This window comes from Acomys minous, assembly GCF_964271855.1.
Source record: "Acomys minous genome assembly, chromosome: 5".
Taxonomy (NCBI): Eukaryota; Metazoa; Chordata; class Mammalia; order Rodentia; family Muridae; genus Acomys; species Acomys minous.
Window position 1 is genome coordinate 65,811,144 of NC_140494.1, and position 288,358 is coordinate 66,099,501.

The 288,358-nt window shown below is 44.1% G+C and overlaps 1 long non-coding RNA gene and 1 pseudogene across 2 annotated transcripts; one reads left to right on the forward strand and one right to left on the reverse strand.

The window, feature by feature from the left end:
- The first annotated feature begins 265,137 nt into the window (after positions 1 to 265,137).
- On the forward strand, positions 265,138 to 266,673 carry LOC311598078 (F-box/LRR-repeat protein 19-like; annotated as a pseudogene). The gene has a single exon. The product of its transcript is annotated as an F-box/LRR-repeat protein 19-like (transcript).
- Positions 266,674 to 270,801: 4,128 nt separating this feature from the next.
- LOC311597069 lies at positions 270,802 to 276,112 on the reverse strand. Its single transcript, XR_014779082.1, has 4 exons — positions 275,406 to 276,112; positions 273,203 to 273,338; positions 271,730 to 271,954; positions 270,802 to 270,933 (listed from the first exon to the last, which is right to left on the reverse strand). It is a non-coding gene; the product is annotated as an uncharacterized lncRNA (long non-coding RNA).
- Positions 276,113 to 288,358: the final 12,246 nt, after the last annotated feature.

The window sequence follows — 288,358 nt, forward strand, 5'->3', positions numbered from 1 at the left end:
CTTGTGGGAGCTACTGTGACTAAAACTGAGCTTCCCTACGCACAGGGAAGCAAGAGAAATGCTGATTTCATCAAGCCCAGTTACATACTCAGAATCTGTACTACTGCGCAAATAGGCATGTCTCTTTATGCAAAAGACTCATTTCTGACAAAGTTGCCCAAATGCATATCAGAAGTGTGCAACTTGTTCCCTGAGTTAGAAAAGGTCGAGAAACGGTCTTTTCTGCTTGGGCTGTGCTTCTACACATGTATTTGCTGAACGGTGAAAGCACACAGTAATGCACTTTTCTCCCAGCAAATACACTGTTTCTAAGGAAATGGGAACACACTGAGGAGACATTTGTGGGAGCTACTGTGACTAAAACTGAGCTTCCCTACGCACAGGGAAGCAAGAGAAATGCTGATTTCATCAAGCCCAGTTACATACTCAGAATCTGTACTACTGCGCAAATAGGCATGTGTCTTTAGGCAAAAAACTCATTTCTGACAAAGTTGCCCAAATGCATCTCAGAAGTGTGCAACTTGTTCCCTGAGTTAGAAAACGTCGAGAAACGTTCGTTTCTGGTAGCGCTGTGCTTCTACACATGTATTTGCTGAACGGTGAAAGCGCACAGTAATGCACTTTTCTCCCAGCAAATACACTGTTTCTAAGGAAATGGGAACACTGAGGAGACACTTGTGGGAGCTACTGTGACTAAAACTGAGCTTCCCTACGCACAGGGAAGCAAGAGAAATGCTGATTTCATCAAGCCCAGTTACATACTCAGAATCTGTACTACTGCGCAAATAGGCATGTCTCTTTATGCAAAAGACTCATTTCTGACAAAGTTGCCCAAATGCATATCAGAAGTGTGCAACTTGTTCCCTGAGTTAGAAAAGGTCGAGAAACGGTCTTTTCTGCTTGGGCTGTGCTTCTACACATGTATTTGCTGAACGGTGAAAGCACACAGTAATGCACTTTTCTCCCAGCAAATACACTGTTTCTAAGGAAATGGGAACACACTGAGGAGACATTTGTGGGAGCTACTGTGACTAAAACTGAGCTTCCCTACGCACAGGGAAGCAAGAGAAATGCTGATTTCATCAAGCCCAGTTACATACTCAGAATCTGTACTACTGCGCAAATAGGCATGTCTCTTTAGGCAAAAAACTCATTTCTGACAAAGTTGCCCAAATGCATCTCAGAAGTGTTCAGATTTTTTCCTGAGTTAGAAAACTTCGAGAAACGTTCGTTTCTGCAAGCGCTGTGCTTCTACACATGTATTTGCTGAACGGTGAAAGCGCACAGTAATGCACTTTTCTCCCAGCAAATACACTGTTTCTAAGGAAATGGGAACACACTGAGGAGACACTTGTGGGATCTACTGTGACTAAAACTGAGCTTCCCTACGCACAGGGAAGCAAGAGAAATGCTGATTTCATCAAGCCCAGTTACATACTCAGAATCTGTACTACTGCGCAAATAGGCATGTCTCTTTAGGCAAAAAACTCATTTCTGACAAAGTTGCCCAAATGCATCTCAGAAGTGTGCAACTTGTTCCCTGAGTTAGAAAACATCGAGAAACGGTCGTTTCTGCTAGCGCTGTGCTTCTACACATGTATTTGCTGAACGGTGAAAGCGCACAGTAATGCACTTTTCTCCCAGCAAATACACTGTTTCTAAGGAAATGGGAACACACTGAAGGGACACTTGTGGGAGCTACTGTGACTAAAACTGAGCTTTCCTACGCACAGGGAAGCAAGAGAAATGCTGATTTCATCAAGCCCAGTTACATACTCAGAATCTGTACTACTGCGCAAATAGGCATGTGTCTTTAGGCAAAAAACTCATTTCTGACAAAGTTGCCCAAATGCATCTCAGAAGTGTGCAACTTGTTCCCTGAGTTAGAAAACGTCGAGAAACGTTCGTTTCTGGTAGCGCTGTGCTTCTACACATGTATTTGCTGAACGGTGAAAGCGCACAGTAATGCACTTTTCTCCCAGCAAATACACTGTTTCTAAGGAAATGGGAACACTGAGGAGACACTTGTGGGAGCTACTGTGACTAAAACTGAGCTTCCCTACGCACAGGGAAGCAAGAGAAATGCTGATTTCATCAAGCCCAGTTACATACTCAGAATCTGTACTACTGCGCAAATAGGCATGTCTCTTTATGCAAAAGACTCATTTCTGACAAAGTTGCCCAAATGCATATCAGAAGTGTGCAACTTGTTCCCTGAGTTAGAAAAGGTCGAGAAACGGTCTTTTCTGCTTGGGCTGTGCTTCTACACATGTATTTGCTGAACGGTGAAAGCACACAGTAATGCACTTTTCTCCCAGCAAATACACTGTTTCTAAGGAAATGGGAACACACTGAGGAGACATTTGTGGGAGCTACTGTGACTAAAACTGAGCTTCCCTACGCACAGGGAAGCAAGAGAAATGCTGATTTCATCAAGCCCAGTTACATACTCAGAATCTGTACTACTGCGCAAATAGGCATGTCTCTTTAGGCAAAAAACTCATTTCTGACAAAGTTGCCCAAATGCATCTCAGAAGTGTTCAGATTTTTTCCTGAGTTAGAAAACTTCGAGAAACGTTCGTTTCTGCAAGCGCTGTGCTTCTACACATGTATTTGCTGAACGGTGAAAGCGCACAGTAATGCACTTTTCTCCCAGCAAATACACTGTTTCTAAGGAAATGGGAACACACTGAGGAGACACTTGTGGGAGCTACTGTGACTAAAACTGAGCTTCCCTACGCACAGGGAAGCAAGAGAAATGCTGATTTCATCAAGCCCAGTTACATACTCAGAATCTGTACTACTGCGCAAATAGGCATGTCTCTTTAGGCAAAATACTCATTTCTGACAAAGTTGCCCAAATGCATCTCAGAAGTGTGCAACTTGTTCCCTGAGTTAGAAAACATCGAGAAACGGTCGTTTCTGCTAGCGCTGTGCTTCTACACATGTATTTGCTGAACGGTGAAAGCGCACAGTAATGCACTTTTCTCCCAGCAAATACACTGTTTCTAAGGAAATGGGAACACACTGAGGAGACACTTGTGGGAGCTACTGTGACTAAAACTGAGCTTTCCTACGCACAGGGAAGCAAGAGAAATGCTGATTTCATCAAGCCCAGTTACATACTCAGAATCTGTACTACTGCGCAAATAGGCATGTGTCTTTAGGCAAAAAACTCATTTCTGACAAAGTTGCCCAAATGCATCTCAGAAGTGTGCAACTTGTTCCCTGAGTTAGAAAACGTCGAGAAACGGTCTTTTCTGCTAGCGCTGTGCTTCTACACATGTATTTGCTGAACGGTGAAAGCGCACAGTAATGCACTTTTCTCCCAGCAAATACACTGTTTCTAAGGAAATGGGAACACACTGAAGAGACATTTGTGGGAGCTACTGTGACTAAAACTGAGCTTCCCTACGCACAGGGAAGCAAGAGAAATGCTGATTTCATCAAGCCCAGTTACATACTCAGAATCTGTACTACTGCGCAAATAGGCATGTCTCTTTAGGCAAAAAACTCATTTCTGACAAAGTTGCCCAAATGCATCTCAGAAGTGTTCAAATTTTTTCCTGAGTTAGAAAACTTCGAGAAACGTTCGTTTCTGCAAGCGCTGTGCTTCTACACATGTATTTGCTGAACGGTGAAAGCGCACAGTAATGCACTTTTCTCCCAGCAAATACACTGCTTCTAAGGAAATGGGAACACAATGAGGAGACACTTGTGGGAGCTACTGTGACTAAAACTGAGCTTCCCTACGCACACGGAAGCAAGAGAAATGCTGATTTCATCAAGCCCAGTTACATACTCAGAATCTGTACTACTGCGCAAATAGGCATGTCTCTTTAGGCAAAAAACTCATTTCTGACAAAGTTGCCCAAATGCATCTCAGAAGTGTGCAACTTGTTCCCTGAGTTAGAAAACATCGAGAAACGGTCGTTTCTGCTAGCGCTGTGCTTCTACACATGTATTTGCTGAACGGTGAAAGCGCACAGTAATGCACTTTTCTCCCAGCAAATACACTGTTTCTAAGGAAATGGGAACACACTGAGGAGACACTTGTGGGAGCTACTGTGACTAAAACTGAGCTTCCCTACGCACAGGGAAGCAAGAGAAATGCTGATTTCATCAAGCCCAGTTACATACTCAGAATCTGTACTACTGCGCAAATAGGCATGTCTCTTTAGGCAAAAAACTCATTTCTGACAAAGTTGCCCAAATGCATCTCAGAAGTGTGCAACTTGTTCCTTGAGTTAGAAAACGTCGAGAAACGGTCGTTTCTGCTAGCGCTGTGCTTCTACACATGTATTTGCTGAACGGTGAAAGCGCACAGTAATGCACTTATCTCCCAGCAAATACACTGTTTCTAAGGAATTGGGAACACACTGAAGAGACACTTGTGGGAGCTACTGTGACTAAAACTGAGCTTCCCTACGCACAGGGAAGCAAGAGAAATGCTGATTTCATCAAGCCCAGTTACATACTCAGAATCTGTACTACTGCGCAAATAGGCATGTCTCTGTAGGCAAAAAACTCATTTCTGACAAAGTTGCCCAAATGCATCTCAGAAGTGTGCAACTTGTTCCCTGAGTTAGAAAACGTCGAGAAACGTTCGTTTCTGATAGCGCTGTGCTTCTACACATGTATTTGCTGAACGTTGAAAGCGCACAGTAATGCACTTTTCTCCCAGCAAATACACTGTTTCTAAGGAAATGGGAACACTGAGGAGACACTTGTGGGAGCTACTGTGACTAAAACTGAGCTTCCCTACGCACAGGGAAGCAAGAGAAATGCTGATTTCATCAAGCCCAGTTACATACTCAGAATCTGTACTACTGCGCAAATAGGCATGTCTCTTTATGCAAAAGACTCATTTCTGACAAAGTTGCCCAAATGCATATCAGAAGTGTGCAACTTGTTCCCTGAGTTAGAAAACGTCGAGAAACGGTCTTTTCTGCTAGCACTGTGCTTCTACACATGTATTTGCTGAACGGTGAAAGCGCACAGTAATGCACTTTTCTCCCAGCAAATACACTGTTTCTAAGGAAATGGGAACACACTGAGGAGACATTTGTGGGAGCTACTGTGACTAAAACTGAGCTTCCCTACGCACAGGGAAGCAAGAGAAATGCTGATTTCATCAAGCCCAGTTACATACTCAGAATCTGTACTACTGCGCAAATAGGCATGTCTCTTTAGGCAAAAGACTCATTTCTGACAAAGTTGCCCAAATGCATATCAGAAGTGTGCAACTTGTTCCCTGAGTTAGAAAACGTCGAGAAACGGTCTTTTCTGCTAGCGCTGTGCTTCTACACATGTATTTGCTGAACGGTGAAAGCGCACAGTAATGCACTTTTCTCCCAGCAAATACACTGTTTCTAAGGAAATGGGAACACACTGAGGAGACACTTGTGGGAGCTACTGTGACTAAAACTGAGCTTTCCTACGCACAGGGAAGCAAGAGAAATGCTGATTTCATCAAGCCCAGTTACATACTCAGAATCTGTACTACTGCGCAAATAGGCATGTCTCCTTAGGCAAAAAACTCATTTCTGACAAAGTTGCCCAAATGCATCTCAGAAGTGTGCAACTTGTTCCCTGAGTTAGAAAACGTCGAGAAACGGTCTTTTCTGCTAGCGCTGTGCTTCTACACATGTATTTGCTGAACGGTGAAAGCGCACAGTAATGCACTTTTCTCCCAGCAAATACACTGTTTCTAAGGAAATGGGAACACACTGAGGAGACACTTGTGGGAGCTACTGTGACTAAAACTAAGCTTTCCTACGCACAGGGAAGCAAGAGAAATGCTGATTTCATCAAGCCCAGTTACATACTCAGAATCTGTACTACTGCGCAAATAGGCATGTCTCTTTAGGCAAAAAACTCATTTCTGACAAAGTTGCCCAAATGCATCTCAGAAGTGTGCAACTTGTTCCCTGAGTTAGAAAACGTCGAGAAACGTTCGTTTCTGGTAGCGCTGTGCTTCTACACATGTATTTGCTGAACGGTGATTGCGCACAGTAATGCACTTTTCTCCCAGCAAATACACTGTTTCTAAGGAAATGGGAACACTGAGGAGACACTTGTGGGAGCTACTGTGACTAAAACTGAGCTTCCCTACGCACAGGGAAGCAAGAGAAATGCTGATTTCATCAAGCCCAGTTACATACTCAGAATTTGTACTACTGCGCAAATAGGCATGTCTCTTTATGCAAAAGACTCATTTCTGACAAAGTTGCCCAAATGCATATCAGAAGTGTGCAACTTGTTCCCTGAGTTAGAAAACGTCGAGAAACGGTCTTTTCTGCTAGCGCTGTGCTTCTACACATGTATTTGCTGAACGGTGAAAGCGCACAGTAATGCACTTTTCTCCCAGCAAATACACTGTTTCTAAGGAAATGGGAACACACTGAGGAGACATTTGTGGGAGCTACTGTGACTAAAACTGAGCTTCCCTACGCACAGGGAAGCAAGAGAAATGCTGATTTCATCAAGCCCAGTTACATACTCAGAATCTGTACTACTGCGCAAATAGGCATGTCTCTTTAGGCAAAAAACTCATTTCTGACAAAGTTGCCCAAATGCATCTCAGAAGTGTTCAAATTTTTTCCTGAGTTAGAAAACTTCGAGAAACGGTCGTTTCTGCAAGCGCTGTGCTTCTACACATGTATTTGCTGAACGGTGAAAGCGCACAGTAATGCACTTTTCTCCCAGCAAATACACTGTTTCTAAGGAAATGGGAACACACTGAGGAGACACTTGTGGGAGCTACTGTGACTAAAACTGAGCTTCCCTACGCACAGGGAAGCAAGAGAAATGCTGATTTCATCAAGCCCAGTTACATACTCAGAATCTGTACTACTGCGCAAATAGGCATGTCTCTTTAGGCAAAAAACTCATTTCTGACAAAGTTGCCCAAATGCATATCAGAAGTGTGCAACTTGTTCCCTGAGTTAGAAAACGTCGAGAAACGTTCGTTTCTGGTAGCGCTGTGCTTCTACACATGTATTTGCTGAACGGTGAAAGCGCACAGTAATGCACTTTTCTCCCAGCAAATACACTGTTTCTAAGGAAATGGGAACACTGAGGAGACACTTGTGGGAGCTACTGTGACTAAAACTGAGCTTCCCTACGCACAGGGAAGCAAGAGAAATGCTGATTTCATCAAGCCCAGTTACATACTCAGAATCTGTACTACTGCGCAAATAGGCATGTCTCTTTAGGCAAAAAACTCATTTCTGACAAAGTTGCCCAAATGCATCTCAGAAGTGTGCAACTTGTTCCCTGAGTTAGAAAACGTCGAGAAACGTTCGTTTCTGGTAGCGCTGTGCTTCTACACATGTATTTGCTGAACGGTGAAAGCGCACAGTAATGCACTTTTCTCCCAGCAAATACACTGTTTCTAAGGAAATGGGAACACTGAGGAGACACTTGTGGGAGCTACTGTGACTAAAACTGAGCTTCCCTACGCACAGGGAAGCAAGAGAAATGCTGATTTCATCAAGCCCAGTTACATACTCAGAATCTGTACTACTGCGCAAATAGGCATGTCTCTTTATGCAAAAGACTCATTTCTGACAAAGTTGCCCAAATGCATATCAGAAGTGTGCAACTTGTTCCCTGAGTTAGAAAACGTCGAGAAACGGTCTTTTCTGCTAGCGCTGTGCTTCTACACATGTATTTGCTGAACGGTGAAAGCGCACAGTAATGCACTTTTCTCCCAGCAAATACACTGTTTCTAAGGAAATGGGAACACACTGAGGAGACATTTGTGGGAGCTACTGTGACTAAAACTGAGCTTCCCTACGCACAGGGAAGCAAGAGAAATGCTGATTTCATCAAGCCCAGTTACATACTCAGAATCTGTACTACTGCGCAAATAGGCATGTCTCTTTAGGCAAAAAACTCATTTCTGACAAAGTTGCCCAAATGCATCTCAGAAGTGTTCAAATTTTTTCCTGAGTTAGAAAACTTCGAGAAACGGTCGTTTCTGCAAGCGCTGTGCTTCTACACATGTATTTGCTGAACGGTGAAAGCGCACAGTAATGCACTTTTCTCCCAGCAAATACACTGTTTCTAAGGAAATGGGAACACACTGAGGAGACACTTGTGGGAGCTACTGTGACTAAAACTGAGCTTCCCTACGCACAGGGAAGCAAGAGAAATGCTGATTTCATCAAGCCCAGTTACATACTCAGAATCTGTACTACTGCGCAAATAGGCATGTCTCTTTAGGCAAAAAACTCATTTCTGACAAAGTTGCCCAAATGCATATCAGAAGTGTGCAACTTGTTCCCTGAGTTAGAAAACATCGAGAAACGGTCGTTTCTGCTAGCGCTGTGCTTCTACACATGTATTTGCTGAACGGTGAAAGCGCACAGTAATGCACTTTTCTCCCAGCAAATACATTGTTTCTAAGGAAATGGGAACACACTGAGGAGACACTTGTGGGAGCTACTGTGACTAAAACTGAGCTTTCCTACGCACAGGGAAGCAAGAGAAATGCTGATTTCATCAAGCCCAGTTACATACTCAGAATCTGTACTACTGCGCAAATAGGCATGTGTCTTTAGGCAAAAAACTCATTTCTGACAAAGTTGCCCAAATGCATCTCAGAAGTGTGCAACTTGATCCCTGAGTTAGAAAACGTTGAGAAACGGTCTTTTCTGCTAGCGCTGTGCTTCTACACATGTATTTGCTGAACGGTGAAAGCGCACAGTAATGCACTTTTCTCCCAGCAAATACACTGTTTCTAAGGAAATGGGAACACACTGAGGAGACACTTGTGGGAGCTACTGTGACTAAAACTGAGCTTCCCTACGCACAGGGAAGCAAGAGAAATGCTGATTTCATCAAGCCCAGTTACATACTCAGAATCTGTACTACTGCGCAAATAGGCATGTCTCTTTAGGCAAAAGACTCATTTCTGACACAGTTGCCCAAATGCATATCAGAAGTGTGCAACTTGTTCCCTGAGTTAGAAAACGTCGAGAAACGGTCTTTTCTGCTAGCGCTGTGCTTCTACACATGTATTTGCTGAACGGTGAAAGCGCACAGTAATGCACTTTTCTCCCAGCAAATACACTGTTTCTAAGGAAATGGGAACACACTGAGGAGACATTTGTGGGAGCTACTGTGACTAAAACTGAACTTCCCTATGCACAGGGAAGCAAGAGAAATGCTGATTTCATCAAGCCCAGTTACATACTCAGAATCTGTACTAATAGCATGTCTCTTTAGGCAAAAAACTCATTTCTGACAAAGTTGCCCAAATGCATCTCAGAAGTGTTCACATTTTTTCCTGAGTTAGAAAACTTCGAGAAACGTTCGTTTCTGCAAGCGCTGTGCTTCTACACATGTATTTGCTTAACGGTGAAAGCGCACAGTAATGCACTTTTCTCCCAGCAAATACACTGTTTCTAAGGAAATGGGAACACACTGAGGAGACACTTGTGGGAGCTACTGTGACTAAAACTGAGCTTCCCTACGCACAGGGAAGCAAGAGAAATGCTGATTTCATCAAGCCCAGTTACATACTCAGAATCTGTACTACTGCGCAAATAGGCATGTCTCTTTAGGCAAAAAACTCATTTCTGACAAAGTTGCCCAAATGCATCTCAGAAGTGTGCAACTTGTTCCCTGAGTTAGAAAACATCGAGAAACGGTCGTTTCTGCTAGCGCTGTGCTTCTACACATGTATTTGCTGAACGGTGAAAGCGCACAGTAATGCACTTTTCTCCCAGCAAATACACTGTTTCTAAGGAAATGGGAACACACTGAGGAGACACTTGTGGGAGCTACTGTGACTAAAACTGAGCTTTCCTACGCACAGGGAAACAAGAGAAATGCTGATTTCATCAAGCCCAGTTACATACTCAGAATCTGTACTACTGCGCAAATAGGCATGTCTCTTTAGGCAAAAAACTCATTTCTGACAAAGTTGCCCAAATGCATCTCAGAAGTGTGCAACTTGTTCCCTGAGTTAGAAAACGTTGAGAAACGGTCTTTTCTGCTAGCGCTGTGCTTCTACACATGTATTTGCTGAACGGTGAAAGCGCACAGTAATGCACTTTTCTCCCAGCAAATACACTGTTTCTAAGGAAATGGGAACACACTGAGGAGACATTTGTTGGAGCTACTGTGACTAAAACTGAGCTTCCCTACGCACAGGGAAGCAAGAGAAATGCTGATTTCATCAAGCCCAGTTACATACTCAGAATCTGTACTACTGCCCAAATAGGCATGTCTCTTTAGGCAAAAAACTCATTTCTGACAAAGTTGCCCAAATGCATCTCAGAAGTGTTCAAATTTTTTCCTGAGTTAGAAAACTTCGAGAAACGTTCGTTTCTGCAAGCGCTGTGCTTCTACACATGTATTTGCTGAACGGTGAAAGCGCACAGTAATGCACTTTTCTCCCAGCAAATACACTGTTTCTAAGGAAATGGGAACACACTGAGGAGACACTTGTGGGAGCTACTGTGACTAAAACTGAGCTTCCCTACGCACAGGGAAGCAAGAGAAATGCTGATTTCATCAAGCCCAGTTACATACTCAGAATCTGTACTACTGCGCAAGTAGGCATGTCTCTTTAGGCAAAAAACTCATTTCTGACAAAGTTGCCCAAATGCATCTCAGAAGTGTGCAACTTGTTCCCTGAGTTAGAAAACGTCGAGAAACGGTCGTTTCTGCTAGCGCTGTGCTTCTACACATGTATTTGCTGAACGGTGAAAGCGCACAGTAATGCACTTTTCTCCCAGCAAATACACTGTTTCTAAGGAAATGGGAACACACTGAGGAGACACTTGTGGGAGCTACTGTGACTAAAACTGAGCTTCCCTACGCACAGGGAAGCAAGAGAAATGCTGATTTCATCAAGCCCAGTTACATACTCAGAATCTGTACTACTGCGCAAATAGGCATGTCTCTTTAGGCAAAAAACTCATTTCTGACAAAGTTGCCCAAATGCATCTCAGAAGTGTTCAAATTTTTTCCTGAGTTAGAAAACTTCGAGAAACGTTCGTTTCTGCAAGCGCTGTGCTTCTACACATGTATTTGCTGAACGGTGAAAGCGCACAGTAATGCACTTTTCTCCCAGCAAATACACTGTTTCTAAGGAAATGGGAACACACTGAGGAGACACTTGTGGGAGCTACTGTGACTAAAACTGAGCTTCCCTACGCACAGGGAAGCAAGAGAAATGCTGATTTCATCAAGCCCAGTTACATACTCAGAATCTGTACTACTGCGCAAGTAGGCATGTCTCTGTAGGCAAAAAACTCATTTCTGACAAAGTTGCCCAAATGCATCTCAGAAATGTGGAACTTGTTCCCTGAGTTAGAAAACGTTGAGAAACGGTCTTTTCTGCTAGCGCTGTGCTTCTACACATGTATTTGCTGAACGGTGAAAGCGCACAGTAATGCACTTTTCTCCCAGCAAATACACTGTTTCTAAGGAAATGGGAACACACTGAGGAGACACTTGTGGGAGCTACTGTGACTAAAACTGAGCTTCCCTACGCACAGGGAAGCAAGAGAAATGCTGATTTCATCAAGCCCAGTTACATACTCAGAATCTGTACTACTGCGCAAGTAGGCATGTCTCTTTAGGCAAAAAACTCATTTCTGACAAAGTTGCCCAAATGCATCTCAGAAGTGTGGAACTTGTTCCCTGAGTTAGAAAACGTTGAGAAACGGTCTTTTCTGCTAGCGCTGTGCTTCTACACATGTATTTGCTGAATGGTGAAAGCGCACAGTAATGCACTTTTCTCCCAGCAAATACACTGTTTCTAAGGAAATGGGAACACACTGAGGAGACACTTGTGGGAGCTACTGTGACTAAAACTGAGCTTCCATACGCACAGGGAAGCAAGAGAAATGCTGATTTCATCAAGCCCAGTTACATACTCAGAATCTGTACTACTGCGCAAATAGGCATGTCTCTGTAGGCAAAAAACTCATTTCTGACAAAGTTGCCCAAATGCATCTCAGAAGTGTGCAACTTGTTCCCTGAGTTAGAAAACATCGAGAAACGTTCGTTTCTGCTAGCGCTGTCCTTCTACACATGTATTTGCTGAACGGTGAAAGCGCACAGTAATGCACTTTTCTCCCAGCAAATACACTGTTTCTAAGGAAATGGGAACACACTGAGGAGACACTTGTGGGAGCTACTGTGACTAAAACTGAGCTTCCATACGCACAGGGAAGCAAGAGAAATGCTGATTTCATCAAGCCCAGTTACATACTCAGAATCTGTACTACTGCGCAAATAGGCATGTCTCTGTAGGCAAAAAACTCATTTCTGACAAAGTTGCCCAAATGCATCTCAGAAGTGTGCAACTTGTTCCCTGAGTTAGAAAACGTCGAGAAACGGTCGTTTCTGCTAGCGCTGTGCTTCTACACATGTATTTGCTGAACGGTGAAAGCGCACAGTAATGCACTTTTCTCCCAGCAAATACACTGTTTCTAAGGAAATGGGAACACTGAGGAGACACTTGTGGGAGCTACTGTGACTAAAACTGAGCTTCCCTACGCACAGGGAAGCAAGAGAAATGCTGATTTCATCAAGCCCAGTTACATACTCAGAATCTGTACTACTGCGCAAATAGGCATGTCTCTTTAGGCAAAAAACTCATTTCTGACAAAGTTGCCCAAATGCATCTCAGAAGTGTTCAAATTTTTTCCTGAGTTAGAAAAGGTCGAGAAACGTTCGTTTCTGCTAGCGCTGTGCTTCTACACATGTATTTGCTGAACGGTGAAAGCGCACAGTAATGCACTTTTCTCCCAGCAAATACACTGTTTCTAAGGAAATGGGAACACACTGAGGAGACACTTGTGGGAGCTACAGTGACTAAAACTGAGCTTCCCTACGCACAGGGAAGCAAGAGAAATGCTGATTTCATCAAGCCCAGTTACATACTCAGAATCTGTACTACTGCGCAAGTAGGCATGTCTCTGTAGGCAAAAAACTCATTTCTGACAAAGTTGCCCAAATGCATCTCAGAAGTGTGGAACTTGTTCCCTGAGTTAGAAAACGTTGAGAAACGGTCTTTTCTGCTAGCGCTGTGCTTCTACACATGTATTTGCTGAACGGTGAAAGCGCACAGTAATGCACTTTTCTCCCAGCAAATACACTGTTTCTAAGGAAATGGGAACACACTGAGGAGACACTTGTGGGAGCTACTGTGACTAAAACTGAGCTTCCCTACGCACAGGGAAGCAAGAGAAATGCTGATTTCATCAAGCCCAGTTACATACTCAGAATCTGTACTACTGCGCAAGTAGGCATGTCTCTTTAGGCAAAAAACTCATTTCTGACAAAGTTGCCCAAATGCATCTCAGAAGTGTGGAACTTGTTCCCTGAGTTAGAAAACGTTGAGAAACGGTCTTTTCTGCTAGCGCTGTGCTTCTACACATGTATTTGCTGAACGGTGAAAGCGCACAGTAATGCACTTTTCTCCCAGCAAATACACTGTTTCTAAGGAAATGGGAACACACTGAGGAGACACTTGTGGGAGCTACTGTGACTAAAACTGAGCTTCCATACGCACAGGGAAGCAAGAGAAATGCTGATTTCATCAAGCCCAGTTACATACTCAGAATCTGTACTACTGCGCAAATAGGCATGTCTCTGTAGGCAAAAAACTCATTTCTGACAAAGTTGCCCAAATGCATCTCAGAAGTGTGCAACTTGTTCCCTGAGTTAGAAAACGTCGAGAAACGTTCGTTTCTGCTAGCGCTGTGCTTCTACACATGTATTTGCTGAACGGTGAAAGCGCACAGTAATGCACTTTTCTCCCAGCAAATACACTGTTTCTAAGGAAATGGGAACACACTGAGGAGACACTTGTGGGAGCTACTGTGACTAAAACTGAGCTTCCATACGCACAGGGAAGCAAGAGAAATGCTGATTTCATCAAGCCCAGTTACATACTCAGAATCTGTACTACTGCGCAAATAGGCATGTCTCTGTAGGCAAAAAACTCATTTCTGACAAAGTTGCCCAAATGCATCTCAGAAGTGTGCAACTTGTTCCCTGAGTTAGAAAACGTCGAGAAACGGTCGTTTCTGCTAGTGCTGTGCTTCTACACATGTATTTGCTGAACGGTGAAAGCGCACAGTAATGCACTTTTCTCCCAGCAAATACACTGTTTCTAAGGAAATGGGAACACTGAGGAGACACTTGTGGGAGCTACTGTGACTAAAACTGAGCTTCCCTACGCACAGGGAAGCAAGAGAAATGCTGATTTCATCAAGCCCAGTTACATACTCAGAATCTGTACTACTGCGCAAATAGGCATGTCTCTTTAGGCAAAAAACTCATTTCTGACAAAGTTGCCCAAATGCATCTCAGAAGTGTTCAAATTTTTTCCTGAGTTAGAAAACGTCGAGAAACGTTCGTTTCTGCTAGCGCTGTGCTTCTACACATGTATTTGCTGAACGGTGAAAGCGCACAGTAATGCACTTTTCTCCCAGCAAATACACTGTTTCTAAGGAAATGGGAACACTGAGGAGACAGTTGTGGGAGCTACTGTGAGTAAAACTGAGCTTCCCTTCGCACAGGGAAGCAAGAGAAATGCTGATTTCATCAAGCCCAGTTACATACTCAGAATCTGTACTACTGCGCAAATAGGCATGTCTCTTTAGGCAAAAAACTCATTTCTGACAAAGTTGCCCAAATGCATCTCAGAAGTGTGCAACTTGTTCCCTGAGTTAGAAAACGTCGAGAAACGTTCGTTTCTGCTAGCGCTGTGCTTCTACACATGTATTTGCTGAACGGTGAAAGCGCACAGTAATGCACTTTTCTCCCAGCAAATACACTGTTTCTAAGGAAATGGGAACACACTGAGGAGACACTTGTGGGAGCTACAGTGACTAAAACTGAGCTTCCCTACGCACAGGGAAGCAAGAGAAATGCTGATTTCATCAAGCCCAGTTACATACTCAGAATCTGTACTACTGCGCAAATAGGCATGTCTCTTTAGGCAAAAAACTCATTTCTGACAAAGTTGCCCAAATGCATCTCAGAAGTGTGCAACTTGTTCCCTGAGTTAGAAAACGTCGAGAAACGGTCTTTTCTGCTAGCGCTGTGCTTCTACACATGTATTTGCTGAACGGTGAAAGCGCACAGTTATGCACTTTTCTCCCAGCAAATACACTGTTTCTAAGGAAATGGGAACACACTGAGGAGACACTTGTGGGAGCTACTGTGACTAAAACTGAGCTTTCCTACGCATAGGGAAGCAAGAGAAATGCTGATTTCATCAAGCCCAGTTACATACTCAGAATCTGTACTACTGCGCAAATAGGCATGTCTCTTTAGGCAAAAAACTCATTTCTGACAAAGTTGCCCAAATGCATCTCAGAAGTGTGCAACTTGTTCCCTGAGTTAGAAAACGTTGAGAAACGGTCTTTTCTGCTAGCGCTGTGCTTCTACACATGTATTTGCTGAACGGTGAAAGCGCACAGTAATGCACTTTTCTCCCAGCAAATACACTGTTTCTAAGGAAATGGGAACACACTGAGGAGACACTTGTGGGAGCTACTGTGACTAAAACTGAGCTTCCCTACGCACAGGGAAGCAAGAGAAATGCTGATTTCATCAAGCCCAGTTACATACTCAGAATCTGTACTACTGCGAAAATAGGCATGTCTCTGTAGGCAAAAAACTCATTTCTGACAAAGTTGCCCAAATGCATCTCAGAAGTGTGCAACTTGTTCCCTGAGTTAGAAAACGTCGAGAAATGTTCGTTTCTGCTAGCGCTGTGCTTCTACACATGTATTTGCTGAACGGTGAAAGCGCACAGTAATGCACTTTTCTCCCAGCAAATACACTGTTTCTAAGGAAATGGGAACACTGAGGAGACACTTGTGGGAGCTACTGTGACTAAAACTGAGCTTCCCTACGCACAGGGAAGCAAGAGAAATGCTGATTTCATCAAGCCCAGTTACATACTCAGAATCTGTACTACTGCGCAAGTAGGCATGTCTCTTTAGGCAAAAGACTCATTTCTGACAAAGTTGCCCAAATGCATCTCAGAAGTGTGCAACTTGTTCCCTGAGTTAGAAAACGTCGAGAAACGGTCGTTTCTGCTAGCGCTGTGCTTCTACACATGTATTTGCTGAACGGTGAAAGCGCACAGTAATGCACTTTTCTCCCAGCAAATACACTGTTTCTAAGGAAATGGGAACACACTGAGGAGACACTTGTGGGAGCTACTGTGACTAAAACTGAGCTTCCCTACGCACAGGGAAGCAAGAGAAATGCTGATTTCATCAAGCCCAGTTACATACTCAGAATCTGTACTACTGCGCAAGTAGGCATGTCTCTTTAGGCAAAAAACTCATTTCTGACAAAGTTGCCCAAATGCATCTCAGAAGTGTGCAACTTGTTCCCTGAGTTAGAAAACATCGAGAAACGGTCGTTTCTGCTAGCGCTGTGCTTCTACACATGTATTTGCTGAACGGTGAAAGCGCACAGTAATGCACTTTTCTCCCAGCAAATACACTGTTTCTAAGGAAATGGGAACACACTGAGGAGACACTTGTGGGAGCTACTGTGACTAAAACTGAGCTTTCCTACGCACAGGGAAGCAAGAGAAATGCTGATTTCATCAAGCCCAGTTACATACTCAGAATCTGTACTACTGCGCAAATAGGCATGTCTCTTTAGGCAAAAAACTCATTTCTGACAAAGTTGCCCAAATGCATCTCAGAAGTGTTCAAATTTTTTCCTGAGTTAGAAAACTTCGAGAAACGTTCGTTTCTGCAAGCGCTGTGCTTCTACACATGTATTTGCTGAACGGTGAAAGCGCACAGTAATGCACTTTTCTCCCAGCAAATACACTGTTTCGAAGGAAATGGGAACACACTGAGGAGACACTTGTGGGAGCTACTGTGACTAAAACTGAGCTTCCCTACGCACAGGGAAGCAAGAGAAATGCTGATTTCATCAAGCCCAGTTACATACTCAGAATCTGTACTACTGCGCAAGTAGGCATGTCTCTTTAGGCAAAAAACTCATTTCTGACAAAGTTGCCCAAATGCATCTCAGAAGTGTGCAACTTGTTCCCTGAGTTAGAAAACGTCGAGAAACGGTCTTTTCTGCTAGCGCTGTGCTTCTACACATGTATTTGCTGAACGGTGAAAGCGCACAGTAATGCACTTTTCTCCCAGCAAATACACTGTTTCTAAGGAAATGGGAACACACTGAGGAGACACTTGTGGGAGCTACTGTGACTAAAACTGAGCTTCCCTACGCACAGGGAAGCAAGAGAAATGCTGATTTCATCAAGCCCAGTTACATACTCAGAATCTGTACTACTGCGCAAATAGGCATGTCTCTTTAGGCAAAAAACTCATTTCTGACAAAGTTGCCCAAATGCATCTCAGAAGTGTTCAAATTTTTTCCTGAGTTAGAAAACTTCGAGAAACGTTCGTTTCTGCAAGCGCTGTGCTTCTACAAATGTATTTGCTGAACGGTGAAAGCACACAGTAATGCACTTTTCTCCCAGCAAATACACTGTTTCTAAGGAAATGGGAACACACTGAGGAGACACTTGTGGGAGCTACTGTGACTAAAACTGAGCTTCCCTACGCACAGGGAAGCAAGAGAAATGCTGATTTCATCAAGCCCAGTTACATACTCAGAATCTGTACTACTGCGCAAGTAGGCATGTGTCTGTAGGCAAAAAACTCATTTCTGACAAAGTTGCCCAAATGCATCTCAGAAGTGTGGAACTTGTTCCCTGAGTTAGAAAACGTTGAGAAACGGTCTTTTCTGCTAGCGCTGTGCTTCTACACATGTATTTGCTGAACGGTGAAAGCGCACAGTAATGCACTTTTCTCCCAGCAAATACACTGTTTCTAAGGAAATGGGAACACACTGAGGAGACACTTGTGGGAGCTACTGTGACTAAAACTGAGCTTCCCTACGCACAGGGAAGCAAGAGAAATGCTGATTTCATCAAGCCCAGTTACATACTCAGAATCTGTACTACTGCGCAAGTAGGCATGTCTCTGTAGGCAAAAAACTCATTTCTGACAAAGTTGCCCAAATGCATCTCAGAAGTGTGCAACTTGTTCCCTGAGTTAGAAAACGTCGAGAAACGTTCGTTTCTGCTAGCGCTGTGCTTCTACACATGTATTTGCTGAACGGTGAAAGCGCACAGTAATGCACTTTTCTCCCAGCAAATACACTGTTTCTAAGGAAATGGGAACACACTGAGGAGACACTTGTGGGAGCTACTGTGACTAAAACTGAGCTTCCATACGCACAGGGAAGCAAGAGAAATGCTGATTTCATCAAGCCCAGTTACATACTCAGAATCTGTACTACTGCGCAAATAGGCATGTCTCTGTAGGCAAAAAACTCATTTCTGACAAAGTTGCCCAAATGCATCTCAGAAGTGTGCAACTTGTTCCCTGAGTTAGAAAACGTCGAGAAACGGTCGTTTCTGCTAGCGCTGTGCTTCTACACATGTATTTGCTGAACGGTGAAAGCGCACAGTAATGCACTTTTCTCCCAGCAAATACACTGTTTCTAAGGAAATGGGAACACACTGAGGAGACACTTGTGGGAGCTACTGTGACTAAAACTGAGCTTCCCTACGCACAGGGAAGCAAGAGAAATGCTGATTTCATCAAGCCCAGTTACATACTCAGAATCTGTACTACTGCGCAAATAGGCATGTCTCTTTAGGCAAAAAACTCATTTCTGACAAAGTTGCCCAAATGCATCTCAGAAGTTTTCAAATTTTTTCCTGAGTTAGAAAACTTCGAGAAACGTTCGTTTCTGCAAGCGCTGTGCTTCTACACATGTATTTGCTGAACGGTGAAAGCGCACAGTAATGCACTTTTCTCCCAGCAAATACACTGTTTCTAAGGAAATGGGAACACACTGAGGAGACACTTGTGGGAGCTACTGTGACTAAAACTGAGCTTCCCTACGCACAGGGAAGCAAGAGAAATGCTGATTTCATCAAGCCCAGTTACATACTCAGAATCTGTACTACTGCGCAAATAGACATGTCTCTTTAGGCAAAAAACTCATTTCTGACAAAGTTGCCCAAATGCATCTGAGAAGTGTGGAACTTGTTCCCTGAGTTAGAAAACGTTGAGAAACGGTCTTTTCTGCTAGCGCTGTGCTTCTACACATGTATTTGCTGAACGGTGAAAGCGCACAGTAATGCACTTTTCTCCCAGCAAATACACTGTTTCTAAGGAAATGGGAACACACTGAGGAGACACTTGTGGGAGCTACTGTGACTAAAACTGAGCTTCCATACGCAGAGGGAAGCAAGAGAAATGCTGATTTCATCAAGCCCAGTTACATACTCAGAATCAGTACTACTGCGCAAATAGGCATGTCTCTGTAGGCAAAAAACTCATTTCTGACAAAGTTGCCCAAATGCATCTCAGAAGTGTGCAACTTGTTCCGTGAGTTAGAAAACGTCGAGAAACGTTCGTTTCTGCTAGCGCTGTGCTTCTACACATGTATTTGCTGAACGGTGAAAGCGCACAGTAATGCACTTTTCTCCCAGCAAATACACTGTTTCTAAGGAAATGGGAACACACTGAGGAGACACTTGTGGGAGCTACTGTGACTAAAACTGAGCTTCCATACGCACAGGGAAGCAAGAGAAATGCTGATTTCATCAAGCCCAGTTACATACTCAGAATCTGTACTACTGCGCAAATAGGCATGTCTCTGTAGGCAAAAAACTCATTTCTGACAAAGTTGCCCAAATGCATCTCAGAAGTGTGCAACTTGTTCCCTGAGTTAGAAAACGTCGAGAAACGTTCGTTTCTGCTAGCGCTGTGCTTCTACACATGTATTTGCTGAACGGTGAAAGCGCACAGTAATGCACTTTTCTCCCAGCAAATACACTGTTTCTAAGGAAATGGGAACACTGAGGAGACACTTGTGGGAGCTACTGTGACTAAAACTGAGCTTCCCTACGCACAGGGAAGCAAGAGAAATGCTGATTTCATCAAGCCCAGTTACATACTCAGAATCTGTACTACTGCGCAAATAGGCATGTCTCTTTAGGCAAAAAACTCATTTCTGACAAAGTTGCCCAAATGCATCTCAGAAGTGTTCAAATTTTTTCCTGAGTTAGAAAACGTCGAGAAACGTTCGTTTCTGCTAGCGCTGTGCTTCTACACATGTATTTCCTGAACGGTGAAAGCGCACAGTAATGCACTTTTCTCCCAGCAAATACACTGTTTCTAAGGAAATGGGAACACGGAGGAGACACTTGTGGGAGCTACTGTGAGTAAAACTGAGCTTCCCTTCGCACAGGGAAGTAAGAGAAATGCTGATTTCATCAAGCCCAGTTACATACTCAGAATCTGTACTACTGCGCAAATAGGCATGTCTCTTTAGGCAAAAAACTCATTTCTGACAAAGTTGCCCAAATGCATCTCAGAAGTGTGCAACTTGTTCCCTGAGTTAGAAAACGTCGAGAAACGTTCGTTTCTGCTAGCGCTGTGCTTCTACACATGTATTTGCTGAACGGTGAAAGCGCACAGTAATGCACTTTTCTCCCAGCAAATACACTGTTTCTAAGGAAATGGGAACACACTGAGGAGACACTTGTGGGAGCTACAGTGACTAAAACTGAGCTTCCCTACGCACAGGGAAGCAAGAGAAATGCTGATTTCATCAAGCCCAGTTACATACTCAGAATCTGTACTACTGCGCAAATAGGCATGTCTCTTTAGGCAAAAAACTCATTTCTGACAAAGTTGCCCAAATGCATCTCAGAAGTGTGCAACTTGTTCCCTGAGTTAGAAAACGTCGAGAAACGGTCTTTTCTGCTAGCGCTGTGCTTCTACACATGTATTTGCTGAACGGTGAAAGCGCACAGTAATGCACTTTTCTCCCAGCAAATACACTGTTTCTAAGGAAATGGGAACACACTGAGGAGACACTTGTGGGAGCTACTGTGACTAAAACTGAGCTTTCCTACGCACAGGGAAGCAAGAGAAATGCTGATTTCATCAAGCCCAGTTACATACTCAGAATCTGTACTACTGCGCAAATAGACATGTCTCTTTAGGCAAAAAACTCATTTCTGACAAAGTTGCCCAAATGCATCTCAGAAGTGTGCAACTTGTTCCCTGAGTTAGAAAACGTTGAGAAACGGTCTTTTCTGCTAGCGCTGTGCTTCTACACATGTATTTGCTGAACGGTGAAAGCGCACAGTAATGCACTTTTCTCCCAGCAAATACACTGTTTCTAAGGAAATGGGAACACACTGAGGAGACACTTGTGGGAGCTACTGTGACTAAAACTGAGCTTCCCTACGCACAGGGAAGCAAGAGAAATGCTGATTTCATCAAGCCCAGTTACATACTCAGAATCTGTACTACTGCGCAAATAGGCATGTCTCTGTAGGCAAAAAACTCATTTCTGACAAAGTTGCCCAAATGCATCTCAGAAGTGTGCAACTTGTTCCCTGAGTTAGAAAACGTCGAGAAATGTTCGTTTCTGCTAGCGCTGTGCTTCTACACATGTATTTGCTGAACGGTGAAAGCGCACAGTAATGCACTTTTCTCCCAGCAAATACACTGTTTCGAAGGAAATGGGAACACTGAGGAGACACTTGTGGGAGCTACTGTGACTAAAACTGAGCTTCCCTACGCACAGGGAAGCAAGAGAAATGCTGATTTCATCAAGCCCAGTTACATACTCAGAATCTGTACTACTGCGCAAATAGGCATGTCTCTTTAGGCAAAAAACTCATTTCTGACAAAGTTGCCCAAATGCATCTCAGAAGTGTTCAAATTTTTTCCTGAGTTAGAAAACTTCGAGAAACGTTCGTTTCTGCAAGCGCTGTGCTTCTACACATGTATTTGCTGAACGGTGAAAGCGCACAGTAATGCACTTTTCTCCCAGCAAATACACTGTTTCGAAGGAAATGGGAACACACTGAGGAGACACTTGTGGGAGCTACTGTGACTAAAACTGAGCTTCCCTACGCACAGGGAAGCAAGAGAAATGCTGATTTCATCAAGCCCAGTTACATACTCAGAATCTGTACTACTGCGCAAGTAGGCATGTCTCTTTAGGCAAAAAACTCATTTCTGACAAAGTTGCCCAAATGCATCTCAGAAGTGTGCAACTTGTTCCCTGAGTTAGAAAACGTCGAGAAACGGTCTTTTCTGCTAGCGCTGTGCTTCTACACATGTATTTGCTGAACGGTGAAAGCGCACAGTAATGCACTTTTCTCCCAGCAAATACACTGTTTCTAAGGAAATGGGAACACACTGAGGAGACACTTGTGGGAGCTACTGTGACTAAAACTGAGCTTCCCTACGCACAGGGAAGCAAGAGAAATGCTGATTTCATCAAGCCCAGTTACATACTCAGAATCTGTACTACTGCGCAAATAGGCATGTCTCTTTAGGCAAAAAACTCATTTCTGACAAAGTTGCCCAAATGCATCTCAGAAGTGTTCAAATTTTTTCCTGAGTTAGAAAACTTCGAGAAACGTTCGTTTCTGCAAGCGCTGTGCTTCTACAAATGTATTTGCTGAACGGTGAAAGCGCACAGTAATGCACTTTTCTCCCAGCAAATACACTGTTTCTAAGGAAATGGGAACACACTGAGGAGACACTTGTGGGAGCTACTGTGACTAAAACTGAGCTTCCCTACGCACAGGGAAGCAAGAGAAATGCTGATTTCATCAAGCCCAGTTACATACTCAGAATCTGTACTACTGCGCAAGTAGGCATGTGTCTGTAGGCAAAAAACTCATTTCTGACAAAGTTGCCCAAATGCATCTCAGAAGTGTGGAACTTGTTCCCTGAGTTAGAAAACGTTGAGAAACGGTCTTTTCTGCTAGCGCTGTGCTTCTACACATGTATTTGCTGAACGGTGAAAGCGCACAGTAATGCACTTTTCTCCCAGCAAATACACTGTTTCTAAGGAAATGGGAACACACTGAGGAGACACTTGTGGGAGCTACTGTGACTAAAACTGAGCTTCCCTACGCACAGGGAAGCAAGAGAAATGCTGATTTCATCAAGCCCAGTTACATACTCAGAATCTGTACTACTGCGCAAATAGGCATGTCTCTGTAGGCAAAAAACTCATTTCTGACAAAGTTGCCCAAATGCATCTCAGAAGTGTGCAACTTGTTCCCTGAGTTAGAAAACGTCGAGAAATGTTCGTTTCTGCTAGCGCTGTGCTTCTACACATGTATTTGCTGAACGGTGAAAGCGCACAGTAATGCACTTTTCTCCCAGCAAATACACTGTTTCGAAGGAAATGGGAACACTGAGGAGACACTTGTGGGAGCTACTGTGACTAAAACTGAGCTTCCCTACGCACAGGGAAGCAAGAGAAATGCTGATTTCATCAAGCCCAGTTACATACTCAGAATCTGTACTACTGCGCAAATAGGCATGTCTCTTTAGGCAAAAAACTCATTTCTGACAAAGTTGCCCAAATGCATCTCAGAAGTGTTCAAATTTTTTCCTGAGTTAGAAAACTTCGAGAAACGTTCGTTTCTGCAAGCGCTGTGCTTCTACACATGTATTTGCTGAACGGTGAAAGCGCACAGTAATGCACTTTTCTCCCAGCAAATACACTGTTTCGAAGGAAATGGGAACACACTGAGGAGACACTTGTGGGAGCTACTGTGACTAAAACTGAGCTTCCCTACGCACAGGGAAGCAAGAGAAATGCTGATTTCATCAAGCCCAGTTACATACTCAGAATCTGTACTACTGCGCAAGTAGGCATGTCTCTTTAGGCAAAAAACTCATTTCTGACAAAGTTGCCCAAATGCATCTCAGAAGTGTGCAACTTGTTCCCTGAGTTAGAAAACGTCGAGAAACGGTCTTTTCTGCTAGCGCTGTGCTTCTACACATGTATTTGCTGAACGGTGAAAGCGCACAGTAATGCACTTTTCTCCCAGCAAATACACTGTTTCTAAGGAAATGGGAACACACTGAGGAGACACTTGTGGGAGCTACTGTGACTAAAACTGAGCTTCCCTACGCACAGGGAAGCAAGAGAAATGCTGATTTCATCAAGCCCAGTTACATACTCAGAATCTGTACTACTGCGCAAATAGGCATGTCTCTTTAGGCAAAAAACTCATTTCTGACAAAGTTGCCCAAATGCATCTCAGAAGTGTTCAAATTTTTTCCTGAGTTAGAAAACTTCGAGAAACGTTCGTTTCTGCAAGCGCTGTGCTTCTACAAATGTATTTGCTGAACGGTGAAAGCGCACAGTAATGCACTTTTCTCCCAGCAAATACACTGTTTCTAAGGAAATGGGAACACACTGAGGAGACACTTGTGGGAGCTACTGTGACTAAAACTGAGCTTCCCTACGCACAGGGAAGCAAGAGAAATGCTGATTTCATCAAGCCCAGTTACATACTCAGAATCTGTACTACTGCGCAAGTAGGCATGTGTCTGTAGGCAAAAAACTCATTTCTGACAAAGTTGCCCAAATGCATCTCAGAAGTGTGGAACTTGTTCCCTGAGTTAGAAAACGTTGAGAAACGGTCTTTTCTGCTAGCGCTGTGCTTCTACACATGTATTTGCTGAACGGTGAAAGCGCACAGTAATGCACTTTTCTCCCAGCAAATACACTGTTTCTAAGGAAATGGGAACACACTGAGGAGACACTTGTGGGAGCTACTGTGACTAAAACTGAGCTTCCCTACGCACAGGGAAGCAAGAGAAATGCTGATTTCATCAAGCCCAGTTACATACTCAGAATCTGTACTACTGCGCAAGTAGGCATGTCTCTGTAGGCAAAAAACTCATTTCTGACAAAGTTGCCCAAATGCATCTCAGAAGTGTGCAACTTGTTCCCTGAGTTAGAAAACGTCGAGAAACGTTCGTTTCTGCTAGCGCTGTGCTTCTACACATGTATTTGCTGAACGGTGAAAGCGCACAGTAATGCACTTTTCTCCCAGCAAATACACTGTTTCTAAGGAAATGGGAACACACTGAGGAGACACTTGTGGGAGCTACTGTGACTAAAACTGAGCTTCCATACGCACAGGGAAGCAAGAGAAATGCTGATTTCATCAAGCCCAGTTACATACTCAGAATCTGTACTACTGCGCAAATAGGCATGTCTCTGTAGGCAAAAAACTCATTTCTGACAAAGTTGCCCAAATGCATCTCAGAAGTGTGCAACTTGTTCCCTGAGTTAGAAAACGTCGAGAAACGGTCGTTTCTGCTAGCGCTGTGCTTCTACACATGTATTTGCTGAACGGTGAAAGCGCACAGTAATGCACTTTTCTCCCAGCAAATACACTGTTTCTAAGGAAATGGGAACACACTGAGGAGACACTTGTGGGAGCTACTGTGACTAAAACTGAGCTTCCCTACGCACAGGGAAGCAAGAGAAATGCTGATTTCATCAAGCCCAGTTACATACTCAGAATCTGTACTACTGCGCAAATAGGCATGTCTCTGTAGGCAAAAAACTCATTTCTGACAAAGTTGCCCAAATGCATCTCAGAAGTTTTCAAATTTTTTCCTGAGTTAGAAAACTTCGAGAAACGTTCGTTTCTGCAAGCGCTGTGCTTCTACACATGTATTTGCTGAACGGTGAAAGCGCACAGTAATGCACTTTTCTCCCAGCAAATACACTGTTTCTAAGGAAATGGGAACACACTGAGGAGACACTTGTGGGAGCTACTGTGACTAAAACTGAGCTTCCCTACGCACAGGGAAGCAAGAGAAATGCTGATTTCATCAAGCCCAGTTACATACTCAGAATCTGTACTACTGCGCAAGTAGACATGTCTCTTTAGGCAAAAAACTCATTTCTGACAAAGTTGCCCAAATGCATCTGAGAAGTGTGGAACTTGTTCCCTGAGTTAGAAAACGTTGAGAAACGGTCTTTTCTGCTAGCGCTGTGCTTCTACACATGTATTTGCTGAACGGTGAAAGCGCACAGTAATGCACTTTTCTCCCAGCAAATACACTGTTTCTAAGGAAATGGGAACACACTGAGGAGACACTTGTGGGAGCTACTCTGACTAAAACTGAGCTTCCATACGCACAGGGAAGCAAGAGAAATGCTGATTTCATCAAGCCCAGTTACATACTCAGAATCAGTACTACTGCGCAAATAGGCATGTCTCTGTAGGCAAAAAACTCATTTCTGACAAAGTTGCCCAAATGCATCTCAGAAGTGTGCAACTTGTTCCGTGAGTTAGAAAACGTCGAGAAACGTTCGTTTCTGCTAGCGCTGTGCTTCTACACATGTATTTGCTGAACGGTGAAAGCGCACAGTAATGCACTTTTCTCCCAGCAAATACACTGTTTCTAAGGAAATGGGAACACACTGAGGAGACACTTGTGGGAGCTACTGTGACTAAAACTGAGCTTCCATACGCACAGGGAAGCAAGAGAAATGCTGATTTCATCAAGCCCAGTTACATACTCAGAATCTGTACTACTGCGCAAATAGGCATGTCTCTGTAGGCAAAAAACTCATTTCTGACAAAGTTGCCCAAATGCATCTCAGAAGTGTGCAACTTGTTCCCTGAGTTAGAAAACGTCGAGAAACGTTCGTTTCTGCTAGCGCTGTGCTTCTACACATGTATTTGCTGAACGGTGAAAGCGCACAGTAATGCACTTTTCTCCCAGCAAATACACTGTTTCTAAGGAAATGGGAACACTGAGGAGACACTTGTGGGAGCTACTGTGACTAAAACTGAGCTTCCCTACGCACAGGGAAGCAAGAGAAATGCTGATTTCATCAAGCCCAGTTACATACTCAGAATCTGTACTACTGCGCAAATAGGCATGTCTCTTTAGGCAAAAAACTCATTTCTGACAAAGTTGCCCAAATGCATCTCAGAAGTGTTCAAATTTTTTCCTGAGTTAGAAAACGTCGAGAAACGTTCGTTTCTGCTAGCGCTGTGCTTCTACACATGTATTTGCTGAACGGTGAAAGCGCACAGTAATGCACTTTTCTCCCAGCAAATACACTGTTTCTAAGGAAATGGGAACACTGAGGAGACACTTGTGGGAGCTACTGTGAGTAAAACTGAGCTTCCCTTCGCACAGGGAAGTAAGAGAAATGCTGATTTCATCAAGCCCAGTTACATACTCAGAATCTGTACTACTGCGCAAATAGGCATGTCTCTTTAGGCAAAAAACTCATTTCTGACAAAGTTGCCCAAATGCATCTCAGAAGTGTGCAACTTGTTCCCTGAGTTAGAAAACGTCGAGAAACGTTCGTTTCTGCTAGCGCTGTGCTTCTACACATGTATTTGCTGAACGGTGAAAGCGCACAGTAATGCACTTTTCTCCCAGCAAATACACTGTTTCTAAGGAAATGGGAACACACTGAGGAGACACTTGTGGGAGCTACAGTGACTAAAACTGAGCTTCCCTACGCACAGGGAAGCAAGAGAAATGCTGATTTCATCAAGCCCAGTTACATACTCAGAATCTGTACTACTGCGCAAATAGGCATGTCTCTTTAGGCAAAAAACTCATTTCTGACAAAGTTGCCCAAATGCATCTCAGAAGTGTGCAACTTGTTCCCTGAGTTAGAAAACGTCGAGAAACGGTCTTTTCTGCTAGCGCTGTGCTTCTACACATGTATTTGCTGAACGGTGAAAGCGCACAGTAATGCACTTTTCTCCCAGCAAATACACTGTTTCTAAGGAAATGGGAACACACTGAGGAGACACTTGTGGGAGCTACTGTGACTAAAACTGAGCTTCCCTACGCACAGTGAAGCAAGAGAAATGCTGATTTCATCAAACCCAGTTACATACTCAGAATCTGTACTACTGCGCAAATAGGCATGTCTCTTTAGGCAAAAAACTCATTTCTGACAAAGTTGCCCAAATGCATCTCAGAAGTTTTCAAATTTTTTCCTGAGTTAGAAAACTTCGAGAAACGTTCGTTTCTGCAAGCGCTGTGCTTCTACACATGTATTTGCTGAACGGTGAAAGCGCACAGTAATGCACTTTTCTCCCAGCAAATACACTGTTTCTAAGGAAATGGGAACACACTGAGGAGACACTTGTGGGAGCTACTTTGACTAAAACTGAGCTTTCCTACGCACAGGGAAGCAAGAGAAATGCTGATTTCATCAAGCCCAGTTACATACTCAGAATCTGTACTACTGCGCAAATAGGCATGTCTCTTTAGGCAAAAAACTCATTTCTGACAAAGTTGCCCAAATGCATCTCAGAAGTGTGCAACTTGTTCCCTGAGTTAGAAAACGTTGAGAAACGTTCGTTTCTGCTAGCGCTGTGCTTCTACACATGTATTTGCTGAACGGTGAAAGCGCACAGTAATGCACTTTTCTCCCAGCAAATACACTGTTTCTAAGGAAATGGGAACACACTGAGGAGACACTTGTGGGAGCTACTGTGACTAAAACTGAGCTTCCCTACGCACAGGGAAGCAAGAGAAATGCTGATTTCATCAAGCCCAGTTACATACTCAGAATCTGTACTACTGCGCAAATAGGCATGTCTCTGTAGGCAAAAAACTCATTTCTGACAAAGTTGCCCAAATGCATCTCAGAAGTGTGCAACTTGTTCCCTGAGTTAGAAAACGTCGAGAAACGTTCGTTTCTGCTAGCGCTGTGCTTCTACACATGTATTTGCTGAACAGTGAAAGCGCACAGTAATGCACTTTTCTCCCAGCAAATACACTGTTTCTAAGGAAATGGGAACACTGAGGAGACACTTGTGGGAGCTACTGTGACTAAAACTGAGCTTCCCTACGCACAGGGAAGCAAGAGAAATGCTGATTTCATCAAGCCCAGTTACATACTCAGAATCTGTACTACTGCGCAAATAGGCATGTCTCTTTAGGCAAAAAACTCATTTCTGACAAAGTTGCCCAAATGCATCTCAGAAGTTTTCAAATTTTTTCCTGAGTTAGAAAACTTCGAGAAACGTTCGTTTCTGCAAGCGCTGTGCTTCTACACATGTATTTGCTGAACGGTGAAAGCGCACAGTAATGCACTTTTCTCCCAGCAAATACACTGTTTCTAAGGAAATGGGAACACACTGAGGAGACACTTGTGGGAGCTACTGTGACTAAAACTGAGCTTTCCTACACACAGGGAAGCAAGAGAAATGCTGATTTTATCAAGCCCAGTTACATACTCAGAATCTGTACTACTGCGCAAATAGGCATGTCTCTTTAGGCAAAAAACTCATTTCTGACAAAGTTGCCCAAATGCATCTCAGAAGTGTGCAACTTGTTCCCTGAGTTAGAAAACGTTGAGAAACGTTCGTTTCTGCTAGCGCTGTGCTTCTACACATGTATTTGCTGAACGGTGAAAGCGCACAGTAATGCACTTTTCTCCCAGCAAATACACTGTTTCTAAGGAAATGGGAACACACTGAGGAGACACTTGTGGGAGCTACTGTGACTAAAACTGAGCTTCCCTACGCACAGGGAAGCAAGAGAAATGCTGATTTCATCAAGCCCAGTTACATACTCAGAATCTGTACTACTGCGCAAATAGGCATGTCTCTGTAGGCAAAAAACTCATTTCTGACAAAGTTGCCCAAATGCATCTCAGAAGTGTGCAACTTGTTCCCTGAGTTAGAAAACGTCGAGAAACGTTCGTTTCTGCTAGCGCTGTGCTTCTACACATGTATTTGCTGAACAGTGAAAGCGCACAGTAATGCACTTTTCTCCCAGCAAATACACAGTTTCTAAGGAAATGGGAACACTGAGGAGACACTTGTGGGAGCTACTGTGACTAAAACTGAGCTTCCCTACGCACAGGGAAGCAAGAGAAATGCTGATTTCATCAAGCCCAGTTACATACTCAGAATCTGTACTACTGCGCACGTAGGCATGTCTCTTTAGGCAAAAGACTCATTTCTGACAAAGTTGTCCAAATGCATCTCAGAAGTGTGCAACTTGTTCCCTGAGTTAGAAAACGTCGAGAAACGGTCGTTTCTGCTAGCGCTGTGCTTCTACACATGTATTTGCTGAACGGTGAAAGCGCACAGTAATGCACTTTTCTCCCAGCAAATACACTGTTTCTAAGGAAATGGGAACACACTGAGGAGACACTTGTGGGAGCTACTGTGACTAAAACTGAGCTTCCCTACGCACAGGGAAGCAAGAGAAATGCTGATTTCATCAAGCCCAGTTACATACTCAGAATCTGTACTACTGCGCAAATAGGCATGTCTCTTTAGGCAAAAAACTCATTTCTGACAAAGTTGCCCAAATGCATCTCAGAAGTTTTCAAATTTTTTCCTGAGTTAGAAAACTTCGAGAAACGTTCGTTTCTGCAAGCGCTGTGCTTCTACACATGTATTTGCTGAACGGTGAAAGCGCACAGTAATGCACTTTTCTCCCTGCAAATACACTGTTTCTAAGGAAATGGGAACACACTGAGGAGACACTTGTGGGAGCTACTGTGACTAAAACTGAGCTTCCCTACGCACAGGGAAGCAAGAGAAATGCTGATTTCATCAAGCCCAGTTACATACTCAGAATCTGTACTACTGCTCAAATAGGCATGTCTCTTTAGGCAAAATACTCATTTCTGACAAAGTTGCCCAAATGCATCTCAGAAGTGTGCAACTTGTTCCCTGAGTTAGAAAACGTCGAGAAACGTTCCTTTCTGCTAGCGCTGTGCTTCTACACATGTATTTGCTGAACGTTGAAAGCGCACAGTAATGCACTTTTCTCCCAGCAAATACACTGTTTCTAAGGAAATGGGAACACACTGAGGAGACACTTGTGGGAGCTACTGTGACTAAAACTGAGCTTTCCTACGCACAGGGAAGCAAGAGAAATGCTGATTTCATCAAGCCCAGTTACATACTCAGAATCTGTACTACTGCGCAAATAGGCATGTCTCTTTAGGCAAAAAACTCATTTCTGACAAAGTTGCCCAAATGCATCTCAGAAGTGTGCAACTTGTTCCCTGAGTTAGAAAACGTTGAGAAACGGTCTTTTCTGCTAGCGCTGTGCTTCTACACATGTATTTGCTGAACGGTGAAAGCGCACAGTAATGCACTTTTCTCCCAGCAAATACACTGTTTCTAAGGAAATGGGAACACACTGAGGAGACATTTGTTGGAGCTACTGTGACTAAAACTGAGCTTCCCTACGCACAGGGAAGCAAGAGAAATGCTGATTTCATCAAGCCCAGTTACATACTCAGAATCTGTACTACTGCGCAAATAGGCATGTCTCTTTAGGCAAAAAACTCATTTCTGACAAAGTTGCCCAAATGCATCTCAGAAGTGTTCAAATTTTTTCCTGAGTTAGAAAACTTCGAGAAACGTTCGTTTCTGCAAGCGCTGTGCTTCTACACATGTATTTGCTGAACGGTGAAAGCGCACAGTAATGCACTTTTCTCCCAGCAAATACACTGTTTCGAAGGAAATGGGAACACACTGAGGAGACACTTTTGGGAGCTACTGTGACTAAAACTGAGCTTCCCTACGCACAGGGAAGCAAGAGAAATGCTGATTTCATCAAGCCCAGTTACATACTCAGAATCTGTACTACTGCGCAAGTAGGCATGTCTCTTTAGGCAAAAAACTCATTTCTGACAAAGTTGCCCAAATGCATCTCAGAAGTGTGCAACTTGTTCCCTGAGTTAGAAAACGTCGAGAAACGGTCGTTTCTGCTAGCGCTGTGCTTCTACACATGTATTTGCTGAACGGTGAAAGCGCACAGTAATGCACTTTTCTCCCAGCAAATACACTGTTTCTAAGGAAATGGGAACACACTGAGGAGACACTTGTGGGAGCTACTGTGACTAAAACTGAGCTTCCCTACGCACAGGGAAGCAAGAGAAATGCTGATTTCATCAAGCCCAGTTACATACTCAGAATCTGTACTACTGCGCAAATAGGCATGTCTCTTTAGGCAAAAAACTCATTTCTGACAAAGTTGCCCAAATGCATCTCAGAAGTTTTCAAATTTTTTCCTGAGTTTGAAAACTTCGAGAAACGTTCGTTTCTGCAAGCGCTGTGCTTCTACACATGTATTTGCTGAACGGTGAAAGCGCACAGTAATGCACTTTTCTCCCAGCAAATACACTGTTTCTAAGGAAATGGGAACACACTGAGGAGACACTTGTGGGAGCTACTGTGACTAAAACTGAGCTTCCCTACGCACAGGGAAGCAAGAGAAATGCTGATTTCATCAAGCCCAGTTACATACTCAGAATCTGTACTACTGCGCAAGTAGGCATGTGTCTGTAGGCAAAAAACTCATTTCTGACAAAGTTGCCCAAATGCATCTCAGAAGTGTGGAACTTGTTCCCTGAGTTAGAAAACGTTGAGAAACGGTCTTTTCTGCTAGCGCTGTGCTTCTACACATGTATTTGCTGAACGGTGAAAGCGCACAGTAATGCACTTTTCTCCCAGCAAATACACTGTTTCTAAGGAAATGGGAACACACTGAGGAGACACTTGTGGGAGCTACTGTGACTAAAACTGAGCTTCCCTACGCACAGGGAAGCAAGAGAAATGCTGATTTCATCAAGCCCAGTTACATACTCAGAATCTGTACTACTGCGCAAGTAGGCATGTCTCTGTAGGCAAAAAACTCATTTCTGACAAAGTTGCCCAAATGCATCTCAGAAGTGTGCAACTTGTTCCCTGAGTTAGAAAACGTCGAGAAACGTTCGTTTCTGCTAGCGCTGTGCTTCTACACATGTATTTGCTGAACGGTGAAAGCGCACAGTAATGCACTTTTCTCCCAGCAAATACACTGTTTCTAAGGAAATGGGAACACACTGAGGAGACACTTGTGGGAGCTACTGTGACTAAAACTGAGCTTCCATACGCACAGGGAAGCAAGAGAAATGCTGATTTCATCAAGCCCAGTTACATACTCAGAATCTGTACTACTGCGCAAATAGGCATGTCTCTGTAGGCAAAAAACTCATTTCTGACAAAGTTGCCCAAATGCATCTCAGAAGTGTGCAACTTGTTCCCTGAGTTAGAAAACGTCGAGAAACGGTCGTTTCTGCTAGCGCTGTGCTTCTACACATGTATTTGCTGAACGGTGAAAGCGCACAGTAATGCACTTTTCTCCCAGCAAATACACTGTTTCTAAGGAAATGGGAACACACTGAGGAGACACTTGTGGGAGCTACTGTGACTAAAACTGAGCTTCCCTACGCACAGGGAAGCAAGAGAAATGCTGATTTCATCAAGCCCAGTTACATACTCAGAATCTGTACTACTGCGCAAATAGGCATGTCTCTTTAGGCAAAAAACTCATTTCTGACAAAGTTGCCCAAATGCATCTCAGAAGTTTTCAAATTTTTTCCTGAGTTAGAAAACTTCGAGAAACGTTCGTTTCTGCAAGCGCTGTGCTTCTACACATGTATTTGCTGAACGGTGAAAGCGCACAGTAATGCACTTTTCTCCCAGCAAATACACTGTTTCTAAGGAAATGGGAACACACTGAGGAGACACTTGTGGGAGCTACTGTGACTAAAACTGAGCTTCCCTACGCACAGGGAAGCAAGAGAAATGCTGATTTCATCAAGCCCAGTTACATACTCAGAATCTGTACTACTGCGCAAGTAGGCATGTCTCTTTAGGCAAAAAACTCATTTCTGACAAAGTTGCCCAAATGCATCTGAGAAGTGTGGAACTTGTTCCCTGAGTTAGAAAACGTTGAGAAACGGTCTTTTCTGCTAGCGCTGTGCTTCTACACATGTATTTGCTGAACGGTGAAAGCGCACAGTAATGCACTTTTCTCCCAGCAAATACACTGTTTCTAAGGAAATGGGAACACACTGAGGAGACACTTGTGGGAGCTACTGTGACTAAAACTGAGCTTCCATACGCACAGGGAAGCAAGAGAAATGCTGATTTCATCAAGCCCAGTTACATACTCAGAATCAGTACTACTGCGCAAATAGGCATGTCTCTGTAGGCAAAAAACTCATTTCTGACAAAGTTGCCCAAATGCATCTCAGAAGTGTGCAACTTGTTCCCTGAGTTAGAAAACGTCGAGAAACGTTCGTTTCTGCTAGCGCTGTGCTTCTACACATGTATTTGCTGAACGGTGAAAGCGCACAGTAATGCACTTTTCTCCCAGCAAATACACTGTTTCTAAGGAAATGGGAACACACTGAGGAGACACTTGTGGGAGCTACTGTGACTAAAACTGAGCTTCCATACGCACAGGGAAGCAAGAGAAATGCTGATTTCATCAAGCCCAGTTACATACTCAGAATCTGTACTACTGCGCAAATAGGCATGTCTCTGTAGGCAAAAAACTCATTTCTGACAAAGTTGCCCAAATGCATCTCAGAAGTGTGCAACTTGTTCCCTGAGTTAGAAAACGTCGAGAAACGTTCGTTTCTGCTAGCGCTGTGCTTCTACACATGTATTTGCTGAACGGTGAAAGCGCACAGTAATGCACTTTTCTCCCAGCAAATACACTGTTTCTAAGGAAATGGGAACACTGAGGAGACACTTGTGGGAGCTACTGTGACTAAAACTGAGCTTCCCTACGCACAGGGAAGCAAGAGAAATGCTGATTTCATCAAGCCCAGTTACATACTCAGAATCTGTACTACTGCGCAAATAGGCATGTCTCTTTAGGCAAAAAACTCATTTCTGACAAAGTTGCCCAAATGCATCTCAGAAGTGTTCAAATTTTTTCCTGAGTTAGAAAACGTCGAGAAACGTTCGTTTCTGCTAGCGCTGTGCTTCTACACATGTATTTGCTGAACGGTGAAAGCGCACAGTAATGCACTTTTCTCCCAGCAAATACACTGTTTCTAAGGAAATGGGAACACTGAGGAGACACTTGTGGGAGCTACTGTGAGTAAAACTGAGCTTCCCTTCGCACAGGGAAGTAAGAGAAATGCTGATTTCATCAAGCCCAGTTACATACTCAGAATCTGTACTACTGCGCAAATAGGCATGTCTCTTTAGGCAAAAAACTCATTTCTGACAAAGTTGCCCAAATGCATCTCAGAAGTGTGCAACTTGTTCCCTGAGTTAGAAAACGTCGAGAAACGTTCGTTTCTGCTAGCGCTGTGCTTCTACACATGTATTTGCTGAACGGTGAAAGCGCACAGTAATGCACTTTTCTCCCAGCAAATACACTGTTTCTAAGGAAATGGGAACACACTGAGGAGACACTTGTGGGAGCTACAGTGACTAAAACTGAGCTTCCCTACGCACAGGGAAGCAAGAGAAATGCTGATTTCATCAAGCCCAGTTACATACTCAGAATCTGTACTACTGCGCAAATAGGCATGTCTCTTTAGGCAAAAAACTCATTTCTGACAAAGTTGCCCAAATGCATCTCAGAAGTGTGCAACTTGTTCCCTGAGTTAGAAAACGTCGAGAAACGGTCTTTTGTGCTAGCGCTGTGCTTCTACACATGTATTTGCTGAACGGTGAAAGCGCACAGTAATGCACTTTTCTCCCAGCAAATACACTGTTTCTAAGGAAATGGGAACACACTGAGGAGACACTTGTGGGAGCTACTGTGAGTAAAACTGAGCTTTCCTACGCACAGGGAAGCAAGAGAAATGCTGATTTCATCAAGCCCAGTTACATACTCAGAATCTGTACTACTGCGCAAATAGACATGTCTCTTTAGGCAAAAAACTCATTTCTGACAAAGTTGCCCAAATGCATCTCAGAAGTGTGCAACTTGTTCCCTGAGTTAGAAAACGTTGAGAAACGGTCTTTTCTGCTAGCGCTGTGCTTCTACACATGTATTTGCTGAACGGTGAAAGCGCACAGTAATGCACTTTTCTCCCAGCAAATACACTGTTTCTAAGGAAATGGGAACACACTGAGGAGACACTTGTGGGAGCTACTGTGACTAAAACTGAGCTTCCCTACGCACAGGGAAGCAAGAGAAATGCTGATTTCATCAAGCCCAGTTACATACTCAGAATCTGTACTACTGCGCAAATAGGCATGTCTCTGTAGGCAAAAAACTCATTTCTGACAAAGTTGCCCAAATGCATCTCAGAAGTGTGCAACTTGTTCCCTGAGTTAGAAAACGTCGAGAAATGTTCGTTTCTGCTAGCGCTGTGCTTCTACACATGTATTTGCTGAACAGTGAAAGCGCACAGTAATGCACTTTTCTCCCAGCAAATACACTGTTTCTAAGGAAATGGGAACACTGAGGAGACACTTGTGGGAGCTACTGTGACTAAAACTGAGCTTCCCTACGCACAGGGAAGCAAGAGAAATGCTGATTTCATCAAGCCCAGTTACATACTCAGAATCTGTACTACTGCGCAAGTAGGCATGTCTCTTTAGGCAAAAGACTCATTTCTGACAAAGTTGTCCAAATGCATCTCAGAAGTGTGCAACTTGTTCCCTGAGTTAGAAAACGTCGAGAAACGGTCGTTTCTGCTAGCGCTGTGCTTCTACACATGTATTTGCTGAACGGTGAAAGCGCACAGTAATGCACTTTTCTCCCAGCAAATACACTGTTTCTAAGGAAATGGGAACACACTGAGGAGACACTTGTGGGAGCTACTGTGACTAAAACTGAGCTTCCCTACGCACAGGGAAGCAAGAGAAATGCTGATTTCATCAAGCCCAGTTACATACTCAGAATCTGTACTACTGCGCAAATAGGCATGTCTCTTTAGGCAAAAAACTCATTTCTGACAAAGTTGCCCAAATGCATCTCAGAAGTTTTCAAATTTTTTCCTGAGTTAGAAAACTTCGAGAAACGTTCGTTTCTGCAAGCGCTGTGCTTCTACACATGTATTTGCTGAACGGTGAAAGCGCACAGTAATGCACTTTTCTCCCTGCAAATACACTGTTTCTAAGGAAATGGGAACACACTGAGGAGACACTTGTGGGAGCTACTGTGACTAAAACTGAGCTTCCCTACGCACAGGGAAGCAAGAGAAATGCTGATTTCATCAAGCCCAGTTACATACTCAGAATCTGTACTACTGCTCAAATAGGCATGTCTCTTTAGGCAAAATACTCATTTCTGACAAAGTTGCCCAAATGCATCTCAGAAGTGTGCAACTTGTTCCCTGAGTTAGAAAACGTCGAGAAACGTTCCTTTCTGCTAGCGCTGTGCTTCTACACATGTATTTGCTGAACGGTGAAAGCGCACAGTAATGCACTTTTCTCCCAGCAAATACACTGTTTCTAAGGAAATGGGAACACACTGAGGAGACACTTGTGGGAGCTACTGTGAGTAAAACTGAGCTTCCCTTCGCACAGGGAAGCAAGAGAAATGCTGATTTCATCAAGCCCAGTTACATACTCAGAATCTGTACTACTGCGCAAATAGGCATGTCTCTTTAGGCAAAAAACTCATTTCTGACAAAGTTGCCCAAATGCATCTCAGAAGTGTGCAACTTGTTCCCTGAGTTAGAAAACGTCGAGAAACGTTCGTTTCTGCTAGCGCTGTGCTTCTACACATGTATTTGCTGAACGGTGAAAGCGCACAGTAATGCACTTTTCTCCCAGCAAATACACTGTTTCTAAGGAAATGGGAACACACTGAGGAGACACTTGTGGGAGCTACAGTGACTAAAACTGAGCTTCCCTACGCACAGGGAAGCAAGAGAAATGCTGATTTCATCAAGCCCAGTTACATACTCAGAATCTGTACTACTGCGCAAATAGGCATGTCTCTTTAGGCAAAAGACTCATTTCTGACAAAGTTGCCCAAATGCAGCTCAGAAGTGTGCAACTTGTTCCCTGAGTTAGAAAACGTCGAGAAACGGTCTTTTCTGCTAGCGCTGTGCTTCTACACATGTATTTGCTGAACGGTGAAAGCGCACAGTAATGCACTTTTCTCCCAGCAAATACACTGTTTCTAAGGAAATGGGAACACACTGAGGAGACACTTGTGGGAGCTACTGTGACTAAAACTGAGCTTTCCTACGCACAGGGAAGCAAGAGAAATGCTGATTTCATCAAGCCCAGTTACATACTCAGAATCTGTACTACTGCGCAAATAGGCATGTCTCTTTAGGCAAAAAACTCATTTCTGACAAAGTTGCCCAAATGCATCTCAGAAGTGTGCAACTTGTTCCCTGAGTTAGAAAACGTTGAGAAACGTTCGTTTCTGCTAGCGCTGTGCTTCTACACATGTATTTGCTGAACGGTGAAAGCGCACAGTAATGCACTTTTCTCCCAGCAAATACACTGTTTCTAAGGAAATGGGAACACACTGAGGAGACACTTGTGGGAGCTACTGTGACTAAAACTGAGCTTCCATACGCACAGGGAAGCAAGAGAAATGCTGATTTCATCAAGCCCAGTTACATACTCAGAATCTGTACTACTGCGCAAATAGGCATGTCTCTGTAGGCAAAAAACTCATTTCTGACAAAGTTGCCCAAATGCATCTCAGAAGTGTGCAACTTGTTCCCTGAGTTAGAAAACGTCGAGAAACGTTCGTTTCTGCTAGCGCTGTGCTTCTACACATGTATTTGCTGAACAGTGAAAGCGCACAGTAATGCACTTTTCTCCCAGCAAATACACTGTTTCTAAGGAAATGGGAACACTGAGGAGACACTTGTGGGAGCTACTGTGACTAAAACTGAGCTTCCCTACGCACAGGGAAGCAAGAGAAATGCTGATTTCATCAAGCCCAGTTACATACTCAGAATCTGTACTACTGCGCACGTAGGCATGTCTCTTTAGGCAAAAGACTCATTTCTGACAAAGTTGTCCAAATGCATCTCAGAAGTGTGCAACTTGTTACCTGAGTTAGAAAACGTCGAGAAACGGTCGTTTCTGCTAGCGCTGTGCTTCTACACATGTATTTGCTGAACGGTGAAAGCGCACAGTAATGCACTTTTCTCCCAGCAAATACACTGTTTCTAAGGAAATGGGAACACACTGAGGAGACACTTGTGGGAGCTACTGTGAATAAAACTGAGCTTCCCTACGCACAGGGAAGCAAGAGAAATGCTGATTTCATCAAGCCCAGTTACATACTCAGAATCTGTACTACTGCGCAAATAGGCATGTCTCTTTAGGCAAAAAACTCATTTCTGACAAAGTTGCCCAAATGCATCTCAGAAGTTTTCAAATTTTTTCCTGAGTTAGAAAACTTCGAGAAACGTTCGTTTCTGCAAGCGCTGTGCTTCTACACATGTATTTGCTGAACGGTGAAAGCGCACAGTAATGCACTTTTCTCCCAGCAAATACACTGTTTCTAAGGAAATGGGAACACACTGAGGAGACACTTGTGGGAGCTACTGTGACTAAAACTGAGCTTCCCTACGCACAGGGAAGCAAGAGAAATGCTGATTTCATCAAGCCCAGTTACATACTCAGAATCTGTACTACTGCTCAAATAGGCATGTCTCTTTAGGCAAAATACTCATTTCTGACAAAGTTGCCCAAATGCATCTCAGAAGTGTGCAACTTGTTCCCTGAGTTAGAAAACGTCGAGAAACGTTCCTTTCTGCTAGCGCTGTGCTTCTACACATGTATTTGCTGAACGTTGAAAGCGCACAGTAATGCACTTTTCTCCCAGCAAATACACTGTTTCTAAGGAAATGGGAACACACTGAGGAGACACTTGTGGGAGCTACTGTGAGTAAAACTGAGCTTCCCTTCGCACAGGGAAGCAAGAGAAATGCTGATTTCATCAAGCCCAGTTACATACTCAGAATCTGTACTACTGCGCAAATAGGCATGTCTCTTTAGGCAAAAAACTCATTTCTGACAAAGTTGCCCAAATGCATCTCAGAAGTGTGCAACTTGTTCCCTGAGTTAGAAAACGTCGAGAAACGTTCGTTTCTGCTAGCGCTGTGCTTCTACACATGTATTTGCTGAACGGTGAAAGCGCACAGTAATGCACTTTTCTCCCAGCAAATACACTGTTTCTAAGGAAATGGGAACACACTGAGGAGACACTTGTGGGAGCTACAGTGACTAAAACTGAGCTTCCCTACGCACAGGGAAGCAAGAGAAATGCTGATTTCATCAAGCCCAGTTACATACTCAGAATCTGTACTACTGCGCAAATAGGCATGTCTCTTTAGGCAAAAGACTCATTTCTGACAAAGTTGCCCAAATGCATCTCAGAAGTGTGCAACTTGTTCCCTGAGTTAGAAAACGTCGAGAAACGGTCTTTTCTGCTAGCGCTGTGCTTCTACACATGTATTTGCTGAACGGTGAAAGCGCACAGTAATGCACTTTTCTCCCAGCAAATACACTGTTTCTAAGGAAATGGGAACACACTGAGGAGACATTTGTTGGAGCTACTGTGACTAAAACTGAGCTTCCCTACGCACAGGGAAGCAAGAGAAATGCTGATTTCATCAAGCCCAGTTACATACTCAGAATCTGTACTACTGCGCAAATAGGCATGTCTCTTTAGGCAAAAAACTCATTTCTGACAAAGTTGCCCAAATGCATCTCAGAAGTGTTCAAATTTTTTCCTGAGTTAGAAAACTTCGAGAAACGTTCGTTTCTGCAAGCGCTGTGCTTCTACACATGTATTTGCTGAACGGTGAAAGCGCACAGTAATGCACTTTTCTCCCAGCAAATACACTGTTTCTAAGGAAATGGGAACACACTGAGGAGACACTTGTGGGAGCTACTGTGACTAAAACTGAGCTTCCCTACGCACAGGGAAGCAAGAGAAATGCTGATTTCATCAAGCCCAGTTACATACTCAGAATCTGTACTACTGCGCAAATAGGCATGTCTCTGTAGGCAAAAAACTCATTTCTGACAAAGTTGCCCAAATGCATCTCAGAAGTGTGCAACTTGTTCCCTGAGTTAGAAAACGTCGAGAAACGTTCGTTTCTGCTAGCGCTGTGCTTCTACACATGTATTTGCTGAACGGTGAAAGCGCACAGTAATGCACTTTTCTCCCAGCAAATACACTGTTTCTAAGGAAATGGGAACACTGAGGAGACACTTGTGGGAGCTACTGTGACTAAAACTGAGCTTCCATACGCACAGGGAAGCAAGAGAAATGCTGATTTCATCAAGCCCAGTTACATACTCAGAATCTGTACTACTGCGCAAATAGGCATGTCTCTTTAGACAAAAAACTCATTTCTGACAAAGTTGCCCAAATGCATATCAGAAGTGTGCAACTTGTTCCCTGAGTTAGAAAACGTCGAGAAACGGTCTTTTCTGCTAGCGCTGTGCTTCTACACATGTATATGCTGAACGGTGAAAGCGCACAGTAATGCACTTTTCTCCCAGCAAATACACTGTTTCTAAGGAAATGGGAACACACTGAGGAGACATTTGTGGGAGCTACTGTGACTAAAACTGAGCTTCCCTACGCACAGCGAAGCAAGAGAAATGCTGATTTCATCAAGCCCAGTTACATACTCAGAATCTGTACTACTGCGCAAATAGGCATGTCTCTTTAGGCAAAAAACTCATTTCTGACAAAGTTGCCCAAATGCATCTCAGAAGTGTGCAACTTGTTCCCTGAGTTAGAAAACGTCGAGAAACGTTCGTTTTTGCTAGCGCTGTGCTTCTACACATGTATTTGCTGAACGGTGAAAGCGCACAGTAATGCACTTTTCTCCCAGCAAATACACTGTTTCTAAGGAAATGGGAACACACTGAGGAGACACTTGTGGGAGCTACTGTGACTAAAACTGAGCTTCCCTACGCACAGGGAAGCAAGAGAAATGCTGATTTCATCAAGCCCAGTTACATACTCAGAATCTGTACTACTGCGCAAATAGGCATGTCTCTTTAGGCAAAAAACTCACTTCTGACAAAGTTGCCCAAATGCATCTCAGAAGTGTGCAACTTGTTCTCTGAGTTAGGAAACGTCGCGAAACGTTCGTTACTGCTAGCGTTGTGCTTCTAAACATGTATTTGCTGAACGGTGAATGCGCACAGTAATGCACTTTTCTCCCAGCAAATACACTGTTTCTAAGGAAATGGGAACACACTGAGGAGACACTTGTGGGAGCTACAGTGACTAAAACTGAGCTTCCCTACGCACAGGGAAGCAAGAGAAATGCTGATTTCATCAAGCCCAGTTACATACTCAGAATCTGTACTACTGCGCAAATAGGCATGTCTCTTTAGGCAAAAAACTCATTTCTGACAAAGTTGCCCAAATGCATCTCAGAAGTGTTCAAATTTTTTCCTGAGTTAGAAAACTTCGAGAAACGTTCATTTCTGCAAGCGCTGTGCTTCTACACATGTATTTGCTGAACGGTGAAAGCGCACAGTAATGCACTTTTCTCCCAGCAAATACACTGTTTCTAAGGAAATGGGAACACACTGAGGAGACACTTGTGGGAGCTACTGTGACTAAAACTGAGCTTCCCTACGCACAGGGAAGCAAGAGAAATGCTGATTTCATCAAGCCCAGTTACATACTCAGAATCTGTACTACTGCGCAAATAGGCATGTCTCTGTAGGCAAAAAACTCATTTCTGACAAAGTTGCCCAAATGCATCTCAGAAGTGTGCAACTTGTTCCCTGAGTTAGAAAACGTCGAGAAACGTTCGTTTCTGCTAGCGCTGTGCTTCTACACATGTATTTGCTGAACGGTGAAAGCGCACAGCAATGCACTTTTCTCCCAGCAAATACACTGTTTCTAAGGAAATGGGAACACTGAGGAGACACTTGTGGGAGCTACTGTGACTAAAACTGAGCTTCCATACGCACAGGGAAGCAAGAGAAATGCTGATTTCATCAAGCCCAGTTACATACTCAGAATCTGTACTACTGCGCAAATAGGCATGTCTCTTTAGACAAAAAACTCATTTCTGACAAAGTTGCCCAAATGCATATCAGAAGTGTGCAACTTGTTCCCTGAGTTAGAAAACGTCGAGAAACGGTCTTTTCTGCTAGCGCTGTGCTTCTACACATGTATATGCTGAACGGTGAAAGCGCACAGTAATGCACTTTTCTCCCAGCAAATACACTGTTTCTAAGGAAATGGGAACACACTGAGGAGACATTTGTGGGAGCTACTGTGACTAAAACTGAGCTTCCCTACGCACAGGGAAGCAAGAGAAATGCTGATTTCATCAAGCCCAGTTACATACTCAGAATCTGTACTACTGCGCAAATAGGCATGTCTCTTTAGGCAAAAAACTCATTTCTGACAAAGTTGCCCAAATGCATCTCAGAAGTGTGCAACTTGTTCCCTGAGTTAGAAAACGTCGAGAAACGTTCGTTTCTGCTAGCGCTGTGCTTCTACACATGTATTTGCTGAACGGTGAAAGCGCACAGTAATGCACTTTTCTCCCAGCAAATACACTGTTTCTAAGGAAATGGGAACACACTGAGGAGACACTTGTGGGAGCTACTGTGACTAAAACTGAGCTTCCCTACGCACAGGGAAGCAAGAGAAATGCTGATTTCATCAAGCCCAGTTACATACTCAGAATCTGTACTACTGCGCAAATAGGCATGTCTCCTTAGGGAAAAAACTCATTTCTGACAAAGTTGCCCAAATGCATCTCAGAAGTGTGCAACTTGTTCCCTGAGTTAGAAAACGTCGAGAAACGGTCGTTTCTGCTAGCGCTGTGCTTCTACACATGTATTTGCTGAACGGTGAAAGCGCACCGTAATGCACTTTTCTCCCAGCAAATACACTGTTTCTAAGGAAATGGGAACACACTGAGGAGACACTTGTGGGAGCTACTGTGACTAAAACTGAGCTTCCCTACGCACAGGGAAGCAAGAGAAATGCTGATTTCATCAAGCCCAGTTACATACTCAGAATCTGTACTACTGCGCAAATAGGCATGTCTCTTTAGGCAAAAAACTCATTTCTGACAAAGTTGCCCAAATGCATCTCAGAAGTGTGCAACTTGTTCCCTGAGTTAGAAAACGTCGAGAAACGTTCGTTTTCGCTAGCGCTGTGCTTCTACACATGTATTTGCTGAACGGTGAAAGCGCACAGTAATGCACTTTTCTCCCAGCAAATACACTGTTTCTAAGGAAATGGGAACACACTGAGGAGACACTTGTGGGAGCTACTGTGACTAAAACTGAGCTTCCCTACGCACAGGGAAGCAAGAGAAATGCTGATTTCATCAAGCCCAGTTACATACTCAGAATCTGTACTACTGCGCAAATAGGCATGTCTCTTTAGGCAAAAAACTCATTTCTGACAAAGTTGCCCAAATGCATCTCAGAAGTGTGCAACTTGTTCCCTGAGTTAGAAAACGTCGAGAAACGGTCTTTTCTGCTAGCGCTGTGCTTCTACACATGTATTTGCTGAACGGTGAAAGCGCACAGTAATGCACTTTTCTCCCAGCAAATACACTGTTTCTAAGGAAATGGGAACACACTGAGGAGACACTTGTGGGAGCTACTGTGACTAAAACTGAGCTTCCCTACGCACAGGGAAGCAAGAGAAATGCTGATTTCATCAAGCCCAGTTACATACTCAGAATCTGTACTACTGCGCAAATAGGCATGTCTCTTTAGGCAAAAAACTCATTTCTGACAAAGTTGCCCAAATGCATCTCAGAAGTGTGGAACTTGTTCCCTGAGTTAGAAAACGTCGAGAAACGTTCGTTTCCGCTAGCGCTGTGCTTCTACACATGTATTTGCTGAACGGTGAAAGCGCACAGCAATGCACTTTTCTCCCAGCAAATACACTGTTTCTAAGGAAATGGGAACACACTGAGGAGACACTTGTGGGAGCTACAGTGACTAAAACTGAGCTTCCCTACGCACAGGGAAGCAAGAGAAATGCTGATTTCATCAAGCACAGTTACATACTCAGAATCTGTACTACTGCGCAAATAGGCATGTCTCTGTAGGCAAAAAACTCATTTCTGACAAAGTTGCCCAAATGCATCTCAGAAGTGTGCAACTTGTTCTCTGAGTTAGAAAACGTCGAGAAACGTTCGTTACTGCTAGCGTTGTGCTTCTACACATGTATTTGCTGAACGGTGAATGCGCACAGTAATGCACTTTTCTCCCAGCAAATACACTGTTTCTAAGGAAATGGGAACACACTGAGGAGACACTTGTGGGAGCTACTGTGACTAAAACTGAGCTTCCCTACGCACAGGGAAGCAAGAGAAATGCTGATTTCATCAAGCCCAGTTACATACTCAGAATCTGTACTACTGCGCAAATAGGCATGTCTCTTTAGGCAAAATACTCATTTCTGACAAAGTTGCCCAAATGCATCTCAGAAGTGTGCAACTTGTTCCCTGAGTTAGAAAACGTCGAGAAACGTTCGTTTCTGCTAGCGCTGTGCTTCTACACATGTATTTGCTGAACGGTGAAAGCGTACAGTAATGCACTTTTCTCCCAGCAAATACACTGTTTCTAAGGAAATGGGAACACACTGAGGAGACACTTGTGGGAGCTACAGTGACTAAAACTGAGCTTCCCTACGCACAGGGAAGCAAGAGAAATGCTGATTTCATCAAGCCCAGTTACATACTCAGAATCTGTACTACTGCGCAAATAGGCATGTCTCTTTAGGCAAAAAACTCGTTTCTGACAAAGTTGCCCAAATGCATCTCAGAAGTGTGCAACTTGTTCCCTGAGTTAGAAAACGTTGAGAAACGTTTGTTTCTGCTAGCGCTGTGCTTCTACACATGTATTTGCTGAACGGTGAAAGCGCACAGTAATGCACTTTTCTCCCAGCAAATACACTGTTTCTAAGGAAATGGGAACACTGAGGAGACACTTGTGGGAGCTACTGTGACTAAAACTGAGCTTCCCTACGCACAGGGAAGCAAGAGAAATGCTGATTTCATCAAGCCCAGTTACATACTCAGAATCTGTACTACTGCTCAAATAGGCATGTCTCTTTAGGCAAAATACTCATTTCTGACAAAGTTGCCCAAATGCATCTCAGAAGTGTGCAACTTCTTCCCTGAGTTAGAAAACGTCGAGAAACGTTCGTTTCTGCTAGCGCTGTGCTTCTACACATGTATTTGCTGAACGGTGAAAGCGCACAGTAATGCACTTTTCTCCCAGCAAATACACTGTTTCTAAGGAAATGGGAACACACTGAGGAGACACTTGTGGGAGCTACAGTGACTAAAACTGAGCTTCCCTACGCACAGGGAAGCAAGAGAAATGCTGATTTCATCAAGCCCAGTTACATACTCAGAATCTGTACTACTGTGCAAATAGGCATGTCTCTTTAGGCAAAAAACTCATTTCTGACAAAGTTGCCCAAATGCATCTCAGAAGTGTGCAACTTGTTCCCTGAGTTAGAAAACGTCGAGAAACGTTAGTTTCCGCTAGCGCTGTGCTTCTACACATGTATTTGCTGAACGGTGAAAGCGCACAGCAATGCACTTTTCTCCCAGCAAATACACTGTTTCTAAGGAAATGGGAACACACTGAGGAGACACTTGTGGGAGCTACAGTGACTAAAACTGAGCTTCCCTACGCACAGGGAAGCAAGAGAAATGCTGATTTCATCAAGCACAGATACATACTCAGAATCTGTACTACTGCGCAAATAGGCATGTCTCTGTAGGCAAAAAACTCATTTCTGACAAAGTTGCCCAAATGCATCTCAGAAGTGTGCAACTTGTTCTCTGAGTTAGAAAACGTCGAAAAACGTTCGTTACTGCTAGCGTTGTGCTTCTACACATGTATTTGCTGAACGGTGAATGCGCACAGTAATGCACTTTTCTCCCAGCAAATACACTGTTTCTAAGGAAATGGGAACACACTGAGGAGACACTTGTGGGAGCTACAGTGACTAAAACTGAGCTTCCCTACGCACAGGGAAGCAAGAGAAATGCTGATTTCATCAAGCCCAGTTACATACTCAGAATCTGTACTACTGCGCAAATAGGCATGTCTCTTTAGGCAAAATACTCATTTCTGACAAAGTTGCCCAAATGCATCTCAGAAGTGTGCAACTTGTTCCCTGAGTTAGAAAACGTCGAGAAACGTTCGTTTCTGCTAGCGCTGTGCTTCTACACATGTATTTGCTGAACGGTGAAAGCGTACAGTAATGCACTTTTCTCCCAGCAAATACACTGTTTCTAAGGAAATGGGAACACACTGAGGAGACACTTGTGGGAGCTACAGTGACTAAAACTGAGCTTCCCTACGCACAGGGAAGCAAGAGAAATGCTGATTTCATCAAGCCCAGTTACATACTCAGAATCTGTACTACTGCGCAAATAGGCATGTCTCTTTAGGCAAAAAACTCGTTTCTGACAAAGTTGCCCAAATGCATCTCAGAAGTGTGCAACTTGTTCCCTGAGTTAGAAAACGTTGAGAAACGTTCGTTTCTGCTAGCGCTGTGCTTCTACACATGTATTTGCTGAACGGTGAAAGCGCACAGTAATGCACTTTTCTCCCAGCAAATACACTGTTTCTAAGGAAATGGGAACACTGAGGAGACACTTGTGGGAGCTACTGTGACTAAAACTGAGCTTCCCTACGCACAGGGAAGCAAGAGAAATGCTGATTTCATCAAGCCCAGTTACATACTCAGAATCTGTACTACTGCTCAAATAGGCATGTCTCTTTAGGCAAAATACTCATTTCTGACAAAGTTGCCCAAATGCATCTCAGAAGTGTGCAACTTGTTCCCTGAGTTAGAAAACGTCGAGAAACGTTCGTTTCTGCTAGCGCTGTGCTTCTACACATGTATTTGCTGAACGGTGAAAGCGCACAGTAATGCACTTTTCTCCCAGCAAATACACTGTTTCTAAGGAAATGGGAACACACTGAGGAGACACTTGTGGGAGCTACAGTGACTAAAACTGAGCTTCCCTACGCACAGGGAAGCAAGAGAAATTCTGATTTCATCAAGCCCAGTTACATACTCAGAATCTGTACTACTGCGCAAATAGGCATGTCTCTGTAGGCAAAAAACTCGTTTCTGACAAAGTTGCCCAAATGCATCTCAGAAGTGTGCAACTTGTTCCCTGAGTTAGAAAACGTTGAGAAACGTTCGTTTCTGCTAGCGCTGTGCTTCTACACATGTATTTGCTGAACGGTGAAAGCGCACAGTAATGCACTTTTCTCCCAGCAAATACACTGTTTCTAAGGAAATGGGAACACTGAGGAGACACTTGTGGGAGCTACTGTGACTAAAACTGAGCTTCCCTACGCACAGGGAAGCAAGAGAAATGCTGATTTCATCAAGCCCAGTTACATACTCAGAATCTGTACTACTGCTCAAATAGGCATGTCTCTTTAGGCAAAATACTCATTTCTGACAAAGTTGCCCAAATGCATCTCAGAAGTGTGCAACTTGTTCCCTGAGTTAGAAAACGTCGAGAAACGTTCGTTTCTGCTAGCGCTGTGCTTCTACACATGTATTTGCTGAACGGTGAAAGCGCAGAGTAATGCACTTTTCTCCCAGCAAATACACTGTTTCTAAGGAAATGGGAACACACTGAGGAGACAGTTGTGGGAGCTACTGTGACTAAAACTAAGCTTCCCTACGCACAGGGAAGCAAGAGAAATGCTGATTTCATCAAGCCCAGTTACATACTCAGAATCTGTACTACTGCGCAAATAGGCATGTCTCTGTAGGCAAAAAACTCGTTTCTGACAAAGTTGCCCAAATGCATCTCAGAAGTGTGCAACTTGTTCCCTGAGTTAGAAAACGTCGAGAAATGGTCTTTTCTGCTAGCGCTGTGCTTCTACACATGTATTTGCTGAACGGTGAAAGCGCACAGTAATGCACTTTTCTCCCAGCAAATACACTGTTTCTAAGGAAATGGGAACACACTGAGGAGACACTTGTGGGAGCTACAGTGACTAAAACAGAGCTTCCCTACACACAGGGAAGCAAGAGAAATGCTGATTTCATCAAGCCCAGTTACATACTCAGAATCTGTACTACTGCGCAAATAGGCATGTCTTTGTAGGCAAAAAACTCATTTCTGACAAAGTTGCCCAAATGCATCTCAGAAGTGTGCAACTTGTTCTCTGAGTTAGAAAACATCGAGAAACGTTCGTTTCTGCTAGCGCTGTGCTTCTACACATGTATTTGCTGAATGTTGAAAGCGCACAGTAATGCACTTTTCTCCCAGCAAATACACTGTTTCTAAGGAAATGGGAACACACTGAGGAGACACTTGTGGGAGTTACAGTGAGTAAAACTGAGCTTCCCTAAGCACAGGGAAGCAAGAGAAATGCTGATTTCATCAAGCCCATTTATGTGGGAAAGATTAAACTTTGTCGCAGGTGGAAGCAGTCTTGGCGAGCTTTACCCTTGGTGCACACCTTGAATACCTTCTGAGAGACTCTTTGGAGCCTTCCTGGGCTTGAAATTCAGGAAGCCTACCTAGGAACCCCACCCTGGCTATTGTTTTCCTAATTGACCCTAGAAGGGAGAAGGGACCGCCCTTTGCATATGACTGGGAGGTGGGGGAGAGAAAAACAAGAGGTAGAAGGAGAGAAGGAGGAGGGGCGGAGAGAGAGGAAGGGACGTGACCAGCTCGTGGGACAGAGACACCTAAGGACCCGTCCTGCCTAAGGATTCCAGGAGGTGTTACTCTTCTGTCCCATTAACCTTTTTTTCCTTCTTGTATATGCTAGTTGGGTTGTATAATAAAGTTTAATTGTTAATAAACTGAGCCAACACAGTTACATACTCAGAATCTGTACTACTGCGCAAATAGGCATGTCTGTTTAGGCAAAAAACTCATTTCTGACAAAGTTGCCCAAATGCATCTCAGAAGTGTGCAACTTGTTCCCTGAGTTAGAAAACGTCGAGAAACGTTCGTTTCTGCTAGCGCTGTGCTTCTACACATGTATTGGCTGAACGGTGAAAGCGCACAGTAATGCACTTTTCTCCCAGCAAATACACTGTTTCTAAGGAAATGGGAACACACTGAGGAGACATTTGTGGGAGCTACTGTGACTAAAACTGAGCTTCCCTACGCACAGGGAAGCAAGAGAAATGCTGATTTCATCAAGCCCAGTTACATACTCAGAATCTGTACTACTGCGCAAATAGGCATGTCTCTTTAGGCAAAAAACTCATTTCTGGCAAAGTTGCCCAAATGCATCTCAGAAGTGTGCAACTTGTTCCCTGAGTTAGAAAACGTCGAGAAACGTTCGTTTTTGCTAGCGCTGTGCTTCTACACATGTATTTGCTGAACGGTGAAAGCGCACAGTAATGCACTTTTCTCCCAGAAAATACACTGTTTCTAAGGAAATGGGAACACACTGAGGAGACACTTGTGGGAGCTACAGTGACTAAAACTGAGCTTCCCTACGCACAGGGAAGCAAGAGAAATGCTGATTTCATCAAGCCCAGTTACATACTCAGAATCTGTACTACTGCGCAAATAGGCATGTCTCTTTAGGCAAAAAACTCGTTTCTGACAAAGTTGCCCAAATGCATCTCAGAAGTGTGCAACTTGTTCCCTGAGTTAGAAAACGTCGAGAAACATTTGTTTCTGCTAGCGCTGTGCTTCTACACATGTATTTGCTGAACGGTGAAAGCGCACAGTAATGCACTTTTCTCCCAGAAAATACACTGTTTCTAAGGAAATGGGAACACACTGAGGAGACACTTGTGGGAGCTACAGTGACTAAAACTGAGCTTCCCTACGCACAGGGAAGCAAGAGAAATGATGATTTCATCAAGCCCAGTTACATACTCAGAATCTGTACTACTGCGCAAATAGGCATGTCTCTTTAGGCAAAAACTCGTTTCTGACAAAGTTGCCCAAAGGCATCTCAGAAGTGTGCAACTTGTTCCCTGAGTTAGAAAACGTCGAGAAACATTCGTTTCTGCTAGCGCTGTGCTTCTACACATGTATTTGCTGAACGGTGAAAGCGCACAGTAATGCACTTTTCTCCCAGCAAATACACTGTTTCTAAGGAAATGGGAACACACTGAGGAGACACTTGTGGGAGCTACAGTGACTAAAACTGAGCTTCCCTACGCACAGGGAAGCAAGAGAAATGCTGATTTCATCAAGCCCAGTTACATACTCAGAATCTGTACTACTGCGCAAATAGGCATGTCTCTTTAGGCAAAAAACTCGTTTCTGACAAAGTTGCCCAAATGCATCTCAGAAGTGTGCAACTTGTTCCCTGAGTTAGAAAACGTTGAGAAACGTTCGTTTCTGCTAGCGCTGTGCTTCTACACATGTATTTGCTGAACGGTGAAAGCACACAGTAATGCACTTTTCTCCCAGGAAATACACTGTTTCTAAGGAAATGGGAACACTGAGGAGACACTTGTGGGAGCTACTGTGACTAAAACTGAGCTTCCCTACGCACAGGGAAGCAAGAGAAAAGCTGATTTCATCAAGCCCAGTTACATACTCAGAATCTGTACTACTGCGCAAATAGGCATGTCTCTGTAGGCAAAAAACTCATTTCTGACAAAGTTGCCCAAATGCATCTCAGAAGTGTGCAACTTGTTCCCTGAGTTAGAAAACGTCGAGAAACGGTCTTTTCTGCTAGCGCTGTGCTTCTACACATGTATTTGCTGAACGGTGAAAGCGCACAGTAATGCACTTTTCTCCCAGCAAATACACTGTTTCTAAGGAAATGGGAACACTGAGGAGACACTTGTGGGAGCTACTGTGACTAAAACTGAGCTTCCCTACGCACAGGGAAGCAAGAGAAATGCTGATTTCATCAAGCCCAGTTACATACTCAGAATCTGTACTACTGCGCAAATAGGCATGTCTCTTTAGGCAAAAAACTCATTTCTGACTAAGTTGCCCAAATGCATCTCAGAAGTGTGCAACTTGTTCCCTGAGTTAGAAAACGTCGAGAAACGGTCTTTTCTGCTAGCGCTGTGCTTCTACACATGTATTTGCTGAACGGTGAAAGCGCACAATAATGCACTTTTCTCCCAGCAAATACACTGTTTCTAAGGAAATGGGAACACACTGAGGAGACATTTGTGGGAGCTACTCTGACTAAAACTGAGCTTCCCTACGCACAGGGAAGCAAGAGAAATGCTGATTTCATCAAGCCCAGTTACATACTCAGAATCTGTACTACTGCGCAAATAGGAATGTCTCTTTAGGCAAAATACTCATTTCTGACAAAGTTGCCCAAATGCATCTCAGAAGTGTGCAACTTGTTCCCTGAGTTAGAAAACGTCGAGAAACGTTCGTTTTTGCTAGCGCTGTGCTTCTACACATGTATTTGCTGAACGTTGAAAGCGCACAGTAATGCACTTTTCTCCCAGCAAATACACTGTTTCTAAGGAAATGGGAACACACTGAGGAGACACTTGTGGGAGCTACTCTGACTAAAACTGAGCTTCCATACGCACAGGGAAGCAAGAGAAATGCTGATTTCATCAAGCCCAGTTACATACTCAGAATCTGTACTACTGCGCAAATAGGCATGTCTCTGTAGGCAAAAAACTCATTTCTGACAAAGTTGCCCAAATGCATCTCAGAAGTGTGCAACTTGTTCCCTGAGTTAGAAAACGTCGAGAAACATTCGTTTCTGCTAGCGCTGTGCTTCTACACATGTATTTGCTGAACGGTGAAAGCGCACAGTAATGCACTTTTCTCCCAGCAAATACACTGTTTCTAAGGAAATGGGAACACACTGAGGAGACAGTTGTGGGAGCTACTGTGACTAAAACTAAGCTTCCCTACGCACAGGGAAGCAAGAGAAATGCTGATTTCATCAAGCCCAGTTACATACTCAGAATCTGTACTACTGCGCAAATAGGCATGTCTCTGTAGGCAAAAAACTCGTTTCTGACAAAGTTGCCCAAATGCATCTCAGAAGTGTGCAACTTGTTCCCTGAGTTAGAAAACGTCGAGAAATGTTCTTTTCTGCTAGCGCTGTGCTTCTACACATGTATTTGCTGAACGGTGAAAGCGCACAGTAATGCACTTTTCTCCCAGCAAATACACTGTTTCTAAGGAAATGGGAACACACTGAGGAGACACTTGTGGGAGTTACAGTGAGTAAAACTGAGCTTCCCTAAGCACAGGGAAGCAAGAGAAATGCTGATTTCATCAAGCCCATTTATGTGGGAAAGATTAAACTTTGTCGCAGGTGGAAGCAGTCTTGGCGAGCTTTACTCTTGGTGCACACCTTGAATACCTTCTGAGAGACTCTTTGGAGCCTTCCTGGGCTTGAAATTCAGGAAGCCTACCTAGGAACCCCACCCTGGCTATTGTTTTCCTAATTGACCCTAGAAGGGAGAAGGGACCGCCCTTTGCATATGACTGGGAGGTGGGGGAGAGAAAAACAAGAGGTAGAAGGAGAGAAGGAGGAGGGGCGGAGAGAGAGGAAGGGACGTGACCAGCTCGTGGGACAGAGACACCTAAGGACCCGTCCTGCCTAAGGATTCCAGGAGGTGTTACTCTTCTGTCCCATTAACCTTTTTTTCCTTCTTGTATATGCTAGTTGGGTTGTATAATAAAGTTTAATTGTTAATAAACTGAGCCAACACAGTTACATACTCAGAATCTGTACTACTGCGCAAATAGGCATGTCTCTTTAGGCAAAAAACTCATTTCTGACAAAGTTGCCCAAATGCATCTCAGAAGTGTGCAAATTGTTCCCTGAGTTAAAAAACGTCGAGAAACGTTCGTTTCTACTAGCGCTGTGCTTCTACACATGTATTTGCTGAACGGTGAAAGCGCACAGTGATGCACTTTTCTCCCAGCAAATACACTGTTTCTAAGGAAATGGGAACACACTGAGGAGACACTTGTGGGAGCTACTGTGACTAAAACTGAGCTTCCCTACGCACAGGGAAGCAAGAGAAATGCTGATTTCATCAAGCCCAGTTACATACTCAGAATCTGTACTACTGCGCAAATAGGCATGTCTCTGTAGGCAAAAAACTCATTTCTGACAAAGTTGCCCAAATGCATCTCAGAAGTGTGCAACTTGTTCCCTGAGTTAGAAAAGGTCGAGAAACGGTCTTTTCTGCTTGGGCTGTGCTTCTACACATGTATTTGCTGAACGGTGAAAGCGCACAGTAATGCACTTTTCTCCCAGCAAATACACTGTTTCTAAGGAAATGGGAACACACTGAGGAGACACTTGTGGGAGCTACTGTGACTAAAACTGTGCTTCCCTAAGCACAGGGAAGCAAGAGAAATGCTGATTTCATCAAGCCCAGTTACATACTCAGAATCTGTACTACTGCGCAAATAGGCATGTCTCTTTAGGCAAAAAACTCATTTCTGACAAAGTTGCCCAAATGCATCTCAGAAGTGTGCAACTTGTTCTCTGAGTTAGAACACGTCGAGAACGTTCGTTTCTGCTAGCGCTGTGCTTCTACACATGTATTTGCTGAATGGTGAAAGCGCACAGTAATGCACTTTTCTCCCAGCAAATACACTGTTTCTAAGGAAATGGGAACACACTGAGGAGACACTTGTGGGAGCTACTGTGACTAAAACTGAGCTTCCCTACGCACAGGGAAGCAAGAGAAATGCTGATTTCATCAAGCCCAGTTACATACTCAGAATCTGTACTACTGCGCAAATAGGCATGTCTCTTTAGGCAAAATACTCATTTCTGACAAAGTTGCCCAAATGCATCTCAGAAGTGTGCAACTTGTTCCCTGAGTTAGAAAACGTCGAGAAACGTTCATTTCCGCTAGCGCTGTGCTTCTACACATGTATTTGCTGAACGGTGAAAGCGCACAGCAATGCACTTTTCTCCCAGCAAATACACTGTTTCTAAGGAAATGGGAACACACTGAGGAGACACTTGTGGGAGCTACTGTGACTAAAACTGAGCTTCCCTACGCACAGGGAAGCAAGAGAAATGCTGATGTCATCAAGCACAGTTACATACTCAGAATCTGTACTACTGCGCAAATAGGCATGTCTCTTTAGGCAAAAAACTCATTTCTGACAAAGTTGCCCAAATGCATCTCAGAAGTGTGCAACTTCTTCTCTGAGTTAGAAAACGTCGAGAAACGTTCGATTCTGCTAGCGCTGTGCTCCTACGTATGTATTTGCTGAACTGTGAAAGCGCACAGAAATGCACTTTTCTCTCAGCAAATACACTGTTTCTAAGGAAATGGGAACACACTGAGGAGACACTTGTGGGAGTTACAGTGACTAAAACTGAGCTTCCCTACGCACAGGGAAGCAAGAGAAATGCTGATTTCATCAAGCCCAGTTACATACTCAGAATCTGTACTACTGCGCAAATAGGCATGTCTCTTTAGGCAAAAAACTCATTTCTGACAAAGTTGCCCAAATGCATCTCAGAAGTGTGCAACTTGTTCCCTGAGTTAGAAAACGTCGAAAAACGTTCGTTTCCGCTAGCGCTGTGCTCCTACACATGTATTTGCTGAACGGTGAAAGCGCACAGCAATGCACTTTTCTCCCAGCAAATACACTGTTTCTAAGGAGATGGGAACACACTGAGGAGACACTTGTGGGAGCTACTGTGACTAAAACTGAGCTTCCCTACGCACAGGGAAGCAAGAGAAATGCTGATTTTATCAAGCACAGTTACATACTCAGAATCTGTACTACTGCGCAAATAGGCCTGTCTCTTTAGGCAAAAAACTCGTTTCTGACAAAGTTGCCCAAATGCATCTCAGAAGTGTGCAACTTGTTCCCTGAGTTAGAAAACGTCGAGAAACGTTCGTTTCTGCTAGCGCTGTGCTTCTACACATGTATTTGCTGAACGGTGAAAGCGCACAGTAAAGCACTTTTCTCCCAGCAAATACACTGTTTCTAAGGAAATGGGAACACACTGAGGAGACACTAGTGGGAGCTACAGAGACTAAAACTGAGCTTCCCTACGCACAGGGAAGCAAGAGAAAAGCTGATTTCATCAAGCCCAGTTACATACTCAGAATCTGTACTTCTGTGCAAATAGGCATGTCTCTTTAGGCAAAAAACTCATTTCTGACAAAGTTGCCCAAATGCATCTCAGAAGTGTGCAACTTGTTCCCTGAGTTAGAAAACGTCGAGAAACGTTCGTTTCTGCTAGCGCTGTGCTTCTACACATGTATTTGCTGAACGGTGAAAGCGCACAGTAATGCACTTTTCTCCCAGCAAATACACTGTTTCTAAGGAAATGGGAACACACTGAGGAGACACTTGTGGGAGCTACAGAGACTAAAACTGAGCTTCCCTACGCACAGGGAAGCAAGAGAAATGCTGATTTCATCAAGCCCAGTTACATACTCAGAATCTGTACTACTGTGCAAATAGGCATGTCTCTTTAGGCAAAAAACTCATTTCTGACAAAGTTGCCCAAATGCATCTCAGAAGTGTGCAACTTGTTCTCTGAGTTAGAAAACGTCGAGAAACGTTCGTTTCTGCTAGCGCTGTGCTTCTACACATGTATTTGCTGAATGGTGAAAGCGCACAGTAATGCACTTTTCTCCCAGCAAATACACTGTTTCTAAGGAAATGGGAACACACTGAGGAGACACTTGTGGGAGTTACAGTGACTAAAACTGAGCTTCCCTACGCACAGGGAAGCAAGAGAAATGCTGATTTCATCAAGCCCAGTTACATACTCAGAATCTGTACTACTGCGCAAATAGGCATGTCTCTTTAGGCAAAATACTCATTTCTGACAAAGTTGCCCAAATGCATCTCAGAAGTGTGCAACTTGTTCCCTGAGTTAGAAAACGTCGAGAAACGTTCGTTTCCGCTAGCGCTGTGCTTCTACACATGTATTTGCTGAACGGTGAAAGCGCACAGCAATGCACTTTTCTCCCAGCAAATACACTGTTTCTAAGGAAATGGGAACACACTGAGGAGACACTTGTGGGAGCTACAGAGACTAAAACTGAGCTTCCCTACGCACAGGGAAGCAAGAGAAATGCTGATTTCATCAAGCCCAGTTACATACTCAGAATCTGTACTACTGCACAAATAGGCATGTCTCTTTAGGCAAAAAACTCAATTCTGACAAAGTTGCCCAAATGCATCTCAGAAGTGTGCAACTTCTTCTCTGAGTTAGAAAACGTCGAGAAACGTTCGATTCTGCTAGCGCTGTGCTCCTACACATGTATTTGCTGAACTGTGAAAGCGCACAGAAATGCACTTTTCTCTCAGCAAATACACTGTTTCTAAGGAAATGGGAACACACTGAGGAGACACTTGTGGGAGTTACAGTGACTAAAACTGAGCTTCCCTACGCACAGGGAAGCAAGAGAAATGCTGATTTCATCAAGCCCAGTTACATACTCAGAATCTGTACTACTGCGCAAATAGGTATGTCACTTTAGGCAAAATACTCATTTCTGACAAAGTTGCCCAAATGCATCTCAGAAGTGTGCAACTTGTTCCCTGAGTTAGAAAACGTCGAGAAACGTTCGTTTCCGCTAGCGCTGTGCTTCTACACATGTATTTGCTGAACGGTGAAAGCGCACAGCAATGCACTTTTCTCCTAGCAAATACACTGTTTCTAAGGAAATGGGAACACACTGAGGAGACACTTGTGGGAGCTACAGAGACTAAAACTGAGCTTCCCTACGCACAGGGAAGCAAGAGAAATGCTGATTTCATCAAGCCCAGTTACATACTCAGAATCTGTACTACTGTGCAAATAGGCATGTCTCTTTAGGCAAAAAACTCATTTCTGACAAAGTTGCCCAAATGCATCTCAGAAGTGTGCAACTTGTTCCCTGAGTTAGAAAACGTCGAGAAACGTTCGTTTCTGCTAGCGCTGTGCTTCTACACATGTATTTGCTGAACGGTGAAAGCGCACAGTAATGCACTTTTCTCCCAGCAAATACACTGTTTCTAAGGAAATGGGAACACACTGAGGAGACACTTGTGGGAGCTACAGAGACTAAAACTGAGCTTCCCTACGCACAGGGAAGCAAGAGAAATGCTGATTTCATCAAGCCCAGTTACATACTCAGAATCTGTACTACTGTGCAAATAGGCATGTCTCTTTAGGCAAAAAACTCATTTCTGACAAAGTTGCCAAAATGCATCTCAGAAGTGTGCAACTTGTTCCCTGAGTTAGAAAACGTCTAGAAACGTTCGATTCTGCTAGCTCTGTGCTCCTACACATGTATTTGCTGAACTGTGAAAGCGCACAGTAATGCACTTTTCTCTCAGGAAATACACTGTTTCTAAGGAAATGGGAACACACTGAGGAGACACTTTTGGGAGCTACTGTGACTAAAACTGAGCTTCCCTACGCACAGGGAAGCAAGAGAAATGCTGATTTCATCAAGCCCAGTTACATACTCAGAATCTGTACTACTGCGCAAATAGGCATGTCTCTGTAGGCAAAAAACTCATTTCTGACAAAGTTGCCCAAATGCATCTCAGAAGTGTGCAACTTGTTCCCTGAGTTAGAAAAGGTCGAGAAATGGTCTTTTCTGCTTGGGCTGTGCTTCTACACATGTATTTGCTGAACGGTGAAAGCGCACAGTAATGCACTTTTCTCCCAGCAAATACACTGTTTCTAAGGAAATGGGAACACACTGAGGAGACACTTGTGGGAGCTACTGTGACTAAAACTGTGCTTCCCTAAGCACAGGGAAGCAAGAGAAATGCTGATTTCATCAAGCCCAGTTACATACTCAGAATCTGTACTACTGCGCAAATAGGCATGTCTCTTTAGGCAAAAAACTCATTTCTAACAAAGTTGCCCAAATGCATCTCAGAAGTGTGCAACTTGTTCTCTGAGTTAGAAAACGTCGAGAAACGTTCGTTTCTGCTAGCGCTGTGCTTCTACACATGTATTTGCTAAATGGTGAAAGCGCACAGTAATGCACTTTTCTCCCAGCAAATACACTGTTTCTAAGGAAATGGGAACACACTGAGGAGACACTTGTGGGAGCTACAGAGACTAAAACTGAGCTTCCCTACGCACAGGGAAGCAAGAGAAATGCTGATTTCATCAAGCCCAGTTACATACTCAGAATCTGTACTACTGCGCAAATAGGCATGTCTCTTTAGGCAAAAAACTCATTTCTGACAAAGTTGCCCAAATGCATCTCAGAAGTGTGCAACTTCTTCTCTGAGTTAGAAAACGTCGAGAAACGTTCGATTCTGCTAGCGCTGTGCTCCTACACATGTATTTGCTGAACTGTGAAAGCGCACAGAAATGCACTTTTCTCTCAGCAAATACACTGTTTCTAAGGAAATGGGAACACACTGAGGAGACACTTGTGGGAGTTACAGTGACTAAAACTGAGCTTCCCTACGCACAGGGAAGCAAGAGAAATGCTGATTTCATCAAGCCCAGTTACATACTCAGAATCTGTACTACTGCGCAAATAGGCATGTCTCTTTAGGCAAAATACTCATTTCTGACAAAGTTGCCCAAATGCATCTCAGAAGTGTGCAACTTGTTCCCTGAGTTAGAAAACGTCGAGAAACGTTCGTTTCCGCTAGCGCTGTGCTTCTACACATGTATTTGCTGAACGGTGAAAGCGCACAGCAATGCACTTTTCTCCCAGCAAATACACTGTTTCTAAGGAAATGGGAACACACTGAGGAGACACTTGTGGGAGCTACTGTGACTAAAACTGAGCTTCCCTACGCACAGGGAAGCAAGAGAAATGCTGATTTCATCAAGCCCAGTTACATACTCAGAATCTGTACTACTGCGAAAATAGGCATGTCTCTTTAGGCAAAAAACTCAATTCTGACAAAGTTGCCCAAATGCATATCAGAAGTGTGCAACTTCTTCTCTGAGTTAGAAAACGTCGAGAAACGTTCGATTCTGCTAGCGCTGTGCTCCTACACATGTATTTGCAGAACTGTGAAAGCGCACAGAAATGCACTTTTCTCTCAGCAAATACACTGTTTCTAAGGAAATGGGAACACACTGAGGAGACACTTGTGGGAGTTACAGTGACTAAAACTGAGCTTCCCTACGCACAGGGAAGCAAGAGAAATGCTGATTTCATCAAGCCCAGTTACATACTCAGAATCTGTACTACTGCGCAAATAGGCATGTCTCTTTAGGCAAAAAACTCATTTCTGACAAAGTTGCCCAAATGCATCTCAGAAGTGTGCAACTTGTTCCCTGAGTTAGAAAACGTCGAGAAACGTTCGTTTCTGCTAGCGCTGTGCTTCTACACATGTATTTGCTGAACGGTGAAAGCGCACAGTAATGCACTTTTCTCCCAGCAAATACACTGTTTCTAAGGAAATGGGAACACACTGAGGAGACACTTGTGGGAGTTACAGTGACTAAAACTGAGCTTCCCTACGCACAGGGAAGCAAGAGAAATGCTGATTTCATCAAGCCCAGTTACATACTCAGAATCTGTACTACTGCGCAATTAGGCATGTCTCTTTAGGCAAAAAACTCATTTCTGACAAAGTTGCCCAAATGCATCTCAGAAGTGTGCAACTTCTTCTCTGAGTTAGAAAACGTCGAGAAACTTTCGATTCTGCTAGCGCTGTGCTTCTACACATGTATTTGCTGATCGGTGAAAGCGCACAGTAATGCACTTTTCTCCCAGCAAATACACTGTTTCTAAGGAAATGGGAACACACTGAGGAGACACTTGTGGGAGCTACAGAGACTAAAACTGAGCTTCCCTACGCACAGGGAAGCAAGAGAAATGCTGATTTCATCAAGCCCAGTTACATACTCAGAATCTGTACTACTGTGCAAATAGGCATGTCTCTTTAGGCAAAAAACTCATTTCTGACAAAGTTGCCCAAATGCATCTCAGAAGTGTGCAACTTGTTCCCTGAGTTAGAAAACGTCGAGAAACGTTCGATTCTGCTAGCTCTGTGCTCCTACACATGTATTTGCTGAACTGTGAAAGCGCACAGTAATGCACTTTTCTCTCAGGAAATACACTGTTTCTAAGGAAATGGGAACACACTGAGGAGACACTTTTGGGAGCTACTGTGACTAAAACTGAGCTTCCCTACGCACAGGGAAGCAAGAGAAATGCTGATTTCATCAAGCCCAGTTACATACTCAGAATCTGTACTACTGCGCAAATAGGCATGTCTCTGTAGGCAAAAAACTCATTTCTGACAAAGTTGCCCAAATGCATCTCAGAAGTGTGCAACTTGTTCCCTGAGTTAGAAAACGTCGAGAAACGGTCTTTTCTGCTTGGGCTGTGCTTCTACACATGTATTTGCTGAACGGTGAAAGCGCACAGTAATGCACTTTTCTCCCAGCAAATACACTGTTTCTAAGGAAATGGGAACACACTGAGGAGACACTTTTGGGAGCTACTGTGACTAAAACTGTGCTTCCCTAAGCACAGGGAAGCAAGAGAAATGCTGATTTCATCAAGCCCAGTTACATACTCAGAATCTGTACTACTGCGCAAATAGGCATGTCTCTTTAGGCAAAAAACTCATTTCTGACAAAGTTGCCCAAATGCATCTCAGAAGTGTGCAACTTGTTCTCTGAGTTAGAAAACGTCGAGAAACGTTCGTTTCTGCTAGCGCTGTGCTTCTACACATGTATTTGCTGAATGGTGAAAGCGCACAGTAATGCACTTTTCTCCCAGCAAATACACTGTTTCTAAGGAAATGGGAACACACTGAGGAGACACTTGTGGGAGTTACAGTGACTAAAACTGAGCTTCCCTACGCACAGGGAAGCAAGAGAAATGCTGATTTCATCAAGCCCAGTTACATACTCAGAATCTGTACTACTGCGCAAATAGGCATGTCTCTTTAGGCAAAATACTCATTTCTGACAAAGTTGCCCAAATGCATCTCAGAAGTGTGCAACTTGTTCCCTGAGTTAGAAAACGTCGAGAAACGTTCGTTTCCGCTAGCGCTGTGCTTCTACACATGTATTTGCTGAATGGTGAAAGCGCACAGCAATGCACTTTTCTCCCAGCAAATACACTGTTTCTAAGGAAATGGGAACACACTGAGGAGACACTTGTGGGAGCTACAGAGACTAAAACTGAGCTTCCCTACGCACAGGGAAGCAAGAGAAATGCTGATTTCATCAAGCCCAGTTACATACTCAGAATCTGTACTACTGCGCAAATAGGCATGTCTCTTTAGGCAAAAAACTCATTTCTGACAAAGTTGCCCAAATGCATCTCAGAAGTGTGCAACTTCTTCTCTGAGTTAGAAAACGTCGAGAAACGTTCGATTCTGCTAGCGCTGTGCTCCTACACGTATTTGCAGAACTGTGAAAGCGCACAGAAATGCACTTTTCTCTCAGCAAATACACTGTTTCTAAGGAAATGGGAACACACTGAGGAGACACTTGTGGGAGTTACAGTGACTAAAACTGAGCTTCCCTACGCACAGGGAAGCAAGAGAAATGCTGATTTCATCAAGCCCAGTTACATACTCAGAATCTGTACTACTGCGCAAATAGGAATGTCTCTTTAGGCAAAATACTCATTTCTGACAAAGTTGCCCAAATGCATCTCAGAAGTGTGCAACTTGTTCCCTGAGTTAGAAAACGTCGAGAAACGTTCGTTTCCGCTAGCGCTGTGCTTCTACACATGTATTTGCTGAACGGTGAAAGCGCACAGCAATGCACTTTTCTCCCAGCAAATACACTGTTTCTAAGGAAATGGGAACACACTGAGGAGACACTTGTGGGAGCTACAGAGACTAAAACTGAGCTTCCCTACGCACAGGGAAGCGAGAGAAATGCTGATTTCATCAAGCCCAGTTACATACTCAGAATCTGTACTACTGTGCAAATAGGCATGTCTCTTTAGGCAAAAAACTCATTTCTGACAAAGTTGCCCAAATGCATCTCAGAAGTGTGCAACTTGTTCCCTGAGTTAGAAAACGTCGAGAAACGTTCGTTTCTGCTAGCGCTGTGCTTCTACACATGTATTTGCTGAACGGTGAAAGCGCACAGTAATGCACTTTTCTCCCAGCAAATACACTGTTTCTAAGGAAATGGGAACACACTGAGGAGACACTTGTGGGAGCTACAGAGACTAAAACTGAGCTTCCCTACGCACAGGGAAGCAAGAGAAATGCTGATTTCATCAAGCCCAGTTACATACTCAGAATCTGTACTACTGCGCAAATAGGAATGTCTCTTTAGGCAAAATACTCATTTCTGACAAAGTTGCCCAAATGCATCTCAGAAGTGTGCAACTTGTTCCCTGAGTTAGAAAACGTCGAGAAACGTTCGTTTCCGCTAGCGCTGTGCTTCTACACATGTATTTGCTGAACGGTGAAAGCGCACAGCAATGCACTTTTCTCCCAGCAAATACACTGTTTCTAAGGAAATGGGAACACACTGAGGAGACACTTGTGGGAGCTACTGTGACTAAAACTGAGCTTCCCTACGCACAGGGAAGCAAGAGAAATGCTGATTTCATCAAGCCCAGTTACATACTCAGAATCTGTACTACTGCGCAAATAGGCATGTCTCTTTAGGCAAAATACTCATTTCTGACAAAGTTGCCCAAATGCATCTCAGAAGTGTGCAACTTGTTCCCTGAGTTAGAAAACGTCGAGAAACGTTCGTTTCCGCTAGCGCTGTGCTTCTACACATGTATTTGCTGAACGGTGAAAGCGCACAGCAATGCACTTTTCTCCCAGCAAATACACTGTTTCTAAGGAAATGGGAACACACTGAGGAGACACTTGTGGGAGCTACAGAGACTAAAACTGAGCTTCCCTACGCACAGGGAAGCGAGAGAAATGCTGATTTCATCAAGCCCAGTTACATACTCAGAATCTGTACTACTGTGCAAATAGGCATGTCTCTTTAGGCAAAAAACTCATTTCTGACAAAGTTGCCCAAATGCATCTCAGAAGTGTGCAACTTGTTCCCTGAGTTAGAAAAGGTCGAGAAACGGTCTTTTCTGCTTGGGCTGTGCTTCTACACATGTATTTGCTGAACGGTGAAAGCGCACAGTAATGCACTTTTCTCCCAGCAAATACACTGTTTCTAAGGAAATGGGAACACACTGAGGAGACACTTGTGGGAGCTACAGAGACTAAAACTGAGCTTCCCTACGCACAGGGAAGCAAGAGAAATGCTGATTTCATCAAGCCCAGTTACATACTCAGAATCTGTACTACTGCGCAAATAGGAATGTCTCTTTAGGCAAAATACTCATTTCTGACAAAGTTGCCCAAATGCATCTCAGAAGTGTGCAACTTGTTCCCTGAGTTAGAAAACGTCGAGAAACGTTCGTTTCCGCTAGCGCTGTGCTTCTACACATGTATTTGCTGAACGGTGAAAGCGCACAGCAATGCACTTTTCTCCCAGCAAATACACTGTTTCTAAGGAAATGGGAACACACTGAGGAGACACTTGTGGGAGCTACTGTGACTAAAACTGAGCTTCCCTACGCACAGGGAAGCAAGAGAAATGCTGATTTCATCAAGCCCAGTTACATACTCAGAATCTGTACTACTGCGCAAATAGGCATGTCTCTTTAGGCAAAAAACTCATTTCTGACAAAGTTGCCCAAATGCATCTCAGAAGTGTGCAACTTGTTCCCTGAGTTAGAAAACGTCGAGAAACGTTCGTTTCCGCTAGCGCTGTGCTTCTACACATGTATTTGCTGAACGGTGAAAGCGCACAGCAATGCACTTTTCTCCCAGCAAATACACTGTTTCTAAGGAAATGGGAACACACTGAGGAGACACTTGTGGGAGCTACAGAGACTAAAACTGAGCTTCCCTACGCACAGGGAAGGGAGAGAAATGCTGATTTCATCAAGCCCAGTTACATACTCAGAATCTGTACTACTGTGCAAATAGGCATGTCTCTTTAGGCAAAAAACTCATTTCTGACAAAGTTGCCCAAATGCATCTCAGAAGTGTGCAACTTGTTCCCTGAGTTAGAAAACGTCGAGAAACGTTCGTTTCTGCTAGCGCTGTGCTTCTACACATGTATTTGCTGAACGGTGAAAGCGCACAGTAATGCACTTTTCTCCCAGCAAATACACTGTTTCTAAGGAAATGGGAACACACTGAGGAGACACATGTGGGAGCTACAGAGACTAAAACTGAGCTTCCCTACGCACAGGGAAGCAAGAGAAATGCTGATTTCATCAAGCCCAGTTACATACTCAGAATCTGTACTACTGTGCAAATAGGCATGTCTCTTTAGGCAAAAAACTCATTTCTGACAAAGTTGCCCAAATGCATCTCAGAAGTGTGCAACTTGTTCCCTGAGTTAGAAAACGTCGAGAAACGTTCGTTTCCGCTAGCGCTGTGCTTCTACACATGTATTTGCTGAATGGTGAAAGCGCACAGCAATGCACTTTTCTCCCAGCAAATACACTGTTTCTAAGGAAATGGGAACACACTGAGGAGACACTTGTGGGAGCTACAGAGACTAAAACTGAGCTTCCCTACGCACAGGGAAGCAAGAGAAATGCTGATTTCATCAAGCCCAGTTACATACTCAGAATCTGTACTACTGTGCAAATAGGCATGTCTCTTTAGGCAAAAAACTCATTTCTGACAAAGTTGCCCAAATGCATCTCAGAAGTGTGCAACTTGTTCCCTGAGTTAGAAAACGTCGAGAAACGTTCGATTCTGCTAGCTCTGTGCTCCTACACATGTATTTGCTGAACTGTGAAAGCGCACAGTAATGCACTTTTCTCTCAGGAAATACACTGTTTCTAAGGAAATGGGAACACACTGAGGAGACACTTTTGGGAGCTACTGTGACTAAAACTGAGCTTCCCTACGCACAGGGAAGCAAGAGAAATGCTGATTTCATCAAGCCCAGTTACATACTCAGAATCTGTACTACTGCGCAAATAGGCATGTCTCTGTAGGCAAAAAACTCATTTCTGACAAAGTTGCCCAAATGCATCTCAGAAGTGTGCAACTTGTTCCCTGAGTTAGAAAAGGTCGAGAAACGGTCTTTTGTGCTTGGGCTGTGCTTCTACACATGTATTTGCTGAACGGTGAAAGCGCACAGTAATGCACTTTTCTCCCAGCAAATACACTGTTTCTAAGGAAATGGGAACACACTGAGGAGACACTTGTGGGAGCTACTGTGACTAAAACTGTGCTTCCCTAAGCACAGGGAAGCAAGAGAAATGCTGATTTCATCAAGCCCAGTTACATACTCAGAATCTGTACTACTGCGCAAATAGGCATGTCTCTTTAGGCAAAAAACTCATTTCTGACAAAGTTGCCCAAATGCATCTCAGAAGTGTGCAACTTGTTCTCTGAGTTAGAAAACGTCGAGAAACGTTCGTTTCTGCTAGCGCTGTGCTTCTACACATGTATTTGCTGAATGGTGAAAGCGCACAGTAATGCACTTTTCTCCTAGCAAATACACTGTTTCTAAGGAAATGGGAACACACTGAGGAGACACTTGTGGGAGTTACAGTGACTAAAACTGAGCTTCCCTACGCACAGGGAAGCAAGAGAAATGCTGATTTCATCAAGCCCAGTTACATACTCAGAATCTGTACTACTGCGCAAATAGGCATGTCTCTTAAGGCAAAATACTCATTTCTGACAAAGTTGCCCAAATGCATCTCAGAAGTGTGCAACTTCTTCTCTGAGTTAGAAAACGTCGAGAAACGTTCGTTTCCGCTAGCGCTGTGCTTCTACACATGTATTTGCTGAACGGTGAAAGCGCACAGCAATGCACTTTTCTCCCAGCAAATACACTGTTTCTAAGGAAATGGGAACACACTGAGGAGACACTTGTGGGAGCTACTGTGACTAAAACTGAGCTTCCCTACGCACAGGGAAGCAAGAGAAATGCTGATTTCATCAAGCACAGTTACATACTCAGAATCTGTACTACTGCGCAAATAGGCCTGTCTCTTTAGGCAAAAAACTCGTTTCTGACAAAGTTGCCCAAATGCATCTCAGAAGTGTGCAACTTGTTCCCTGAGTTAGAAAACGTCGAGAAACGTTCGTTTCTGCTAGCGCTGTGCTTCTACACATGTATTTGCTGAACGGTGAAAGCGCACAGTAATGCTCTTTTCTCCCAGCAAATACACTGTTTCTAAGGAAATGGGAACACACCGAGGAGACACTTGTGGGAGCTACAGAGACTAAAACTGAGCTTCCCTACGCACAGGGAAGCAAGAGAAATGCTGATTTCATCAAGCCCAGTTACATACTCAGAATCTGTACTACTGTGCAAATAGGCATGTCTCTTTAGGCAAAAAACTCATTTCTGACAAAGTTGCCCAAATGCATCTCAGAAGTGTGCAACTTGTTCCCTGAGTTAGAAAACGTCGAGAAACGGTCGTTTCTGCTAGCGCTGTGCTTCTACACATGTATTTGCTGAACGGTGAAAGCGCACAGTAATGCACTTTTCTCCCAGCAAATACACTGTTTCTAAGGAAATGGGAACACACTGAGGAGACATTTGTGGGAGCTACTGTGACTAAAACTGAGCTTCCCTACGCACAGGGAAGCAAGAGAAATGCTGATTTCATCAAGCCCAGTTACATACTCAGAATCTGTACTACTGCGCAAATAGGCATGTCTCTTTAGGCAAAAAACTCAATTCTGACAAAGTTGCCCAAATGCATCTCTGAAGTGTGCAACTTCTTCTCTGAGTTAGAAAACGTCGAGAAACGTTCGATTCTGCTAGCGCTGTGCTCCTACACATGTATTTGCTGAACTGTGAAAGCGCACAGAAATGCACTTTTCTCTCAGCAAATACACTGTTTCTAAGGAAATGGGAACACACTGAGGAGACACTTGTGGGAGTTACACTGACTAAAACTGAGCTTCCCTACGCACAGGGAAGCAAGAGAAATGCTGATTTCATCAAGCCCAGTTACATACTCAGAATCTGTACTACTGCGCAAATAGGCATGTCTCTTTAGGCAAAATACTCATTTCTGACAAAGTTGCCCAAATGCATCTCAGAAGTGTGCAACTTGTTCCCTGAGTTAGAAAACGTCGAGAAACGTTCGTTTCCGCTAGCGCTGTGCTTCTACACATGTATTTGCTGAACGGTGAAAGCGCACAGCAATGCACTTTTCTCCCAGCAATACACTGTTTCTAAGGAAATGGGAACACACTGAGGAGACACTTGTGGGAGCTACAGAGACTAAAACTGAGCTTCCCTACGCACAGGGAAGCAAGAGAAATGCTGATTTCATCAAGCCCAGTTACATACTCAGAATCTGTACTACTGTGCAAATAGGCATGTCTCTTTAGGCAAAAAACTCATTTCTGACAAAGTTGCCCAAATGCATCTCAGAAGTGTGCAACTTGTTCCCTGAGTTAGAAAACGTCGAGAAACGTTCGATTCTGCTAGCTCTGTGCTCCTACACATGTATTTGCTGAACGGTGAAAGCGCACAGTAATGCACTTTTCTCCCAGCAAATACACTGTTTCTAAGGAAATGGGAACACACTGAGGAGACACTTTTGGGAGCTACTGTGACTAAAACTGAGCTTCCCTACGCACAGGGAAGCAAGAGAAATGCTGATTTCATCAAGCCCAGTTACATACTCAGAATCTGTACTACTGCGCAAATAGGCATGTCTCTGTAGGCAAAAAACTCATTTCTGACAAAGTTGCCCAAATGCATCTCAGAAGTGTGCAACTTGTTCCCTGAGTTAGAAAAGGTCGAGAAACGGTCTTTTCTGCTTGGGCTGTGCTTCTACACATGTATTTGCTGAACGGTGAAAGCGCACAGTAATGCACTTTTCTCCCAGCAAATACACTGTTTCTAAGGAAATGGGAACACACTGAGGAGACACTTGTGGGAGCTACTGTGACTAAAACTGTGCTTCCCTAAGCACAGGGAAGCAAGAGAAATGCTGATTTCATCAAGCCCAGTTACATACTCAGAATCTGTACTACTGCGCAAATAGGCATGTCTCTTTAGGCAAAAAACTCATTTCTGACAAAGTTGCCCAAATGCATCTCAGAAGTGTGCAACTTGTTCTCTGAGTTAGAAAACGTCGAGAAACGGTCGTTTCTGCTAGCGCTGTGCTTCTACACATGTATTTGCTGAACGGTGAAAGCGCACAGTAATGCACTTTTCTCCCAGCAAATACACTGTTTCTAAGGAAATGGGAACACACTGAGGAGACACTTGTGGGAGTTACAGTGACTAAAACTGAGCTTCCCTACGCACAGGGAAGCAAGAGAAATGCTGATTTCATCAAGCCCAGTTACATACTCAGAATCTGTACTACTGCGCAAATAGGCATGTCTCTTTAGGCAAAATACTCATTTCTGACAAAGTTGCCCAAATGCATCTCAGAAGTGTGCAACTTGTTCCCTGAGTTAGAAAACGTCGAGAAACGTTCGTTTCCGCTAGCGCTGTGCTTCTACACATGTATTTGCTGAACGGTGAAAGCGCACAGCAATGCACTTTTCTCCCAGCAAATACACTGTTTCTAAGGAAATGGGAACACACTGAGGAGACAGTTGTGGGAGCTACAGAGACTAAAACTGAGCTTCCCTACGCACAGGGAAGCAAGAGAAATGCTGATTTCATCAAGCCCAGTTACATACTCAGAATCTGTACTACTGCGCAAATAGGCATGTCTCTTTAGGCAAAAAACTCATTTCTGACAAAGTTGCCCAAATGCATCTCAGAAGTGTGCAACTTCTTCTCTGAGTTAGAAAACGTCGAGAAACGTTCGATTCTGCTAGCGCTGTGCTCCTACACATGTATTTGCTGAACTGTGAAAGCGCACAGAAATGCACTTTTCTCTCAGCAAATACACTGTTTCTAAGGAAATGGGAACACACTGAGGAGACACTTGTGGGAGTTACAGTGACTAAAACTGAGCTTCCCTACGCACAGGGAAGCAAGAGTAATGCTGATTTCATCAAGCCCAGTTACATACTCAGAATCTGTACTACTGCGCAAATAGGCATGTCTCTTTAGGCAAAATACTCATTTCTGACAAAGTTGCCCAAATGCATCTCAGAAGTGTGCAACTTGTTCCCTGAGTTAGAAAACGTCGAGAAACGTTCGTTTCCGCTAGCGCTGTGCTTCTACACATGTATTTGCTGAACGGTGAAAGCGCACAGCAATGCACTTTTCTCCCAGCAAATACACTGTTTCTAAGGAAATGGGAACACACTGAGGAGACACTTGTGGGAGCTACAGAGACTAAAACTGAGCTTCCCTACGCACAGGGAAGCAAGAGAAATGCTGATTTCATCAAGCCCAGTTACATACTCAGAATCTGTACTACTGCGCAAATAGGCCTGTCTCTTTAGGCAAAAAACTTGTTTCTGACAAAGTTGCCCAAATGCATCTCAGAAGTGTGCAACTTGTTCCCTGAGTTAGAAAACGTCGAGAAACGTTCGTTTCTGCTAGCGCTGTGCTTCTACACATGTATTTGCTGAACGGTGAAAGCGCACAGTAATGCTCTTTTCTCCCAGCAAATACACTGTTTCTAAGGAAATGGGAACACACTGAGGAGACATTTGTGGGAGCTACTGTGACTAAAACTGAGCTTCCCTACGCACAGGGAAGCAAGAGAAATGCTGATTTCATCAAGCCCAGTTACATACTCAGAATCTGTACTACTGCGCAAATAGGAATGTCTCTTTAGGCAAAAAACTCATTTCTGACAAAGTTGCCCAAATGCATCTCAGAAGTGTGCAACTTGTTCCCTTAGTTAGAAAACGTCGAGAAACGTTCGTTTTTGCTAGCGCTGTGCTTCTACACATGTATTTGCTGAACGGTGAAAGCGCCCAGTAATGCACTTTTCTCCCAGCAAATACACTGTTTCTAAGGAAATGGGAACACACTGAGGAGACACTTGTGGGAGCTACTGTGACTAAAACTGAGCTTCCCTACGCACAGGGAAGCAAGAGAAATGCTGATTTCATCAAGCCCAGTTACATACTCAGAATCTGTACTACTGCGCAAATAGGCATGTCTCTTTAGGCAAAAAACTCATTTCTGACAAAGTTGCCCAAATGCATCTCAGAAGTGTGCAACTTGTTCCCTGAGTTAGAAAACGTCGATAAACGGTCTTTTCTGCTAGCGCTGTGCTTCTACACATGTATTTGCTGAACGGTGAAAGCGCACAGTAATGCACTTTTCTCCCAGCAATTACACTGTTTCTAAGGAAATGGGAACACACTGAGGAGACACTTGTGGGAGCTACTGTGACTAAAACTAAGCTTCCCTACGCACAGGGAAGCAAGAGAAATGCTGATTTCATCAAGCCCAGTTACATACTCAGAATCTGTACTACTGCGCAAATAGGCATGTCTCTGTAGGCAAAAAACTCATTTCTGACAAAGTTGCCCAAATGCATCTCAGAAGTGTGCAACTTGTTCCCTGAGTTAGAAAACGTCGAGAAACGTTCGTTTCTGCTAGCGCTGTGCTTCTACACATGTATTTGCTGAACTGTTAAAGTGCACAGTAATGCACTTTTCTCCCAGAAAATACACTGTTTCTAAGGAAATGGGAACACACTGAGGAGACACTTGTGGGAGCTACAGTGACTAAAACTGAGCTTCCCTACGCACAGGGAAGCAAGAGAAATGCTGATTTCATCAAGCCCAGTTACATACTCAGAATCTGTACTACTGCGCAAATAGGCATGTCTCTTTAGGCAAAAAACTCGTTTCTGACAAAGTTGCCCAAATGCATCTCAGAAGTGTGCAACTTGTTCCCTGAGTTAGAAAACGTCGAGAAACATTCGTTTCTGCTAGCGCTGTGCTTCTACACATGTATTTGCTGAACGGTGAAAGCGCACAGTAATGCACTTTTCTCCCAGGAAATACACTGTTTCTAAGGAAATGGGAACACACTGAGGAGACACTTGTGGGAGCTACAGAGACGAAAACTGAGCTTCCCTACGCACAGGGAAGCAAGAGAAATGCTGATTTCATCAAGCCCAGTTACATACTCAGAATCTGTACTACTGCGCAAATAGGCATGTCTCTTTAGGCAAAAAACTCATTTCTGACAAAGTTGCCCAAATGCATCTCAGAAGTGTACAACTTGTTCCCTTAGTTAGAAAACATCGAGAAACGTTCGTTTTTGCTAGCGCTGTGCTTCTACACATGTATTTGCTGAACGGTGAAAGCGCCCAGTAATGCACTTTTCTCCCAGCAAATACACTGTTTCTAAGGAAATGGGAACACACTGAGGAGACACTTGTGGGAGCTACTGTGACTAAAACTGAGCTTCCCTACGCACAGGGAAGCAAGAGAAATGCTGATTTCATCAAGCCCAGTTACATACTCAGAATCTGTACTACTGCGCAAATAGGCATGTCTCTTTAGGCAAAAAACTCATTTCTGACAAAGTTGCCCAAATGCATCTCAGAAGTGTGCAACTTGTTCCCTGAGTTAGAAAACGTCGAGAAACGGTCTTTTCTGCTAGCGCTGTGCTTCTACACATGTATTTGCTGAACGGTGAAAGCGCACAGTAATGCACTTTTCTCCCTGCAATTACACTGTTTCTAAGGAAATGGGAACACACTGAGGAGACACTTGTGGGAGCTACAGTGACTAAAACTGATCTTCCCTACGCACAGGGAAGCAAGAGAAATGCTGATTTCATCAAGCCCAGTTACATACTCAGAATCTGTACTACTGCGCAAATAGGCATGTCTCTGTAGGCAAAAAACTCATTTCTGACAAAGTTGCCCAAATGCATCTCAGAAGTGTGCAACTTGTTCCCTGAGTTAGAAAACGTCGAGAAACGTTCGTTTCTGCTAGCGCTGTGCTTCTACACATGTATTTGCTGAACTGTTAAAGTGCACAGTAATGCACTTTTCTCCCAGAAAATACACTGTTTCTAAGGAAATGGGAACACACTGAGGAGACACTTGTGGGAGCTACAGTGACTAAAACTGAGCTTCCCTACGCACAGGGAAGCAAGAGAAATGCTGATTTCATCAAGCCCAGTTACATACTCAGAATCTGTACTACTGCGCAAATAGGCATGTCTCTTTAGGCAAAAAACTCGTTTCTGACAAAGTTGCCCAAATGCATCTCAGAAGTGTGCAACTTGTTCCCTGAGTTAGAAAACGTCGAGAAACATTCGTTTCTGCTAGCGCTGTGCTTCTACACATGTATTTGCTGAACGGTGAAAGCGCACAGTAATGCACTTTTCTCCCAGGAAATACACTGTTTCTAAGGAAATGGGAACACACTGAGGAGACACTTGTGGGAGCTACAGAGACGAAAACTGAGCTTCCCTACGCACAGGGAAGCAAGAGAAATGCTGATTTCATCAAGCCCAGTTACATACTCAGAATCTGTACTACTGCGCAAATAGGCATGTCTCTTTAGGCAAAAAACTCATTTCTGACAAAGTTGCCCAAATGCATCTCAGAAGTGTACAACTTGTTCCCTTAGTTAGAAAACATCGAGAAACGTTCGTTTTTGCTAGCGCTGTGCTTCTACACATGTATTTGCTGAACGGTGAAAGCGCCCAGTAATGCACTTTTCTCCCAGCAAATACACTGTTTCTAAGGAAATGGGAACACACTGAGGAGACACTTGTGGGAGCTACTGTGACTAAAACTGAGCTTCCCTACGCACAGGGAAGCAAGAGAAATGCTGATTTCATCAAGCCCAGTTACATACTCAGAATCTGTACTACTGCGCAAATAGGCATGTCTCTTTAGGCAAAAAACTCATTTCTGACAAAGTTGCCCAAATGCATCTCAGAAGTGTGCAACTTGTTCCCTGAGTTAGAAAACGTCGAGAAACGGTCTTTTCTGCTAGCGCTGTGCTTCTACACATGTATTTGCTGAACGGTGAAAGCGCACAGTAATGCACTTTTCTCCCTGCAATTACACTGTTTCTAAGGAAATGGGAACACACTGAGGAGACACTTGTGGGAGCTACAGTGACTAAAACTGATCTTCCCTACGCACAGGGAAGCAAGAGAAATGCTGATTTCATCAAGCCCAGTTACATACTCAGAATCTGTACTACTGCGCAAATAGGCATGTCTCTGTAGGCAAAAAACTCATTTCTGACAAAGTTGCCCAAATGCATCTCAGAAGTGTGCAACTTGTTCCCTGAGTTAGAAAACGTCGAGAAACGTTCGTTTCTGCTAGCGCTGTGCTTCTACACATGTATTTGCTGAACTGTTAAAGTGCACAGTAATGCACTTTTCTTCCAGAAAATACACTGTTTCTAAGGAAATGGGAACACACTGAGGAGACACTTGTGGGAGCTACAGTGACTAAAACTGAGCTTCCCTACGCACAGGGAAGCAAGAGAAATGCTGATTTCATCAAGCCCAGTTACATACTCAGAATCTGTACTACTGCGCAAATAGGCATGTCTCTTTAGGCAAAAAACTCATTTCTGACAAAGTTGCCCAAATGCATCTCAGAAGTGTGCAACTTGTTCCCTGAGTTAGAAAACGTCGAGAAACATTCGTTTCTGCTAGCGCTGTGCTTCTACACATGTATTTGCTGAACGGTGAAAGCGCACAGTAATGCACTTTTCTCCCAGGAAATACACTGTTTCTAAGGAAATGGGAACACACTGAGGAGACACTTGTGGGAGCTACAGAGACGAAAACTGAGCTTCCCTACGCACAGGGAAGCAAGAGAAATGCTGATTTCATCAAGCCCAGTTACATACTCAGAATCTGTACTACTGCGCAAATAGGCATGTCTCTGTAGGCAAAAAACTCATTTCTGACAAAGTTGCCCAAATGCATCTCAGAAGTGTGCAACTTGTTCCCTGAGTTAGAAAACGTCGAGAAGTGGTCTTTTTTGCTAGCGCTGTGCTTCTACACATGTATTTGCTGAACGGTGAAAGCGCACAGTAATGCACTTTTCTCCCAGCAAATACACTGTTTCTAAGGAAATGGGAACACACTGAGGAGACACTTGTGGGAGCTACTGTGACTAAAACTAAGCTTCCCTATGCACAGGGAAGCAAGAGAAATGCTGATTTCATCAAGCCCAGTTACATACTCAGAATCTGTACTACTGCGCAAATAGGCATGTCTCTTTAGGCAAAAAACTCATTTCTGACAAAGTTGCCCAAATGCATATCAGAAGTGTGCAACTTGTTCCCTGAGTTAGAAAACGTCGAGAAACGGTCTTTTCTGCTAGCGCTGTGCTTCTACACATGTATTTGCTGAACGGTGAAAGCGCACAGTAATGCACTTTTCTCCCAGCAAATACACTGTTTCTAAGGAAATGGGAACACACTGAGGAGACACTTGTGGGAGCTACTGTGACTAAAACTAAGCTTCACTACGCACAGGGAAGCAAGAGAAATGCTGATTTCATCAAGCCCAGTTACATACTCAGAATCTGTACTACTGCGCAAATAGGCATGTCTCTTTAGGCAAAAAACTCATTTCTGACAAAGTTGCCCAAATGCATCTCAGAAGTGTGCAACTTGTTCCCTGAGTTAGAAAACGTCGAGAAACGTTCGTTTTTGCTAGCGCTGTGCTTCTACACACGTATTTGCTGAACGGTGAAAGCGCACAGTAATGCACTTTTCTCCTAGCAAATACACTGTTTCTAAGGAAATGGGAACACACTGAGGAGACACTTGTGGGAGCAACTGAGAAATTGTAAAATTATAAAATGTAAGACGCTTGCTTGCCCTGCCCAGAGGCTTCTCCCAGTTCTCGTTACTACTAGCCTCAGAGTCCCACCCTAGTTCCCAGAATAGCTACATGCGAGCTCCCGATATCAGAAGTCCCATATGGTTTCTAGTAACCGCCCTAGGGACCCACACCCAAGTCCCCACAAGAAGTCTCCCACTGCCAATGTCCATATGGTTTAAGCTTGATAAGGAACCCCACGTGCTTTGTGGTTTTTGCCCTTAAAAACTAGTCTGTAACAGCTACTCGGGGTCCTTCACCTCCCGAGGGCTGAAGGGACCCTGGCGCGTCAGTAAAAACAATAAACCTTTGCTTTTGCATCAGTGTGTTGTGCCTCGCGTGGTCTCTCATGGCGACCCCCCTTCCCGAGTTGGGTGTGAGAGTCCAACATTTGGTGCGTTGGCCGGGAAGTTGAGGTCGCCCGAGGCCCCCGACTCACCCACTGAAGGTTCCCCTTCCCCCGGCTCGGGCCGCCGACAGACGACTGAGAAGTAAGTGACTTTTGTTTTGTATTTGTCTGTATTTTTGTTTCTCTGTAGCGCGCAAGTCAGTAGCAGGGACGAGAAGTAAGGGCAGACGTGCTGAGCACTCTCTCTCCCTCACCCTAGAGGACGCTCTAGGTGGTTTGGTATCACCCTGGAGGACGCTTCAGTGGTGTTCTGGAGGAGCCCTGACGGCGACACCGTCAGTCTCCTCAAATCAGTAGGCGAGCGTGTCCGCACGCCGCCGTCAGAATCAGTATTTTTGGTTTGGCGCCGATTCAATGCTGCGCAGCGTGTGTTCGCTTGTCTACTAGTTGCGTTTGTGTGTGTTATAGCCCTCTTTGTATTTGTGTTGACTGAAGCGACCAACGCTGACATGGGACAGACTGTGACCACCCCCTTGACTCTAACGCTTGACCATTTCAAAGATATACGTGCCCGCGCACACAACCTCTCTTTAAGCGTCCGCAAGGGACGCTGGCAGACTTTTTGCTCTTCGGAGTGGCCCGCCTTCAATGTAGGCTGGCCACCCGAAGGGACCTTTGACTCACTGACTATCACTAGGGTAAAATCCATTGTCTTTAGTCCAGGGTCGCGTGGCCACCCCGATCAGGTACCCTATATCTTAATGTGGGAAAGCTTGGTTTCAGACCCTCCCCCCTGGATCCGCCCATTCCTGCCGCTGAAGCCTCAATTGAAACCTGACACCACCCTCCTGCCGGTAACGTCCTCAGCTGCTGGAGATCAGGACCAGACTTCAACTTCCCGCGATTCGATTTCTCGGCAGTTCTTGAAACCTGTTATTCCCCAAGATCCAATGCAGGACCTTCTCCATCTGGACTCCCCTCCTCCGTACCCCCTACCTCTAACCCCACCAACTTCGTCTCTACCCTCTACCACCTCCGTATCTACCCCCTCCACTGTCTCACCCACAGCACCTCCTTCCCCTGACCCTCCTCTTACCCCAGCACCCGCTCCCTCCCCTCCTCGCCTCCGCCTCCGCCGGGGCCCCACTGAAGACCAATGGCAATCTTCCCTCTTTCCTCTCCGTACAACCAACGGAGAAATCACTTACTGGCCTTTTTCAGCCTCAGACCTTTATAATTGGAAAAACCATAACCCCCCTTTCTCCCAAGACCCTCAGGCACTGACATCTCTGATAGAATCCATTCTGCTGACACACCAACCCACCTGGGATGATTGCCAGCAGCTGCTGCAGGTGCTCCTGACGACTGATGAACGACAGCGGGTCCTCCTAGAAGCCAGAAAAAATGTTCCTGGCCCCGGGGGCTCACCCACACTCCTGCCCAATGAGATTGATGCAGGGTTCCCCCTCACCCGTCCAGACTGGGACTATGAAACCCCAGCAGGTAGGGAAAGTCTCCGTGTCTACCGCCAGACTCTGCTGGCAGGCCTCAAAGCAGCGGGCAGACGCCCAACCAATTTGGCCAAGGTAAGAACCATAATTCAGGGAAAGGATGAGAGCCCTGCAGCCTTTTTGGAGAGATTATTAGAGGGGTTCCGAATGTATACCCCGTTTGACCCCATGGCAGCTGAACACAAGGCAACAGTAGTCATGTCCTTCATAGATCAAGCAGCTCCTGATATTAAAAGGAAGTTACAGAGACTGGATAACATTCAGTCCTTCAGCACCCAGGATCTTGTGAAAGAGGCAGAGAGGGTATATAATAAAAGAGAAACAGAGGAAGAGAAGGAGGCTAGGATAGCAAGGGAACAAGAAGAACGAGAGGACCGTCGAGAAAGACGTAGAGGCAAAGAATTAACTCGGATCTTGGCCACAGTGGTAGCTAATAATTCTAGGTCTAAGGGGCAGGATAGAGAGGGGGGAGATCGGAGGCGGCCCAGGGTAGAAAAGGACCAATGTGCTTATTGCAAGGAGAGAGGCCATTGGATCCGAGACTGCCCTAAGAGACCCAGAGACCAGAAAAGGGTTCCAGTCTTGGCCCTAGGCGAAGATAGTGACTGAAGGTGTCAGGGCTCTGAAGCCCCCCCCGAGCCCAGGCTAACTCTTACAGTCGGGGGGCAACGTACCACCTTCCTGGTGGACACTGGTGCCCAACACTCAGTCCTGACCCAGCCAGCTGGACCAATGTCATCAAAAACTTCCTGGGTCCAAGGAGCAACTGGAGGCAAGTTACACCGATGGACTAATAAACGGACTGTTGACCTTGGCACAGGTATCGTGACCCACTCCTTTTTAGTAGTTCCTGAATGCCCTTATCCCCTGCTAGGAAGAGACTTGCTAACCAAATTGGGGGTCCAAATACATTTCTCAGAAGAAGGGGCACAAGTACTTAACTCCATGGGAATGCCTGTGCAGATTCTTACTGTCAAACTGCAAGATGAGCACAGACTGTTCGAACCCACCCCTCAAGGGCCTCTTTCAGAAGATAACCCATGGCTCCAGCAGTTCCCTCAGGCATGGGCAGAGACTGGAGGGCTCGGACTAGCCCACACACAGCCACCTATTATTGTGACTCTTAAACCCTCGGCTGTACCAGTCTCAATCAAACAATACCCAATGAGTCAAGAAGCCCGGCTGGGCATTAAAAAACATATCCACCGATTCCTGCAACTAGGAGTCTTAAAGCCTTGTCAATCTCCCTGGAATACTCCACTCTTACCTGTAAAAAAGCCAGGGACGCAGGACTATAGGCCCGTGCAGGACCTCAGAGAAGTCAATAAGAGGGTGATAGACATCCATCCCACAGTGCCTAACCCATACAATCTACTGAGCACTCTAAGGCCGGATTTTACTTGGTATACTGTTCTAGACCTTAAGGATGCCTTCTTTAGTCTGCCCTTGGCCCCCCAAAGCCAATTGTATTTTGCCTTCGAATGGAAGGACCCTGAATTAGGACTCTCAGGACAGGTGACCTGGACGCGCCTTCCTCAAGGTTTCAAGAATTCTCCTACCCTGTTTGATGAGGCCCTGCACCAGGATTTGACTGACTTCCGCACCCAGAACCCTGAGGTGACACTCCTGCAGTACGTGGATGACCTTCTATTGGCTGCTCCCACCAAGGAGGCCTGCATCACCGCCACCCAGCACTTACTCCAAGAACTAGGTAACAAGGGCTATCGTGCATCGGCCAAGAAGGCCCAGATCTGCAAAAAGGAGGTAACATATTTGGGTTATGTCCTGCATGAGGGAAAAAGATGGCTTACCAAGAGCCGAATTGACACGGTGGCCAAGATTCCCCCACCTCAGAGCCCCAGACAGTTAAGAGAGTTCTTGGGGACAGCAGGCTTCTGTAGATTATGGATACCAGGCTTTGCTGAATTGGCTGCCCCCTTATACCCTCTGACACGGGGCACTGACTCTTTCCAGTGGGGGGCCCCCCAGCAACAGGCCTTTGAAGCCATAAAGAAGGCCCTCCTGTCTGCCCCAGCCCTGGGATTGCCAGACACCACGAAGCCATTCACCCTCTTTGTAGATGAAAAACAAGGGATCGCCAAGGGGGTATTGGCACAAACTCTGGGACCTTGGAAACGGCCTGTGGCCTACTTATCTAAACAACTAGACACTGTAGCCGCTGGATGGCCTCCATGCCTGCGCATTATGGCTGCCACTGCGCTGTTGGTTAAAGATGCCAACAAACTGACCTTGGGACAATCCCTGACCATAGTCACGCCTCACGCATTAGAGGCAGTGATACGCCAGCCCCCCGATAGATGGGTCACCAACGCCCGTCTCACTCACTACCAAGCTCTACTCCTAGACTCCGAACGTATCACCTTTGGCCCTCCAGTTACCCTCAACCCTGCCACATTGCTGCCAGCCCCAGACCAAGGACAAGAGACTCCACATGACTGTCATCAAGTGTTGGCTGAGACACATGGAACTCGAGAGGACCTCCAAGATCGTGAACTTCCAGAAGCCGACCACACTTGGTATACAGACGGTAGCAGTTATTTGGACTCAGGTACCAGACGGGCCGGGGCAGCAGTGGTGGATGGGCAGAAAGTCATATGGGCCCAGGCCCTTCCCTCGGGGACCTCTGCCCAAAAGGCTGAGCTTATAGCCCTAACCAAAGCCTTGGAACTCTCTCGAGGCAAAAAGGCTAATATCTACACTGACAGCCGGTATGCCTTTGCCACTGCCCATATACATGGGAGCATCTATGAACAGAGGGGCTTACTAACATCAGAGGGCAAAGAGATAAAAAACAAGCCCGAAATTAAAGCCTTGCTAAAAGCCCTCTTCCTGCCTGCTCGAGTGGCCATCATTCACTGTCCTGGGCATCAAAAAGGACAGGACCCCATTGCCCTGGGGAACCAACAGGCAGACCGAGTGGCAAAACAAGTCGCCTGTATGGAGGCCCTAACACTGGCCCTAGAGGCTGATAAAGCCAATCAGGCAATCAGCCAAGTAGAACCATATATCTACACTTCAGAAGACCAAGCCAAGGCTCAGGCCTCAGGGGCCTCATTAGACTCAAAACTCCAACAGTGGATCAAAAATGGCAAGACTGTGCTACCAGCCAAAGAGGCAACTGCCATGATCCAACAGATGCATGCCTGGACCCACCTAGGATCAAAAAAGCTTCGACAGATCCTGGACAAAACAGAGTTCATCATCCCTGGAGCCAATGCCCTGATTGACAAAACTGTAGCCAATTGCCAAGCCTGCCAGCAAGTAAACGCTGGAAAAAGCCAAGCCCCAGAAGGAACCAGGGTCCGTGGGGACAGACCAGGAACTTACTGGGAAGTTGACTTCACTGAGGTAAAGCCCCCAGCTGCGGGTTATCGATACTTATTGGTCTTCATAGACACTTTTTCAGGATGGGTAGAAGCTTTCCCAACCCGACGGGAAACAGCACAAACAGTAACCAAGGCTATCCTAGAAGACATCTTTCCTCGGTTTGGACTCCCTAAGGTAATTGGGTCAGACAATGGGCCAGCCTTCGTCTCCCAGGTAAGTCAGGGATTGGCCAAGATCCTGGGGACTGATTGGAAATTACATTGTGCTTATAGACCCCAAAGTTCAGGACAGGTAGAAAGGATGAATAGAACCCTAAAAGAGGCCTTAACTAAATTGACCATAGAGACTGGCTTAAAAGACTGGAGACGCCTCCTACCTCTGGCCCTGTTTAGGGCCAGAAACACCCCTTCTCGTTTTAATTTGACTCCATATGAGATTTTATATGGAGGGCCACCTCCTCTGTCTACTATGCTCAATTCTTATCAGCCCTCTGCTTCCAAAACTGATTTGCAGGCTCGCCTAAAAGGACTACAAGCAGTACAGGCCCAAGTTTGGGCCCCCCTTGCTGAGATCTACAAGCCTGGCCACAACCAGACAGGACATCCTTTCCACGTCGGTGACTCAGTCTACATTCAACGACACCGGTCCCAAGGACTCGAGCCTCGGTGGAAGGGACCCTATACAGTCCTCCTGACCACACCCACCGCTCTCAAAGTAGACGGAATTGCAGCTTGGGTACACGCCTCCCACGCCAAGGCCGCTCCTCCTCCTCCTCCAGACCCCGAGCAACGCTCCCAATGGCGCCTACACCGCTCCGGAGATCCTCTAAAGATAAGACTCACCAGATCTGGTCTTTAACTGTGCTCTTCCTCATGCTGGCCCTAGGGACAGTGGCCTACCTCAATCCCCATCAGCCCATGAAACTCACTTGGCAGGTCCGATCCCAACTGGGGGATGTGGTCTGGTCAATATCCCGAGAAGCCCCCCCCCCATACCTGGTGGCCTGATCTAACCCTAGACTTGTGCCTCTTAATTGCTGGCTTAGATACTTGGGATATCCCAGAGAGAAGTTATAAAGAGTTACCCATTCTTTCTGAAGCCACTCATTACCAAAGAACAGCAGCCTTAGGTTGTGCCAGGCCCTGGTCAAGATGCCAGTTACGACTGGCTCCTTTTTATGTTTGTCCTCGAGATGGTAGATCAAGATCAGAAGCCCACCGATGCGGAGGGCTGGAAAGCTCTTATTGTGCTGCCTGGGGGTGTGAAACGTCAGACTCTGTCTATTGGAAGCCCTCCTCGACATGGGACTTAATAACTGTATCCCGCAACCACTCTGGCACTACTAAATGCCCTCAGCGGGGACGGTATCTTCCTAGCTCCCAGGCTACTTGCAATCACAATAGCCAATGTAATCCCATAGTTATAAAATTTACAGAAAAAGGAAAAAAGTATTCAGATTGGGTAACAGGGCGACAGTGGGGCTTAAGATTTTATGTAGAAGGCACTGACCCAGGACTTACTTTCTCCATTAGATTAAAATTAGAAAAACCCCTAAAAATGTCTATAGGCCCCAACCCCGTCCTTGCTGACACTGGAGTACAACCCCCACGCCCCAGGCTCCCGACTATTGCCCCAACTCCTCCACCCACTACCCCAAACACAGAGCCACCCTTACCCAAGACTGGAGATCGGCTCTTTAATCTGGTTAAGGGGGCTTTCCAAGCCCTCAACACCACCAACCCCCAAGCAACCCAGTCCTGTTGGCTCTGCATCACCCCAAGCCCACCTTATTATGAGGGAATTGCTACCTCAGCCACTTTCTCTAACACAAGTAATCATTCCTCCTGTGACTGGGGTCAGCACAAAAAGCTCACCCTGACGGAAGTTTCAGGTCAGGGGACCTGCCTAGGCACTGTTCCTCCTAGCCACCAACACCTCTGTAATCTTACCTTCTCCATAACTACCACCACCAGTAACTACTTTCTTACTCCTCCCTCTAACCTATGGTGGGCCTGCAACACTGGACTCACCCCTTGTGTCTCCACTGCCATATTTGCTGCAACCCACTATTGTGTGCTAGTCCAGCTTGTCCCCAGGATTTACTATCAGACTGCCCAGGCTTTTGAAGCCAACTACGAGGACACACGTCCTTCCCGTTTTCGGAGAGAGCCAGTCATTCTGACTCTGGCTGTCATGTTAAGCTTGGGGGTTGCAGCAGGGGTGGGGACAGGGACAGCAGCCTTAATACAAGGGACCCAACAATTCAATATGCTTAGAACAGCTATAGACGAGGACCTCCGTGCCATAGAGCAGTCCATCACCAAGTTAGAAGAGTCCCTCACATCACTATCTGAGGTGGTCCTACAAAATAGAAGAGGGCTAGAACTTGTGTTTCTCAAAGAAGGAGGTTTATGTGCAGCTTTAAAAGAACAGTGTTGTTTTTATGTGGATCATTCTGGGGTAGTTAGAGATTCCATGACTAAGCTCCGAGAGCGCCTTGACAGGCGGCAACGAGAACGGGAGGCCAACCAGGGATGGTTTGAAACATGGTACAGTCAGTCCCCTTGGTACTCTACCCTGATATCGTCTATTATTGGGCCCCTGATCCTGCTCCTGCTTATACTCACCTTTGGCCCTTGCCTCTTAAACCGCCTAATGGCTTTTATCAGAGATCGACTTAATGTCACTCAGGCCTTAATCCTGACCCAACAGTACCAAGCCCTTAAACAAGAGCCTCAAGATTGAGGCCAGATAAAAAAAAAGGAGGGAATGAGAAATTGTAAAATTATAAAATGTAAGACGCTTGCTTGCCCTGCCCAGAGGCTTCTCCCAGTTCTCGTTACTACTAGCCTCAGAGTCCCACCCTAGTTCCCAGAATAGCTACATGCGAGCTCCCGATATCAGAAGTCCCATATGGTTTCTAGTAACCGCCCTAGGGACCCACACCCAAGTCCCCACAAGAAGTCTCCCACTGCCAATGTCCATATGGTTTAAGCTTGATAAGGAACCCCACGTGCTTTGTGGTTTTTGCCCTTAAAAACTAGTCTGTAACAGCTACTCGGGGTCCTTCACCTCCCGAGGGCTGAAGGGACCCTGGCGCGTCAGTAAAAACAATAAACCTTTGCTTTTGCATCAGTGTGTTGTGCCTCGCGTGGTCTCTCACGGCGACCCCCCTTCCCGAGTTGGGTGTGAGAGTCCAACACAACTGTGACTAAAACTGAGCTTCCCTACGCACAGGGAAGCAAGAGAAATGCTGATTTCATCAAGCCCAGTTACATACTCAGAATCTGTACTACTGCGCAAATAGGCATGTCTTTGTAGGCAAAAAACTCATTTCTGACAAAGTTGCCCAAATGCATCTCAGAAGTGTGCAACTTGTTCTCTGAGTTAGAAAACGTCGAGAAACGTTCGTTTCTGCTAGCGCTGTGCTTCTACACATGTATTTGCTGAACGGTGAAAGCGCACAGTAATGCACTTTTCTCCCAGCAAATACACTGTTTCTAAGGAAATGGGAACACACTGAGGAGACACTTGTGGGAGCTACAGTGACTAAAACTGATATTCCTTACGCACAGGGAAGCAAGAGAAATGCTGATTTCATCAAGCCCAGTTACATACTCAGAATCTGTACTACTGCGCAAATAGGCATGTCTCTTTAGGCAAAAAACTCATTTCTGACAAAGTTGCCCAAATGCATCTCAGAAGTGTGCAACTTGTTCCTTGAGTTAGAAAACGTCGAGAAACGTTTGTTTCTGCTAGCGCTGTGCTTCTACACATGTATTTGCTGAACGGTGAAAGCGTACAGTAATGCACTTTTCTCCCAGCAAATACACTGTTTCTAAGGAAATTGGAACACACTGAGGAGACACTTGTGGGAGCTACTGTGACTAAAACTGAGCTTCCCTACACACAGGGAAGCAAGAGAAATGCTGATTTCATCAAGCCCAGTTACATACTCAGAATCTGTACTACTGCGCAAATAGGCATGTCTCTTTAGGCAAAAAACTCATTTCTGACAAAGTTGCCCAAATGCATCTCAGAAGTGTGCAACTTGTTACCTGAGTTAGAAAAGGTCGAGAAATGTTCGTTTCTGCTAGCGCTGTGCTTCTACACATGTATTTGCTGAACGGTGAAAGCGCACAGTAATGCACTTTTCTCCCAGCAAATACACTGTTTCTAAGGAAATGGGAACACACTGAGGAGACACTTGTGGGAGCTACAGTGACTAAAACTGAGCTTCCCTACGCACAGGGAAGCAAGAGAAATGCTGATTTCATCAAGCCCATTTATGTGGGAAAGATTAAACTTTGTCGCAGGTGGAAGCAGTCTTGGCAGGCTTTACCCTTGGTGCACACCTTGAATACCTTCTGAGAGACTCTTTGGAGCCTTCCTGGGCTTGAAATTCAGGAAGCCTACCTAGGAACCCCACCCTGGCTATTGTTTTCCTAATTGACCCTCGAAGGGAGAAGGGACCGCCCTTTGCATATGACTGGGAGGTGGGGGAGAGAAAAACAATAGGTAGAAGGAGAAAAGGAGAAGGTGCGGAGAGGGAGGAAGGGACGTGACCAGCTCGTGGGACAGAGACACCTAAGGACCCGTCCTGCCTATGGATTCCAGGAGGTGTTACTCTTCTGTCCCATTAACCTTTTTTTCCTTCTTGTATATGCTAGTTGGGTTGTATAATAAAGTTTAATTGTTAATAAACTGAGCCAACACAGTTACATACTCAGAATCTGTACTACTGCGCAAATAGGCATGTCTCTTTAGGCAAAAAACTCATTTCTGACAAAGTTGCCCAAAAGCATCTCAGAAGTGTGCAAATTGTTCCCTGAGTTAAAAAACGTCGAGAAACGTTCGTTTCTGCTAGCGCTGTGCTTCTACACATGTATTTGCTGCACGGTGAAAGCGCACAGTAATGCACTTTTCTCCCAGCAAATACACTGTTTCTAAGGAAATGGGAACACTGAGGAGACACTTGTGGGAGCTACTGTGACTAAAACTGAGCTTCCCTACGCACAGGGAAGCAAGAGAAATGATGATTTCATCAAGCCCAGTTACATACTCAGAATCTGTACTCCTGCGCAAATAGGCATGTCTCTGTAGGCAAAAAACTCATTTCTGACAAAGTTGCCCAAATGCATCTCAGAAGTGTGCAACTTGTTCCCTGAGTTAGAAAACGTCAAGAAACGTTCGTTTCCGCTAGCGCTGTGCTTCTACACATGTATTTGCTGAACGGTGAAAGCGCACAGTAATGCACTTTTCTCCCAGCAAATACACTGTTTCTAAGGAAATGGGAACACACTGAGGAGACACTTGTGGGAGCTACAGTGACTAAAACTGAGCTTCCCTACGCACAGGGAAGCAAGAGAAATGCTGATTTCATCAAGCTCAGTTACATACTAAGAATCTGTACTACTGGGCAAATAGGCATGTCTCTTTAGGCAAAAAACTCATTTCTGACAAAGTTGCCCAAATGCATCTCAGAAGTGTGCACCTTGTTCCCTGAGTTAGAAAACGTCGAGAAACGGTCGTTTCTGCTAGCGCTGTGCTTCTACACATGTATTTGCTGAACGGTGAAAGCGCACAGTAATGCACTTTTCTCCCAGAAATACACTGTTTCTAAGGAAATGGCAACACACTGAGGAGACACTTGTGGGAGTTACAGTGACTAAAACTGAGCTTCCCTACGCACAGGGAAGCAAGAGAAATGCTGATTTCATCAAGCCCAGTTACATACTTAGAATCTGTACTACTGCGCAAAGAGGCATGTCTCTTAAGGCAAAAAACTCGTTTCTGACAAAGTTGCCCAAATGCATCTCAGAAGTGTGCAACGTGTTCCCTGACTTAGAACACGTCGAGAAACGGTCGTTTCCGCTAGCGCTGTGCTTCTACACATGTATTTGCTGAACGGTGAAAGCGCACAGCAATGCACTTTTCTCCCAGCAAATACACTGTTTCTAAGGCAATGAGAACACTGAGGAGACACTTGTGGGAGCTACTGTGACTAAAACTGAGCTTCCCTACGCACAGGGAAGCAAGAGAAATGATGATTTCATCAAGCCCAGTTACATACTCAGAATCTGTACTACTACGCAAATAGGCATGTCTCTGTAGGCAAAAAACTCATTTCTGACAAAGTTGCCCAAATGCATCTCAGAAGTGTGCAACTTGTTCCCTGAGTTAGAAAACGTCAAGAAACGTTCGTTTCCGCTAGCGCTGTGCTTCTACACATGTATTTGCTGAACGGTGAAAGCGCACAGTAATGCACTTTTCTCCCAGCAAATACACTGTTTCTAAGGAAATGGGAACACACTGAGGAGACACTTGTGGGAGCTACAGTGACTAAAACTGAGCTTCCCTACGCACAGGGAAGCAAGAGAAATGCTGATTTCATCAAGCTCAGTTACATACTAAGAATCTGTACTACTGGGCAAATAGGCATGTCTCTTTAGGCAAAAAACTCATTTCTGACAAAGTTGCCCAAATGCATCTCAGAAGTGTGCACCTTGTTCCCTGAGTTAGAAAACGTCGAGAAACGGTCGTTTCTGCTAGCGCTGTGCTTCTACACATGTATTTGCTGAACGGTGAAAGCGCACAGTAATGCACTTTTCTCCCAGAAATACACTGTTTCTAAGGAAATGGCAACACACTGAGGAGACACTTGTGGGAGTTACAGTGACTAAAACTGAGCTTCCCTACTCACAGGGAAGCAAGAGAAATGCTGATTTCATCAAGCCCAGTTACATACTTAGAATCTGTACTACTGGGCAAATAGGCATGTCTCTTAAGGCAAAAAACTCGTTTCTGACAAAGTTGCCCAAATGCATCTCAGAAGTGTGCAACGTGTTCCCTGAGTTAGAACACGTCGAGAAACGTTCGTTTCCGCTAGCGCTGTGCTTCTACACATGTATTTGCTGAACGGTGAAAGCGCACAGCAATGCACTTTTCTCCCAGCAAATACACTGTTTCTAAGGAAATGGGAACACACTGAGGAGACACTTGTGGGAGCTACAGTGACTAAAACTGAGCTTCCCTACGCACAGGGAAGCAAGAGAAATGCTGATTTCATCAAGCCCAGTTACATACTCAGAATCTGTACTACTGCGCAAATAAGCATGTCTCTTTAGGCAAAAAACTCATTTCTGACAAAGTTGCCCAAATGCATCTCAGAAGTGTGCAACTTGTTCTCTGAGTTAGAAAGCGTCGAGAAACGTTCATTTCTGCTAGCGTTGTGCTTCCACACATGTATTTGCTTAACGGTGAAAGCGCACAGTAATGCACTTTTCTCCCAGCAAATACACTGTTTCTAAGGAAATGGGAACACACTGAGGAGACACTTTTGGGAGCTACTGTGACTAAAACTGAGCTTCCCTACGCACAGGGAAGCAAGAGAAATGCTGATTTCATCAAGCCTAGTTACATACTCAGAATCTGTACTACTGCGCAATAAGGCATGTCTCTTTAGGCAAAAAACTCATTTCTGACAAAGTTGCCCAAATGCATCTCAGAAGTGTGCAACTTGTTCCTTGAGTTAGAAAAGGTCGAGAAACGTTCGTTTCTGCTAGCGCTGTGCTTCTACACATGTATTTGCTGAACGGTGAAAGCGCACAGTAATGCACTTTTCTCCCAGCAAATACACTGTTTCTAAGGAAATGGGAACACACTGAGGAGACACTTGTGGGAGCTACAGTGACTAAAACTGAGCTTCCCTACGCACAGGGAAGTAAGAGAAATGCTGATTTCATCAAGCCCAGTTACATACTCAGAATCTGTACTACTGTGCAATAAGGCATGTCTCTTTAGGCAAAAAACTCATTTCTGACCAAGTTGCCCAAATGCATCTCAGAAGTGTGCAACTTGTTCCCTGAGTTAGAAAACGTCGAGAAACGGTCGTTTCTGCTAGCGCTGTGCTTCTACACATGTATTTGCTGAACGGTGAAAGCGCACAGTAATGCACTTTTCTCCCAGCAAATACACTGTTTCTAAGGAAATGGGAACACACTGAGGAGACACTTGTAGGAGCTACTGGGACTAAAACTGAGATTCCCTACGCACAGGGAAGCAAGAGAAATGCTGATTTCATCAAGCCCAGTTACATACTCAAAATCTGTACTACTGCGCAAATAGGCATGTCTCTGTAGGGAAAAAACTCATATCTGACAACGTTGCCCAAATGCATCTCAGAAGTGTGCAACTTGTTCCCTGAGTTAGAAAATGTCGAGAAACGTTCATTTATGCTAGCGCTGTGCTTCTACACATATATTTGCTGAACGGTGAAAGCGCACAGTAATGCACTTTTCTCCCTGCAAATACACTGTTTCTAAGGAAATGGGAACACACTGAGGAGACACTTGTGGGAGCTACTATGACTAAAACTGAGCTTCCCTACGCACAGGGAAGCAAGAGAAATGCTGATTTCATCAAGCCCAGTTACATACTCAGAATCTGTACTACTGCGCAAATAGGCATGTCTCTTTAGGCAAAAAACTCATTTCTGACAAAGTTGCCCAAATGCATCTCAGAAGTGTGCAACTTGTTCCCTGAGTTAGAAAACTTCGAGAAACGGTCGTTTCTGCTAGCGCTGGGCTTCTACACATGTATTTGCTGAACGGTGAAAGCGCACAGTAATGCACTTTTCTCCCAGAAATACACTGTTTCTAAGGAAATGGGAACACAATGAGGAGACACTTGTAGGAGCTACTGGGACTAAAACTGAGATTCCCTACGCACAGGGAAGCAAGAGAAATGCTGATTTCATCAAGCCCAGTTACATACTCAGAATCTGTACTACTGCGCAAATAGGCATGTCTCTGTAGGGAAAAAACTCATATCTGACAACGTTGCCCAAATGCATCTCAGAAGTGTGCAACTTGTTCCCTGAGTTAGAAAATGTCGAGAAACTTTCATTTATGCTAGCGCTGTGCTTCTACACATGTATTTGCTGAACGGTGAAAGCGCACAGTAATGCACTTTTCTCCCAGCAAATACACTGTTTCTAAGGAAATGGGAACACACTGAGGAGACACTTGTGGGAGCTACTATGACTAAAACTGAGCTTCTCTACGCACAGGGAAGCAAGAGAAATGCTGATTTCATCAAGCCCAGTTACATACTCAGAATCTGTACTACTGCGCAAATAGGCATGTCTCTTTAGGCAAAAAACTCATTTCTGACAAAGTTGCCCAAATGCATCTCAGAAGTGTGCAACTTGTTCCCTGAGTTAGAAAAGGTCGAGAAACGTTCGTTTCTGCTAGCGCTGTGCTTCTACACATGTATTTGCTGAACGGTGAAAGCGCACAGTAATGCACTTTTCTCCCAGAAATACACTGTTTCTAAGGAAATGGCAACACACTGAGGAGACACTTGTGGGAGTTACAGTGACTAAAACTGAGCTTCCCTACACACAGGGAAGCAAGAGAAATGCTGATTTCATCAAGCCCAGTTACATACTTAGAATCTGTACTACTGCGCAAATAGGCATGTCTCTTAAGGCAAAAAACTCATTTCTGACAAAGTTGCCCAAATGCATCTCAGAAGTGTGCAACGTGTTCCCTGAGTTAGAAAATGTCGAGAAACGTTCGTTTCCGCTAGCGCTGTGCTTCTACACATGTATTTGCTGAACGGTGAAAGCGCACAGCAATGCACTTTTCTCCCAGCAAATACACTGTTTCTAAGGAAATGGGAACACACTGAGGAGACACTTGTGGGAGCTACAGTGACTAAAACTGAGCTTCCCTACGCACAGGGAAGCAAGAGAAATGCTGATTTCATCAAGCCCAGTTACATACTCAGAATCTGTACTACTGCGCAAATAAGCATGTCTCTTTAGGCAAAAAACTCATTTCTGACAAAGTTGCCCAAATGTATCTCAGAAGTGTGCAACTTGTTCTCTGAGTTAGAAAACGTCGAGAAACGTTCATTTCTGCTAGCGTTGTGCTTCTACACATGTATTTGCTTAACGGTGAAAGCGCACAGTAATGCACTTTTCTCCCAGCAAATACACTGTTTCTAAGGAAATGGGAACACACTGAGGAGACACTTTTGGGAGCTACTGTGACTAAAACTGAGCTTCCCTACGCACAGGGAAGCAAGAGAAATGCTGATTTCATCAAGCCTAGTTACATACTCAGAATCTGTACTACTGCGCAATAAGGCATGTCTCTTTAGGCAAAAAACTCATTTCTGACAAAGTTGCCCAAATGCATCTCAGAAGTGTGCAACTTGTTCCCTGAGTTAGAAAACGTCCAGAAACGGTCGTTTCTGCTAGCGCTGTGCTTCTACACATGTATTTGCTGAACGGTGAAAGCGCACAGTAATGCACTTTTCTCCCAGCAAATACACTGTTTCTAAGGAAATGGGAACACACTGAGGAGACACTTGTGAGAGCTACTATGACTAAAACTGAGCTTCCCTACGCACAGGGAAGCAAGAGAAATGCTGATTTCATCAAGCCCAGTTACATACTCAGAATCTGTACTACTGCGCAAATAGGCATGTCTCTTTAGGCAAAATACTCATTTCTGACAAAGTTGCCCAAATGCATCTCAGAAGTGTGCAACTTGTTCCCTGAGTTAGAAAACGTCGAGAAACGTTCGTTTCTGCTAGCGCTGTGCTTCTACACATGTATTTGCTGAACGGTGAAAGCGCACAGTAATGCACTTTTCTCCCAGAAATACACTGTTTCTAAGGAAATGGCAACACATTGAGGAGACACTTGTGGGAGTTACAGTGACTAAAACTGAGCTTCCCTACGCACAGGGAAGCAAGAGAAATGCTGATTTCATCAAGCCCAGTTACATACTTAGAATCTGTACTACTGCGCAAATAGGCATGTCTCTTAAGGCAAAAAACTCATTTCTGACAAAGTTGCCCAAATGCATCTCAGAAGTGTGCAACGTGTTCCCTGAGTTAGAACACGTCGAGAAACGTTCGTTTCCGCTAGCGCTGTGCTTCTACACATGTATTTGCTGAACGGTGAAAGCGCACAGCAATGCACTTTTCTCCCAGCAAATACACTGTTTCTAAGGAAATGGGAACACACTGAGGAGACACTTGTGGGAGCTACAGTGACTAAAACTGAGCTTCCCTACGCACAGGGAAGCAAGAGAAATGCTGATTTCATCAAGCCCAGTTACATACTCAGAATCTGTACTACTGCGCAAATAGGCATGTCTCTTTAGGCAAAAAACTCGTTTCTGACAAAGTTGCCCAAATGCATCTCAGAAGTGTGCAACTTGTTCCCTGAGTTAGAAAACGTCGAGAAACGGTCTTTTCTGCTAGCGCTGTGCTTCTACACATGTATTTGCTGAACGGTGAAAGCGCACAGTAATGCACTTTTCTCCCAGCAAATACACTGTTTCTAAGGAAATGGGAACACACTGAGGAGACACTTGTGGAAGCTACAGTGACTAAAACTGAGCTTCCCTACGCACAGGGAAGCAAGAGAAATGCAGATTTCATCAAGCCCAGTTACATACTCAGAATCTGTACTACTGCGCAAATAGGCATGTCTCTTTAGGCAAAAAACTCATTTCTGACAAAGTTGCCCAAATGCATCTCAGAAGTGTGCAACTTGTTCTCTGAGTTAGAAAACGTCGAGAAACGTTCGTTTCTGCTAGCGCTGTGCTTCTACACATGTATTTGCTGAACGGTGAAAGCGTACAGTAATGCACTTTTCTCCCAGCGAATACACTGTTTCTAAGGAAATGGGAACACACTGAGGAGACACTTGTGGGAGCTACAGTGACTAAAACTGAGCTTCCCTACGCACAGGGAAGCAAGAGAAATGCTGATTTCATCAAGCCCAGTTACATACTCAGAATCTGTACTACTGCGCAAATAGGCATGTCTCTTTAGGCAAAAAACTCATTTCTGACAAAGTTGCCCAAATGCATCTCAGAAGTGTGCAACTTGTTCCCTGAGTTAGAAAATGTCGAGAAACGTTCGTTTCTGCTAGCGCTGTGCTTCTACACATGTATTTGCTGAACGGTGAAAGCGCACAGTAATGCACTTTTCTCCCAGCAAATACACTGTTTCTAAGGAAATGGGAACACACTGAGGAGACACTTGTGGGAGCTACTGTGACTAAAACTGAGCTTCCCTACGCACAGGGAAGCAAGAGAAATGCTGATTTCATCAAGCCCAGTTACATACTCAGAATCTGTACTACTGCGCAAATAGGCATGTCTCTGTAGGGAAAAAACTCATATCTGACAACGTTGCGCAAATGCATCTCAGAAGTGTGCAACTTGTTCCCTGAGTTAGAAAACGTCGAGAAACGTTCGTTTCTGCTAGCGCTGTGCTTCTACACATGTATTTGCTGAACGGTGAAAGCGCACAGTAATGCACTTTTCTCCCAGCAAATACACTGTTTCTAAGGAAATGGGAACACACTGAGGAGACAATTGTGGGAGCTACTGTGACTAAAACTGAGCTTCCCTACGCACAGGGAAGCAAGAGAAATGCTGATTTCATCAAACTCAGTTACATACTCAGAATCTGTACTATTGGGCAAATAGGCATGTCTCTTTAGGCAAAAAACTCATTTCTGACAAAGTTGCCCAAATGCATCTCAGAAGTGTGCAACTTGTTCCCTGAGTTAGAAAATGTTGAGAAACGTTCGTTTCTGCTAGCGCTGTGCTTCTACACATGTATTTGCTGAACGGTGAAAGCGCACAGTAATTCACTTTTCTCCCAGCAAATACACTGTTTCTAAGGAAATGGGAACACACTGAGAGACACTTGTGGGAGCTACTATGACTAAAACTGAGCTTCCCTACGCACAGGGAAGCAAGAAAAATGCTGATTTCATCAAGCACAGTTACATACTCAGAATCTGTACTACTGCGCAAATAGGCATGTCTCTTAAGGCAAAAAACTCATTTCTGACAAAGTTGCCCAAATGCATCTCAGAAGGGTGCAACGTGTTCCCTGAGTTAGAACACGTCGAGAAACGTTCGTTTCCGCTAGCGCTGTGCTTCTACACATGTATTTGCTGAACGGTGAAAGCGCACAGCAATGCACTTTTCTCCCAGCAAATACACTGTTTCTAAGGAAATGGGAACACACTGAGGAGACACTTGTGGGAGCTACAGTGACTAAAACTGAGCTTCCCTACGCACAGGGAAGCAAGAGAAATGCTGATTTCATCAAGCCCAGTTACATACTCAGAATCTGTACTACTGCGCAATAAGGCATGTCTCTTTAGGCAAAAAACTCATTTCTGACAAAGTTGCCCAAATGCATCTCAGAAGTGTGCAACTTGTTCCCTGAGTTAGAAAAGGTCGAGAAACGTTCGTTTCTGCTAGCGCTGTGCTTCTACACATGTATTTGCTGAACGGTGAAAGCGCACAGTAATGCACTTTTCTCCCAGCAAATACACTGTTTCTAAGGAAATGGGAACACACTGAGGAGACACTTGTGAGAGCTACTATGACTAAAACTGAGCTTCCCTACGCACAGGGAAGCAAGAGAAATGCTGATTTCATCAAGCCCAGTTACATACTCAGAATCTGTACTACTGCGCAAATAGGCATGTCTCTTTAGGCAAAAAACTCATTTCTGACAAAGTTGCCCAAATGCATCTCAGAAGTGTGCAACTTGTTCCCTGAGTTAGAAAACGTCGAGAAACGTTCGTTTCTGCTAGCGCTGTGCTTCTACACATGTATTTGCTGAACGGTGAAAGCGCACAGTAATGCACTTTTCTCCCAGAAATACACTGTTTCTAAGGAAATGGCAACACACTGAGGAGACACTTGTGGGAGTTACAGTGACTAAAACTGAGCTTCCCTACGCACAGGGAAGCAAGAGAAATGCTGATTTCATCAAGCCCAGTTACATACTTAGAATCTGTACTACTGCGCAAATAGGCATGTCTCTTAAGGCAAAAAACTCATTTCTGACAAAGTTGCCCAAATGCATCTCAGAAGTGTGCAACGTGTTCCCTGAGTTAGAACACGTCGAGAAACGTTCGTTTCCGCTAGCGCTGTGCTTCTACACATGTATTTGCTGAACGGTGAAAGCGCACAGCAATGCACTTTTCTCCCAGCAAATACACTGTTTCTAAGGAAATGGGAACACACTGAGGAGACACTTGTGGGAGCTACAGTGACTAAAACTGAGCTTCCCTACGCACAGGGAAGCAAGAGAAATGCTGATTTCATCAAGCCCAGTTACATACTCAGAATCTGTACTACTGCGCAAATAGGCATGTCTCTTTAGGCAAAAAACTCGTTTCTGACAAAGTTGCCCAAATGCATCTCAGAAGTGTGCAACTTGTTCCCTGAGTTAGAAAACGTCGAGAAACGTTCGTTTTTGCTAGCGCTGTGCTTCTACACATGTATTTGCTGAACTGTGAAAGCGCACAGTAATGCACTTTTCTCCCAGCAAATACAGTGTTTCTAAGGAAATGGGAACACACTGAGGAGACACTTGTTGGAGCTACAGTGACTAAAACTGAGCTTCCCTACGCACAGGGAAGCAAGAGAAATGCTGATTTCATCAAGCCCAGTTACATACTCAGAATCTGTACTACTGCGCAAATAGGCATGTCTCTTTAGGCAAAAAACTCGTTTCTGACAAAGTTGCCCAAATGCATCTCAGAAGTGTGCAACTTGTTCCCTGAGTTAGAAAACGTCGAGAAACGGTCTTTTCTGCTAGCGCTGTGCTTCTACACATGTATTTGCTGAACGGTGAAAGCGCACAGTAATGCACTTTTCTCCCAGCAAATACACTGTTTCTAAGGAAATGGGAACACACTGAGGAGACACTTGTGGAAGCTACAGTGACTAAAACTGAGCTTCCCTACGCACAGGGAAGCAAGAGAAATGCAGATTTCATCAAGCCCAGTTACATACTCAGAATCTGTACTACTGCGCAAATAGGCATGTCTCTTTAGGCAAAAAACTCATTTCTGACAAAGTTGCCCAAATGCATCTCAGAAGTGTGCAACTTGTTCTCTGAGTTAGAAAACGTCGAGAAACGTTCGTTTCTGCTAGCGCTGTGCTTCTACACATGTATTTGCTTAACGGTGAAAGCGTACAGTAATGCACTTTTCTCCCAGCGAATACACTGTTTCTAAGGAAATGGGAACACACTGAGGAGACACTTGTGGGAGCTACAGTGACTAAAACTGAGCTTCCCTACGCACAGGGAAGCAAGAGAAATGCTGATTTCATCAAGCCCAGTTACATACTCAGAATCTGTACTACTGCGCAAATAGGCATGTCTCTTTAGGCAAAAAACTCATTTCTGACAAAGTTGCCCAAATGCATCTCAGAAGTGTGCAACTTGTTCCCTGAGTTAGAAAACGTCGAGAAACGTTCGTTTCTGCTAGCGCTGTGCTTCTACACATGTATTTGCTGAACGGTGAAAGCACACAGTAATGCACTTTTCTCCCAGCAAATACACTGTTTCTAAGGAAATGGGAACACACTGAGGAGACACTTGTAGGAGCTACTGGGACTAAAACTGAGATTCCCTACGCACAGGGAAGCAAGAGAAATGCTGATTTCATCAAGCCCAGTTACATACTCAAAATCTGTACTATTGCGCAAATAGGCATGTCTCTGTAGGGAAAAAACTCATATCTGACAACGTTGCCCAAATGCATCTCAGAAGTGTGCAACTTGTTCCCTGAGTTAGAAAATGTCGAGAAACGTTCATTTATGCTAGCGCTGTGCTTGTACACATGTATTTGCTGAACGGTGAAAGCGCACAGTAATGCACTTTTCTCCCAGCAAATACACTGTTTCTAAGGAAATGGGAACACACTGAGGAGACACTTGTGGGAGCTACTATGACTAAAACTGAGCTTCCCTACGCACAGGGAAGCAAGAGAAATGCTGATTTCATCAAGCCCAGTTACATACTCAGAATCTGTACTACTGCGCAAATAGGCATGTCTCTTTAGGCAAAAAACTCATTTCTGACAAAGTTGCGCAAATGCATCTCAGAAGTGTGCAACTTGGTCTCTGAGTTAGAAAACGTCGAGAAACGTTCGTTTCTGCTAGCGTTGTGCTTCTACACATGTATTTGCTGAACGGTGAAAGCGCACAGTAATGCACTTTTCTCCCGGCAAATACACTGTTTCTAAGGAAATGGGAACACACTGAGGAGACACTTGTGGGAGCTACTGTGACTAAAACCGAGCTTCCCTACGCACAGGGAAGCAAGAGAAATGCTGATTTCATCAAGCCCAGTTACATACTCAGAATCTGTACTACGGCGCAATAAGGCATGTCTCTTTAGGCAAAAAACTCATTTCTGACAAAGTTGCCCAAATGCATCTCAGAAGTGTGCAACTTGTTCCCTGAGTTAGAAAACGTCGAGAAACGTTCGTTTTTGCTAGCGCTGTGCTTCTACACATGTATTTGCTGAACTGTGAAAGCGCACAGTAATGCACTTTTCTCCCAGCAAATACAGTGCTTCTAAGGAAATGGGAACACACTGAGGAGACACTTGTTGGAGCTACAGTGACTAAAACTGAGCTTCCCTACGCACAGGGAAGCAAGAGAAATGCTGATTTCATCAAGCCCAGTTACATACTCAGAATCTGTACTACTGCGCAAATAGGCATGTCTCTTTAGGCAAAAAACTCGTTTCTGACAAAGTTGCCCAAATGCATCTCAGAAGTGTGCAACTTGTTCCCTGAGTTAGAAAACGTCGAGAAACGGTCTTTTCTGCTAGCGCTGTGCTTCTACACATGTATTTGCTGAACGGTGAAAGCGCACAGTAATGCACTTTTCTCCCAGCAAATACACTGTTTCTAATGAAATGGGAACACACTGAGGAGACACTTGTGGAAGCTACAGTGACTAAAACTGAGCTTCCCTACGCACAGGGAAGCAAGAGAAATGCAGATTTCATCAAGCCCAGTTACATACTCAGAATCTGTACTACTGCGCAAATAGGCATGTCTCTTTAGGCAAAAAACTCATTTCTGACAAAGTTGCCCAAATGCATCTCAGAAGTGTGCAACTTGTTCTCTGAGTTAGAAAACGTCGAGAAACGTTCGTTTCTGCTATCGCTGTGCTTCTACACATGTATTTGCTTAACGGTGAAAGCGTACAGTAATGCACTTTTCTCCCAGCGAATACACTGTTTCTAAGAAAATGGGAACACACTGAGGAGACACTTGTGGGAGATACAGTGACTAAAACTGAGCTTCCCTACGCACAGGGAAGCAAGAGAAATGCTGATTTCATCAAGCCCAGTTACATACTCAGAATCTGTACTACTGCGCACATAGGCATGTCTCTTTAGGCAAAAAACTCATTTCTGACAAAGTTGCCCAAATGCATCTCAGAAGTGTGCAACTTGTTCCCTGAGTTAGAAAAGGTCGAGAAACGTTCGTTTCTGCTAGCGCTGTGCTTCTACACATGTATTTGCTGAACGGTGAAAGCGCACAGTAATGCACTTTTCTCCCAGCAAATACACTGTTTCTAAGGAAATGGGAACACACTGAGGAGACACTTGTGGGAGCTACTATGACTAAAACTGAGCTTCCCTACGCACAGGGAAGCAAGAAAAATGCTGATTTCATCAAGCACAGTTACATACTCAGAATCTGTACTACTGCGCAAATAGGCATGTCTCTTAAGGCAAAAAACTCATTTCTGACAAAGTTGCCCAAATGCATCTCAGAAGTGTGCAACGTGTTCCCTGAGTTAGAACACGTCGAGAAACGTTCGTTTCCGCTAGCGCTGTGCTTCTACACATGTATTTGCTGAACGGTGAAAGTGCACAGCAATGCACTTTTCTCCCAGCAAATACACTGTTTCTAAGGAAATGGGAACACACTGAGGAGACACTTGTGGGAGCTACAGTGACTAAAACTGAGCTTCCCTACGCACAGGGAAGCAAGAGAAATGCTGATTTCATCAAGCCCAGTTACATACTCAGAATCTGTACTACTGCGCAAATAGGCATGTCTCTTTAGGCAAAAAACTCATTTCTGACAAAGTTGCCCAAATGCATCTCAGAAGTGTGCAACTTGTTCTCTGAGTTAGAAAACGTCGAGAAACGTTCGTTTCTGCTAGCGTTGTGCTTCTACACATGTATTTGCTGAACGGTGAAAGCGCACAGTAATGCACTTTTCTCCCAGCAAATACACTGTTTCTAAGGAAATGGGAACACACTGAGGAGACACTTTTGGGAGCTACTGTGACTAAAACTGAGCTTCCCTACGCACAGGGAAGCAAGAGAAATGCTGATTTCATCAAGCCTAGTTACATACTCAGAATCTGTACTACTGCGCAATAAGGCATGTCTCTTTAGGCAAAAAACTCATTTCTGACAAAGTTGCCCAAATGCATCTCAGAAGTGTGCAACTTGTTCCCTGAGTTAGAAAAGGTCGAGAAACGTTCGTTTCTGCTAGCGCTGTGCTTCTACACATGTATTTGCTGAACGGTGAAAGCGCACAGTAATGCACTTTTCTCCCAGCAAATACACTGTTTCTAAGGAAATGGGAACACACTGAGGAGACACTTGTGGGAGCTACTATGACTAAAACTGAGCTTCTCTACGCACAGGGAAGCAAGAGAAATGCTGATTTCATCAAGCCCAGTTACATACTCAGAATCTGTACTACTGCGCAATAAGGCATGTCTCTTTAGGCAAAAAACTCATTTCTGACAAAGTTGCCCAAATGCATCTCAGAAGTGTGCAACTTGTTCCCTGAGTTAGAAAACATCCAGAAACGGTCGTTTCTGCTAGCGCTGTGCTTCTACACATGTATTTGCTGAACGGTGAAAGCGCACAGTAATGCACTTTTCTCCCAGCAAATACACTGTTTCTAAGGAAATGGGAACACACTGAGGAGACACCTGTAGGAGCTACTGGGACTAAAACTGAGATTCCCTACGCACAGGGAAGCAAGAGAAATGCTGATTTCATCAAGCCCAGTTACATACTCAGAATCTGTACTACTGCGCAAATAGGCATGTCTCTTTAGGCAAAAAACTCATTTCTGACAAAGTTGCCCAAATGCATCTCAGAAGTGTGCAACTTGTTCCCTGAGTTAGAAAAGGTCGAGAAACGTTCGTTTCTGCTAGCGCTGTGCTTCTACACATGTATTTGCTGAACGGTAAAAGCGCACAGTAATGCACTTTTCTCCCAGAAATACACTGTTTCTAAGGAAATGGCAACACACTGAGGAGACACTTGTGGGAGTTACAGTGACTAAAACTGAGCTTCCCTACGCACAGGGAAGCAAGAGAAATGCTGATTTCATCAAGCCCAGTTACATACTTAGAATCTGTACTACTGCGCAAATAGGCATGTCTCTTAAGGCAAAAAACTCATTTCTGACAAAGTTGCCCAAATGCATCTCAGAAGTGTGCAACGTGTTCCCTGAGTTAGAACACGTCGAGAAACGTTCGTTTCCGCTAGCGCTGTGCTTCTACACATGTATTTGCTGAACGGTGAAAGCGCACAGCAATGCACTTTTCTCCCAGCAAATACACTGTTTCTAAGGAAATGGGAACACACTGAGGAGACACTTGTGGGAGCTACAGTGACTAAAACTGAGCTTCCCTACGCACAGGGAAGCAAGAGAAATGCTGATTTCATCAAGCCCAGTTACATACTCAGAATCTGTACTACTGCGCAAATAGGCATGTCTCTTTAGGCAAAAAACTCGTTTCTGACAAAGTTGCCCAAATGCATCTCAGAAGTGTGCAACTTGTTCCCTGAGTTAGAAAACGTCGAGAAACGGTCTTTTCTGCTAGCGCTGTGCTTCTACACATGTATTTGCTGAACGGTGAAAGCGCACAGTAATGCACTTTTCTCCCAGCAAATACACTGTTTCTAAGGAAATGGGAACACACTGAGGAGACACTTGTGGAAGCTACAGTGACTAAAACTGAGCTTCCCTACGCACAGGGAAGCAAGAGAAATGCAGATTTCATCAAGCCCAGTTACATACTCAGAATCTGTACTACTGCGCAAATAGGCATGTCTCTTTAGGCAAAAAACTCATTTCTGACAAAGTTGCCCAAATGCATCTCAGAAGTGTGCAACTTGTTCCCTGAGTTAGAAAACGTCGAGAAACGTTCGTTTCTGCTAGCGCTGTGCTTCTACACATGTATTTGCTGAACGGTAAAAGCGCACAGTAATGCACTTTTCTCCCAGAAATACACTGTTTCTAAGGAAATGGCAACACACTGAGGAGACACTTGTGGGAGTTACAGTGACTAAAACTGAGCTTCCCTACGCACAGGGAAGCAAGAGAAATGCTGATTTCATCAAGCCCAGTTACATACTTAGAATCTGTACTACTGCGCAAATAGGCATGTCTCTTAAGGCAAAAAACTCATTTCTGACAAAGTTGCCCAAATGCATCTCAGAAGTGTGCAACGTGTTCCCTGAGTTAGAACACGTCGAGAAACGTTCGTTTCCGCTAGCGCTGTGCTTCTACACATGTATTTGCTGAACGGTGAAAGCGCACAGCAATGCACTTTTCTCCCAGCAAATACACTGTTTCTAAGGAAATGGGAACACACTGAGGAGACACTTGTGGGAGCTACAGTGACTAAAACTGAGCTTCCCTACGCACAGGGAAGCAAGAGAAATGCTGATTTCATCAAGCCCAGTTACATACTCAGAATCTGTACTACTGCGCAAATAGGCATGTCTCTTTAGGCAAAAAACTCGTTTCTGACAAAGTTGCCCAAATGCATCTCAGAAGTGTGCAACTTGTTCCCTGAGTTAGAAAACGTCGAGAAACGGTCTTTTCTGCTAGCGCTGTGCTTCTACACATGTATTTGCTGAACGGTGAAAGCGCACAGTAATGCACTTTTCTCCCAGCAAATACACTGTTTCTAAGGAAATGGGAACACACTGAGGAGACACTTGTGGAAGCTACAGTGACTAAAACTGAGCTTCCCTACGCACAGGGAAGCAAGAGAAATGCAGATTTCATCAAGCCCAGTTACATACTCAGAATCTGTACTACTGCGCAAATAGGCATGTCTCTTTAGGCAAAAAACTCATTTCTGACAAAGTTGCCCAAATGCATCTCAGAAGTGTGCAACTTGTTCTCTGAGTTAGAAAACGTCGAGAAACGTTCGTTTCTGCTAGCGCTGTGCTTCTACACATGTATTTGCTTAACGGTGAAAGCGTACAGTAATGCACTTTTCTCCCAGCGAATACACTGTTTCTAAGGAAATGGGAACACACTGAGGAGACACTTGTGGGAGCTACAGTGACTAAAACTGAGCTTCCCTACGCACAGGGAAGCAAGAGAAATGCTGATTTCATCAAGCCCAGTTACATTCTCAGAATCTGTACTACTGCGCAAATAGGCATGTCTCTTTAGGCAAAAAACTCATTTCTGACAAAGTTGCCCAAATGCATCTCAGAAGTGTGCAACTTGTTCCCTGAGTTAGAAAATGTCGAGAAACGTTCGTTTCTGCTAGCGCTGTGCTTCTACACATGTATTTGCTGAACGGTGAAAGCGCACAGTAATGCACTTTTCTCCCAGCAAATACACTGTTTCTAAGGAAATGGGAACACACTGAGGAGACACTTGTGGGAGCTACTGTGACTAAAACTGAGCTTCCCTACGCACAGGGAAGCAAGAGAAATGCTGATTTCATCAAGCCCAGTTACATACTCAGAATCTGTACTACTGCGCAAATAGGCATGTCTCTGTAGGGAAAAAACTCATATCTGACAACGTTGCGCAAATGCATCTCAGATGTGTGCAACTTGTTCCCTGAGTTAGAAAACGTCGAGAAACGTTCGTTTCTGCTAGCGCTGTGCTTCTACACATGTATTTGCTGAACGGTGAAAGCGCACAGTAATGCACTTTTCTCCCAGCAAATACACTGTTTCTAAGGAAATGGGAACACACTGAGGAGACAATTGTGGGAGCTACTGTGACTAAAACTGAGCTTCCCTACGCACAGGGAAGCAAGAGAAATGCTGATTTCATCAAGCCCAGTTACATACTCAGAATCTGTACTACTGCGCAAATAGGCATGTCTCTTTAGGCAAAAAACTCATTTCTGACAAAGTTGCCCAAATGCATCTCAGAAGTGTGCAACTTGTTCTCTGAGTTAGAAAACGTCGAGAAACGTTCGTTTCTGCTAGCGTTGTGCTTCTACACATGTATTTGCTGAACGGTGAAAGCGCACAGTAATGCACTTTTCTCCCAGCAAATACACTGTTTCTAAGGAAATGGGAACACACTGAGGAGACACTTGTGGGAGCTACTATGACTAAAACTGAGCTTCTCTACGCACAGGGAAGCAAGAGAAATGCTGATTTCATCAAGCCCAGTTACATACTCAGAATCTGTACTACTGCGCAATAAGGCATGTCTCTTTAGGCAAAAAACTCATTTCTGACAAAGTTGCCCAAATGCATCTCAGAAGTGTGCAACTTGTTCCCTGAGTTAGAAAAGGTCGAGAAACGTTCGTTTCTGCTAGCGCTGTGCTTCTACACATGTATTTGCTGAACGGTGAAAGCGCACAGTAATGCACTTTTCTCCCAGCAAATACACTGTTTCTAAGGAAATGGGAACACACTGAGGAGACACTTGTAGGAGCTACTGGGACTAAAACTGAGATTCCCTACGCACAGGGAAGCAAGAGAAATGCTGATTTCATCAAGCCCAGTTACATACTCAAAATCTGTACTACTGCGCAAATAGGCATGTCTCTGTAGGGAAAAAACTCATATCTGACAACGTTGCCCAAATGCATCTCAGAAGTGTGCAACTTGTTCCCTGAGTTAGAAAATGTCGAGAAACGTTCATTTATGCTAGCGCTGTGCTTCTACACATGTATTTGCTGAACGGTGAAAGCGCACAGTAATGCACTTTTCTCCCAGCAAATACACTGTTTCTAAGGAAATGGGAACACACTGAGGAGACACTTGTGAGAGCTACTATGACTAAAACTGAGCTTCCCTACGCACAGGGAAGCAAGAGAAATGCTGATTTCATCAAGCCCAGTTACATACTCAGAATCTGTACTACTGCGCAAATAGGCATGTCTCTTTAGGCAAAAAACTCATTTCTGACAAAGTTGCCCAAATGCATCTCAGAAGTGTGCAACTTGTTCCCTGAGTTAGTAAACGTCGAGAAACGTTCGTTTCTGCTAGCGCTGTGCTTCTACACATGTATTTGCTGAACGGTGAAAGCGCACAGTAATGCACTTTTCTCCCAGAAATACACTGTTTCTAAGGAAATGGCAACACACTGAGGAGACACTTGTGGGAGTTACAGTGACTAAAACTGAGCTTCCCTACGCACAGGGAAGCAAGAGAAATGCTGATTTCATCAAGCCCAGTTACATACTTAGAATCTGTACTACTGCGCAAATAGGCATGTCTCTTAAGGCAAAAAACTCATTTCTGACAAAGTTGCCCAAATGCATCTCAGAAGTGTGCAACGTGTTCCCTGAGTTAGAACACGTCGAGAAACGTTCGTTTCCGCTAGCGCTGTGCTTCTACACATGTATTTGCTGAACGGTGAAAGCGCACAGCAATGCACTTTTCTCCCAGCAAATACACTGTTTCTAAGGAAATGGGAACACACTGAGGAGACACTTGTGGGAGCTACAGTGACTAAAACTGAGCTTCCCTACGCACAGGGAAGCAAGAGAAATGCTGATTTCATCAAGCCCAGTTACATACTCAGAATCTGTACTACTGCGCAAATAGGCATGTCTCTTTAGGCAAAAAACTCGTTTCTGACAAAGTTGCCCAAATGCATCTCAGAAGTGTGCAACTTGTTCCCTGAGTTAGAAAACGTCGAGAAACGTTCGTTTTTGCTAGCGCTGTGCTTCTACACATGTATTTGCTGAACTGTGAAAGCGCACAGTAATGCACTTTTCTCCCAGCAAATACAGTGTTTCTAAGGAAATGGGAACACACTGAGGAGACACTTGTTGGAGCTACAGTGACTAAAACTGAGCTTCCCTACGCACAGGGAAGCAAGAGAAATGCTGATTTCATCAAGCCCAGTTACATACTCAGAATCTGTACTACTGCGCAAATAGGCATGTCTCTTTAGGCAAAAAACTCGTTTCTGACAAAGTTGCCCAAATGCATCTCAGAAGTGTGCAACTTGTTCCCTGAGTTAGAAAACGTCGAGAAACGGTCTTTTCTGCTAGCGCTGTGCTTCTACACATGTATTTGCTGAACAGTGAAAGCGCACAGTAATGCACTTTTCTCCCAGCAAATACACTGTTTCTAAGGAAATGGGAACACACTGAGGAGACAATTGTGGGAGCTACTGTGACTAAAACTGAGCTTCCCTACGCACAGGGAAGCAAGAGAAATGCTGATTTCATCAAACTCAGTTACATACTCAGAATCTGTACTATTGGGCAAATAGGCATGTCTCTTTAGGCAAAAAACTCATTTCTGACAAAGTTGCCCAAATGCATCTCAGAAGTGTGCAACTTGTTCCCTGAGTTAGAAAATGTTGAGAAACGTTCGTTTCTGCTAGCGCTGTGCTTCTACACATGTATTTGCTGAACGGTGAAAGCGCACAGTAATTCACTTTTCTCCCAGCAAATACACTGTTTCTAAGGAAATGGGAACACACTGAGAGACACTTGTGGGAGCTACTATGACTAAAACTGAGCTTCCCTACGCACAGGGAAGCAAGAAAAATGCTGATTTCATCAAGCACAGTTACATATTCAGAATCTGTACTACTGCGCAAATAGGCATGTCTCTTAAGGCAAAAAACTCATTTCTGACAAAGTTGCCCAAATGCATCTCACAAGTGTGCAACGTGTTCCCTGAGTTAGAACACGTCGAGAAACGTTCGTTTCCGCTAGCGCTGTGCTTCTACACATGTATTTGCTGAACGGTGAAAGCGCACAGCAATGCACTTTTCTCCCAGCAAATACACTGTTTCTAAGGAAATGGGAACACACTGAGGAGACACTTGTGGGAGCTACAGTGACTAAAACTGAGCTTCCCTACGCACAGGGAAGCAAGAGAAATGCTGATTTCATCAAGCCCAGTTACATACTCAGAATCTGTACTACTGCGCAAATAGGCATGTCTCTTTAGGCAAAAAACTCGTTTCTGACAAAGTTGCCCAAATGCATCTCAGAAGTGTGCAACTTGTTCCCTGAGTTAGAAAACGTCGAGAAACGGTCTTTTCTGCTAGCGCTGTGCTTCTACACATGTATTTGCTGAACGGTGAAAGCGCACAGTAATGCACTTTTCTCCCAGCAAATACACTGTTTCTAAGGAAATGGGAACACACTGAGGAGACACTTGTGGAAGCTACAGTGACTAAAACTGAGCTTCCCTACGCACAGGGAAGCAAGAGAAATGCAGATTTCATCAAGCCCAGTTACATACTCAGAATCTGTACTACTGCGCAAATAGGCATGTCTCTTTAGGCAAAAAACTCATTTCTGACAAAGTTGCCCAAATGCATCTCAGAAGTGTGCAACTTGTTCTCTGAGTTAGAAAACGTCGAGAAACGTTCGTTTCTGCTAGCGCTGTGCTTCTACACATGTATTTGCTTAACGGTGAAAGCGTACAGTAATGCACTTTTCTCCCAGCGAATACACTGTTTCTAAGGAAATGGGAACACACTGAGGAGACACTTGTGGGAGCTACAGTGACTAAAACTGAGCTTCCCTACGCACAGGGAAGCAAGAGAAATGCTGATTTCATCAAGCCCAGTTACATTCTCAGAATCTGTACTACTGCGCAAATAGGCATGTCTCTTTAGGCAAAAAACTCATTTCTGACAAAGTTGCCCAAATGCATCTCAGAAGTGTGCAACTTGTTCCCTGAGTTAGAAAATGTCGAGAAACGTTCGTTTCTGCTAGCGCTGTGCTTCTACACATGTATTTGCTGAACGGTGAAAGCGCACAGTAATGCACTTTTCTCCCAGCAAATACACTGTTTCTAAGGAAATGGGAACACACTGAGGAGACACTTGTGGGAGCTACTGTGACTAAAACTGAGCTTCCCTACGCACAGGGAAGCAAGAGAAATGCTGATTTCATCAAGCCCAGTTACATACTCAGAATCTGTACTACTGCGCAAATAGGCATGTCTCTGTAGGGAAAAAACTCATATCTGACAACGTTGCGCAAATGCATCTCAGAAGTGTGCAACTTGTTCCCTGAGTTAGAAAACGTCGAGAAACGTTCGTTTCTGCTAGCGCTGTGCTTCTACACATGTATTTGCTGAACGGTGAAAGCGCACAGTAATGCACTTTTCTCCCAGCAAATACACTGTTTCTAAGGAAATGGGAACACACTGAGGAGACAATTGTGGGAGCTACTGTGACTAAAACTGAGCTTCCCTACGCACAGGGAAGCAAGAGAAATGCTGATTTCATCAAGCCCAGTTACATACTCAGAATCTGTACTACTGCGCAAATAGGCATGTCTCTTTAGGCAAAAAACTCATTTCTGACAAAGTTGCCCAAATGCATCTCAGAAGTGTGCAACTTGTTCTCTGAGTTAGAAAACGTCGAGAAACGTTCGTTTCTGCTAGCGTTGTGCTTCTACACATGTATTTGCTGAACGGTGAAAGCGCACAGTAATGCACTTTTCTCCCAGCAAATACACTGTTTCTAAGGAACTGGGAACACACTGAGGAGACACTTGTGGGAGCTACTATGACTAAAACTGAGCTTCTCTACGCACAGGGAAGCAAGAGAAATGCTGATTTCATCAAGCCCAGTTACATACTCAGAATCTGTACTACTGCGCAATAAGGCATGTCTCTTTAGGCAAAAAACTCATTTCTGACAAAGTTGCCCAAATGCATCTCAGAAGTGTGCAACTTGTTCCCTGAGTTAGAAAACGTCCAGAAACGGTCGTTTCTGCTAGCGCTGTGCTTCTACACATGTATTTGCTGAACGGTGAAAGCGCACAGTAATGCACTTTTCTCCCAGCAAATACACTGTTTCTAAGGAAATGGGAACACACTGAGGAGACACTTGTAGGAGCTACTGGGACTAAAACTGAGATTCCCTACAAACAGGGAAGCAAGAGAAATGCTGATTTCATCAAGCCCAGTTACATACTCAAAATCTGTACTACTGCGCAAATAGGCATGTCTCTGTAGGGAAAAAACTCATATCTGACAACGTTGCCCAAATGCATCTCAGAAGTGTGCAACTTGTTCCCTGAGTTAGAAAATGTCGAGAAACGTTCATTTATGCTAGCGCTGTGCTTCTACAAATGTATTTGCTGAACGGTGAAAGCGCACAGTAATGCACTTTTCTCCCAGCAAATACACTGTTTCTAAGGAAATGGGAACACACTGAGGAGACACTTGTGAGAGCTACTATGACTAAAACTGAGCTTCCCTACGCACAGGGAAGCAAGAGAAATGCTGATTTCATCAAGCCCAGTTACATACTCAGAATCTGTACTACTGCGCAAATAGGCATGTCTCTTTAGGCAAAAAACTCATTTCTGACAAAGTTGCCCAAATGCATCTCAGAAGTGTGCAACTTGTTCCCTGAGTTAGTAAACGTCGAGAAACGTTCGTTTCTGCTAGCGCTGTGCTTCTACACATGTATTTGCTGAACGGTGAAAGCGCACAGTAATGCACTTTTCTCCCAGAAATACACTGTTTCTAAGGAAATGGCAACACACTGAGGAGACACTTGTGGGAGTTACAGTGACTAAAACTGAGCTTCCCTACGCACAGGGAAGCAAGAGAAATGCTGATTTCATCAAGCCCAGTTACATACTTAGAATCTGTACTACTGCGCAAATAGGCATGTCTCTGTAGGCAAAAAACTCATTTCTGACAAAGTTGCCCAAATGCATCTCAGAAGTGTGCAACGTGTTCCCTGAGTTAGAACACGTCGAGAAACGTTCGTTTCCGCTAGCGCTGTGCTTCTACACATGTATTTGCTGAACGGTGAAAGCGCACAGCAATGCACTTTTCTCCCAGCAAATACACTGTTTCTAAGGAAATGGGAACACACTGAGGAGACACTTGTGGGAGCTACAGTGACTAAAACTGAGCTTCCCTACGCACAGGGAAGCAAGAGAAATGCTGATTTCATCAAGCCCAGTTACATACTCAGAATCTGTACTACTGCGCAAATAGGCATGTCTCTTTAGGCAAAAAACTCGTTTCTGACAAAGTTGCCCAAATGCATCTCAGAAGTGTGCAACTTGTTCCCTGAGTTAGAAAACGTCGAGAAACGTTCGTTTTTGCTAGCGCTGTGCTTCTACACATGTATTTGCTGAACTGTGAAAGCGCACAGTAATGCACTTTTCTTCCAGCAAATACAGTGTTTCTAAGGAAATGGGAACACACTGAGGAGACACTTGTTGGAGCTACAGTGACTAAAACTGAGCTTCCCTACGCACAGGGAAGCAAGAGAAATGCTGATTTCATCAAGCCCAGTTACATACTCAGAATCTGTACTACTGCGCAAATAGGCATGTCTCTTTAGGCAAAAAACTCGTTTCTGACAAAGTTGCCCAAATGCATCTCAGAAGTGTGCAACTTGTTCCCTGAGTTAGAAAACGTCGAGAAACGGTCTTTTCTGCTAGCGCTGTGCTTCTACACATGTATTTGCTGAACAGTGAAAGCGCACAGTAATGCACTTTTCTCCCAGCAAATACACTGTTTCTAAGGAAATGGGAACACACTGAGGAGACAATTGTGGGAGCTACTGTGACTAAAACTGAGCTTCCCTACGCACAGGGAAGCAAGAGAAATGCTGATTTCATCAAACTCAGTTACATACTCAGAATCTGTACTATTGGGCAAATAGGCATGTCTCTTTAGGCAAAAAACTCATTTCTGACAAAGTTGCCCAAATGCATCTCAGAAGTGTGCAACTTGTTCCCTGAGTTAGAAAATGTTGAGAAACGTTCGTTTCTGCTAGCGCTGTGCTTCTACACATGTATTTGCTGAACGGTGAAAGCGCACAGTAATTCACTTTTCTCCCAGCAAATACACTGTTTCTAAGGAAATGGGAACACACTGAGAGACACTTGTGGGAGCTACTATGACTAAAACTGAGCTTCCCTACGCACAGGGAAGCAAGAAAAATGCTGATTTCATCAAGCACAGTTACATATTCAGAATCTGTACTACTGCGCAAATAGGCATGTCTCTTAAGGCAAAAAACTCATTTCTGACAAAGTTGCCCAAATGCATCTCAGAAGTGTGCAACGTGTTCCCTGAGTTAGAACACGTCGAGAAACGTTCGTTTCCGCTAGCGCTGTGCTTCTACACATGTATTTGCTGAACGGTGAAAGCGCACAGCAATGCACTTTTCTCCCAGCAAATACACTGTTTCTAAGGAAATGGGAACACACTGAGGAGACACTTGTGGGAGCTACTGTGACTAAAACCGAGCTTCCCTACGCACAGGGAAGCAAGAGAAATGCTGATTTCATCAAGCCCAGTTACATACTCAGAATCTGTACTACGGCGCAATAAGGCATGTCTCTTTAGGCAAAAAACTCATTTCTGACAAAGTTGCCCAAATGCATCTCAGAAGTGTGCAACTTGTTCCCTGAGTTAGAAAATGTCGAGAAACGTTCGTTTCTGCTAGCGCTGTGCTTCTACACATGTATTTGCTGAACGGTGAAAGCGCACAGTAATGCACTTTTCTCCCAGCAAATACACTGTTTCTAAGGAAATGGGAACACACTGAGGAGACACTTGTGGGAGCTACTGTGACTAAAACTGAGCTTCCCTACGCACAGGGAAGCAAGAGAAATGCTGATTTCATCAAGCCCAGTTACATACTCAGAATCTGTACTACTGCGCAAATAGGCATGTCTCTGTAGGGAAAAAACTCATATCTGACAACGTTGCCCAAATGCATCTCAGAAGTGTGCAACTTGTTCCCTGAGTTAGAAAACGTCGAGAAACGTTCGTTTCTGCTAGCGCTGTGCTTCTACACATGTATTTGCTGAACGGTGAAAGCGCACAGTAATGCACTTTTCTCCCAGCAAATACACTGTTTCTAAGGAAATGGGAACACACTGAGGAGACACTTGTGGGAGCTACTGTGACTAAAACTGAGCTTCCCTACGCACAGGGAAGCAAGAGAAATGCTGATTTCATCAAACTCAGTTACATACTCAGAATCTGTACTATTGGGCAAATAGGCATGTCTCTTTAGGCAAAAAACTCATTTCTGACAAAGTTGCCCAAATGCATCTCAGAAGTGTGCAACTTGTTCCCTGAGTTAGAAAATGTTGAGAAACGTTCGTTTCTGCTAGCGCTGTGCTTCTACACATGTATTTGCTGAACGGTGAAAGCGCACAGTAATTCACTTTTCTCCCAGCAAATACACTGTTTCTAAGGAAATGGGAACACACTGAGAGACACTTGTGGGAGCTACTATGACTAAAACTGAGCTTCCCTACGCACAGGGAAGCAAGAGAAATGCTGATTTCATCAAGCACAGTTACATACTCAGAATCTGTACCACTGCGCAAATAGGCATGTCTCTTAAGGCAAAAAACTCATTTCTGACAAAGTTGCCCAAATGCATCTCAGAAGGGTGCAACGTGTTCCCTGAGTTAGAACACGTCGAGAAACGTTCGTTTTCGCTAGCGCTGTGCTTCTACACATGTATTTGCTGAACGGTGAAAGCGCACAGCAATGCACTTTTCTCCCAGCAAATACACTGTTTCTAAGGAAATGGGAACACACTGAGGAGACACTTGTGGGAGCTACAGTGACTAAAACTGAGCTTCCCTACGCACAGGGAAGCAAGAGAAATGCTGATTTCATCAAGCCCAGTTACATACTCAGAATCTGTACTACTGCGCAAATAGGCATGTGTATGGAGGGAAAAAACTCATTTCTGACAAAGTTGCCCAAATGCATCTCAGAAGTGTGCAACTTGTTCCCTGAGTTAGAAAACGTCGAGAAACGTTCGTTTCTGCTAGCGCTGTGCTTCTACACATGTATTTGCTGAACGGTGAAAGCGCACAGTAATGCACTTTTCTCCCAGCAAATACACTGTTTCTAAGGAAATGGGAGCACACTGAGGAGACACTTGTGGGAGCTACTGTGACTAAAACTGAGCTTCCCTACGCACAGGGAAGCAAGAGAAATGCTGATTTCATCAAGCCCAGTTACATACTCAGAATCTGTACTACTGCGCAAATAGGCATGTCTCTGTAGGGAAAAAACTCATATCTGACAACGTTGCCCAAATGCATCTCAGAAGTGTGCAACTTGTTCCCTAAGTTAGAAAACGTCGAGAAACGGTCGTTTCTGTTAGCGCTGTGCTTCTACACATGTATTTGCTGAACGGTGAAAGCGCACAGTAATGCACTTTTCTCCCAGCAAATACACTGTTTCTAAGGAACTGGGAACACACTGAGGAGACACTTGTGGGAGCTACTGTGACTAAAACTGAGCTTCCCTACGCACAGGGAAGCAAGAGAAATGCTGATTTCATCAAGCCCAGTTACATACTCAGAATCTGTACTACTGCGCGAATAGGCATGTCTCTTTAGGCAAAAAACTCATTTCTGACAAAGTTGCCCAAATGCATCTCAGAAGTGTGCAACTTGTTCCCTGAGTTAGAAAACGTCGAGAAACGGTCGTTTCTGCTAGCGCTGTGCTTCTACACGAGTATTTGCTGAACGGTGAAAATGCACAGTAATGCACTTTTCTCCCAGCAAATACACTGTTTCTAAGGAAATGGGAACACACTGAGGAGACACTTGTGGGAGCTACAGTGACTAAAACTGAGCTTCCCTACGCACAGGGAAGCAAGAGAAATGCTGATTTCATCAAGCCCAGTTACATACTCAGAATCTGTACTACTGTGCAAATAGGCATGTCTCTTTAGGCAAAAAACTCATTTCTGACAAAGTTGCCCAAATGCATCTCAGAAGTGTGCAACTTGTTCCCTGAGTTAGAAAACGTCGAGAAACGTTCGTTTCTGCTATCGCTGTGCTTCTACACCTGTATTTGCTGAACGGTGAAAATGCACAGTAATGCACTTTCCTCCCAGCAAATACACTGTTTCTAAGGAAATGGGAACACACTGAGAGACACTTGTGGGAGCTACTATGACTAAAACTGAGCTTCCCTACGCACAGGGAAGCAAGAAAAATGCTGATTTCATCAAGCACAGTTACATACTCAGAATCTGTACTACTGCGCAAATAGGCATGTCTCTTAAGGCAAAAAACTCATTTCTGACAAAGTTGCCCAAATGCATCTCAGAAGTGTGCAACGTGTTCCCTGAGTTAGAACACGTCGAGAAACGTTCGTTTCCGCTAGCGCTGTGCTTCTACACATGTATTTGCTGAACGGTGAAAGCGCACAGCAATGCACTTTTCTCCCAGCAAATACACTGTTTCTAAGGAAATGGGAACACACTGAGGAGACACTTGTGGGAGCTACAGTGACTAAAACTGAGCTTCCCTACGCACAGGGAAGCAAGAGAAATGCTGATTTCATCAAGCCCAGTTACATACTCAGAATCTGTACTACTGCGCAAATAGGCATGTCTTTTTAGGCAAAAAACTCATTTCTGACAAAGTTGCCCAAATGCATCTCAGAAGTGTGCAACTTGTTCTCTGAGTTAGAAAACGTCGAGAAACGTTCGTTTCTGCTAGCGTTGTGCTTCTACACATGTATTTGCTGAACGGTGAAAGCGCACAGTAATGCACTTTTCTCCCAGCAAATACACTGTTTCTAAGGAAATGGGAACACACTGAGGAGACACTTGTGGGAGCTACTGTGACTAAAACCGAGCTTCCCTACGCACAGGGAAGCAAGAGAAATGCTGATTTCATCAAGCCCAGTTACATACTCAGAATCTGTACTACGGCGCAATAAGGCATGTCTCTTTAGGCAAAAAACTCATTTCTGACAAAGTTGCCCAAATGCATCTCAGAAGTGTGCAACTTGTTCCCTGAGTTAGAAAATGTCGAGAAACGTTCGTTTCTGCTAGCGCTGTGCTTCTACACATGTATTTGCTGAACGGTGAAAGCGCACAGTAATGCACTTTTCTCCCAGCAAATACACTGTTTCTAAGGAAATGGGAACACACTGAGGAGACACTTGTGGGAGCTACTGTGACTAAAACTGAGCTTCCCTACGCACAGGGAAGCAAGAGAAATGCTGATTTCATCAAGCCCAGTTACATACTCAGAATCTGTACCACTGCGCAAATAGGCATGTCTCTGTAGGGAAAAAACTCATATCTGACAACGTTGCCCAAATGCATCTCAGAAGTGTGCAACTTGTTCCCTGAGTTAGAAAACGTCGAGAAACGTTCGTTTCTGCTAGCGCTGTGCTTCTACACATGTATTTGCTGAACGGTGAAAGCGCACAGTAATGCACTTTTCTCCCAGCAAATACACTGTTTCTAAGGAAATGGGAACACACTGAGGAGACACTTGTGGGAGCTACTGTGACTAAAACTGAGCTTCCCTACGCACAGGGAAGCAAGAGAAATGCTGATTTCATCAAACTCAGTTACATACTCAGAATCTGTACTATTGGGCAAATAGGCATGTCTCTTTAGGCAAAAAACTCATTTCTGACAAAGTTGCCCAAATGCATCTCAGAAGTGTGCAACTTGTTCCCTGAGTTAGAAAATGTTGAGAAACGTTCGTTTCTGCTAGCGCTGTGCTTCTACACATGTATTTGCTGAACGGTGAAAGCGCACAGTAATTCACTTTTCTCCCAGCAAATACACTGTTTCTAAGGAAATGGGAACACACTGAGAGACACTTGTGGGAGCTACTATGACTAAAACTGAGCTTCCCTACGCACAGGGAAGCAAGAGAAATGCTGATTTCATCAAGCCCAGTTACATACTCAGAATCTGTACCACTGCGCAAATAGGCATGTCTCTTAAGGCAAAAAACTCATTTCTGACAAAGTTGCCCAAATGCATCTCAGAAGGGTGCAACGTGTTCCCTGAGTTAGAACACGTCGAGAAACGTTCGTTTCCGCTAGCGCTGTGCTTCTACACATGTATTTGCTGAACGGTGAAAGCGCACAGCAATGCACTTTTCTCCCAGCAAATACACTGTTTCTAAGGAAATGGGAACACACTGAGGAGACACTTGTGGGAGCTACAGTGACTAAAACTGAGCTTCCCTACGCACAGGGAAGCAAGAGAAATGCTGATTTCATCAAGCCCAGTTACATACTCAGAATCTGTACTACTGCGCAAATAGGCATGTCTTTTTAGGCAAAAAACTCATTTCTGACAAAGTTGCCCAAATGCATCTCAGAAGTGTGCAACTTGTTCTCTGAGTTAGAAAACGTCGAGAAACGTTCGTTTCTGCTAGCGTTGTGCTTCTACACATGTATTTGCTGAACGGTGAAAGCGCACAGTAATGCACTTTTCTCCCAGCAAATACACTGTTTCTAAGGAAATGGGAACACACTGAGGAGACACTTGTGGGAGCTACTGTGACTAAAACCGAGCTTCCCTACGCACAGGGAAGCAAGAGAAATGCTGATTTCATCAAGCCCAGTTACATACTCAGAATCTGTACTACGGCGCAATAAGGCATGTCTCTTTAGGCAAAAAACTCATTTCTGACAAAGTTGCCCAAATGCATCTCAGAAGTGTGCAACTTGTTCCCTGAGTTAGAAAATGTCGAGAAACGTTCGTTTCTGCTAGCGCTGTGCTTCTACACATGTATTTGCTGAACGGTGAAAGCGCACAGTAATGCACTTTTCTCCCAGCAAATACACTGTTTCTAAGGAAATGGGAACACACTGAGGAGACACTTGTGGGAGCTACTGTGACTAAAACTGAGCTTCCCTACGCACAGGGAAGCAAGAGAAATGCTGATTTCATCAAGCCCAGTTACATACTCAGAATCTGTACTACTGCGCAAATAGGCATGTCTCTGTAGGGAAAAAACTCATATCTGACAACGTTGCCCAAATGCATCTCAGAAGTGTGCAACTTGTTCCCTGAGTTAGAAAACGTCGAGAAACGTTCGTTTCTGCTAGCGCTGTGCTTCTACACATGTATTTGCTGAACGGTGAAAGCGCACAGTAATGCACTTTTCTCCCAGCAAATACACTGTTTCTAAGGAAATGGGAACACACTGAGGAGACACTTGTGGGAGCTACTGTGACTAAAACTGAGCTTCCCTACGCACAGGGAAGCAAGAGAAATGCTGATTTCATCAAACTCAGTTACATACTCAGAATCTGTACTATTGGGCAAATAGGCATGTCTCTTTAGGCAAAAAACTCATTTCTGACAAAGTTGCCCAAATGCATCTCAGAAGTGTGCAACTTGTTCCCTGAGTTAGAAAATGTTGAGAAACGTTCGTTTCTGCTAGCGCTGTGCTTCTACACATGTATTTGCTGAACGGTGAAAGCGCACAGTAATTCACTTTTCTCCCAGCAAATACACTGTTTCTAAGGAAATGGGAACACACTGAGAGACACTTGTGGGAGCTACTATGACTAAAACTGAGCTTCCCTACGCACAGGGAAGCAAGAGAAATGCTGATTTCATCAAGCCCAGTTACATACTCAGAATCTGTACCACTGCGCAAATAGGCATGTCTCTTTAGGCAAAAAACTCATTTCTGACAAAGTTGCCCAAATGCATCTCAGAAGTGTGCAACTTGTTCTCTGAGTTAGTAAAAATCGAGAAACGGTCGTATCTGCTAGCGCTGTGCTTCTACACATGTATTTGCTGAACGGTGAAAGCGCACAGTAATGCACTTTTCTCCCAGCAAATACACTGTTTCTAAGGAAATGGGAACACACTGAGGAGACACTTGTGGGAGCTACTGTGACTAAAACCGAGCTTCCCTACGCACAGGGAAGCAAGAGAAATGCTGATTTCATCAAGCCCAGTTACATACTCAGAATCTGTACTACTGCGCAAATAGGCATGTGTATGGAGGGAAAAAACTCATTTCTGACAAAGTTGCCCAAATGCATCTCAGAAGTGTGCAACTTGTTCTCTGAGTTAGTAAAAATCGAGAAACGGTCGTATCTGCTAGCGCTGTGCTTCTACACATGTATTTGCTGAACGGTGAAAGCGCACAGTAATGCACTTTTCTCCCAGCAAATACACTGTTTCTAAGGAAATGGGAACACACTGAGGAGACACTTGTGGGAGCTACTGTGACTAAAACTGAGCTTCCCTACGCACAGGGAAGCAAGAGAAATGCTGATTTCATCAAGCCCAGTTACATACTCAGAATCTGTACTACTGCGCAAATAGGCATGTCTCTGTAGGGAAAAAACTCATATCTGACAACGTTGCCCAAATGCATCTCAGAAGTGTGCAACTTGTTCCCTGAGTTAGAAAATGTCGAGAAACGTTCGTTTCTGCTAGCGCTGTGCTTCTACACATGTATTTGCTGAACGGTGAAAGCGCACAGTAATGCACTTTTCTCCCAGCAAATACACTGTTTCTAAGGAAATGGGAACACACTGAGGAGACACTTGTGGGAGCTACTGTGACTAAAACTGAGCTTCCCTACGCACAGGGAAGCAAGAGAAATGCTGATTTCATCAAACTCAGTTACATACTCAGAATCTGTACTATTGGGCAAATAGGCATGTCTCTTTAGGCAAAAAACTCATTTCTGACAAAGTTGCCCAAATGCATCTCAGAAGTGTGCAACTTGTTCCCTGAGTTAGAAAATGTTGAGAAACGTTCGTTTCTGCTAGCGCTGTGCTTCTACACATGTATTTGCTGAACGGTGAAAGCGCACAGTAATTCACTTTTCTCCCAGCAAATACACTGTTTCTAAGGAAATGGGAACACACTGAGAGACACTTGTGGGAGCTACTATGACTAAAACTGAGCTTCCCTACGCACAGGGAAGCAAGAGAAATGCTGATTTCATCAAGCCCAGTTACATACTCAGAATCTGTACCACTGCGCAAATAGGCATGTCTCTTAAGGCAAAAAACTCATTTCTGACAAAGTTGCCCAAATGCATCTCAGAAGGGTGCAACGTGTTCCCTGAGTTAGAACACGTCGAGAAACGTTCGTTTTCGCTAGCGCTGTGCTTCTACACATGTATTTGCTGAACGGTGAAAGCGCACAGCAATGCACTTTTCTCCCAGCAAATACACTGTTTCTAAGGAAATGGGAACACACTGAGGAGACACTTGTGGGAGCTACAGTGACTAAAACTGAGCTTCCCTACGCACAGGGAAGCAAGAGAAATGCTGATTTCATCAAGCCCAGTTACATACTCAGAATCTGTACTACTGTGCAAATAGGCATGTCTCTTTAGGCAAAAAACTCATTTCTGACAAAGTTGCCCAAATGCATCTCAGAAGTGTGCAACTTGTTCTCTGAGTTAGTAAAAATCGAGAAACGGTCGTATCTGCTAGCGCTGTGCTTCTACACATGTATTTGCTGAACGGTGAAAGCGCACAGTAATGCACTTTTCTCCCAGCAAATACACTGTTTCTAAGGAAATGGGAACACACTGAGGAGACACTTGTGGGAGCTACTGTGACTAAAACCGACCTTCCCTACGCACAGGGAAGCAAGAGAAATGCTGATTTCATCAAGCCCAGTTACATACTCAGAATCTGTACTACTGCGCAAATAGGCATGTGTATGGAGGGAAAAAACTCATTTCTGACAAAGTTGCCCAAATGCATCTCAGAAGTGTGCAACTTGTTCCCTGAGTTAGAAAACGTCGAGAAACGTTCGTTTCTGCTAGCGCTGTGCTTCTACACATGTATTTGCTGAACGGTGAAAGCGCACAGTAATGCACTTTTCTCCCAGCAAATACACTGTTTCTAAGGAAATGGGAGCACACTGAGGAGACACTTGTGGGAGCTACTGTGACTAAAACTGAGCTTCCCTACGCACAGGGAAGCAAGAGAAATGCTGATTTCATCAAGCCCAGTTACATACTCAGAATCTGTACTACTGCGCAAATAGGCATGTCTCTGTAGGGAAAAAACTCATATCTGACAACGTTGCCCAAATGCATCTCAGAAGTGTGCAACTTGTTCCCTGAGTTAGAAAACGTCGAGAAACGGTCGTTTCTGTTAGCGCTGTGCTTCTACACATGTATTTGCTGAACGGTGAAAGCGCACAGTAATGCACTTTTCTCCCAGCAAATACACTGTTTCTAAGGAACTGGGAACACACTGAGGAGACACTTGTGGGAGCTACTGTGACTAAAACTGAGCTTCCCTACGCACAGGGAAGCAAGAGAAATGCTGATTTCATCAAGCCCAGTTACATACTCAGAATCTGTACTACTGCGCGAATAGGCATGTCTCTTTAGGCAAAAAACTCATTTCTGACAAAGTTGCCCAAATGCATCTCAGAAGTGTGCAACTTGTTCCCTGAGTTAGAAAACGTCGAGAAACGGTCGTTTCTGCTAGCGCTGTGCTTCTACACATGTATTTGCTGAACGGTGAAAGCGCACAGTAATGCACTTTTCTCCCAGCAAATACACTGTTTCTAAGGAAATGGGAACACACTGAGGAGACACTTGTGGGAGCTACTGTGACTAAAACCGAGCTTCCCTACGCACAGGGAAGCAAGAGAAATGCTGATTTCATCAAGCCCAGTTACATACTCAGAATCTGTACTACTGCGCAAATAGGCATGTGTATGGAGGGAAAAAACTCATTTCTGACAAAGTTGCCCAAATGCATCTCAGAAGTGTGCAACTTGTTCTCTGAGTTAGTAAAAATCGAGAAACGGTCGTATCTGCTAGCGCTGTGCTTCTACACATGTATTTGCTGAACGGTGAAAGCGCACAGTAATGCACTTTTCTCCCAGCAAATACACTGTTTCTAAGGAAATGGGAACACACTGAGGAGACACTTGTGGGAGCTACTGTGACTAAAACTGAGCTTCCCTACGCACAGGGAAGCAAGAGAAATGCTGATTTCATCAAGCCCAGTTACATACTCAGAATCTGTACTACTGCGCAAATAGGCATGTCTCTGTAGGGAAAAAACTCATATCTGACAACGTTGCCCAAATGCATCTCAGAAGTGTGCAACTTGTTCCCTGAGTTAGAAAATGTCGAGAAACGTTCGTTTCTGCTAGCGCTGTGCTTCTACACATGTATTTGCTGAACGGTGAAAGCGCACAGTAATGCACTTTTCTCCCAGCAAATACACTGTTTCTAAGGAAATGGGAACACACTGAGGAGACACTTGTGGGAGCTACTGTGACTAAAACTGAGCTTCCCTACGCACAGGGAAGCAAGAGAAATGCTGATTTCATCAAACTCAGTTACATACTCAGAATCTGTACTATTGGGCAAATAGGCATGTCTCTTTAGGCAAAAAACTCATTTCTGACAAAGTTGCCCAAATGCATCTCAGAAGTGTGCAACTTGTTCCCTGAGTTAGAAAATGTTGAGAAACGTTCGTTTCTGCTAGCGCTGTGCTTCTACACATGTATTTGCTGAACGGTGAAAGCGCACAGTAATTCACTTTTCTCCCAGCAAATACACTGTTTCTAAGGAAATGGGAACACACTGAGAGACACTTGTGGGAGCTACTATGACTAAAACTGAGCTTCCCTACGCACAGGGAAGCAAGAGAAATGCTGATTTCATCAAGCCCAGTTACATACTCAGAATCTGTACCACTGCGCAAATAGGCATGTCTCTTAAGGCAAAAAACTCATTTCTGACAAAGTTGCCCAAATGCATCTCAGAAGGGTGCAACGTGTTCCCTGAGTTAGAACACGTCGAGAAACGTTCGTTTTCGCTAGCGCTGTGCTTCTACACATGTATTTGCTGAACGGTGAAAGCGCACAGCAATGCACTTTTCTCCCAGCAAATACACTGTTTCTAAGGAAATGGGAACACACTGAGGAGACACTTGTGGGAGCTACAGTGACTAAAACTGAGCTTCCCTACGCACAGGGAAGCAAGAGAAATGCTGATTTCATCAAGCCCAGTTACATACTCAGAATCTGTACTACTGTGCAAATAGGCATGTCTCTTTAGGCAAAAAACTCATTTCTGACAAAGTTGCCCAAATGCATCTCAGAAGTGTGCAACTTGTTCTCTGAGTTAGTAAAAATCGAGAAACGGTCGTATCTGCTAGCGCTGTGCTTCTACACATGTATTTGCTGAACGGTGAAAGCGCACAGTAATGCACTTTTCTCCCAGCAAATACACTGTTTCTAAGGAAATGGGAACACACTGAGGAGACACTTGTGGGAGCTACTGTGACTAAAACCGACCTTCCCTACGCACAGGGAAGCAAGAGAAATGCTGATTTCATCAAGCCCAGTTACATACTCAGAATCTGTACTACTGCGCAAATAGGCATGTGTATGGAGGGAAAAAACTCATTTCTGACAAAGTTGCCCAAATGCATCTCAGAAGTGTGCAACTTGTTCCCTGAGTTAGAAAACGTCGAGAAACGTTCGTTTCTGCTAGCGCTGTGCTTCTACACATGTATTTGCTGAACGGTGAAAGCGCACAGTAATGCACTTTTCTCCCAGCAAATACACTGTTTCTAAGGAAATGGGAGCACACTGAGGAGACACTTGTGGGAGCTACTGTGACTAAAACTGAGCTTCCCTACGCACAGGGAAGCAAGAGAAATGCTGATTTCATCAAGCCCAGTTACATACTCAGAATCTGTACTACTGCGCAAATAGGCATGTCTCTGTAGGGAAAAAACTCATATCTGACAACGTTGCCCAAATGCATCTCAGAAGTGTGCAACTTGTTCCCTGAGTTAGAAAACGTCGAGAAACGGTCGTTTCTGTTAGCGCTGTGCTTCTACACATGTATTTGCTGAACGGTGAAAGCGCACAGTAATGCACTTTTCTCCCAGCAAATACACTGTTTCTAAGGAACTGGGAACACACTGAGGAGACACTTGTGGGAGCTACTGTGACTAAAACTGAGCTTCCCTACGCACAGGGAAGCAAGAGAAATGCTGATTTCATCAAGCCCAGTTACATACTCAGAATCTGTACTACTGCGCGAATAGGCATGTCTCTTTAGGCAAAAAACTCATTTCTGACAAAGTTGCCCAAATGCATCTCAGAAGTGTGCAACTTGTTCCCTGAGTTAGAAAACGTCGAGAAACGGTCGTTTCTGCTAGCGCTGTGCTTCTACACATGTATTTGCTGAACGGTGAAAATGCACAGTAATGCACTTTTCTCCCAGCAAATACACTGTTTCTAAGGAAATGGGAACACACTGAGGAGACACTTGTGGGAGCTACAGTGACTAAAACTGAGCTTCCCTACGCACAGGGAAGCAAGAGAAATGCTGATTTCATCAAGCCCAGTTACATACTCAGAATCTGTACTACTGTGCAAATAGGCATGTCTCTTTAGGCAAAAAACTCATTTCTGACAAAGTTGCCCAAATGCATCTCAGAAGTGTGCAACTTGTTCCCTGAGTTAGAAAACGTCGAGAAACGTTCGTTTCTGCTATCGCTGTGCTTCTACACCTGTATTTGCTGAACGGTGAAAATGCACAGTAATGCACTTTCCTCCCAGCAAATACACTGTTTCTAAGGTAATGGGAACACACTGAGGAGACACTTGTGGGAGCTACAGTGACTAAAACTGAGCTTCCCTACGCACAGGGAAGCAAGAGAAATGCTGATTTCATCAAGCCCAGTTACATACTCAGAATTTGTACTACTGCGCAAATAGGCATGTCTCTTTAGGCAAAAAACTCATTTCTGACAAAGTTGCCCAAATGCATCTCAGAAGTGTGCAACTTGTTCCCTGAGTTAGAAAACGTCGAGAAACGGTCGTTTCTGCTAGCGCTGTGCTTCTACACATGTATTTGCTGAATGGTGAAAGCACACAGTAATGCACTTTTCTCCCAGCAAATACACTGTTTCTAAGGAAATGGGAACACACTGAGGAGACACTTGTGGGAGCTACAGTGACTAAAACTGAGCTTCCCTACGCACAGGGAAGCAAGAGAAATGCTGATTTCATCAAGCCCAGTTACATACTCAGAATTTGTACTACTGCGCAAATAGGCATGTCTCTTTAGGCAAAAAACTCATTTCTGACAAAGTTGCCCAAATGCATCTCAGAAGTATGCAACTTGTTCCCTGAGTTAGAAAACGTCGAGAAATTTTCGTTTCTGCTAGCGCTGTGCTTCTACACATGTATTTGCTGAACGGTGAAAATGCACAGTAATGCACTTTCCTCCCAGCAAATACACTGTTTCTAAGGAAATGGGAACACACTGAGGAGACACTTGTGGGAGCTACAGTGACTAAAACTGAGCTTCCCTACGCACAGGGAAGCAAGAGAAATGCTGATTTCATCAAGCCCAGTTACATACTCAGAATCTGTACTACTGTGCAAATAGGCATGTCTCTTTAGGCAAAAAACTCATTTCTGACAAAGTTGCCCAAATGCATCTCAGAAGTGTGCAACTTGATCTCTGAGTTAGTAAAAATCGAGAAACGGTCGTATCTGCTAGCGCTGTGCTTCTACACATGTATTTGCTGAACGGTGAAAGCGCACAGTAATGCACTTTTCTCCCAGCAAATACACTGTTTCTAAGGAAATGGGAACACACTGAGGAGACACTTGTGGGAGCTACTGTGACTAAAACCGACCTTCCCTACGCACAGGGAAGCAAGAGAAATGCTGATTTCATCAAGCCCAGTTACATACTCAGAATCTGTACTACTGCGCAAATAGGCATGTGTATGGAGGGAAAAAACTCATTTCTGACAAAGTTGCCCAAATGCATCTCAGAAGTGTGCAACTTGTTCCCTGAGTTAGAAAACGTCGAGAAACGTTCGTTTCTGCTAGCGCTGTGCTTCTACACATGTATTTGCTGAACGGTGAAAGCGCACAGTAATGCACTTTTCTCCCAGCAAATACACTGTTTCTAAGGAAATGGGAGCACACTGAGGAGACACTTGTGGGAGCTACTGTGACTAAAACTGAGCTTCCCTACGCACAGGGAAGCAAGAGAAATGCTGATTTCATCAAGCCCAGTTACATACTCAGAATCTGTACTACTGCGCAAATAGGCATGTCTCTGTAGGGAAAAAACTCATATCTGACAACGTTGCCCAAATGCATCTCAGAAGTGTGCAACTTGTTCCCTGAGTTAGAAAACGTCGAGAAACGGTCGTTTCTGTTAGCGCTGTGCTTCTACACATGTATTTGCTGAACGGTGAAAGCGCACAGTAATGCACTTTTCTCCCAGCAAATACACTGTTTCTAAGGAACTGGGAACACACTGAGGAGACACTTGTGGGAGCTACTGTGACTAAAACTGAGCTTCCCTACGCACAGGGAAGCAAGAGAAATGCTGATTTCATCAAGCCCAGTTACATACTCAGAATCTGTACTACTGCGCGAATAGGCATGTCTCTTTAGGCAAAAAACTCATTTCTGACAAAGTTGCCCAAATGCATCTCAGAAGTGTGCAACTTGTTCCCTGAGTTAGAAAACGTCGAGAAACGGTCGTTTCTGCTAGCGCTGTGCTTCTACACATGTATTTGCTGAACGGTGAAAATGCACAGTAATGCACTTTTCTCCCAGCAAATACACTGTTTCTAAGGAAATGGGAACACACTGAGGAGACACTTGTGGGAGCTACAGTGACTAAAACTGAGCTTCCCTACGCACAGGGAAGCAAGAGAAATGCTGATTTCATCAAGCCCAGTTACATACTCAGAATCTGTACTACTGTGCAAATAGGCATGTCTCTTTAGGCAAAAAACTCATTTCTGACAAAGTTGCCCAAATGCATCTCAGAAGTGTGCAACTTGTTCCCTGAGTTAGAAAACGTCGAGAAACGTTCGTTTCTGCTATCGCTGTGCTTCTACACCTGTATTTGCTGAACGGTGAAAATGCACAGTAATGCACTTTCCTCCCAGCAAATACACTGTTTCTAAGGTAATGGGAACACACTGAGGAGACACTTGTGGGAGCTACAGTGACTAAAACTGAGCTTCCCTACGCACAGGGAAGCAAGAGAAATGCTGATTTCATCAAGCCCAGTTACATACTCAGAATTTGTACTACTGCGCAAATAGGCATGTCTCTTTAGGCAAAAAACTCATTTCTGACAAAGTTGCCCAAATGCATCTCAGAAGTGTGCAACTTGTTCCCTGAGTTAGAAAACGTCGAGAAACGGTCGTTTCTGCTAGCGCTGTGCTTCTACACATGTATTTGCTGAATGGTGAAAGCACACAGTAATGCACTTTTCTCCCAGCAAATACACTGTTTCTAAGGAAATGGGAACACACTGAGGAGACACTTGTGGGAGCTACAGTGACTAAAACTGAGCTTCCCTACGCACAGGGAAGCAAGAGAAATGCTGATTTCATCAAGCCCAGTTACATACTCAGAATTTGTACTACTGCGCAAATAGGCATGTCTCTTTAGGCAAAAAACTCATTTCTGACAAAGTTGCCCAAATGCATCTCAGAAGTATGCAACTTGTTCCCTGAGTTAGAAAACGTCGAGAAATTTTCGTTTCTGCTAGCGCTGTGCTTCTACACATGTATTTGCTGAACGGTGAAAGCGCACAGTAATGCACTTTTCTCCCAGCAAATACACTGTTTCTAAGGAAATGGGAACACACTGCGGAGACACTTGTGGGAGCTACAGTGACAAAAACTGAGCTTCCTACGCACAGGGAAGCAAGAGAAATGCTGATTTCATCAAGCCCAGTTACATACTCAGAATCTGTACTACTGCGCAAATAGGCATGTCTCTTAAGGCAAAAAACTCATTTCTGACAAATTAACCCAAATGCATCTCAGAAGTGTGCAACTTGTTCCCTGAGTTAGAAAACGTCGAGAAACGTTCGTTTCCGCTAGCGCTGTGCTTCTACACATGTATTTGCTGAACGGTGAAAGCGCACAGTAATGTACTTTTCTCCCAGAAATACATTGTTTCTAAGGAAATGGCAACACACTGAGGAGACACTTGTGGGAGTTACAGTGACTAAAACTGAGCTTCCCTACGCACAGGGAAGCAAGAGAAATGCAGATTTCATCAAGCCCAGTTACATACTCAGAATCTGTACTACTGCGCAAATAGGCATGTCTCTTTAGGCAAAAAACTCATTTCTGACAAAGTTGCCCAAATGCATCTCAGAAGTGTGCAACTTGTTCCCTGAGTTAGAAATTCGTCGAGAAACGTTCGTTTCTGCTAGCGCTGTGCTTCTACACATGTATTTGCTGAACGGTGAAAGCGCACAGTAATGCACTTTTCTCCCAGCAAATACACTGTTTCTAAGGAAATGGGAACACACTGAGGAGACACTTGTGGGAGCTACAGTGACTAAAACTGAGCTTCCCTACGCACAGGGAAGTAAGAGAAATGCTGATTTCATCAAGCCCAGTTACATACTCAGAATCTGTACTACTGCGCAAATAGGCATGTCTCTGTAGGCAAAAAACTCATTTCTGACAAAGTTGCCCAAATGCATCTCAGAAGTGTGCAACTTGTTCCCTGAGTTAGAAAACGTCGAGAAACGTTCGTTTCTGCTAGCGCTGTGCTTCTACACATGTATTTGCTGAACGGTGAAAGCGCACAGTAATGCACTTTTCTCCCAGCAAATACACTGTTTCTAAGGAAATGGGAGCACACTGAGGAGACACTTGTGGGAGCTACTGTGACTAAAACTGAGCTTCCCTACGCACAGGGAAGCAAGAGAAATGCTGATTTCATCAAGCCCAGTTACATACTCAGAATCTGTACTACTGCGCAAATAGGCATGTCTCTGTAGGGAAAAAACTCATATCTGACAACGTTGCCCAAATGCATCTCAGAAGTGTGCAACTTGTTCCCTGAGTTAGAAAACGTCGAGAAACGGTCGTTTCTGTTAGCGCTGTGCTTCTACACATGTATTTGCTGGACGGTGAAAGCGCACAGTAATGCACTTTTCTCCCAGCAAATACACTGTTTCTAAGGAAATGGGAACACACTGAGGAGACACTTGTGGGAGCTACAGTGACTAAAACTGAGCTTCCCTACGCACAGGGAAGCAAGAGAAATGCTGATTTCATCAAGCCCAGTTACATACTCAGAATCTGTACTACTGCGCGAATAGGCATGTCTCTGTAGGCAAAAAACTCATTTCTGACAAAGTTGCCCAAATGCATCTCAGAAGTGTGCAACTTGTTCCCTGAGTTAGAAAACGTCGAGAAACGGTCGTTTCTGCTAGCGCTGTGCTTCTACACATGTATTTGCTGAACGGTGAAAATGCACAGTAATGCACTTTTCTCCCAGCAAATACACTGTTTCTAAGGAAATGGGAACACACTGAGGAGACACTTGTGGGAGCTACAGTGACTAAAACTGAGCTTCCCTACGCACAGGGAAGCAAGAGAAATGCTGATTTCATCAAGCCCAGTTACATACTCAGAATCTGTACTACTGTGCAAATAGGCATGTCTCTTTAGGCAAAAAACTCATTTCTGACAAAGTTGCCCAAATGCATCTCAGAAGTGTGCAACTTGTTCCCTGAGTTAGAAAACGTCGAGAAACGTTCGTTTCTGCTATCGCTGTGCTTCTACACCTGTATTTGCTGAACGGTGAAAATGCACAGTAATGCACTTTCCTCCCAGCAAATACAATGTTTCTAAGGAAATGGGAACACACTGAGGAGACACTTGTGGGAGCTACAGTGACTAAAACTGAGCTTCCCTACGCACAGGGAAGCAAGAGAAATGCTGATTTCATCAAGCCCAGTTACATACTCAGAATCTGTACTACTGCGCAAATAGGCATGTCTCTTTAGGCAAAAAACTCATTTCTGACAAAGTTGCCCAAATGCATCTCAGAAGTGTGCAACTTGTTCCCTGAGTTAGAAAACGTCGAGAAACGGTCGTTTCTGCTAGCGCTGTGCTTCTACACATGTATTTGCTGAATGGTGAAAGCACACAGTAATGCACTTTTCTCCCAGCAAATACACTGTTTCTAAGGAAATGGGAACACACTGAGGAGACACTTGTGGGAGCTACAGTGACTAAAACTGAGCTTCCCTACGCACAGGGAAGCAAGAGAAATGCTGATTTCATCAAGCCCAGTTACATACTCAGAATTTGTACTACTGCGCAAATAGGCATGTCTCTTTAGGCAAAAAACTCATTTCTGACAAAGTTGCCCAAATGCATCTCAGAAGTATGCAACTTGTTCCCTGAGTTAGAAAACGTCGAGAAATTTTCGTTTCTGCTAGCGCTGTGCTTCTACACATGTATTTGCTGAACGGTGAAAGCGCACAGTAATGCACTTTTCTCCCAGCAAATACACTGTTTCTAAGGAAATGGGAACACACTGCGGAGACACTTGTGGGAGCTACAGTGACAAAAACAGAGCTTCCTACGCACAGGGAAGCAAGAGAAATGCTGATTTCATCAAGCCCAGTTACATACTCAGAATCTGTACTACTGCGCAAATAGGCATGTCTCTTAAGGCAAAAAACTCATTTCTGACAAATTAACCCAAATGCATCTCAGAAGTGTGCAACTTGTTCCCTGAGTTAGAAAACGTCGAGAAACGTTCGTTTCTGCTAGCGCTGTGCTTCTACACATGTATTTGCTGAACGGTGAAAGCGCACAGTAATGCACTTTTCTCCCAGAAATACATTGTTTCTAAGGAAATGGCAACACACTGAGGAGACACTTGTGGGAGTTACAGTGACTAAAACTGAGCTTCCCTACGCACAGGGAAGCAAGAGAAATGCAGATTTCATCAAGCCCAGTTACATACTCAGAATCTGTACTACTGCGCAAATAGGCATGTCTCTTTAGGCAAAAAACTCATTTCTGACAAAGTTGCCCAAATGCATCTCAGAAGTGTGCAACTTGTTCCCTGAGTTAGAAATTCGTCGAGAAACGTTCGTTTCTGCTAGCGCTGTGCTTCTACACATGTATTTGCTGAACGGTGAAAGCGCACAGTAATGCACTTTTCTCCCAGCAAATACACTGTTTCTAAGGAAATGGGAACACACTGAGGAGACACTTGTGGGAGCTACAGTGACTAAAACTGAGCTTCCCTACGCACAGGGAAGTAAGAGAAATGCTGATTTCATCAAGCCCAGTTACATACTCAGAATCTGTACTACTGCGCAAATAGGCATGTCTCTGTAGGCAAAAAACTCATTTCTGACAAAGTTGCCCAAATGCATCTCAGAAGTGTGCAACTTGTTCCCTGAGTTAGAAAACGTCGAGAAACGTTCGTTTCTGCTAGCGCTGTGCTTCTACACATGTATTTGCTGAACGGTGAAAGCGCACAGTAATGCACTTTTCTCCCAGCAAATACACTGTTTCTAAGGAAATGGGAGCACACTGAGGAGACACTTGTGGGAGCTACTGTGACTAAAACTGAGCTTCCCTACGCACAGGGAAGCAAGAGAAATGCTGATTTCATCAAGCCCAGTTACATACTCAGAATCTGTACTACTGCGCAAATAGGCATGTCTCTGTAGGGAAAAAACTCATATCTGACAACGTTGCCCAAATGCATCTCAGAAGTGTGCAACTTGTTCCCTGAGTTAGAAAACGTCGAGAAACGGTCGTTTCTGTTAGCGCTGTGCTTCTACACATGTATTTGCTGAACGGTGAAAGCGCACAGTAATGCACTTTTCTCCCAGCAAATACACTGTTTCTAAGGAAATGGGAACACACTGAGGAGACACTTGTGGGAGCTACTGTGACTAAAACTGAGCTTCCCTACGCACAGGGAAGCAAGAGAAATGCTGATTTCATCAAGCCCAGTTACATACTCAGAATCTGTACTACTGCGCGAATAGGCATGTCTCTTTAGGCAAAAAACTCATTTCTGACAAAGTTGCCCAAATGCATCTCAGAAGTGTGCAACTTGTTCCCTGAGTTAGAAAACGTCGAGAAACGGTCGTTTCTGCTAGCGCTGTGCTTCTACACATGTATTTGCTGAACGGTGAAAATGCACAGTAATGCACTTTTCTCCCAGCAAATACACTGTTTCTAAGGAAATGGGAACACACTGAGGAGACACTTGTGGGAGCTACAGTGACTAAAACTGAGCTTCCTTACGCACAGGGAAGCAAGAGAAATGCTGATTTCATCAAGCCCAGTTACATACTCAGAATCTGTACTACTGTGCGAATAGGCATGTCTCTTTAGGCAAAACACTCATTTCTGACAAAGTTGCCCAAATGCATCTCAGAAGTGTGCAACTTGTTCCCTGAGTTAGAAAACGTCGAGAAACGTTCGTTTCTGCTATCGCTGTGCTTCTACACCTGTATTTGCTGAACGGTGAAAATGCACAGTAATGCACTTTCCTCCCAGCAAATACACTGTTTCTAAGGAAATGGGAACACACTGAGGAGACACTTGTGGGAGCTACAGTGACTAAAACTGAGCTTCCCTACGCACAGGGAAGCAAGAGAAATGCTGATTTCATCAAGCCCAGTTACATACTCAGAATCTGTACTACTGCGCAAATAGGCATGTCTCTTAAGGCAAAAAACTCATTTCTGACAAATTAACCCAAATGCATCTCAGAAGTGTGCAACTTGTTCCCTGAGTTAGAAAACGTCGAGAAACGTTCGTTTCTGCTAGCGCTGTGCTTCTACACATGTATTTGCTGAACGGTGAAAGCGCACAGTAATGCACTTTTCTCCCAGAAATACATTGTTTCTAAGGAAATGGCAACACACTGAGGAGACACTTGTGGGAGTTACAGTGACTAAAACTGAGCTTCCCTACGCACAGGGAAGCAAGAGAAATGCAGATTTCATCAAGCCCAGTTACATACTCAGAATCTGTACTACTGCGCAAATAGGCATGTCTCTTTAGGCAAAAAACTCATTTCTGACAAAGTTGCCCAAATGCATCTCAGAAGTGTGCAACTTGTTCCCTGAGTTAGAAATTCGTCGAGAAACGTTCGTTTCTGCTAGCGCTGTGCTTCTACACATGTATTTGCTGAACGGTGAAAGCGCACAGTAATGCACTTTTCTCCCAGCAAATACACTGTTTCTAAGGAAATGGGAACACACTGAGGAGACACTTGTGGGAGCTACAGTGACTAAAACTGAGCTTCCCTACGCACAGGGAAGTAAGAGAAATGCTGATTTCATCAAGCCCAGTTACATACTCAGAATCTGTACTACTGCGCAAATAGGCATGTCTCTGTAGGCAAAAAACTCATTTCTGACAAAGTTGCCCAAATGCATCTCAGAAGTGTGCAACTTGTTCCCTGAGTTAGAAAACGTCGAGAAACGTTCGTTTCTGCTAGCGCTGTGCTTCTACACATGTATTTGCTGAACGGTGAAAGCGCACAGTAATGCACTTTTCTCCCAGCAAATACACTGTTTCTAAGGAAATGGGAGCACACTGAGGAGACACTTGTGGGAGCTACTGTGACTAAAACTGAGCTTCCCTACGCACAGGGAAGCAAGAGAAATGCTGATTTCATCAAGCCCAGTTACATACTCAGAATCTGTACTACTGCGCAAATAGGCATGTCTCTGTAGGGAAAAAACTCATATCTGACAACGTTGCCCAAATGCATCTCAGAAGTGTGCAACTTGTTCCCTGAGTTAGAAAACGTCGAGAAACGGTCGTTTCTGTTAGCGCTGTGCTTCTACACATGTATTTGCTGAACGGTGAAAGCGCACAGTAATGCACTTTTCTCCCAGCAAATACACTGTTTCTAAGGAAATGGGAACACACTGAGGAGACACTTGTGGGAGCTACTGTGACTAAAACTGAGCTTCCCTACGCACAGGGAAGCAAGAGAAATGCTGATTTCATCAAGCCCAGTTACATACTCAGAATCTGTACTACTGCGCGAATAGGCATGTCTCTTTAGGCAAAAAACTCATTTCTGACAAAGTTGCCCAAATGCATCTCAGAAGTGTGCAACTTGTTCCCTGAGTTAGAAAACGTCGAGAAACGGTCGTTTCTGCTAGCGCTGTGCTTCTACACATGTATTTGCTGAACGGTGAAAATGCACAGTAATGCACTTTTCTCCCAGCAAATACACTGTTTCTAAGGAAATGGGAACACACTGAGGAGACACTTGTGGGAGCTACAGTGACTAAAACTGAGCTTCCTTACGCACAGGGAAGCAAGAGAAATGCTGATTTCATCAAGCCCAGTTACATACTCAGAATCTGTACTACTGTGCGAATAGGCATGTCTCTTTAGGCAAAACACTCATTTCTGACAAAGTTGCCCAAATGCATCTCAGAAGTGTGCAACTTGTTCCCTGAGTTAGAAAACGTCGAGAAACGTTCGTTTCTGCTATCGCTGTGCTTCTACACCTGTATTTGCTGAACGGTGAAAATGCACAGTAATGCACTTTCCTCCCAGCAAATACACTGTTTCTAAGGAAATGGGAACACACTGAGGAGACACTTGTGGGAGCTACAGTGACTAAAACTGAGCTTCCCTACGCACAGGGAAGCAAGAGAAATGCTGATTTCATCAAGCCCAGTTACATACTCAGAATCTGTACTACTGCGCAAATAGGCATGTCTCTTTAGGCAAAAAACTCATTTCTGACAAAGTTGCCCAAATGCATCTCAGAAGTGTGCAACTTGTTCCCTGAGTTAGAAAACGTCGAGAAACGGTCGTTTCTGCTAGCGCTGTGCTTCTACACATGTATTTGCTGAATGGTGAAAGCACACAGTAATGCACTTTTCTCCCAGCAAATACACTGTTTCTAAGGAAATGGGAACACACTGAGGAGACACTTGTGGGAGCTACAGTGACTAAAACTGAGCTTCCCTACGCACAGGGAAGCAAGAGAAATGCTGATTTCATCAAGCCTAGTTACATACTCAGAATTTGTACTACTGCGCAAATAGGCATGTCTCTTTAGGCAAAAAACTCATTTCTGACAAAGTTGCCCAAATGCATCTCAGAAGTGTGCAACTTGTTCCCTGAGTTAGAAAACGTCGAGAAATTTTCGTTTCTGCTAGCGCTGTGCTTCTACACATGTATTTGCTGAACGGTGAAAGCGCACAGTAATGCACTTTTCTCCCAGCAAATACACTGTTTCTAAGGAAATGGGAACACACTGCGGAGACACTTGTGGGAGCTACAGTGACAAAAACTGAGCTACCTACGCACAGGGAAGCAAGAGAAATGCTGATTTCATCAAGCCCAGTTACATACTCAGAATCTGTACTACTGCGCAAATAGGCATGTCTCTTAAGGCAAAAAACTCATTTCTGACAAATTAACCCAAATGCATCTCAGAAGTGTGCAACTTGTTCCCTGAGTTAGAAAACGTCGAGAAACGTTCGTTTCTGCTAGCGCTGTGCTTCTACACATGTATTTGCTGAACGGTGAAAGCGCACAGTAATGCACTTTTCTCCCAGAAATACATTGTTTCTAAGGAAATGGCAACACACTGAGGAGACACTTGTGGGAGTTACAGTGACTAAAACTGAGCTTCCCTACGCACAGGGAAGCAAGAGAAATGCAGATTTCATCAAGCCCAGTTACATACTCAGAATCTGTACTACTGCGCAAATAGGCATGTCTCTTTAGGCAAAAAACTCATTTCTGACAAAGTTGCCCAAATGCATCTCAGAAGTGTGCAACTTGTTCCCTGAGTTAGAAATTCGTCGAGAAACGTTCGTTTCTGCTAGCGCTGTGCTTCTACACATGTATTTGCTGAACGGTGAAAGCGCACAGTAATGCACTTTTCTCCCAGCAAATACACTGTTTCTAAGGAAATGGGAACACACTGAGGAGACACTTGTGGGAGCTACAGTGACTAAAACTGAGCTTCCCTACGCACAGGGAAGTAAGAGAAATGCTGATTTCATCAAGCCCAGTTACATACTCAGAATCTGTACTACTGCGCAAATAGGCATGTCTCTTAAGGCAAAAAACTCATTTCTGACAAAGTTGCCCAAATGCATCTCAGAAGTGTGCAACTTGTTCCCTGAGTTAGAAAACGTCGAGAAACGTTCGTTTCTGCTAGCGCTGTGCTTCTACACATGTATTTGCTGAACGGTGAAAGCGCACAGTAATGCACTTTTCTCCCAGCAAATACACTGTTTCTAAGGAAATGGGAACACACTGAGGAGACCCTTGTGGGAGCTACTGTGACTAAAACTGAGCTTCCCTACGCACAGGGAAGCAAGAGAAATGCTGATTTCATCAAGCTGAGTTACATACTCAGATTCTATAATACTGAGCGAATAGGCATGTCTCTTTAGGCAAAAAACTCATTTCTGACAAAGTTGCCCAAATGCATCTCAGAAGGGTGCAACTTGTTCCCTGAGTTAGAAAACGTCGAGAAACGTTCGTTTCTGCTAGCGCTGTGCTTCTACACATGTATTTGCTGAACGGTGAAAGCGTAGAGTAATGCACTTTTCTCCCAGCAAATACACTGTTTCTAAGGAACTGGGAACACACTGAGGAGACACTTGTGGGAGCTACAGTGACTAAAACTGAGCTTCCCTACGCACAGGGAAGCAAGAGAAATGCTGATTTCATCAAGCCCAGTTACATACTCAGAATCTGTACTACTGTGCAAATAGGCATGTCTCTTTAGGCAAAAAACTCGTTTCTGACAAAGTTGCCCAAATGCATCTCAGAAGTGTGCAACTTGTTCCCTGAGTTAGAAAACGTCGAGAAACGGTCTTTTCTGCTAGCGCTGTGCTTCTACACATGTATTTGCTGAACGGTGAAAGCGCACAGTAATGCACTTTTCTCCCAGCAAATACACTGTTTCTAAGGAAATGGGAACACACTGCGGAGACACTTGTGGGAGCTACAGTGACAAAAACTGAGCTTCCTACGCACAGGGAAGCAAGAGAAATGCTGATTTCATCAAGCCCAGTTACATACTCAGAATCTGTACTACTGCGCAAATAGGCATGTCTCTGTAGGCAAAAAACTCATTTCTGACAAATTAACCCAAATGCATCTCAGAAGTGTGCAACTTGTTCCCTGAGTTAGAAAACGTCGAGAAACGTTCGTTTCTGCTAGCGCTGTGCTTCTACACATGTATTTGCTGAACGGTGAAAGCGCACAGTAATGCACTTTTCTCCCAGAAATACATTGTTTCTAAGGAAATGGCAACACACTGAGGAGACACTTGTGGGAGTTACAGTGACTAAAACTGAGCTTCCCTACGCACAGGGAAGCAAGAGAAATGCAGATTTCATCAAGCCCAGTTACATACTCAGAATCTGTACTACTGCGCAAATAGGCATGTCTCTTTAGGCAAAAAACTCATTTCTGACAAAGTTGCCCAAATGCATCTCAGAAGTGTGCAACTTGTTCCCTGAGTTAGAAATTCGTCGAGAAACGTTCGTTTCTGCTAGCGCTGTGCTTCTACACATGTATTTGCTGAACGGTGAAAGCGCACAGTAATGCACTTTTCTCCCAGCAAATACACTGTTTCTAAGGAAATGGGAACACACTGAGGAGACACTTGTGGGAGCTACAGTGACTAAAACTGAGCTTCCCTACGCACAGGGAAGTAAGAGAAATGCTGATTTCATCAAGCCCAGTTACATACTCAGAATCTGTACTACTGCGCAAATAGGCATGTCTCTTAAGGCAAAAAACTCATTTCTGACAAAGTTGCCCAAATGCATCTCAGAAGTGTGCAACTTGTTCCCTGAGTTAGAAAACGTCGAGAAACGTTCGTTTCTGCTAGCGCTGTGCTTCTACACATGTATTTGCTGAACGGTGAAAGCGCACAGTAATGCACTTTTCTCCCAGCAAATACACTGTTTCTAAGGAAATGGGAACACACTGAGGAGACCCTTGTGGGAGCTACTGTGACTAAAACTGAGCTTCCCTACGCACAGGGAAGCAAGAGAAATGCTGATTTCATCAAGCTGAGTTACATACTCAGATTCTATACTACTGAGCGAATAGGCATGTCTCTTTAGGCAAAAAACTCATTTCTGACAAAGTTGCCCAAATGCATCTCAGAAGGGTGCAACTTGTTCCCTGAGTTAGAAAACGTCGAGAAACGTTCGTTTCTGCTAGCGCTGTGCTTCTACACATGTATTTGCTGAACGGTGAAAGCGTAGAGTAATGCACTTTTCTCCCAGCAAATACACTGTTTCTAAGGAACTGGGAACACACTGAGGAGACACTTGTGGGAGCTACAGTGACTAAAACTGAGCTTCCCTACGCACAGGGAAGCAAGAGAAATGCTGATTTCATCAAGCCCAGTTACATACTCAGAATCTGTACTACTGTGCAAATAGGCATGTCTCTTTAGGCAAAAAACTCGTTTCTGACAAAGTTGCCCAAATGCATCTCAGAAGTGTGCAACTTGTTCCCTGAGTTAGAAAACGTCGAGAAACGGTCTTTTCTGCTAGCGCTGTGCTTCTACACATGTATTTGCTGAACGGTGAAAGCGCACAGTAATGCACTTTTCTCCCAGCAAATACACTGTTTCTAAGGAAATGGGAACACACTGAGGAGACACTTGTGGGAGCTACAGTGACAAAAACTGAGCTTCCTACGCACAGGGAAGCAAGAGAAATGCTGATTTCATCAAGCCCAGTTACATACTCAGAATCTGTACTACTGCGCAAATAGGCATGTCTCTGTAGGCAAAAAACTCATTTCTGACAAAGTTGCCCAAATGCATCTCAGAAGTGTGCAACTTGTTCCCTGAGTTAGAAAACGTCGAGAAACGTTCGTTTCTGCTAGCGCTGTGCTTCTACACATGTATTTGCTGAACGGTGAAAGCGCACAGTAATGCACTTTTCTCCCAGCAAATACACTGTTTCTAAGGAAATGGGAACACACTGAGGAGACACTTGTGGGAGCTACAGTGACTAAAACTGAGCTTCCCTACGCACAGGGAAGCAAGAGAAATGCTGATTTCATCAAGCCCAGTTACATACTCAGAATCTGTACTACTGTGCAAATAGGCATGTCTCTTTAGGCAAAAAACTCGTTTCTGACAAAGTTGCCCAAATGCATCTCAGAAGTGTGCAACTTGTTCCCTGAGTTAGAAAACGTCGAGAAACGGTCTTTTCTGCTAGCGCTGTGCTTCTACACATGTATTTGCTGAACGGTGAAAGCGCACAGTAATGCACTTTTCTCCCAGCAAATACACTGTTTCTAAGGAAATGGCAACACACTGAGGAGACACTTGTGGGAGTTACAGTGACTAAAACTGAGCTTCCCTACGCACAGGGAAGCAAGAGAAATGCTGATTTCATCAAGCCGAGTTACATACTCAGAATCTGTACTACTGCGCAAATAGGCATGTCTCTGTAGGCAAAAAACTCATTTCTGACAAAGTTGCCCAAATGCATCTCAGAAGTGTGCAACTTGTTCCCTGAGTTAGAAATTCGTCGAGAAACGTTCGTTTCTGCTAGCGCTGTGCTTCTACACATGTATTTGCTGAACGGTGAAAGAGCACAGTAATGCACTTTTCTCCCAGCAAATACACTGTTTCTAAGGAAATGAGAACACACTGAGGAGACACTTGTGGGAGCTACTGTGACTAAAACTGAGCTTCCCTACGCACAGGGAAGCAAGAGAAATGCTGATTTCATCAAGCCCAGTTACATACTCAGAATCTGTACTACTGCGCAAATAGGCATGTCTCTTTAGGCAAAAAACTCATTTCTGACAAAGTTGCCCAAATGCATCTCAAAAGTGTGCAACTTGTTCCCTGAGTTAGAAAACGTCGAGAAACATTCGTTTCTGCTAGCGCTGTGCTTCTACACATGTATTTGCTGAACGGTGAAAGCGCACAGTAATGCACTTTTCTCCCAGCAAATACACTGTTTCTAAGGCAATGGGAACACTGAGCAGACACTTGTGGGAGCTACTGTGACTAAAACTGAGCTTCCCTACGCACAGGGAAGCAAGAGAAATGCTGATTTCATCAAGCCCAGTTACATACTCAGAATCTGTACTACTGTGCAAATAGGCATGTCTCTTTAGGCAAAAAACTCATTTCTGACAAAGTTGCCCAAATGCATCTCAGAAGTGTGCAACTTGTTCTCTGAGTTAGTAAAAATCGAGAAACGGTCGTATCTGCTAGCGCTGTGCTTCTACACATGTATTTGCTGAACGGTGAAAGCGCACAGTAATGCACTTTTCTCCCAGCAAATACACTGTTTCTAAGGAAATGGGAACACACTGAGGAGACACTTGTGGGAGCTACTGTGACTAAAACCGAGCTTCCCTACGCACAGGGAAGCAAGAGAAATGCTGATTTCATCAAGCCCAGTTACATACTCAGAATCTGTACTACTGCGCAAATAGGCATGTGTATGGAGGGAAAAAACTCATTTCTGACAAAGTTGCCCAAATGCATCTCAGAAGTGTGCAACTTGTTCTCTGAGTTAGTAAAAATCGAGAAACGGTCGTATCTGCTAGCGCTGTGCTTCTACACATGTATTTGCTGAACGGTGAAAGCGCACAGTAATGCACTTTTCTCCCAGCAAATACACTGTTTCTAAGGAAATGGGAACACACTGAGGAGACACTTGTGGGAGCTACTGTGACTAAAACTGAGCTTCCCTACGCACAGGGAAGCAAGAGAAATGCTGATTTCATCAAGCCCAGTTACATACTCAGAATCTGTACTACTGCGCAAATAGGCATGTCTCTGTAGGGAAAAAACTCATATCTGACAACGTTGCCCAAATGCATCTCAGAAGTGTGCAACTTGTTCCCTGAGTTAGAAAACGTCGAGAAACGTTCGTTTCTGCTAGCGCTGTGCTTCTACACATGTATTTGCTGAACGGTGAAAGCGCACAGTAATGCACTTTTCTCCCAGCAAATACACTGTTTCTAAGGAAATGGGAACACACTGAGGAGACACTTGTGGGAGCTACTGTGACTAAAACTGAGCTTCCCTACGCACAGGGAAGCAAGAGAAATGCTGATTTCATCAAACTCAGTTACATACTCAGAATCTGTACTACTGCGCAAATAGGCATGTCTCTTTAGGCAAAAAACTCATTTCTGACAAAGTTGCCCAAATGCATCTCAGAAGTGTGCAACTTGTTCCCTGAGTTAGAAAATGTTGAGAAACGTTCGTTTCTGCTAGCGCTGTGCTTCTACACATGTATTTGCTGAACGGTGAAAGCGCACAGTAATTCACTTTTCTCCCAGCAAATACACTGTTTCTAAGGAAATGGGAACACACTGAGAGACACTTGTGGGAGCTACTATGACTAAAACTGAGCTTCCCTACGCACAGGGAAGCAAGAGAAATGCTGATTTCATCAAGCCCAGTTACATACTCAGAATCTGTACCACTGCGCAAATAGGCATGTCTCTTAAGGCAAAAAACTCATTTCTGACAAAGTTGCCCAAATGCATCTCAGAAGGGTGCAACGTGTTCCCTGAGTTAGAACACGTCGAGAAACGTTCGTTTTCGCTAGCGCTGTGCTTCTACACATGTATTTGCTGAACGGTGAAAGCGCACAGCAATGCACTTTTCTCCCAGCAAATACACTGTTTCTAAGGAAATGGGAACACACTGAGGAGACACTTGTGGGAGCTACAGTGACTAAAACTGAGCTTCCCTACGCACAGGGAAGCAAGAGAAATGCTGATTTCATCAAGCCCAGTTACATACTCAGAATCTGTACTACTGTGCAAATAGGCATGTCTCTTTAGGCAAAAAACTCATTTCTGACAAAGTTGCCCAAATGCATCTCAGAAGTGTGCAACTTGTTCTCTGAGTTAGTAAAAATCGAGAAACGGTCGTATCTGCTAGCGCTGTGCTTCTACACATGTATTTGCTGAACGGTGAAAGCGCACAGTAATGCACTTTTCTCCCAGCAAATACACTGTTTCTAAGGAAATGGGAACACACTGAGGAGACACTTGTGGGAGCTACTGTGACTAAAACCGACCTTCCCTACGCACAGGGAAGCAAGAGAAATGCTGATTTCATCAAGCCCAGTTACATACTCAGAATCTGTACTACTGCGCAAATAGGCATGTGTATGGAGGGAAAAAACTCATTTCTGACAAAGTTGCCCAAATGCATCTCAGAAGTGTGCAACTTGTTCCCTGAGTTAGAAAACGTCGAGAAACGTTCGTTTCTGCTAGCGCTGTGCTTCTACACATGTATTTGCTGAACGGTGAAAGCGCACAGTAATGCACTTTTCTCCCAGCAAATACACTGTTTCTAAGGAAATGGGAGCACACTGAGGAGACACTTGTGGGAGTTACTGTGACTAAAACTGAGCTTCCCTACGCACAGGGAAGCAAGAGAAATGCTGATTTCATCAAGCCCAGTTACATACTCAGAATCTGTACTACTGCGCAAATAGGCATGTCTCTGTAGGGAAAAAACTCATATCTGACAACGTTGCCCAAATGCATCTCAGAAGTGTGCAACTTGTTCCCTGAGTTAGAAAACGTCGAGAAACGGTCGTTTCTGTTAGCGCTGTGCTTCTACACATGTATTTGCTGAACGGTGAAAGCGCACAGTAATGCACTTTTCTCCCAGCAAATACACTGTTTCTAAGGAACTGGGAACACACTGAGGAGACACTTGTGGGAGCTACTGTGACTAAAACTGAGCTTCCCTACGCACAGGGAAGCAAGAGAAATGCTGATTTCATCAAGCCCAGTTACATACTCAGAATCTGTACTACTGCGCGAATAGGCATGTCTCTTTAGGCAAAAAACTCATTTCTGACAAAGTTGCCCAAATGCATCTCAGAAGTGTGCAACTTGTTCCCTGAGTTAGAAAACGTCGAGAAACGGTCGTTTCTGCTAGCGCTGTGCTTCTACACATGTATTTGCTGAACGGTGAAAATGCACAGTAATGCACTTTTCTGCCAGCAAATACACTGTTTCTAAGGAAATGGGAACACACTGAGGAGACACTTGTGGGAGCTACAGTGACTAAAACTGAGCTTCCCTACGCACAGGGAAGCAAGAGAAATGCTGATTTCATCAAGCCCAGTTACATACTCAGAATCTGTACTACTGTGCAAATAGGCATGTCTCTTTAGGCAAAAAACTCATTTCTGACAAAGTTGCCCAAATGCATTTCAGAAGTGTGCAACTTGTTCCCTGAGTTAGAAAACGTCGAGAAACGTTCGTTTCTGCTATCGCTGTGCTTCTACACCTGTATTTGCTGAACGGTGAAAATGCACAGTAATGCACTTTCCTCCCAGCAAATACACTGTTTCTAAGGTAATGGGAACACACTGAGGAGACACTTGTGGGAGCTACAGTGACTAAAACTGAGCTTCCCTACGCACAGGGAAGCAAGAGAAATGCTGATTTCATCAAGCCCAGTTACATACTCAGAATTTGTACTACTGCGCAAATAGGCATGTCTCTTTAGGCAAAAAACTCATTTCTGACAAAGTTGCCCAAATGCATCTCAGAAGTGTGCAACTTGTTCCCTGAGTTAGAAAACGTCGAGAAACGGTCGTTTCTGCTAGCGCTGTGCTTCTACACATGTATTTGCTGAATGGTGAAAGCACACAGTAATGCACTTTTCTCCCAGCAAATACACTGTTTCTAAGGAAATGGGAACACACTGAGGAGACACTTGTGGGAGCTACAGTGACTAAAACTGAGCTTCCCTACGCACAGGGAAGCAAGAGAAATGCTGATTTCATCAAGCCCAGTTACATACTCAGAATTTGTACTACTGCGCAAATAGGCATGTCTCTTTAGGCAAAAAACTCATTTCTGACAAAGTTGCCCAAATGCATCTCAGAAGTATGCAACTTGTTCCCTGAGTTAGAAAACGTCGAGAAATTTTCGTTTCTGCTAGCGCTGTGCTTCTACACATGTATTTGCTGAACGGTGAAAGCGCACAGTAATGCACTTTTCTCCCAGCAAATACACTGTTTCTAAGGAAATGGGAACACACTGCGGAGACACTTGTGGGAGCTACAGTGACAAAAACTGAGCTTCCTACGCACAGGGAAGCAAGAGAAATGCTGATTTCATCAAGCCCAGTTACATACTCAGAATCTGTACTACTGCGCAAATAGGCATGTCTCTTAAGGCAAAAAACTCATTTCTGACAAATTAACCCAAATGCATCTCAGAAGTGTGCAACTTGTTCCCTGAGTTAGAAAACGTCGAGAAACGTTCGTTTCCGCTAGCGCTGTGCTTCTACACATGTATTTGCTGAACGGTGAAAGCGCACAGTAATGCACTTTTCTCCCAGAAATACATTGTTTCTAAGGAAATGGCAACACACTGAGGAGACACTTGTGGGAGTTACAGTGACTAAAACTGAGCTTCCCTACGCACAGGGAAGCAAGAGAAATGCAGATTTCATCAAGCCCAGTTACATACTCAGAATCTGTACTACTGCGCAAATAGGCATGTCTCTTTAGGCAAAAAACTCATTTCTGACAAAGATGCCCAAATGCATCTCAGAAGTGTGCAACTTGTTCCCTGAGTTAGAAATTCGTCGAGAAACGTTCGTTTCTGCTAGCGCTGTGCTTCTACACATGTATTTGCTGAACGGTGAAAGCGCACAGTAATGCACTTTTCTCCCAGCAAATACACTGTTTCTAAGGAAATGGGAACACACTGAGGAGACACTTGTGGGAGCTACAGTGACTAAAACTGAGCTTCCCTACGCACAGGGAAGTAAGAGAAATGCTGATTTCATCAAGCCCAGTTACATACTCAGAATCTGTACTACTGCGCAAATAGGCATGTCTCTGTAGGCAAAAAACTCATTTCTGACAAAGTTGCCCAAATGCATCTCAGAAGTGTGCAACTTGTTCCCTGAGTTAGAAAACGTCGAGAAACGTTCGTTTCTGCTAGCGCTGTGCTTCTACACATGTATTTGCTGAACGGTGAAAGCGCACAGTAATGCACTTTTCTCCCAGCAAATACACTGTTTCTAAGGAAATGGGAGCACACTGAGGAGACACTTGTGGGAGCTACTGTGACTAAAACTGAGCTTCCCTACGCACAGGGAAGCAAGAGAAATGCTGATTTCATCAAGCCCAGTTACATACTCAGAATCTGTACTACTGCGCAAATAGGCATGTCTCTGTAGGGAAAAAACTCATATCTGACAACGTTGCCCAAATGCATCTCAGAAGTGTGCAACTTGTTCCCTGAGTTAGAAAACGTCGAGAAACGGTCGTTTCTGTTAGCGCTGTGCTTCTACACATGTATTTGCTGGACGGTGAAAGCGCACAGTAATGCACTTTTCTCCCAGCAAATACACTGTTTCTAAGGAAATGGGAACACACTGAGGAGACACTTGTGGGAGCTACTGTGACTAAAACTGAGCTTCCCTACGCACAGGGAAGCAAGAGAAATGCTGATTTCATCAAGCCCAGTTACATACTCAGAATCTGTACTACTGCGCGAATAGGCATGTCTCTTTAGGCAAAAAACTCATTTCTGACAAAGTTGCCCAAATGCATCTCAGAAGTGTGCAACTTGTTCCCTGAGTTAGAAAACGTCGAGAAACGGTCGTTTCTGCTAGCGCTGTGCTTCTACACATGTATTTGCTGAACGGTGAAAATGCACAGTAATGCACTTTTCTCCCAGCAAATACACTGTTTCTAAGGAAATGGGAACACACTGAGGAGACACTTGTGGGAGCTACAGTGACTAAAACTGAGCTTCCCTACGCACAGGGAAGCAAGAGAAATGCTGATTTCATCAAGCCCAGTTACATACTCAGAATCTGTACTACTGTGCAAATAGGCATGTCTCTTTAGGCAAAAAACTCATTTCTGACAAAGTTGCCCAAATGCATCTCAGAAGTGTGCAACTTGTTCCCTGAGTTAGAAAACGTCGAGAAACGTTCGTTTCTGCTATCGCTGTGCTTCTACACCTGTATTTGCTGAACGGTGAAAATGCACAGTAATGCACTTTCCTCCCAGCAAATACAATGTTTCTAAGGAAATGGGAACACACTGAGGAGACACTTGTGGGAGCTACAGTGACTAAAACTGAGCTTCCCTACGCACAGGGAAGCAAGAGAAATGCTGATTTCATCAAGCCCAGTTACATACTCAGAATCTGTACTACTGCGCAAATAGGCATGTCTCTTTAGGCAAAAAACTCATTTCTGACAAAGTTGCCCAAATGCATCTCAGAAGTGTGCAACTTGTTCCCTGAGTTAGAAAACGTCGAGAAACGGTCGTTTCTGCTAGCGCTGTGCTTCTACACATGTATTTGCTGAATGGTGAAAGCACACAGTAATGCACTTTTCTCCCAGCAAATACACTGTTTCTAAGGAAATGGGAACACACTGAGGAGACACTTGTGGGAGCTACAGTGACTAAAACTGAGCTTCCCTACGCACAGGGAAGCAAGAGAAATGCTGATTTCATCAAGCCCAGTTACATACTCAGAATTTGTACTACTGCGCAAATAGGCATGTCTCTTTAGGCAAAAAACTCATTTCTGACAAAGTTGCCCAAATGCATCTCAGAAGTATGCAACTTGTTCCCTGAGTTAGAAAACGTCGAGAAATTTTCGTTTCTGCTAGCGCTGTGCTTCTACACATGTATTTGCTGAACGGTGAAAGCGCACAGTAATGCACTTTTCTCCCAGCAAATACACTGTTTCTAAGGAAATGGGAACACACTGCGGAGACACTTGTGGGAGCTACAGTGACAAAAACTGAGCTTCCTACGCACAGGGAAGCAAGAGAAATGCTGATTTCATCAAGCCCAGTTACATACTCAGAATCTGTACTACTGCGCAAATAGGCATGTCTCTTAAGGCAAAAAACTCATTTCTGACAAATTAACCCAAATGCATCTCAGAAGTGTGCAACTTGTTCCCTGAGTTAGAAAACGTCGAGAAACGTTCGTTTCCGCTAGCGCTGTGCTTCTACACATGTATTTGCTGAACGGTGAAAGCGCACAGTAATGCACTTTTCTCCCAGAAATACATTGTTTCTAAGGAAATGGCAACACACTGAGGAGACACTTGTGGGAGTTACAGTGACTAAAACTGAGCTTCCCTACGCACAGGGAAGCAAGAGAAATGCAGATTTCATCAAGCCCAGTTACATACTCAGAATCTGTACTACTGCGCAAATAGGCATGTCTCTTTAGGCAAAAAACTCATTTCTGACAAAGTTGCCCAAATGCATCTCAGAAGTGTGCAACTTGTTCCCTGAGTTAGAAATTCGTCGAGAAACGTTCGTTTCTGCTAGCGCTGTGCTTCTACACATGTATTTGCTGAACGGTGAAAGCGCACAGTAATGCACTTTTCTCCCAGCAAATACACTGTTTCTAAGGAAATGGGAACACACTGAGGAGACACTTGTGGGAGCTACTGTGACTAAAACTGAGCTTCCCTACGCACAGGGAAGCAAGAGAAATGCTGATTTCATCAAGCCCAGTTACATACTCAGAATCTGTACTACTGCGCGAATAGGCATGTCTCTTTAGGCAAAAAACTCATTTCTGACAAAGTTGCCCAAATGCATCTCAGAAGTGTGCAACTTGTTCCCTGAGTTAGAAAACGTCGAGAAACGGTCGTTTCTGCTAGCGCTGTGCTTCTACACATGTATTTGCTGAACGGTGAAAATGCACAGTAATGCACTTTTCTCCCAGCAAATACACTGTTTCTAAGGAAATGGGAACACACTGAGGAGACACTTGTGGGAGCTACAGTGACTAAAACTGAGCTTCCCTACGCACAGGGAAGCAAGAGAAATGCTGATTTCATCAAGCCCAGTTACATACTCAGAATCTGTACTACTGTGCAAATAGGCATGTCTCTTTAGGCAAAACACTCATTTCTGACAAAGTTGCCCAAATGCATCTCAGAAGTGTGCAACTTGTTCCCTGAGTTAGAAAACGTCGAGAAACGTTCGTTTCTGCTATCGCTGTGCTTCTACACCTGTATTTGCTGAACGGTGAAAATGCACAGTAATGCACTTTCCTCCCAGCAAATACACTGTTTCTAAGGAAATGGGAACACACTGAGGAGACACTTGTGGGAGCTACAGTGACTAAAACTGAGCTTCCCTACGCACAGGGAAGCAAGAGAAATGCTGATTTCATCAAGCCCAGTTACATACTCAGAATCTGTACTACTGCGCAAATAGGCATGTCTCTTTAGGCAAAAAACTCATTTCTGACAAAGTTGCCCAAATGCATCTCAGAAGTGTGCAACTTGTTCCCTGAGTTAGAAAACGTCGAGAAACGGTCGTTTCTGCTAGCGCTGTGCTTCTACACATGTATTTGCTGAACGGTGAAAGCGTAGAGTAATGCACTTTTCTCCCAGCAAATACACTGTTTCTAAGGAACTGGGAACACACTGAGGAGACACTTGTGGGAGCTACAGTGACTAAAACTGAGCTTCCCTACGCACAGGGAAGCAAGAGAAATGCTGATTTCATCAAGCCCAGTTACATACTCAGAATCTGTACTACTGTGCAAATAGGCATGTCTCTTTAGGCAAAAAACTCGTTTCTGACAAAGTTGCCCAAATGCATCTCAGAAGTGTGCAACTTGTTCCCTGAGTTAGAAAACGTCGAGAAACGGTCTTTTCTGCTAGCGCTGTGCTTCTACACATGTATTTGCTGAACGGTGAAAGCGCACAGTAATGCACTTTTCTCCCAGCAAATACACTGTTTCTAAGGAAATGGGAACACACTGCGGAGACACTTGTGGGAGCTACAGTGACAAAAACTGAGCTTCCTACGCACAGGGAAGCAAGAGAAATGCTGATTTCATCAAGCCCAGTTACATACTCAGAATCTGTACTACTGCGCAAATAGGCATGTCTCTGTAGGCAAAAAACTCATTTCTGACAAATTAACCCAAATGCATCTCAGAAGTGTGCAACTTGTTCCCTGAGTTAGAAAACGTCGAGAAACGTTCGTTTCTGCTAGCGCTGTGCTTCTACACATGTATTTGCTGAACGGTGAAAGCGCACAGTAATGCACTTTTCTCCCAGAAATACATTGTTTCTAAGGAAATGGCAACACACTGAGGAGACACTTGTGGGAGTTACAGTGACTAAAACTGAGCTTCCCTACGCACAGGGAAGCAAGAGAAATGCAGATTTCATCAAGCCCAGTTACATACTCAGAATCTGTACTACTGCGCAAATAGGCATGTCTCTTTAGGCAAAAAACTCATTTCTGACAAAGTTGCCCAAATGCATCTCAGAAGTGTGCAACTTGTTCCCTGAGTTAGAAATTCGTCGAGAAACGTTCGTTTCTGCTAGCGCTGTGCTTCTACACATGTATTTGCTGAACGGTGAAAGCGCACAGTAATGCACTTTTCTCCCAGCAAATACACTGTTTCTAAGGAAATGGGAACACACTGAGGAGACACTTGTGGGAGCTACAGTGACTAAAACTGAGCTTCCCTACGCACAGGGAAGTAAGAGAAATGCTGATTTCATCAAGCCCAGTTACATACTCAGAATCTGTACTACTGCGCAAATAGGCATGTCTCTTAAGGCAAAAAACTCATTTCTGACAAAGTTGCCCAAATGCATCTCAGAAGTGTGCAACTTGTTCCCTGAGTTAGAAAACGTCGAGAAACGTTCGTTTCTGCTAGCGCTGTGCTTCTACACATGTATTTGCTGAACGGTGAAAGCGCACAGTAATGCACTTTTCTCCCAGCAAATACACTGTTTCTAAGGAAATGGGAACACACTGAGGAGACCCTTGTGGGAGCTACTGTGACTAAAACTGAGCTTCCCTACGCACAGGGAAGCAAGAGAAATGCTGATTTCATCAAGCTGAGTTACATACTCAGATTCTATACTACTGAGCGAATAGGCATGTCTCTTTAGGCAAAAAACTCATTTCTGACAAAGTTGCCCAAATGCATCTCAGAAGGGTGCAACTTGTTCCCTGAGTTAGAAAACGTCGAGAAACGTTCGTTTCTGCTAGCGCTGTGCTTCTACACATGTATTTGCTGAACGGTGAAAGCGTAGAGTAATGCACTTTTCTCCCAGCAAATACACTGTTTCTAAGGAACTGGGAACACACTGAGGAGACACTTGTGGGAGCTACAGTGACTAAAACTGAGCTTCCCTACGCACAGGGAAGCAAGAGAAATGCTGATTTCATCAAGCCCAGTTACATACTCAGAATCTGTACTACTGTGCAAATAGGCATGTCTCTTTAGGCAAAAAACTCGTTTCTGACAAAGTTGCCCAAATGCATCTCAGAAGTGTGCAACTTGTTCCCTGAGTTAGAAAACGTCGAGAAACGGTCTTTTCTGCTAGCGCTGTGCTTCTACACATGTATTTGCTGAACGGTGAAAGCGCACAGTAATGCACTTTTCTCCCAGCAAATACACTGTTTCTAAGGAAATGGGAACACACTGCGGAGACACTTGTGGGAGCTACAGTGACAAAAACTGAGCTTCCTACGCACAGGGAAGCAAGAGAAATGCTGATTTCATCAAGCACAGTTACATACTCAGAATCTGTACTACTGCGCAAATAGGCATGTCTCTGTAGGCAAAAAACTCATTTCTGACAAAGTTGCCCAAATGCATCTCAGAAGTGTGCAACTTGTTCCCTGAGTTAGAAAACGTCGAGAAACGTTCGTTTCTGCTAGCGCTGTGCTTCTACACATGTATTTGCTGAACGGTGAAAGCGCACAGTAATGCACTTTTCTCCCAGCAAATACACTGTTTCTAAGGAAATGGGAACACACTGAGGAGACCCTTGTGGGAGCTACTGTGACTAAAACTGAGCTTCCCTACGCACAGGGAAGCAAGAGAAATGCTGATTTCATCAAGCTGAGTTACATACTCAGATTCTATACTACTGGGCGAATAGGCATGTCTCTTTAGGCAAAAAACTCATTTCTGACAAAGTTGCCCAAATGCATCTCAGAAGGGTGCAACTTGTTCCCTGAGTTAGAAAACGTCGAGAAACGTTCGTTTCTGCTAGCGCTGTGCTTCTACACATGTATTTGCTGAACGGTGAAAGCGTAGAGTAATGCACTTTTCTCCCAGCAAATACACTGTTTCTAAGGAACTGGGAACACACTGAGGAGACACTTGTGGGAGCTACAGTGACTAAAACTGAGCTTCCCTACGCACAGGGAAGCAAGAGAAATGCTGATTTCATCAAGCCCAGTTACATACTCAGAATCTGTACTACTGTGCAAATAGGCATGTCTCTTTAGGCAAAAAACTCGTTTCTGACAAAGTTGCCCAAATGCATCTCAGAAGTGTGCAACTTGTTCCCTGAGTTAGAAAACGTCGAGAAACGGTCTTTTCTGCTAGCGCTGTGCTTCTACACATGTATTTGCTGAACGGTGAAAGCGCACAGTAATGCACTTTTCTCCCAGCAAATACACTGTTTCTAAGGAAATGGGAACACACTGCGGAGACACTTGTGGGAGCTACAGTGACAAAAACTGAGCTTCCTACGCACAGGGAAGCAAGAGAAATGCTGATTTCATCAAGCCGAGTTACATACTCAGAATCTGTACTACTGCGCAAATAGGCATGTCTCTTAAGGAAAAAAACTCATTTCTGACAAAGTTGCCCAAATGCATCTCAGAAGTGTGCAACTTGTTCCCTGAGTTAGAAAACGTCGAGAAACGTTCGTTTCTGCTAGCGCTGTGCTTCTACACATGTATTTGCTGAACGGTGAAAGCGCACAGTAATGCACTTTTCTCCCAGAAATACATTGTTTCTAAGAAAATGGCAACACACTGAGGAGACACTTGTGGGAGTTACAGTGACTAAAACTGAGCTTCCCTACGCACAGGGAAGCAAGAGAAATGCAGATTTCATCAAGCCCAGTTACATACTCAGAATCTGTACTACTGCGCAAATAGGCATGTCTCTGTAGGCAAAAAACTCATTTCTGACAAAGTTGCCCAAATGCATCTCAGAAGTGTGCAACTTGTTCCCTGAGTTAGAAATTCGTCGAGAAACGTTCGTTTCTGCTAGCGCTGTGCTTCTACACATGTATTTGCTGAACGGTGAAAGAGCACAGTAATGCACTTTTCTCCCAGCAAATACACTGTTTCTAAGGAAATGAGAACACACTGAGGAGACACTTGTGGGAGCTACTGTGACTAAAACTGAGCTTCCCTACGCACAGGGAAGCAAGAGAAATGCTGATTTCATCAAGCCCAGTTACATACTCAGAATCTGTACTACTGCGCAAATAGGCATGTCTCTTTAGGCAAAAAACTCATTTCTGACAAAGTTGCCCAAATGCATCTCAAAAGTGTGCAACTTGTTCCCTGAGTTAGAAAACGTCGAGAAACATTCGTTTCTGCTAGCGCTGTGCTTCTACACATGTATTTGCTGAACGGTGAAAGCGCACAGTAATGCACTTTTCTCCCAGCAAATACACTGTTTCTAAGGAAATGGGAACACACTGAGGAGACACTTGTGGGAGCTACAGTGACTAAAACTGAGCTTCCTACGCACAGGGAAGCAAGAGAAATGCTGATTTCATCAAGCCCAGTTACATACTCAGAATCTGTACTACTGCGCAAATAGGCATATCTCTTTAGGCAAAAAACTCATTTCTGACAAAGTTGCCCAAATGCATCTCAGAAGTGTGCAACTTGTTCCCTGAGTTAGAAAATGTCGAGAAACGGTCGTTTCTGCTAGCGCTGTGCTTCTACACATGTATTTGCTGAACGGTGAAAGCGCACAGTAATGCACTTTTCTCCCAGCAAATACACTGTTTCTAAGGAAATGGGAACACACTGAGGAGACACTTGTGGGAGCTACTGTGACTAAAACTGAGCTTCCCTACGCACAGGGAAGCAAGAGAAATGCTGATTTCATCAAGCCCAGTTACATACTCAGAATCTGTACTACTGCGCAAATAGGCATGTCTCTTTAGGCAAAAAACTCGTTTCTGACAAAGTTGCCCAAATGCATCTCAGAAGTGTGCAACTTGTTCCCTGAGTTAGAAAACGTCGGGAAACGGTCTTTTCTGCTAGCGCTGTGCTTCTACACATGTATTTGCTGAACTGTGAAAGCGCACAGTAATACACTTTTCTCCCAGCAAATACACTGTTTCTAAGGAAATGGGAACACACTGAGGAGACACTTGTGGGAGCTACAGTGACTAAAACTGAGCTTCCTACGCACAGGGAAGCAAGAGAAATGCTGATTTCATCAAGCCCAGTTACATACTCAGAATCTGTACTACTGCGCAAATAGGCATGTCTCTTAAGGCAAAAAACTCATTTCTGACAAAGTTGCCCAAATGCATCTCAGAAGTGTGCAACTTGTTCCCTGAGTTAGAAAACGTCGAGAAACGGTCTTTTCTGCTAGCGCTGTGCTTCTACACATGTATTTGCTGAACGGTGAAAGCCCACAGTAATGCACTTTTCTCCCAGCAAATACACTGTTTCTAAGGAAATGGGAACACACTGAGGAGACACTTGTGGGAGCTACAATGACTAAAACTGAGCTTCCCTACGCACAGGGAAGCAAGAGAAATGCTGATTTCATCAAGCCCAGTTACATACTCAGAATCTGTACTACTGCGCAAATATGCATGTCTCAGTAGGCAAAAAACTCATTTCTAACAAAGTTGCCCAAATGCATCTCAGAAGTGTGCAACTTGTTCCCTGAGTTAGAAAACGTCGAGAAACGGTCTTTTCTGCTAGCGCTGTGCTTCTACACATGTATTTGCTGAACGGTGAAAGCACACAGTAATGCACTTTTCTCCCAGCAAATACACTGTTTCTAAGGAAATGGGAACACACTGAGGAGACACTTGTGGGAGCTACTGTGACTAAAACAGAGCTTCCCTACGCACAGGGAAGCAAGAGAAATGCTGATTTCATCAAGCCCAGTTACATACTCAGAATCTGTACTACTGCGCAAATAGGCATGTCTCTTTAGGCAAAAAACTCATTTCTGACAAAGTTGCCCAAATGCATCTCAGAAGTGTGCAACTTGTTCCCTGAGTTAGAAAACGTCGAGAAACGTTCGTTTCTGCTAGCGCTGTGCTTCTACACCTGTATTTGCTGAATGGTGAAAATGCACAGTAATGCACTTTTCTCCCAGCAAATACACTGTTTCTAAGGAAATGGGAACACACTGAGGAGACACTTGTGGGAGCTACTGTGACTAAAACTGAGCTTCCCTACGCACAGGGAAGCAAGAGAAATGCTGATTTCATCAAGCCCAGTTACATACTCAGAATCTGTACTACTGTGCAAATAGGCATGTCTCTTTAGGCAAAAAACTCATTTCTGACAAAGTTGCCCAAATGCATCTCAGAAGTGTGCAACTTGTTCTCTGAGTTAGAAAAAATCGAGAAACGGTCGTATCTGCTAGCGCTGTGCTTCTACACATGTATTTGCTGAACGGTGAAAGCGCACAGTAATGCACTTTTCTCCCAGCAAATACACTGTTTCTAAGGAAATGGGAACACACTGAAGAGACACTCGTGGGAGCTACTGTGATTAAAAGTGAGCGTCCCTACGCAGAGGGAAGCAACAGAAATGCTGATTTCATCAAGCCCAGTTACATACTCAGAATCTGTACTACTGCGCAAATAGGCATGTCTCTTAAGGCAAAAAACTCATTTCTGACAAAGTTGCCCAAATGCATCTCAGAAGTGTGCAACTTGTTCCCTGAGTTAGAAAACGTCGAGAAACGGTCTTTTCTGCTAGCGCTGTGCTTCTACACATGTATTTGCTGAACGGTGAAAGCCCACAGTAATGCACTTTTCTCCCAGCAAATACACTGTTTCTAAGGAAATGGGAACACACTGAGGAGACACTTGTGGGACCTACTGTGACTAAAACTGAGCTTCCCTACGCACAGGGAAGCAAGAGAAATGCTGATTTCATCAAGCCCAGTTACATACTCAGAATCTGTACTACTGCGCAAATAGGCATGTCTCTTTAGGAAAAAACTCATTTCTGACAAAGTTGCCCAAATGCATCTCAGAAGTGTGCAACTTGTTCCCTGAGTTAGAAAACTTCGAGAAACGGTCGTTTCTGCTAGCACTGTGCTTCTACACATGTATTTGCTGAATGGTGAAAGCAAACAGTAATGCACTTTTCTCCCAGCAAATACACTGTTTCTAAGGAAATGGGAACACATTGAGGAGACACTTGTGGGAGCTACAGAGACTAAAACTGAGCTTCCCTACGCACAGGGAAGCAAGAGAAATGCTGATTTCATCAAGCCCAGTTACATACTCAGAATCTGTACTACTGCGCAAATAGGCATGTCTCTTTAGGCAAAAAACTCATTTCTGACAAAGTTGCCCAAATGCATCTCAGAAGTGTGCAACTCGTTCCCTGAGTTAGAAAAAGTCGAGAAACATTCGTTTCTGCTAGCGCTGTGCTTCTACACATGTATTTGCTGAACGGTGAAAGCGCACAGTAATGCACTTTTTTCCCAGCAAATACACTGTTTCTAAGGAAATGGGAACACACTGAGGAGACACTTGTGGGAGCTACAGTGACTAAAACTGAGCTTCCCTACGCACAGGGAAGCAAGAGAAATGCTGATTTCATCAAGCCCAATTACATACTCAGAATCTGTACTTCTGCACAAACAGGCATGTCTCTGTAGGGAAAAAACTCATATCTGACAACGTTGCCCAAATGCATCTCAGAAGTGTGCAACTTGTTCCCTGAGTTAGAAAACGTCGAGAAACGGTCATATCTGCTAGCGCTGTGCTTCTACACATGTATTTGCTGAACGGTGAAAGCGCACAGTATTGCACTTTTCTCCCAGCAAATACACTGTTTCTAAGGAAATGGGAACACACTGAGGAGACACTTGTGGGAGCTACTGTGACTAAAACTGAGCTTCCCTACGCACAGGGAAGCAAGAGAAATGCTGATTTCATCAAGCCAAGTTACATACTCAGAATCTGTACTACTGCGCAAATAGGCATGTCTCTTTAGGCAAAAAACTCATTTCTGACAAAGTTGCCCAAATGCATCTCAGAAGTGTGCAACTTGTTCCCTGAGTTAGAAAACGTCGAGAAACGTTCGTTTCTGCTAGCGCTGTGCTTCTACACATGTATTTGCTGAACGGTGAAAGCGCACAGTAATGCACTTTTCTCCCAGCAAATACACTGTTTCTAAGGAAATGGGAACACACTGAGGAGACACTTGTGGGAGCTACTGTGACTAAAACTGAGCTTCCCTACGCACAGGGAAGCAAGAGAAATGCTGATTTCATCAAGCCCAGTTACATACTCAGAATCTGTACTACTGTGCAAATAGGCATGTCTCTTTAGGCAAAAAACTCATTTCTGACAAAGTTGCCCAAATGCATCTCAGAAGTGTGCAACTTGTTCTCTGAGTTAGAAAAAATCGAGAAACGTTCATTTCTGCTAGCGCTGTGCTTCTACACATGTATTTGCTGAACGGTGAAAGCGCACAGTAATGCACTTTTCTCCCAGCAAATACACTGTTTCTAAGGAAATGGGAACACACTGAGGAGACACTCGTGGGAGCTACTGTGATTAAAAGTGAGCGTCCCTACGCACAGGGAAGCAAGAGAAATGCTGATTTCATCAAGCCCAGTTACATACTCAGAATCTGTACTACTGCGCAAATAGGCATGTCTCTTTAGGCAAAAAACTCATTTCTGACAAAGTTGCCCAAATGCATCTCAGAAGTGTGCAACTTGTTCCCTGAGTTAGAAAACGTCGAGAAACGTTCGTTTCTGCTAGCGCTGTGCTTCTACACATGTATTTGCTGAACGGTGAAAGCGCACAGTAATGCACTTTTCTCCCAGCAAATACACTGTTTCTAAGGAAATGGGAACACATTGAGGAGACACTTGTGGGAGCTACAGAGACTAAAACTGAGCTTCCCTACGCACAGGGAAGCAAGAGAAATGCTGATTTCATCAAGCCCAGTTACATACTCAGAATCTGTACTACTGCGCAAATAGGCATGTCTCTGTAGGCAAAAAACTCATTTCTGACAAAGTTGCCCAAATGCATCTCAGAAGTGTGCAACTTGTTCTCTGAGTTAGTAAAAATCGAGAAACGGTCGTATCTGCTAGCGCTGTGCTTCTACACATGTATTTGCTGAACGGTGAAAGCGCACAGTCATGCACTTTTCTCCCAGCAAATACACTGTTTCTAAGGAAATGGGAACACACTGAGGAGACACTTGTGGGAGCTACTGTGATTAAAAGTGAGCTTCCCTACGCACAGGGAAGCAAGAGAAATGCTGATTTCATCAAGCCCAGTTACATACTCAGAATCTGTACTACTGCGCAAATAGGCATGTCTTTTTAGGCAAAAAACTCATTTCTGACAAAGTTGCCCAAATGCATTTCAAAAGTGTGCAACTTGTTCTCTGAGTTAGAAAACGTTGAGAAACGTTCGTTTCTGCTAGCGCTGTGCTTCTACACATGTATTTGCTGAACGGTGAAAGCGCACAGTAATGCACTTTTCTCCCAGCAAATACACTGTTTCTAAGGAAATGGGAACACACTGAGGAGACACTTGTGGGAGCTACTGTGACTAAAACTGAGCTTCCCTACGCACATGGAAGCAAGAGAAATGCTGATTTCATCAAGCCCTGTTACATACTCAGAATCTGTACTACTGCGCAAATAAGCATGTCTCTTTAGGCAAAAAAATCATTTCTGACAATGTTGCCCAAATGCATCTCAGAAGTGTGCAACTTGTTCCCTGAGTTAGAAAACGTCGAGAAACGTTAGTTTCTGCTAGCGCTGTGCTTCTACACATGTATTTGCTGAACGGTGAAAGCGCACAGTAATGCACTTTTCTCCCAGCAAATACACTGTTTCTAAGGAAATGGGAACACACTGAGGAGACACTTGTGGGAGCTACAGTGACTAAAACTGATATTCCTTACGCACAGGGAAGCAAGAGAAATGCTGATTTCATCAAGCCCAGTTACATACTCAGAATCTGTACTACTGCGCAAATAGGCATGTCTCTTTAGGCAAAAAACTCATTTCTGACAAAGTTGCCCAAATGCATCTCAGAAGTGTGCAACTTGTTCCCTGAGTTAGAAAACGTCGAGAAACGTTAGTTTCTGCTAGCGCTGTGCTTCTACACATGTATTTGCTGAACGGTGAAAGCGCACAGTAATGCACTTTTCTCCCAGCAAATACACTGTTTCTAAGGAAATGGGAACACACTGAGGAGACACTTGTGGGAGCTACAGTGACTAAAACTGATATTCCTTACGCACAGGGAAGCAAGAGAAATGCTGATTTCATCAAGCCCAGTTACATACTCAGAATCTGTACTACTGCGCAAATAGGCATGTCTCTTTAGGCAAAAAACTCATTTCTGACAAAGTTGCCCAAATGCATCTCAGAAGTGTGCAACTTGTTCCTTGAGTTAGAAAACGTCGAGAAACGTTTGTTTCTGCTAGCGCTGTGCTTCTACACATGTATTTGCTGAACGGTGAAAGCGTACAGTAATGCACTTTTCTCCCAGCAAATACACTGTTTCTAAGGAAATTGGAACACACTGAGGAGACACTTGTGGGAGCTACTGTGACTAAAACTGAGCTTCCCTACACACAGGGAAGCAAGAGAAATGCTGATTTCATCAAGCCCAGTTACATACTCAGAATCTGTACTACTGCGCAAATAGGCATGTCTCTTTAGGCAAAAAACTCATTTCTGACAAAGTTGCCCAAATGCATCTCAGAAGTGTGCAACTTGTTACCTGAGTTAGAAAAGGTCGAGAAATGTTCGTTTCTGCTAGCGCTGTGCTTCTACACATGTATTTGCTGAACGGTGAAAGCGCACAGTAATGCACTTTTCTCCCAGCAAATACACTGTTTCTAAGGAAATGGGAACACACTGAGGAGACACTTGTGGGAGCTACAGTGACTAAAACTGAGCTTCCCTACGCACAGGGAAGCAAGAGAAATGCTGATTTCATCAAGCCCAGTTACATACTCAGAATCTGTACTACTGCGCAAATAGGCATGTCTCTTTAGGCAAAAAACTCATTTCTGACAAAGTTGCCCAAATGCATCTCAGACGTGTGCAACTTCTTCCCTGAGTTAGAAAACGTCGAGAAACGTTTGTTTATGCTAGCGCTGTGCTTCTACACATGTATTTGCTGAACGGTGAAAGCGTACAGTAATGCACTTTTCTCCCAGCAAATACACTGTTTCTAAGGAAATGGGAACACACTGAGGAGACACTTGTGGGAGCTACTGTGACTAAAACTGAGCTTCCCTACGCACAGGGAAGGAAGAGAAATGCTGATTTCATCAAGCCCAGTTACATACTCAGAATCTGTACTACTGCGCAAATAGGCATGTCTCTTTAGGCAAAAAACTCATTTCTGACAAAGTTGCCCAAATGCATCTCAGAAGTGTGCAACTTGTTCCCTGAGTTAGAAAACGTCGAGAAACAGTTTCTGCTAGCGCTGTGCTTCTACACATGTATTTGCTGAACGGTGAAAGCGCACAGTAATGCACTTTTCTCCCAGCAAATACACTGTTTCTAAGGAAATGGGAACACACTGAGGAGACACTTGTGGGAGCTACTGTGACTAAAACTGAGCTTCCCTACGCACAGGGAAGCAAGAGAAATGCTGATTTCATCAAGCCCAGTTACATACTCAGAATCTGTACTACTGGGCAAATAGGCATGTCTCTTTAGGCAAAAAACTCATTTCTGACAAAGTTGCCCAAATGCATCTCAGAAGTGTGCAACTTGTTCCCTGAGTTAGAAAAGGTCGAGAAACATTCGTTTCTGCTAGCGCTGTGCTTCTACACATGTATTTGCTGAACGGTGAAAGCGCACAGTAATGCACTTTTCTCCCAGCAAATACACTGTTTCTAAGGAAATGGGAACACACTGAGGAGACACTTGTGGGAGCTACTGTGACTAAAACTGAGCTTCCCTACGCACAGGGAAGCAAGAGAAATGCTGATTTCATCAAGCCCAGTTACATACTCAGAATCTGTACTACTGCGCAAATAGGCATGTCTCTTTAGGCAAAAAACTCATTTCTGACAAAGTTGCCCAAATGCATCTCAGACGTGTGCAACTTGTTCCCTGAGTTAGAAAACGTCGAGAAACAGTTTCTGCTAGCGCTGTGCTTCTACACATGTATTTGCTGAACGGTGAAAGCGCACAGTAATGCACTTTTCTCCCAGCAAATACACTGTTTCTAAGGAAATGGGAACACACTGAGGAGACACTTGTGGGAGCTACTGTGACTAAAACTGAGCTTCCCTACGCACAGGGAAGCAAGAGAAATGCTGATTTCATCAAGCCCAGTTACATACTCAGAATCTGTACTACTGGGCAAATAGGCATGTCTCTTTAGGCAAAAAACTCATTTCTGACAAAGTTGCCCAAATGCATCTCAGAAGTGTGCAGCTTGTTCCCTGAGTTAGAAAAGGTCGAGAAACGTTCGTTTCTGCTAGCGCTGTGCTTCTACACATGTATTTGCTGAACGGTGAAAGCGCACAGTAATGCACTTTTCTCCCAGCAAATACACTTTTTCTAAGGAAATGGGAACACACTGAGGAGACACTTGTGGGAGCTACTGTGACTAAAACTGAGCTTCCTTACGCACAGGGAAGCAAGAGAAATGCTGATTTCATCAAGCCCAGTTACATACTCAGAATCTGTACTACTGCGCAAATAGGCATGTCTCTTTAGGCAAAAAACTCATTTCTGACAAAGTTGCCCAAATGCATCTCAGAAGTGTGCAACTTGTTCTCTGAGTTAGTAAAAATCGAGAAACGGTCGTATCTGCTATCGCTGTGCTTCTACACATGTATTTGCTGAACGGTGAAAGCGCACAGTAATGCACTTTTCTCCCAGCAAATACACTGTTTCTAAGGAAATGGGAACACACTGAGGAGACACTTGTGGGAGCTACTGTGATTAAAAGTGAGCTTCCCTACGCACAGGGAAGCAAGAGAAATGCTGATTTCATCAAGCCCAGTTACATACTCAGAATCTGTACTACTGCGCAAATAGGCATGTCTTTTTAGGCAAAAAACTCATTTCTGACAAAGTTGCCCAAATGCATTTCAAAAGTGTGCAACTTGTTCTCTGAGTTAGAAAACGTTGGGAAACGTTCGTTTCTGCTAGCGCTGTGCTTCTACACATGTATTTGCTGAACGGTGAAAGCGCACAGTAATGCACTTTTCTCCCAGCAAATACACTGTTTCTAAGGAAATGGGAACACACTGAGGAGACACTTGTGGGAGCTACTGTGACTAAAACTGAGCTTCCCTACGCACATGGAAGCAAGAGAAATGCTGATTTCATCAAGCCCTGTTACATACTCAGAATCTGTACTACTGCGCAAGTAAGCATGTCTCTTTAGGCAAAAAAATCATTTCTGACAATGATGCCCAAATGCATCTCAGAAGTGTGCAACTTGTTCCCTGAGTTAGAAAACGTCGAGAAACGTTAGTTTCTGCTAGCGCTGTGCTTCTACACATGTATTTGCTGAACGGTGAAAGCGCACAGTAATGCACTTTTCTCCCAGCAAATACACTGTTTCTACGGAAATGGGAACACACTGAGGAGACACTTGTGGGAGCTACTGTGACTAAAACTGAGCTTCCCTACGCACAGGGAAGCAAGAGAAATGCTGATTTCATCAAGCCCAGTTACATACTCAGAATCTGTACTACTGCGCAAATAGGCATGTCTCTGTAGGCAAAAAACTCATTTCTGACAAAGTTGCCCAAATGCATCTCAGAAGTGTGCAACTTGTTCCCTGAGTTAGAAAACGTCGAGAAACGTTCGTTTCTGCTAGCGCTGTGCTTCTACACATGTATTTGCTGAACGGTGAAAGCGCACAGTAATGCACTTTTCTCCCAGCAAATACACTGTTTCTAAGGAAATGGGAACACACTGAGGAGACACTTGTGGGACCTACTGTGACTAAAACTGAGCTTCCCTACGCACAGGGAAGCAAGAGAAATGCTGATTTCATCAAGCCCAGTTACATACTCAGAATCTGTACTACTGCGCAAATAGGCATGTCTCTTTAGGAAAAAACTCATTTCTGACAAAGTTGCCCAAATGCATCTCAGAAGTGTGCAACTTGTTCCCTGAGTTAGAAAACTTTGAGAAACGGTCGTTTCTGCTAGCACTGTGCTTCTACACATGTATTTGCTGAATGGTGAAAGCAAACAGTAATGCACTTTTCTCCCAGCAAATACACTGTTTCTAAGGAAATGGGAACACATTAAGGAGACACTTGTGGGAGCTACAGAGACTAAAACTGAGCTTCCCTACGCACAGGGAAGCAAGAGAAATGCTGATTTCATCAAGCCCAGTTACATACTCAGAATCTGTACTACTGCGCAAATAGGCATGTCTCTTTAGGCAAAAAACTCATTTCTGACAAAGTTGCCCAAATGCATCTCAGAAGTGTGCAACTCGTTCCCTGAGTTAGAAAAAGTCGAGAAACATTCGTTTCTGCTAGCGCTGTGCTTCTACACATGTATTTGCTGAACGGTGAAAGCGCACAGTAATGCACTTTTTTCCCAGCAAATACACTGTTTCTAAGGAAATGGGAACACACTGAGGAGATACTTGTGGGAGCTACAGTGACTAAAACTGAGCTTCCCTACGCACAGGGAAGCAAGAGAAATGCTGATTTCATCAAGCCCAATTACATACTCAGAATCTGTACTTCTGCACAAATAGGCATGTCTCTGTAGGGAAAAAACTCATATCTGACAACGTTGCCCAAATGCATCTCAGAAGTGTGCAACTTGTTCCCTGAGTTAGAAAACGTCGAGAAACGGTCATATCTGCTAGCGCTGTGCTTCTACACATGTATTTGCTGAACGGTGAAAGCGCACAGTAATGCACTTTTCTCCCAGCAAATACACTGTTTCTAATGAAATGGGAACACACTGAGGAGACACTTGTGGGAGCTACAGTGACTAAAACTGATATTCCTTACGCACAGTGAAGCAAGAGAAATGCTGATTTCATCAAGCCCAGTTACATACTCAGAATCTGTACTACTGCGCAAATAGGCATGTCTCTTTAGGCAAAAAACTCATTTCTGACAAAGTTGCCCAAATGCATCTCAGAAGTGTGCAACTTGTTCCCTGAGTTAGAAAACGTCGAGAAACGTTAGTTTCTGCTAGCGCTGTGCTTCTACACATGTATTTGCTGAACGGTGAAAGCGCACAGTAATGCACTTTTCTCCCAGCAAATACACTGTTTCTAAGGAAATGGGAACACACTGAGGAGACACTTGTGGGAGCTACAGTGACTAAAACTGATATTCCTTACGCACAGGGAAGCAAGAGAAATGCTGATTTCATCAAGCCCAGTTACATACTCAGAATCTGTACTACTGCGCAAATAGGCATGTCTCTTTAGGCAAAAAACTCATTTCTGACAAAGTTGCCCAAATGCATCTCAGAAGTGTGCAAGTTGTTCTCTGAGTTAGTAAAAATCGAGAAACGGTCGTATCTGCTATCGCTGTGCTTCTACACATGTATTTGCTGAACGGTGAAAGCGCACAGTAATGCACTTTTCTCCCAGCAAATACACTGTTTCTAAGGAAATGGGAACACACTGAGGAGACACTTGTGGGAGCTACTGTGATTAAAAGTGAGCTTCCCTACGCACAGGGAAGCAAGAGAAATGCTGATTTCATCAAGCCCAGTTACATACTCAGAATCTGTACTACTGCGCAAATAGGCATGTCTTTTTAGGCAAAAAACTCATTTCTGACAAAGTTGCCCAAATGCATTTCAAAAGTGTGCAACTTGTTCTCTGAGTTAGAAAACGTTGAGAAACGTTCGTTTCTGCTAGCGCTGTGCTTCTACACATGTATTTGCTGAACGGTGAAAGCACACAGTAATGCACTTTTCTCCCAGCAAATACACTGTTTCTAAGGAAATGGGAACACACTTAGGAGACACTTGTGGGAGCTACTGTGATTAAAAGTGAGCTTCCCTACGCACAGGGAAGCAAGAGAAATGCTGATTTCATCAATCCCTGTTACATACTCAGAATCTGTACTACTGCGCAAGTAAGCATGTCTCTTTAGGCAAAAAAATCATTTCTGACAATGATGCCCAAATGCATCTCAGAAGTGTGCAACTTGTTCCCTGAGTTACAAAACGTCGAGAAACGTTAGTTTCTGCTAGCGCTGTGCTTCTACACATGTATTTGCTGAACGGTGAAAGCGCACAGTAATGCACTTTTCTCCCAGCAAATACACTGTTTCTAAGGAAATGGGAACACACTGAGGAGACACTTGTGGGAGCTACTGTGACTAAAACTGAGCTTCCCTACGCACAGGGAAGCAAGAGAAATGCTGATTTCATCAAGCCCAGTTACATACTCAGAATCTGTACTACTGGGCAAATAGGCATGTCTCTTTAGGCAAAAAACTCATTTCTGACAAAGTTGCCCAAATGCATCTCAGAAGTGTGCAACTTGTTCCCTGAGTTAGAAAAGGTCGAGAAACATTCGTTTCTGCTAGCGCTGTGCTTCTACACATGTATTTGCTGAACGGTGAAAGCGCACAGTAATGCACTTTTCTCCCAGCAAATACACTGTTTCTAAGGAAATGGAAACACACTGAGGAGACACTTGTGGGAGCTAATGTGACTAAAACTGAGCTTCCCTACGCACAGGGAAGCAAGAGAAATGCTGATTTCATCAAGCCCAGTTACATACTCAGAATCTGTACTACTGCGCAAATAGGCATGTCTCTTTAGGCAAAAAACTCATTTCTGACAAAGTTGCCCAAATGCATCTCAGACGTGTGCAACTTGTTCCCTGAGTTAGAAAACGTTGAGAAACGTTTGTTTATGCTAGCGCTGTGCTTCTACACATGTATTTGCTGAACGGTGAAAGCGCACAGTAATGCACTTTTCTCCCAGCAAATACACTGTTTCTATGGAAATGGGAACACACTGAGGAGACACTTGTGGGAGCTACTGTGACTAAAACTGAGCTTCCCTACGCACAGGGAAGCAAGAGAAATGCTGATTTCATCAAGCCCAGTTACATACTCAGAATCTGTACTACTGCGCAAATAGGCATGTCTCTTTAGGCAAAAAACTCATTTCTGACAAAGTTGCCCAAATGCATCTCAGAAGTGTGCAACTTGTTCCCTGAGTTAGAAAACGTCGAGAAACAGTTTCTGCTAGCGCTGTGCTTCTACACATGTATTTGCTGAACGGTGAAAGCGCACAGTAATGCACTTTTCTCCCAGCAAATACACTGTTTCTAAGGAAATGGGAACACACTGAGGAGACACTTGTGGGAGCTACTGTGACTAAAACTGAGCTTCCCTACGCACAGGGAAGCAAGAGAAGTGCTGATTTCATCAAGCCCAGTTACATACTCAGAATCTGTACTACTGGGCAAATAGGCATGTCTCTTTAGGCAAAAAACTCATTTCTGACAAAGTTGCCCAAATGCATCTCAGAAGTGTGCAGCTTGTTCCCTGAGTTAGAAAAGGTCGAGAAACGTTCGTTTCTGCTAGCGCTGTGCTTCTACACATGTATTTGCTGAACGGTGAAAGCGCACAGTAATGCACTTTTCTCCCAGCAAATACACTTTTTCTAAGGAAATGGGAACACACTGAGGAGACACTTGTGGGAGCTACAGTGACTAAAACTGATCTTCCTTACGCACAGGGGAGCAAGAGAAATGCTGATTTCATCAAGCCCAGTTACATACTCAGAATCTGTACTACTGCGCAAATAGGCATGTCTTTTTAGGCAAAAAACTCATTTCTGACAAAGTTGCCCAAATGCATTTCAAAAGTGTGCAACTTGTTCTCTGAGTTAGAAAACGTTGAGAAACGTTCGTTTCTGCTAGCGCTGTGCTTCTACACATGTATTTGCTGAACGGTGAAAGCACACAGTAATGCACTTTTCTCCCAGCAAATACACTGTTTCTAAGGAAATGGGAACACACTGAGGAGACACTTGTGGGAGCTACTGTGACTAAAACTGAGCTTCCCTACGCACATGGAAGCAAGAGAAATGCTGATTTCATCAAGCCCTGTTACATACTCAGAATCTGTACTACTGCGCAAGTAAGCATGTCTCTTTAGGCAAAAAAATCATTTCTGACAATGATGCCCAAATGCATCTCAGAAGTGTGCAACTTGTTCCCTGAGTTACAAAACGTCGAGAAACGTTAGTTTCTGCTAGCGCTGTGCTTCTACACATGTATTTGCTGAACGGTGAAAGCGCACAGTAATGCACTTTTCTCCCAGCAAATACACTGTTTCTAAGGAAATGGGAACACACTGAGGAGACACTTGTGGGAGCTACTGTGACTAAAACTGAGCTTCCCTACGCACAGGGAAGCAAGAGAAATGCTGATTTCATCAAGCCCAGTTACATACTCAGAATCTGTACTACTGGGCAAATAGGCATGTCTCTTTAGGCAAAAAACTCATTTCTGACAAAGTTGCCCAAATGCATCTCAGAAGTGTGCAACTTGTTCCCTGAGTTAGAAAAGGTCGAGAAACATTCGTTTCTGCTAGCGCTGTGCTTCTACACATGTATTTGCTGAACGGTGAAAGCGCACAGTAATGCACTTTTCTCCCAGCAAATACACTGTTTCTAAGGAAATGGAAACACACTGAGGAGACACTTGTGGGAGCTAATGTGACTAAAACTGAGCTTCCCTACGCACAGGGAAGCAAGAGAAATGCTGATTTCATCAAGCCCAGTTACATACTCAGAATCTGTACTACTGCGCAAATAGGCATGTCTCTTTAGGCAAAAAACTCATTTCTGACAAAGTTGCCCAAATGCATCTCAGACGTGTGCAACTTGTTCCCTGAGTTAGAAAACGTTGAGAAACGTTTGTTTATGCTAGCGCTGTGCTTCTACACATGTATTTGCTGAACGGTGAAAGCGCACAGTAATGCACTTTTCTCCCAGCAAATACACTGTTTCTATGGAAATGGGAACACACTGAGGAGACACTTGTGGGAGCTACTGTGACTAAAACTGAGCTTCCCTACGCACAGGGAAGCAAGAGAAATGCTGATTTCATCAAGCCCAGTTACATACTCAGAATCTGTACTACTGCGCAAATAGGCATGTCTCTTTAGGCAAAAAACTCATTTCTGACAAAGTTGCCCAAATGCATCTCAGAAGTGTGCAACTTGTTCCCTGAGTTAGAAAACGTCGAGAAACAGTTTCTGCTAGCGCTGTGCTTCTACACATGTATTTGCTGAACGGTGAAAGCGCACAGTAATGCACTTTTCTCCCAGCAAATACACTGTTTCTAAGGAAATGGGAACACACTGAGGAGACACTTGTGGGAGCTACTGTGACTAAAACTGAGCTTCCCTACGCACAGGGAAGCAAGAGAAGTGCTGATTTCATCAAGCCCAGTTACATACTCAGAATCTGTACTACTGGGCAAATAGGCATGTCTCTTTAGGCAAAAAACTCATTTCTGACAAAGTTGCCCAAATGCATCTCAGAAGTGTGCAGCTTGTTCCCTGAGTTAGAAAAGGTCGAGAAACGTTCGTTTCTGCTAGCGCTGTGCTTCTACACATGTATTTGCTGAACGGTGAAAGCGCACAGTAATGCACTTTTCTCCCAGCAAATACACTTTTTCTAAGGAAATGGGAACACACTGAGGAGACACTTGTGGGAGCTACAGTGACTAAAACTGATCTTCCTTACGCACAGGGGAGCAAGAGAAATGCTGATTTCATCAAGCCCAGTTACATACTCAGAATCTGTGCTACTGCGCAAATAGGCATGTCTCTTTAGGCAAAAAACTCATTTCTGACAAAGTTGCCCAAATGCATCTCAGAAGTGTGCAACTTGTTCCTTGAGTTAGAAAACGTCGAGAAACGTTTGTTTCTGCTAGCGCTGTGCTTCTACACATGTATTTGCTGAACGGTGAAAGCGTACAGTAATGCACTTTTCTCCCAGCAAATACACTGTTTCTAAGGAAATGGGAACACACTGAGGAGACACTTGTGGGAGCTACTGTGACTAAAACTGAGCTTCCCTACGCACAGGGAAGCAAGAGAAATGCTGATTTCATCAAGCCCAGTTACATACTCAGAATCTGTACTACTGCGCAAATAGGCATGTCTCTTTAGGCAAAAAACTCATTTCTGTCAAAGTTGCCCAAATGCATCTCAGAAGTGTGCAACTTGTTCCCTGAGTTAGAAAAGGTCGAGAAATGTTCGTTTCTGCTAGCGCTGTGCTTCTACACATGTATTTGCTGAACGGTGAAAGCGCACAGTAATGCACTTTTCTCCCAGCAAATACACTGTTTCTAAGGAAATGGGAACACACTGAGGAGACATTTGTGGGAGCTACAGTGACTAAAACTGAGCTTCCCTACGCCCAGGGAAGCAAGAGAAATGCTGATTTCATCAAGCCCAGTTACATACTCAGAATCTGTACTACTGCGCAAATAGGCATGTCTCTTTAGGCAAAAAACTCATTTCTGACAAAGTTGCCCAAATGCATCTCAGACGTGTGCAACTTGTTCCCTGAGTTAGAAAACGTCGAGAAACGTTTGTTTATGCTAGCGCTGTGCTTCTACACATGTATTTGCTGAACGGTGAAAGCGTACAGTAATGCACTTTTCTCCCAGCAAATACACTGTTTCTAAGGAAATGGGAACACACTGAGGAGACACTTGTGGGAGCTACTGTGACTAAAACTGAGCTTCCCTACGCACAGGGAAGCAAGAGAAATGCTGATTTCATCAAGCCCAGTTACATACTCAGAATCTGTACTACTGCGCAAATAGGCATGTCTCTTTAGGCAAAAAACTCATTTCTGACAAAGTTGCCCAAATGCATCTCAGAAGTGTGCAACTTGTTTACTGAGTTAGAAAACGTCGAGAAACAGTTTCTGCTAGCGCTGTGCTTCTACACATGTATTTGCTTAACCGTGTAAGCGCACAGTAATGCACTTTTCTCCCAGCAAATACATTGTTTCTAAGGAAATGGGAACACACTGAGGAGACACTTGTGGGAGCTACAGTGACTAAAACTGATCTTCCCTACGCACAGGGAAGCAAGAGAAATGCTGATTTCATCAAGCCCAGTTACATACTCAGAATCTGTACTACTGCGCAAATAGGCATGTCTCTTAAGGCAAAAAACTCATTTCTGACAAAGTTGCCCAAATGCATCTCAGACGTGTGCAACTTGTTCCCTGAGTTACAAAACGTCAAGAAACTTTCGTTTCTGCTAGCGCTGTGCTTCTACACATGTATTTGCTGAACGGTGAAAGCGTACAGTAATGCACTTTTCTCCCAGCAAATACACTGTTTCTAAGGAAATGGGAACACACTGAGGAGACACTTGTGGGAGCTACTGTGACTAAAACTGAGCTTCCCTACGCACAGGGAAGCAAGAGAAATGCTGATTTCATCAAGCCCAGTTACATACTCAGAATCTGTACTACTGCGCAAATAGGCATGTCTCTTTAGGCAAAAAACTCATTTCTGACAAAGTTGCCCAAATGCATCTCAGAAGTGTGCAACTTGTTACCTGAGTTAGAAAAGGTCGAGAAATGTTCGTTTCTGCTAGCGCTGTGCTTCTACACATGTATTTGCTGAACGGTGAAAGCGCACAGTAATGCACTTTTCTCCCAGCAAATACACTTCTTCTCAGGAAATGAGAACACACTGAGGAGACACTTGTGGGAGCTACAGTGACTAAAACTGAGCTTCCCTACGCACAGGAAAGCAAGAGAAATGCTGATTTCATCAAGCCCAGTTACATACTCAGAATCTGTACTACTGCGCAAATAGGCATGTCTCTTTAGGCAAAAAACTCATTTCTGACAAAGTTGCCCAAATGCATCTCAGAAGTGTGCAACTTGTTCCCTGAGTTAGAAAACGTCGAGAAATTTTCGTTTCTGCTAGCGCTGTGCTTCTACACATGTATTTGCTGAACGGTGAAAGCGTACAGTAATGCACTTTTCTCCCAGCAAATACACTGTTTCTAAGGAAATGGGAACACACTGAGGAGACACTTGTGGGAGCTACTGTGACTAAAACTGAGCTTCCCTACGCACAGGGAAGCAAGAGAAATGCTGATTTCATCAAGCCCAGTTACATACTCAGAATCTGTACTACTGCGCAAATAGGCATGTCTCTTTAGGCAAAAAACTCATTTCTGACAAAGTTGCCCAAATGCATCTCAGAAGTGTGCAACGTGTTCCCTGAGTTAGAAAAGGTCGAGAAACGTTCGTTTCTGCTAGCGCTGTGCTTCTACACATGTATTTGCTGAACGGTGAAAGCGCACAGTAATGCACTTTTCTCCCAGCAAATACACTGTTTCTAAGGAAATGGGAACACACTGAGGAGACACTTGTGGGAGCTACAGTGACTAAAACTGATCTTCCTTACGCACAGGGAAGAAAGAGAAATGCTGATTTCATCAAGCCCAGTTACATACTCAGAATCTGTACTACTGCGAAAATAGGCATGTCTCTTTAGGCAAAAAACTCATTTCTGACAAAGTTGCCCAAATGCATCTCAGAAGTGTGCAACTTGTTCCCTGAGTTAGAAAACGTCGAGAAACAGTTTTTGCTAGCGCTGTGCTTCTACACATGTATTTGCTGAACGGTGAAAGCGCACAGTAATGCACTTTTCTCCCAGCAAATACATTGTTTCTAAGGAAATGGGAACACATTGAGGAGACACTTGTGGGAGCTACAGTGACTAAAACTGATCTTCCCTACGCACAGGGAAGCAAGAGAAATGCTGATTTAATCAAGCCCAGTTACATACTCAGAATCTGTACTACTGCGCAAATAGGCATGTCTCTTTAGGCAAAAAACTCATTTCTGACAAAGTTGCCCAAATGCATCTCAGAAGTGTGCAACTTGTTCCCTGAGTTAGAAAACGTCGAGAAATTTTCGTTTCTGCTAGCGCTGTGCTTCTACACATGTATTTGCTGAACGGTGAAAGCGCACAGTAATGCACTTTTCTCCCAGCAAATACACTGTTTCTACGGAAATGGGAACACACTGAGGAGACACTTGTGGGAGCTACTGTGACTAAAACTGAGCTTCCCTACGCACAGGGAAGCAAGAGAAATGCTGATTTCATCAAGCCCAGTTACATACTCAGAATCTGTACTACTGCGCAAATAGGCATGTCTCTGTAGGCAAAAAACTCATTTCTGACAAAGTTGCCCAAATGCATCTCAGAAGTGTGCAACTTGTTCCCTGAGTTAGAAAAGGTCGAGAAATGTTCGTTTCTGCTAGCGCTGTGCTTCTACACATGTATTTGCTGAACGGTGAAAGCGCACAGTAATGTACTTTTCTCCCAGCAAATACACTGTTTCTAAGGAAATGGGAACACACTGAGGAGACACTTGTGGGAGCTACAGTGACTAAAACTGAGCTTCCCTACGCACAGGGAAGCAAGAGAAATGCTGATTTCATCAAGCCCAGCTACATACTCAGAATCTGTACTACTGCGCAAATAGGCATGTCTCTTTAGGCAAAAAACTCATTTCTGACAAAGTTGCCCAAATGCATCTCAGACGTGTGCAACTTGTTCCCTGAGTTAGAAAACGTCGAGAAACGTTTGTTTATGCTAGCGCTGTGCTTCTACACATGTATTTCCTGAACGGTGAAAGCGCACAGTAATGCACTTTTCTCCCAGCAAATACACTGTTTCTAAGGAAATGGGAACACACTGAGGAGACACTTGTGGGAGCTACTGTGACTAAAACTGAGCTTCCCTACGCACAGGGAAGCAAGAGAAATGCTGATTTCATCAAGCCCAGTTACATACTCAGAATCTGTACTACTGCGCAAATAGGCATGTCTCTTTAGGCAAAAAACTCATTTCTGACAAAGTTGCCCAAATGCATCTCAGAAGTGTGCAACTTGTTCCCTGAGTTAGAAAACGTCGAGAAACAGTTTCTGCTAGCGCTGTGCTTCTACACATGTATTTGCTGAACGGTGAAAGCGCACAGTAATGCACTTTTCTCCCAGCAAATACACTGTTTCTAAGGAAATGGGAACACACTGAGGAGACACTTGTGGGAGCTACAGTGTCTAAAACTGATCTTCCCTACGCACAGGGAAGCAAGAGAAATGCTGATTTCATCAAGCCCAGTTACATACTCAGAATCTGTACTTCTGCACAAATAGGCATGTCTCTTTAGGCAAAAAACTCATCTCTGACAAATTAGCCCTAATGCATCTCAGAAGTGTGCAACTTGTTCCCTGAGTTAGAAAACGTTGAGAAACGTTCGTTTCTGCTAGCGCTGTGCTTCTACACATGTATTTGCTGAACGGTGAATGCGCACAGTAATGCACTTTTCTCCCAGCAAATACACTGTTTCTAAGGAAATGGAAACACACTGAGGAGACACTTGTGGGAGCTACTGTGACTAAAACTGAGCTTCCCTACGCACAGGGAAGCAAGAGAAATGCTGATTTCATCCAGCCCAGTTACATACTCAGAATCTGTACTACTGCGCAAATAGGCATGTCTTTGTAGGCAAAAAACTCATTTCTGACAAAGTTGCCCAAATGCATCTCAGAAGTGTGCAACTTGTTCCCTGAGTTAGAAAAGGTCGAGAAATGTTCGTTTCTGCTAGCGCTGTGCTTCTACACATGTATTTGCTGAACGGTGAAAGCGCACAGTAATGCACTTTTCTCCCAGCAAATACACTGTTTCTAAGGAAATGGGAACACACTGAGGAGACACTTGTGGGAGCTACTGTGACTAAAACTGAGCTTCCCTATGCACAGGGAAGCAAGAGAAATGCTGATTTCATCAAGCCCAGTTACATACTCAGAATCTGTACTACTGCGCAACTAGGCATGTCTCTGTAGGCAAAAAACTCATTTCTGACAAAGTTGCCCAAATGCATCTCAGAAGTGTGCAACTTGTTCCCTGAATTAGAAACCGTCGAGAAACGTTCATTTCTGCTAGCGATGTGCTTCTACACATGTATTTGCTGAACGGTGAAAGCGCACAGTAATGCACTTTTCTCCCAGCAAATACACTGTTTCTAAGGAAACGGGAACACACTGAGGAGACACTTGTGGGAGCTACAGTGACTAAAACTGAGCTTCCCTACGCACAGGGAAGCAAGAGAAATGCTGATTTCATCAAGCCCAGTTACATACTCAGAATCTGTACTACTGCGCAAATAGGCATGTCTCTTTAGGCAAAAAACTCATTTCTGACAAAGTTGCCCAAATGCATCTCAGAAGTGTGCAACTTGTTCTCTGAGTTAGAAAACATCGAGAAACGGTCGTATCTGCTAGCGCTGTGCTTCTACACATGTATTTGCTGAACGGTGAAAGCGCACAGTCATGCACTTTTCTCCCAGCAAATACACTGTTTCTAAGTAAATGGGAACACACTGAGGAGACACTTGTGGGAGCTACAGTGACTAAAACTGAGCTTCCCTACGCACAGGGAAGCAAGAGAAATACTGATTTCATCAAGCCCAGTTACATATTAAGAATCTGTACTACTGCGCAAATAGGCATGTCTCTTTAGGCAAAAAACTCATTTCTGACAAAGTTGCCCAAATGCATCTCAGAAGTGTGCAACGTGTTCCCTGAGTTAGAAAATGTCGAGAAACGTTCGTTTCTGCTAGCGCTGTGCTTCTACACATGTATTTGCTGAACGGTGAAAGCGCACAGTAATGCACTTTTCTCCCAGCAAATACACTGTTTCTAAGGAAATGGGAACACACTGAGGAGACACTTGTGGGAGCTACAGAGACTAAAACTGAGCTTCCCTACGCACAGGGAAGCAAGAGAAATGCTGATTTCATCAAGCCCAGTTACATACTCAGAATCTGTACTACTGGGCAAATAGGCATGTCTCTTTAGGCAAAAAACTCATTTCTGACAAAGTTGCCCAAATGCATCTCAGACGTGTGCAACTCGTTCCCTGAGTTAGAAAACGTCGAGAAACGTTTGTTTATGCTAGTGCTGTGCTTCTACACATGTATTTGCTGAACGGTGAAAGCGTACAGTAATGCACTTTTCTCCCAGCAAATACACTGTTTCTAAGGAAATGGGAACACACTGAGGAGACACTTGTGGGAGCTACAGTGACTAAAACTGAGCTTCCCTACACACAGGGAAGCAAGAGAAATGCTGATTTCATCAAGCCCAGTTACATACTCAGAATCTGTACTACTGCGCAAATAGGCATGTCTCTTTAGGCAAAAAACTCATTTCTGACAAAGTTGCCCAAATGCATCTGAGAAGTGTGCAACTTGTTCCCTGAATTAGAAAACGTCGAGAAACGGTCGTATCTGCTAGCGCTGTGCTTCTACACATGTATTTGCTGAACGGTGAAAGCGCACAGTAATGCACTTTTCTCCCAGCAAATACACTGTTTCTAAGGAAATGGGAACACACTGAGGAGACACTTGTGGGAGCTACTGTGACTAAAACTGAGCTTCCCTACGCACAGGGAAGCAAGAGAAATGCTGATTTCATCAAGCCCAGTTACATACTCAGAATCTGTACTACTGCGCGAATAGGCATGTCTCTTTAGGCAAAAAACTCATTTCTGACAAAGTTGCCCAAATGCATCTCAGAAGTGTGCAACTTGTTCACTGAGTTAGAAAAAGTCGAGAAACATTCGTTTCTGCTAGCGCTGTGCTTCTACACATGTATTTGCTGAACGGTGAAAGCGCACAGTAATGCACTTTTTTCCCAGCAAATACACTGTTTCTAAGGAAATGGGAACACACTGAGGAGACACTTGTGGGAGCTACTGTGATTAAAAGTGAGCTTCCCTACGCACAGGGAAGCAAGAGAAATGCTGATTTCATCAAGCCCTGTTACATACTCAGAATCTGTACTACTGCGCAAATAAGCATGTCTCTTTACGCAAAAAACTCATTTCTGACAAAGTTGCCCAAATGCATCTCAGAAGTGTGCAACTTGTTCCCTGAGTTAGAAAACGTCGAGAAACGTTCGTTTCTGCTAGCGCTGTGCTTCTAAACATGTATTTGCTGAACGGTGAAAGCGCACAGTAATGCACTTTTCTCCCAGCAAATACACTGTTTCTAAGGAAATGGGAACACACTGAGGAGACACTTGTGGGAGCTACAGTGACTAAAACTGATCTTCCCTACGCACAGGGAAGCAAGAGAAATGCTGATTTCATCAAGCCCAGTTACATACTCAGAATCTGTACTACTGCGCAAATAGGCATGTCTCTGTAGGCAAAAAACTCATTTCTGACAAAGTTGCCCAAATGCATCTCAGAAGTGTGCAACTTGTTCCCTGAGTTAGAAAACGTCGAGAAATTTTCGTTTCTGCTAGCGCTGTGCTTCTACACATGTATTTCCTGAACGGTGAAAGCGTACAGTAATGCACTTTTCTCCCAGCAAATACACTGTTTCTAAGGAAATGGGAACACACTGAGGAGACACTTGTGGGAGCTACTGTGACTAAAACTGAGCTTCCCTACGCACAGGGAAGCAAGAGAAATGCTGATTTCATCAAGCCCAGTTACATACTCAGAATCTGTACTACTGCGCAAATAGGCATGTCTCTGTAGGCAAAAAACTCATTTCTGACAAAGTTGCCCAAATGCATCTCAGAAGTGTGCAACTTGTTCCCTGAGTTAGAAAACGTCGAGAAATGTTCGTTTCTGCAAGCGCTGTGCTTCTACACATGTATTTGCTGGACGGTGAAAGCGCACAGTAATGCACTTTTCTCCCAGCAAATACACTGTTTCTAAGGAAATGGGAACACACTGAGGAGACACTTGTGGGAGCTACTGTGACTAAAACTGAGCTTCCCTACGCACAGGGAAGCAAGAGAAATGCTGATTTCATCAAGCCCAGTTACATACTCAGAATCTGTACTACTGCGCAAATAGGCATGTCTCTTTAGGCAAAAAACTAATTTCTGACAAAGTTGCCCAAATGCATCTCAGAAGTGTGCAACTTGTTCCCTGAGTTAGAAAACGTCGAGAAACGGTCGTTTCTGCTAGCGCTGTTCTTCTAAACATGTATTTGCTGAACGGTGAAAGCGCACAGTAATGCACTTTTCTCCCAGCAAATACACTGTTTCTAAGGAAATGGGAACACACTGAGGAGACACTTGTGGGAGCTACAGTGTCTAAAACTGATCTTCCCTACGCACAGGGAAGCAAGAGAAATGCTGATTTCATCAAGCCCAGTTACATACTCCGAATCTGTACTTCTGCACAAATAGGCATGTCTCTTTAGGCAAAAAACTCATTTCTGACAAATTAGCCCAAATGCATCTCAGAAGTGTGCAACTTGTTCCCTGAGTTAGAAAACGTTGAGAAACGTTCGTTTCTGCTAGCGCTGTGCTTCTACACATGTATTTGCTGAATGGTGAAAGCGCACAGTAATGCACTTTTCTCCCAGCAAATACACTGTTTCTAAGGAAATGGAAACACACTGAGGAGACACTTGTGGGAGCTACTGTGACTAAAACTGAGCTTCCCTACGCACAGGGAAGCAAGAGAAATGCTGATTTCATCAAGCCCAGTTACATACTCAGAATCTGTACTACTGCGCAAATAGGCATGTCTTTGTAGGCAAAAAACTCATTTCTGACAAAGTTGCCCAAATGCATCTCAGAAGTGTGCAACTTGTTCCCTGAGTTAGAAAAGGTTGAGAAATGTTCGTTTCTGCTAGCGCTGTGCTTCTACACATGTATTTGCTGAACGGTGAAAGCGCACAGTAATGCACTTTTCTCCCAGCAAATACACTGTTTCTAAGGAAATGGGAACACACTGAGGAGACACTTGTGGGAGCTACTGTGACTAAAACTGAGCTTCCCTACGCACAGGGAAGCAAGAGAAATGCTGATTTCATCAAGCCCAGTTACATACTCAGAATCTGTACTACTGCGCAAATAGGCATGTCTCTGTAGGCAAAAAACTCATTTCTGACAAAGTTGCCCAAATGCATCTCAGAAGTGTGCAACTTGTTCCCTGAATTAGAAACCGTCGAGAAACGTTCATTTCTGCTAGCGATGTGCTTCTACACATGTATTTGCTGAACGGTGAAAGCGCACAGTAATGCACTTTTCTCCCAGCAAATACACTGTTTCTAAGGAAATGGGAACACACTGAGGAGACACTTGTGGGAGCTACAGTGACTAAAACTGAGCTTCCCTACGCACAGGGAAGCAAGAGAAATACTGATTTCATCAAGCCCAGTTACATACTCAGAATCTGTACTACTGCGCACATAGGCATGTGTCTGGAGGGAAAAAACTCATTTCTGACAACGTTGCCCAAATGCATCTCAGAAGTGTGCAACTTGTTCCCTGAGTTAGAAAACGTCGAGAAACGTTCGTTTCTGCTAGCGCTGTGCTTCTACACATGTATTTGCTGAACGGTGAAAGCGCACAGTAATGCACTTTTCTCCCAGCAAATACACTGTTTCTAAGGAAATGGGAACACACTGAGGAGACACTTGTGGGAGCTACTGTGACTAAAACTGAGCTTCCCTACGCACAGGGAAGCAAGAGAAATGCTGATTTCATCAAGCCCAGTTACATACTCAGAATCTGTACTACTGCGCAAATAGGCATGTCTCTTTAGGCAAAAAACTCATTTCTGACAAAGTTGCCCAAATGCATCTCAGAAGTGTGCAACTTGTTCCCTGAGTTAGAAAACCTCGAGAAACGTTCGTTTCTGCTAGCGCTGTGCTTCTACACATGTATTTGCTGAACGGTGAAAGCACAGAGTAATGCACTTTTCTCCCAGCAAATACACTGTTTCTAAGGAAATGGGAACACACTGAGGAGACACTTGTGGGAGCTACTGTGACTAAAACTGAGCTTCCCTACGCACAGGGAAGCAAGAGAAATGCTCATTTCATCAAGCCCAGTTACATACTCAGAATCTGTACTACTGCGCAAATAGGCATGTGTCTGGAGGGAAAAAACTCATTTCTGACAACGTTGCCCAAATGCATCTCAGAAGTGTGCAACTTGTTCCCTGAGTTAGAAAAGGTCGAGAAACGTTCGTTTCTGCTAGCGCTGTGCTTCTACACATGTATTTGCTGAACGGTGAAAGCGCACAGTAATGCACTTTTCTCCCAGCAAATACATTGTTTCTAAGAAAATGGGAACACACTGAGGAGACACTTGTGGGAGCTACAGTGACTAAAACTGATCTTCCCTATGCACAGGGAAGCAAGAGAAATGCTGACTTCATCAAGCCCAGTTACATACTCAGAATCTGTACTACTGCGCAAATAGGCATGTCTCTTTAGGCAAAAAACTCATTTCTGACAAAGTTGCCCAAATGCATCTCAGAAGTGTGCAAATTGTTCCCTGAGTTAAAAAACGTCGAGAAACGTTCGTTTCTACTAGCGCTGTGCTTCTACACATGTATTTGCTGAACGGTGAAAGCGCACAGTGATGCACTTTTCTCCCAGCAAATACACTGTTTCTAAGGAAATGGGAACACACTGAGGAGACACTTGTGGGAGCTACAGTGACTAAAACTGATCTTCCCTACGCACAGGGAAGCAAGAGAAATGCTGATTTCATCAAGCCCAGTTACATACTCAGAATCTGTACTACTGCGCAAATAGGCATGTCTCTGTAGGCAAAAAACTCATTTCTGACAAAGTTGCCCAAATGCATCTCAGAAGTGTGCAACTTGTTCCCTGAGTTAGAAAACGTCGAGAAATTTTCGTTTCTGCTAGCGCTGTGCTTCTACACATGTATTTCCTGAACGGTGAAAGCGTACAGTAATGCACTTTTCTCCCAGCAAATACACTGTTTCTAAGGAAATGGGAACACACTGAGGAGACACTTGTGGGAGCTACTGTGACTAAAACTGAGCTTCCCTACGCACAGGGAAGCAAGAGAAATGCTGATTTCATCAAGCCCAGTTACATACTCAGAATCTGTACTACTGCGCAAATAGGCATGTCTCTGTAGGCAAAAAACTCATTTCTGACAAAGTTGCCCAAATGCATCTCAGAAGTGTGCAACTTGTTCCCTGAGTTAGAAAACGTCGAGAAATGTTCGTTTCTGCAAGCGCTGTGCTTCTACACATGTATTTGCTGGACGGTGAAAGCGCACAGTAATGCACTTTTCTCCCAGCAAATACACTGTTTCTAAGGAAATGGGAACACACTGAGGAGACACTTGTGGGAGCTACTGTGACTAAAACTGAGCTTCCCTACGCACAGGGAAGCAAGAGAAATGCTGATTTCATCAAGCCCAGTTACATACTCAGAATCTGTACTACTGCGCAAATAGGCATGTCTCTTTAGGCAAAAAACTAATTTCTGACAAAGTTGCCCAAATGCATCTCAGAAGTGTGCAACTTGTTCCCTGAGTTAGAAAACGTCGAGAAACGGTCGTTTCTGCTAGCGCTGTTCTTCTAAACATGTATTTGCTGAACGGTGAAAGCGCACAGTAATGCACTTTTCTCCCAGCAAATACACTGTTTCTAAGGAAATGGGAACACACTGAGGAGACACTTGTGGGAGCTACAGTGTCTAAAACTGATCTTCCCTACGCACAGGGAAGCAAGAGAAATGCTGATTTCATCAAGCCCAGTTACATACTCAGAATCTGTACTTCTGCACAAATAGGCATGTCTCTTTAGGCAAAAAACTCATTTCTGACAAATTAGCCCAAATGCATCTCAGAAGTGTGCAACTTGTTCCCTGAGTTAGAAAACGTTGAGAAACGTTCGTTTCTGCTAGCGCTGTGCTTCTACACATGTATTTGCTGAATGGTGAAAGCGCACAGTAATGCACTTTTCTCCCAGCAAATACACTGTTTCTAAGGAAATGGAAACACACTGAGGAGACACTTGTGGGAGCTACTGTGACTAAAACTGAGCTTCCCTACGCACAGGGAAGCAAGAGAAATGCTGATTTCATCAAGCCCAGTTACATACTCAGAATCTGTACTACTGCGCAAATAGGCATGTCTCTGTAGGCAAAAAACTCATTTCTGACAAAGTTGCCCAAATGCATCTCAGAAGTGTGCAACTTGTTCCCTGAATTAGAAACCGTCGAGAAACGTTCATTTCTGCTAGCGATGTGCTTCTACACATGTATTTGCTGAACGGTGAAAGCGCACAGTAATGCACTTTTCTCCCAGCAAATACACTGTTTCTAAGGAAACGGGAACACACTGAGGAGACACTTGTGGGAGCTACAGTGACTAAAACTGAGCTTCCCTACGCACAGGGAAGCAAGAGAAATGCTGATTTCATCAAGCCCAGTTACATACTCAGAATCTGTACTACTGCGCAAATAGGCATGTCTCTTTAGGCAAAAAACTCATTTCTGACAAAGTTGCCCAAATGCATCTCAGAAGTGTGCAACTTGTTCTCTGAGTTAGAAAACATCGAGAAACGGTCGTATCTGCTAGCGCTGTGCTTCTACACATGTATTTGCTGAACGGTGAAAGCGCACAGTAATGCACTTTTCTCCCAGCAAATACACTGTTTCTAAGGAAATGGGAACACACTGAGGAGACACTTGTGGGAGCTACAGTGACTAAAACTGAGCTTCCCTACGCACAGGGAAGCAAGAGAAATACTGATTTCATCAAGCCCAGTTACATACTCAGAATCTGTACTACTGCGCACATAGGCATGTGTCTGGAGGGAAAAAACTCATTTCTGACAACGTTGCCCAAATGCATCTCAGAAGTGTGCAACTTGTTCCCTGAGTTAGAAAACGTCGAGAAACGTTCGTTTCTGCTAGCGCTGTGCTTCTACACATGTATTTGCTGAACGGTGAAAGCGCACAGTAATGCACTTTTCTCCCAGCAAATACACTGTTTCTAAGGAAATGGGAACACACTGAGGAGACACTTGTGGGAGCTACTGTGACTAAAACTGAGCTTCCCTACGCACAGGGAAGCAAGAGAAATGCTGATTTCATCAAGCCCAGTTACATACTCAGAATCTGTACTACTGCGCAAATAGGCATGTCTCTTTAGGCAAAAAACTCATTTCTGACAAAGTTGCCCAAATGCATCTCAGAAGTGTGCAACTTGTTCCCTGAGTTAGAAAACCTCGAGAAACGTTCGTTTCTGCTAGCGCTGTGCTTCTACACATGTATTTGCTGAACGGTGAAAGCACAGAGTAATGCACTTTTCTCCCAGCAAATACACTGTTTCTAAGGAAATGGGAACACACTGAGGAGACACTTGTGGGAGCTACTGTGACTAAAACTGAGCTTCCCTACGCACAGGGAAGCAAGAGAAATGCTCATTTCATCAAGCCCAGTTACATACTCAGAATCTGTACTACTGCGCAAATAGGCATGTGTCTGGAGGGAAAAAACTCATTTCTGACAAAGTTGCCCAAATGCATCTCAGAAGTGTGCAACTTGTTCCCTGAGTTAGAAAAGGTCGAGAAACGTTCGTTTCTGCTAGCGCTGTGCTTCTACACATGTATTTGCTGAACGGTGAAAGCGCACAGTAATGCACTTTTCTCCCAGCAAATACATTGTTTCTAAGAAAATGGGAACACACTGAGGAGACACTTGTGGGAGCTACAGTGACTAAAACTGATCTTCCCTATGCACAGGGAAGCAAGAGAAATGCTGACTTCATCAAGCCCAGTTACATACTCAGAATCTGTACTACTGCGCAAATAGGCATGTCTCTTTAGGCAAAAAACTCATTTCTGACAAAGTTGCCCAAATGCATCTCAGAAGTGTGCAACTTGTTCCCTGAGTTAGAAAACGTCGAGAAATTTTCGTTTCTGCTAGCGCTGTGCTTCTACACATGTATTTGCTGAACGGTGAAAGCGAACAGTAATGCACTTTTCTCCCAGCAAATACACTGTTTCTAAGGAAATGGGAACACACTGAGGAGACACTTGTGGGAGCTACTGTGACTAAAACTGAGCTTCCCTACGCACAGGGAAGCAAGAGAAATGCTGATTTCATCAAGCCCAGTTACATACTCAGAATCTGTACTACTGCGCAAATAGGCATGTCTCTTTAGGCAAAAAACTAATTTCTGACAAAGTTGCCCAAATGCATCTCAGAAGTGTGCAACTTGTTCCCTGAGTTAGAAAACGTCGAGAAACGGTCGTTTCTGCTAGCGCTGTGCTTCTAAACATGTATTTGCTGAACGGTGAAAGCGCACAGTAATGCACTTTTCTCCCAGCAAATACACTGTTTCTAAGGAAATGGGAACACACTGAGGAGACACTTGTGGGAGCTACAGTGACTAAAACTGAGCTTCCCTACGCACAGGGAAGCAAGAGAAATGCTGATTTCATCAAGCCCAGTTACATACTCAGAATCTGTACTACTGCGCAAATAGGCATGTCTCTTTAGGCAAAAAACTCATTTCTGACAAAGTTGCCCAAATGCATCTCAGAAGTGTGCAACTTGTTCCTGAGTTAGAAAACGTCGAGAAACAGTTTCTGCTAGCGCTGTGCTTCTACACATGTATTTGCTGAACGGTGAAAGCGCACAGTAATGCACTTTTCTCCCAGCAAATACACTGTTTCTAAGGAAATGGGAACACACTGGGGAGACACTTGTGGGAGCTACTGTGACTAAAACTGAGCTTCCCTACGCACAGGGAAGCAAGAGAAATGCTGATTTCATCAAGCCCAGTTACATACTCAGAATCTGTACTACTGCGCAAATAGGCATGTCTCTTTAGGCAAGAAACTCATTTCTGACAACGTTGCCCAAATGCATCTCAGAAGTGTGCAACTTGTTCACTGAGTTAGAAAAAGTCGAGAAACATTCGTTTCTGCTAGCGCTGTGCTTCTACACATGTATTTGCTGAACGGTGAAAGCGCACAGTAATGCACTTTTTTCCCAGCAAATACACTGTTTCTAAGGAAATGGGAACACACTTAGGAGACACTTGTGGGAGCTACTGTGATTAAAAGTGAGCTTCCCTACGCACAGGGAAGCAAGAGAAATGCTGATTTCATCAATCCCTGTTACATACTCAGAATCTGTACTACTGCGCAAATAAGCATGTCTCTTTACGCAAAAAAATCATTTCTGACAAAGTTGCCCAAATGCATCTCAGAAGTGTGCAACTTGTTCCCTGAGTTAGAAAACGTCGAGAAACGTTCGTTTCTGCTAGCGCTGTGCTTCTAAACATGTATTTGCTGAACGGTGAAAGCGCACAGTAATGCACTTTTCTCCCAGCAAATACACTGTTTCTAAGGAAATGGGAACACACTGAGGAGACACTTGTGGGAGCTACAGTGACTAAAACTGAGCTTCCCTACGCACAGGGAAGCAAGAGAAATGCTGATTTCATCAAGCCCAGTTACATACTCAGAATCTGTACTACTGCGCAAATAAACATGTCTCTTTAGGCAAAAAACTCATTTCTGACAAAGTTGCCCAAATGCATCTCAGAAGTGTGCAACTTGTTCCCTGAGTTAGAAAAGGTCGAGAAACGTTCGTTTCTGCTAGCGCTGTGCTTCTACACATGTATTTGCTGAACGGTGAAAGCGCACAGTAATGCACTTTTCTCCCAGCAAATACATTATTTCTAAGGAAATGGGAACACACTGAGGAGACACTTGTGGGAGCTACAGTGACTAAAACTGATCTTCCCTACGCACAGGGAAGCAAGAGAAATGCTGATTTCATCAAGCCCAGTTACATACTCAGAATCTGTACTACTGCGCAAATAGGCATGTCTCTTTAGGCAAAAAAACTCATTTCTGACAAAGTTGCCCAAATGCATCTCAGAAGTGTGCAACTTGTTCACTGAGTTAGAAAACGTCGAGAAATTTTCGTTTCTGCTAGCGCTGTGCTTCTACACATGTATTTCCTGAACGGTGAAAGCGTACAGTAATGCACTTTTCTCCCAGCAAATACACTGTTTCTAAGGAAATGGGAACACACTGAGGAGACACTTGTGGGAGCTACTGTGACTAAAACTGAGCTTCCCTACGCACAGGGAAGCAAGAGAAATGCTGATTTCATCAAGCCCAGTTACATACTCAGAATCTGTACTACTGCGCAAATAGGCATGTCTCTTTAGGCAAAAAACTCATTTCTGACAAAGTTGCCCAAATGCATCTCAGAAGTGTGCAACTTGTTCCCTGAGTTAGAAAACGTCGAGAAATGTTCGTTTCTGCTAGCGCTGTGCTTCTACACATGTATTTGCTGGACGGTGAAAGCGCACAGTAATGCACTTTTCTCCCAGCAAATACACTGTTTCTAAGGAAATGGGAACACACTGAGGAGACACTTGTGGTAGCCACTGTGACTAAAACTGAGCTTCCCTACGCACAGGGAAGCAAGGGAAATGCTGATTTCATCAAGCCCAGTTACATACTCAGAATCTGTACTACTGCGCAAATAGGCATGTCTCTTTAGGCAAAAAACTAATTTCTGACAAAGTTGCCCAAATGCATCTCAGAAGTGTGCAACTTGTTCCCTGAGTTAGAAAACGTCGAGAAACGGTCGTTTCTGCTAGCGCTGTGCTTCTAAACATGTATTTGCTGAACGGTGAAAGCGCACAGTAATGCACTTTTCTCCCAGCAAATACACTGTTTCTAAGGAAATGGGAACACACTGAGGAGACACTTGTGGGAGCTACAGTGACTAAAACTGAGCTTCCCTACGCACAGGGAAGCAAGAGAAATGCTGATTTCATCAAGCCCAGTTACATACTCAGAATCTGTACTTCTGCACAAATAGGCATGTCTCTGTAGGCAAAAAACTCATTTCTGACAAAGTTGCCCAAATGCATCTCAGAAGTGTGCAACTTGTTCCCTGAGTTAGAAAAGGTCGAGAAATGTTCGTTTCTGCTAGCGCTGTGCTTCTACACATGTATTTGCTGAACGGTGAAAGCGCACAGTAATGCACTTTTCTCCCAGCAAATACACTGTTTCTAAGGAAATGGGAACACACTGAGGAGACACTTGTGGGAGCTACTGTGACTAAAACTGAGCTTCCCTACGCACAGGGAAGCAAGAGAAATGCTGATTTCATCAAGCCCAGTTACATACTCAGAATCTGTACTACTGCGCAAATAGGCATGTCTCTGTAGGCAAAAAACTCATTTCTGACAAAGTTGCCCAAATGCATCTCAGAAGTGTGCAACTTGTTCCCTGAATTAGAAACCGTCGAGAAACGTTCATTTCTGCTAGCGATGTGCTTCTACACATGTATTTGCTGAACAGTGAAAGCGAACAGTAATGCACTTTTCTCCCAGCAAATACACTGTTTCTAAGGAAACGGGAACACACTGAGGAGACACTTGTGGGAGCTACAGTGACTAAAACTGAGCTTCCCTACGCACAGGGAAGCAAGAGAAATGCTGATTTCATCAAGCCCAGTTACATACTCAGAATCTGTACTACTGCGCAAATAGGCATGTCTCTTTAGGCAAAAAACTCATTTCTGACAAAGTTGCCCAAATGCATCTCAGAAGTGTGCAACTTGTTCCCTGAGTTAGAAAACATCGAGAAACGGTCGTATCTGCTATCGCTGTGCTTCTACACATGTATTTGCTGAACGGTGAAAGCGCACAGTCATGCACTTTTCTCCCAGCAAATACACTGTTTCTAAGTAAATGGGAACACACTGAGGAGACACTTGTGGGAGCTACAGTGACTAAAACTGAGCTTCCCTACGCACAGGGAAGCAAGAGAAATACTGATTTCATCAAGCCCAGTTACATACTAAGAATCTGTACTACTGCGCAAATAGGCATGTCTCTTTAGGCAAAAAACTCATTTCTGACAAAGTTGCCCAAATGCATCTCAGAAGTGTGCAACGTGTTCCCTGAGTTAGAAAATGTCGAGAAACGTTCGTTTCTGCTAGCGCTGTGCTTCTACACATGTATTTGCTGAACGGTGAAAGCGCACAGTAATGCACTTTTCTCCCAGCAAATACACTGTTTCTAAGGAAATGGGAACACACTGAGGAGACACTTGTGGGAGCTACAGAGACTAAAACTGAGCTTCCCTACGCACAGGGAAGCAAGAGAAATGCTGATTTCATCAAGCCCAGTTACATACTCAGAATCTGTACTACTGCGCAAATAGGCATGTCTCTTTAGGCAAAAAACTCATTTCTGACAAAGTTGCCCAAATGCATCTCAGAAGTGTGCAACTTGTTCCCTGAGTTAGAAAACGTCGAGTAACGTTCGTTTCTGCTAGCGCTGTGCTTCTACACATGTATTTGCTGAACGGTGAAAGCGCACAGTAATGCACTTTTCTCCCAGCAAATACAATGTTTCTAAGGAAATGGGAACACACTGAGGAGACACTTGTGGGAGCTACTGTGACTAAAACTGAGCTTCCCTACGCACAGGGAAGCAAGAGAAATGCTCATTTCATCAAGCCCAGTTACATACTCAGAATCTGTACTACTGCGCAAATAGGCATGTGTCTGGAGGGAAAAAACTCATTTCTGACAAAGTTGCCCAAATGCATCTCAGAAGTGTGCAACTTGTTCCCTGAGTTAGAAAACGTCGAGAAACATTCGTTTCTGCTAGCGCTGTGCTTCTACACATGTATTTGCTGAACGGTGAAAGCGCACAGTAATGCACTTTTCTCCCAGCAAATACACTGTTTCTAAGGAAATGGGAACACACTGAGGAGACACTTGTGGGAGCTACTGTGACTAAAACTGAGCTTCCCTACGCACAGGGAAGCAAGAGAAATGCTGATTTCATCAAGCCCAGTTACATACTCAGAATCTGTACTTCTGCACAAATAGGCATGTCTCTTTAGGCAAAAAACTCATTTCTGACAAATTAGCCCAAATGCATCTCAGAAGTGTGCAACTTGTTCCCTGAGTTAGAAAACGTTGAGAAACGTTCGTTTCTGCTAGCGCTGTGCTTCTACACATGTATTTGCTGAACGGTGAAAGCGCACAATAATGCACTTTTCTCCCAGCAAATACACTGTTTCTAAGGAAATGGAAACACACTGAGGAGACACTTGTGGGAGCTACTGTGACTAAAACTGAGCTTCCCTACGCACAGGGAAGCAAGAGAAATGCTGATTTCATCAAGCCCAGTTACATACTCAGAATCTGTACTACTGCGCAAATAGGCATGTCTCTGTAGGCAAAAAACTCATTTCTGACAAAGTTGCCCAAATGCATCTCAGAAGTGTGCAACTTGTTCCCTGAGTTAGAAAAGGTCGAGAAATGTTCGTTTCTGCTAGTGCTGTGCTTCTACACATGTATTTGCTGAACGGTGAAAGCGCACAGTAATGCACTTTTCTCCCAGCAAATACACTGTTTCTAAGGAAATGGGAACACACTGAGGAGACACTTGTGGGAGCTACTGTGACTAAAACTGAGCTTCCCTACGCACAGGGAAGCAAGAGAAATGCTGATTTCATCAAGCCCAGTTACATACTCAGAATCTGTACTACTGCGCAAATAGGCATGTCTCTGTAGGCAAAAAACTCATTTCTGACAAAGTTGCCCAAATGCATCTCAGAAGTGTGCAACTTGTTCCCTGAATTAGAAACCGTCGAGAAACGTTCATTTCTGCTAGCGATGTGCTTCTACACATGTATTTGCTGAACGGTGAAAGCGCACAGTAATGCACTTTTCTCCCAGCAAATACACTGTTTCTAAGGAAACGGGAACACACTGAGGAGACACTTGTGGGAGCTACAGTGACTAAAACTGAGCTTCCCTACGCACAGGGAAGCAAGAGAAATGCTGATTTCATCAAGCCCAGTTACATACTCAGAATCTGTACTACTGCGCGAATAGGCATGTCTCTTTAGGCAAAAAACTCATTTCTGACAAAGTTGCCCAAATGCATCTCAGAAGTGTGCAACTTGTTCCCTGAGTTAGAAAACATCGAGAAACGGTCGTATCTGCAAGCGCTGTGCTTCTACACATGTATTTTCTGAACGGTGAAAGCGCACAGTCATGCAATTTTCTCCCAGCAAATACACTGTTTCTAAGGAAATGGGAACACACTGAGGAGACACTTGTGGGAGCTACAGTGACTAAAACTGAGCTTCCCTACGCACAGGGAAGCAAGAGAAATACTGATTTCATCAAGCCCAGTTACATACTAAGAATCTGTACTACTGCGCAAATAGGCATGTCTCTTTAGGCAAAAAACTCATTTCTGACAAAGTTGCCCAAATGCATCTCAGAAGTGTGCAACGTGTTCCCTGAGTTAGAAAACGTCGAGAAACGTTCGTTTCTGCTAGCGCTGTGCTTCTACACATGTATTTGCTGAACGGTGAAAGCGCACAGTAATGCACTTTTCTCCCAGCAAATACACTGTTTCTAAGGAAATGGGAACACACTGAGGAGACACTTGTGGGAGCTACAGAGACTAAAACTGAGCTTCCCTACGCACAGGGAAGCAAGAGAAATGCTGATTTCATCAAGCCCAGTTACATACTCAGAATCTGTACTACTGCGCAAATAGGCATGTCTCTTTAGGCAAAAAACTCATTTCTGACAAAGTTGCCCAAATGCATCTCAGAAGTGTGCAACTTGTTTCCTGAGTTAGAAAACGTCGAGTAACGTTCGTTTCTGCTAGCGCTGTGCTTCTACACATGTATTTGCTGAACGGTGAAAGCGCACAGTAATGCACTTTTCTCCCAGCAAATACAATGTTTCTAAGGAAATGGGAACACACTGAGGAGACACTTGTGGGAGCTACTGTGACTAAAACTGAGCTTCCCTACGCACAGGGAAGCAAGAGAAATGCTCATTTCATCAAGCCCAGTTACATACTCAGAATCTGTACTACTGCGCAAATAGGCATGTGTCTGGAGGGAAAAAACTCATTTCTGACAACGTTGCCCAAATGCATCTCAGAAGTGTGCAACTTGTTCCCTGAGTTAGAAAACGTCGAGAAACATTCGTTTCTGCTAGCGCTGTGCTTCTACACATGTATTTGCTGAACGGTGAAAGCGCACAGTAATGCACTTTTCTCCCAGCAAATACACTGTTTCTAAGGAAATGGGAACACACTGAGGAGACACTTGTGGGAGCTACTGTGACTAAAACTGAGCTTCCCTACGCACAGGGAAGCAAGAGAAATGCTGATTTCATCAAGCTCAGTTACATACTCAGAATCTGTACTACTGCGAAAATAGGCATGTCTCTTTAGGCAAAAAACTCATTTCTGACAAAGTTGCCCAAATGCATCTCAGAAGTGTGCAACTTGTTCCCTGAGTTAGAAAACGTCGAGAAACGTTCGTTTCTGCTAGCGCTGTGCTTCTACACATGTATTTGCTGAACGGTGAAAGCACACAGTAATGCACTTTTCTCCCAGCAAATACATTATTTCTAAGGAAATGGGAACACACTGAGGAGACACTTGTGGGAGCTACAGTGACTAAAACTGATCTTCCCTACGCACAGGGAAGCAAGAGAAATGCTGATTTCATCAAGCCCAGTTACATACTCAGAATCTGTACTACTGCGCAAATAGGCATGTCTCTTTAGGCAAAAAAACTCATTTCTGACAAAGTTGCCCAAATGCATCTCAGAAGTGTGCAACTTGTTCACTGAGTTAGAAAACGTCGAGAAATTTTCGTTTCTGCTAGCGCTGTGCTTCTACACATGTATTTCCTGAACGGTGAAAGCGTACAGTAATGCACTTTTCTCCCAGCAAATACACTGTTTCTAAGGAAATGGGAACACACTGAGGAGACACTTGTGGGAGCTACTGTGACTAAAACTGAGCTTCCCTACGCACAGGGAAGCAAGAGAAATGCTGATTTCATCAAGCCCAGTTACATACTCAGAATCTGTACTACTGCGCAAATAGGCATGTGTCTGGAGGGAAAAAACTCATTTCTGACAACGTTGCCCAAATGCATCTCAGAAGTGTGCAACTTGTTCCCTGAGTTAGAAAACGTCGAGAAATGTTCGTTTCTGCTAGCGCTGTGCTTCTACACATGTATTTGCTGGACGGTGAAAGCGCACAGTAATGCACTTTTCTCCCAGCAAATACACTGTTTCTAAGGAAATGGGAACACACTGAGGAGACACTTGTGGTAGCCACTGTGACTAAAACTGAGCTTCCCTACGCACAGGGAAGCAAGAGAAATGCTGATTTCATCAAGCCCAGTTACATACTCAGAATCTGTACTACTGCGCAAATAGGCATGTCTCTTTAGGCAAAAAACTAATTTCTGACAAAGTTGCCCAAATGCATCTCAGAAGTGTGCAACTTGTTCCCTGAGTTAGAAAACGTCGAGAAACGGTCGTTTCTGCTAGCGCTGTGCTTCTAAACATGTATTTGCTGAACGGTGAAAGCGCACAGTAATGCACTTTTCTCCCAGCAAATACACTGTTTCTAAGGAAATGGGAACACACTGAGGAGACACTTGTGGGAGCTACAGTGACTAAAACTGAGCTTCCCTACGCACAGGGAAGCAAGAGAAATGCTGATTTCATCAAGCCCAGTTACATACTCAGAATCTGTACTTCTGCACAAATAGGCATGTCTCTTTAGGCAAAAAACTCATTTCTGACAAATTAGCCCAAATGCATCTCAGAAGTGTGCAACTTGTTCCCTGAGTTAGAAAACGTTGAGAAACGTTCGTTTCTGCTAGCGCTGTGCTTCTACACATGTATTTGCTGAACGGTGAAAGCGCACAGTAATGCACTTTTCTCCCAGCAAATACACTGTTTCTAAGGAAATGGAAACACACTGAGGAGACACTTGTGGGAGCTACTGTGACTAAAACTGAGCTTCCCTACGCACAGGGAAGCAAGAGAAATGCTGATTTCATCAAGCCCAGTTACATACTCAGAATCTGTACTACTGCGCAAATAGGCATGTCTCTGTAGGCAAAAAACTCATTTCTGACAAAGTTGCCCAAATGCATCTCAGAAGTGTGCAACTTGTTCCCTGAGTTAGAAAAGGTCGAGAAATGTTCGTTTCTGCTAGCGCTGTGCTTCTACACATGTATTTGCTGAACGGTGAAAGCGCACAGTAATGCACTTTTCTCCCAGCAAATACACTGTTTCTAAGGAAATGGGAACACACTGAGGAGACACTTGTGGGAGCTACTGTGACTAAAACTGAGCTTCCCTACGCACAGGGAAGCAAGAGAAATGCTGATTTCATCAAGCCCAGTTACATACTCAGAATCTGTACTACTGCGCAAATAGGCATGTCTCTGTAGGCAAAAAACTCATTTCTGACAAAGTTGCCCAAATGCATCTCAGAAGTGTGCAACTTGTTCCCTGAATTAGAAACCGTCGAGAAACGTTCATTTCTGCTAGCGATGTGCTTCTACACATGTATTTGCTGAACGGTGAAAGCGAACAGTAATGCACTTTTCTCCCAGCAAATACACTGTTTCTAAGGAAACGGGAACACACTGAGGAGACACTTGTGGGAGCTACAGTGACTAAAACTGAGCTTCCCTACGCACAGGGAAGCAAGAGAAATGCTGATTTCATCAAGCCCAGTTACATACTCAGAATCTGTACTACTGCGCAAATAGGCATGTCTCTTTAGGCAAAAAACTCATTTCTGACAAAGTTGCCCAAATGCATCTCAGAAGTGTGCAACTTGTTCCCTGAGTTAGAAAACATCGAGAAACGGTCGTATCTGCTAGCGCTGTGCTTCTACACATGTATTTGCTGAACGGTGAAAGCGCACAGTAATGCACTTTTCTCCCAGCAAATACACTGTTTCTAAGTAAATGGGAACACACTGAGGAGACACTTGTGGGAGCTACAGTGACTAAAACTGAGCTTCCTTACGCACAGGGAAGCAAGAGAAATACTGATTTCATCAAGCCCAGTTACATACTAAGAATCTGTACTACTGCGCAAATAGGCATGTCTCTTTAGGCAAAAAACTCATTTCTGACAAAGTTGCCCAAATGCATCTCAGAAGTGTGCAACTTGTTCCCTGAGTTAGAAAATGTCGAGAAACGTTCGTTTCTGCTAGCGCTGTGCTTCTACACATGTATTTGCTGAACGGTGAAAGCGCACAGTAATGCACTTTTCTCCCAGCAAATACAATGTTTCTAAGGAAATGGGAACACACTGAGGAGACACTTGTGGGAGCTACAGTGACTAAAACTGAGCTTCCCTACGCACAGGGAAGCAAGAGAAATGCTCATTTCATCAAGCCCAGTTACATACTCAGAATCTGTACTACTGCGCAAATAGGCATGTGTCTGGAGGGAAAAAACTCATTTCTGACAACGTTGCCCAAATGCATCTCAGAAGTGTGCAACTTGTTCCCTGAGTTAGAAAACGTCGAGAAACATTCGTTTCTGCTAGCGCTGTGCTTCTACACATGTATTTGCTGAACGGTGAAAGCGCACAGTAATGCACTTTTCTCCCAGCAAATACACTGTTTCTAAGGAAATGGGAACACACTGAGGAGACACTTGTGGGAGCTACTGTGACTAAAACTGAGCTTCCCTACGCACAGGGAAGCAAGAGAAATGCTGATTTCATCAAGCCCAGTTACATACTCAGAATCTGTACTTCTGCACAAATAGGCATGTCTCTTTAGGCAAAAAACTCATTTCTGACAAATTAGCCCAAATGCATCTCAGAAGTGTGCAACTTGTTCCCTGAGTTAGAAAACGTTGAGAAACGTTCGTTTCTGCTAGCGCTGTGCTTCTACACATGTATTTGCTGAACGGTGAAAGCGCACAGTAATGCACTTTTCTCCCAGCAAATACACTGTTTCTAAGGAAATGGAAACACACTGAGGAGACACTTGTGGGAGCTACTGTGACTAAAACTGAGCTTCCCTACGCACAGGGAAGCAAGAGAAATGCTGATTTCATCAAGCCCAGTTACATACTCAGAATCTGTACTACTGCGCAAATAGGCATGTCTCTGTAGGCAAAAAACTCATTTCTGACAAAGTTGCCCAAATGCATCTCAGAAGTGTGCAACTTGTTCCCTGAGTTAGAAAAGGTCGAGAAATGTTCGTTTCTGCTAGCGCTGTGCTTCTACACATGTATTTGCTGAACGGTGAAAGCGCACAGTAATGCACTTTTCTCCCAGCAAATACACTGTTTCTAAGGAAATGGGAACACACTGAGGAGACACTTGTGGGAGCTACTGTGACTAAAACTGAGCTTCCCTACGCACAGGGAAGCAAGAGAAATGCTGATTTCATCAAGCCCAGTTACATACTCAGAATCTGTACTACTGCGCAAATAGGCATGTCTCTGTAGGCAAAAAACTCATTTCTGACAAAGTTGCCCAAATGCATCTCAGAAGTGTGCAACTTGTTCCCTGAATTAGAAACCGTCGAGAAACGTTCATTTCTGCTAGCGATGTGCTTCTACACATGTATTTGCTGAACGGTGAAAGCGCACAGTAATGCACCTTTCTCCCAGCAAATACACTGTTTCTAAGGAAACGGGAACACACTGAGGAGACACTTGTGGGAGCTACAGTGACTAAAACTGAGCTTCCCTACGCACAGGGAAGCAAGAGAAATGCTGATTTCATCAAGCCCAGTTACATACTCAGAATCTGTACTACTGCGCAAATAGGCATGTCTCTTTAGGCAAAAAACTCATTTCTGACAAAGTTGCCCAAATGCATCTCAGAAGTGTGCAACTTGTTCCCTGAGTTAGAAAACATCGAGAAACGGTCGTATCTGCTAGCGCTGTGCTTCTACACATGTATTTGCTGAACGGTGAAAGCGCACAGTCATGCACTTTTCTCCTAGCAAATACACTGTTTCTAAGGAAATGGGAACACACTGAGGAGACACTTGTGGGAGCTACAGTGACTAAAACTGAGCTTCCCTACGCACAGGGAAGCAAGAGAAATACTGATTTCATCAAGCCCAGTTACATACTAAGAATCTGTACTACTGCGCAAATAGGCATGTCTCTTTAGGCAAAAAACTCATTTCTGACAAAGTTGCCCAAATGCATCTCAGAAGTGTGCAACGTGTTCCCTGAGTTAGAAAACGTTGAGAAACGTTCGTTTCTGCTAGCGCTGTGCTTCTACACATGTATTTGCTGAACGGTGAAAGCGCACAGTAATGCACTTTTCTCCCAGCAAATACAATGTTTCTAAGGAAATGGGAACACACTGAGGAGACACTTGTGGGAGCTACAGTGACTAAAACTGAGCTTCCCTACGCACAGGGAAGCAAGAGAAATGCTCATTTCATCAAGCCCAGTTACATACTCAGAATCTGTACTACTGCGCAAATAGGCATGTGTCTGGAGGGAAAAAACTCATTTCTGACAACGTTGCCCAAATGCATCTCAGAAGTGTGCAACTTGTTCCCTGAGTTAGAAAACGTCGAGAAACATTCGTTTCTGCTAGCGCTGTGCTTCTACACATGTATTTGCTGAACGGTGAAAGCGCACAGTAATGCACTTTTCTCCCAGCAAATACACTGTTTCTAAGGAAATGGGAACACACTGAGGAGACACTTGTGGGAGCTACTGTGACTAAAACTGAGCTTCCCTACGCACAGGGAAGCAAGAGAAATGCTGATTTCATCAAGCCCAGTTACATACTCAGAATCTGTACTTCTGCACAAATAGGCATGTCTCTTTAGGCAAAAAACTCATTTCTGACAAATTAGCCCAAATGCATCTCAGAAGTGTGCAACTTGTTCCCTGAGTTAGAAAACGTTGAGAAACGTTCGTTTCTGCTAGCGCTGTGCTTCTACACATGTATTTGCTGAACGGTGAAAGCGCACAGTAATGCACTTTTCTCCCAGCAAATACACTGTTTCTAAGGAAATGGAAACACACTGAGGAGACACTTGTGGGAGCTACTGTGACTAAAACTGAGCTTCCCTACGCACAGGGAAGCAAGAGAAATGCTGATTTCATCAAGCCCAGTTACATACTCAGAATCTGTACTACTGCGCAAATAGGCATGTCTCTGTAGGCAAAAAACTCATTTCTGACAAAGTTGCCCAAATGCATCTCAGAAGTGTGCAACTTGTTCCCTGAGTTAGAAAAGGTCGAGAAATGTTCGTTTCTGCTAGCGCTGTGCTTCTACACATGTATTTGCTGAACGGTGAAAGCGCACAGTAATGCACTTTTCTCCCAGCAAATACACTGTTTCTAAGGAAATGGGAACACACTGAGGAGACACTTGTGGGAGCTACTGTGACTAAAACTGAGCTTCCCTACGCACAGGGAAGCAAGAGAAATGCTGATTTCATCAAGCTCAGTTACATACTCAGAATCTGTACTACTGCGCAAATAGGCATGTCTCTGTAGGCAAAAAACTCATTTCTGACAAAGTTGCCCAAATGCATCTCAGAAGTGTGCAACTTGTTCCCTGAATTAGAAACCGTCGAGAAACGTTCATTTCTGCTAGCGATGTGCTTCTACACATGTATTTGCTGAACGGTGAAAGCGCACAGTAATGCACCTTTCTCCCAGCAAATACACTGTTTCTAAGGAAACGGGAACACACTGAGGAGACACTTGTGGGAGCTACAGTGACTAAAACTGAGCTTCCCTACGCACAGGGAAGCAAGAGAAATGCTGATTTCATCAAGCCCAGTTACATACTCAGAATCTGTACTACTGCGCAAATAGGCATGTCTCTTTAGGCAAAAAACTCATTTCTGACAAAGTTGCCCAAATGCATCTCAGAAGTGTGCAACTTGTTCCCTGAGTTAGAAAACATCGAGAAACGGTCGTATCTGCTAGCGCTGTGCTTCTACACATGTATTTGCTGAACGGTGAAAGCGCACAGTCATGCACTTTTCTCCTAGCAAATACACTGTTTCTAAGGAAATGGGAACACACTGAGGAGACACTTGTGGGAGCTACAGTGACTAAAACTGAGCTTCCCTACGCACAGGGAAGCAAGAGAAATGCTGATTTCATCAAGCCCAGTTACATACTCAGAATCTGTACTACTGCGCAAATAGGCATGTCTCTTTAGGCAAAAAACTCATTTCTGACAAAGTTGCCCAAATGCATCTCAGAAGTGTGCAACTTGTTCCCTGAGTTAGAAAATGTCGAGAAACGTTCGTTTCTGCTAGCGCTGTGCTTCTACACATGTATTTGCTGAACGGTGAAAGCGCACAGTAATGCACTTTTCTCCCAGCAAATACAATGTTTCTAAGGAAATGGGAACACACTGAGGAGACACTTGTGGGAGCTACAGTGACTAAAACTGAGCTTCCCTACGCACAGGGAAGCAAGAGAAATGCTCATTTCATCAAGCCCAGTTACATACTCAGAATCTGTACTACTGCGCAAATAGGCATGTGTCTGGAGGGAAAAAACTCATTTCTGACAACGTTGCCCAAATGCATCTCAGAAGTGTGCAACTTGTTCCCTGAGTTAGAAAACGTCGAGAAACATTCGTTTCTGCTAGCGCTGTGCTTCTACACATGTATTTGCTGAACGGTGAAAGCGCACAGTAATGCACTTTTCTCCCAGCAAATACACTGTTTCTAAGGAAATGGGAACACACTGAGGAGACACTTGTGGGAGCTACTGTGACTAAAACTGAGCTTCCCTACGCACAGGGAAGCAAGAGAAATGCTGATTTCATCAAGCCCAGTTACATACTCAGAATCTGTACTTCTGCACAAATAGGCATGTCTCTTTAGGCAAAAAACTCATTTCTGACAAATTAGCCCAAATGCATCTCAGAAGTGTGCAACTTGTTCCCTGAGTTAGAAAACGTTGAGAAACGTTCGTTTCTGCTAGCGCTGTGCTTCTACACATGTATTTGCTGAACGGTGAAAGCGCACAGTAATGCACTTTTCTCCCAGCAAATACACTGTTTCTAAGGAAATGGAAACACACTGAGGAGACACTTGTGGGAGCTACTGTGACTAAAACTGAGCTTCCCTACGCACAGGGAAGCAAGAGAAATGCTGATTTCATCAAGCCCAGTTACATACTCAGAATCTGTACTACTGCGCAAATAGGCATGTCTCTGTAGGCAAAAAACTCATTTCTGACAAAGTTGCCCAAATGCATCTCAGAAGTGTGCAACTTGTTCCCTGAGTTAGAAAAGGTCGAGAAATGTTCGTTTCTGCTAGCGCTGTGCTTCTACACATGTATTTGCTGAACGGTGAAAGCGCACAGTAATGCACTTTTCTCCCAGCAAATACACTGTTTCTAAGGAAATGGGAACACACTGAGGAGACACTTGTGGGAGCTACTGTGACTAAAACTGAGCTTCCCTACGCACAGGGAAGCAAGAGAAATGCTGATTTCATCAAGCCCAGTTACATACTCAGAATCTGTACTACTGCGCAAATAGGCATGTCTCTGTAGGCAAAAAACTCATTTCTGACAAAGTTGCCCAAATGCATCTCAGAAGTGTGCAACTTGTTCCCTGAATTAGAAACCGTCGAGAAACGTTCATTTCTGCTAGCGATGTGCTTCTACACATGTATTTGCTGAACGGTGAAAGCGCACAGTAATGCACCTTTCTCCCAGCAAATACACTGTTTCTAAGGAAACGGGAACACACTGAGGAGACACTTGTGGGAGCTACAGTGACTAAAACTGAGCTTCCCTACGCACAGGGAAGCAAGAGAAATGCTGATTTCATCAAGCCCAGTTACATACTCAGAATCTGTACTACTGCGCAAATAGGCATGTCTCTTTAGGCAAAAAACTCATTTCTGACAAAGTTGCCCAAATGCATCTCAGAAGTGTGCAACTTGTTCCCTGAGTTAGAAAACATCGAGAAACGGTCGTATCTGCTAGCGCTGTGCTTCTACACATGTATTTGCTGAACGGTGAAAGCGCACAGTCATGCACTTTTCTCCTAGCAAATACACTGTTTCTAAGGAAATGGGAACACACTGAGGAGACACTTGTGGGAGCTACAGTGACTAAAACTGAGCTTCCCTACGCACAGGGAAGCAAGAGAAATACTGATTTCATCAAGCCCAGTTACATACTAAGAATCTGTACTACTGCGCAAATAGGCATGTCTCTTTAGGCAAAAAACTCATTTCTGACAAAGTTGCCCAAATGCATCTCAGAAGTGTGCAACGTGTTCCCTGAGTTAGAAAATGTCGAGAAACGTTCGTTTCTGCTAGCGCTGTGCTTCTACACATGTATTTGCTGAACGGTGAAAGCGCACAGTAATGCACTTTTCTCCCAGCAAATACACTGTTTCTAAGGAAATGGGAACACACTGAGGAGACACTTGTGGGAGCTACAGAGACTAAAACTGAGCTTCCCTACACACAGGGAAGCAAGAGAAATGCTGATTTCATCAAGCCCAGTTACATACTCAGAATCTGTACTACTGCGCAAATAGGCATGTCTCTTTAGGCAAAAAACTCATTTCTGACAAAGTTGCCCAAATGCATCTCAGAAGTGTGCAACTTGTTCCCTGAGTTAGAAAACGTCGAGTAACGTTCGTTTCTGCTAGCGCTGTGCTTCTACACATGTATTTGCTGAACGGTGAAAGCGCACAGTAATGCACTTTTCTCCCAGCAAATACAATGTTTCTAAGGAAATGGGAACACACTGAGGAGACACTTGTGGGAGCTACTGTGACTAAAACTGAGCTTCCCTACGCACAGGGAAGCAAGAGAAATGCTCATTTCATCAAGCCCAGTTACATACTCAGAATCTGTACTACTGCGCAAATAGGCATGTGTCTGGAGGGAAAAAACTCATTTCTGACAACGTTGCCCAAATGCATCTCAGAAGTGTGCAACTTGTTCCCTGAGTTAGAAAACGTCGAGAAACATTCGTTTCTGCTAGCGCTGTGCTTCTACACATGTATTTGCTGAACGGTGAAAGCGCACAGTAATGCACTTTTCTCCCAGCAAATACACTGTTTCTAAGTAAATGGGAACACACTGAGGAGACACTTGTGGGAGCTACTGTGACTAAAACTGAGCTTCCCTACGCACAGGGAAGCAAGAGAAATGCTGATTTCATCAAGCTCAGTTACATACTCAGAATCTGTACTACTGCGAAAATAGGCATGTCTCTTTAGGCAAAAAACTCATTTCTGACAAAGTTGCCCAAATGCATCTCAGAAGTGTGCAACTTGTTCCCTGAGTTAGAAAACGTCGAGAAACGTTCGTTTCTGCTAGCGCTGTGCTTCTACACATGTATTTGCTGAACGGTGAAAGCGCACAGTAATGCACTTTTCTCCCAGCAAATACACTGTTTCTAAGGAAACGGGAACACACTGAGGAGACACTTGTGGGAAATACAGTGACTAAAACTGAGCTTCCCTACACACAGGGAAGCAAGAGAAATGCTGATTTCATCAAGCCCAGTTACATACTCAGAATCTGTACTACTGCGCAAATAGGCATGTCTCTTTAGGCAAAAAACTAATTTCTGACAAAGTTGCCCAAATGCATCTCAGAAGTGTGCAACTTGTTCCCTGAGTTAGAAAACATCGAGAAACGGTCGTATCTGCTAGCGCTGTGCTTCTACACATGTATTTGCTGATCGGTGAAAGCGCACAGTCATGCACTTTTCTCCCAGCAAATACACTGTTTCTAAGTAAATGGGAACACACTGAGGAGACACTTTTGGGAGCTACAGTGACTAAAACTGAGCTTCCCTACGCACAGGGAAACAAGAGAAATGCTCATTTCATCAAACCCAGTTACATACTCAGAATCTGTACTACTGCGCAAATAGGCATGTGTCTGGAGGGAAAAAACTCATTTCTGACAAGGTTGCCCAAATGCATCTCAGAAGTGTGCAACTTGTTCCCTGAGTTAGAAAAAGTCGAGAAACGTTCGTTTCTGCTAGCGCTGTGCTTCTACACATGTATTTGCTGAACGGTGAAAGCGCACAGTAATGCACTTTTCTCCCAGCAAATACACTGTTTCTAAGGAAATGGGAACACACTGAGGAGACACTTGTGGGAGCTACTGTGACTAAAACTGAGCTTCCCTACGCACAGGGAAGCAAGAGAAATGCTGATTTCATCAAGCCCAGTTACATACTCAGAATCTGTACTACTGCGCAAATAGGCATGTCTCTTTAGGCAAAAAACTCATTTCTGACAAAGTTGCCCAAATGCATCTCAGAAGTGTGCAACTTGTTCCCTGAGTTAGAAAACGTCGAGAAACGGTCGTATCTGCTAGCGCTGTGCTTCTACACATGTATTTGCTGATCGGTGAAAGCGCAGAGTAATGCACTTTTCTCCCAGCAAATACACTGTTTCTAAGGAAATGGGAACACACTGAGGAGACACTTGTGGGAGCTACTGTGACTAAAACTGAGCTTCCCAACGCACAGGGAAGCAAGAGAAATGCTGATTTCATCAAGCCCAGTTACATACTCAGAATCTGTACTACTGCGCAAATAGGCATGTGTCTGGAGGGAAAAAACTCATTTCTGACAACGTTGCCCAAATGCATCTCAGAAGTGTGCAACTTGTTCCCTGAGTTAGAAAACGTCGAGAAACGTTAGTTTCTGCTAGCGCTGTGCTTCTACACATGTATTTGCTGAACGGTGAAAGCGCACAGTAATGCACTTTTCTCCCAGCAAATACACTGTTTCTAAGGAAACGGGAACACACTGAGGAGACACTTGTGGGAAATACAGTGACTAAAACTGAGCTTCCCTACGCACAGGGAAGCAAGAGAAATGCTGATTTCATCAAGCCCAGTTACATACTCAGAATCTGTACTACTGCGCAAATAGGCATGTCTCTTTAGGCAAAAAACTCATTTCTGACAAAGTTGCCCAAATGCATCTCAGAAGTGTGCAACTTGTTCCCTGAGTTAGAAAACGTCGAGAAATGTTCGTTTCTGCTAGCGCTGTGCTTCTACACATGTATTTGCTGAACGGTGAAAGCGCACAGTCATGCACTTTTCTCCCAGCAAATACACTGTTTCTAAGGAAACGGGAACACACTGAGGAGACACTTGTGGAAATACAGTGACTAAAACTGAGCTTCATTACGCACAAGGAAGCAAGAGAAATGATGATTTCATCAAGCCCAGTTACATACTCAGAATCTATACTACTGCGCCAATAGGCATGTCTCTCTTGGGAAAAAACTCATTTCTGACAAAGTTGCCCAAATGCATCTCAGAAGTGTGCAACTTGTTCCCTGAGTTAGAAAACGTCGAGAAACGTTCGTTTCTGCTAGCGCTGTGCTTCTACACATGTATTTGCTGAACGGTGAAAGCGCACAGTAATGCACTTTTCTCCCAGCAAATACACTGTTTCTAAGGAAACGGGAACACACTGAGGAGACACTTGTGGAAATACAGTGACTACAACTGAGCTTCCCTACGCACAGGGAAGCAAGAGAAATGCTGATTTCATCAAGCCCAGTTACATACTCAGAATCTGTACTACTGCGCAAATAGGCATGTCTCTTTAGGCAAAAAACTCATTTCTGACAAAGTTGCCCAAATGCATCTCAGAAGTGTGCAACTTGTTCCCTGAGTTAGAAAACATCGAGAAACGGTCGTATCTGCTAGCGCTGTGCTTCTACACATGTATTTGCTGATCGGTGAAAGCGCACAGTCATGCACTTTTCTCCCAGCAAATACACTGTTTCTAAGTAAATGGGAGCACACTGAGGAGACACTTGTGGGAGCTACAGTGACTGAAACTGAGCTTCCCTACGGACAGGGAAGCAAGAGAAATGCTGATTTCATCAAGCCCAGTTACATACTCAGAATCTGTACTACTGCGCAAATAGGCATGTCTCTTTAGGCAAAAAACTCATTTCTGACAAAGTTGCCCAAATGCATCTCAGAAGTGTGCAACTTGTTCCCTGAGTTAGAAAACGTCGAGAAACGTTCGTTTCTGCTAGCGCTGTGCTTCTACACATGTATTTGCTGAACAGTGAAAGCGCACAGTAATGCACATTTCTCCCAGCAAATACACTGTTTCTACGGAAACGGGAACACACTGAGGAGACACTTGTGGGAAATACAGTGACTAAAACTGATCTTCCCTACGCACAGGGAAGCAAGAGAAATGCTGATTTCATCAAGCCCAGTTACATACTCAGAATCTGTACTACTGCGCAAATAGGCATGTCTCTTTAGGCAAAAAACTCATTTCTGACAAAGTTGCCCAAATGCATCTCAGAAGTGTGCAACTTGTTCCCTGAGTTAGAAAAGGTCGAGAAATGTTCGTTTCTGCTAGCACTGTGCTTCTACACATGTATTTGCTGAACGGTGAAAGCGCACAGTAATGCACTTTTCTCCCAGCAAATACACTGTTTCTAAGGAAATGGGAATACACTGATGAGACACTTGTGGGAGCTACAGTGACTAAAACTGAGCTTCCCTACGCACAAGGAAGCAAGAGAAATGCTGATTTCATCAAGCCCAGTTACATACTCAGAATCTGTACTACCGCGCCAATAGGCATGTCTCTCTTGGGAAAAAACTCATTTCTGACAAAGTTGCCCAAATGCATCTCAGAAGTGTGCAACTTATTCCCTGAGTTAGAAAACGTCGAGAAACGTTCGTTTCGGCTAGCGCTGTGCTTCTACACATGTATTTGCTGAACGGTGAAAGCGCACAGTAATGCACTTTTCTCCCAGCAAATACACTGTTTCTAAGGAAACGGGAACACACTGAGGAGACACTTGTGGGAGCTACAGTGACTAAAACTGAGCTTCCCTACGCACAGGGAAGCAAGAGAAATGCTGATTTCATCAAGCCCAGTTACATACTCAGAATCTGTACTACTGCGCAAATAGGCATGTCTCTTTAGGCAAAAAACTATTTCTGACAAAGTTGCCCAAATGCATCTCAGAAGTGTGCAACTTGTTCCCTGAGTTAGAAAACGTCGAGAAATGTTCGTTTCTGCTAGCGCTGTGCTTCTACACATGTATTTGCTGAACGGTGAAAGCGCACAGTAATGCACTTTTCTCCCAGCAAATACACTGTTTCTAAGGAAACGGGAACACACTGAGGAGACACTTGTGGGAGCTACAGTGACTAAAACTGAGCTTCCCTACGCACAAGGAAGCAAGAGAAATGCTGATTTCATCAAGCCCAGTTACATACTCAGAATCTGTACTACCGCGCCAATAGGCATGTCTCTCTTGGGAAAAAACTCATTTCTGACAAAGTTGCCCAAATGCATCTCAGAAGTGTGCAACTTGTTCCCTGAGTTAGAAAACGTCGAGAAACATTCGTTTCTGCTAGCGCTGTGCTTCTGCACATGTATTTGCTGAACGGTGAAAGCGCACAGTAATGCACTTTTCTCCCAGCAAATACACTGTTTCTAAGGAAATGGGAATACACTGAGGAGACACTTGTGGGAGCTACAGTGACTAAAACTGAGCTTCCCTACGCACAGGGAAGCAAGAGAAATGCTGATTTCATCAAGCCCAGTTACATACTCAGAATCTGTACTACCGCGCCAATAGGCATGTCTCTCTTGGGAAAAAACTCATTTCTGACAAAGTTGCCCAAATGCATCTCAGAAGTGTGCAACTTGTTCCCTGAGTTAGAAAACATCGAGAAACGGTCGTATCTGCTAGCGCTGTGCTTCTACACATGTATTTGCTGATCGGTGAAAGCGCACAGTCATGCACTTTTCTCCCAGCAAATACACTGTTTCTAAGTAAATGGGAACACACTGAGGAGACACTTGTGGGAGCTACAGTGACTAAAACTGAGCTTCCCTACGGACAGGGAAGCAAGAGAAATGCTGATTTCATCAAGCCCAGTTACATACTCAGAATCTGTACTACTGCGCAAATAGGCATGTGTCTGCAGGGAAAAAACTCATTTCTGACAACGTTGCCCAAATGCATCTCAGAAGTATGCAACTTGTTCCCTGAGTTAGAAAACGTTGAGAAACGTTCGTTTCTGCTAGCGCTGTGCTTCTACACATGTATTTGCTGAACGGTGAAAGCGCACAGTAATGCACTTTTCTCCCAGCAAATACACTGTTTCTAAGGAAATGGGAACACACTGAGGAGACACTTGTGGGAGCTACTGTGACTAAAACTGAGCTTCCCTACGCACAGGGAAGCAAGAGAAATGCTGATTTCATCAAGCCCAGTTACATACTCAGAATCTGTACTACTGCGCAAATAGGCATGTCTCTTTAGGCAAAAAACTCATTTCTGACAAAGTTGCCCAAATGCATCTCAGAAGTGTGCAACTTGTTCCCTGAGTTAGAAAACGTCGAGAAACGTTCGTTTCTGCTAGCGCTGTGCTTCTACACATGTATTTGCTGAACGGTGAAAGCGCACAGTAATGCACTTTTCTCCCAGCAAATACACTGTTTCTAAGGAAACGGGAACACACTGAGGAGACACTTGTGGGAGCTACAGTGACTAAAACTGAGCTTCCCTACGCACAGGGAAGCAAGAGAAATGCTGATTTCATCAAGCCCAGTTACATACTCAGAATCTGTACTACTGCGCAAATAGGCATGTCTCTTTAGGCAAAAAACTCATTTCTGACAAAGTTGCCCAAATGCATCTCAGAAGTGTGCAACTTGTTCCCTGAGTTAGAAAATGTCGAGAAATGTTCGTTTCTGCTAGCGCTGTGCTTCTACACATGTATTTGCTGAACGGTGAAAGCGCACAGTAATGCACTTTTCTCCCAGCAAATACACTGTTTCTAAGGAAATGGGAACACACTGAGGAGACACTTGTGGGAGCTACAGAGACTAAAACTGAGCTTCCCTACGCACAGGGAAGCAAGAGAAATGCTGATTTCATCAAGCCCAGTTACATACTCAGAATCTGTACTACCGCGCAAATAGGCATGTGTCTGGAGGGAAAAAACTCATTTCTGACAACGTTGCCCAAATGCATCTCAGAAGTGTGCAACTTGTTCCCTGAGTTAGAAAACGTTGAAAAATGTTCGTTTCTGCTAGCGCTGTGCTTCTACACATGTATTTGCTGAACGGTGAAAGCACACACTAATGCACTTTTCTCCCAGCAAATACACTGTTTCTAAGGAAATGGGAACACACTGAGGAGACACTTGTGGGAGCTACTGTGACTAAAACTGAGCTTCCCTACGCACAGGGAAGCAAGAGAAATGCTGATTTCATCAAGCCCAGTTACATACTCAGAATCTGTACTACTGCGCAAATAGGCATGTCTCTTTAGGCAAAAAACTCATTTCTGACAAAGTTGCCCAAATGCATCTCAGAGGTGTGCAACTTGTTCTCTGAGTTAGAAAACGTCGAGAAACGTTCGTTTCTGCTAGCGCTGTGCTTCTACACATGTATTTGCTGAACGGTGAAAGCGCACAGTAATGCACTTTTCTCCCAGCAAATACACTGTTTCTAAAGAAATGGGAACACACTGAGGAGACACTTGTGGGAGCTACTGTGACTAAAACTGAGCTTCCCTACGCACAGGGAAGCAAGAGAAATGCTGATTTCATCAAGCCCAGTTACATACTCAAAATCTGTACTACTGCACAAATAGGCATGTCTCTTTAGGCAAAAAACTCATTTCTGACAAAGTTGCCCAAATGCATCTCAGAAGTGTGCAACGTGTTCCCTGAGTTAGAACACGTCGAGAAACGTTAGTTTCAGCTAGCGCTGTGCTTCTACACATGTATTTGCTGAACGGTGAAAGCGCACAGTAATGCACTTTTCTCCCAGCAAATACACTGTTTCTAAGGAAATGGGAACACACTGAGGAGACACTTATGGGAGCTACAGAGACTAAAACTGAGCTTCCCTAAGCACAGGGAAGCAAGAGAAATGCTGATTTCATCAAGCCCAGTTACATACTCAGAATCTGTACTACTGCGCAAATAGGCATGTCTCTTTAGGCAAAAAACTCATTCCTGACAAAGTTGCCCAAATGCATCTCAGAAGTGTGCAACTTGTTCCCTGAGTTAGAAAACGTCGAGAAACGCTCGTATCTGCTAGCTCTGGGCTTCTACACATGTATTTGCTGAACGGTGAAAGCGCACAGTAATGCACTTTTCTCCCAGCAAATACACTGTTTCTCAGGAAATGGGAACACACTGAGGAGACACTTGTGGGAGCTACAGAGATTAAAACTGAGCTTCCCTACGCACAGGGAAGCAAGAGAAATGCTGATTTCATCAAGCCCAGTTACATACTCAGAATCTGTACTACTGCGCAAATAGGCATGTCTCTTTAGGCAAAAAAGTCATTTCTGACAAAGTTGCCCAAATGCATCTCAGAAGTGTGCAACTTGTTCCCTGAGTTAGAAAACATCGAGAAATGGTCTTATCTGCTAGCTCTGCGCTTCTACACATGTATTTGCTGAACGGTGAAAGCGCACAGTAATGCACTTTCTCCCAGCAAATACACTGTTTCTAAGGAAATGGGAACACACTGAGGAGACACTTGTGGGAGCTACTGTGACTAAAACTGAGCTTCCCTACGCACAGTGAAGCAAGAGAAATGCTATTTTCATCAAGCCCAGTTACATACTCAGAATCTGTACTACTGCGCAAATAGGCATGTCTCTTTAGGAAAAAAACTCATTTCTGACAAAGTTGCCCAAATGCATCTCAGAAGTGTGCAACGTGTTCCCTGAGTTAGAACACGTCGAGAAACGTTAGTTTCTGCTAGCGCTGTGCTTCTACACATGTATTTGCAGAAAGGGGAAAGCGCACAGTAATGCACTTTTCTCCCAGCTAATACACTGTTTCTAAGGAAATGGGAACACACTGAGGAGACACTTGTGGGAGCTACAGAGACTAAAACTGAGCTTCCCTACGCACAGGGAAGCAAGAAAAATGCTGATTTCATCAAGCCCAGTTACATACTCAGAATCTGTACTACTGCGCAAATAGGCATTTCTCTTTAGGCAAAAAACTCATTTCTGACAAAGTTGCCCAAATGCATCTCAGAAGTGTGCAACTTGTTCCCTGAGTTAGAAAACGTCGAGAAACGTTCGTATCTGCTAGCTCTGGGCTTCTATACATGTATTTGCTGAATGGTGAAAGCGCACAGTAATGCACTCAGGGTTAAACTCATTTCTGACAAAGTTGCCCAAATGCATCTCAGAAGTGTGCAACTTGTTCCGTGAGTTAGAAAATGTCGTGAAACGTTCGTTTCTGCTAGCGCTGTGCTTCTACACATGTATTTGCTGAACGGTGAAAGCGCACAGTAATGCACTTTTCTCCCAGCAAATACACTGTTTCTAAGGAAATGGGAACACCCTGAGGAGACACTTGTGGGAGCTACTGTGACTAAAACTGAGCTTCCCTACGCACAGGGAAGCAAGAGAAATGCTGATTTCATCAAGCCCAGTTACATACTCAGAATCTGTACTACTGCGCAAATAGGCATGTCTCTGTAGGCAAAAAACTCATTTCTGACAAAGTTGCCCAAATGCATATCAGAAGTGTGCAACTTGTTCTCTGAGTTAGAAAACGTCGAGAAACGTTCGTTTCTGCTAGCGCTGTGCTTCTACACATGTATTTGCTGAACGGAGAAAGCGCACAGTAATGCACTTTTCTCCCAGCAAATACATTGTTTCTAAGGAAATGGGAACACACTGAGGAGACACTTGTGGGAGCTACAGTGACTAAAACTGAGCTTCCCTACGCACAGGGAAGCAAGAGAAATGCTGATTTCATCAAGCCCAGTTACATACTCAGAATCTGTACTACTGTGCAAATAGGCATGTCTCTTTAGGCAAAAAACTCATTTCTGACAAAGTTGCCCAAATGCATCTCAGAAGTGTGCAACTTGTTCCCTGAGTTAGAAAACGTCGAGAAACGGTCGTTTCTGCCAGCGCTGTGCTTCTACATATGTATTTGCTGAACGGTGAAAGCGCTCAGTAATGCACTTTTCTCCCAGCAAATACACTGTTTCTAAGGAAATGGGAACACACTGAGGAGACACTTGTGGGAGCTACTGTGACTAAAACTAGGCTTCCCTATGCACAGAGAAGCAAGAGAAATGCTGATTTCCTCAAGCCCAGTTACACACTCAGAATTTGTACTACTGCGCAAATAGACATGTCTCTGTAGGCAAAAAACTCATTTCTGACAAAGTTGCCCAAATGCATCTCAGAAGTGTGCAACTTGTTCCCTGAGTTAGAAAACGTCGAGAAACGTTCGTTTTTGTTAGTGCTGTGCTTCTACACATGTATTTGCTGAACGGTGAAAGCGCACAGTAATGCACTTTTCTCCCAGCAAATACACTGTTTCTAAGGAAATGGGAACACACTGAGGAGACACTTGTGGGAGCTACTGTGACTAAAATTGAGCTTCCCTACCCACAGGGAAGCAAGAGAAATGCTGATTTCATCAAGCCCAGTTACATACTCAGAATCTGTACTACTGCGCAAATAGTCATGTCTCTTTAGGCAAAACCTCATTTCTGACAAAGTTGCCCAAATGCATCTCGGAAGTGTGCAACTTGTTCCCTGAGTTAGAAAACGTCGAGAAACGTTCGTTTCTGCTAGAGCTGTGCTTCTACACATGTATTTGCTGAACGGAGAAAGCGCACAGTAATGCACTTTTCTCCCAGCAAATACACTGTTTCCAAGGAAATGGGAACACACTGAGGAGACACTTGTGGGAGCTACTGTGACTAAAACTGAGCTTCCCTACGCACAGGGAAGCAAGAGAAATCCTGATTTCATCAAGCCCAGTTACATACTCAGAATCTGTACTACTGCGCAAATAGGCATGTCTCTTTAGGCAAAAAACTCATTTCTGACAAAGTTGCCCAAATGCATCTCAGAAGTGTGCAACTTGTTCCCTGAGTTAGAAAACGTCGAGAACTTTAGTTTCTGCTAGCGCTGTGCTTCTACACATGTATTTGCTGAACGGTGAAAGCGCACAGTAATGCACTTTTCTCCCAGCAAATACACTGTTTCTAAGGAAATGGGAACACCCTGAGGAGACACTTGTGGGAGCTACTGTGACTAAAACTGAGCTTCCCTACGCACAGGGAAGCAAGAGAAATGCTGATTTCCTCAAGCCCAGTTACACACTCAGAATCTGTATTACTGCGCAAATAGGCATGTCTCTGTAGGCAAAAAACTCATTTCTGACAAAGTTGCCCAAATGCATCTCAGAAGTGTGCAACGTGTTCCCTGAGTTAGAAAACGTCGAGAAACGGTCGTTTCTGCTAGCGCTGTGCGTCTACACATGTATTTGCTGAACGGTGAAAGCGCACAGTAATGCCCTTTTCTCCCAGCAAATACACTGTTTCTAAAAAAATGGGAACACACTGAGGAGACACTTGTGGGAGCTACAGTGACTAAAACTGAGCTTCCCTACGCACAGGGAAGCAAGAGAAATGCTGATTTCATCAAGCCCAGTTACATACTCACAATCTGTACTACTGTGCAAATAGGCATGTCTCTTTAGGCAAAAAACTCATTTCTGACAAAGTTGCCCAAATGCATCTCAGAAGTGTGCAACTTGTTCCCTGAGTTAGAAAACGTCGAGAAACGGTCGTTTCTGCTAGCGTTGTGCTTCTACACATGTATTTGCTGAACGGTGAAAGCGCTCAGTAATGCACTTTTCTCCCAGCAAATACACTGTTTCTAAGGAAATGGGAACACACTGAGGAGACACTTGTGGGAGCTACTGTGACTAAAACTAGGCTTCCCTATGCACAGGGAAGCAAGAGAAATGCTGATTTCCTCAAGCCCAGTTACACACTCAGAATTTGTACTACTGCGCAAATAGACATGTCTCTGTAGGCAAAAAACTCATTTCTGACAAAGTTGCCCAAATGCATCTCAGAAGTGTGCAACTTGTTCCCTGAGTTAGAAAACGTCGAGAAACGTTCGTTTTTGTTAGTGCTGTGCTTCTACACATGTATTTGCTGAACGGTGAAAGCGCACAGTAATGCACTTTTCTCCCAGCAAATACACTGTTTCTAAGGAACTGGGAACACACTGAGGAGACACTAGTGGGAGCTACTGTGACTAAAACTGAGCTTCCCTACGCACAGGGAAGCAAGAGAAATGCTGATTTCATCAAGCCCAGTTACATACTCAGAATCTGTACTACTGCGCAAATAGGCATGTCTCTGTAGGCAAAAAACTCATTTCTGACAAAGTTGCCCAAATGCATCTCAGAAGTGTGCAACTTGTTCCCTGAGATAGAAAACGTCGAGAAACGGTCGTTTCTGCTAGCTCTGTGCTTCTACACATGTATTTGCTGAACGGTGAAAGCACACAGTAATGCACTTTTCTCCCAGCAAATACACTGTTTCTAAGGAACTGGGAACACACTGAGGAGACACTTGTGGGAGCTACTGTGACTAAAACTGAGCTTCCCTACGCACAGGGAAGCAAGAGAAATGCTGATTTCATCAAGCCCAGTTACATACGCAGAATCTGTACTACTGCGCAAATAGGCATGTCTCTTTAGCCAAAAAACTCATTTCTGACAAAGTTGCCCAAATGCATCTCAGAAGTGTGCAACTTGTTCCCTGCGTTAGAAAACGTAGAGAAACGGTCGTTTCTGCTAGCGCTGTGCTTCTACACATGTATTTGCTGAACGGTGAAAGCACACAATAATGCACTTTTCTCCCAGCAAATACACTGTTTCTAAGTAAATGGGAACACACTGAGGAGACACTTGTGGGAGCTACAGTGACTAAAACTGAGCTTCACTACGCACAGGGAAGCAAGAGAAATGCTGATTTCATCAAGCCAAGTTACATACTCAGAATCTGTACTACTGCGCAAACAGGCATGTCTCTTTAGGCAAAAAACTCATTTCTGACAAAGTTGCCAAAATGCATCTCAGAAGTGTGCAACTTGTTCCCTGAGTTAGAAAACGTCGAGAAACGTTCGTTTCAGCTAGCGCTGTGCTTCTACACATGTATTTGCTGAACGGTGAAAGCGCACAGTAATGCACTTTTCTCCCAGCAAATACACTGTTTCTAAGGAAATGGGAACACACTGAGGAGACACTTGTGGGAGCTACTGTGACTAAAACTGAGCTTCCCTACGCACAGGGAAGCAAGAGAAATGCTGATTTCATCAAGCCCAGTTACATACTCAGAATCTGTACTACTGCGCGAATAGGCATGTCACTTTAGGCAAAAAACTCATTTCTGACAAAGTTGCCCAAATGCATCTCAGAAGTGTGCAACTTGTTCCCTGAGTTAGAAAACGTCGAAAAACGGTCTTTTCTGCTACCGCTGTGATTCTACACATGTATTTGCTGAACGGTGAAAGCGCACAGTAATGCACTTTTCTCCCAGCAAATACACTGTTTCTAAGGAAATGGGAACACACTGAGGAGACACTTGTGGGAGCTACTGTGACTAAAACTGAGCTTCCCTACGGACAGGGAAGTAAGAGAAATGCTGATTTCATCAAGCCCAGTTACATACTCAGAATCTGTACTACTGTGCAAATAGGCATGTCTCTCTAGGCAAAAAACTCATTTCTGACAAAGTTGCCCAAATGCATCTCAGAAGTTTGCAACTTGTTCCCTGAGTTAGAAAACGTCGAAAAACGGTCTTTTCTGCTAGCGCTGTGATTCTACACATGTATTTGCTGAACGGTGAAAGCGCACAGTAATGCACTTTTCTCCCAGCAAATACACTGTTTCTAAGGAAATGGGAACACACTGAGGAGACACTTGTGGGAGCTACTGTGACTAAAACGGAGCTTCCCTACGCACAGGGAAGCAAGAGAAATGCTGATTTCATCAAGCCCAGTTACATACTCAGAATCTGTACTACTGCGCAAATAGGCATGTCTCTGTAGGCAAAAAACTCATTCCTGACAAAGTTGCCCAAATGCATCTCAGAAGTGTGCAACTTGTTCCCTGAGTTAGAATACGTCGAGAAACGGTCGTATCTGCTAGCGCTGTGCTTCTACACATGTATTTGCTGAACGGTGAAAGCGCACAGTAATGCACTTTTCTCCCAGCAAATACACTGTTTCTAAGGAAATGGGAACACACTGAGGAGACACTTGTGGGAGCTACAGTGACTAAAATTGAGCTTCCCTACGCACAGGGAAGCAAGAGAAATGCTGATTTCATCAAGCCCAGTTACATACGCAGAATCTGTACTACTGCGCAAATAGGCATGTCTCTGTAGGCAAAAAACTGATTTCTGACAAAGTTGCCCAAATGCATCTCAGAAGTGTGCAACTTGTTCCCTGAGATAGAAAACGTCGAGAAACGGTCGTTTCTGCTAGCGCTGTGCTTCTACACATGTATTTGCTGAACGGTGAAAGCACACAGTAATGCACTTTTCTCCCAGAAAATACACTGTTTCTAAGGAACTGGGAACACACTGAGGAGACACTTGTGGGAGCTACTGTGACTAAAACTGAGCTTCCCTACGCACAGGGAAGCAAGAGAAATGCTGATTTCATCAAGCCCAGTTACATACTCAGAATCTGTACTACTGCGCAAACAGGCAGGTCTCTTTAGGCAAAAAACTCATTTCTAACAAAGTTGCCCAAATGCATCTCAGAAGTGTGCAACTTGTTCCCCGAGTTAGAAAACGTCGAGAAACGTTCATTTCTGCTAGCGCTGTGCTTCTACACATGTATTTGCTGAACGGTGAAAGCGCACAGTAATGCACTTTTCTCCCAGTAAATACACTGTTTCTAAGGAAATGGGAACACACAGAGGAGACACTTGTGGGAGCTACAGTGACTAAAACTGAGCTTCACTACACACAGGGAAGCAAGAGAAATGCTGATTTCATCAAGCCCAGTTACATACTCAGAATCTGTACTACTGCGCAAACAGGCATGTCTCTTTAGGCAAAAAACTCATTTCTGACAAAGTTGCCAAAATGCATCTCAGAAGTGTGCAACTTGTTCCCTGAGTTAGAAAACGTCGAGAAACGTTCGTTTCAGCTAGCGCTGTGCTTCTACACATGTATTTGCTGAACGGTGAAAGCGCACAGTAATGCACTTTTCTCCCAGCAAATACACTGTTTCTAAGGAAATGGGAACACACTGAGGAGACACTTGTGGGAGCTACAGTGACTAAAATTGAGCTTCCCTACGCACAGGGAAGCAAGAGAAATGCTGATTTCATCAAGCCCAGTTACATACGCAGAATCTGTACTACTGCGCAAATAGGCATGTCTCTGTAGGCAAAAAACTGATTTCTGACAAAGTTGCCCAAATGCATCTCAGAAGTGTGCAACTTGTTCCCTGAGTTAGAAAACGTCGAGAAAGGGTCGTATCTGCTAGCACTGTGCTTCTACACAGGTATTTGCTGAACGGTGAAAGTGCACAATAATGCACTTTTCTCCCAGCAAATACACTGTTTCTAAGGAAATGGTAACACACTGAGGAGACACTTGTGTTAGCTACTGTGACTAAAACTGAGCTTCCCTACGCACAGGGAAGCAAGAGAAATGCTGATTTCATCAAGCCAAGTTACATACTCAGAATCTGTACTACTGCGCAAACAGGCATGTCTCTTTAGGCAAAAAACTCATTTCTGACAAAGTTGCCAAAATGCATCTCAGAAGTGTGCAACTTGTTCCCTGAGTTAGAAAACGTCGAGAAACGTTCGTTTCAGCTAGCGCTGTGCTTCTACACATGTATTTGCTGAACGGTGAAAGCGCACAGTAATGCACTTTTCTCCCAGCAAATACACTGTTTCTAAGGAAATGGGAACACACTGAGGAGACACTTGTGGGAGCTACTGTGACTAAAACTGAGCTGCCCTATGCACAGGGAAGCAAGAGAAATGCTGATTTCATCACGCCCAGTTACATACTCAGAATCTGTACTACTGCGCAAATAGGCATGTCACTTTAGGCAAAAAACTCATTTCTGACAAAGTTGCCCAAATGCATCTCAGAAGTGTGCAACTTGTTCCCTGAGTTAGAAAACGTCGAAAAACGGTCTTTTCTGCTACCGCTGTGATTCTACACATGTATTTGCTGAACGGTGAAAGCGCACAGTAATGCACTTTTCTCCCAGCAAATACACTGTTTCTAAGGAAATGGGAACACACTGAGGAGACACTTGTGGGAGCTACTGTGACTAAAACTGAGCTTCCCTACGGACAGGGAAGCAAGAGAAATGCTGATTTCATCAAGCCCAGTTACATACTCAGAATCTGTACTACTGTGCAAATAGGCATGTCTCTCTAGGCAAAAAACTCATTTCTGACAAAGTTGCCCAAATGCATCTCAGAAGTTTGCAACTTGTTCCCTGAGTTAGAAAACGTCGAAAAACGGTCGTATCTGCTAGCGCTGTGCTTCTACACATGTATTTGCTGAACGGTGAAAGCGCACAGTAATGCACTTTTCTCCCAGCCAATACACTGTTTCTAAGGAACTGGGAACACACTGAGAAGACACATGTGGGAGCTACAGTGACTAAAATTGAGCTTCCCTACGCACAGGGAAGCAAGAGAAATGCTGATTTCATCAAGCCCAGTTACATACTCAGAATCTGTACTACTGCGCAAATAGGCATGTCTCTGTAGGCAAAAAACTCATTTCTGACAAAGTTGCCCAAATGCATCTCAGAAGTGTGCAACTTGTTCCCTGAGATAGAAAACGTCGAGAAACGGTCGTTTCTGCTAGCGCTGTGCTTCTACACATGTATTTGCTGAACGGTGAAAGCACACAGTAATGCACTTTTCTCCCAGAAAATACACTGTTTCTAAGGAACTGGGAACACACTGAGGAGACACTTGTGGGAGCTACTGTGACTAAAACTGAGCTTCCCTACGCACAGGGAAGCAAGAGAAATGCTGATTTCATCAAGCCCAGTTACATACTCAGAATCTGTACTACTGCGCAAACAGGCAGGTCTCTTTAGGCAAAAAACTCATTTCTAACAAAGTTGCCCAAATGCATCTCAGAAGTGTGCAACTTGTTCCCCGAGTTAGAAAACGTCGAGAAACGTTCATTTCTGCTAGCGCTGTGCTTCTACACATGTATTTGCTGAACGGTGAAAGCGCACAGTAATGCACTTTTCTCCCAGTAAATACACTGTTTCTAAGGAAATGGGAACACACAGAGGAGACACTTGTGGGAGCTACAGTGACTAAAACTGAGCTTCACTACACACAGGGAAGCAAGAGAAATGCTGATTTCATCAAGCCCAGTTACATACTCAGAATCTGTACTACTGCGCAAACAGGCATGTCTCTTTAGGCAAAAAACTCATTTCTGACAAAGTTGCCAAAATGCATCTCAGAAGTGTGCAACTTGTTCCCTGAGTTAGAAAACGTCGAGAAACGTTCGTTTCAGCTAGCGCTGTGCTTCTACACATGTATTTGCTGAACGGTGAAAGCGCACAGTAATGCACTTTTCTCCCAGCAAATACACTGTTTCTAAGGAAATGGGAACACACTGAGGAGACACTCGTGGGAGCTACTGTGACTAAAACTGAGCTTCCCTACGCACAGGGAAGCAAGAGAAATGCTGATTTCATCAAGCCCAGTTACATACTCAGAATCTGTACTACTGCGCAAATAGGCATGTCACTTTAGGCAAAAAACTCATTTCTGACAAAGTTGCCCAAATGCATCTCAGAAGTGTGCAACTTGTTCCCTGAGTTAGAAAACGTCGAAAAACGGTCTTTTCTGCTACCGCTGTGATTCTACACATGTATTTGCTGAACGGTGAAAGCGCACAGTAATGCACTTTTCTCCCAGCAAATACACTGTTTCTAAGGAAATGGGAACACACTGAGGAGACACTTGTGGGAGCTACTGTGACTAAAACTGAGCTTCCCTACGGACAGGGAAGCAAGAGAAATGCTGATTTCATCAAGCCCAGTTACATACTCAGAATCTGTACTACTGTGCAAATAGGCATGTCTCTCTAGGCAAAAAACTCATTTCTGACAAAGTTGCCCAAATGCATCTCAGAAGTTTGCAACTTGTTCCCTGAGTTAGAAAACGTCGAAAAACGGTCGTATCTGCTAGCGCTGTGCTTCTACACATGTATTTGCTGAACGGTGAAAGCGCACAGTAATGCACTTTTCTCCCAGCCAATACACTGTTTCTAAGGAACTGGGAACACACTGAGAAGACACATGTGGGAGCTACAGTGACTAAAATTGAGCTTCCCTACGCACAGGGAAGCAAGAGAAATGCTGATTTCATCAAGCCCAGTTACATACTCAGAATCTGTACTACTGCGCAAATAGGCATGTCTCTGTAGGCAAAAAACTCATTTCTGACAAAGTTGCCCAAATGCATCTCAGAAGTGTGCAACTTGTTCCCTGAGATAGAAAACGTCGAGAAACGGTCGTTTCTGCTAGCTCTGTGCTTCTACACATGTATTTGCTGAACGGTGAAAGCACACAGTAATGCACTTTTCTCCCAGAAAATACACTGTTTCTAAGGAACTGGGAACACACTGAGGAGACACTTGTGGGAGCTACTGTGACTAAAACTGAGCTTCCCTACGCACAGGGAAGCAAGAGAAATGCTGATTTCATCAAGCCCAGTTACATACTCAGAATCTGTACTACTGCGCAAACAGGCAGGTCTCTTTAGGCAAAAAACTCATTTCTAACAAAGTTGCCCAAATGCATCTCAGAAGTGTGCAACTTGTTCCCCGAGTTAGAAAACGTCGAGAAACGTTCATTTCTGCTAGCGCTGTGCTTCTACACATGTATTTGCTGAACGGTGAAAGCGCACAGTAATGCACTTTTCTCCCAGCAAATACACTGTTTCTAAGGAAATGGGAACACACAGAGGAGACACTTGTGGGAGCTACAGTGACTAAAACTGAGCTTCACTACACACAGGGAAGCAAGAGAAATGCTGATTTCATCAAGCCCAGTTACATACTCAGAATCTGTACTACTGCGCAAATAGGCATGTCTCTTTAGGCAAAAAACTCATTTCTGACAAAGTTGCCCAAATGCATCTCAGAAGTGTGCAACTTGTTCCCTGCGTTAGAAAACGCAGAGAAACGGTCGTTTCTGCTAGCGCTGTGCTTCTACACATGTATTTGCTGAACGGTGAAAGCATACAATAATGCACTTTTCTCCCAGCAAATACACTGTTTCTAAGTAAATGGGAACACACTGAGGAGACACTTGTGGGAGCTACAGTGACTAAAACTGAGCTTCACTACGCACAGGGAAGCAAGAGAAATGCTGATTTCATCAAGCCAAGTTACATACTCAGAATCTGTACTACTGCGCAAACAGGCATGTCTCTTTAGGCAAAAAACTCATTTCTGACAAAGTTGCCAAAATGCATCTCAGAAGTGTGCAACTTGTTCCCTGAGTTAGAAAACGTCGAGAAACGTTCGTTTCAGCTAGCGCTGTGCTTCTACACATGTATTTGCTGAACGGTGAAAGCGCACAGTAATGCACTTTTATCCCAGCAAATACACTGTTTCTAAGGAAATGGGAACACACTGAGGAGACACTCGTGGGAGCTACTGTGACTAAAACTGAGCTTCCCTACGCACAGGGAAGCAAGAAAAATGCTGATTTCATCAAGCCCAGTTACATACTCAGAATCTGTACTACTGCGCAAATAGGCATGTCACTTTAGGCAAAAAACTCATTTCTGACAAAGTTGCCCAAATGCATCTCAGAAGTGTGCAACTTGTTCCCTGAGTTAGAAAACGTCGAAAAACGGTCTTTTCTGCTACCGCTGTGATTCTACACATGTATTTGCTGAACGGTGAAAGCGCACAGTAATGCACTTTTCTCCCAGCAAATACACTGTTTCTAAGGAAATGGGAACACACTGAGGAGACACTTGTGGGAGCTCCTGTGACTAAAACTGAGCGTCCCTACGGACAGGGAAGCAAGAGAAATGCTGATTTCATCAAGCCCAGTTACATACTCAGAATCTGTACTACTGTGCAAATAGGCATGTCTCTCTAGGCAAAAAACTCATTTCTGACAAAGTTGCCCAAATGCATCTCAGAAGTTTGCAACTTGTTCCCTGAGTTAGAAAACGTCGAAAAACGGTCGTATCTGCTAGCGCTGTGCTTCTACACATGTATTTGCTGAACGGTGAAAGCGCACAGTAATGCACTTTTCTCCCAGCCAATACACTGTTTCTAAGGAACTGGGAACACACTGAGAAGACACATGTGGGAGCTACAGTGACTAAAATTGAGCTTCCCTACGCACAGGGAAGCAAGAGAAATGCTGATTTCGTCAAGCCCAGTTACATACTCAGAATCTGTACTACTGCGCAAATAGGCATGTCTCTGTAGGCAAAAAACTCATTTCTGACAAAGTTGCCCAAATGCATCTCAGAAGTGTGCAACTTGATCCCTGAGATAGAAAACGTCGAGAAACGGTCGTTTCTGCTAGCTCTGTGCTTCTACACATGTATTTGCTGAACGGTGAAAGCACACAGTAATGCACTTTACTCCCAGAAAATACACTGTTTCTAAGGAACTGGGAACACACTGAGGAGACACTTGTGGGAGCTACTGTGACTAAAACTGAGCTTCCCTACGCACAGGGAAGCAAGAGAAATGCTGATTTCATCAAGCCCAGTTACATACTCAGAATCTGTACTACTGCCAAACAGGCAGGTCTCTTTAGGCAAAAAACTCATTTCTGACAAAGTTGCCCAAATGCATCTCAGAAGTGTGCAACTTGTTCCCCGAGTTAGAAAACGTCGAGAAACGTTCATTTCTGCTAGCGCTGTGCTTCTACACATGTATTTGCTGAACGGTGAAAGCGCACAGTAATGCACTTTTCTCCCAGCAAATACACTGTTTCTAAGGAAATGGGAACACACAGAGGAGACACTTGTGGGAACTACAGTGACTAAAACTGAGCTTCACTACACACAGGGAAGCAAGAGAAATGCTGATTTCATCAAGCCCAGTTACATACTCAGAATCTGTACTACTGCGCAAATAGGCATGTCTCTTTAGGCAAAAAACTCATTTCTGACAAAGTTGCCCAAATGCATCTCAGAAGTGTGCAACTTGTTCCCTGCGTTAGAAAACGCAGAGAAACGGTCGTTTCTGCTAGCGCTGTGCTTCTACACATGTATTTGCTGAACGGTGAAAGCACACAATAATGCACTTTTCTCCCAGCAAATACACTGTTTCTAAGTAAATGGGAACACACTGAGGAGACACTTGTGGGAGCTACAGTGACTAAAACTGAGCTTCACTACGCACAGGGAAGCAAGAGAAATGCTGATTTCATCAAGCCAAGTTACATACTCAGAATCTGTACTACTGCGCAAACAGGCATGTCTCTTTAGGCAAAAAACTCATTTCTGACAAAGTTGCCAAAATGCATCTCAGAAGTGTGCAACTTGTTCCCTGAGTTAGAAAACGTCGAGAAACGTTCGTTTCAGCTAGCGCTGTGCTTCTACACATGTATTTGCTGAACGGTGAAAGCGCACAGTAATGCACTTTTCTCCCAGCAAATACACTGTTTCTAAGGAAATGGGAACACACTGAGGAGACACTCGTGGGAGCTACTGTGACTAAAACTGAGCTTCCCTACGCACAGGGAAGCAAGAGAAATGCTGATTTCATCAAGCCCAGTTACATACTCAGAATCTGTACTACTGCGCAAATAGGCATGTCACTTTAGGCAAAAAACTCATTTCTGACAAAGTTGCCCAAATGCATCTCAGAAGTGTGCAACTTGTTCCCTGAGTTAGAAAACGTCGAAAAACGGTCTTTTCTGCTACCGCTGTGATTCTACACATGTATTTGCTGAACGGTGAAAGCGCACAGTAATGCACTTTTCTCCCAGCAAATACACTGTTTCTAAGGAAATGGGAACACACTGAGGAGACACTTGTGGGAGCTCCTGTGACTAAAACTGAGCGTCCCTACGGACAGGGAAGCAAGAGAAATGCTGATTTCATCAAGCCAAGTTACATACTCAGAATCTGTACTACTGTGCAAATAGGCATGTCTCTCTAGGCAAAAAACTCATTTCTGACAAAGTTGCCCAAATGCATCTCAGAAGTTTGCAACTTGTTCCCTGAGTTAGAAAACGTCGAAAAACGGTCGTATCTGCTAGCGCTGTGCTTCTACACATGTATTTGCTGAACGGTGAAAGCGCACAGTAATGCACTTTTCTCCCAGCCAATACACTGTTTCTAAGGAACTGGGAACACACTGAGAAGACACATGTGGGAGCTACAGTGACTAAAATTGAGCTTCCCTACGCACAGGGAAGCAAGAGAAATGCTGATTTCGTCAAGCCCAGTTACATACTCAGAATCTGTACTACTGCGCAAATAGGCATGTCTCTGTAGGCAAAAAACTCATTTCTGACAAAGTTGCCCAAATGCATCTCAGAAGTGTGCAACTTGATCCCTGAGATAGAAAACGTCGAGAAACGGTCGTTTCTGCTAGCTCTGTGCTTCTACACATGTATTTGCTGAACGGTGAAAGCACACAGTAATGCACTTTACTCCCAGAAAATACACTGTTTCTAAGGAACTGGGAACACACTGAGGAGACACTTGTGGGAGCTACTGTGACTAAAACTGAGCTTCCCTACGCACAGGGAAGCAAGAGAAATGCTGATTTCATCAAGCCCAGTTACATACTCAGAATCTGTACTACTGCCAAACAGGCAGGTCTCTTTAGGCAAAAAACTCATTTCTGACAAAGTTGCCCAAATGCATCTCAGAAGTGTGCAACTTGTTCCCCGAGTTAGAAAACGTCGAGAAACGTTCATTTCTGCTAGCGCTGTGCTTCTACACATGTATTTGCTGAACGGTGAAAGCGCACAGTAATGCACTTTTCTCCCAGCAAATACACTGTTTCTAAGGAAATGGGAACACACAGAGGAGACACTTGTGGGAACTACAGTGACTAAAACTGAGCTTCACTACACACAGGGAAGCAAGAGAAATGCTGATTTCATCAAGCCCAGTTACATACTCAGAATCTGTACTACTGCGCAAATAGGCATGTCTCTTTAGGCAAAAAACTCATTTCTGACAAAGTTGCCCAAATGCATCTCAGAAGTGTGCAACTTGTTCCCTGCGTTAGAAAACGCAGAGAAACGGTCGTTTCTGCTAGCGCTGTGCTTCTACACATGTATTTGCTGAACGGTGAAAGCACACAATAATGCACTTTTCTCCCAGCAAATACACTGTTTCTAAGTAAATGGGAACACACTGAGGAGACACTTGTGGGAGCTACAGTGACTAAAACTGAGCTTCACTACGCACAGGGAAGCAAGAGAAATGCTGATTTCATCAAGCCAAGTTACATACTCAGAATCTGTACTACTGCGCAAACAGGCATGTCTCTTTAGGCAAAAAACTCATTTCTGACAAAGTTGCCAAAATGCATCTCAGAAGTGTGCAACTTGTTCCCTGAGTTAGAAAACGTCGAGAAACGTTCGTTTCAGCTAGCGCTGTGCTTCTACACATGTATTTGCTGAACGGTGAAAGCGCACAGTAATGCACTTTTCTCCCAGCAAATACACTGTTTCTAAGGAAATGGGAACACACTGAGGAGACACTCGTGGGAGCTACTGTGACTAAAACTGAGCTTCCCTACGCACAGGGAAGCAAGAGAAATGCTGATTTCATCAAGCCCAGTTACATACTCAGAATCTGTACTACTGCGCAAATAGGCATGTCACTTTAGGCAAAAAACTCATTTCTGACAAAGTTGCCCAAATGCATCTCAGAAGTGTGCAACTTGTTCCCTGAGTTAGAAAACGTCGAAAAACGGTCTTTTCTGCTACCGCTGTGATTCTACACATGTATTTGCTGAACGGTGAAAGCGCACAGTAATGCACTTTTCTCCCAGCAAATACACTGTTTCTAAGGAAATGGGAACACACTGAGGAGACACTTGTGGGAGCTCCTGTGACTAAAACTGAGCATCCCTACGGACAGGGAAGCAAGAGAAATGCTGATTTCATCAAGCCCAGTTACATACTCAGAATCTGTACTACTGTGCAAATAGGCATGTCTCTCTAGGCAAAAAACTCATTTCTGACAAAGTTGCCCAAATGCATCTCAGAAGTTTGCAACTTGTTCCCTGAGTTAGAAAACGTCGAAAAACGGTCGTATCTGCTAGCGCTGTGCTTCTACACATGTATTTGCTGAACGGTGAAAGCGCACAGTAATGCACTTTTCTCCCAGCCAATACACTGTTTCTAAGGAACTGGGAACACACTGAGAAGACACATGTGGGAGCTACAGTGACTAAAATTGAGCTTCCCTACGCACAGGGAAGCAAGAGAAATGCTGATTTCGTCAAGCCCAGTTACATACTCAGAATCTGTACTACTGCGCAAATAGGCATGTCTCTGTAGGCAAAAAACTCATTTCTGACAAAGTTGCCCAAATGCATCTCAGAAGTGTGCAACTTGATCCCTGAGATAGAAAACGTCGAGAAACGGTCGTTTCTGCTAGCTCTGTGCTTCTACACATGTATTTGCTGAACGGTGAAAGCACACAGTAATGCACTTTACTCCCAGAAAATACACTGTTTCTAAGGAACTGGGAACACACTGAGGAGACACTTGTGGGAGCTACTGTGACTAAAACTGAGCTTCCCTACGCACAGGGAAGCAAGAGAAATGCTGATTTCATCAAGCCCAGTTACATACTCAGAATCTGTACTACTGCCAAACAGGCAGGTCTCTTTAGGCAAAAAACTCATTTCTGACAAAGTTGCCCAAATGCATCTCAGAAGTGTGCAACTTGTTCCCCGAGTTAGAAAACGTCGAGAAACGTTCATTTCTGCTAGCGCTGTGCTTCTACACATGTATTTGCTGAACGGTGAAAGCGCACAGTAATGCACTTTTCTCCCAGCAAATACACTGTTTCTAAGGAAATGGGAACACACAGAGGAGACACTTGTGGGAACTACAGTGACTAAAACTGAGCTTCACTACACACAGGGAAGCAAGAGAAATGCTGATTTCATCAAGCCCAGTTACATACTCAGAATCTGTACTACTGCGCAAATAGGCATGTCTCTTTAGGCAAAAAACTCATTTCTGACAAAGTTGCCCAAATGCATCTCAGAAGTGTGCAACTTGTTCCCTGCGTTAGAAAACGCAGAGAAACGGTCGTTTCTGCTAGCGCTGTGCTTCTACACATGTATTTGCTGAACGGTGAAAGCACACAATAATGCACTTTTCTCCCAGCAAATACACTGTTTCTAAGTAAATGGGAACACACTGAGGAGACACTTGTGGGAGCTACAGTGACTAAAACTGAGCTTCACTACGCACAGGGAAGCAAGAGAAATGCTGATTTCATCAAGCCAAGTTACATACTCAGAATCTGTACTACTGCGCAAACAGGCATGTCTCTTTAGGCAAAAAACTCATTTCTGACAAAGTTGCCAAAATGCATCTCAGAAGTGTGCAACTTGTTCCCTGAGTTAGAAAACGTCGAGAAACGTTCGTTTCAGCTAGCGCTGTGCTTCTACACATGTATTTGCTGAACGGTGAAAGCGCACAGTAATGCACTTTTCTCCCAGCAAATACACTGTTTCTAAGGAAATGGGAACACACTGAGGAGACACTCGTGGGAGCTACTGTGACTAAAACTGAGCTTCCCTACGCACAGGGAAGCAAGAGAAATGCTGATTTCATCAAGCCCAGTTACATACTCAGAATCTGTACTACTGCGCAAATAGGCATGTCACTTTAGGCAAAAAACTCATTTCTGACAAAGTTGCCCAAATGCATCTCAGAAGTGTGCAACTTGTTCCCTGAGTTAGAAAACGTCGAAAAACGGTCTTTTCTGCTACCGCTGTGATTCTACACATGTATTTGCTGAACGGTGAAAGCGCACAGTAATGCACTTTTCTCCCAGCAAATACACTGTTTCTAAGGAAATGGGAACACACTGAGGAGACACTTGTGGGAGCTACTGTGACTAAAACTGAGCTTCCCTACGCACAGGGAAGCAAGAGAAATGCTGATTTCATCAAGCCCAGTTACATACTCAGAATCTGTACTACTGTGCAAATAGGCATGTCTCTCTAGGCAAAAAACTCATTTCTGACAAAGTTGCCCAAATGCATCTCAGAAGTTTGCAACTTGTTCCCTGAGTTAGAAAACGTCGAAAAACGGTCGTATCTGCTAGCGCTGTGCTTCTACACATGTATTTGCTGAACGGTGAAAGCGCACAGTAATGCACTTTTCTCCCAGCCAATAAACTGTTTCTAAGGAACTGGGAACACACTGAGAAGACACATGTGGGAGCTACAGTGACTAAAATTGAGCTTCCCTACGCACAGGGAAGCAAGAGAAATGCTGATTTCGTCAAGCCCAGTTACATACTCAGAATCTGTACTACTGCGCAAATAGGCATGTCTCTGTAGGCAAAAAACTCATTTCTGACAAAGTTGCCCAAATGCATCTCAGAAGTGTGCAACTTGTTCCCTGAGATAGAAAACGTCGAGAAACGGTCGTTTCTGCTAGCTCTGTGCTTCTACACATGTATTTGCTGAACGGTGAAAGCACACAGTAATGCACTTTTCTCCCAGCAAATACACTGTTTCTAAGGAACTGGGAACACACTGAGGAGACACTTGTGGGAGCTACTGTGACTAAAACTGAGCTTCCCTACGCACAGGGAAGCAAGAGAAATGCTGATTTCATCAAGCCCAGTTACATACTCAGAATCTGTACTACTGCGCAAATAGGCATGTCACTTTAGGCAAAAAACTCATTTCTGACAAAGTTGCCCAAATGCATCTCAGAAGTGTGCAACTTGTTCCCTGAGTTAGAAAACGTCGAAAAACGGTCTTTTCTGCTACCGCTGTGATTCTACACATGTATTTGCTGAACGGTGAAAGCGCACAGTAATGCACTTTTCTCCCAGCAAATACACTGTTTCTAAGGAAATGGGAACACACTGAGGAGACACTTGTGGGAGCTACTGTGACTAAAACTGAGCTTCCCTACGGACAGGGAAGCAAGAGAAATGCTGATTTCATCAAGCCCAGTTACATACTCAGAATCTGTACTACTGTGCAAATAGGCATGTCTCTCTAGGCAAAAAACTCATTTCTGACAAAGTTGCCCAAATGCATCTCAGAAGTTTGCAACTTGTTCCCTGAGTTAGAAAACGTCGAAAAACGGTTTTTTCTGCTAGCGCTGTGATTCTACACATGTATTTGCTGAACGGTGAAAGCGCACAGTAATGCACTTTTCTCCCAGCAAATACACTGTTTCTAAGGAAATGGGAACACACTGAGGAGACACTTGTGGGAGCTACTGTGACTAAAACGGAGCTTCCCTATGCACAGGGAAGCAAGAGAAATGCTGATTTCATCAAGCCCAGTTACATACTCAGAATCTGTACTACTGCGCAAATAGGCATGTCTCTGTAGGCAAAAAACTCATTCCTGACAAAGTTGCCCAAATGCATCTCAGAAGTGTGCAACTTGTTCCCTGAGTTAGAATACGTCGAGAAACGGTCGTATCTGCTAGCGCTGTGCTTCTACACATGTATTTGCTGAACGGTGAAAGCGCACAGTAATGCACTTTTCTCCCAGCAAATACACTGTTTCTAAGGAAATGGGAACACACTGAGGAGACACTTGTGGGAGCTACAGTGACTAAAATTGAGCTTCCCTACGCACAGGGAAGCAAGAGAAATGCTGATTTCATCAAGCCCAGTTACATACGCAGAATCTGTACTACTGCGCAAATAGGCATGTCTCTGTAGGCAAAAAACTGATTTCTGACAAAGTTGCCCAAATGCATCTCAGAAGTGTGCAACTTGTTCCCTGAGTTAGAAAACGTCGAGAAAGGGTCGTATCTGCTAGCACTGTGCTTCTACACAGGTATTTGCTGAACGGTGAAAGTGCACAATAATGCACTTTTCTCCCAGCAAATACACTGTTTCTAAGGAAATGGTAACACACTGAGGAGACACTTGTGTTAGCTACTGTGACTAAAACTGAGCTTCCCTACGCACAGGGAAGCAAGAGAAATGCTGATTTCATCAAGCCAAGTTACATACTCAGAATCTGTACTACTGCGCAAACAGGCATGTCTCTTTAGGCAAAAAACTCATTTCTGACAAAGTTGCCAAAATGCATCTCAGAAGTGTGCAACTTGTTCCCTGAGTTAGAAAACGTCGAGAAACGTTCGTTTCAGCTAGCGCTGTGCTTCTACACATGTATTTGCTGAACGGTGAAAGCGCACAGTAATGCACTTTTCTCCCAGCAAATACACTGTTTCTAAGGAAATGGGAACACACTGAGGAGACACTTGTGGGAGCTACTGTGACTAAAACTGAGCTTCCCTATGCACAGGGAAGCAAGAGAAATGCTGATTTCATCAAGCCCAATTACATACTCAGAATCTGTACTACTGCGCAAATAGGCATGTCACTTTAGGCAAAAAACTCATTTCTGACAAAGTTGCCCAAATGCATCTCAGAAGTGTGCAACTTGTTCCCTGAGTTAGAAAACGTCGAAAAACGGTCTTTTCTGCTACCGCTGTGATTCTACACATGTATTTGCTGAACGGTGAAAGCGCACAGTAATGCACTTTTCTCCCAGCAAATACACTGTTTCTAAGGAAATGGGAACACACTGAGGAGACACTTGTGGGAGCTACTGTGACTAAAACTGAGCTTCCCTATGGACAGGGAAGCAAGAGAAATGCTGATTTCATCAAGCCCAGTTACATACTCAGAATCTGTACTACTGTGCAAATAGGCATGTCTCTCTAGGCAAAAAACTCATTTCTGACAAAGTTGCCCAAATGCATCTCAGAAGTTTGCAACTTGTTCCCTGAGTTAGAAAACGTCGAAAAATGGTCGTATCTGCTAGCGCTGTGCTTCTACACATGTATTTGCTGAACGGTGAAAGCGCACAGTAATGCACTTTTCTCCCAGCCAATACACTGTTTCTAAGGAACTGGGAACACACTGAGAAGACACATGTGGGAGCTACAGTGACTAAAATTGAGCTTCCCTACGCACAGGGAAGCAAGAGAAATGCTGATTTCATCAAGCCCAGTTACATACTCAGAATCTGTACTACTGCGCAAATAGGCATGTCTCTGTAGGCAAAAAACTCATTTCTGACAAAGTTGCCCAAATGCATCTCAGAAGTGTGCAACTTGTTCCCTGAGATAGAAAACGTCGAGAAACGGTCGTTTCTGCTAGCTCTGTGCTTCTACACATGTATCTGCTGAACGGTGAAAGCACACAGTAATGCACTTTTCTCCCAGAAAATACACTGTTTCTAAGGAACTGGGAACACACTGAGGAGACACTTGTGGGAGCTACTGTGACTAAAACTGAGCTTCCCTACGCACAGGGAAGCAAGAGAAATGCTGATTTCATCAAGCCCAGTTACATACTCAGAATCTGTACTACTGCGCAAACAGGCAGGTCTCTTTAGGCAAAAAACTCATTTCTAACAAAGTTGCCCAAATGCATCTCAGAAGTGTGCAACTTGTTCCCCGAGTTAGAAAACGTCGAGAAACGGTCTTTTCTGCTACCGCTGTGATTCTACACATGTATTTGCTGAACGGTGAAAGCGCACAGTAATGCACTTTTCTCCCAGCAAATACACTGTTTCTAAGGAAATGGGAACACACTGAGGAGACACTTGTGGGAGCTACAGTGACTAAAACTGAGCTTCACTACACACAGGGAAGCAAGAGAAATGCTGATTTCATCAAGCCCAGTTACATACTCAGAATCTGTACTACTGCGCAAACAGGCATGTCTCTTTAGGCAAAAAACTCATTTCTGACAAAGTTGCCAAAATGCATCTCAGAAGTGTGCAACTTGTTCCCTGAGTTAGAAAACGTCGAGAAACGTTCGTTTCAGCTAGCGCTGTGCTTCTACACATGTATTTGCTGAACGGTGAAAGCGCACAGTAATGCACTTTTCTCCCAGCAAATACACTGTTTCTAAGGAAATGGGAACACACTGAGGAGACACTCGTGGGAGCTACTGTGACTAAAACTGAGCTTCCCTACGCACAGGGAAGCAAGAGAAATGCTGATTTCATCAAGCCCAGTTACATACTCAGAATCTGTACTACTGCGCAAATAGGCATGTCACTTTAGGCAAAAAACTCATTTCTGACAAAGTTGCCCAAATGCATCTCAGAAGTGTGCAACTTGTTCCCTGAGTTAGAAAACGTCGAAAAACGGTCTTTTCTGCTACCGCTGTGATTCTACACATGTATTTGCTGAACGGTGAAAGCGCACAGTAATGCACTTTTCTCCCAGCAAATACACTGTTTCTAAGGAAATGGGAACACACTGAGGAGACACTTGTGGGAGCTACTGTGACTAAAACTGAGCTTCCCTACGGACAGGGAAGCAAGAGAAATGCTGATTTCATCAAGCCCAGTTACATACTCAGAATCTGTACTACTGTGCAAATAGGCATGTCTCTCTAGGCAAAAAACTCATTTCTGACAAAGTTGCCCAAATGCATCTCAGAAGTTTGCAACTTGTTCCCTGAGTTAGAAAACGTCGAAAAACGGTCGTATCTGCTAGCGCTGTGCTTCTACACATGTATTTGCTGAACGGTGAAAGCGCACAGTAATGCACTTTTCTCCCAGCCAATACACTGTTTCTAAGGAACTGGGAACACACTGAGAAGACACATGTGGGAGCTACAGTGACTAAAATTGAGCTTCCCTACGCACAGGGAAGCAAGAGAAATGCTGATTTCATCAAGCCCAGTTACATACTCAGAATCTGTACTACTGCGCAAATAGGCATGTCTCTGTAGGCAAAAAACTCATTTCTGACAAAGTTGCCCAAATGCATCTCAGAAGTGTGCAACTTGTTCCCTGAGATAGAAAACGTCGAGAAACGGTCGTTTCTGCTAGCTCTGTGCTTCTACACATGTATTTGCTGAACGGTGAAAGCACACAGTAATGCACTTTTCTCCCAGAAAATACACTGTTTCTAAGGAACTGGGAACACACTGAGGAGACACTTGTGGGAGCTACTGTGACTAAAACTGAGCTTCCCTACGCACAGGGAAGCAAGAGAAATGCTGATTTCATCAAGCCCAGTTACATACTCAGAATCTGTACTACTGCGCAAACAGGCAGGTCTCTTTAGGCAAAAAACTCATTTCTAACAAAGTTGCCCAAATGCATCTCAGAAGTGTGCAACTTGTTCCCCGAGTTAGAAAACGTCGAGAAACGTTCATTTCTGCTAGCGCTGTGCTTCTACACATGTATTTGCTGAACGGTGAAAGCGCACAGTAATGCACTTTTCTCCCAGCAAATACACTGTTTCTAAGGAAATGGGAACACACAGAGGAGACACTTGTGGGAGCTACAGTGACTAAAACTGAGCTTCACTACACACAGGGAAGCAAGAGAAATGCTGATTTCATCAAGCCCAGTTACATACTCAGAATCTGTACTACTGCGCAAATAGGCATGTCTCTTTAGGCAAAAACTCATTTCTGACAAAGTTGCCCAAATGCATCTCAGAAGTGTGCAACTTGTTCCCTGCGTTAGAAAACGCAGAGAAACGGTCGTTTCTGCTAGCGCTGTGCTTCTACACATGTATTTGCTGAACGGTGAAAGCACACAATAATGCACTTTTCTCCCAGCAAATACACTGTTTCTAAGTAAATGGGTACACACTGAGGAGACACTTGTGGGAGCTACAGTGACTAAAACTGAGCTTCACTACGCACAGGGAAGCAAGAGAAATGCTGATTTCATCAAGCCCAGTTACATACTCAGAATCTGTACTACTGCGCAAACAGGCATGTCTCTTTAGGCAAAAAACTCATTTCTGACAAAGTTGCCCAAATGCATCTCAGAAGTGTGCAACTTGTTCCCTGAGTTAGAAAACGTCGAAAAACGGTCTTTTCTGCTACCGCTGTGATTCTACACATGTATTTGCTGAACGGTGAAAGCGCACAGTAATGCACTTTTCTCCCAGCAAATACACTGTTTCTAAGGAAATGGGAACACACTGAGGAGACACTTGTGGGAGCTACTGTGACTAAAACTGAGCTTCCCTACGGACAGGGAAGCAAGAGAAATGCTGATTTCATCAAGCCCAGTTACATACTCAGAATCTGTACTACTGTGCAAATAGGCATGTCTCTCTAGGCAAAAAACTCATTTCTGACAAAGTTGCCCAAATGCATCTCAGAAGTTTGCAACTTGTTCCCTGAGTTAGAAAACGTCGAAAAACGGTCGTATCTGCTAGCGCTGTGCTTCTACACATGTATTTGCTGAACGGTGAAAGCGCACAGTAATGCACTTTTCTCCCAGCCAATACACTGTTTCTAAGGAACTGGGAACACACTGAGAAGACACATGTGGGAGCTACAGTGACTAAAATTGAGCTTCCCTACGCACAGGGAAGCAAGAGAAATGCTGATTTCGTCAAGCCCAGTTACATACTCAGAATCTGTACTACTGCGCAAATAGGCATGTCTCTGTAGGCAAAAAACTCATTTCTGACAAAGTTGCCCAAATGCATCTCAGAAGTGTGCAACTTGTTCCCTGAGATAGAAAACGTCGAGAAACGGTCGTTTCTGCTAGCTCTGTGCTTCTACACATGTATTTGCTGAACGGTGAAAGCACACAGTAATGCACTTTACTCCCAGAAAATACACTGTTTCTAAGGAACTGGGAACACACTGAGGAGACACTTGTGGGAGCTACTGTGACTAAAACTGAGCTTCCCTACGCACAGGGAAGCAAGAGAAATGCTGATTTCATCAAGCCCAGTTACATACTCAGAATCTGTACTACTGCCAAACAGGCAGGTCTCTTTAGGCAAAAAACTCATTTCTGACAAAGTTGCCCAAATGCATCTCAGAAGTGTGCAACTTGTTCCCCGAGTTAGAAAACGTCGAGAAACGTTCATTTCTGCTAGCGCTGTGCTTCTACACATGTATTTGCTGAACGGTGAAAGCGCACAGTAATGCACTTTTCTCCCAGCAAATACACTGTTTCTAAGGAAATGGGAACACACAGAGGAGACACTTGTGGGAACTACAGTGACTAAAACTGAGCTTCACTACACACAGGGAAGCAAGAGAAATGCTGATTTCATCAAGCCCAGTTACATACTCAGAATCTGTACTACTGCGCAAATAGGCATGTCTCTTTAGGCAAAAAACTCATTTCTGACAAAGTTGCCCAAATGCATCTCAGAAGTGTGCAACTTGTTCCCTGCGTTAGAAAACGCAGAGAAACGGTCGTTTCTGCTAGCGCTGTGCTTCTACACATGTATTTGCTGAACGGTGAAAGCACACAATAATGCACTTTTCTCCCAGCAAATACACTGTTTCTAAGTAAATGGGAACACACTGAGGAGACACTTGTGGGAGCTACAGTGACTAAAACTGAGCTTCACTACGCACAGGGAAGCAAGAGAAATGCTGATTTCATCAAGCCAAGTTACATACTCAGAATCTGTACTACTGCGCAAACAGGCATGTCTCTTTAGGCAAAAAACTCATTTCTGACAAAGTTGCCAAAATGCATCTCAGAAGTGTGCAACTTGTTCCCTGGTTAGAAAACGTCGAGAAACGTTCGTTTCAGCTAGCGCTGTGCTTCTACACATGTATTTGCTGAACGGTGAAAGCGCACAGTAATGCACTTTTCTCCCAGCAAATACACTGTTTCTAAGGAAATGGGAACACACTGAGGAGACACTCGTGGGAGCTACTGTGACTAAAACTGAGCTTCCCTACGCACAGGGAAGCAAGAGAAATGCTGATTTCATCAAGCCCAGTTACATACTCAGAATCTGTACTACTGCGCAAATAGGCATGTCACTTTAGGCAAAAAACTCATTTCTGACAAAGTTGCCCAAATGCATCTCAGAAGTGTGCAACTTGTTCCCTGAGTTAGAAAACGTCGAAAAACGGTCTTTTCTGCTACCGCTGTGATTCTACACATGTATTTGCTGAACGGTGAAAGCGCACAGTAATGCACTTTTCTCCCAGCAAATACACTGTTTCTAAGGAAATGGGAACACACTGAGGAGACACTTGTGGGAGCTACTGTGACTAAAACTGAGCTTCCCTACGCACAGGGAAGCAAGAGAAATGCTGATTTCATCAAGCCCAGTTACATACTCAGAATCTGTACTACTGTGCAAATAGGCATGTCTCTCTAGGCAAAAAACTCATTTCTGACAAAGTTGCCCAAATGCATCTCAGAAGTTTGCAACTTGTTCCCTGAGTTAGAAAACGTCGAAAAACGGTCGTATCTGCTAGCGCTGTGCTTCTACACATGTATTTGCTGAACGGTGAAAGCGCACAGTAATGCACTTTTCTCCCAGCCAATAAACTGTTTCTAAGGAACTGGGAACACACTGAGAAGACACATGTGGGAGCTACAGTGACTAAAATTGAGCTTCCCTACGCACAGGGAAGCAAAAGAAATGCTGATTTCGTCAAGCCCAGTTACATACTCAGAATCTGTACTACTGCGCAAATAGGCATGTCTCTGTAGGCAAAAAACTCATTTCTGACAAAGTTGCCCAAATGCATCTCAGAAGTGTGCAACTTGTTCCCTGAGATAGAAAACGTCGAGAAACGGTCGTTTCTGCTAGCTCTGTGCTTCTACACATGTATTTGCTGAACGGTGAAAGCACACAGTAATGCACTTTTCTCCCAGCAAATACACTGTTTCTAAGGAACTGGGAACACACTGAGGAGACACTTGTGGGAGCTACTGTGACTAAAACTGAGCTTCCCTACGCACAGGGAAGCAAGAGAAATGCTGATTTCATCAAGCCCAGTTACATACTCAGAATCTGTACTACTGCGCAAATAGGCATGTCACTTTAGGCAAAAAACTCATTTCTGACAAAGTTGCCCAAATGCATCTCAGAAGTGTGCAACTTGTTCCCTGAGTTAGAAAACGTCGAAAAACGGTCTTTTCTGCTACCGCTGTGATTCTACACATGTATTTGCTGAACGGTGAAAGCGCACAGTAATGCACTTTTCTCCCAGCAAATACACTGTTTCTAATGAAATGGGAACACACTGAGGAGACACTTGTGGGAGCTACTGTGACTAAAACTGAGCTTCCCTACGGACAGGGAAGCAAGAGAAATGCTGATTTCATCAAGCCCAGTTACATACTCAGAATCTGTACTACTGTGCAAATAGGCATGTCTCTCTAGGCAAAAAACTCATTTCTGACAAAGTTGCCCAAATGCATCTCAGAAGTTTGCAACTTGTTCCCTGAGTTAGAAAACGTCGAAAAACGGTCTTTTCTGCTAGCGCTGTGATTCTACACATGTATTTGCTGAACGGTGAAAGCGCACAGTAATGCACTTTTCTCCCAGCAAATACACTGTTTCTAAGGAAATGGGAACACACTGAGGAGACACTTGTGGGAGCTACTGTGACTAAAACGGAGCTTCCCTACGCACAGGGAAGCAAGAGAAATGCTGATTTCATCAAGCCCAGTTACATACTCAGAATCTGTACTACTGCGCAAATAGGCATGTCTCTGTAGGCAAAAAACTCATTCCTGACAAAGTTGCCCAAATGCATCTCAGAAGTGTGCAACTTGTTCCCTGAGTTAGAATACGTCGAGAAACGGTCGTATCTGCTAGCGCTGTGCTTCTACACATGTATTTGCTGAACGGTGAAAGCGCACAGTAATGCACTTTTCTCCCAGCAAATACACTGTTTCTAAGGAAATGGGAACACACTGAGGAGACACTTGTGGGAGCTACAGTGACTAAAATTGAGCTTCCCTACGCACAGGGAAGCAAGAGAAATGCTGATTTCATCAAGCCCAGTTACATACGCAGAATCTGTACTACTGCGCAAATAGGCATGTCTCTGTAGGCAAAAAACTGATTTCTGACAAAGTTGCCCAAATGCATCTCAGAAGTGTGCAACTTGTTCCCTGAGTTAGAAAACGTCGAGAAAGGGTCGTATCTGCTAGCACTGTGCTTCTACACAGGTATTTGCTGAACGGTGAAAGTGCACAATAATGCACTTTTCTCCCAGCAAATACACTGTTTCTAAGGAAATGGTAACACACTGAGGAGACACTTGTGTTAGCTACTGTGACTAAAACTGAGCTTCCCTACGCACAGGGAAGCAAGAGAAATGCTGATTTCATCAAGCCAAGTTACATACTCAGAATCTGTACTACTGCGCAAACAGGCATGTCTCTTTAGGCAAAAAACTCATTTCTGACAAAGTTGCCAAAATGCATCTCAGAAGTGTGCAACTTGTTCCCTGAGTTAGAAAACGTCGAGAAACGTTCGTTTCAGCTAGCGCTGTGCTTCTACACATGTATTTGCTGAACGGTGAAAGCGCACAGTAATGCACTTTTCTCCCAGCAAATACACTGTTTCTAAGGAAATGGGAACACACTGAGGAGACACTTGTGGGAGCTACTGTGACTAAAACTGAGCTTCCCTATGCACAGGGAAGCAAGAGAAATGCTGATTTCATCAAGCCCAGTTACATACTCAGAATCTGTACTACTGCGCAAATAGGCATGTCACTTTAGGCAAAAAACTCATTTCTGACAAAGTTGCCCAAATGCATCTCAGAAGTGTGCAACTTGTTCCCTGAGTTAGAAAACGTCGAAAAACGGTCTTTTCTGCTACCGCTGTGATTCTACACATGTATTTGCTGAACGGTGAAAGCGCACAGTAATGCACTTTTCTCCCAGCAAATACACTGTTTCTAAGGAAATGGGAACACACTGAGGAGACACTTGTGGGAGCTACTGTGACTAAAACTGAGCTTCCCTACGGACAGGGAAGCAAGAGAAATGCTGATTTCATCAAGCCCAGTTACATACTCAGAATCTGTACTACTGTGCAAATAGGCATGTCTCTCTAGGCAAAAAACTCATTTCTGACAAAGTTGCCCAAATGCATCTCAGAAGTTTGCAACTTGTTCCCTGAGTTAGAAAACGTCGAAAAACGGTCGTATCTGCTAGCGCTGTGCTTCTACACATGTATTTGCTGAACGGTGAAAGCGCACAGTAATGCACTTTTCTCCCAGCCAATACACTGTTTCTAAGGAACTGGGAACACACTGAGAAGACACATGTGGGAGCTACAGTGACTAAAATTGAGCTTCCCTACGCACAGGGAAGCAAGAGAAATGCTGATTTCATCAAGCCCAGTTACATACTCAGAATCTGTACTACTGCGCAAATAGGCATGTCTCTGTAGGCAAAAAACTCATTTCTGACAAAGTTGCCCAAATGCATCTCAGAAGTGTGCAACTTGTTCCCTGAGATAGAAAACGTCGAGAAACGGTCGTTTCTGCTAGCTCTGTGCTTCTACACATGTATTTGCTGAACGGTGAAAGCACACAGTAATGCACTTTTCTCCCAGAAAATACACTGTTTCTAAGGAACTGGGAACACACTGAGGAGACACTTGTGGGAGCTACTGTGACTAAAACTGAGCTTCCCTACGCACAGGGAAGCAAGAGAAATGCTGATTTCATCAAGCCCAGTTAGATACTCAGAATCTGTACTACTGCGCAAACAGGCAGGTCTCTTTAGGCAAAAAACTCATTTCTAACAAAGTTGCCCAAATGCATCTCAGAAGTGTGCAACTTGTTCCCCGAGTTAGAAAACGTCGAGAAACGTTCATTTCTGCTAGCGCTGTGCTTCTACACATGTATTTGCTGAACGGTGAAAGCGCACAGTAATGCACTTTTCTCCCAGCAAATACACTGTTTCTAAGGAAATGGGAACACACTGAGGAGACACTTGTGGGAGCTACAGTGACTAAAACTGAGCTTCACTACACACAGGGAAGCAAGAGAAATGCTGATTTCATCAAGCCCAGTTACATACTCAGAATCTGTACTACTGCGCAAACAGGCATGTCTCTTTAGGCAAAAAACTCATTTCTGACAAAGTTGCCAAAATGCATCTCAGAAGTGTGCAACTTGTTCCCTGAGTTAGAAAACGTCGAGAAACGTTCGTTTCAGCTAGCGCTGTGCTTCTACACATGTATTTGCTGAACGGTGAAAGCGCACAGTAATGCACTTTTCTCCCAGCAAATACACTGTTTCTAAGGAAATGGGAACACACTGAGGAGACACTCGTGGGAGCTACTGTGACTAAAACTGAGCTTCCCTACGCACAGGGAAGCAAGAGAAATGCTGATTTCATCAAGCCCAGTTACATACTCAGAATCTGTACTACTGCGCAAATAGGCATGTCACTTTAGGCAAAAAACTCATTTCTGACAAAGTTGCCCAAATGCATCTCAGAAGTGTGCAACTTGTTCCCTGAGTTAGAAAACGTCGAAAAACGGTCTTTTCTGCTACCGCTGTGATTCTACACATGTATTTGCTGAACGGTGAAAGCGCACAGTAATGCACTTTTCTCCCAGCAAATACACTGTTTCTAAGGAAATGGGAACACACTGAGGAGACACTTGTGGGAGCTACTGTGACTAAAACTGAGCTTCCCTACGGACAGGGAAGCAAGAGAAATGCTGATTTCATCAAGCCCAGTTACATACTCAGAATCTGTACTACTGTGCAAATAGGCATGTCTCTCTAGGCAAAAAACTCATTTCTGACAAAGTTGCCCAAATGCATCTCAGAAGTTTGCAACTTGTTCCCTGAGATAGAAAACGTCAAAAAACGGTCGTATCTGCTAGCGCTGTGCTTCTACACATGTATTTGCTGAACGGTGAAAGCGCACAGTAATGCACTTTTCTCCCAGCCAATACACTGTTTCTAAGGAACTGGGAACACACTGAGAAGACACATGTGGGAGCTACAGTGACTAAAATTGAGCTTCCCTACGCACAGGGAAGCAAGAGAAATGCTGATTTCATCAAGCCCAGTTACATACTCAGAATCTGTACTACTGCGCAAATAGGCATGTCTCTGTAGGCAAAAAACTCATTTCTGACAAAGTTGCCCAAATGCATCTCAGAAGTGTGCAACTTGTTCCCTGAGATAGAAAACGTCGAGAAACGGTCGTTTCTGCTAGCTCTGTGCTTCTACACATGTATTTGCTGAACGGTGAAAGCACACAGTAATGCACTTTTCTCCCAGAAAATACACTGTTTCTAAGGAACTTGGAACACACTGAGGAGACACTTGTGGGAGCTACTGTGACTAAAACTGAGCTTCCCTACGCACAGGGAAGCAAGAGAAATGCTGATTTCATCAAGCCCAGTTACATACTCAGAATCTGTACTACTGCGCAAACAGGCAGGTCTCTTTAGGCAAAAAACTCATTTCTAACAAAGTTGCCCAAATGCATCTCAGAAGTGTGCAACTTGTTCCCCGAGTTAGAAAACATCGAGAAACGTTCATTTCTGCTAGCGCTGTGCTTCTACACATGTATTTGCTGAACGGTGAAAGCGCACAGTAATGCACTTTTCTCCCAGCAAATACACTGTTTCTAAGGAAATGGGAACACACAGAGGAGACACTTGTGGGAGCTACAGTGACTAAAACTGAGCTTCACTACACACAGGGAAGCAAGAGAAATGCTGATTTCATCAAGCCCAGTTACATACTCAGAATCTGTACTACTGCGCAAATAGGCATGTCTCTTTAGGCAAAAAACTCATTTCTGACAAAGTTGCCCAAATGCATCTCAGAAGTGTGCAACTTGTTCCCTGCGTTAGAAAACGCAGAGAAACGGTCGTTTCTGCTAGCGCTGTGCTTCTACACATGTATTTGCTGAACGGTGAAAGCACACAATAATGCACTTTTCTCCCAGCAAATACACTGTTTCTAAGTAAATGGGAACACACTGAGGAGACACTTGTGGGAGCTACAGTGACTAAAACTGAGCTTCACTACGCACAGGGAAGCAAGAGAAATGCTGATTTCATCAAGCCAAGTTACATACTCAGAATCTGTACTACTGCGCAAACAGGCATGTCTCTTTAGGCAAAAAACTCATTTCTGACAAAGTTGCCAACATGCATCTCAGAAGTGTGTAACTTGTTCCCTGAGTTAGAAAACGTCGAGAAACGTTCGTTTCAGCTAGCGCTGTGCTTCTACACATGTATTTGCTGAACGGTGAAAGCGCACAGTAATGCACTTTTCTCCCAGCAAATACACTGTTTCTAAGGAAATGGGAACACACTGAGGAGACACTCGTGGGAGCTACTGTGACTAAAACTGAGCTTCCCTACGCACAGGGAAGCAAGAGAAATGCTGATTTCATCAAGCCCAGTTACATACTCAGAATCTGTACTACTGCGCAAATAGGCATGTCACTTTAGGCAAAAAACTCATTTCTGACAAAGTTGCCCAAATGCATCTCAGAAGTGTGCAACTTGTTCCCTGAGTTAGAAAACGTCGAAAAATGGTCTTTTCTGCTACCGCTGTGATTCTACACATGTATTTGCTGAACGGTGAAAGCGCACAGTAATGCACTTTTCTCCCAGCAAATACACTGTTTCTAAGGAAATGGGAACACACTGAGGAGACACTTGTGGGAGCTACTGTGACTAAAACTGAGCTTCCCTACGGACAGGGAAGCAAGAGAAATGCTGATTTCATCAAGCCCAGTTACATACTCAGAATCTGTACTACTGTGCAAATAGGCATGTCTCTCTAGGCAAAAAACTCATTTCTGACAAAGTTGCCCAAATGCATCTCAGAAGTTTGCAACTTGTTCCCTGAGTTAGAAAACGTCGAGAAACGTTCGTTTCAGCTAGCGCTGTGCTTCTACACATGTATTTGCTGAACGGTGAAAGCGCACAGTAATGCACTTTTCTCCCAGCAAATACACTGTTTCTAAGGAAATGGGAACACACTGAGGAGACACTCGTGGGAGCTACTGTGACTAAAACTGAGCTTCCCTACGCACAGGGAAGCAAGAGAAATGCTGATTTCATCAAGCCCAGTTACATACTCAGAATCTGTACTACTGCGCAAATAGGCATGTCACTTTAGGCAAAAAACTCATTTCTGACAAAGTTGCCCAAATGCATCTCAGAAGTGTGCAACTTGTTCCCTGAGTTAGAAAACGTCGAAAAACGGTCTTTTCTGCTACCGCTGTGATTCTACACATGTATTTGCTGAACGGTGAAAGCGCACAGTAATGCACTTTTCTCCCAGCAAATACACTGTTTCTAAGGAACTGGGAACACACTGAGGAGACACTTGTGGGAGCTACTGTGACTAAAACTGAGCTTCCCTACGGACAGGGAAGCAAGAGAAATGCTGATTTCATCAAGCCCAGTTACATACTCAGAATCTGTACTACTGTGCAAATAGGCATGTCTCTCTAGGCAAAAAACTCATTTCTGACAAAGTTGCCCAAATGCATCTCAGAAGTTTGCAACTTGTTCCCTGAGTTAGAAAACGTCGAAAAACGGTCTTTTCTGCTAGCGCTGTGATTCTACACATGTATTTGCTGAACGGTGAAAGCGCACAGTAATGCACTTTTCTCCCAGCAAATACAATGTTTCTAAGGAAATGGGAACACACTGAGGAGACACTTGTGGGAGCTACTGTGACTAAAATGGAGCTTCCCTACGCACAGGGAAGCAAGAGAAATGCTGATTTCATCAAGCCCAGTTACACACTCAGAATCTGTACTACTGCGCAAATAGGCATGTCTCTGTAGGCAAAAAACTCATTCCTGACAAAGTTGCCCAAATGCATCTCAGAAGTGTGCAACTTGTTCCCTGAGTTAGAAAACGTCGAGAAACGGTCGTATCTGCTAGCGCTGTGCTTCTACACATGTATTTGCTGAACGGTGAAAGCGCACAGTAATGCACTTTTCTCCCAGCAAATACACTGTTTCTAAGGAAATGGGAACACACTGAGGAGACACTTGTGGGAGCTACAGTGACTAAAATTGAGCTTCCCTACGCACAGGGAAGCAAGAGAAATGCTGATTTCATCAAGCCCAGTTACATACGCAGAATCTGTACTACTGCGCAAATAGGCATGTCTCTGTAGGCAAAAAACTGATTTCTGACAAAGTTGCCCAAATGCATCTCAGAAGTGTGCAACTTGTTCCCTGAGTCAGAAAACGTCGAGAAAGGGTCGTATCTGCTAGCACTGTGCTTCTACACAGGTATTTGCTGAACGGTGAAAGTGCACAATAATGCACTTTTCTCCCAGCAAATACACTGTTTCTAAGGAAATGGTAACACACTGAGGAGACACTTGTGTTAGCTACTGTGACTAAAACTGAGCTTCCCTACGCACAGGGAAGCAAGAGAAATGCTGATTTCATCAAGCCAAGTTACATACTCAGAATCTGTACTACTGCGCAAACAGGCATGTCTCTTTAGGCAAAAAACTCATTTCTGACAAAGTTGCCAAAATGCATCTCAGAAGTGTGCAACTTGTTCCCTGAGTTAGAAAACGTCGAGAAACGTTCGTTTCAGCTAGCGCTGTGCTTCTACACATGTATTTGCTGAACGGTGAAAGCGCACAGTAATGCACTTTTCTCCCAGCAAATACACTGTTTCTAAGGAAATGGGAACACACTGAGGAGACACTTGTGGGAGCTACTGTGACTAAAACTGAGCTTCCCTACGCACAGGGAAGCAAGAGAAATGCTGATTTCATCAAGCCCAGTTACATACTCAGAATCTGTACTACTGCGCAAATAGGCATGTCACTTTAGGCAAAAAACTCATTTCTGACAAAGTTGCCCAAATGCATCTCAGAAGTGTGCAACTTGTTCCCTGAGTTAGAAAACGTCGAAAAACGGTCTTTTCTGCTACCGCTGTGATTCTACACATGTATTTGCTGAACGGTGAAAGCGCACAGTAATGCACTTTTCTCCCAGCAAATACACTGTTTCTAAGGAAATGGGAACACACTGAGGAGACACTTGTGGGAGCTACTGTGACTAAAACGGAGCTTCCCTACGCACAGGGAAGCAAGAGAAATGCTGATTTCATCAAGCCCAGTTACATACTCAGAATCTGTACTACTGCGCAAATAGGCATGTCTCTGTAGGCAAAAAACTCATTCCTGACAAAGTTGCCCAAATGCATCTCAGAAGTGTGCAACTTGTTCCCTGAGTTAGAAAACGTCGAGAAACGGTCGTATCTGCTAGCGCTGTGCTTCTACACATGTATTTGCTGAACGGTGAAAGCGCACAGTAATGCACTTTTCTCCCAGCAAATACACTGTTTCTAAGGAAATGGGAACACACTGAGGAGACACTTGTGGGAGCTACAGTGACTAAAATTGAGCTTCCCTATGCACAGGGAAGCAAGAGAAATGCTGATTTCATCAAGCCCAGTTACATACGCAGAATCTGTACTACTGCGCAAATAGGCATGTCTCTGTAGGCAAAAAAATTGATTTCTGACAAAGTTGCCCAAATGCATCTCAGAAGTGTGCAACTTGTTCCCTGAGTTAGAAAACGTCGAGAAAGGGTCGTATCTGCTAGCACTGTGCTTCTACACATGTATTTGCTGAACGGTGAAAGCGCACAGTAATGCACTTTTCTCCCAGCAAATACAGTGTTTCTAAGGAAATGGGAACACACTGAGGAGACACTTGTGGGAGCTACTGTGACTAAAACTGAGCTTCCCTACGCACAGGGAAGCAAGAGAAATGCTGATTTCATCAAGCCCAGTTACATACTCAGAATCTGTACTACTGCGCAAATAGGCATGTCTCTCTAGGCAAAAAACTCATTCCTGACAAGGTTGCCCAAATGCATCTCAGAAGTGTGCAACTTGTTCCCTGAGTTAGAAAACGTCGAGAAAGTTCGTTTCTGCTAGCGCTGTGCTTCTACACATGTATTTGCTGAACGGTGAAAGCGCACAGTAATGCACTTATCATCCAGCAAATACACTGTTTCTAAGGAAATGGGAACACACTAAGGAGACACTTGTGGGAGCTACTGTGACTAAAACTGAGCTTCCCTACGCACAGGGAAGCAAGAGAAATGCTGATTTCATCAAGCCCAGTTACATACGCAGAATCTGTACTACTGCGCAAATAGGCATGTCTCTGTAGGCAAAAAACTGATTTCTGACAAAGTTGCCCAAATGCATCTCAGAAGTGTGCAACTTGTTCCCTGAGTTAGAAAACGTCGAGAAAGGGTCGTATCTGCTAGCACTGTGCTTCTACACAGGTATTTGCTGAACGGTGAAAGTGCACAATAATGCACTTTTCTCCCAGCAAATACACTGTTTCTAAGGAAATGGTAACACACTGAGGAGACACTTGTGTTAGCTACTGTGACTAAAACTGAGCTTCCCTACGCACAGGGAAGCAAGAGAAATGCTGATTTCATCCAGCCCAGTTACATACTCAGAATCTGTACTACTGCGCAGATAGGCATGTCTCTGTAGGAAAAAAACTCATTTCTGACAAAGTTGCCCAAATGCATCTCAGAAGTGTGCAACTTGTTCCCGGAGTTAGAAAACGTCGAGAAACGGTCTTTTCTGCTAGCGCTGTGATTCTGCACATGTATTTGCTAACAGTGAAAGCGCACAGTAATGCACTTTTCTCCCAGCATATAGGAAATGAGAACACACTGAGGAGACACTTGTGGGAGCTACTGTGACTAAAACTGAGCTTCCCTACGCACAGGGAAGCAAGAGAAATGTTAATTTCATCAAGCCCAGTTACATACTCAGAATCTGTACTACTGCGCAAATAGCCATGTCTCTGTAGGCAAAAACTCATTTCTGACAAAGTTGCCCAAATGCATCTCAGAAGTGTGCAACTTGTTCCCTGGTTAGAAAACGTCGAGAAACGGTCGTTTCTGCTAGTGCTGTGCTTCTACACATGTACTTGCTGAACGGTGAAAGCACACAGTAATGCACTTTTCTCCCAGCAAATACACTGTTTCTAAGGAAATGGGAACACACTGAGGAGACACTTGTGGGAGCTACTGTGACTAAAACTGAGCTTCCCTACGCACAGGGAAGCAAGAGAAATGCTGATTTCATCAAGCCCAGTTAGATACTCAAAATCTGTACTACTGCGCATTTAAATAGGCATGTCTCCTTAGGCAAAAAACTCATTTCTGACAAAGTTGCCCAAATGCATCTCAGAAGTGTGCAACTTGTTCCCTGAGTTAGAAAACGTCGAAAAACGGTCTTTTCTGCTACCGCTGTGATTCTACACATGTATTTGCTGAACGGTGAAAGCGCACAGTAATGCACTTTTCTCCCAGCAAATACACTGTTTCTAAGGAAATGGGAACACACTGAGGAGACACTTGTGGGAGCTACTGTGACTAAAACGGAGCTTCCCTACGCACAGGGAAGCAAGAGAAATGCTGATTTCATCAAGCCCAGTTACATACTCAGAATCTGTACTATTGCGCAAATAGGCATGTCTCTGTAGGCAAAAAACTCATTCCTGACAAAGTTGCCCAAATGCATCTCAGAAGTGTGCAACTTGTTCCCTGAGTTAGAAAACGTCGAGAAACGGTCGTATCTGCTAGCGCTGTGCTTCTACACATGTATTTGCTGAACGGTGAAAGCGCACAGTAATGCACTTTTCTCCCAGCAAATACACTGTTTCTAAGGAAATGGGAACACACTGAGGAGACACTTGTGGGAGCTACAGTGACTAAAATTGAGCTTCCCTATGCACAGGGAAGCAAGAGAAATGCTGATTTCATCCAGCCCAGTTACATACTCAGAATCTGTACTACTGCGCAGATAGGCATGTCTCTGTAGGAAAAAAACTCATTTCTGACAAAGTTGCCCAAATGCCTCTCAGAAGTGTGTAACTTGTTCCCTGAGTTAGAAAACGTCGAAAAACGGTCTTTTCAACTAGCGCTGTGCTTCTACACATGTATTTGCTGAACGGTGAAAGCGCACAGTAATGCACTTTTCTCCCAGCAAATACAGTGTTTCTAAGGAAATGGGAACACACTGAGGAGACACTTGTGGGAGCTACTGTGACTAAAACTGAGCTTCCCTACGCACAGGGAAGCAAGAGAAATGCTGATTTCATCAAGCCCAGTTACATACTCAGAATCTGTACTACTGCGCAAATAGGCATGTCTCTCTAGGCAAAAAACTCATTCCTGACAAAGTTGCCCAAATGTATCTCAGAAGTGTGCAACTTGTTCCCTGAGTTAGAAAACGTCGAGAAAGTTCGTTTCTGCTAGCGCTGTGCTTCTACACATGTATTTGCTGAACGGTGAAAGCGCACAGTAATGCACTTATCATCCAGCAAATACACTGTTTCTAAGGAAATGGGAACACACTAAGGAGACACTTGTGGGAGCTACTGTGACTAAAACTGAGCTTCCCTACGCACAGGGAAGCAAGAGAAATGCTGATTTCATCAAGCCCAGTTACATACTCAGAATCTGTACTACTGCGCAAATAGGCATGTCTCTGTAGGCAAAAAACTCATTTCTGACAAAGTTGCCCAAATGCATCTCAGAAGTGTGCAACGTGTTCCCTGAGTTAGAAAACGTCGAGAAACGTAAGTTTCTGCTAGCGCTGTGCTTCTACACATGTATTTGCTGAACGGTGAAAGCGCACAGTAATGCACTTTTCTCCCAGCAAATACACTGTTTCTAAGGAAATGGGAACACACTGAGGAGACACTTGTGGGAGCTACTGTGACTAAAACTGAACTTCCCTACGCACAGGGACGCAAGAGATATGCTGATTTCATCAAGCCCAGTTACATACTCAGAATCTGTACTACTGCGCAAATAGGCATGTCTCTTTAGGCAAAAAACTCATTTCTGACAAAGTTGCCCAAATGCATCTCAGAAGTGTGCAACTTGTTCCCTGAGTTAGAAACCGTCGAGAAACCGTCGTTTCTGCTAGCTCTGTGCTTCTACACATGTATTTGCTGAACGGTGAAAGCGCACAGTAATGCACTCTTCTCCCAGCAAATACACTGTTTCTAAGGAAATGGGAAAACACTGAGGAGACACTTGTGGGAGCTACTGTGACTAAAACTGAGCTTCCCTACGCACAGGGAAGCAAGAGAAATGCTGATTTCATCAAGCCCAGTTACATACTCAGAATCTGTACTACTGCGCAAATAGGCATGTCTCTTTAGGCAAAAAACTCATTTCTGACAAAGTTGCCCAAATGCATCTCAGAAGTGTGCAACTTGTTCCCTGAGTTAGAAAACGTCGAGAAACGGTCGTCTCTGCTAGCTCTGTGCTTCTACACATGTATTTGCTGAACGGTGAAAGCACACAGTAATGCACTTTTCTCCCAGCAAATACACTGTTTCTAAGGAAATGGGAACACAATGAGGAGACACTTGTGGGAGCTACTGTGACTAAAACTGAGCTTCCCTACGCACAGAGGAGCAAGAGAAATGCAGATTTCATCAAGCCCAGTTACATACTCAGAATCTGTACTACTGCGCAAATAGGCATGTCTCTTTAGGCAAAAAACTCATTTCTGACATAGTTGCCCAAATGCATCTCAGAAGTGTGCAACTTGTTCCCTGAGTTAGAAAACGTCGAGAAACGGTCGTATCTGCTAGCGCTGTGCTTCTACACATGTATTTGCTGAACGGTGAAAGCGCACAGTAATGCACTTTTCTCCCAGCAAATACACTGTTTCTAAGGAACTGGGAACACACTGAGGAGACACTTGTGGGAGCTACTGTGACTAAAATTGAGCTTCCCTATGCACAGGGAAGCAAGAGAAATGCAAATTTCATCAAGAACAGTTACATACTCAGAATCTGTACTACTGCGCAAATAGGCATGTCTCTGAAGGCAAAAAACTCATTTCTGACAAAGTTGCCCAAATGCATCTCAGAAGTGTGCAACTTGTTCCCTGAGTTAGAAAACGTCGAGAAACGTTCATTTCTGCTAGCGCTGTGTTTCTACACATGTATTTGCTGAACGGTGAAAGCGCACAGTAATGCACTTTTCTCCCAGCAAATACACTGTTTCTAAGGAAATGGGAACACACTGAGGAGACACTTGTGGGAGCTACAGTGACTAAAACTGAGCTTCCCTACGCACAGGGAAGCAAGAGAAATGCTGATTTCATCAAGCCCAGTTACATACTCAGAATCTGTACTACTGCGCAAATAGGCATGTCTCTTTAGGCAAAAAACTCATTTCTGATAAAGTTGCCCAAATGCATCTCAGAAGTGTGCAACTTGTTCCCTGAGTTAGAAAATATCGAGAAACGTTCGTTTCAGCTAGCGCTGTGCTTCTACACATGTATTTGCTGAACGGTGAAAGCGCACAGTAATGCACTTTTCTCCCAGCAAATACACTGTTTCTAAGGAACTGGGAACACACTGAGGAGACACTTGGGGGAGCTACTGTGACTAAAACTGAGCTTCCCTACGCACAGGGAAGCAATAGAAATGCAGATTTCGTCAAGCCCAGTTACATACTCAGAATCTGTACTACTGCGCAAATAGGCATGTCTCTTTAGGCAAAAAACTCATTTCTGACAAAGTTGCCAAAATGCATCTCAGAAGTGTGCAACTTGTTCCCTGAGTTAGAAAACGTCGCGAAACGGTCGTATCTGCTAGCGCTGTGCTTCTACACATGTATTTGCTGAACGGTGAAAGCGCACAGTAATGCACTTTTCTCCCAGCAAATACACTGTTTCTAAGGAAATGGGAACACACTGAGGAGACACTTGTAGGAGCTACAGTGACTAAAACTGAGCTTCCCTACGCACAGGAAAGCAAGAGATATGCTGATTTCATCAAGCCCAGTTACATACTCAGAATCTGTACTACTGCGCAAATAGGCATGTCTCTTTAGGCAAAAAACTCATTCCTGACAAAGTTGCCCAAATGCATCTCAGAAGTGTGGAACTTGTTCCCTGAGTTAGAAAACGTCGAGAAACGGTCGTATCTGCTAGCACTGTGCTTCTACACATGTATTTGCTGAACGGTGAAAGCACACAGTAATGCACTTTTCTCCCAGCAAATACACTGTTTCTAAGGAAATGGGAACACACTGAGGAGACACTTGTGGGAGCTACAGTGACTAAAACTGAGCTTCCCTACGCACAGGGAAGCAAGAGAAATGCTGATTTCTTCAAGCCCATTTACATACTCAGAATCTGTACTACTGCGCAAATAGGCATGTCTCTTTAGGCAAAAAACTCATTTCTGACAAAGTTGCCAAAATGCATCTCAGAAGTGTGCAATTTGTTCCCTGAGTTAGAAAACGTTGAGAAACGGTCTTTTCTGCTAGCGCTGTGCTTCTACACATGTATTTGCTGAACGGTGAAAGCGCACAGTTATGCACTTTTCTCCCAGCAAATACACTGTTTCTAAGGAACTGGGAACACACTGAGGAGACACTTGTGGGAGCTACTGTGACTAAAACTGAGCTTCCCTACGCAGAGGGAAGCAAGAGAAATGCTGATTTCATAAGGCCCAGTTACATACTCAAAATCTGTACTACTGCGCAAATAGGCATGTCTCTGTAGGCAAAAAACTCATTTCTGACAAAGTTGCCCAAATGCATCTCAGAAGTGTGTAACTTGTTCCCTGAGTTAGAAAAAGAAGAGAAATGGTCGTATCTGCTAGCGCTGTGCTTCTACACATGTATTTGCTGAACGGTGAAAGCGCACAGTAATGCACTTTTCTCCCAGCAAATACACTGTTTCTAAGGAAATCGGAACACACTGAGGAGACACTTGTGGGAGCTACTGTGACTAAAACTGAGCTTCCCTACGCACAGGGAAGCAAGAGAAATGCTGATTTCATCAAGCCCAGTTACATACTCAGAATCTGTACTACTGCGCAAATAGGCATGTCTCTTTAGGCAAAAAACTCATTTCTGACAAAGTTGCCCAAATGCATCTCAGAAGTGTGCAACTTGTTCCCTGATTTAGAAAACGTCGAGAAACGGTCGTTTCTGCTAGCGCTGTGCTTCTACACATTATTTGCTGAACGGTGAAAGCGCACAGTAATGCACTTTTCTCCCAGCAAATACACTGTTTCTAAGGAACTGGGAACACACTGAGGAGACACTTGTGGGAGCTACTGTGACTAAAACTGAGCTTCCCTACGCAGAGGGAAGCAAGAGAAATGCTGATTTCATAAGGCCCAGTTACATACTAAGAATCTGTACTACTGCGCAAATAGGCATGTCTCTGTAGGCAAAAAACTCATTTCTGACAAAGTTGCCCAAATGCATCTCAGAAGTGTGCAACTTGTTCCCTGAGTTAGAAAACTTCGAGAAACGGTCTTTTCTGCTAGCGCTGTGATTCTACACATGTATTTGCTGAACGGTGAAAGCGCACAGTAATGCACTTTTCTCCCAGCAAATACACTGTTTCTAAGGAAATGGGAACACACTGAGGAGACACTTGTGGGAGCTACTGTGACTAAAACTGAGCTTCTCTACGCACAGGGAAGCAAGAGAAATGCTGATTTCATCAAGCCCAGTTACATACTCAGAATCTGTACTACTGCGCAAATAGGCATGTCTCTTTAGGCAAAAAACTCATTTCTGACAAAGTTGCCCAAATGCATCTCAGAAGTGTGCAACTTGTTCCCTGAGTTAGAAAACGTCGAGAAACGTTCGTTTCTGCTAGCGCTGTGCTTCTACACATGTATTTGCTGAACGGTGAAAGCGCACAGTAATGCACTTTTCTCCCAGCAAATACAGTTTCTAAGGAAATGGGAACACACTGAGGAGACACTTGTGGGAGCTACAGTGACTAAAACTGAGCTTTTTTACGCACAGGGAAGCAAGAGAAATGCTGATTTCATCAAGCCCAGTTACATACTCAGAATCTGTACTACTGCGCAAATAGGCATGTCTCTTTAGGCAAAAAACTCATTTCTGACAAAGTTGCCCAAAGGCATCTCAGAAGTGTGCAACGTGTTCCCTGAGTTAGAAAACGACGAGAAACGTTCGTTGCTGCTAGCGCTGTGCTTCTACACATGTATTTGCTGAACGGTGAAAGCGCACAGTAATGCACTTTTCTCCCAGCAAATACACTGATTCTAAGGAAATGGGAACACACTGAAGAGACACTTGTGGGAGCTACAGTGAATAAAACTGAGCTTCCCTATGCACAGGGAAGCAAGAGAAATGCTGATTTCATCAAGCCCAGTTACATACTCAGAATCTGTACTACTGCGCAAATAGGCATGTCTCTTTAGGCAAAAAACTCATTTCTGACAAAGTTGCCCAAATGCATCTCAGAAGTGTGAAACTTGTTCCCTGAGTTAGAAAACGTCGAGAAACGTTCGTTTCTGCTAGCGCTGTGCTCCTACACATGTATTTGCTGAACGGTGAAAGCGCACAGTAATGCACTTTTCTCCCAGCAAATACACTGTTTCTAAGGAAACGGGAACACACTGAGGAGACACTTGTGGGAGCTACTGTGACTAAAACTGAGCTTCCCTAGGCACAGGGAAGCAAGAGAAATGCTGATTTCATCAAGCCCAGTTACATACTCAGAATCTGTACTACTGCGCAAATAGGCATGTCTCTGTAGGCAAAAAACTCATTTCTGACAGAGTTGCCCAAATGCATCTCAGGAGTGTGCAACTTGTTCCCTGCGTTTGAAAACGTCGAGAAATTGTCGTTTCTGCTAGCGCTGTGCTTCTACACATGTATTTGCTGAACGGTGAAAGCACACAGTAATGCACTTTTCTCTTCTCCCAGCAAATACACTGTTTCTAAGGAAATGGGAACACACTGAGGAGACACTTGTGGGAGCTACAGTGACTAAAACTGAGCTTTTTTACGCAAAGGGAAGCAAGAGAAATGCTGATTTCATCAAGCCCAGTTACATACTCAGAATCTTTACTACTGCGCAAATAGGCATGTCTCTTTAGACAAAAAACTCATTTCTGACAAAGTTGCCCAAATGCATCTCAGAAGTGTGCAACTTGTTCCCGGAGTTAGAAAACGTCGAGAAACGATCGTATCTGCTAGCGCTGTGCTTCTACACATATATTTGCTGAACGGTGAAAGCGCACAGTAATGCACTTTTCTCCCAGCAAATACACTGTTTCTAAGGAAATGGGAACACACTGAGGAGACACTTGTGGGAGCTACTGTGACTAAAACTGAGCTTCCCTACGCACAGGGAAGCAAGAGAAATGCTGATTTCATCAAGCCCACTTACATACTAAGAATCTGTACTACTGTGCAAATAGGCTTGTCTCTGTGGGCAAAAAAACTCATTTCTGACAAAGTTGCCCAAATGCATCTCAGAAGTGTGCAACTTGTTCCCTGAGTTAGAAAACGTCGAGAAACGGTCTTTTCTGCTAGCGCTGTGATTCTACACATGTATTTGCAGAATGGTGAAAGCGCACAGTAATGCACTTTTCTCCCAGCAAATACACTGTTTCTAAGGAAATGGGAACACACTGAGGAGACACTTGTGGGAGCTACTGTGACTAAAACTGAGGTTCTCTACGCACAGGGAAGCAAGAGAAATGCTGATTTCATCAAGCCCAGTTACATACTCAGAATCTGTACTACTGCGCAAATAGGCATGTCTCTTTAGGCAAAAAACTCATTTCTGACAAAGTTGCCCAAATGCATCTCAGAAGTGTGCAACTTGTTCCCTGAGTTAGAAAACGTCGAGAAACGTTCGTTTCTGCTAGCGCTGTGCTTCTACACATGTATTTGCTGAACGGTGAAAGGGCACAGTAACGCACTTTTCTCCAGCAAATACAGTGTTTCTAAGGAAATGGGAACACACTGAGGAGACACTTGTGGGAGCTACTGTGACTAAAACTGAGCTTCCCTACGCACAGGGAAGCAAGAGAAATGCTGATTTCATCAAGCCCAGTTACATACTCAGAATCTGTACTACTTCGCAAATAGGCATGTCTCTTTAGGCAAAAAACTCATTTCTGACAAAGTTGCCCAAATTCATCTCAGAAGTGTGCAACGTGTTCCCTGAGTTAGAAAACGTCGAGAAACGTTCGTTGCTGCTAGCGCTGTGCTTCTACACAGGTATTTGCTGAACGGTGAAAGCGCACAGTAATGCACTTTTCTCCCAGCAAATACACTGTTTCTAAGGAAATGGGAACACAATGAGGAGACACTTGTGGGAGCTACTGTGACTAAAACTGAGCTTCCCTACGCACAGGGAAGCAAGAGAAATGCTGATTTCATCAAGCCCAGTTACATACTCAGAATCTGTACTACTGCGCAAATAGGCATGTCTCTGTAGGCAAAAAACTCATTTCTGACAAAGTTGCACAAATGCATCTCAGAAGTGTGCAACTTGTTCCCTGAGTTAGAAAACGTCGAGAAACGGTCGTTTCTGCTAGCGCTGTGCTTCTACACATGTATTTGCTGAACGGTGAAAGCGCACAGTAATTCACTTTTCTCCCAGCAAATACACTGTTTCTAAGGAAACGGGAACACACTGAGGAGACACTTGTGGGAGCTACTGTGACTAAAACTGAGCTTCCCTATGCACAGGGAAGCAAGAGAAATGCTGATTTCATCAAGCCCAGTTACATACTCAGAATCTGTACTACTGCGCACATAGGCATGTCTCTTTAGGCAAAAAACTCATTTCTGACAAAGTTGCCCAAATTCATCTCAGAAGTGTGCAACGTGTTCCCTGAGTTAGAAAACGTCGAGAAACGTTCGTTGCTGCTAGCGCTGTGCTTCTACACATGTATTTGCTGAACGGTGAAAGCGCACAGTAATGCACTTTTCTCCCAGCAAATACACTGTTTCTAAGGAAATGGGAACACACTGAAGAGACACTTGTGGGAGCTACAGTGACTAAAACTGAGCTTCCCTATGCACAGGGAAGCAAGAGAAATGCTGATTTCATCAAGCCCAGTTACATACTCAGAATCTCTACTACTGCGCAAATAGGCATGTCTCTTTAGGCAAAAAACTCATTTCTGACAAAGTTGCCCAAATGCATCTCAGAAGTGTGCAACTTGTTCCCTGAGTTAGAAAACGTCAAGAAACGTTCGTTTCTGCTAGCGCTGTCCTTCTACACAAGTATTTGCTGAACGGTGAAAGCGCACAGTAATGCACTTTTCTCCCAGCAAATACACTGTTTCTAAGGAAATGGGAACACACTGAGGAGACACTTGTGGGAGCTAATGTGACTAAAACTGAGCTTCCCTACGCACAGGGAAGCAAGAGAAATGCTGATTTCATCAAGCCCAGTTACATACTCAGAATCTGTACTACTGTGCAAATAGGCATGTCTCTCTAGGCAAAAAACTCATTTCTGACAAAGTTGCCCAAATGAATCTCAGAAGTGTGCAACTTCTTCCCTGAGTTAGAAAACGTCGAGAAACGGTCTTTTCTGCAAGCGCTGTGCTTCTACACATGTATTTGCTGAACGGTGATAGCGCACAGTAATGTACTTTTCATCCAGCAAATACAATGTTTCTAAGGAAATGGGAACACACTGAGGAGACACTTGTGGGAGCTACTGTGACTAAAACTGAGCTTCCCTAAGCACAGGGAAGCAAGAGAAATGCTGATTTCATCAAGCCCAGTTACATACTCAGAATCTGTACTACTGCGCAAATAGGCATGTCTCTTTAGGCAAAAAACTCATTTCTGACAAAGTTGCCCAAATGCATCTCAGAAGTGTGCAACTTGTTCCCTGAGTTAGAAAACGTCGAGAAACGGTCGTATCTGCTAGCGCTGTGCTTCTACACATGTATTTGCTGAACGGTGAAAGCGCACAGTAATGCACTTTTCTCCCAGCAAATACACTGTTTCTAAGGAAATGGGAACACACTGAGGAGACACTTGTGGGAGCTACTTTGACTAAAACTGAGCTTCCCTACGCACAGGGAAGCAAGAGGAATGCTGATTTCATCAAGCCCAGTTACATACTCAGAATCTGTACTACTGCGCAAATAGGCATGTCTCTTTAGGCAAAAAACTCATTTCTGACAAAGTTGCCCAAATGCATCTCAGAAGTGTGCAACTTGTTCCCTGAGTTAGAAAACTTCGAGAAACGGTCGTATCTGCTAGCGCTGTGCTTCTACACATGTATTTGCTGAACGGTGAAAGCGCACAGTAATGCACTTTTCTCCCAGCAAATACACTGTTTCTAAGAAAATGGGAACACACTGAGGAGACACTTGTGGGAGCTACTGTGACTAAAACTGAGCTTCCCTACGCACAGGGAAGCAAGAGAAATGCTGATTTCATCAAGCCCTGTTACATACTCAGAATCTGTAGTACTGCGCAAATAGGCATGTCTCTTTAGGCAAAAAACTCATTTCTGACAAAGTTGCCCAAATGCATCTCAGAAGTGTGCAACTTGTTCCCTGAGTTAGAAAACGTCGAGAAACGGTCGTTTCTGCTAGCGCTGTGCTTCTACACATGTATTTGCTGAACGGTGAAAGTGCACAGTAATGCACTTTTCTCCCAGCAATTACACTGTTTCTATGGAAAAGGGAACACACTGAGGAGACACTTGTGGGAGCTACTGTGACTAAAACTGAGCTTCCCTACGCACAGGGAAGCAAGAGAAATGCTGATTTCATCAAGCCCAGTTACATACTCAGAATCTATACTACTGCGCAAATAGGCATGTCTCTTTAGGCAAAAAACTCATTTCTGACAAAGTTGCCCAAATGCATCTCAGAAGTGTGCAACTTGTTCCCTGAGTTAGAAAACGTCGAGAAACGGTCGTTTCTGCTAGCGCTGTGCTTCTACACATGTATTTGCTGAACGGTGAAAGCGCACAGTAATGCACTTTTCTCCCAGCAAATACACTGTTTCTAAGGAAATGGGAACACACTGAGGAGACACTTGTGGGAGCTACTGTGACTAAAACTGAGCCTCCCAATGCACAGGGAAGCAAGAGAAATGCTGATTTCATCAAGCCCAGTTACATACTCAGAATCTGTACTACTCAGCAAATAGGCAAAACTAGTGCGTTCTAAAGCACGTCTCTTTAGGCAAAAACTCATTTCTGACAAAGTTGCCCAAATGCATCTCAGAAGTGTGCAACTTGTTCCCTGAGTTAGAAAACTTCGAGAAACGGTCGTATCTGCTAGCGCTGTGCTTCTACACATGTATTTGCTGAACGGTGAAAGCGCACAGTAATGCACTTTTCTCCCAGCAAATACACTGTTTCTAAGAAAATGGGAACACACTGAGGAGACACTTGTGGGAGCTACTGTGACTAAAACTGAGCTTCCCTACGCACAGGGACGCAAGAGAAATGCTGATTTCATCAAGCCCTGTTACATACTCAGAATCTGTAGTACTGCGCAAATAGGCATGTCTCTTTAGGCAAAAAACTCATTTCTGACAAAGTTGCCCAAATGCATCTCAGAAGTGTGCAACTTGTTCCCTGAGTTAGAAAACGTCGAGAAACGGTCGTTTCTGCTAGCGCTGTGCTTCTACACATGTATTTGCTGAACGGTGAAAGTGCACAGTAATGCACTTTTCTCCCAGCAATTACACTGTTTCTATGGAAAAGGGAACACACTGAGGAGACACTTGTGGGAGCTACTGTGACTAAAACTGAGCTTCCCTACGCACAGGGAAGCAAGAGAAATGCTGATTTCATCAAGCCCAGTTACATACTCAGAATCTATACTACTGCGCAAATAGGCATGTCTCTTTAGGCAAAAAACTCATTTCTGACAAAGTTGCCCAAATGCATCTCAGAAGTGTGCAACTTGTTCCCTGAGTTAGAAAACGTCGAGAAACGGTCGTTTCTGCTAGCGCTGTGCTTCTACACATGTATTTGCTGAACGGTGAAAGCGCACAGTAATGCACTTTTCTCCCAGCAAATACACTGTTTCTAAGGAAATGGGAACACACTGAGGAGACACTTGTGGGAGCTACTGTGACTAAAACTGAGCCTCCCAATGCACAGGGAAGCAAGAGAAATGCTGATTTCATCAAGCCCAGTTACATACTCAGAATCTGTACTACTCAGCAAATAGGCAAAACTAGTGCGTTCTAAAGCACGTCTCTTTAGGCAAAAACTCATTTCTGACAAAGTTGCCCAAATGCATCTCAGAAGTGTGCAACTTGTTCCCTGAGTTAGAAAACGTCGAGAAACGATCGTTTCTGCTAGCGCTGTGCTTCTACACATGTATTTGCTGAACGGTGAAAGCGCACAGTAATGCACTTTTCTCCCAGCAAATACAGTTTCTAAGGAAATGGGAACACACTGAGGAGACACTTGTGGGAGCTTCTGTGACTAAAACTGATCTTCCCTACCCACAGGGAAGCAAGAGAAATGCTGATTTCATCAAGCCCAGTTACATACTCAGAATGTGTACTACTGCGCACATAGGCAAAACTAGTGCGTTCTAAAGCAGGTCTCTTTAGGCAAATAACTCATTTCTGACAAAGTTGCCCAAATGCATCTCAGAAGTGTGCAACGTGTTCCCTGAGTTAGAAAACGTCGAGAAACGGTTGTTTCTGCTAGCGCTGTGCTTCTACAGATGTATTTGCTGAACGGTGAAAGCGCACAGTAATGCACTTTTCTCCCAGCAAATACACTGTTCTTAAGGAAATGGGAACACACTGAGGAGACACTTGTGGGAGCTACTGTGACTAAAACTGAGCCTCCCTTCGCACTGGGGAACCGCGTGACTGGTACTGAAGGATAGTGGGCGGGTCTATATGTATATGCACCATTTCCTTCGGTGGTTGGGGGTCATGTGGGGGCAGGTTGTTTGCAGAAACCCAACAACTTCCTTAGATGTAGTTTTCAGGCTGGTGGCCTCGTCAGTCACCAGTCAGCCGCACAGCGGTAGGAACAGCAGCCTAGCAGTCAGAGGGAAACGGAGGGAGAGGAGCAGCATGATTTCCTCAGCTGCTTTGCTGTTGCTGCTGCTGCTGTTGTTGTTGTTGTTGTTGTTGTTGTTGTTGTTTCCGAGACAGGGTTTCTCTGTGTTTCCTTGGCTGCCCTAGTCTTGCTTTGTAGACCAGGCTGGCCTTGAACTCACAGTGATTTGCCTGCCTCTGCCTCCTGCTCTTAAGGATGCCACTATCACAATTCTGTTGATATCTTACTATTGTTGGATAGGGTGTTTATTGTGAGTATTTTTTTTATGGTGGCCAGATTATTTTTCATAAAATCATCTCATGGAGCATTTGCAGTATGTGTATTTGGACACTGGGTTCACAGCTACAGCAGTTACAAATCTCCTCGAATTCAAATTCACCCATGCTTTCTGAACTTCTGTGTTCCTCTATCTGCCTAGTCAAGAGCATGTCCTCTGTCCTGGGTAATAGGTATCCACAAAATACATGTTGGTCATATGTGGAACCAGTGCAGATTTGATTGAATCAGAAAATTTACTTTATAAAACACCATAGTTAGCCAGGCGTGGTGGTGCACGCCTTTAATCCCAGCACTTGGGAGGCAGAGGCAGGCAATTGCTGTGAGTTTGAGGCCAGCCTGGTCTACAGAGTGAGTCCAGGACAGCCAAGGTTACACAGAGAAACCCTGTCTTGAAAAAACAAAAAACAAAACAAAACAAAAATAAAACACCATAGTTGTGGTTGGAAACATTAACGTCTTGGATGTGAGCACAGCGTTCAGAAATGTGTCTTCAATGCTTAGTTATTAATGGTATACCTTGGGTCTGATGAAAACTGGAGATCTGACTGGTCCGGGGTATGGTTGAGGTTTATTCTATGCTGTGTTCATCCTGAGATTCCCGGGAGAAAAACCAATTCCACCACTTGAGCAGGTACTAATATAAATAGTAAATATTGACCAAGAAATGGACTTTGTCAAGAGCTACAGGGGCTTATGAATACAAACCTATATGCCATCATATTTTCTCATGTGGCGTTGTTATTTTTGAAGAACTACAACTTCCAGCATTCCAGGGAGCTAATCTGGTTCTTGGGCAGGTGGTATTTGCAGATCAATTTTGGGCTTTACAGTATGAGGGAGAAAACAGCCAGATGTATCTAGAAGGGTCCAGACTGAACCAGCTCATGAGAAGACTGAGAGGGGAGGAGATGGGGGACAGAAAGAGAAGGGAGGAGAGACTAGGGTTTAGAGAGGAACCAGGCAGCAAGAAATTACCTCTCCAAAAATGTCTCCTTTAATATGTTAATCTCAGGTAGCCCTGTGTCCTTAGTCTCTTTGAGAGCCCAGCCCACTATGCATGCTGTGAGATCATGACATCAAGCCACACTGTTATTATAGATAGAAAACTCACTATATATTACAACAAAATTAGAATTCACCTTTTGAGTGATTATGATTGCTGACTTAAATCAGAAAACTGTCTCCTTCGTTCAAGGAAATCACTGTGCCTGTGCACATGTGGCCAAACTCTTGTTTTTAAATTCACGGCTTGTTAACACTGAGTTTTTTCACTGTAACTTCTTGCAGGAGTGGGAATGCCTGGACCCTGGCCTCAGAGGTTTTTTTCAGAGACCTCCTGTTGTAGTGGTGCAGCAGTCTGGATTCTGTGGGTCAGAGTCCAGTTTTCTTGCAGTCTTCCTTCCTCAGGCTATCTGGGAAAATGGCTCTGCAGGTGTGTAAACTGTGTGTGAGTGAGTCTCACATCTCATAGACTAAGTGAAATCCTCAGTGAAGAAGAGACATTTTTATCATACTTTCTCTTTCCTTCATGGTTATCCTTTTGGCAGGTGTTAGCATCTTTCAGTTTTGTTCCATTAAAGTACTTTGCACCTCTTTCCCATGGGCAGGTCTCCCACTGCTCAGCCAGATCTGCTCACCTGTGAGTGACAACTAAGAGCCCTAGATAGTGAGGACAGAGATTGTAGCAAAGGATCCAGGTATGTTAGACAGATTGAGCATGGTGTGTGGTGGCTCTGAAATGACAATAGAAACAAGACATGAAATTGATTTTTGCAAGATTCGGTTTCATTAATGATTCTGGAAATTTTCACTGAGAATAATGTTAGATGTGGTAAAATGAATTTCCCATTATAGGCAGTACATTAAGCATTCAGTCGTTTCCTGTATTTGATTAGTTTCGAGTCTCTGAAATAACTGTTGCCCATTGAAAACAAAGTCTCTGACCAGACTGAAAGCAGCACCTGGTCTTGGGTGTGAACCGAGCCATTTGTGTGTGTAGCAAATGTCATAGTGGATTCCTTTTTAGGGCCTGTGACCTTCCTTATCATTTGCTTTGGTGAGGTTCCAAGTGTAATCTGTGTATTTCCCTCCCTGTACAATTACCCTCATATTGAACCAGAAAAGTTTCTGTTACTAAAAATAGTCTTTCCAGTATGTTTCCAGTGTGCATGTCTGACAGATTTGGATTGTAGAACACAGGATCCAAATTGGGAAGTGACCACTGATGACTCTGCCCTCCTCCTCAGTCTGCATAGCTGTTTCTGACATTGTTAATGGTATTACTGTGTAGTACAAGATATCTGAAGACAGTGTGAGTGGTTTGATTGAGGTCTTCTTCTTCTTCTTCTTCTTCTTCTTCTTCTTCTTCTTCTTCTTCTTCTTCTTCTTCTTCTTCTTCTTCCTCTTCTTCTTCCTCTTCTTTTTGGTTTTTTTCAAGACAGGATTTCTCTGTGTAGCCTTCTTTGTCCTGGACTCACTTTGTATACCAGACTGGCCTCAAACTCACAGAGATCTACCTGCCTCTGCCTCCTAAGTGCTGGGATTAAAGGCGTGTGCCACCACTTTTGGGCTGAGTTGTTGTTTGTTTGTTTTTGTTTAAGGAGATCCATTTGATTTCTGACTCTATTGTCACTTTAAATTTTTCTCCGTCAGAGAACTGTGTACTCACTGATGCACTGTGTTGAGTTAGTCCTGATTAGAGTGGAATTATTCCATTTGTCCTTTTTCACACTGTTGGCTTTAGCTTTTGTCTGACTGTATTATTCTGAGGTATGTTCTTTCTCTCCTCATACCTTGAGAGGTTTTATACTGAGAAAATGTCATATTTTACCATAGGGCTTTAATTTATCTATTGACATAGCCATTTTTCTACTTTTACTGAGTCTACATATTTGGTGTCTTACATAGATTCGTCTGTAGGTGTTGGAACAGCCTTGCACTCTTGGTGTGAATTCAATGTTTCCATTTCTGTGTTATTTAGAGATGATCTCTGTGTCTGTGTAGATCCTGGCAACTGCTCTATGATTTTTTAATTTTTTGAATATATTTGTTTGGGCTCACCTGCTTTGTGCTTTGAGGTAAAGCCAGCTTTGCATGAGGACTTTCTATCGTTCCTCCTTTTTTGTGTGTTTTATGCAGTGCTCTCCTTTTGGCATTAGTATAAGGTTTGTATGGAAAGGAGAATTCCATGTTAATCTGTCCAGTCCTCAGACACTGTTGACGGAAACTCTTACTGCTTCAGTCTCAGCAGCTGCTTGCTGTGTGTTGTAGTTGTATCATGTAGGAGGCTGATTCAGTCACTAGTTTCTAGGAACTCATCATGTCTTCTTCAGTTGTGGTTTATGTATGTATGACTTTCCACAGCACTGCACAAGATAACACTGAAGTCCTTGTCAAATCTTTCAGTATCCTCATGTTAGCTCTACTTCTAATACATATAAATTCACTTTTCCAGTTTGAATTAGGTGAATGATGCTTTGTTATTACTTTAGTCCCGGCACCAAAACAGTTCTGTTATGTTGAATCATTGTACTGTCTTTGAGTCTCTATCTAGTTCATTAATCTCTGCATAGCCTTGCTATTTTCTTTCTACATACTATTTCAGATTGTTTTTATGCTTGTAAAGCCCTCAGGCACATAACTCTGGGCAAATATCTTTCATAACCTGAGCTTCTTGCTGCCAAACTTCTTGACTTCTCTTTGTTACTTCTGTGTGATTGTCTTTGCTGAGCTGTCACTCCTCTAGGCTCTAAGAAAGCGTCCTTGGAGCTCCATCATTTCTGACTCACTGTTCATTGACTTAAGAGTCCACAGTAGCTACTTAAGGGACCATTTTACAGGGCAGGAGATGTGACTCAGCAGTTAAGGGCAGTGGTTGTTCTTGCAGTTTCCAGGTTCAGTTTCCTGTGTCTGCCTGGGGACTTGACATCTTTCCAGAACTGAAGCTCCTCCATAGGGTCTGTTACTCTCTTGATCTCTTTCAGTTGTCTTATTGCTCTAGCTAGAACTTCAAATAAAATATTGAATAGATGTAGGGAGAACAGCCTTGCCTTGTTCCTGATTTTAAAGGAGTTGTTTTTACTTTCTTTCCATTTGATTTGATGTTGGCTATAGGCTTGCTGCAGATTCCCTTTATTATGTTTAGGTATGTGTTGCAGGTGGGTTGGGTGTATTTTGATGCTAATACTGCTTGTCAGCTTGTATCTTGCCTAAGAGCCTAACCTGTTTGACCAATAAAAGGCCATCACCCCTGGGCAGAGTAAATGGGATGGGCGTGGCTAAGGTTCCCGGGCTTTGGGAGACCGAGATAATATTGGGAGGAGGAGGGGAGAGGTGGAAGAAGGCTGCACCATGGGTTGGGTGAAGGAGAAGCATATGGCCAACATGGATGGAGATTTGGTCCAGATGCTGAAAATTAGCAAGTATTTGGGATTATGGGTGGGAGGTAGCTTGATAGAAATTATTAGAAGCAGATGGCATAATAAGTAGTTTAGGGATTTAATATCTGGCCTTCCCAAGGTTAAGTAAGGCAATTTTAAAATATAACAGGTGTCTGTGTCTTGACTGATTGCTAGCGGGTTAGAAAATACCACCATAATGATAATTTATAGGCCTAATAATAATATTATTAGGCTATACTGATAAATTAACCACAACAAGTATGTCCCTTGTATCCCTAATCTCTCCAAGACTATTATCATTAATTGGTGTTGGATTTTGTCAAAGGCTTGGTAGGTGGCAAATGAGATTATCCTCTGTGTTTTTCTTTTTTTTCTGTCAGTTTATTTATATGGTGGGTTACATTTACTGATTTTTGTATGTTGAACCATCCCAGCATCTCTGGGACGAAGCCTAGTTGAACAATGTTTGTGATCTTTTTGATTTGTTCTTTGATTGAGTTTGCAAATATTTTATTAATTTTGGATCTATGTCCATGATGGAAATTGGTCAGCAGTACTCTTTCTTTGTTGAGTATTTATGTGCTTTGGGTATCAAGGTGACTGTGACTTCTTAAAATGAATTGGGTAATAATCTTTCTGTTTCTGTTTTGTAGAATAGGTGAGCAGTATTGGTGTTGTCTTCTCTGAGTGTCTGGTTGATTTCTGCATTAAAACCATCCAGTCCTGGTGTTTTGTTTTGTTTTGTTTTGATTTGATTTGATTGGGAGTCCTTTAATGAATTTTTCTTTTTCACTAGGGGATATAGGTCTACTTAAGTTGTTTACCTGATCTTGATTTAACTTTGCCTATCAATTAAATTATCCATTTCTTTTAGATTTTCCAATTTGTTGGGGTACAGGTTTTTAAAGTGTGTTCTTAACTATTCTCAGGATTTCCTCATTGTCTGCTTGTATGTCCTTTTTGTTTCCAATTATTAAAATTTGCATATTCTATTTTGGTTATTTGCAATGAATCTACTCTGTTTCATTGAATCTTTATTGGTTTTGGTTGGTTGTTTGCTTGCTTTTTGGTCCAACGGAGTTTAGTTTATTCAGGGTTGTGGCATTAGCCTGACTCCTGAACAGAAGCTACACCTTGATCCTGGGAGTTTCTTGCTGGGGCAGTGGGTGCTTGTGTCTGCCATGCCACAGGCTCACACTTCATAGAGCATCATGGGGGAAATCCACATAGATTCGGTCGGTGCGCGGGGTGTGGGGGGGAATCCAGCCTCACGATGTCCTGAGGAATCAGATTCTTATGTATCTGTCCATTCTTGGTGACAATTGTCTCCTCATAGAACTCACGAGCCAGATCCCCATCTTTATCATAGAACATGGAGCCGCGGCGTGTGAATGGGAAGGGAGGCAACCCTCGGGCTCAAGACTGCACCAAAGATTGCTCAGCGCCGCCTCTCCACCCCAGTAGCAGTGGCAAAGGGCCAGAGGCCCCAGGCTTCAGAGCCTCTGATGCCCCTGTCAGCCTCTCGGGAGCTTGGCGGCCACTAGGCTCCCACAGTGCGGTGGGCGTGACCATGCCCCGCCCGGTCTCAGGTGCTGCTGCTGCTCCCTGGTTCTTTGTATTCTTCTCTTTGGTATCTGTTTACTTGATTTTGAGTGTGTTATGAGTTCCTTTAGCGTTTGTTACTTTGTGAACTTTCTGTGGAGAAACAGTGTTAGTTGTCTCTTCTTGATCCTGAAGGTTTGCCTCTCATTTCTTGGCAACTCTGTGTTTTCCAGTTGTAATCATCAGTTTGGGTTTTTGTTACTTAAGTGATTGATATGGTTAACACATTGGTTTTTGGTTTTTCAAACTTTCAGCAAATGCTGAAACAAAAGCAGGACTTTTCAAGGAGAAAAGAAAGAGGGCCCTTGATCTGGATTGGAAGCCTAACAAGGTGCTTTAAGGGCAATACTTCCTCCTGCCCAAGCCTTAAATTAATGGAAAGAGTATGCAAAGTGATTCCTAGTCCCAGGAAGAAACTTCATATAAAACCTGCTGCTACTGTGGTCCAAGCGTGGTAGGGTCCATCCCTGCATAGAAGCCAATCTTGACAGGATCACCTTATTGTGCTGGTTCTAGAAACAAGAAAGACACAAAATTCAAAGATTCTTCCTCTGTGGTTTCAGTTCAGCAATGTCCCAGCTATTTATGTTTGGCAGCTTCATAGTCCCAGTGAGGAAACTGTGAGAGTTCATTGCATTGAAGCTGTGAGGATGAAGCCTAAGTTGCATTTTGAGACCACAAACAAGATGTTGAGACACCCAAGCCTTTGCGAAATCTGCATGGAGAGATGCAGATAGGGAGTGGAAGTAGCCAAACTGAGGGATGTATGAAAAGGTACAGGAATAGGTCATCTGAGCCCTTTGATGTGAAGGTCCATGTGTGTGAGACAGCGCTGCAGGATTTGGTGTTTGCCCTGCAGAGTTTCTTGCCTTGGTCTAATCTCCCCTCACTGTGTACACATTCCTATTTACTGGAATGAGAAGGACTATTCTGTGCCATTGTATGTTGGAAAGATAGAACTTGTTTAATGATTTTATAAGATGTGTCAATTAAGAGATTGTCCATAATTGTCAGAAGCGACTTTGGACATTAGAACAGTGTAGAAGCTATTGCTTTGAACATTTGAACAGTGTAGAGGCTGTTGCTTTGGACATTTAAGCAGTGTAGAGGCTGTAGCTTTTGACATTTGAACAATGTACAGTCTGTTGCTTTTGGCATTTGAACAGTGAACATGCTGTTGCATATTATTAGGACCATTACAATTAGACTAAATGCATTTGCATCACAGGGTGACCATAAGCTTATAGTGACCAGGGTGAGAATGCAGTTGTTTGAGTCAAAAAGCTCCTAGATTAGAGGTTGCCTTTGGGCACTTGTCTGGCTTTTGTGGCTTTCTTTGGGTAGCTTATGCATGCTTTTGTAGGAGGAGCCTTTCTAGATTCTGTTAGGGTATTGTGTACAGTTTACTCTTGTTCATTCAAATGCTGATTTCTCTACCCCACTATCTAGTTTGCATTGCGATGTTTATTTCAAGTATTTCTGGTGACAAGTTTGTATTGACATGTCACCATTTGTTCTCTTTTTTGCTAATAAAAGTCATCTAGCCAGTGCTGAGCAATACAGAGACTAGGGTGGGACATCCTGGTCCAGTGAGAGGAGGAGAAAGATCAGGAAGGGAAGGAAGGATGCCTTTGGACAGAACCAGGAAACACTAGGAGAAGAGAATTGGACCATAGAGACAAGAAAAATGAGAGGAAGATAAACTAGCTTGGAGGCTTAGTATTATGCTCTCTGCTAATTAAACAGATTCTAGTCTCTCTGTGTGGTGTTTTGGTTAAGGAATAAGCACTGATTATCTTAAAATTATAAATATTAATATCCATTCAACAAGATTCCTTATTGGGGATGAAATTTGATTGTCTAAAGACTCAATCCATTTCCTGTTCTTTGTGTCTACTGTGTTGTGGTTGAAACTGATCAGTTAGCTTCCTTCTCATGCTGTCATGCCTGCACCAGTATACACTCTATCCCTAAATCACATAAGATACAGTAGAACCAATTGCTACCCAATGCTAAGCTAATTTGCTAGTCTGATGTTTTTATATTTTTAAATTTGTTGTTTTTGTTTCTGTTTTTGGAAACAAAGTTTCTCTGTATAGTCCTAGCATTCCTGAAAGTAAGTATGTAGACCAGATAGTTGTCAAACTTGGAGATCCCCCTGACTCTGGCTCCAGAGTGCTGGGATTAGTTTGGGCCAACATGTCTGGCTGTTTTTTTACTGTTATTTTTTTTTTTAAGATTTATTATTTATTCTTATGTATATAGTGCTCTTCCTTCATGTACATCTGCAGGCCAGAAGAGGGCATCAGATGGTTGTGAGCCACCATGTGGTTACTGGGAATTGAACTCAGGACCTCTGGAAGAGCAGTCAGTGCTCTTAACCTCTGAGCCATCTCTCTAGCTCCCTGTTATTTTTTTTTTTTTAAATAAAGTTAGCGGAAGTTCTTGGAATGTAGGTTTTTGTACAAGGTAGCATATGCTATTGTGCTTATCTTCATCCACATCTTGAACTTTGAAATTTGGCAGAGAGTGTATTCTGTTTTTTAGAACGGCATGTATTCATGATATTAATATGACCTGTGCCTTCTGAGTCATTGCATTGCAGGCGTGTGACGTTCTTCCTACAAGGATTTGTTCGAATCTTTTGAATGAATATGAGTGTTTTTCCTGTATGCATGAACATGTATATCATGTGTGCCTCCTCCTCACTGCTGTCAGAACTCCTGAACTTGGAATAATGAATAGTTGTGAGCCCCGTGTAAATAATGACAATTGACCTCAATTATTTTTTCCTTCACTTTTCTTTTTCTTATTTTATTTCTTATTTTTATTTTTGGTTTTTCAACACAGTATTTCTTTGTGTAGCCTTGGCTGTCATGGACTCACTTTGCAGACTGGGCTGGCCTCGAACTCATAGTGATCTGCCTGCCTCTGTCTCCCAAGTGCTGAGATTAAAGGCGTATACCACCAATGCCCAGCTTACCTCAATTATCTTCAATACCAGCAAGAGCTTTTAACTGGTGAGCCATCTCTCCTGTCCTATTTTGTTTATTTATATTGCTATTATTTCCTTCTGTTCATTTATAAATGTTTAAACATGCATTCCCTTTTAGTAAAATCTTACTATTGTTATAGTATAAACTGGGGTACCTCAGGGTTATGGAAGATGAATATCAAACAGGAGTGAATGTATAATTCTTTGTAGGAACTTCAGTAAGATCTCTGAGTTCTTTCTGTCTTTTTTGTTTGTTTGTTTGATTGATTTTTTTTTTTTTTGAAGGGAGTCAGGATCTTAATATGTACGTCATGGCATAGAACAGGCTGGCACCTGCCTCTGCCTCCTGAGTGCAGGGATTAAAGGCATGAGCAAGGATACCCAGCTTGCCCATCATTTTTGTAGTTAGTAATTGTTCCTACAATTTCTCTGATGTGTGATCTGTGTGGTTCTTTCTCTATGTCTGTTAATTGACATTTCTCTTGCGAGGCTATTTCCTGTTCAAAGGACACAGAAACGACAAATGCCAAGAGATATGGAGGATTGGCAAAAGCAAGCCTGTGAGCCTCTGGAGGCAGCCCACTCATTTTTCACAGCTCTATCCCTTGGTTTAGGAAAAGCCTAAGTTATTTTGCCTCAAAACTGCTTCCTGTTGCTACACTGTCTTTCCATGCTTCTCTCTTGTGTCTGGCATAATGCATTATGCAGATCTCCTGCATAATCGTATGAAGGTGATTATATAGTTCCTGATAGTGATTTCTGAATAGATTCAAGTAACGTCTAGCCCTCCTACAAATTATCAAAAAACTGCTAGGAGTTCTGCGAACCACATGAATTACACCAGTAAGAAAAGCAAGATTAAACCACATTAATGATCAAGGGAATGCATTCATTCTAGGTTTAGTCCAGGCTGAGTCCTAGGTGTTTACCACAATAAGAAAGACCATATGAATATAAAAACAAAGAACAAATGGTTTTCTGTACAAGACAGGACAGACCCCTGTTTCTTGATAACAACCTTGGCACCAAAAACTCTTGTTTTAAATACATAATGTACATATGAAATAAGAAAAAGATAAAGCTTCTGCTTGGGACTCAGTGAGCTTATAGATAAAACTACTATTTAAACTTTAATGAGCAAAAAATGTTCAGTTAGATATAGTTCTAGTGAAATAAATTAAAGTCCTACTGTCATTCTCTTCTGTAATGATTGTATAGGGAAGATAAAAACCTATAGGACAAGAATAAAAGAGAGAGGGGCTTGCTAGAGCCTGTCCTACCCATTTACTATGTGTCTGTGTATATATGTTCACATGTGAATAGATATGTGTATGCATGTTTAAATATCTACATGTTGTTGTTGTTGGTGTGTGTGTGTGTGTGTGTGTGTGTGTGTGTAAAATTGGGAACTCCCTTGTGTGTATGAATGTGTACCTGTCTGCATGTCTCATTGCTTACGTGTGCTGATATAGTGGAAGGTTCCCTGAGGATGGCCTGGATTTGCTGCATTCTTCGCAAAAGAGACTGCTAAAACCAACGCCATCACCACAGGAAAGCTTGTGGGAATCTGCTGTTCAAAGCCCATGTTTATTTTACTTGTATGAGTGTATGTTTAAAGTCTTTTTTTTTTTCCTCTTTTTTCCCCCCTCTCCTTCAAGCCACTGTTGAATGCCTAAGTAAGTCACTAAGTTTAAAAGCAAACTATGGTTTTTCTTTTACAGCCTCCTGCTGTTTACATCAGGAAACTGTCACAGCCACCTGCCCTTAGGTAATAGACTCCTTAGCTAAGGAGCGGCTTTGGCAGCAGAAGAGCCAGAAAAACCAAATAGCTCAATTGATAAAGCATCAGATAGTTCTTTGGAATTTGCCAACACTGTGTCCTGTGCAAATACTAATGTGTGTGTCAAGGCTGGCCCTTGATGGAGATGAACCTCGTTATTCAGTTTCCTTCTAAAATGACTTGGTGGTTACAGTAGAACTTTTGTGTCTGAAAATGAGTGGAGGAAGCACCAGAGTTACACGACTATGTTGTCAATGGTGCAGACATGTACAGTGATGTCAGTATCCTGCTTTCTGTGTACACATGTACAGCATACTTTAGGATGCAGTGACCTATGATGATGAGCATGTGAACTTCACTCGGAAGAGTGGGCTTTGCTGGATCCTTCCCAGAAGAGTCTCTACAAGGATGTGATGCTGGAGCCCTACAGGAACCAAGCTGCTGTAGGTAGGACTGAATTATGTTTTGCTTTTTAAAGTCAGGGGACAAATGTTTCTCTGTTACTGATGTTCTTCTGCAATTTCAAATGAGAATGAGGAAGAATGAGGTGAATAAATCAGGCATGGTTCTTAGAGACTCTGAATGTAATAACTTAAATTTTCTTAATTTCCAATAATATATAATATATTTCTTATACTATATTTTAAGCTACAATCTGGGAGACCATAATATTGAGGACCGTTGTCAAGTTCTAGAAGACATGGAGGGTCATTTTCATGTGCAAGCTGATACATGTCTTGCAGAAGAAATTTTAATGTGCCCTGCAAGTTTTAAAGAAAAGCAACAGTGTTAAAAAATGAAAAAACTGACCCCCCCCTCTTTGCCCTGCCTCTGTGTGTCAGGCGGACCCAGGGGAGGGTGGTAGGTTGCAGCGACCGCCCCCCTCCCCCCGCCCCCCGTGAACCAGCAGTGGGAGGGGTTTGAACCCCGGAAATGGTGGGGAGCCCTGGATTTTCCCTGGACGTCTAGACAGTTGGACCTGAGAAGGGGCCAGTTAAAGGTTGGGGCCTTTGGGGAGAGGTGGGGGTGGGGAGCTGAGACTCGTACCGGGACTAAATGGGGCCTGGGCAGAAGCTGAGCACCCTGTGCCCAAGGAGCCCCCCGTTGGCCTTGAGTGGCTGAGTGACTGAGCCCCCCCCCCCCCCCAGAGCAGGACCTTCCCTTGGAAGGGCCTTGCAGCAGCCGGTGGGAGGGCCTGGCCTGGCGCTCCCGACCTCCACTCGCTGTTGTCCCGCCCTCCCCTGGAGGGAGGGGCCGAGCGCCCTCAGGAAGCATAGACCTAGGCTTTCCGAGAGTTTCCCGCCCTGCGTTGCCACTGGCCGCCTACCCGCCAGGAGATGGCTCCCGGGACACGTGAGAGTCTTCGGTGATGTTGACACTCCCAATGTCTTCGAGCAGCCAGGGCCCTGGGGCTGGAGCGCACCAACGCGGAACCTGCTGCTGCCGCCGCTGCCAGGCCTGTGTGCGAACTGAGTGTGGGGACTGCCATTTCTGAGGAGACATGAAGAAACTGGGGGAGTTGGCGGGGCGGGCGCATGAAGTGGTCTTGCCTGCTTCGGCAGTGCGCTGTGCCCGTGCTTCCACACACAGCTGTATGCGTGTGCTGAGTGCGGGGACTGCCATTTCTGAGGAGACCTGAAGAAGCTGGGGACGTCGGTGGGGCGGGCGCATGAAGCAGTCTTCCCTGCTTCAGCAGTGCGCTGCGCAGCTGTGTTCCTTCTGTGTGGGGAAGCTGGGAAGGAGGAAGGTGCATGGAGAGGAAGAGAAGTTTGGTTTGAGCCTCATGGAGTATACAGTCTGCAACGGGATCATCCACCCTGGCTGCCTGAAGATGGGAAAGGCTGAGGGTGCTATCAATTCAGAGATCCCCAACTGCTGGGAGTGCCCCCAAGGTACCCAGGAAGGATGGACAAGGATGCAGGTGAGGGTCCAGGGCACCACAGGGTTGACAGTGGTGAGGGGTGGATGGAAGCTGACAGAGGAGCCACCACCTCCACCTCTGCCCAGAAGAAAGGGAACCTTACCTGCTGGCCCTCCCCCTGAACATGTGTCTGGGCCCCCAAACAGAAGGAGTGGGAGGCAGGGAATGAGACCCCCGACCCCAAGGAAAAAGGTGAAAGGAGGCCAAGAGAGGCACTTGAAGAAGGTGGGTGGAGATGCCTGCCTCCTCTGAGGAGCAGACCCAGGCAGCCCTGGCCTTCTCCCCTAACCCCCACCCCCCACCCCCCAGGCTTCGGAATCCCAGCCAGGCATTCTCATTCTGCCACCCTAGGCTCCCTCCCGAGAACTGGGAGAAACTCAAGCCACCTATGGCTTCTGCTGAGGGCCCGGCAGCACCATTCCTATCACCACAGAGGGAGAAACTCGAGCGTTTCAAGCATATGTGCCAGCTGCTGGAGCGGGTGCCTGATACCTCTTCTTCCTCCTAGGACTCAGACACAGACTCAGACTCCTAGGGCACATAGCTTAGTAAGGACAAAGCTCCTGGGGAGGCCTGGAATGTCCTTCAGCCAGCCTGGGGCAGCTCTGGCGAGAAGAAAACCATGGGGTAGCGGTGGGCTAAATGCCCTGGCAGTGGGGGAAGCACTGCTCAGTTGACCCCTGGGCCCTGCCCCACCACCATAGCCTCCACAGTTATGTGCCTCCCCACCCCAAGCCCTGAGCCTGACACTCTGCCTTTGCTGCTGCCTCGGGCTGCATGGCTCCATGTCTTTCAGCACCTTGGACCCTGAGAGCGATGTGTCTGCATGCGAGTCTGCCAGACTTTGAGCTGCTGGTGCTACAAGCGTCTGTGGCCTCGGATGGACCTAAGCCGGAGGAAGCCGCTGACCCCACCCATGCTTAATGGGGTGGTTTGCCACCAGCCATGTGCTCTGGACCTCAGATGGACAGGTGTTTCCACAAAAAGCAGCTCATGCGTTTTCTGAACCGACTGTAAGGCTTGCAGGAGTTGGTGCTTTCTGGGTGGTCCTGGCACTCCACCTCTGCCCTGGGCTCCACCCCACTGCCTGCATCGTGCTTCTTGGACCTCCATTGGATTAAAGATGTAAAAGACTACCAGTTCCTGGACCTCTTGCCCTCATTTCACCGCCTAACGTGAGGCCAGGTTATTTTCTTCATGACTTGACACTCCTCAGTTTAATATCTTGGGATTTCTGCCCCGGGACTTGAGCCAGCCTTCCCTTTTCCCACCTGCACTGATATCTTTGGGGATCTTTCCTTCCCATCTCTGCCTTCCACCTGCTACGTTGTCCATCCCCTTGGGGGCGTGGGTCAAGAGGTACAGGGGAGGTGCTGAGCCAAAGGGATGGTGGGGTGGTGAAGGTGCAAGTCTTTAGTAGAGAAGAGTGAGGGGGCAGGATACTGGGAGCCATGGGGCTGTGGGAGGTGATGGATGGGTGCGGGGAGGGCAGAGAGCAGACCAACAGGGTTCAGGGAACAAAGACCAGTTGGGTGGGATGGGGGTCCAAAAAGGGGAAACCAGAGGAGCAGTTGGGGATCCAGTAGTTAGATAGGGGGCTCTATAAACCAGGAAATGCCAGGACTGGGGCCCGGGAGAGGAGCAGATGTGGGGCTCGTTCCCTCTCTGTGGGGTTGCTCCTCTCCCTTCCCCCTGTCCAGATTTCAGTTCTTTCCCTGACCCTGACTCCTTGAACGTCACTGAAAATGGCAGCTATTACAAGGAGTGGGGGCTGCGAGTCAACCTGCTGTTCAGCTTGTGGCCCAGGGGAGTGGTGAGGGATAGCCCAGACCCCTGCTTGGCTCTCTACACCGTACTTGAACATTCATCTGTACTTAACCAGGGGACTGTGATGTGAGGGGACCAGCTTGACCTAAACTGGGCTAATGGGCACTCCGTTTGGACTGTCCCACCCCCAGCTCTCTTGCATTGCTGTCCCAAACAGCTCTACCACTCTGACCTGATGGTGGATTTCAGCTTAAAGATGGGCAAGATGGGACTCCTCCAGCTTGGCTCATCCCATTCTTTCATTGTCATGGAAACATGTGTCCCATTTGCCCAGGGAACTGCCACTCCTGGTTGCCATGGGAATAGCAGCCAATGGACCCTTCCAGAAATCAGCGCTAAGACTGGAAACAGTCCCTCTTAGTTGCTGTGGGAACTTAGTTAACAGACTCTTGGCACCTCCCCCTCTCCCCACCCCTTTCCTTCTTCCAGTGTGAGTGTGGGGTTTCAAGAGCCTGAGGGAGGAGTTGGGTCCAGGTCCCACTCAATTTAGACCAGGGGGATCCGGATTGTACCACATGGGGGTGGGGGAGGGGAATCTATCCACATACCTCAGTTTACAGGAAGGTGCGTGGGTTGGAGGTGGGTGCTGGGCAGACCAAAGGCAGATGGGAGGGGTGTGCCTGGGGTTGGAGAAAAGCTTGACCTTGGGAGAACTTGAGGGAGGGAAGAAAGCACCCCGGCAAGGGGCAAGTGTGGGACCCAGCTGGTCTGGACCCTTAAACCCCCAAATCTGTACAATACGGTTTGCTATAGAACTCAGAATCTTCAAAAAACAAACAAACAAAAACAAACAAAAAACAAAAAACAAATGAACAAAAACATATGAAATAAACCAAAACCCCACTGCTTTAAGTTCAGTGATGATTATTATATTCTCATAAAACCAGGCACCGCAATGTCAGGAATCCGGTTTGTGGTTTTTTTTTTTCTCTTCAATTTATTTATTTATTATGTATACAGTGCTCTGCCTGCATGCACATCTGCACACCAGAAGAGGACACCAGATCGCATTATAGATTGCTGTGAGCCACCATGTGTTTGCTGGGAATTGAACTCAGGACCTCTGGAAGAGCGGACAGTGCACTTAACCTCTGAGCCATCTCTCTAGCCCTGATTTGTGTTCTTAAGACATTCATCTAAGAACTGAAACAAGGAAACAATGACCTCTTCCAGAGGTCCTGAGTTCAATTCCCAGCAAACACATGGTGGCTCACAGCAATCTATAATGCGATCTGGTGCCCTCTTCTGGTGTGCAGATGTGCATGCAGGCAGAACACTGTATACATAATAAATAAATAAATTGAAGAGAAAAAAAAAACACCATAAACCGGATTCCTGACATTGCGGTGCGTGGTTTTATGAGAATATAATAATCATCACTGAACTTAAAGCAGTGGGGTTTTGGTTTATTTCATATGTTTTTGTTCATTTGTTTTTTGATTTTGTTTTTTTTTTTTGTTTTTTTGTTTTTTGTTTTTTGAAGATTCTGAGTTCTATAGCAAACCGTATTGTACAGATTTGGGGGTTTAAGGGTCCAGACCAGCTGGGTCCCACACTTGCCCCTTGCCGGGGTGCTTTCTTCCATCCCTCAAGTTCTCCCAAGGTCAAGCTTTTCTCCAACCCCAGGCACACCCCTCCCATCTGCCTTTGGTCTGCCCAGCACCCACCTCCAACCCACGCACCTTCCTGTAAACTGAGGTATGTGGATAGATTCCCCTCCCCCACCCCCATGTGGTACAATCCGGTTCCTCCTGGTCTAAATTGAGTGGGACCTGGACCCAACTCCTCCCTCAGGCTCTTGAAACCCCACACTCACACTGGAAGAAGGAAAGGGGTGGGGAGAGGGGAGAGGGGGAGGTGCCAAGAGTCTGTTAACTAAGTTCCCACAGCAACTAAGAGGGACTGTTTCCAGTCTTAGCACTGATTTCTGGAAGGGTCCATTGGCTGCTATTTCCATGGCAACCAGGAGTGGCAGTTCCCTGGGCAAATGGGACACACGTTTCCATGACAATGAAAGAATGGGATGAGCCAAGCTGGAGTGTGGGAAAGATTAAGCTTTGTCGCAGGTGGAAGCAGTCTTGGCGGGCTTTTACCCCTGGGGCACACCATGAATACCTTGTGAGAGACTGTTTGGAGCCTTCCTGGGCTTGGAATTCAGGAAGCCTACCTAGGAACCCCACCGTGGCTATTGTTTTCCTAATTGACCCTCGAAGGGAGAAGGGACCGCCCTTTGCATATGACTGGGAAGATGGGGGAGAGAAAAACAAGAGGTAGAAGGAGAGAAGGAGGAGGGGCGGAGAGAGAGGAAGGGACTGGACCAGCTCGTGGGACAGAGACACCTAAGGACCCGTCCTGCCAAAAGATTCAAGGAAGTTTACTCTTCTATCCCTTTAACCTTTTTTTTCTTCTTGTGTGTGTTAGTTGGGTTGTATAATAAAGTTCAATTGTTAATAAACTGAGCCAACACTGGAGGAGTCCCATCTTGCCCATCTTTAAGCTGAAATCCACCATCAGGTCAGAGTGGTAGAGCTGTTTGGGACAGCAATGCAAGAGAGCTGGGGGTGGGACAGTCCAAACGGAGTGCCCATTAGCCCAGTTTAGGTCAAGCTGGTCCCCTCACATCACAGTCCCCTGGTTAAGTACAGATGAATGTTCAAGTACGGTGTAGAGAGCCAAGCAGGGGTCTGGGCTATCCCTCACCACTCCCCTGGGCCACAAGCTGAACAGCAGGTTGACTCGCAGCCCCCACTCCTTGTAATAGCTGCCATTTTCAGTGACGTTCAAGGAGTCAGGGTCAGGGAAAGAACTGAAATCTGGACAGGGGGAAGGGAGAGGAGCAACCCCACAGAGAGGGAACGAGCCCCACATCTGCTCCTCTCCCGGGCCCCAGTCCTGGCATTTCCTGGTTTATAGAGCCCCCTATCTAACTACTGGATCCCCAACTGCTCCTCTGGTTTCCCCTTTTTGGACCCCCATCCCACCCAACTGGTCTTTGTTCCCTGAACCCTGTTGGTCTGCTCTCTGCCCTCCCCGCACCCATCCATCACCTCCCACAGCCCCATGGCTCCCAGTATCCTGCCCCCTCACTCTTCTCTACTAAAGACTTGCACCTTCACCACCCCACCATCCCTTTGGCTCAGCACCTCCCCTGTACCTCTTGACCCACGCCCCCAAGGGGATGGACAACGTAGCAGGTGGAAGGCAGAGATGGGAAGGAAAGATCCCCAAAGATATCAGTGCAGGTGGGAAAAGGGAAGGCTGGCTCAAGTCCCGGGGCAGAAATCCCAAGATATTAAACTGAGGAGTGTCAAGTCATGAAGAAAATAACCTGGCCTCACGTTAGGCGGTGAAATGAGGGCAAGAGGTCCAGGAACTGGTAGTCTTTTACATCTTTAATCCAATGGAGGTCCAAGAAGCACGATGCAGGCAGTGGGGTGGAGCCCAGGGCAGAGGTGGAGTGCCAGGACCACCCAGAAAGCACCAACTCCTGCAAGCCTTACAGTCGGTTCAGAAAACGCATGAGCTGCTTTTTGTGGAAACACCTGTCCATCTGAGGTCCAGAGCACATGGCTGGTGGCAAACCACCCCATTAAGCATGGGTGGGGTCAGCGGCTTCCTCCGGCTTAGGTCCATCCGAGGCCACAGACGCTTGTAGCACCAGCAGCTCAAAGTCTGGCAGACTCGCATGCAGACACATCGCTCTCAGGGTCCAAGGTGCTGAAAGACATGGAGCCATGCAGCCCGAGGCAGCAGCAAAGGCAGAGTGTCAGGCTCAGGGCTTGGGGTGGGGAGGCACATAACTGTGGAGGCTATGGTGGTGGGGCAGGGCCCAGGGGTCAACTGAGCAGTGCTTCCCCCACTGCCAGGGCATTTAGCCCACCGCTACCCCATGGTTTTCTTCTCGCCAGAGCTGCCCCAGGCTGGCTGAAGGACATTCCAGGCCTCCCCAGGAGCTTTGTCCTTACTAAGCTATGTGCCCTAGGAGTCTGAGTCTGTGTCTGAGTCCTAGGAGGAAGAAGAGGTATCAGGCACCCGCTCCAGCAGCTGGCACATATGCTTGAAACGCTCGAGTTTCTCCCTCTGTGGTGATAGGAATGGTGCTGCCGGGCCCTCAGCAGAAGCCATAGGTGGCTTGAGTTTCTCCCAGTTCTCGGGAGGGAGCCTAGGGTGGCAGAATGAGAATGCCTGGCTGGGATTCCGAAGCCTGGGGGGTGGGGGGTGGGGGTTAGGGGAGAAGGCCAGGGCTGCCTGGGTCTGCTCCTCAGAGGAGGCAGGCATCTCCACCCACCTTCTTCAAGTGCCTCTCTTGGCCTCCTTTCACCTTTTTCCTTGGGGTCGGGGGTCTCATTCCCTGCCTCCCACTCCTTCTGTTTGGGGGCCCAGACACATGTTCAGGGGGAGGGCCAGCAGGTAAGGTTCCCTTTCTTCTGGGCAGAGGTGGAGGTGGTGGCTCCTCTGTCAGCTTCCATCCACCCCTCACCACTGTCAACCCTGTGGTGCCCTGGACCCTCACCTGCATCCTTGTCCATCCTTCCTGGGTACCTTGGGGGCACTCCCAGCAGTTGGGGATCTCTGAATTGATAGCACCCTCAGCCTTTCCCATCTTCAGGCAGCCAGGGTGGATGATCCCGTTGCAGACTGTATACTCCATGAGGCTCAAACCAAACTTCTCTTCCTCTCCATGCACCTTCCTCCTTCCCAGCTTCCCCACACAGAAGGAACACAGCTGCGCAGCGCACTGCTGAAGCAGGGAAGACTGCTTCATGCGCCCGCCCCACCGACGTCCCCAGCTTCTTCAGGTCTCCTCAGAAATGGCAGTCCCCGCACTCAGCACACGCATACAGCTGTGTGTGGAAGCACGGGCACAGCGCACTGCCGAAGCAGGCAAGACCACTTCATGCGCCCGCCCCGCCAACTCCCCCAGTTTCTTCATGTCTCCTCAGAAATGGCAGTCCCCACACTCAGTTCGCACACAGGCCTGGCAGCGGCGGCAGCAGCAGGTTCCGCGTTGGTGCGCTCCAGCCCCAGGGCCCTGGCTGCTCGAAGACATTGGGAGTGTCAACATCACCGAAGACTCTCACGTGTCCCGGGAGCCATCTCCTGGCGGGTAGGCGGCCAGTGGCAACGCAGGGCGGGAAACTCTCGGAAAGCCTAGGTCTATGCTTCCTGAGGGCGCTCGGCCCCTCCCTCCAGGGGAGGGCGGGACAACAGCGAGTGGAGGTCGGGAGCGCCAGGCCAGGCCCTCCCACCGGCTGCTGCAAGGCCCTTCCAAGGGAAGGTCCTGCTCTGGGGGGGGGGGGGGCTCAGTCACTCAGCCACTCAAGGCCAACGGGGGGCTCCTTGGGCACAGGGTGCTCAGCTTCTGCCCAGGCCCCATTTAGTCCCGGTACGAGTCTCAGCTCCCCACCCCCACCTCTCCCCAAAGGCCCCAACCTTTAACTGGCCCCTTCTCAGGTCCAACTGTCTAGACGTCCAGGGAAAATCCAGGGCTCCCCACCATTTCCGGGGTTCAAACCCCTCCCACTGCTGGTTCACGGGGGGCGGGGGGAGGGGGGCGGTCGCTGCAACCTACCACCCTCCCCTGGGTCCGCCTGACACACAGAGGCAGGGCAAAGAGGGGGGGGTCAGTTTTTTCATTTTTTAACACTGTTGCTTTTCTTTAAAACTTGCAGGGCACATTAAAATTTCTTCTGCAAGACATGTATCAGCTTGCACATGAAAATGACCCTCCATGTCTTCTAGAACTTGACAACGGTCCTCAATATTATGGTCTCCCAGATTGTAGCTTAAAATATAGTATAAGAAATATATTATATATTATTGGAAATTAAGAAAATTTAAGTTATTACATTCAGAGTCTCTAAGAACCATGCCTGATTTATTCACCTCATTCTTCCTCATTCTCATTTGAAATTGCAGAAGAACATCAGTAACAGAGAAACATTTGTCCCCTGACTTTAAAAAGCAAAACATAATTCAGTCCTACCTACAGCAGCTTGGTTCCTGTAGGGCTCCAGCATCACATCCTTGTAGAGACTCTTCTGGGAAGGATCCAGCAAAGCCCACTCTTCCGAGTGAAGTTCACATGCTCATCATCATAGGTCACTGCATCCTAAAGTATGCTGTACATGTGTACACAGAAAGCAGGATACTGACATCACTGTACATGTCTGCACCATTGACAACATAGTCGTGTAACTCTGGTGCTTCCTCCACTCATTTTCAGACACAAAAGTTCTACTGTAACCACCAAGTCATTTTAGAAGGAAACTGAATAACGAGGTTCATCTCCATCAAGGGCCAGCCTTGACACACACATTAGTATTTGCACAGGACACAGTGTTGGCAAATTCCAAAGAACTATCTGATGCTTTATCAATTGAGCTATTTGGTTTTTCTGGCTCTTCTGCTGCCAAAGCCGCTCCTTAGCTAAGGAGTCTATTACCTAAGGGCAGGTGGCTGTGACAGTTTCCTGATGTAAACAGCAGGAGGCTGTAAAAGAAAAACCATAGTTTGCTTTTAAACTTAGTGACTTACTTAGGCATTCAACAGTGGCTTGAAGGAGAGGGGGGAAAAAAGAGGAAAAAAAAAAAGACTTTAAACATACACTCATACAAGTAAAATAAACATGGGCTTTGAACAGCAGATTCCCACAAGCTTTCCTGTGGTGATGGCGTTGGTTTTAGCAGTCTCTTTTGCGAAGAATGCAGCAAATCCAGGCCATCCTCAGGGAACCTTCCACTATATCAGCACACGTAAGCAATGAGACATGCAGACAGGTACACATTCATACACACAAGGGAGTTCCCAATTTTACACACACACACACACACACACACACACACACCAACAACAACAACATGTAGATATTTAAACATGCATACACATATCTATTCACATGTGAACATATATACACAGACACATAGTAAATGGGTAGGACAGGCTCTAGCAAGCCCCTCTCTCTTTTATTCTTGTCCTATAGGTTTTTATCTTCCCTATACAATCATTACAGAAGAGAATGACAGTAGGACTTTAATTTATTTCACTAGAACTATATCTAACTGAACATTTTTTGCTCATTAAAGTTTAAATAGTAGTTTTATCTATAAGCTCACTGAGTCCCAAGCAGAAGCTTTATCTTTTTCTTATTTCATATGTACATTATGTATTTAAAACAAGAGTTTTTGGTGCCAAGGTTGTTATCAAGAAACAGGGGTCTGTCCTGTCTTGTACAGAAAACCATTTGTTCTTTGTTTTTATATTCATATGGTCTTTCTTATTGTGGTAAACACCTAGGACTCAGCCTGGACTAAACCTAGAATGAATGCATTCCCTTGATCATTAATGTGGTTTAATCTTGCTTTTCTTACTGGTGTAATTCATGTGGTTCGCAGAACTCCTAGCAGTTTTTTGATAATTTGTAGGAGGGCTAGACGTTACTTGAATCTATTCAGAAATCACTATCAGGAACTATATAATCACCTTCATACGATTATGCAGGAGATCTGCATAATGCATTATGCCAGACACAAGAGAGAAGCATGGAAAGACAGTGTAGCAACAGGAAGCAGTTTTGAGGCAAAATAACTTAGGCTTTTCCTAAACCAAGGGATAGAGCTGTGAAAAATGAGTGGGCTGCCTCCAGAGGCTCACAGGCTTGCTTTTGCCAATCCTCCATATCTCTTGGCATTTGTCGTTTCTGTGTCCTTTGAACAGGAAATAGCCTCGCAAGAGAAATGTCAATTAACAGACATAGAGAAAGAACCACACAGATCACACATCAGAGAAATTGTAGGAACAATTACTAACTACAAAAATGATGGGCAAGCTGGGTATCCTTGCTCATGCCTTTAATCCCTGCACTCAGGAGGCAGAGGCAGGTGCCAGCCTGTTCTATGCCATGACGTACATATTAAGATCCTGACTCCCTTCAAAAAAAAAAAAAATCAATCAAACAAACAAACAAAAAAGACAGAAAGAACTCAGAGATCTTTACTGAAGTTCCTACAAAGAATTATACATTCACTCCTGTTTGATATTCATCTTCCATAACCCTGAGGTACCCCAGTTTATACTATAACAATAGTAAGATTTTACTAAAAGGGAATGCATGTTTAAACATTTATAAATGAACAGAAGGAAATAATAGCAATATAAATAAACAAAATAGGACAGGAGAGATGGCTCACCAGTTAAAAGCTCTTGCTGGTATTGAAGATAATTGAGGTAAGCTGGGCATTGGTGGTATACGCCTTTAATCTCAGCACTTGGGAGACAGAGGCAGGCAGATCACTATGAGTTCGAGGCCAGCCCAGTCTGCAAAGTGAGTCCATGACAGCCAAGGCTACACAAAGAAATACTGTGTTGAAAAACCAAAAATAAAAATAAGAAATAAAATAAGAAAAAGAAAAGTGAAGGAAAAAATAATTGAGGTCAATTGTCATTATTTACACGGGGCTCACAACTATTCATTATTCCAAGTTCAGGAGTTCTGACAGCAGTGAGGAGGAGGCACACATGATATACATGTTCATGCATACAGGAAAAACACTCATATTCATTCAAAAGATTCGAACAAATCCTTGTAGGAAGAACGTCACACGCCTGCAATGCAATGACTCAGAAGGCACAGGTCATATTAATATCATGAATACATGCCGTTCTAAAAAACAGAATACACTCTCTGCCAAATTTCAAAGTTCAAGATGTGGATGAAGATAAGCACAATAGCATATGCTACCTTGTACAAAAACCTACATTCCAAGAACTTCCGCTAACTTTATTTAAAAAAAAAAAAATAACAGGGAGCTAGAGAGATGGCTCAGAGGTTAAGAGCACTGACTGCTCTTCCAGAGGTCCTGAGTTCAATTCCCAGTAACCACATGGTGGCTCACAACCATCTGATGCCCTCTTCTGGCCTGCAGATGTACATGAAGGAAGAGCACTATATACATAAGAATAAATAATAAATCTTAAAAAAAAAAATAACAGTAAAAAAACAGCCAGACATGTTGGCCCAAACTAATCCCAGCACTCTGGAGCCAGAGTCAGGGGGATCTCCAAGTTTGACAACTATCTGGTCTACATACTTACTTTCAGGAATGCTAGGACTATACAGAGAAACTTTGTTTCCAAAAACAGAAACAAAAACAACAAATTTAAAAATATAAAAACATCAGACTAGCAAATTAGCTTAGCATTGGGTAGCAATTGGTTCTACTGTATCTTATGTGATTTAGGGATAGAGTGTATACTGGTGCAGGCATGACAGCATGAGAAGGAAGCTAACTGATCAGTTTCAACCACAACACAGTAGACACAAAGAACAGGAAATGGATTGAGTCTTTAGACAATCAAATTTCATCCCCAATAAGGAATCTTGTTGAATGGATATTAATATTTATAATTTTAAGATAATCAGTGCTTATTCCTTAACCAAAACACCACACAGAGAGACTAGAATCTGTTTAATTAGCAGAGAGCATAATACTAAGCCTCCAAGCTAGTTTATCTTCCTCTCATTTTTCTTGTCTCTATGGTCCAATTCTCTTCTCCTAGTGTTTCCTGGTTCTGTCCAAAGGCATCCTTCCTTCCCTTCCTGATCTTTCTCCTCCTCTCACTGGACCAGGATGTCCCACCCTAGTCTCTGTATTGCTCAGCACTGGCTAGATGACTTTTATTAGCAAAAAAGAGAACAAATGGTGACATGTCAATACAAACTTGTCACCAGAAATACTTGAAATAAACATCGCAATGCAAACTAGATAGTGGGGTAGAGAAATCAGCATTTGAATGAACAAGAGTAAACTGTACACAATACCCTAACAGAATCTAGAAAGGCTCCTCCTACAAAAGCATGCATAAGCTACCCAAAGAAAGCCACAAAAGCCAGACAAGTGCCCAAAGGCAACCTCTAATCTAGGAGCTTTTTGACTCAAACAACTGCATTCTCACCCTGGTCACTATAAGCTTATGGTCACCCTGTGATGCAAATGCATTTAGTCTAATTGTAATGGTCCTAATAATATGCAACAGCATGTTCACTGTTCAAATGCCAAAAGCAACAGACTGTACATTGTTCAAATGTCAAAAGCTACAGCCTCTACACTGCTTAAATGTCCAAAGCAACAGCCTCTACACTGTTCAAATGTTCAAAGCAATAGCTTCTACACTGTTCTAATGTCCAAAGTCGCTTCTGACAATTATGGACAATCTCTTAATTGACACATCTTATAAAATCATTAAACAAGTTCTATCTTTCCAACATACAATGGCACAGAATAGTCCTTCTCATTCCAGTAAATAGGAATGTGTACACAGTGAGGGGAGATTAGACCAAGGCAAGAAACTCTGCAGGGCAAACACCAAATCCTGCAGCGCTGTCTCACACACATGGACCTTCACATCAAAGGGCTCAGATGACCTATTCCTGTACCTTTTCATACATCCCTCAGTTTGGCTACTTCCACTCCCTATCTGCATCTCTCCATGCAGATTTCGCAAAGGCTTGGGTGTCTCAACATCTTGTTTGTGGTCTCAAAATGCAACTTAGGCTTCATCCTCACAGCTTCAATGCAATGAACTCTCACAGTTTCCTCACTGGGACTATGAAGCTGCCAAACATAAATAGCTGGGACATTGCTGAACTGAAACCACAGAGGAAGAATCTTTGAATTTTGTGTCTTTCTTGTTTCTAGAACCAGCACAATAAGGTGATCCTGTCAAGATTGGCTTCTATGCAGGGATGGACCCTACCACGCTTGGACCACAGTAGCAGCAGGTTTTATATGAAGTTTCTTCCTGGGACTAGGAATCACTTTGCATACTCTTTCCATTAATTTAAGGCTTGGGCAGGAGGAAGTATTGCCCTTAAAGCACCTTGTTAGGCTTCCAATCCAGATCAAGGGCCCTCTTTCTTTTCTCCTTGAAAAGTCCTGCTTTTGTTTCAGCATTTGCTGAAAGTTTGAAAAACCAAAAACCAATGTGTTAACCATATCAATCACTTAAGTAACAAAAACCCAAACTGATGATTACAACTGGAAAACACAGAGTTGCCAAGAAATGAGAGGCAAACCTTCAGGATCAAGAAGAGACAACTAACACTGTTTCTCCACAGAAAGTTCACAAAGTAACAAACGCTAAAGGAACTCATAACACACTCAAAATCAAGTAAACAGATACCAAAGAGAAGAATACAAAGAACCAGGGAGCAGCAGCAGCACCTGAGACCGGGCGGGGCATGGTCACGCCCACCGCACTGTGGGAGCCTAGTGGCCGCCAAGCTCCCGAGAGGCTGACAGGGGCATCAGAGGCTCTGAAGCCTGGGGCCTCTGGCCCTTTGCCACTGCTACTGGGGTGGAGAGGCGGCGCTGAGCAATCTTTGGTGCAGTCTTGAGCCCGAGGGTTGCCTCCCTTCCCATTCACACGCCGCGGCTCCATGTTCTATGATAAAGATGGGGATCTGGCTCGTGAGTTCTATGAGGAGACAATTGTCACCAAGAATGGACAGATACATAAGAATCTGATTCCTCAGGACATCGTGAGGCTGGATTCCCCCCCACACCCCGCGCACCGACCGAATCTATGTGGATTTCCCCCATGATGCTCTATGAAGTGTGAGCCTGTGGCATGGCAGACACAAGCACCCACTGCCCCAGCAAGAAACTCCCAGGATCAAGGTGTAGCTTCTGTTCAGGAGTCAGGCTAATGCCACAACCCTGAATAAACTAAACTCCGTTGGACCAAAAAGCAAGCAAACAACCAACCAAAACCAATAAAGATTCAATGAAACAGAGTAGATTCATTGCAAATAACCAAAATAGAATATGCAAATTTTAATAATTGGAAACAAAAAGGACATACAAGCAGACAATGAGGAAATCCTGAGAATAGTTAAGAACACACTTTAAAAACCTGTACCCCAACAAATTGGAAAATCTAAAAGAAATGGATAATTTAATTGATAGGCAAAGTTAAATCAAGATCAGGTAAACAACTTAAGTAGACCTATATCCCCTAGTGAAAAAGAAAAATTCATTAAAGGACTCCCAATCAAATCAAATCAAAACAAAACAAAACAAAACACCAGGACTGGATGGTTTTAATGCAGAAATCAACCAGACACTCAGAGAAGACAACACCAATACTGCTCACCTATTCTACAAAACAGAAACAGAAAGATTATTACCCAATTCATTTTAAGAAGTCACAGTCACCTTGATACCCAAAGCACATAAATACTCAACAAAGAAAGAGTACTGCTGACCAATTTCCATCATGGACATAGATCCAAAATTAATAAAATATTTGCAAACTCAATCAAAGAACAAATCAAAAAGATCACAAACATTGTTCAACTAGGCTTCGTCCCAGAGATGCTGGGATGGTTCAACATACAAAAATCAGTAAATGTAACCCACCATATAAATAAACTGACAGAAAAAAAAGAAAAACACAGAGGATAATCTCATTTGCCACCTACCAAGCCTTTGACAAAATCCAACACCAATTAATGATAATAGTCTTGGAGAGATTAGGGATACAAGGGACATACTTGTTGTGGTTAATTTATCAGTATAGCCTAATAATATTATTATTAGGCCTATAAATTATCATTATGGTGGTATTTTCTAACCCGCTAGCAATCAGTCAAGACACAGACACCTGTTATATTTTAAAATTGCCTTACTTAACCTTGGGAAGGCCAGATATTAAATCCCTAAACTACTTATTATGCCATCTGCTTCTAATAATTTCTATCAAGCTACCTCCCACCCATAATCCCAAATACTTGCTAATTTTCAGCATCTGGACCAAATCTCCATCCATGTTGGCCATATGCTTCTCCTTCACCCAACCCATGGTGCAGCCTTCTTCCACCTCTCCCCTCCTCCTCCCAATATTATCTCGGTCTCCCAAAGCCCGGGAACCTTAGCCACGCCCATCCCATTTACTCTGCCCAGGGGTGATGGCCTTTTATTGGTCAAACAGGTTAGGCTCTTAGGCAAGATACAAGCTGACAAGCAGTATTAGCATCAAAATACACCCAACCCACCTGCAACACATACCTAAACATAATAAAGGGAATCTGCAGCAAGCCTATAGCCAACATCAAATCAAATGGAAAGAAAGTAAAAACAACTCCTTTAAAATCAGGAACAAGGCAAGGCTGTTCTCCCTACATCTATTCAATATTTTATTTGAAGTTCTAGCTAGAGCAATAAGACAACTGAAAGAGATCAAGAGAGTAACAGACCCTATGGAGGAGCTTCAGTTCTGGAAAGATGTCAAGTCCCCAGGCAGACACAGGAAACTGAACCTGGAAACTGCAAGAACAACCACTGCCCTTAACTGCTGAGTCACATCTCCTGCCCTGTAAAATGGTCCCTTAAGTAGCTACTGTGGACTCTTAAGTCAATGAACAGTGAGTCAGAAATGATGGAGCTCCAAGGACGCTTTCTTAGAGCCTAGAGGAGTGACAGCTCAGCAAAGACAATCACACAGAAGTAACAAAGAGAAGTCAAGAAGTTTGGCAGCAAGAAGCTCAGGTTATGAAAGATATTTGCCCAGAGTTATGTGCCTGAGGGCTTTACAAGCATAAAAACAATCTGAAATAGTATGTAGAAAGAAAATAGCAAGGCTATGCAGAGATTAATGAACTAGATAGAGACTCAAAGACAGTACAATGATTCAACATAACAGAACTGTTTTGGTGCCGGGACTAAAGTAATAACAAAGCATCATTCACCTAATTCAAACTGGAAAAGTGAATTTATATGTATTAGAAGTAGAGCTAACATGAGGATACTGAAAGATTTGACAAGGACTTCAGTGTTATCTTGTGCAGTGCTGTGGAAAGTCATACATACATAAACCACAACTGAAGAAGACATGATGAGTTCCTAGAAACTAGTGACTGAATCAGCCTCCTACATGATACAACTACAACACACAGCAAGCAGCTGCTGAGACTGAAGCAGTAAGAGTTTCCGTCAACAGTGTCTGAGGACTGGACAGATTAACATGGAATTCTCCTTTCCATACAAACCTTATACTAATGCCAAAAGGAGAGCACTGCATAAAACACACAAAAAAGGAGGAACGATAGAAAGTCCTCATGCAAAGCTGGCTTTACCTCAAAGCACAAAGCAGGTGAGCCCAAACAAATATATTCAAAAAATTAAAAAATCATAGAGCAGTTGCCAGGATCTACACAGACACAGAGATCATCTCTAAATAACACAGAAATGGAAACATTGAATTCACACCAAGAGTGCAAGGCTGTTCCAACACCTACAGACGAATCTATGTAAGACACCAAATATGTAGACTCAGTAAAAGTAGAAAAATGGCTATGTCAATAGATAAATTAAAGCCCTATGGTAAAATATGACATTTTCTCAGTATAAAACCTCTCAAGGTATGAGGAGAGAAAGAACATACCTCAGAATAATACAGTCAGACAAAAGCTAAAGCCAACAGTGTGAAAAAGGACAAATGGAATAATTCCACTCTAATCAGGACTAACTCAACACAGTGCATCAGTGAGTACACAGTTCTCTGACGGAGAAAAATTTAAAGTGACAATAGAGTCAGAAATCAAATGGATCTCCTTAAACAAAAACAAACAAACAACAACTCAGCCCAAAAGTGGTGGCACACGCCTTTAATCCCAGCACTTAGGAGGCAGAGGCAGGTAGATCTCTGTGAGTTTGAGGCCAGTCTGGTATACAAAGTGAGTCCAGGACAAAGAAGGCTACACAGAGAAATCCTGTCTTGAAAAAAACCAAAAAGAAGAGGAAGAAGAAGAGAGAAGAAGAAGAAGAAGAAGAAGAAGAAGAAGAAGAAGAAGAAGAAGAAGAAGAAGAAGAAGAAGAAGAAGAAGAAGAAGAAGAAGACCTCAATCAAACCACTCACACTGTCTTCAGATATCTTGTACTACACAGTAATACCATTAACAATGTCAGAAACAGCTATGCAGACTGAGGAGGAGGGCAGAGTCATCAGTGGTCACTTCCCAATTTGGATCCTGTGTTCTACAATCCAAATCTGTCAGACATGCACACTGGAAACATACTGGAAAGACTATTTTTAGTAACAGAAACTTTTCTGGTTCAATATGAGGGTAATTGTACAGGGAGGGAAATACACAGATTACACTTGGAACCTCACCAAAGCAAATGATAAGGAAGGTCACAGGCCCTAAAAAGGAATCCACTATGACATTTGCTACACACACAAATGGCTCGGTTCACACCCAAGACCAGGTGCTGCTTTCAGTCTGGTCAGAGACTTTGTTTTCAATGGGCAACAGTTATTTCAGAGACTCGAAACTAATCAAATACAGGAAACGACTGAATGCTTAATGTACTGCCTATAATGGGAAATTCATTTTACCACATCTAACATTATTCTCAGTGAAAATTTCCAGAATCATTAATGAAACCGAATCTTGCAAAAATCAATTTCATGTCTTGTTTCTATTGTCATTTCAGAGCCACCACACACCATGCTCAATCTGTCTAACATACCTGGATCCTTTGCTACAATCTCTGTCCTCACTATCTAGGGCTCTTAGTTGTCACTCACAGGTGAGCAGATCTGGCTGAGCAGTGGGAGACCTGCCCATGGGAAAGAGGTGCAAAGTACTTTAATGGAACAAAACTGAAAGATGCTAACACCTGCCAAAAGGATAACCATGAAGGAAAGAGAAAGTATGATAAAAATGTCTCTTCTTCACTGAGGATTTCACTTAGTCTATGAGATGTGAGACTCACTCACACACAGTTTACACACCTGCAGAGCCATTTTCCCAGATAGCCTGAGGAAGGAAGACTGCAAGAAAACTGGACTCTGACCCACAGAATCCAGACTGCTGCACCACTACAACAGGAGGTCTCTGAAAAAAACCTCTGAGGCCAGGGTCCAGGCATTCCCACTCCTGCAAGAAGTTACAGTGAAAAAACTCAGTGTTAACAAGCCGTGAATTTAAAAACAAGAGTTTGGCCACATGTGCACAGGCACAGTGATTTCCTTGAACGAAGGAGACAGTTTTCTGATTTAAGTCAGCAATCATAATCACTCAAAAGGTGAATTCTAATTTTGTTGTAATATATAGTGAGTTTTCTATCTATAATAACAGTGTGGCTTGATGTCATGATCTCACAGCATGCATAGTGGGCTGGGCTCTCAAAGAGACTAAGGACACAGGGCTACCTGAGATTAACATATTAAAGGAGACATTTTTGGAGAGGTAATTTCTTGCTGCCTGGTTCCTCTCTAAACCCTAGTCTCTCCTCCCTTCTCTTTCTGTCCCCCATCTCCTCCCCTCTCAGTCTTCTCATGAGCTGGTTCAGTCTGGACCCTTCTAGATACATCTGGCTGTTTTCTCCCTCATACTGTAAAGCCCAAAATTGATCTGCAAATACCACCTGCCCAAGAACCAGATTAGCTCCCTGGAATGCTGGGAGTTGTAGTTCTTCAAAAATAACAACGCCACATGAGAAAATATGATGGCATATAGGTTTGTATTCATAAGCCCCTGTAGCTCTTGACAAAGTCCATTTCTTGGTCAATATTTACTATTTATATTAGTACCTGCTCAAGTGGTGGAATTGGTTTTTCTCCCGGGAATCTCAGGATGAACACAGCATAGAATAAACCTCAACCATACCCCGGACCAGTCAGATCTCCAGTTTTCATCAGACCCAAGGTATACCATTAATAACTAAGCATTGAAGACACATTTCTGAACGCTGTGCTCACATCCAAGACGTTAATGTTTCCAACCACAACTATGGTGTTTTATTTTGTTTTGTTTTGTTTTTTGTTTTTTCAAGACAGGGTTTCTCTGTGTAACCTTGGCTGTCCTGGACTCACTCTGTAGACCAGGCTGGCCTCAAACTCACAGCAATTGCCTGCCTCTGCCTCCCAAGTGCTGGGATTAAAGGCGTGCACCACCACGCCTGGCTAACTATGGTGTTTTATAAAGTAAATTTTCTGATTCAATCAAATCTGCACTGGTTCCACATATGACCAACATGTATTTTGTGGATACCTATTACCCAGGACAGAGGACATGCTCTTGACTAGGCAGATAGAGGAACACAGAAGTTCAGAAAGCATGGGTGAATTTGAATTCGAGGAGATTTGTAACTGCTGTAGCTGTGAACCCAGTGTCCAAATACACATACTGCAAATGCTCCATGAGATGATTTTATGAAAAATAATCTGGCCACCATAAAAAAAAATACTCACAATAAACACCCTATCCAACAATGGTAAGATATCAACAGAATTGTGATAGTGGCATCCTTAAGAGCAGGAGGCAGAGGCAGGCAAATCACTGTGAGTTCAAGGCCAGCCTGGTCTACAAAGCAAGACTAGGGCAGCCAAGGAAACACAGAGAAACCCTGTCTCGGACAACAACAACAACAACAACAACAACAACAACAACAACAACAACAGCAGCAGCAGCAACAGCAAAGCAGCTGAGGAAATCATGCTGCTCCTCTCCCTCCGTTTCCCTCTGACTGCTAGGCTGTCCTACCGCTGTGCTGCTGACTGGTGACTGACCAGGCCAGCAGCCGGAAAACTACATCTGAGGAAGTTGTTGGGTTTCTGCAAACAACCTGCCCCCACATGACCCCCATCCACCGAAGGAAATGAAGCATATTCATATAGACCCGCCCACTATCCTTCAGTTCCAGTCACGCGGTTCCCCAAACCTTTTCAAGGGCCACCCAGATTTTGTCTCTTCCTTGTCACTATCCTGGTTTTAGTGTCGCTGCCCTGCAGAGACTGGTCCCTCCCACTCCTTCTCAAGTTGCAGGCCACACAGCTCTGTAGGCTCAGTTCTCTTAACCAATGTATTTTATTACAACTTACTAACCGAACCGACGTCACTTATAACCCGACTAACCAAAACAATAGGAAAAAAGGACTAAAGAACGCAATAACAAAACCTTAAGGAAAGCAGTTCCGAGGAACGATTCTCCTGGCATAATCAGCAGGATTTCTTCTGCTGGAACCTGGAGTAACCAGAACCCGGAACCTCAGCAGGAACCGGAGCCCCAAGCCTTCCCCCGCAGTCAGCAACGAACAGCCAAAACTATCCCAGGTCTCCAAAAGCCCCGTTTCCAGTTCTGGGCTTATTTATATATCTCCTCCCAGAAGTCTGTTCATGGGATCTTTTCAGCTGGCACCAATCAAGCTCCTGCACGAGGTTGGTCTTCTAGTAGATTAACCTCACCTGTTCTCTCACAAGACCGTTCCGATCCCACACTTGGCATCATAAAAAACAGGTTTATCTCTCCTTCACAGCTCCAACTGTCAAGCTGCCCTGGCTCTGCTCTGCAAGCCTCCCAGCATTCTTGCTGCCAGCCTAGACCAGAACTGGGTCTAATAGGATGCTGCACCCCAATATCTGAGCCCTATAGTGAATTCTGAACCCTTCATATAAAAGATAGGCAGCCTAACTTGTTAGCTTGGAATACAAGCCTCCTAGGATAAAAAAATGCAGGGCAAAAGACATCCAACACCCTAATTCCAATTTCTTTTGGTCTCATTCTCAAAATAAATTATTTACAAAAAAAAAAAAAAAAAGACTAAACACCAATCACAACCATAGATGTATCCCCTAAAAAGAGCAATTTAAATAATATCCAATATTGAAAGCACAGATTCATGAAGATAAGCAAAGGAAATGGTTGATGGGTATGGAAATGCGAGGAAATGGACAAAGGAACTGAGGACAATGTAGGCATGGTGACACACACCTTTAATCCCAGCACTCTGGAAGAAGAGACAGGTGAATAGCTGAGAGTTCTAGGCCAGCCTAGGCTACAAAGGGAGTCCAGGACAGCCAAGCTTAGTTATGAAGTATAAATAAAAATAATTTTTTTGTCTTTTTGTTTAATCATTAGAATTTGTAGTGAAGAAGGGTATTGAGGGATGGAGAGGAGACACTTGAGTCAGAACTCAAGACAGTGGGGAGAGAAAAAGTAAATTAAATCAGCAAGTGGAGGAGTTGGGGAGAGCCCACTTTAAACCTCTCTCAATCTCTGGCTCCAGGTAGAGCTGGTTTTCACTGACCGGATCTGCTCTGCTTTTCTTTTTCTTTTCTTTTTTCTTTCTCTTTTTCTCTTTCTGTCTTTCTCTTTCTTTCTTTCTTTCTTTCTTTCTTTCTTTTTCTAGGCAGGGTTTTTTTTTGTGTGTAGATTTGGCTGTCCTAAACTCGCCCTGTAGACCTGGCAGGCCGTAACTCGCAGAGATCTGCCTGCCTTTGCCTGCATGCGCCACCACTGCCTGGCCCTGTGTTTCATGACCACCACGACACCTTTGCCATTGGCCTCGGGCTCCACTCCCACAGTCTTGGCAGTGAATTAGCCCATAGTAGTGGAAGGAACTGTGGCCTTCAGATTATTAGGCTTGGTGACGAGCGTCTGCTTATTCCTCTTGGTCAGGAAACTGGAGCACTTCCCAGGGACCATCCATTGCAGATTAGAGGACATTTCGGCAGCTCTTCTCCCTATGGTCTACCTTAACGTTTAATAAGACTTTCGTAAGGCTATTATAGAGTTCAAACCAACATATTATTTGCTTAAAATTTTCCATTTTAATCATGAAAATCTATCAAAAGTAATTTATAACTGAGCTGAGATGATTTTGAGTCACAAATGGCTCTAAATGGTATTCTTTGTATACCCAATATATTATTAGTCAGGGTTCTATGTAATAACAGAACTGATAGAATCAATTTCTCTATTTATAAAAAGAGGCTGTGGACCAGCTCGTTGAACAATGGCCATCTACCTTGGCAATGTCCAAGAATCCAGTAGGTCCTCACTGCAGGAGCCTCGATGTCACAGTGCAACTTCAGTATAGGCTGGAATCCCAAAGAAGTAGGCACTAATGCCAGTGAAGGAATGGACTTGCTACAAAGGTGAGAGCAAGCAAAGAAAGAGTAAAAGCTTCATTCTTCTATGTTTTATATGGACTTTCCAGCACAAGGTGTAGCCCAGATTAGGGTTTTTTATTTCAAAACAACTGGATTAAAGGGTGTCTGCGCCCCCCTCTCCATCAAGATCCAGATTAAGGGCATTTCTTCCTACCTCCAAGTTGTGGATTACATGTAGATCTTCCCACTTCTCATTAACAGGGGGGGCAGGGGCGGGGTTAGGGTTAGGCCCTCTCAGGTGTGTCCCTCCATTTTTGGGTTATAGTTAATTCCAGATGTAATAATGTTGACAACCAAAAAGAACCATCATACCATCACAGTTCCATCCCAGGTCAACTTGACACACAGTCCATCTTTTTATGCCATCATTAATTTCACAAATGAAAACAATAACCAGGTCATAATAATGCCTAACTATGATGTAACTAACTATTCCAAGTCCAAGGAAAACACATTATATACCAAACCAGACCCTAATTATGCCTAATGTGATATAAGTATCTTTTGTACAACGGTAAGCTCATTATAATGTTAGAATAGGTTGCAATGTCCTCGGGGGACATTATTTTGGTATCTCAAATTTAAACATGATAACCATTAATATTCTCTTACTTGATTTACCTCACCTAAAGAAGAAATTAAGGAAAGAAAGCACAAATATCTGTACAAACACATTGTTAACAAAATATAACAGGAACACTCATATCACTTATAAAACTCCTTTCTGTAACTGGTCATATAGCTTTAGCTGGTACTATAACTACCTTCCCCTAACATCCTTTCTGTATTTCCTCCACCCTTGGCCATAACCTCAGCAGATCTCAGTGCTTTTACTAGAGGAGTGAGTCATATGTTCACTCCTGAGAGGTCTGTGCCTTTTGTCATCCCTCTGGATTAAGCTGTTGTAGGTTCCCACTGCCTTTAATCACAAGGCATTGTAGTAACAAGGAATGCACTAAATCACTAAATGCACTCAACTTATGGGTTGCAAACCCTTTGGGGATCTAAAGGCCCTGTGACAGGAATTGCCTAAGACCATCTGCATACCAGATATTTACATGACAAATCATAACAGTAGCAATATTGCACTTATGAAGTAGCAGTGAAAATGATTTTATGCTTGAGGATCACCACAACCTGAGGTTCTTGTTCAATGAACTGCTTGTTTTAGCTCCCGGTTGGAGC